General features: G+C 37.2%; 1 protein-coding gene across 4 annotated transcripts; it reads left to right on the top strand.

Moving 5' to 3' along the window:
• Window positions 1-4,659: 4,659 nt before the first annotated feature.
• Window positions 4,660-221,762, top strand: LOC134535844 (ubiquitin carboxyl-terminal hydrolase 34). 4 transcript variants are annotated; one of them, XM_063375171.1, is made up of 52 exons: window positions 4,660-4,901; window positions 11,275-11,371; window positions 11,980-12,602; window positions 14,750-15,021; window positions 16,138-16,356; window positions 17,979-18,176; window positions 22,101-22,233; window positions 27,486-27,651; window positions 31,626-31,858; window positions 36,030-36,201; window positions 62,272-62,436; window positions 70,454-70,592; window positions 73,657-73,821; window positions 76,636-76,763; window positions 77,474-77,728; window positions 80,500-80,804; window positions 81,619-81,820; window positions 84,235-84,586; window positions 92,384-92,572; window positions 93,450-93,665; window positions 102,102-102,216; window positions 103,738-103,937; window positions 104,040-104,159; window positions 104,680-104,952; window positions 108,110-108,227; window positions 112,171-112,382; window positions 125,034-125,202; window positions 126,220-126,449; window positions 128,502-128,705; window positions 133,337-133,509; window positions 133,830-133,996; window positions 139,715-140,034; window positions 141,200-141,462; window positions 143,292-143,418; window positions 145,381-145,568; window positions 156,323-156,440; window positions 167,295-167,456; window positions 171,708-171,890; window positions 172,559-172,705; window positions 177,809-178,061; window positions 182,101-182,366; window positions 184,256-184,446; window positions 187,524-187,701; window positions 196,096-196,215; window positions 203,866-203,982; window positions 207,523-207,757; window positions 209,191-209,399; window positions 210,020-210,067; window positions 212,186-212,389; window positions 212,540-212,677; window positions 218,550-218,808; window positions 220,313-221,762. In XM_063375171.1, exons 1-52 carry the CDS (start codon window positions 4,859-4,861, stop codon window positions 220,534-220,536), a joined length of 10,203 nt encoding a protein of 3,400 aa, XP_063231241.1. In that variant the 5' UTR covers window positions 4,660-4,858; the 3' UTR covers window positions 220,537-221,762. The 4 variants fall into 4 exon arrangements, with proteins under 4 accessions (XP_063231241.1, XP_063231242.1, XP_063231243.1 ...); XM_063375172.1 differs by having other exon boundaries at window positions 4,715-4,901; window positions 139,829-140,034; XM_063375173.1 differs by lacking the exon at window positions 62,272-62,436 and having other exon boundaries at window positions 4,715-4,901.
• Window positions 221,763-224,451: the final 2,689 nt, after the last annotated feature.

Here is a 224,451-nt window from a genome sequence, read left to right on the forward strand (position 1 = left end):
AAAAGGACGAATTTTAATGCAGAACATGTCAACTCAAATAAAAAAAATGGTCTTCTATTTGATACTGTTAAGAGAGCTCTTGGTGAATGTGCATGCTTCTTAACCATGTCCTCTCACCACCCTGTACACCAAGGGCATAACGGCCATCTTTGTGAATGCCAATGCCAGCTCTAACAACAGCTTCACGTTGACTGATCAGCCTGTGTGGTCCACTGGAGATGCAATCATGCTTAGAATTATGGTAGCTGGGAGTCGGAAGACACAGGCTATTTGGCTCATGTATTCGGACTTTGTAAGCGTACCCCTATGCTGAATGCCATACGAACACTACCTTTCCTAACAATAGCCAAAAGTAAACGATGCTGCTGCTAAATAGATACTAAAAGCAAATAGCTATATAGTTGAATTGTTGGTTTATTGTTGCCAGGATTGTACTGAAAAATCCTGGCACAAAAAAATTTCAGCTAAGAAACATAAAAAATAATACTTCCCAGTGTTGATTGTTCTCAAATGGTTGGCATACACATGTGTCAAGTGATGCGAGGCTAGAAAGTTACAGCAGGGGCAATGGGACATGCATTAAGTTCGATTGAAAATCTTTAAAACTAGAAATTAAACTATTGATGCTGGCCACGAAATCAGTTAATTGCAAAGTAAATTGAGAGAGCTCCACAGGACAGCATCCATACCTGAAAACGGCCTGAACTGGAATGAAGCATTGCTCAAGGGATGCCACTTCCACTCGCACAATCAGAAGTGATGTCAAACACAATATCTGAATTAAAAATAATATATGTTATGTCTGTATTGCGTGACCTGAAAAAGAAACAAATTACAATTGGCAATTTACACTCCATCCATTTTTCCTTATAATGTACTTTTTCAAGAATGATTAACCATGCAAGGATAGTTGAAGGCAGTGGTAGTGTTGCTGGTAGGCGCGCTCCGATATTGCGGAACATTGCTGTTGGGACCAGGGTTTTAATTAAAGGCCAAGGAGGTACAATGTCAACACAGTGTTTTAAAACATTTTTCACCATACAAATACTGTAGATGCATAAATGTTTTAGGAATTCCACAAACATGACTGCCACCGCCTGACGGTCCCGCGACTAAGAACTGAGTTGAACTTAGGGTCATGGAAGTAATTTACAATAATTTAAATATGAAATTGGTCCAGGATAGTGCCAGGTTAGCCGTGACATCTAACCCAAGTGTTAGTGTGTGTCACCAGCCCCAGGGCAGCTCAGTGGCTGCACCTGTTGGTGAAGACCCTACTATCTTCATCATTGAGAGCACTCTTCTCTGCATAGGTAGTTGTTTCCTAAGTAGGTTGGGCGGAGAACTTCTAAATAAGACAAACATTTTGACGGGCATGGTTTTATTCACACGAATCGATGGGCCGGTACTAAGTCTGAGTCGATACGCTACAAATTACACTGAAAACACTGTTAACACATGTTGCACTTCATGTCACTCGCATACGCTCTCTGGCTGCCATCCCGTTATAGAAAGATTGCGATCTGAATTAGTCGGCCCTGTACTCCTTTTAAAACTCCACCGTGTGGTCACGCAGTGAAGGAGAAGTTACAGTGGGAGGGCCACCCCCTGCACCGCTAACTGGTCCAGATAATCGTGATGAATTAAGTACCGAAGGTTTCGGTTGATTAATAAGTTTTACCAGCACACAGGACTCAGTGATGTAAGTGTTACAGCTTCCACGTGTGACTGTCACATCGTGAACACCTGAAGACTGCCACAAGAGGGAAGTGGCGGAAGAGGTAAGGGATAGCGCCCACGCACGCCACATCCATAAATCATTTATAAAATACTTTACATAAAATGTAATGTCTAAATATCTTATAATTTACTTAGTTAAATACCCATGTGAGACGACTGACAGAAGGTCTAAATATGTGTGTATTATCTATATGGTAATTTTTTATTTTAAAAACAGTCAAACCAGAGACTATTCGTCGCTTGTGGGCTACTCTGTTACCTGTAGCCAGACCATTTATTTATTATTAAATACACTCAGTGAACACTACATATTAAAGTGGCCTGGGGCCACAACAAATATTTAGGTGTTTGTCAAACCAGGTGCTCTTAAGGGGTCACACACATACTGAATATTATGACTTAACATAAATTCTTACGGGAATTAAATACACTGGTAGGTACTCATACAGGTGCCTAACGTACAGCACATAGCACTTATTTAGTTGCGGACACAATTACAAACATGACTCTTGCGGACGTGATTCAAGGGTGCATTCCACCAGCAGGGACTAGTACTGGCGGGGTGGAGATCAAGCTTTACTATCATAGGAGGTACGACATCATGACATATTAGCTGGATAAGAGATACCTAGCTTAATTCAGAATCAAAGAAGCAATGCATGCATGTTATAGTGGTTTTTCTATGAAAAAAGCTCGTTACCTATGTCGTGGGTCAGATTTCACGATTATTAAAAGCATGGCGGATGAGTCGTGGTATACAAAAAGGTGAACGATTAGAAGGTATCTGACACCAACTCAGTTGAGCGGCCTCATGCTGTTTGGGTGAGATTGTGATTTATCCCGCCCAAATGACTGACTGAAGATGTTGACATGATCAACAATAGATGGGAAGACTAGAAGAAACTAGTCTATTTCACATGTTGAGGTTCACAGGCATGTCTTTTCCTTAACATCGTGAAGGATGGTAGTTTGCACAACAATGCCCTCGGAAAAGTAGTCACTATGTGGAAATATACTCATAAGTGTTCAGGTTAAGATACAGAGTTCATTTCAGTGTCTGTATTCTGAGGAGTACAGCTACAATACACAGCTGACTAACCTTTGTAACATTAAAACGAATAATCGACTTATGGTTTAGTATGAAAAAATACATGGCAGGCATCACTTCTGTGAACGAACATTTAAATGGTAATTTTTTCCAGAGTCGGTAAGTGCTAATATTTTCCTCTGCCCAGGTGTCGGGCATGTTTACATGAAGTTTTTTTTTTAAAGAAAGAATGTTTGGTTGAGGGTTTCGGGGGGGGGGGGGGGGTTGGTTAAGTCTTCCAATTCAAAGTGGTCAAGGCACAAGTGCGAGTCAAAGAAGGAAGGTTTATGTCTGCAAATAAATTACTTCAACTAAAGAAATCAGCTAATGCAAAACATTTGTAGGATTTCTACTACGATATGTATATCTGTCGCTTTGGCCTCGCTCATACTAAACCATTGCTGTCCGGAACAGTACTTCTGTTTTCCGTGGCTCTTTGCCTAGGAGCAGAAGATAACTTAAACACATAGAAAATATAGCTGTAGTAGGTTTTGACTGCGAGTGATGACGGACGTTCCTGCGCTTACTCGCGGTTAAGTTGGACAACTCGTTAAATGCAGTATTAGCGGAAGACATTGATTATGATCGTATGGAGGTAGTGTCGCGCAATGATGTAAAGCGGAAAAGCATAAGTGAAACCAGTGATCTGATTGAACGAACAAACAAATCATGCAAGCGTGACGTCCGTTTAAGTAATTCCTTGGGCGAAGACATGTCCGGCGACGGACGAGGCCGGGTGGCCGATCAACAACGTGGAAGTGGGTATGTACCAGGTGGGAGCGCACGTTACCCTGATACCTGTAGCGGTCCTTTCATTGTAGTAGTGGAATCCCTTGATAGTAATATTGGAAACTTGCACCCGATTTCTTTAGGTAAAAGATTGCACCCTAATCGTTATATATTGCAAATCCAACAAGCAGGTCCAAAACGGCTGAAAATGTACTTTAGTACGGCGACAGCTGCCAATCAATTTCTGGACTCTGATACTCCAGGCAAGATGAACCTGCGAGCGAGCATCCCCATGGGTCTGACGAGGAAACAGGGTATCATATATGGTGTTCCTTTGGATGTTAGTATGGAAGAGGTCCTCGACGGATATGAAAGCGCTACCCATAAACTCCTGCATGCGGAACGTCTCACCAAGCATATCCAACGCGATGGGCAGGATCTTCGGGTACCCATCAAGCTCCTCAGTCTCACCTTTGAAGGGCCTCCATATATTAGTATTTTTAAAGAAATATACAAAGTGACCCCTAAAGTCCAGAGCGTTACCATGTGTTATCAGTGCCACCGATTTGGTCACACTGCCAAAAACTGTCGTTCCACGACGCCTCGGTGTGCTACCTGCCTTCTTGTCCATGGACAGGCCTGCCCGACAGTTGGTACACCACAATGTGTTAACTGCCGGGGACCACACTCGGCACTCAATAAAAAGCTCTGCCCCATGTGGGAACGTGAACGTGAAATCAAACGGCTAATGGCTTATCATAATCTTTCGTATGCAGATGCGACAAAGAAGTTACCACCCAGTCCGTGTGTACCGGAACAACAGGTCCATTATCCTATAATAGGGTTCCCTGTTCTGCAACCCCATCTCCCACATACAGTCTCCACCTACAACAGTACACCTGCAGAGGTGGGCAAAAGCCGTTAACCAAAAAAAAAAAAAAAAAAAAAAACAATTAAGAGTTCAAAAAAGTTTCTTTAACAAGACTTTTTGTCCAAAATAAAATTTAATGAGATCCTGTGTAAAAAAAACAACTCTGTTCAATTATTATTCACTATTTCCGGAGAAAAATATTTCTGAAATAAGTAAATTATTTGTAGTACTGACAATGTTACCAGTTAAATTCGGAAGAGGCAACAACATTCACTTCGTGGCTGGAACAATAAATATGGCGGGTTATTGTGTATGTTTTTTGGAGAAAGTGCATTCAATGTTTTGAATTAAGTTTTTCGGCTATTAACCGAATTATGTTTGTGTTGGTAGTGTCAGAAGATATGGATCAATGCTGACATAATTTTTGTAAAATGTGCGATGTTTGCGCAGAATTTTTAGACCTTCTACAAACATGTAAGTTTATTTACTTGTTTATTATTTCTTCAGTTTATATTTCTTGGAGATTTTTTACTATCCTCGTGTTTTTTATTTATCTCAAAATTACCATCAGCACTTGGTCTTTTAAATAAGATATTTTATTTATTTGTGAGACTGAATTTAAAAACAGCTGACGGATAACTGCCAGTCTTTGCGGAACTCAATAAGTTTATGCATATTTGTGGCATTATTTTATGTATCTGTGATGCTTCGATACATCTTTCCTGCTTTCAATATAAATGTAGCTGTAGCTTCATTGTTGGTATTTATTTTAAACCTCTAGACTCAATGTCACTCATACACAAGTTGCGTATACAGTCTTGCACAGTACAAAATCTTGTGATACATACGCACTCAGCATAGTAGTTTCGATAATTTCTGAAGAGTCGCGGCTTAAAAGAAAAATTAACGAAATATTTTTGAACCTACTAAGGTTTCTCAAAAATCATGCCAAATTATTATTTGGGTTAGTAAATTTCAAGTTTAGCGGCCTTTCTGTAATTATATGATTTAATTCTAACAATGGTGTTCTAGAACACTACAGATGTTCCTCTGTTTTTCCTGTAAAGAGAGTGTCAAAATTCGTTCTGGCTTTTGAGAAACTACCGTTTATAGAGATTAACCTGATTGTTATCGCTGTCCTATTGTTTACTTGATTCTAGCTGAAACATGACCTGTGGTTCTCCAGAGATCCTTACGAATACAGTGTAGCCGAGACTGTTTTCTAAAAGACAGGGATGTATAATGTCAGTACGTTACGGTCAGGGCCAAGACAATCAGGGTGGAAAACAGATTAGAGCTGAAAACAGTCTTGGCCCCGGCTTAACGTACTGCCATCAACATCCCTGTCATTTAGAATACAGTATTAGATACGCTGTATTTATAAGGATCTCTGGAGAACCACAGGTTGCAGCTAGTATCAAGTAAACATTAGGGTGGCAACAACAATCAGGTCAATCTATTGTGGAAAACAGTCTCGACTATACTAATAAAAATAAAGCATAACATTGCAATGGCAGCGTCATTGTATTAGCTACCTAATATAACTTACATACGGTGATTTCACAGAAACCATGGATAATTTTTACATGCCCTTTTCAGGGAAAATAGAGGAACGTCTGTAATGTTCTAGATCACCATTGTTGGATTTTTTTTTTATGGAAAACAGCTGAACTTGAAATTTACTTTTTTGTTTTTATATTCAGATTCAGAATATTATACAGTATAGTATAAATGTCACTGATGTAACTTTTGCAAAAAAAAAAAAAAAAAAAAATCAATTTTTTTTATGTCACTGACTTATCCACTTTTTTGCATGATGTTAAAGAGTATTTTGAATGTTGCTGACCTTACTTTAGCAACCTCTCGTTTTTGAAGTGATTCACTACACGAGCAAAATCCTTATGGATGTCATCAACAAAATTAATTTTATGACTGACCCGAATGTTCTCATAATCATGATCTTAAACGTTATAATAGGCTCGCCAACAATCATTTATAATTACCATTCTGGGTAGAAACTTAAATTACAATCTAAAACATGGCAGAAATTAAACATTAACCTCCTCTAATACTCTTAAGAATAACTTGTTAGGTAATAAAATAATTTCAGTAATGCAATGCCACATTTACAATACCTCCAAAGTAAACAAAATAGTTTCTGGAATAGTCTTCTGCACTGGGCACTACTCTAGAACTTACCATATTTTTATAACAATCTGATTTAATTTTGTGAAGTTCATGTTTGATGATAGTAAAAGCCATTAAAAAATGAGATAAGTAAAAATGTGGATGGGAAAATTTTATAAAAAAATAAACACAGATTTTTCCAAAACATTTATCTTTTTTTCCAATACTAACTAACATAGATTTACACATTTTGAAATAAGTCAAAATAAAATAATAAAATTCTTTAAAATTTTATTAAATTTGTGTCCAGTATCTTATTTAATAATAGTATCTTTCAATGCTATAGTTTGTATGTGTGTATAGTGTTTAGTATAAATCTTACATTTATTACAAACTTTATACCATTTGTAAAATTATACGTTACCATTATTTTATTACATTACAGGTAAAAAACTTCAAAGTTAAAAAGTAGGTACTTATACAACACTGGAGTATGCCCTTATGTAAAGCACCTACTTCTCCTCTCCCCCCTCCCCCAAACTTGATAGTTAATTTCTTTTGTTATTTGGTTATGTTTGTGAAAAATAATAATTATTTTATTTATTTTTGTGTTTCTGTGATAGTTTAAAACTTTTTGAAAAATTTTCCAGTTTTGCAGGAATATTTTCTTAAAAATACTTTTCCGGAAATCTATAAAACATATAAATTATTCCACATGAATAACAATCTGAATTCACTATTTCATTCCTCTCAATTATAAAATAATTATTTTGAACCATTACCTATGCAAAACTAGCAGCAATAATATCTATTATTTTCCGCACAGTTGGCACAATTGCTTCCAATAAAAATGCAGTCTCACACAAATAATTTAATATGGCCTAAATCATTCAACGTCAGGTTTACTGTATCGGAAAATAACATCTGTGCATCAGTTAGTAAATTACAATGAACATGGTGATACCCTTTCGTAGAATCATCCATTATAGTTGTAGAAAGTAGGGTGTAATACCCTTTTCTGATTTTTAGAAATTTTTTTTGAAGTAAATCAGCACTTATTCTATATTACCAACATAACTGTATACACATAAATAGTTATTGCAGTACGTAAGCACATAACACAAATCAAGCATGGTGTCCTTGCTACTCTGTGTGACAATCTTAGACACACTTAGTTGGACAGAATATCTACAGTCTGAGTCTTGATAAAAGAGTTAACCTCCTAAAATGGTCGACTAATTTTTCTGGAGTCATACAGCTTGGATGAGACAATGTGTTCACAGTATGAAATGATATGACACTGACTTTTTTGATTTTTGTCTGGTAGTCTAACCCCCATATCACCCCAAGAAATAGGTTATAATAATATGTACTACATATGCTATACTGTATTAATGAGTGAATAATGTTTGTATAGTCAAAATAAAATAATAAAATTCTTTAAAATTGTAATAAAGTTTGTGTGTCCAGTATTTGATTCATTACAAGCAACCATAACGAAAGCCTCTACCGTGTGTAAAAAAATTACCATTCTAACAAATTTAACTATTTTGATGTATGCTTTTACTTTAATTACATAAAAGATAATCTAGTTAATTGTACAGTGAACTCGAATATGTCTTGTTATTGTTGGTTTATAGACACACACATGACATTGAACTTGAAATGATTTTATAACCTCATTCAATTTTATTTGCTGATATTAGGATTTGCTATAAACTATTGATATTATTTGCAAAATCTTTGAGGTAAAGGTACAGCAATGTACACGATTTAAGTGAAAGTGTTTCTATTTAAGTTATGATGTGACGTAATGGTCTTTGATAATACTACTACTGAACACACACAAACCAATGTAATTTACTAGCTACAAACAAATCATTGGGGTCAATTCTCTGCTTCGTCAGGACCACTGGGTCCTTCTGGTGATGATGGGGTTGCAGAAGTATAGATGAAATAGATATTAAGTATAGGAATATAGTTCTGGGACAATGAAGAAAATCTGCAATCTATAGCTGAAAACTCCTAAGACCAAGAAAGAGCTCATCAACGTCGGAGTAATAGTGCCAGGTTCAGCCTCATTGTCATCTTGTGACACTAATAGACAGACAAAATGACAGATGTGGTATGAATCGAAAGATCGGCAGAACTCCCTAAATCAGATATCAATAGGTAAGATATTCCTGAATATTTGATTATGCTAAAGGTTCTATCTAAGGGCACGGTTGCCTTGAATCGTCTTATCCTTCATGCGGGGCTCCAAGGACTCAGAAACCCTCACACCGCGAAAGATGTCTTGCTTTTTTCACACTTTTATTAGCTTGACCTGCATGTATGAAGGAACTATGTAATAAAATATTTACATTCAGTTTTTACCCACTTTTAATTGTTCGAATGTGTTGAAATTTTGCATACTTATAAACAACCTCTGACAATACCAATAGTTTGATAGTTTAAGACCTTATTGTTAAGGGGGAGAGGGGGGGGGGGGTCAGAGGGTCAGAAAACTACTAATTTCAAGCCATGGATAATAACCATGTTTTGGTGTATCCATGAGGTCGGGGCATGGTGGAAATTTTCCCCAGCATCGACTGTGCCCCCCCCCCCCCCCCCCCCCGCCTCCCCCCCCCGGGGGGATGGGGAACACAGTATTCAGCTAGAGTTGAACCAAAACTAACTACTTAGTACTTATACTGACCTTTTGTAAAGACTTATCACAATGTGTGATTATAGTCCGTTAGGTTTAATCACTTTTAGTTTAATTGTTATGTGTAATATAGTGTGCTTTTGAAATGTTTAAATTGATTGTTCCCAGGTTTTAGGAGGCATAATATGGATTATGATTGTGATGCTCAATGTAAGATAAGGTAGTCTGGTAGTTAAGAAAATTCCCAAACAAGCTGTGGTTGAAAACCAACTACTGATTGTTCATTTTGTTGCAGTTATTTAGTAAAGTCTTAATTCACAAAAAAAAAAGTTTTTATTGAAGAACGTATAACCAAAATCAACACCACATTAAATTAGTTACAACTGTTATCTGAATAAGTTTTTGATACGACCAACCATAACTGCAAGGGGTTGAAAAATTGGGGGACAAAAAAAAATCGTAAATCTGTTCGTAGGTACAACATTGAATTCGTATGAATTTTGTATTAATCTTATAATTTTTATCTAAAACTTTTGTCTAAAAAATTTTTTGATTAGACGAACCATTGCTGCAAGGGGTTGAAAATATGAGGGGTAGAATTTCAAAAAATTCATATATCCCTTAGCAGGTACACTATCAAATCTGTTCAAATTTGTATATAAAGCTCAGTGTACACAGGTCTCTTTCTTGTACAAGAATGTGCACACCTTCTTGGTTATCTCAACTTGTGGCAAACTTACATGGGAGCTATTAGTATGCATGGACTTTATACTAGCAAGTGTGATATAAGAATGGCTATTTTTTCACTTTATTTCTAATAAAAGTGCAGTGTAAACAAGCTCATTCTTAGGAGTGTATGAAAAGATAATTTAACATTTGTTTCCTCTTACATACTAAGTTTTAGTACAAAATAAAAATTCCGGCAAAATAAAAATAATGCATGCCTTAACTAGAACTGTGTAGCCCATTATTTTTCTTTCATCCTAGCTAGGAATTGGAATTATTGTTCACTTTATATATTAGTGTTTGTTGTTATGTGAAAGCACAAAAATAAATTAATGTTGGCTGTGCTTTTTCCATTGGACAAAAAACTGAAATAATATTTTATTTTAAAATGGCTTTAGCTTGATACTTAAGTTTAAGTTACTTAATATATTTTACATGATTTTTCTGGATATACTACAACAAAATTTAATTTTTGGATTAAATTTAAAGTTACTGCGACAACAACTGAAATAGACATTTTATTATAATGGCACATGTAAAAAATAATAGTTTTTTAGTGAGCAAAAATTTTTGTGTGAAATGTTTTTTTAAATTTTGTTTATTAATTTGGAATTTATAATTCCCTTAACTTTATTTAAATGAAGAGCAATAATTATCATGCAATGAAAGATGCACCTAAAGTATAGAATTAGAAACTATGTTTATAGCTTATTTGAAAAGATTTCCATTATATTTTATTTCCATTACTATATATATTTATTATAAACTGTACAAACATTTGATCAATTTTTCTAAATCATTAGCTAAACAAAACTTATTCATTTAAATGTCTCTCCAATTAAATTAATCAAGTTTCTTAGTAAATTTTTAATATATGTAATGCTGATAGTTTTAAAAAACCTGAGTTGTGAAAAGGTCAAAATTGTATATTTGAAAATATTTCAAATATACAGTATAGGTGCTCACCATTTTGCTTTGATATCAATGAAACAAGAAGTAAATTTAATTTTCAAAGAACATTCATTGAAAACAATTCCCATTTGCAGCTACAGTAAATGTTAAACATAACAGGAATTTTACATTTTATTTGAGCTTTTTGTGAATAATATTAAATAAAAATAGTGGGGTGATTAAAATACTTTTACATAAATTAATTCAACAGACATAATGAAATAATTAAATAAACATCTATCATAGAGAATTGAAGCTTCAATGAATCCTTGAGATCTTACTTAGGTATAAGTGTGATGTAGGTCTGGATGTATAAATTTTTTTGTTTCTGAAGTGAAATGTCATAATTATTCAAAACTGTTAATATATATATTGTCTCTTGTGTCCTTTTTGCAGATGAAGAAAGGGTCTCTGGTGAAGCAGATGAACGGCCAGTTCTACGGAAAGATGAAGTCGAAACCGTTTTTATGTACATACAGTCATGGACCCAGAGGTAACTTATGTTTCTTTATTATTCTGTTAGTAACACAACTTTCTTGAGGTTTAATTTACGATTTTCAATTTCCAGATTGATCCATAAAATACTGTGTCTCATATACCACATAATGCCAGTGTTTCCAATGCAGTCCTACAGTATGTTTCAGCTAATCTGTACATTTGTGAATTTTTGTAAAGCATTTTCTTACTTATGGTGTCTTTTTCCCAAAAAAAAAAAAAAAAACTACACTTAAATTTTTGTTGAAGGAGTTGTAACACAAATAGTTAGATACCAACTCTTTTTGAAACATCAATATGGTACTGGATTTAAATTTCAGAGAGCAATAAATTTAAGACATAAAGTAGTTTTGTGTATTTTATTTAGAGATACTTTGCATAGATAATTATTTTTTTTTTCTCCATAAATCAAACAATTGAAAACCTCTGCAGTGCTATCTGTTTTCATGCCTCTGTGAGGGGGAGAGTGTTGTAAGTTGTATAGTTTTTGGCATTTTCAAGATCTAATTGTTAGTTGATGAGAGCAAACAGCTTGTAAGATGTGTTAGGTGTTGCGTGATGGAATGAAGCAGGTGGTGACTGATGCTTGTGCTGCTGGGTTCGCAGGCAGTGCATGTGCTGCTTCCGGGACAGCAAGAACTTTGAGCGGTTCAACCTGGTGACCCAGAGCATCATCTCGCTCGCCATCGGCCAGCTGCGCGACCTGAAGGAGGAGCTGCAGCGGGCCCGGGATGGCGGGGAGAAGGCCGCGGAGGTGACGGTGGACGTGGTGGGGGACAAGGAGGAGGGGGGGGAGGAGGAGCGGTGGAGCGTGGAGGAGAAGGAGCGGCTGGTGCACTTCGTGGCCAAGATCTTCCTGCTGAACTTCCCGCTGTACGTGGCGTACAAGCACGGGGCCCAACCCCGGGCCGAGGAGGTGACCCAGCAGGAGGCTGTGTTCTGCGACCTGCACGACCCGGAGATCCCCGCCTACCTGCTGCGCAACGTGTGCCTGTTCTGCAAGGCGGGGGGCGTGCGCGTCATGACGGCCTGCTTCGACCTGCCCGGCCCCGACCTGCTGCCCGTGCCCGTGGCTCACGCCATCGTCGCCGTCGTCTGCAACCTCAAGCTGTGGCTCAACCTGCGCTCCATCATGCAGCTGTTCGTGCCGCTGCGCGCCAAGGTGCTGCGCTACATGTGCTGCCTGGCCGACAAGGACCTGCGCACCCCGGGCATCAAGTCCATGGCCGGTGCGTTCCCTCCCCTTCCACAGTGTGCACCAGGGCTTGTCTCGGGGTAGTCCAGGTGTAAAGATAAATATAGTTACTGTATTATACCACGTCATTACAAATATAACACACTTTTTGCTAACCCATAATTTTTAAGCTTGCTGGACAAAAATTAGTTATGCTAGCGCGCGCGCGCACACACACACACACACACACACACACACGCACACAAACACAAACACAAACACACACGGACACACACGGACACACAGAGAGACACAGTGACACACACAGACACACATAGACAGACACACACACACAGGATTGTTACGTCTGTACATTTGACTCGGCGAACGAGACCAGTGCTCAACCGCACACACACTGCCTCTATGTGAGCATAAGGCAGTAGCTATCAGTGAGACATTGATGTTTCAAGCGGATAGGGTAAATATAAGAATGTGACAGAGTGGAAAAAAGGGGCAATCGTGTTTGGCCATGCCCATTGCCATACAGTGCGTGAAGTTGCAGAATTTGTTGTGTTTCGCAGTGGACTGTTCAACATTGGACATGTGTGCAAGCAGTGGTGTACTACACATGGCCACGAAACATGACGTCAGAATTGTAGTCGGAAAAAGATCCTGACTGAGAGGGACCGGAGACGCGTTTCACGGCTTGTGACTCATAATCGCTTCCAAACCCGACAGAAATTGCTGCAGTCAGTGAATGAAGGTCCGTCCCAAACTGTTAGCGAGAGAGCATTGCAACGGGAACTGCATGAAATGAACATGTGGAGTCGGTCACCTTGCAAGAGGCCTTTGCTCACACAGGCACATAAAGCTGCGTGTTTTCAGTGGGCTAGAAATCATTGAACGTGGACAGTAACTGACTGGTGGAGCGTAATGTGGTCTGACGAATCTCATTTTTGCTTTTATTCCAATGACGCACGCCATCTAGTGCACCGAAGGCCAAATGAAGCATTTCATCCTGGATGTGTGCAAGGTCAGATTCAAGCCAGAGGTGGGTCTTTGATGTTGCGGGGGTGTTTTTCATATCATGAATTGGGCCTGCTCACTGTGGTGTCCACTAACATTCTGGATGAACTGTCAATATCTATTATGTTTTTTTTCAAGTTGACAACAGCAAAGTTCATCAGGCTGGATGCATATGTGACTGGTTTTGTGAACACTCCGCTACCCTATTTCATCTTGATTGACCTGCCATTTCACCTGACTTGCACTCCACTGACAATCTGTGGGACATGTTGGAACAGCGGGTAAAACACCGTCATCAGCATTCCTGATATTTAGTGGAATTGTGTGATCAAATTCTCAGTGAGTGCCTTAACCTGAATGTGACACCTGCACAACCTCGTGGACTCACTTCCTTACAGAATGCAGGCGGATATAAAGTCCAGAGGCAGAGTTACATGGTATTAAATGGTGCTTGTGATGATTTTCCAGGGGTGATTTTTTGTCCGGCGAGCTTACGTGTTATTTGAATTACTACAGGTTAATTTTCTTTTAAACACAAGAATAAATATAAGTTATGATTCAATTTTTTTAATCTTTTTTTTATATTTGACTTAACTATTATAACATATTTCTCAAACATGTGTGTATAGTGCACCTACAATTTGAGAACCACTGGTCTAGAAGGTCCACATCTAGGCAAAGCATACCATTTATCTTCAAAAATTACATTTTATTAATATTTCTTATAATTGATCTGAAATAAGCAAAAACTAACCGTTCAGCATAGCTGGTGAAGCAAAATGTTTTCATGTGTACTGCTCAAGATCAACTTTCATTGTCCTTCAGGTATTATGCCTGAATAGTATTAACACTAGCCTAGTAACTTGTAGGCAAGCATCGAGCAAATCAGTCACATTGTTTGCACTACAAAAATGTAACCATCACACTAAATCTAATTGTATTAATTAATTTATTGTTATTTTATGGTTTAGATATCAAATTGAGAAATGTAATTATCAAGATGAAACATATGGCCTTGGAGTTATTTCAAGATTCGATAACATGATTTACGCAGCTAAAAATTATTTTGATAACACAGGTTTCTAAAAAAAAATTCTTAAATCAAGACAGTAATATTGTTTGAACTGTTTTATTTTCAACAAATTTATTAATCGTTATTGTTTTTGGTTTTGTTAGATTTTATGTGGAGTGCGGTGAAGGATCCTCTGGACTCTCCGCTGACGTTCGACCGAGATGGCCTGGACCTAGCGTTCAAGTACTTCACCAGCTCGACCCTGACGATGCGGCTGTCGGGGATCGCCCAGATCAACAGCCACATCAACATGTTCAACGAGCTGTGCAACAACGAGAGCATCATCGAGGTGGAGAACGTGGGCCAGAACCTGGCCAACTGGCTGGTGGAGAAGCAGATCATCTCCCACATCTTTGGCCCCAACCTTCATGTCGAGGTACAGTGTCTGTTCACTTCCTTCGACCTGCCTTCGTGTGGCAAGAGTAACACCTGCTAAAAAAAAAACTACATTTTCATCTCCCACTGTATTTGTGTTTTGAGAAGGGTTTGTATAGGCACCGTGCACGCTACTCTAGCGGCGAACGTGGTAACTAACTGCAGGACGGTAGGAATTGAGACACTGCACGTCACCAGCCTTCAGGGTAAATTGTCAAATCGATTAGCAATATGGATGGTGGTAAAAAGCGAAAAGGTAACGCAAATTGCTGTCTGCTTAGGCACAGTAGTGCTTACAGACATACATAGTCAGATATTGTGGTTTATTCAATTCCAAAGCGAAAAAATGAAGAGGGACAGAAGGAAATTGGTGGATTAAAGCTGTATGCCTTCACAGCTTATAAAGTACCTATGATAAAATTAAAATAGCTTGTATACACTATTAGGAAATCCGTTAATTTATGCACAAACTATGTGGAGATTATGTTATTGGTACGGAAATCACATTTTTTACTTAAATTCGTGCATAGTTTCTTTAGCAGAGATAGAAAAGGGGAGACATGTGAAAACAAACTGTAAATATTCTGAATATATAGTAAGGGAATTCATACGTTTCCATGCTGTAAGAAATATGTCTGTCTAAAAAATAAAACACAATTTTATATAGCACCGTACATACTTTTTACAATGGATTTTAAAATATAACTTTAGAATGGCTACACCTCTATATTTAAAAAAAGTTTTTTTTTGTATTGTACTACTTTTTAAAGGATTTAAAACAGAAAGTTTATAAAATACCCAAAAAAAATTATATTATCATCATTTTGGTAGAATATAATTTCTTACCTTTTTCCCTCAATGTACACAGAATCAAAGCAAGGGCATCACTATTATTTCAGTTGAAATTTTACATTGTTTCTTTATATTATTATAGGATATTTGTATTAATCACCTTTTGTTTCATGTAATTGTTTACCTTTGTAACAAAATCAACTTTGTATTACATAATATTAGTAACCTTTTTTTTGGTATAAAATTACGTTATACTAACTCGTAGGTAATTTCTAGGGACTGTATTAGCGAGGTTTGACGGTATGTGTGTCGGTGGTGTGCGAAGGTGATAAAGCAGAGCCACATAATCCTGGGCTTCCTGGCCATGGAGTGCAAGATCACGGACGAGCACGTGGACGTGATCTGGCAGGCCGCGCAGCTGAAGCACTGCAGCAAGCAGGTGCACGACCTCCTGCCGCCCCTCATCAAGAATCTGGAGGCGGGGCCCGTGCTGCACCTCTACAGCCTGCTGTGCCGGCTGGAGCCCCGCGACCACACCGAGCAGGCGAGTATCCTCCCTCTCTCCCTCCCTCCCTCCCTCTCACCCTCCCTCACCCTCCCTCTCCCTCTCTCTCCCCCTCTCTCTCCCTCTCTCTCCCTCTCTCTCCCTCTCTCTCCCTCTCTCTCCCTCTCCCTCCCTCTCCCTCTCTCTCTCCCTCTCTCTCCTTCTCTCCCTCTCTATCTCTCCCTCTATCTCTCCCTCTCTCACTCTCTCCCCCTCTATCTCTCACTCTCTCCCCCTCCCTCTTACCCTCTCCCCCTCTCTCCTTCTCCCTCTCTCTCCCTCTCTCTCTTTCTTTCTCTCTCCATCCCTCCCTCCCTCTGTCTCTCTCCCTCTCTCCCTCCCTCCCTCCCTCTCCCTCTCTCTCCCCCTCTCTCCCCTCTCTCCCCCTCTCTCCCTCTCTCTCCCTCTCCCTCCCTCTCCCTCCCTCCCTCTCTCCCTCTCTCTCCACCTCTACCCCCCTTCGCGTTGCCACAGCACGCTGCGCTCTTCTTCAGGGTGTCGTACTGGAATTTAAGGATTTTTTTTTCTAAGTGAAACTTCTTCGGGAGTAAAATTTAAAGGCCGAATTTTAACGCAACATTTTCGTAAAACATTGTTGTGAAACATTTCTGACTTGAAAAGGACAGAGAATAGTTACTTGGCCAAAGAGATATAAAGAGAGCAATCTCTCTCTCTCTGTCTTTCTCTTTGTGCGATGATTCGTACCCCGCCCAAAAAAAAATGGAACCGAGAGTGATAGATGAACGAAAGAATAAGACAGAGAGAGTGTGTTTCAGAAAAAAAGATGTAGGTTTCCTATACAGTCAGCTGTGAATGCCTTGAATTTTATATTTGCTACCAGCATGTTCACATTCCTCCTTGCTTAGAGATCGCTGTTGAGACAGTCCCTGCATTTAACCACATGGATAGCACTACCTGTTATGAATTTCATATTTCGTTCAGAGATTGGCATCTCCCAAATGGCAGAATTTTTTTAAGAAACTGTAACTCACACAGTTTCTCCTAATGGTGTGAGTATTTTAACATTGATTAATATTTGTCTCTCTCCTCCTTTCTCTCCTCTCTCGCTCCTCTCTCGCTGTTTGTGCACATGTGTGTGTGCGCATGCATGCGTGCAAGCATGCGTGTGGGGCCACGCTCACAGGTGTGTGAGCGCACGCACGTGTTGTTATACCCCATATAATCTACTTCAGAGTCTAGGTTTGAATTGCCCAAGAAGTTTCACTTCTATTACATCATTTTATAAATTTTGTCATTTAATTTTATATTAGCTTGGTTAATACAAACCTTGTTATTGCAAAGTGACAAACTTATGATCACTTCAGATTTGTATTTGTTCGGACTTTGTGACTCATGTCCTTGTTGTGTGAAGTGTTACTTGTGCCCCTTTTGCGTGTCCTATAAACAGTTCGGAAAGATGGCGGGCCGCGTGCATACCATTCGTTTGATTTGTACATGGCTATCGTTTTGTTGTCATAGTTGTATTCACTAAATCAGACTCTTATTATATTTATTGTCCTCCGGAAGAAATTCGTCGAAACAAAGAACAGTATTATTAAACAATGACTGTATTATTCAATAAGTTCAGTGAGATGACTTGTGATGTTGTGCGATTGCCGCAGAGCTTGTACCTGGCGTCTGCGCTGATCAAGTTCATCTGGACGAGCAGTGGGACTTACAGCCAGATAACCGCCGGCGACGCGCCGTTCCTCGCGCTGGCCAAGACCACGCTGATCACCGGCCTGAAGGGTCGCCACCGAGACATCAGCAGCAGCGAGAACAGCGTCAGCATGGAGGCCAGCAACTCCGAGGACGAGCAGGTGGGCCTGCACGTCTGTGACGTGGTGAGACGTTGGACTCAGACTTCATCCCGTCTTCCGTGGGTTTCCCACATTCGCTCCAGGCGAATGCAGCGACGATTTTTTATGGTATATCTGTACCCCAGAAGTAAAAATAAAAACACCATGTGACAACATTTCAGCTTATCTGGAGTGCAAGTTTTGAATTTGTTTCAACTTAATTTTAATTTTTTTTTTAATCTATTAATTAATATTGATTTATGAAACTTTTACACATTATTCTTGGTATAAGAAGAGACCCGAAAAATTGTGAACTTGATAGAATTACTATACACTATTAAAGAGTCAGAAAAGATTTTGGCAGCAGAAAGCAGATTATATTAAAATTATATTAATTTTAGACAATGACCATTTGAAAAATAAAATAGCACTCATGTACACACACATTTTTATCTTAAGAAAATTAATTTGACTTTAGATTTAGATTACCAAAAATATCTGTGTCCCATGCTGATTCAGCAATCAAAACAAAAACCTTTTTTTTTTTCTCTCAACACTTCTTCCCTTGCAAGCCTTCAAAGGCACTGACTGCAATGACAGGGCTGAACATTAAACTGTCTTTCTCATTCCTCAGTTCAGCATATTGTTTTCATCATTCCCATCCCTTTCTCTTGTAGGATGTGTTTGTACTCCACTCATTTTTTTCTTGTTGTACAGTATATCCGTAAAGTCAAGGTGCAGGTGCAGTTATGAACGCTTGTGGCTAACAAACAAAACGAAAGCCTGAAACTTGCACTACATTGGACAGTATTGCAAAATGTTTCTATAGTATGATGTGCAACAGTGTGCGCGCGCAGGTGAGACACAATGAACACTGACCATGAACACTACGAACCGCGTAGCAGCAGAGGATCAGGCCACATGTCGAGATATGGACTGTACAGAGGATAGTTCAGGGTGTTCTGTGGCGTGCTAAATTCGAATCCGTGGCCAAATTTCAACGTGAATATCATCGTGTGTACAATGAAGAGCCACCACATAGGAATAACATTAATAGGTGGGATAAGCAGCTCAAGGATATTGGCAGTTTGTTAGACAAACCCCATTCTAGTAGGCCATCGGTAAGTGACGAGTGTGTAGATGCTATAAGGTAGAGCTACCTAAAGAGTCCCAAAAATTTGATGCGTGCTTGTGCTCGTGAGAATTATACCTGGCCAAGACTACAGTTCATAAGGTTTTAAAGAAACGTCTCCCATTTTCGGGTTACAAAATGCAGCTGTTACACGCTATCAAAACGGCGGATAGACCCACACAATTCGCGTTTGTCACAGATATGCTTAATGAGATAAACAAGGAAGAGGTGTTTAGCGATGACGCCACATTATAATCTGTGGTCATGTTTATCGCCATAACGTCCGAATATGGACTGCTGAAAACCCTCGTGCCTACGTTGAGTACGAACGTAATACCCCTAAGGTAAACGTGTGGTGTGCCCTGATGCGTGATAAAGTTATAGGCCTCTTTTTCTTTGCGGAACAGACTTGGTGTCAAACAGCTACCTTGACATGTTGCAATGGACGACTTGAAATGGGGCGGAGCTAAGTAGTACAAGTAACCGCCAGCGGAAGCGCCACTGTCAACTGTGGGAAACAGTTGGTAAACAAACAGCAGTTGATCATGGAAGAAGCTATGTTGAGAGAGTTTTCGTGAACAAAATCTTTATATAATTTGAATTCCTTTGATATTAGCTCTGGTTTTAGGTTTGTCAGGGATTTAGGTAGTAAGAGGCTTTCTAAAGACGGGTATAGTTTATTTGCTTCTTCATACTACAAAGATGAGTGGAATGCGACATGTGGGAAAGATGTGTTTGTGAAAGCATACTGCTATCCACGTCAAAGAAAAAATGAAAATGCCCAGTTTCTATATTTTCATGGAGGTGAAACCTAATGGTTTTGAAGTTACTCACACATACTGTGCGTGTAAAGCAGGGTACGTAATTATTATTTACGGTTTGTATAGAAAAGTTGCAGTTTTCGTGTTGATTGACAGCTCGTGATTCGAAACTAAAAAGTATTAATCACAAGATTAATCTTCATTGCATAACCCAGAAAATCTGTTTGCATATAGCCTATTCTAATGTGGATATAAATATATTTTGTGTTTCTAAAGTATATAGAATGACGCCCAAAAACGGTTTAATAGTGGCTTGACAACTCCCGGCCCCATATTAAAATGTGATATGAACTTGAATCTCCATTAAGTTTTTTTTGTTCAAGTCATGTTAACTCTGTGGTATAATAACGAATTTTTTAATGAGTTCACAAAAACTCATATTTAAAAAATTACATAACCTTTCATTATTGAGTTAAAACCTAGGCCATGTAGGTGTGATATGTAAATCGTAATAATTTTGGGTGTTTTTGTGCTGATTACAGATTGTAGGTTATGTTTGAAAAAAAATAATAAACATGTAAATAATCTGTAAACTTCTTAACATTTTTTATGTCTTAGTACATAACTATTTAAATTAACGAATAAGCAGTATGTACAGGCCGTTAGGTTTATGCTACCCGTACAAATTTGTGATTTATAGTGCTTAACTTTCCTTAATTTCCCGTACAAAAATATTTAAATAAGTAATATCTGTCATTATTGAATAGTTCTCGAGAATGCGAGCGTAATCATGTTTATGGCCTACTTACATTAAATATATAATGAAGCTTTCTGCGTGGGGGTTTCAATTTCCTTGTAGACGTGAAAGTAAAAACGCTAGGCACGGCAGTCTTCTTTAAAAATTACCGCCGCATTCTACTTTTCTATAATCTGCAGCGACGAAATGTTTTGAACATACACGCATGTGCGCTGAGACTGGACATTTTCGATCGCCCCTGCGAACTTTAATTTCCCATAATTTTAAACGTTCTGGATTTTTTCGAAAGCAGTGGAATGCTATTCCAGGCGTTAAACTTGAGCTTCTACAATGAGGAACAGAACAATACTGCACCGTTATTAAACAATTTAACGAATAACCATCACTTGATGCGCCGTTCTAGGTTGCAGCCGTATACAACAATAGATAGCAACTGTTTTTTTTCCCACAGTTCATCCCCTCTCGAAGTGTATCACGTGACGCCGTGACGTCAGAGGGCGGGTACCTCTAGTCGTCCATTGTATGCATTGCCAAAATTTCCAGAAGGTGTCATCTTTCAATAGAACGGCGTTACCCCACACTACACCAATAGTGTTGTTTCTGGATACAACATTACAACATTCCCCCAGCATTGGATAGGCAGGGGTTCTGTTAAGGCATGCCCACCACGATGTCCAGACTTAACGTTATTAAACTTTTACCTGTGGGGTTATGTGAAGCAACATGTGTATAGTGAATGTATCAGCGACATTAATAATTTCAAATGGAGAATCACAGATGCTATTTGGCAAAGATTTCACTTTTCTATTTAACTGGTTTCGTTGCTTTCCTGTGATAGGTTGAAAGTGCCATGATTTTACGGATGCTCTATATACCTATACTATATTGGCATTCTGCTGCACAGTTGTTTTTGTCTGTTTGGCATAGTGTACAACTTTGAGGTTGTAAACACTATCAGAAGAATTTTTTCTTTTGTTTTAGAACCTAAAATGCAGATAGATGTGTAACATTCTTTAAAAATGTTGAATTCCAATAATAAACAATAAATTAATAATTGTTCTGTGTTATTAATATTTGTGCAGTGACTCAGAAACTGTAAACCACTTTTAGCATAGTGTTCTTTGTTAAATGTCTTTGCCATTATCACATATGACTGAGGTTTTCCTGACAAGTTTTGCTCAGTCACAGCTTTCACTGCCTTCCTTGAATTATGATTCCCGCTCACCCACTGTCACGGAAGTATCGTGGAGTCGTGCGAAACAGTGGGTGTGACTGGCCTGCGATGGTTGCTGCAGGGCGAGAGCTCCCAGCAGAGCGACCCGCACAAGTCGGTGAGCGAGGGCAGCGAGGGCCCCACGCCGTGCAAGCAGGCGAGGAAGCTCAAGAAGCAGCTGCGTCGACACGTGGCCGACGTGGACAGCTCGGAAGGTGGGCGTCGCCCGGCTGGACCCGTACCGGTGTCTGTGGCATCTCTCATCCTTGGATCGCTATTTACTCTCTTTCCATTAGCGCTGTTTGCCAGATGTACCCAAAGAGCATGACAATTTTAGACTCGACTTTATAATGTAATTTAAAAAATTCTTAAATCTGCTAATAATAATTATTTAAAAAAAAAAAAATGAAATTTAGAATAAGAATTATGAAACACATTTTCTTGTTGTACTTAATCAAGAGCATCATCTGATCATATTCAATTCTTATTTCTAAAGAAACGTAACCGAAATGTGCCATCTTGGTTTTAACCATTTTTGCTACCCAATTTTGTATGTATTTTTAATTTGTGAAACCATGGCTCTGTTTGAAGACATGACATAATTAAACGGATGTCTTTTTTATTTATTGTGAATGACTGCTACAAATAGTTTCTCTCACGTGAAATAATAGTTGGTGTTTAGAATTAATATTTTTTAGGATTGGGTCAGTCAAATCCCTGAATCCCACAGATTCTATTATTCTAAAGATTCAAGATTCTTGGAAAAAGATTCTAGGAAAAATATTGAAGTAAATGCAGGAAATTAAAAACTTCAACATTGCCAACTTTTAAGTTTGATATGCTTATTTATATTTATCTTTGTATGTATTATCTGACCGTTCCTCAAAATACTTTTAATATATATATATATAATGTATGTGTATGTATGTGTGTATATTTGTGTGTTTTATATATACACACACACACAACATACATTTAGCCCTGTCCCCATGTTTTCATTTAATTTAGTTTTTACATCTAGAAATGTACACTTTGTGGAGGTTCTGTCCTGTTTATTCCATAATATAGTTGGTGTACCGCTTCATTTAGTACCTACCATGTGTTTTAATGATTAAACAGTAATTTATTAAAACATTTTGGTTTAATTTTAGAAAGTTATGGTGAAGTTCTTATGTATATTTTTTGAGATAGTTTCTGAACCCAAAACTGTCTTTTTTTCAGGGGGCGGTAAACCTTGAAAAGATTTTTTCTTTATTACCTTGCATTTTTCAAATCATTCTGCAAGATGGCATTGTGATACATACTTAAAATAGTTTTTCATATTATCAAATGGTTAAGTTAGGCATAAATGTAATGTAATATTGTAAAATGGGCTGGTTGGTAAAGGTTTGCAACATTAGCAATTACCAATTAAAATGTAGTTAACAATCTCAGCAACAAACAAGAGCTATGAAGAAGCATTTTATATTTGTTAAAATTTTTATTTATTGTACAGTAAGTCCTCGGTTTACGTCGGGGTTACGTTCCTGAAAACCGCGACGTAAATAGAAACGACGCAAAATGAGCCATGTTTCATGCCACCGGCCGGCCACGGCCCAAGGTCGGCCGGAAGCGCTGGCATACAGACGTGACAACGGGCAATTTTATCAGCAAATTACAACCGACAGCGTGTGAAACAAGTCCAACTAGTACTTCTCAGCTTTATAGAATGGTTATTTAACCAGCTGCTTTATTACCTTTATTGACTGAAATATAAAAACAAATATATAGTACATACTGTACGTAATATAAACGCATAATGCATTCAAAGTGTAAGGATACAAAGTGGTTTAGCGATACACAGATTTTACTTTGAGTCATTCGCGGGAGAAAACAACTGTTTTCTTTTGGAGGCTGGTAAGAACAAAGTCAAAAAAAATGCATACATACAATAAAAGTACTATAAGTATGACAAACATTGAGAGCCCTTGATTTAAAATAATCACATGAAGTAATAAACACCTAAAAGAGGTCATACAATAGCGCGGCGCAATTCTTACAATTTACGTACGGGAATAATTCTAATAAAAATCAATGTAAAATATTTTTCATGAGAAACACTAATTTAAATTTACGTCGCAAACAATATAAATTATATCATTTTACGTAACATTTTAAATGAAAAAGCTCTGAATACACTACACATTGTGAATAGAATTCCAAAAAGGATGACGTGACAAGTTTGTCAATTTATTCCGAGTCACATTGAACATTTTCCGATTCCTTTCCTACACACATGGAAGCTGTCGCCGCCTTTGATGTTCCGCCGAAGAAAGCATGAAGTGTTGTCTGCTTGGTTGTCTGCTTCTTTTTCTCCTTGAGGAGCTCCTCGTAACACCTAACACTCTCCATTACGTTTCGCCGCACTTTAGAGCTCCGTTCCTCATTTATGTCCTTTTTCAGAAAAAATTTGCAATGCCATTTTGACATGGCCTAAGGCGGAGGTTAGTTCTTTCACTGTGATGTCTGTTTTCACTTCCGGGTCATCATCTTCACTATCAGTGTTGTCTGCTGCAGGATTAATTACCAGCTGGTGTAGCTCTTCTACATTAGCATCCAAGACTTCGTCAATGTCGTCAGTTTCGAGATCGTTGAATCCAGTTCTTTTAGCGATGTCAACGATGTCCGCGCGTACGTCTACAGCAGGAGAGGGATCGTCCATTAATCACGTGAGGCTCTAAAGGGGGGGGGGGGGGGTGTCGGGAAAAATCACGAAATATCACAAGGGGGGAGGGGGGGTGTAGAGAGATATCACGTGTATTTATTTTTTCGCGCGATTTCTACTAAACCGAAAAGCGACGCGTGACCTTAACTCGCCGTAGCCAGGCAACAATATCCCCGCCCGCCGCAACATGAACCACCCGGCTCGGTTTGCCAGTCGCCAGTAAGACTGTGATTTTGGCGCCCAATACATGCGTAAATCACATATAAGCCTTTCCTTTATTATTTTTATGCCAGTGAGAATAAACCTGCAACCTTAATGTGTGTCTGGACATTTTTATCACTGTGCTTAATTTTCCAGAATTAAATTAGATTATACCTATATTTACAGATAATATTCTTAAATTTTTAAAAAAAATATTTTGTACCAAAAAAATACACAAATCACTAGGGGGGAGGGGGGGTTAAAAATTTGCTAAAAAAACATCACGTGATTAATGGACGACCCCAGAGGCATCTTCAAATCCCTTAAAATTATGTAGGCAATCAGGCCACAGTTTACCCCACGTCGAGTTCAAGCACTTTTTAGTGACCTCAGTCCATGCTTCTCCAATATTCTTGATAGCATGCAAAATGTTGTAGCCACGCCAGTACTCCTTGATTGTAGGCTTATCCTGACCATCTGTACCTTCAAGCAGCTGTTGGAATGTATGCCGCAAATAATAGGCCTTGAACGATGCAATGACGCCTTGGTCTAGTGGTTGCAAGATATCTGTGGTGTTTGGAGGAAGAAAAACCACTTTCAAATTTTCATGCATTTCTACTACCTCGGGTGAGTGACTAGGTGAGTTGTCAATCAGAAGGAGAATTTTAAAGTCAAGGTTCTCCTTGGAACAGTACTCTTTCCATGCAGGGATGGCATACAAGTTAAGCCATTCCCTGAACAGGGGGCCAGTTATCCAGGCCTTATTATTTGCTCTTAAAATCACTGGCAGGTGCTCCTTTGAGTAACCTTTCAAGGCTCGTGGGTTGGCTGACTTGGTTATCAGCAGCGGTTTCATTTTACAGTCGCCAGCTGCATTTGCCGCCAACAATACTGTCACACGATCCTTTGCAGCCTTGAAACCAGGCGCAGTCCTCTCTTGTTTAGCGATGTAGGTTCTCGCCGGCATTCTTTTCCAGAAAAGTCCCGTTTCATCTGCATTGAAAACTTGTTTCGGCATGTAGCCACCTTCTTCAATGATCTTCTCAAGTTTCGGGATGAATTCCTTTGCGGCGTCAGTGTCGGAACTTGCTGCCTCGCCTGTCAGTTTTATATTATGGAAACTGTACCTGGCTTTAAATCGCTGAAACCACCCGCGGCTGGCATAACGGTTGAAGTACCTTCAACATTTTTCATTTCCTCATTGTACAATGATAGAGCTTTGCTTTGAATAAGCCTTAAATTTACGGAGCAATTGTGCTGGTTCTGTGTTTCAATCCATACGGCAAGCATCTTCTCCATTTTCTCCATAGCGCTATTACGTGTATAACTCGTCTTTGTAGCACTGACAGATGACATGTTCAGTAAACTACTCTTAATTTTGTCCGCGTTTGATCGAATTGTACGAACTGTGGTAGGTGGCAGACCTAACACTTTACTAATCTCAACAGCCCTCTCGCCAGAATCGAAACGTCTCAAAACTTCCATTTTCGTGGCTAATGAAACATGTGTTCTGTTCTTATTTTTTGAAATTACGTTTGAAGATAAATTTAGTCGTTTGGAAGACATCTTATGAAGAAAAAATCATAAATTGCAGTGAGCTGATACTGTAGGCCAACTACAAACGCATTTAATCATGATAAAGTTAACAACGGCACGTTTAAAACTCCGGCCAACTCAATGATATCATAGCGACTGAAGTGCCAAGGAGTTGGACGTAAAGGGGTAGGAGAAAATTCTGTGTCGTTGCGGGAAGTAGATAACACTTCTACGTGCGAGATACGTGGGTGGCCAAGCGGGCGGGCTGGTAGTATTGCATCACCGCGAGGAGAGCAGCGGAGAGCAGGAAGCGTCCCTCATGATGTATGATAAGGCGGTGAACGTGTAGCTTACGCTACATAGCATAAATTAACTACCGAAGGAAACAAAGAATTATAAACGAATTATATACGGTGTTTTGGTTAAAATAAAGATTTACGGTCATTGTAAACGACGTTATTGTGAATCGGCGACAACTTAAATTGAAACATGAGTACTCAAACATTAGCGACGTTAATCCGAAACGACGTAAATCGGTACGACGTAAATAGAGGACTTACTGTACATTATTTCAGTTTTGACTCTTGAAACCTAGAGTTGGATTCTAGGCACTCTTTGAGATTTGTGTTCAAGAAAATTGGAAATTGACTGACTCATCACTAGTTTTGATTATTCTGTTTCAAATGAAGGCGAGATATCACTTCTGTATTCTGTGATAGTTTTAAGACATTCTGATTTTAAGATATCCAGATGTTTTAATTAAGAAGAAAATAATGAAAAATTCACAGGGGGAAAAGGGGGGGGGGGAATAGTTTTAAAATTCACCATAAATTGGCAAAATAAGTTAGAAATACATACAGAACCAACTTCATTTCACTCACATCATTATGTCCTATATAATGACACGAAGAATGTCATTTGAAGCTCGTTGGAAGTGGTAGACAGTCAAACGAAAAACTGTTTTTTTATTATAATAGATTGTACAGTTTGTTCATAAATATTTAATTTTGATTTTTTTTTATTCAGGCAGTGTAAAAATAGGGGACTTAGATGAGGATGACGAGGAAGAGGAAGATGATGAGGAAGTAGATGAAGAGGATGATGACGATGATGAAGAGAAAGTCCTTCACAGAAGTATGACTGCAACAAAACCAGTTGTGTGTCATGTCACTGCAAAGCACTTTAAACCAGAGTAAGTAATATTTTTAAAAATATTTTGTTGCTAATGCCTGTGGGTGTATTCAAAATTTCAGATATAAAAATGAACATTTAATTATTTATAGTCTTATCAATTTAAAATAGTTATACTAAAATATTTGATTGTATCTGTTATCTGTTAAAGTTGTTGCATGACACATTATGTAGCTATCAATAGCATGGTTAAGAGTTATTGTTTTACAATATAAATGTGTATTAGCAATACTTATTTTAATCAACAGCCAGATGAGTGCAACAGCAATTTGAAATTTTTTTGATATGTTGAAAAAGAGCAAACAATGATCAGTTTATAATTATGTACGTGTCACATGCCGTTTAAGGGGTTCATCAGGTCTCAAATGATATCAAGGAATACGATTAGCTAACACTTTATTGACAGAGAATTAGAAAACAAAATATAGTTATACATTAATCATTATAACATTTAATACTGCTGGTATTACTTGGGATTGAGCTTTTCAACACACTAATTTGCTTCTGCTGTGAACAGACAAATTGTTACAATTATTTTCTTACCAGTAGAGTACCACAAATATAACATTAAATACTATTAAAAGCTTGACATTAAAACAATTGAACCATCACATAAATATTAGACTTTATAACAATAATCACCATTAAATTAATCGGCTCCTTAAAAGAAGCACACAAAGCTTGGATTAAAAATTAAAGCTAAAAAAAAGGAACAAGATAATTACTCTAGCTGTAATCGTAAAACTTGTACAAGAAGGGAGCAGCTAAAGTATTAACATGATTGAGTAATAGGTGTGAAAAGTATGCTGAAAATAATGCCTCTCATGAAATTTTACTAGTATCAATATGACAGACACAGTATGATTATTTTATGTTTTAAATCTGTAAGAAACATTTGTTTGTTTTGTATAATGTATCGTATAGAAAAAAATAATCGAAATTGGCTATGACCATGGACTACATCAACAAAATCACAGGAACTGTTATGTTGTGGACAAAATGTGAACACCAACACTGTAGTTGAAATGATGTTCAAATCTATAGTTGCGATCAATCTATCACCATGTTCACACAGTAGTAGCTTACTTGTATAATTTATTTAACTCACTTAAGTATAATCTGGAATAAAATGTAGTTAAAAATATTTTCTTTTATAGTAAATACTGACTGAAAATTTATTTTAGTTTTCAAGAGAAAATCACGGAAAATTTATTTTGATATTCTGCAAAAACAGTGACAGTGGTCCCATTAGTCAAAGGTATGAGTAGAGGCACTGGAAATCATAAAAACGATATAGGCGCGAATAAAAACGACAAAATGGTTTACCGACGATTAAACGCAACAATCCCGTTTTTAGAAGTAATTATTAAAATTTCAATTAATATTAAAATTTCCAGTAAATTTTAGGTTTACCTAATATTTTTAATTAAACCATTTCTTATTATTAACGGCCTAACCTCATACAATAAAGAACATTCTTTATTTTATGCATCTTCTTACCGTGTTTGAAGATTACCTAATAAACGGTGACGATGGCGAGCCATCTAAACAATCAACACGATCTATGAATCTTGTAAATAACACAAAACACAATTTAAATACGCATAGGCTCGCGCGGAAACTTTGTTAACGGCAAACGTAACGTACGACCCAAACAAATGTAAACGATTAAAGAGAGATGTTTCTTTACGTGCATGAATATTTTCACGGGAAAGAAAATGAAAACATTGAAGCGGCCATGTTTGCCAACGGGAAAAAAAGATGGCAGCATTGTAGCTCTATGCTTTTGTCGCTCATTTGTTGAACGTACCTAGTGTTTTCCTAATTTCCTAATCCGAAAAACAAACGGTAATCTGTGAAACTAAAATATTGCTCTGCTATTCACAATGAAATTAAGATTATTAAAGTCGGTTTTCTGTATCGCGTTCGCGTGCAATGCAGTTAGAACTATAAAATATTTTTTTTTTTTTACCATTATGGGACGGACAAAATCTGTTACCGTGCATTCACGTGCAGAGCAATACAAGTTGCACCATTTCTATGTTAGTGACATTAACATACTTAAATGCAAAGCTTGCAACATCCTGTTATCTCCTACAGCGACTCAAACAGAGTTGCCAAGGGAGATAGGGTGGGTTTTTATCAGGCGAAGAAACTTAAACAGTTTTGTGTACAAGACGCTTTTATTGGTTATCATATAGCACACGACAAACATGAAAACTTGGTACTGATACGTCGCCGTTTGCTTCAATAGCTGAAACAGGTTAACTGCAAATGGCATGGCTGACGATCTCTGTGAACACAAATTACACACTTTTAATTTGATGCAATAGACTCGTAATAACCACATATAATAATCCTGACATTTAGCGATTATGTTAGCTATGGCAACAAACAATATAATTTTGGTATTCTATTTTCTTTGAATTAATTTACTGTTACTTCCAAAATTCCAAACTTGACTTAACTTTACTCAATTACACACACTCTTTATCTGACACACAATTTAGAACATACACTTGACTTATACTTAGACCAACGCCGCGAGTTTGGCTCCGCCCTCCATTTATATAATAAACATTTAAGTCAGATCCCTAGTGGCGCCTTCACCTACACACTATTGAGGTGCGGCCAACTCGTCGTCTTTATAGTTCCGGTTATCCGGCGTCTCAGTCCTGTCTCTATCAATTTACTGCTCTATGTAAAAAGTCAATTCCGGGTAAGTTCGCCAACACTGCCTATAAACCCATCTTCGCCGTATGTGGACGATGTCAATGTCGACTTCCACTCTCATTGCGCCGACTCGCTCCTTCGCCACTCGCAGAGCGAGTGTCCCTAATCAAAAGTCTGCTCCCTTCACTATTTTCCTTCAGGGGATATTCGCCCACCCCTGAGGACTTCAAATTTGATTAGCAGCATTCTCAAAATTACTCACCCAGCGAGTTCCTACTCGCTCCTGGCGAGTATTGGTGGCGAGTCGTGGTGTCTGAGGTTAAGTCCGTTTCTTCGTAGTATGTCGTCTGCGGCTAAGTCCCGGTCCAGTGTGAAAAGTTAAAGTTCCACTTACTGCTTGTTGAAATTCGCCTAAGTCCCATCTCGTCTGCGGATGGAGGTGATATACTCCGGAGGTGACGGCGCAGCCGCCACAGGCAGAGTCCGGTTGGTGTCTGTCTCTCGTGGCGGAGCAGCAATTCCCTTCTGCCCCTAGTGTGGATTTGTCTAAGTCGGCAGCGTCGTGGTGTAGTGAAGTTCCGGGCGTCGTGGGCGATGGCGGCAGCGTGACGATCTGTTGTCTTCTTCGGAGCGGTGGTAAGCCGAAGCCTCTGGCTGGCAGCCAGGCACCTTCTGCTTGCTGCTTGCTAACAAACCCGTATTTATACCCGGCGAACCCAGCATGACATCATCAAGTGCCAATCAGCACAGACTTGAAGTGACATCATCTAGAGCCAATCAGCGCTCACTGCCTTGTTGCTAAGGGCTCGGTCGGTTGTGAGCCTCGGGTTTCCTGGGGTCTAGGAATTATGCAACCTCTTAGACTCCCGTGTATTGCAGTTGTCCTGCCTTTTGGGAAATTCTCGTTAGGTAGGGTTTTCCTACCATAACAATCCGCATAAACTGGGAGAATCTTTTCAAAACCGTTTTGAAAATATGGAATAATCAAATAATGAATAATAGAATCATGTAAGAATTTTCTAGTCTATTAAAATTAAAGCTATATAAATGCTATATGGCAAAATATAAATGCTACGAACAGCCATTATAAACACAATTTTCCAGTACCTCTAGGTATGAGTTAAATTTTTCAGTTTCAAATGTGTTAAATTTTATAGTTTTTTACTTGCAATTTGGTGATTCATAAATATTATTTGTAGGCTTCATGGAATTAATAAATAGTTTAAGCTGTACAGCATTTTTTTGAAACTTTTATTTTTGTGGTGAGTGCCACATTCCACAGTTGGCCTGTCGGACTTGCAGGTTGCCCGACACGGCCAAGGCGAACGTCTCCAGTAAACAAGCGTGTAAGAAGCTCGGGCGCCCCCCTGGCCTCTCTCCTCGGAAGTGCGGTGCGCACAAGACACAGTCCAGCAGCGAGAACGAGGTTGACGCGGATGGTGAAAAGTCTGTCGGCGAGGAGAGCCCAGAGAAGCAAAAGATAAAAAAGAAGAAAGTTTTAAAGAAAAAGAAAACTGTTAAAAAGAAATTAGCAGGTAAGAGGCGAAATGAGTCCTTCATGGCAACGTAGTTTAGATGAAATCTGTAGGCATTTACCGTCTTAACAGTATTATTGTCTTAGGTTATGGCAGTTACGTGTGTTCACAGTAAAACATATTTTTAAAAATACTGAAAAAAACTAATTTTTTTGTGTTTTTGTTGTAAAGGAGTTCTTTCCAGAGTGGTGAAACTCTGGCAATTATACCAGTGTTTTCTATATCCCTGAACAAAAAATATAAAATACAGTCAAACCTCTCTGAAAAGACCCCTCACGGTTCCCAGGAATAGGGTCGTAATAGAGGGGGGGTCGTAATAGATGTTTTCCGAAATTTTCAGTTCATTTCAAACCCCCTCTCCCCCCCCTTCCCAAACCGCTACTCGCTAACCAGCCGTACAATGGCAGGATTCTGTCACTCACAATGCTAGACGGCTTTGCTTTAAACCCACTTCAACCTTCATGACAAGTCCGTCGCCCTACAGCCCACCTCTAAAGAAAATATGTCAAAAGACAGTTTATTTTTACTGGTTAGTTTACATGTACGTTTTCTGTTTGCCGTAGTTAAATACACTAGAACCCCAATGTCACGAACCCCGGATTTAACGAAGCAGTGATTTTACGAATACATTCTCGGGAACCGTCAAAAAATTGGACATTTTGACCAAAATGTGAAAATCAGAAGAAAAAAAAAGAAAAAAAACTAAATGAAAGATCATTTAAATCTGTTAATTTTAACACACAGCGTATTTTTGTGTCAGCTTTAATACTTCCAATAATGTTCATGTTAGAATAACATAAAATTAATGGGACATTTCCTTTAAAAATATGGCAGCGGTAGGTTCTGCAACGCGAGTGGGCGCACACTAAGCTCGCCTAGCTGGTTGGCGGCAGCGGCTTCATGACGCATAAGCTCACCCCTCCCTCCCCTCTTTACATTCTTCAAAGCTAGCTCATCCCTCCCAGACACACAAACCATCTAGTGTCCTCCCTTATAACACCCCAACTTCATTTCCCTTCTCCCTTAAAAAATTGGGCTATTATGAATGGGGTACTAAAGCGGCTAGGGAGGGGTCAAAATATGTCACTTTTCACACCAAGTTCGAGTTCAGTCATCTCTGGCAAGGAATTTACAAGCTTTCAAACTTAAATATAAATGTATTTTAATAGCAAGGGTCCTATGAAAAGGAATATACCGAATAAAATCAAGCTGCTGTCACCAAACAAAGCATAAAACGGACCAATGCGTGGTCGCTTTGTTATTGCAAAGAGGTGAGACGTGGAATGTTAGAAGAAAGATAAATGCGAGGGAGACAGACGGCAGCCAGTGTGTTTCCTGTGTGGGCAATAAGTGGCGTAGCCTTTGTTTTTTTATGCTGGTTGAAGCGACCTTTTTCTATCAACCCACGGGAAAAGATAATTGCTTGAGCTGTCAAAATAAACATCCCTGCGGCAGTTAAAACAAGTCGAGACGGGCGTGCATCCAGTCGGTCGCTGTGTATTGTCAACCGATAGTAATCAAAATCAAGAGAAATCCAGCAGGTAGCTTTGACTTAACTGCGTACCACACTAGACACTCGCAAAAAGCTAAACGTAAACACGTTGCCACAAAAACTTTTATCTGCACCCTGCCGGCAAAGGGATGTGGAATGGGGGTTGTTAAGCGCTGACAGCGGTCGTAAACACGTTGCCACAAAAACCTTTATCTGCACCCTGCCGGCAAAGGGACGTGGAATGTGGGTTTTAAAGCGCTGACAGCGGTCAACAGGAAGTGGTATCTATTTTTAGATATGCGCTTCTTACGGCAGTAATGCACTCGGCAAGAGAAACGCAGTAACACACTACTCACTACAAGAAACTTATTTTCTGTCCGATTTTATTCGGATTTTCGGCAATTTTTCGCGGTTCCTCGAAATCGGGTTGTAATAGAGAGGTGGTCGCAATAAATGGGGTCGCAACAAAAAGGTTTTACTGTATTGTGTATATTTACTACAGAAGCTGTTGTTGCAAGCTTTTTAACAACTTTTTCCATTTATATTGAACATGTACAAAAATTCTAAATTCCATTTTATGGTAACCAGACCATGACTTTTAAAAAAAAAATTACTAGGAAATTAAGCTAACTTATTACCTTGAGAAATCAAAGACATATTATGCATCCAGCACTGAAACCTACTGGGAATGAGATGCAGGTGCTTTACTTGGTTTAAGTTCAGAATTTAATTTTACAGTACTTTAGTTATATTAAAGAGCAGTAGCTTTTTGAATGATTTATTTAAATGCTGCTTACAAAAATAATTTTGAATTTGGTTGATTTAGGTCCCACATAATGTTTGTTTAAGATAAATTGGAAATTTAACTTCTTATGTTCTAATCATTAGTAACTTGTTGCAAAGTGAAAGTGGCCAAAATGTAGGTGAAAGTCTTGTCTTACATTTTATTTTATCAAATAATTGGATCCTTTCCTTCCTCCCTCCTACGCGCACCTCTTTCCGCACCTTCCAGCCGTACATTTGGGGTTGGTAATGTCGTATCCTTCCCTTAAATGTCGATGGCCAGGATTAGATGATAAAAAAGTATTCACTTGCCATTCCTGCTATTGCTATGCAATAAATCTTAAGAATTTGTTGTATTAGTCAATTTCTTATTTAGATATATTTAGAAATGCATACTGTATGTGGATGTGGGGACTTAGCTAAAATTTGGTTAATAGCAGGTTGTTATAACATGAAGATCCACTTTACTTAGTTACATTAAATTGATTCTGCCTTTAAGACCATGCATGCAAGCTGCACAGTACAGCATGTACTGTCCCAACGTCCAGTGGGTCGTTTGCCAATAGAATTGTCAAAAACGTTTGCTATGACTGATGTAGTGCATACTAATGAAGTCATAAAATAACAGGGTCCGATTTAGTTCCATTGCAGTATGTGTTTGATATTTAATGATTGGTGCATTAAAAATGTTATATCTTAACAGTTATTTAATTTTAATAAAATACTCGTATGTGTGTCTTATGGTGTACTGTTTTTCAGACGTGTACATATGTATTGTTTACGTCTGCTCATTTGGTCGGTTGTGTTGGTAAATGACTAACCAATGTTAGCTCTGTGTGGAAGTGTTCTGTTTATATTCCATTACTAGCTGATGTACAGATGCTTTGCTACAGAAGCCTAGAGACAGCAAAAAAATATCTTTTCATAGTCCTGCTGTATGACCTAAGTGAATTTATGTTCCTATGTTAGCTATCTAAGCCTTTTGCATTTAAAGATAAGAGTGGGTGGGTGGGTGAGTGATTGGGTAAGTAAGTGAGTGGGTATGTGGGAGAGTGAGTGAGGGAGGGTGAGTGAGTGAGTGAGAGTGAGTGAGTGAGAGAGAATGAGTGAGTGAGTGAGTGAGTATGTATGTGGGAAGGTGGGAGGGTTTTAATTTCATAGTCTGAAGCAGTATTTTTGTAGGAATATATACTTGTTTTTAATTCATTATCAACTTGTTCATATGTACCATATTTCATTTATCAATGTGCAGCACACTAACAGTCACACATTATGACCGCAGAAAGAAATCATCAATAGTGCAATAGCTGTTGCCAGAAGAGGGAAAAAACCAAAGAGAAAATAATTACATATAAGGAATATGGAAAATTAAAAACTATAGTACAAAAAATATGCTGCTAATGTGCTAATAAGAAGAAAATAATATAATAGTTTTATTAGTAATTAGTTAATTCTCTGAAGTAAAAAACAAACGAAAAAATCAAAAGAAAACTTAATTTTTATTTAAAAAAAAAAAGAGTGAAAGTAAATAAAAGTATTAAAAATTTACCAAAAATTTGTGAATGAAGTTATAAATTTGGAAGGAACTTCATTGTACATACTGCCGTGAATATTATAATTTGAAGATGATTAGAATTTGGAATGATTTAGAAAATTAGTTGTAAATTGCTAGAACATTAAATAAAAAACAGCTAAATTTGATTTAAAAAAAAAATGGTTTCCAAGTGCACACAGCTCCCCCTTGTAAAATCTGTATGCCCAAGGCCATCCCATCTCCACGCTACGTGAACGTCGGACATGCGTACTCGCAGACTCTCTCTTGCATCGTTATAGATTAGTCTCTGGTGTGTTGTTGCATCCACAAACTGTGTGTGTTGAAAGTGGTGGTTGTCCCAGACAAGGTGCATGTCTGTGACGGCGGCAAGCCTGAGGGCTCGGAGGAGGAGGACCTGGACAGTGGCTCGGAGGAGGAGTCCAAGGCGGGCCCTCGCGTGACCAAGGGGAAGCCTGCGGTGCGCACCGGGGTCCCGCTCGAGCCAGACCAAGAAGTTCCTAATATTCTAGTCAGGTGAGCGCCGCTTGCATCAAGTTCTGTCCACAGTTATTTATGTATTTGTAATATGCCTATTAACAGTTTTAGAACTGCAAGGGTAGGCACAGCATAACACAAAGGACACAAGCACAAATTACACAACATACAAAAATATAAATGAATCTAATTGCAATATTTGCCAAAACAAGAAACAGAGTATGAACCACCACAAAAAAAGTGAGAATAACAACAACTAAAACAAATTTGACAAGTACTGATGTGTAAATTACTACTGTAAGTAAATAAAGTAAATTTAGAACTGTTAACAGATCAAAGATGATGGAAAATAAAGAGTACAATAATATAAAAGACTAAGTGTACAATAAGGTAGCTTATACTGATTGAAAAGAAAATTACAAAATTCATGTTTAGCTGTGTTGAATGTTAAGTACAAGGACTAGGTACATCCTTGCCTTTGTGATTCATGTCCGGGGAGATTTCTTTACAGCTTCGTTGCTTGTGAAAGACAATCACCGTGAAGCCGTGCGTAGAGTTTTATTCAAATAATCAAATAAAAGTTTATTTATCAGCTTTTACATCATCTATACATTGGTTTTCCTGCCTGGACCATTAGAATTTCTCCCTCCCTCCCTCCCTCCCTCCCTCCCTCCCTCCCTTCCTCCCTCCCTTCCTCCCTCCCTTACTCCCTTACTCCCTCCCTTCCTCCCTCCCTTACTTCCTTACTCCCTCCCCTACTCCCTCCCTTACTCCCTCGCTTACTCCCTTACTCCCTCCCTTACTCCCTTACTCCCTCCGTTACACCATTACTCCCTCCCTTACTCCCTCCCTTACTCCCTCGCTTACTCCCTCCTTTACTCCCTCCCTTACTCCCTTACTCCCTTACTCCCTCCCTCTCTCTCTCTCTCTCTCTCTATCAATTTTTTTAATAATAATTTTGAAATCATATTTGAATAAAATTATTACAAGTGTATTGGCATGCATTTACTCTTTCCCTAAACAAACAGGAAAGAGAAATGGAATATTAATTTAAACTTTGTTTTGGTTCACAAAAATGATACCTATGTAGGAAGTAAACTGCTAAACGTGCTCTTGTAACATGTGACATGTGACAAGTTGCCTCAGCTGGCTTGAGTTTATTTTATTCCCAATGGGCTCTGCGTTATGAAATATTTATCCCGTTTAGATTGATGGGTATAGGGGTATATCATATTTAGAATGGTAGATAATAAGAACTTTCAATAATTTGAATGTAAAATAGATTCTCATAAATTAAGTGATTCTTGCCACAATTTGCCATATTTACCGGCCAGTAAGCTGACAGTGTTTGCGCAAATCGCCTAGCACCAATATACAAAAGCCATGGTGCATTATATGGTTAGATCACACCCGCATTCAACTATATTTCATAACACTGTACCAACCAGATAAGTTAGATTTATGTACTTGCAGGGAAAACATTGTAAACTCATTTTAATATATACGTAATAACTTTATTTCATAAATACAACATTAATTTGTTTTATTGTTATTGTAAACGTTCACGGATGTAAATGAAACACAACAAACAGGACCTTTAAAGAGCATGGCAGAAGAGAGGAATTCCAAAAGGATAAAAAATTATGTTTTTGTAAAATTTGGAATGAGAATCGGAATCGAACCTGGAATCGAGGGAAATTGTGGAATCTGAATCTAAGAAATGTGGAATCGACCCATCCCTAGTTGGAAGTCAGGGTGTGTTTTTTTTTGTATCACCCGTTTGTTTTGCTTTAGAAGTATTGTTTCTTAGTAGTTGTAAGAGAATTTATGAAAATATTTAGCTGCACACACTGGAAATCACAGGGATCACACTGATGCAGAAGTTTAAAAATTTCTCCAGTTAGCCACTTAAACTGCATTGTAAATTCACTCTGTCAATAAATGCAAATTCTATGACAAGTTATTATTATTAATATTTATAATGTTTCTTCCATTGTGTTTTTTTGAAATATGTTAAGTAGTTTTTTATTTGTAAATGAACTACCTTTGTTTTTTTGTCAATATTAGGTTTTATACATATTTACTGAATGGATTAAGCCTTGTTTTTTTTTATTTATACAAATGATACATTTGACAGGTAATGAATGAAAATACATAAATTAAGTAGCCTACATTTATATTTCATAGGCATAATTCATTAAAGCTTCAAAATATTTTTGTCACAGGTTGTTAAAGATAAATCACCTATCAGTTTCACATTTAAAGGTTGAATCACTTTCGTAATTTAATTTATTTACAACATGTAAAGGATTGTTTTAAATTAAAACTACTGTTATTGACACATTGTGAATGATAAACCTCATACTTCATAGTTCATAGTATAACCATGCATTTACATAATTTTTCCATATGTGTCTATGCTGATTTTATTGTTACTGATTAACTAGTGTATTTTTTATACAGAAGAAATCACAAATTAGCCATTACCATTAGGTAAAAAAAAGTGGTTATTATTTAACAGTAAATTATATCTTTAAAAATGCTTGCAAGTACTCTAGGAGAGTATTTTACAACAAATAACTTCCAACTAGAAATTGCTCATAACAGCTAACATATTGAACTCCTTTATGTATTTTAAAACTTTGCAAGATGTTAAATAACTTTTAATGTTGAAAAAAATATGTTTCTCGTTTAAATTCAGGAAACACTGAGTAGAGACTAGAGTTGCATTGAATAGCACGTATTAAATATTTTTGATTGTGATAGAATAAATTCTTGAGTGAAACTGGGAAAAATTTTGAGTAAAAAACTGTTTTTAAGTAAAAATAATAAATGTGTTTCAAATAATGCATGATACAATGTGTAATTTAAAAAATATGTTTATATAAGGTTTTATGTCAAAGTAACAATAATCTCTCTGCTTACAAGGACCTAAAATACATTTTACAAAAAATTTTTTTACAGTGTCAGACTTTTTTTTATAGCTGTACTTCAACACTAACAGGATTATTAGATGCATGTTGTAGGAATAAGGGGGGTGGGGGACCTTTATAATTAAAGAGCATGTCCAGGCTCCATGGTTTCCAGAACATGAACTACATTAAAGTGTGTTCCAGTCAATATGAACACTTTCATTAACTTAAACCTTCCCTGACCACAGTTGCAACCAGAGTTCATTTAAACACAGCCTACCTTACAGCCGTTCCGACTGAACATATAGAGGCATGTAGTTTAACTTTTTAATTTTCTAATGTCTTGAAGTGGTTCATATGTTTTATCATATTTATTGGAATAAATGGAGATAAAGTATTGTTCATGTGATGGGTGTGGGGTCAAAGATATATTTCTGCGGGAAAGTGAGAGCAGAGGAAAAAGAGCTCTTGTTTTTAGAGCAAAAACCTACCGTGGAAATGGGAGAATTGTTTGTGGATGAAGGTTTGAAGGAAATGCATATCAAACACGGAATATAAAATCATATATGAAATTTATGGGCCAATTTAATTAGACTTGAATACAGAGAACACTAGCAGAAAAAGGTTTTGTACAAAATTGTTAAATTATTGCATTTTTTTTAAATTCATTTTTTCTCAGATCAAAAAATTTTAAAATGATGAAATTAAAACATTATATCACATGAGAGGTTGACTCCCCCCCGGTCTTCCTTTTTTAAATGTGATTTATAGTTATGATTTATATTTTAATATTTTTTATTCTTACAATTGAGTTGTTCAATATCTGAGTGTGTTATACGTTCAAAATCGTCTGAATCGAGATTGTATTATTTTCATGGTTCTCTTATGTACAAAATTGTCTTATGTTCGATGTTGTATTTTGTTCGTTGTTTCCCTAAATTTGTTTATTTGATATGTATAATAGGGCATCTCTTTTATTGAAGGTAGTCTTGTATAACTGAATAAATATAATACTTAACATTAAACAATAACAGATAACTGACAATGGCAGAAGATTTTGTCATTAGTTTAAGTACTAATAATAACTGTCAAATAATGATAAAATACTTAGTCCAAAGTTAAATCCGACACCTTCCAAAAATGTCCAAATTTTACGACATATCTCAGAAATGATACCTTGCAGAGAAAAATTACTTGGATAAAATTTGTTGCAAATTTATTTGGGAACAAAAACAGTCTCTACTAAATTTTTGCCATCTCCATCCATTTTAATTTTTTACGCAACTCTACTCCTGACCTTTCCTGTTTTGCTGCTGTGCTGTGCTCTCTGCTCCAACTCCCACATATTCAGACCCTTCACTTTTAAGCAACTCCAGCAATGGGAACAGCTTAGTGGAAAAATTTCTCTGTGGCTAAACTACGTTACTTATGCCTCTTTTGGCCGCTTTATTTACTGCCTCCTGAACTTCGGAACAGGAAGCCTCGACAGATAACATTTTGAATGCGGAGTGAGAAAAAAAGAGAGGGCGAGAAAACTTTTAATGGAGTTTGTAGCAGAATTCCTCCTACTTCCTTCCTCTCACTGTCTCTGTGGATTTTAGTGCAGGGGGCCCCTCCCCCCTCACCACCTTCTTCCCACCCAGCCTCCCTGCCTTCCTCCCTCTGTCACTGCATTCTTTAGTGGCACAAAAGAAGCTCTTGTAATCACAGTATAAATTTACTATGGTTTCAACTGTCAATCAGCGAGATTTCACTCTATATAAAATAAAATAATGGACTTTACACAATAGGAAAGTTAAGAATTTTGTGCTAATTGTTTGAGGTACATTACTAACAGTTTAAAGCTTTGCCAATGGCTTCGGAAGTAAACAAAACTAGAGGTGTATGAACCTTAAGAAAATCAATGTCAAATTGAAGACTTTTTTTTTCTTAGACTTCAGTAAATATTTTTAAAACTTTAAAGATTTTGTATGTATTTTGAAAGCATAACACAGCAAAATTCTGATTTAATATTGTTGTTTAGGCCATAAATAACATCTGCAGTGTCTGCTAACTGTGTTTTTACCATGATACTTTTTTTCGGGTAGATAATTCAGAGCAACGGACTGGATTGCAATCCTGCCATGACCCCAAAAAAAAACGGGGGACTACTATATTTCCAACGCGTCACTTCTACGACTTGGCAGTTCTCTGAACCCAAAGCGGTCCAAACAAACCAGTTTTCAGATTCTGTGTTAGTCCGACACTGCTGCTTCTTCACTTCTGGAGGGTAGGTAGCCGCAGCTACTACCGGTACACTGCCCATGCTAGTTTTTGTACTTGTGTTCATCTCTGTGCAGTAGGCCACCTTCTTTGTGGCAGTCACTGCAACTGTTTAGATCCTTCTCCGTGCAGAAACTACCTACATGCCATGCGACATTGTCCACTACTTCAACCAACATGCACCAGTCAATTAAATCACATTCAGTCCAGCACAAGAAATGCTGATTCTGAAAACTTTGATGGAAAGTAACAATTTCTAGTTCATAAGTTATTCATGTGGCCTGTTGATTTTGCGAAATATTTATCAGTGAACAGCTTACGAAACGTACCAATTGAAATGTTCGACTATGAACATAATACCTACATGAACATAATACCTACATGCCCATATGTCGTCTTGTTACTTGGCTCTCGACTTGTGTATTGGTGAGTACCCACCCGGAGGTTACCGCACAACTTAATATTTAATTTCATTGATAAACTGTAAACACTGACTATTCAGAGGCAGCTCTGAGAAAGTTTGCTTGCTTTGTAGTAAAAATATTGTATATTTTAATATCCACTACTGACATTTTAGCACTAGTGTTTTTAAACTGTCTTCTGTTGTAGCAATCATCGAAAATTTCTGTTTAACAATAATAATGCTTTTGTCCACCAACTAAGCAGCTGTAAACAGCTTACATATTACTTAAAAAATATATATATATAGTATGTGTTGTAATGTTTTAATCTTTTAATATAACATTTGATGAACATATTTTTTTAAAATTTTTCTTTCCAGTTTTAAGTCTTGCAGCTTAGATAAAAAAGAAAGAAGTCCTTATCAGCAAAATATTGTTAATTTTTTGTATTTTATTTTTAACCTTTGACTCTTAAATTTGGGATTCAAACTCGAGATTTGGATTTGAGAAAATTGGGTTTTGACCTATCACTAATTTCTGTGCCTTAAAATTTTGAAGATGAGCAACCTTTATTGCAAGTAGACCTCCGAATTTGATACCTACAGACAGAAAGTGTCTTGCAGCTTGTTCTTTTTTGGACTGAAAATTCCCCATGAAGAGTTGGATATGAGTGGCCTTGAATCGATAGCATCGTAGGCACTTGAACACTCTGCCCTTAACTGCACTCCTACCAGATACAATTCAGAATTTATGGTGAATAATGGCAAGAGTGGAAATGGTTCCAGCCTGGAGGAATGTGACGTGGTAAAAGTTAATAACTAAGTTAGTAAAATGACTATTCTTAGGTAACTGGAGGAATGTGACGTGGTAAAAGTTAATAACTAAGTTAGTAAAATGACTATTCATAGGTAACAACATCAGCCTGCTGTAGTCATCCTCTGACACGAAAAATACCATTGAGGGTCAAGAAAGGGTATAGTTTTCTGATGCCTCGTGAACATTCCCGTTCTTGATAAAAAGAGTTCAATGTATGTCAGAAATGAATCCTGCTGAACTTGTTTCACACAAAGCCTACATACACCTCCAAGCTCTTCAATGCTCAATGAGTCAACACACCAGTCACCAGCTTCGCTCTTGAAGATTTGAAATGAATCTCAATACGTAAGTCAAGGAATATGGTCACGTATTTTGAGGCACGGACACTGACCTATGAAGGAAACTATTTCCAATGACTTCATATTAGACTTTTTTTTTACATGATAGTAATCAGGTCATGTTTGGACCACTGACAATCTTCTGACATCAACCACATAGGTCCTTGCCACCACCACACATTACTGACAAGTTTTTCAGGAGCTACACCTCTGGATGCACAATTAGCAGGATTGTCACCTGATGGAACATGCCGACAATTGTTATCCTGAATGTGTGCTACCAGGTTAGTGACAAATGTCTTAAGGGAATGTGGAATGTAGTCATGCCAAGCTGTAAAGCTGTAGACTGTGATACATCTGGACAGAATCCGTTCTACAGTGTCTGTCAGTTTAAGAAGTAAGTGTGCTCTAAGTAGCTCAAGACAAGTAAGAGTCAATTTTTTTTAAATATTTTTAAGATTTGGCAAACAATAATTACACCTTAGTTTTCAACCTACTTGAGCTTCACAGATAAATGACTGCTGGATATCCATGGTTAATGGCATCACTGAAGCCGTGAATGTGGTAGGACTCTTCACTCGCAGCCGATATGAGGCGTGGCACAGAAACTAGACCTAGCGCAGGAAGTTGAAAAGTGAAAAGTTGCCATGATTATTAAATGTTCTGAGGTGGGGCAGCATCCCAATCAAGGCCCATTAACCAAAGGCTCTTTAGAAAGAGCTTGGCTTGAAATACAACGATTGTTATCCAAGCTAAAGGATCTTAAATGTTTTCAATAACAGAATAACAAGTTTTAAAACGTTCTTGGAGGCTTTTGGAGTGTGGTATGACAATACATTGGTTGTTAAAGCCCACTTAATGCCCAACACCTTAATCACTTCCTTGTCTTCCTAAAAACTTAGGGTACATTCCCTATGACTATGAAGTACACAGTGTACTGTTACTTGCACACACTTTTTTTAAACTCAAAACCACCCTCTCCAGTAGTTGAATCAGCTCTAACCGTAATGCAAGAGCCTCTTGACACTGATGTTGCCCCTGTTATGATGTCATACACAAATACATCTTCCATCATTAGCATTAGATAAATCAGCCTTTTCATCCCTAGCAAGTTGCTGGATAGCTCTCATGGCCAAAAATGGGGCAGACAAAACTCCGTAAGCAACGTTGTTGAGGTGGTATTCGTGACTTGGTTGAGTGTGTTTCTCTTGCCACAGGATCACTTGGTAACTGTACTTGATTGTACAATTTGCCGATGTCTGTGGTTAACAATGCTGTATGGTGGTGGAACCGAGTAACAATGTCAGTGATGTCATTTCATAGCTTCAGCCCTGTACTAAGTACAGTGGAGTTCCGATAATCCAAAATTATTGGGACCAGACCCTTTTCGTATTAAACTAAACACTAAACCTGTTTCTTTCATGGCCCACCAAATTTCATCTTGAAATGTTCTTATCTCCTAATACCTCTATTGCAACATCTTTTTAATACAAATTTAAAAACACAAGTTTTTCCTTGTAATTGGAAAATAGCTATGATTATTATTATTCCTATCTTCTAAAAAGAAATTAAATTGAATTTTTTCAAATTAAAAATCGATCTCATTACTAAATGGTTTTGCAAAAATTAAAAAAAAGAAGTTATTTTTAAACAAATTAATTTCCTAACAAAAAAAATTATCTTTCAATTAACATGGCTTTAGAAATGGTATGACTGCTGCCACAAATTTACTCACTTTCCTCAATCCAATCTACAGTAAAGTTATCAACAGGGGGCAGGTTGATTCCTGTTATTTTGACCTGGTGAAAGCCTTTAGCACTGTCAATCACACAATTTTATTGTTAGATCATCAAACTTTGGCCTCAGTGATAATTACATTAATTGGTTTACTACTCTACCTTGAAGACAGATTATTTGGTATATCAATTAACAACTATAATTCCTCTTTATATTCTGCTAGTTCTGGTGTTCCTCAAGGAGGTACGCTATCTCCCCTACTATTTAATATATATATTAATGATATAATTCAGGTTCTTCATGATACCACTGGTCTATTGTTTGCTGATACCTCAAAAATCTACAGAGAAATTAATTCCTTAAACATTTGTTATCTGCTCCAGAGACACATTACTGTAATTGAAATATGGTGTAAACTTAATCTTGTTTCTTTTAACAAAGCTTAAACTAAAATTATTTCCTTCATTAGTAAAATTCAACCAATTTAAGCATGTTTATATGCTTGAAAATATTAAAATCTCATCCCTGGTATAAAAAATCAGGAGGGATGCGTGGACTCCAAACTGTCTAGTATCCATTTCCTAAAACCCTAGCATTAATAATTACATAACATCTTATGCCACTTTACCTAACTTTAATCAGATCTCAATTAGAATTCTGTACAGTAATTTGGAGTAATTTTAACAATTCTGATAGAGAAAAAATTTCATCCATTCAAAACAAATTTTCAAAAATCATTAATCCAATATATTTTCTGTTCCTATGTTATAATAATTGTTCCTATTTAGATTCTCTTTTTTGTATACAATAAAATGTTATAGTTCAAAACTTAAATTAAATATTAAGTACTGGTATTAGGGTTCACGAGTTTATAGTCACCTACAATCTATTTTGTTTACTCTAGACAGCAGAAAGATTTAATTAATAGAGTATTTACTAACTTTAATAAAAAATTAAATATTTTGTATTTTAATTAATTTATAACCATTAATCATTTAATTGTTCCGCAATTCTTCTGTCTTTGTTTAAGTGTTGTTATATTGCATTTATTGCTTGTATATAATGTTGTTTTATTGTGTGGTCACTACATGTGTGTGATGCCAGCTAGTTGTATCTGCTTGCATATGGTGCATATCTGCATGGTCGATCCCCTGCAGGTAATGCCCACATGCACATAGTGCTACCCTACCTGCAGTGCCTTCTGGTTGTTGCATATAGTGTATATGTGGATGGTCGATCCCCTTCAGGTAATGCCCACATGCAAATAGTGCTACCCTACTTGCAGTGCCTTCTGGTTGTTGCATATGGTGCATATCTGGATGGTCGATCCCCTTCAGGTAATGCCCACCTGTGCATAGTACTACCCTACCTGCAATGCCTTCTGGTTGTTGCATCTGCTTGCATGTGGTGCATATCTGCATGGTCGATCCCCTGCAGTTAGTGCCCACATGAGCGTGATGCTACCCTACCTGCAGTGCCTTTTGGTTGTTGCATCTGCTTGCATGTGGTGCATACTTGCATGGTCGAACCCCTGCAGTTAGTGCCCACATGCACAAGGTGCTACCCTATCTGCGGTGCCTTTTGGTTGTTGCATATGCTTGCATGTGGTGCATATCTGCATGGTCGATCCCCTGCGGTTAGTACCCACATGAGTGTGATGCTACCTTACCTGTGGTGCCTTTTGGTTGTTGCATCTGCTTGCATGTGGTGCATACCAGCATGTTCGAACCCCTGCAGGTAATGCCCACATGTGTGTAGTGCTACCCTACCTGTGGTGCCTGGCTACTTTTAGTGACTGTGAATTTTTATGTATTTGTTTCTTTTGTATTTATATTTTTTGAGTTCCAGTGTATTTGTCGAGCCTTACCATTAAAATTCTCAAACTCTTTGTGATATGAAGGATGAAGGTTAACCTTCATAGCATTGAATAAGAATAACATATAATTTAGCCAAAGACATTTTAATAATCATAATATCTGTAGTTTAAGTGTATTTATTTCTTACATGGTGTTTTTTTAAATTATATCTTTGCTTATAAATTCAATAATATTATAAACATCTATCAGCATTTATTTTCGTAATGGTTTTTCACGAGTTTGTGAATTTTAACGTCTGTTACAAGTGTGGTGGACTAGCAGTTGATATGGATGGTATCTAAAGAACGGAAGCAAGTATTCATATTATTTAAGTACATAATCTGAAATTGGCTGTATTAATTATTTTCCACCATAAAATATTTAATTTAGTGTACTTAGCCAAACCGTGTTTGGTCAATACACTTTAATTGCAGTGAATCAATTCACCCAGATTTCAATTTGACTTTTAAAATATAAACATAAGTAGGTAAGTCACTTTTAAGAATGGACAATTCAGTTTTTCATTTGGATCTTTGGCAGTTGTATTCTGAACATGATATGGAATAGATTGTTTCTGCTTTGTGTCGAAAGATGAATGTAACTTAATATGAATAAACTCAACTCAAGATTGATAATCTATTAGAAATATTTCAAGAAAATATGATTTCTGCGAAGATTGTTATAAGTAACAGTCATAAGACTAATTTTAAATTGCACGTCAAAAATATTATAGAAGACATTTTGTTTCAACGGTTTCAAATACAGCATACGTCAGCAAAGACATCAACCTAATAATGGAAACTCTACGAAAAGTAACTACGAGTACCAAATTATAAAGACAATATTTGCAGTACATAAGGTCAGAAGAGCAACAGACATCTGAGATTTCGGAGGAGAACTATCAACGTGTAGGTAGTCGACAAGGAACAATCCAGTCAACTTCCGAGGGCTTTGCCAGCACCGCATTCCAGTTCATGTGGAGGAGGACCAGCAGATCCAGTGCGGAGTTCGGGAGTCCATTGTTCGGGAATACGGTTTGGGACTACGAGAATAGAGATAATCAGACATTCTTCCCACGAGGCGTTCTCAGGATAAAGCGTGGAGTTTGGCCAAACACTGCCTAGTCTACCAGGTTAAATAGAAATCCACTAGATCTTCGTTCTGAGGTTGGTTATTCTAAAGTGACTATTTGTATGCTGATATCCCTTTATCATAGTATAAAGTAAATGTTCGTACAAATCTAAAACTTTGGTATAGTTAAAGACATATTATTAGTTTCAGCTCATCGTTCACCCATACCAACAGAAAAATTTTAGTTTGTTTCAAAATGATGATAACGCCATGAATTGTAACTATTTTAATTCAGAAACAGTTGTATGGATTTGGTATTTGCCAATTTCAATTTAATGCTTAACCATTGAATCTATGAGTGTCTTAGGTGTTCTGTCCCCACAGCAACTTGTATGTCCCAGAAGTCCTGCTTAACCCACAGAGCTAGCAATATTTAACCTAGGCAGAAACAATCTTTTGTTTGCTCTTGTAATATATGATGTTATATGGATGTTTAGTTAAGGATTGATTTGAGACACTCATGTTTGGAATGGTTTAAACAAGCGAATATTACACCACTAGAGTAATAGTCAGTAAAACCTAATCCATGCAAGGAATCTAGTTTCGTAAGATATGCTAGAGTGTATTGTACTGATGCATTGAGACTAATTTCAAATTGTTCATTATGATAATCTTGAAAATTGTTGTACAATGATCTTAGCTTTCAACTTTAGGTAATATAATAACGAATATTATTAGATAACGTGAGGTACTGGTATTAATGCAATCTTATTCACGGTGCCGACACGTTAATCTTAATATTTTCTTTGTTTACAATGATATTTTATATATATGTCATTTAACACAATTTATGTTTGAATCAGATATTCTAGAATCACCATATATGTACATTGATTAGTTTGGTAATTTATAACTCAAAAATACAATGCAACCTGAATTTAGAGATTTTTTGGATACTTACCAAACAAAATAGTGATGACAACTGGCTCTCTGACCCCTGTTGCGAGTGATTCCCTGTTGTGACGAGAGCGCCGGCCAGCCTAAAACTCAGGGAGTGAACGGGTTCTCACCTTGTGGCTTGCAACAGGGGGCCAGGACAACAGTGACCCCTCGAGCTGTCGGCCGCTCGAAACGCCACTTAGTTCGGTGTATGTCGTTAAGGCACTGGCTGCTAAACGGCGAACCACTCACAAGTCCCTAGTGGCGAAGCGCGGAGCAGCGCTCAGACGCGTCCGTCGCGGATGACAGGCGAGCTACGACTGACTCCCACGCACCGGCGCATGGCGAGCGGGAAGCAGGGGAGGGGGACGCACGAGATTCGTGGGAGACAGTACGCGGTCCGGGTCAGATTGCACTGTCATTCATCACACCAGCCGCCGCGCTCGGGTGCGCTCACCGCTCGAAGCACCACTCAAACACTTTTTTACACTCATGCCCGGACCAGACGGCTATGGGCAACAGCGGGCCTAGGGACCAGGATAGACACGACAGCTGTCGTCAATACTTTACAGTGGTCATTTCACAAATGTTTATATCTTATATATAAAAATGAATGTTTGTGTGTTCGTCTTCTATGTGCTCGCACATCGTTCATCTGATTGAGTTGAAACTTTGCACACTTGACCTTGAAAACAAGGGGAAGGTGTCTGTTTAGGCCAGATTTCGTAAAACAAAACCTTAAAGCAGAATTAAATTATTCTTGGTGAAATTTCGCCATTCCATCGTCGTAGTAGAGACTAGCCACGAAAGAATGCAGGCCATTAAATGTAGACAGCGTGCGCGTTGCATGCACTCTGCAAGCTATCAATATTGATGTTGGACTATGTGAGCGCACTCTATACAGTAATCAATGTAACCGAATATGAGTGCACTGCAAATAAAGATTATAATATTGAAAAAAGTCTTTGAAAGAAACTTTACACATGGCTAACTTGGTATTTCTGTTAATTAATTAAGTAACTGGTAATATCCTAACAAATAATGGTTTTCAACTTTAAATATATCAATTTTTACGGGAAAAGAAGTTCGTGAACAACTTTTTTCACTGGAAAAAAATATTAAATGAAAATAACAATAATGTATATCTTATTATTGGTGGGAACGAAACATTTGACCGTATTGGATGGGAAATAGTTTTAGTGGTAATCACCATACTTTCTAGGTGAGATTCTGATAAAACTAATCCTCTGAAAGAAATGACGGTTGAGACTCAGAATCAAGCAGTGCATGAGGTTACTGCCAAGTGCCACGAGCGTCCTTTATGCTAATATTGAACAACTGTAGCCATAGTGACACTGCGAGAGGTCATTGACACAAGGGCAGAGGCATCTGGCTCTGACTTGTCTAGATTGTTTGATGACAATTCTGGACTGGACTTGTGTTGCAAGCCAGATATAGGCGGAGAGTCGTGGAGCAAGGAATTATGTCTCCTGTGGCAAAGCATGCACCCCCTCCTTGATGTGCAGTCCTTGAGACAGTTAAAACTGACCCTCACGGAAATCTAACAGCTAGACTTCTTGACATGCTTATGGGCCAACTCAAACTGATTATGGGTTTCTTGGTCCCATTTGGGGAGTACAATATTTAAAAGAACAAAGCTTCACTCACCGGAAGTGCACACTCAATGCACCTAAGTTTTCTTTCAACACTTCCAAGTTCTTTACCTTCTCTGGGGCATTGACTGGAATTTTTGAGAGGTGCATAATATTTTCCCAGTGCATTGTTGCTATAGCTCACACATCCTTATACCTATCCTTCAGTGTTGCCCAGGCCAAGTTATTGTTCTCTTCTGAGAAGGGAAGAGATTTTATTAGGCTTAATGGTTCTCCCGATAGTGAGCAGGTATTGTTGTTGCTCTGTTGTAGATACTGAGGTGGTGTTGTTCACGGGTGATGTAAACAAATCACAAAAACTTGATAACTCGGTAATTCCACCTTTGAAATGCGGTGTTTACCTTATTCTCATGGCTGTTAGAGCCACTCACAGCACTTTCTTCGGTTTAAGCAATTTAGAGCCTTGAACAAATTTTTCTGAATTTATATTAGGCATTGTTTAATTTTTCTGATTTGCATCGCTAGCTTCAGATGCAGCAATGAATCAGTCTCTGAATAGTGAAACACAAGTTGAAGATAACTTTCCTCAAATTCAACTTTAAATTGGTCCAAATCCCAGCAATGGGCTTGAAACAAACACACACGAATTTAATCCTTTTCAAATTTCTCAGAAAGGATTACAATTCATGTCTGTTATTGTATTTCAGCCATGGTAATTTCCAATTCACTGTTCACAAATTTGTAACATGAATGCAACACTTTACAAACAACTATATGTGTTATGCGGTAACAAAGGAACAAAGGTACGTTACATGTGGTTGACACTCGGAACCATATCCAACGTAATCATGCTGCACAATCGACAAAAAACGTAGTAACTTTAATTATAAACTTTATTACAACTCAGATCGGCTTGGTTAAAAGACGATCTGACTTGCAACATTCATAAACACTTCAAAAATAATAAATTATGAGAATCTTTGTTGAAAATGTTTGTTGTTGTTTTAAATTTTGAGGTTAAGTAAGACTTTGGTTATGCAGTTTTTACTGAAGCAGAAGATTTAAAGAACTGTATGTAGATTTTTTTTTAGATCTTGCACAAAACAAAACAGTCTGCCATTACACAATGTTTACAACAGGTCATCACAGTTCTCTTAGCAACACAATTGACTTTTCCCTACTCGAAAAATAAATGTTTGTTCATTTTGATGATGCCAAAAAACGTTCTTAATACACACATACACATTCCATTTTGTAATAAGTCCCGAAGTCGCTTAGCATCGATTATACAAGACAAGGACAAAGGTGTCCTTGGAATGGTGGCAAAGATTTACTTAAGCCCCATCGTGGGCTGAATGCCCACGACTGCGGTCGCTGAAATTCTAAAATAAATGTCAGAAACGAGGTTGATCACCGGCACAGCATCGACCACATCCGTAAAGTTCGTCACTTAATTCATATTATGTAATGGCGTGAGCCACAGCCAAACACGACTTTTTCAAACGACATCAAGCAGAGAACTGTCGAGATGATGCCACTGCTTCCAGCCACACAGGTATGAGGGAGCCACGTGACCTCACTGCCCAATCACAACACAGCTTTCACAAAGCAACCAATCACAAATTATTTCACTACCATAAAACTTCCAGAAGTCCGTGCCTGCTTTAGTCAAATGATAAACATTGTGGAAATTGCACAAGTTCAACTTTCCCATCATAAGAATTTAGAAAGGCAATGTGCATGGTAGAAATTAGAAGTTTGGTGAGGGTATTTAATCCTTCACTAGGGGAGTCAAAAACCACTTCTCTTTTGCTCTCATTCTCTTTCTTTCTTTTAAGCATTCTCCCTTAATTTCATTTTCAGTTTTTCTTGGAATCTAGCAGGGAACTATGAACTCAAATTAAAAATAATTATGTTTTTTTTTGTCATCTTTTTCAGCGAATTATCCTCTCATTTTGGACAAGATTATAATATAGTAGATTGCAATAAAACAAAAATAACACCAGAAGGTTGTCAATACACCATGTAATACATTTATTCAAGTGTTAGATGTCTATGAAATCAATGTTCTTATCTAGCAAAAAAAAAAATGTTTAAATCAATTTTTATACTATTTCTTCCATTTTGGATGGGATTTCAAATGATAAGAGTGCAGGTGGTTCAATCGGTGCAGGATTACAGAATCTGCTGAACCAAGGAATGTTGCATTAAAGAGCTTTTACTGTTATAATAATATATTTATTATACAGTTTACACCAGGTCTCACCATGGGAGTTGGTGAGAGTGTGTGGACATAATTACCATGGGCGTTACCATGTTATCAGCGCGTGATGTAGCAAATGTGACCTGAGACATGACCGCTCCTTGTAAATGCCTTGTGCAAAAACCTGTTCCGCTCTCGGCATCAAACATGGTAAACTATACACATGTGCTCTTAAGGTGTTCCATATGCCTCTAAACCTCCACACATCCCCATGTGGTCGAAGAGAGAAGCATGGTTTTAACAAGAGTCCTTTATTCGACGCTTTATGCTTCTGTTCCTTACAGTCGTAAAAATTTAAACTGACATCGTCCGAGCCTCCGAGCCCGATACGCCAGTACCCTCCCACCTTCCCCTCCAGCCACGGCATTCAAACCTCCCGCCGCGTGTGTGGGGGGGTGATAGAGTGCCACGGACCTGGAAAAGATGGCGCGAGAGGCTTTTGTTGAGGCTACCCGGCGGCCATGTTTTTCCCGACAGTTCTTCGTCATCGCGGTGAGAGGGAGCTGAACTCGACGTAAACCGGACGTACCGCGGAGTGTTTATTTGAGTATGAGTTACCTTGTAGAGGTGAATTTGTAACTAAACGTGTGGACAATCTGTGCGCGCGCGCCCGTGACAGTCAGCTCAGTGCTACCACGTGCGTGTTGTCTGAGTGCCGGATCAAGTGTTTGCCTCCTCGACGTCTGGCGTGTGGGACGCCCTAAGAACCCACCCATCTAATCATCAGAGCGTGCCCGGCGCTGAGATCGGGCCAGGTTCAGGTGTCGCCGAGAACTGCAGCGAGGGGGTCGAGTCACATCCTCACACGGGCGACGTCACGCCCTAAGGCGAGAGTCTCCGCCGGGTCCGTGCCCCTTGACACGGTGGCGCCCTATAAATTCGTACGTCTCATTTACAATACCCCCGACCATGTCAAATTGGCGCCCAAGAGGTGGGGCGTGACAAAAAGCTGCCAGAATCACCGGGACCTGTGTTGTGCGTGAGTCCGGGAGTTGTGCGGTTGTTGCGCGGAGCGAGAGGAACTAAAGTTCGCGCTCGAATGTACCATTACTGCGCGGAGCGTGGGGTCTAAAGTTAGCGCGGAACTAATGTTCGCGCAGAGTGACTAACTGGACCTCGTCGCGACCTTCCACTTTTCAACTCGCCGGGAGCTCGCTTCCAGGAATTCGGCACAGCGAGAGCAGAGGGACTGCTGTAAACTCGCGGGTGGAGTGTGTGGGTTAGACCGCCGTACGGGTCGCGTAGCGGGGAGGAGCGAGTCGAGTCCACCGGCCTTACTACCACACACCACCATGGCGGACAATAGCGCGAGCGCGGTAAAGTTGGAAATGTTGTACAGCCTGAACGAGATGTGTTGTGTAAAGTGTGCGCGGCCCAGATATGTAGGCGCAGTACCGGGGGTAACATGGGCAGACACGTGTACGTGTTTAGAACCGCGGGCCGATGAGTGCACCCGCGGGGCCAAGGCGGCCGTGCCAGACTTCCTCAAGTGCACTAACGGGGGGTGTGACGGACTAGCATGTGATGGACTATGGTGTAGACAATGTAGAGCGTTCAGACATGCAAAGTGCCTCGTCGCGGCCGAGTTGGCGAGTCTCCAGGACACGTGGTACATCTGCAGGGCGTGCCAGGACGCCGGGCTCGTGTCACGCGGGACAGCTCCCCATGGGCAGTACAGTCTGCTGAACCGGGGGTACCCCATCCCGGTGAAGCACGTGGAGTCCCAGAGTTCGCCGGCCTCACCAGTGACGACCCGAGGCAGTTCATCCGCGCATGTCAGAGCAGTCTGAGCCGTTATGGCGTCCCGGAGATAGAGTGGGCCGCGCGTACGGGCAACGCCCTGCGGGCTGACGCCAAAACCTGGTGGACCATCACGAGCGAGAACGACATGCCATGGGAGGAGTTTACGAGACGGTTCGAGGCCAGGTATGCGGATGCCAGATCGGAGATGAAGGCACGTACCGAACTGTTCTGCCTGGAACAAGGAGCCAATGAGACGGTCGAGGCATTCGTGGTAAAGAAGATCCGCATGTACAGACGGCTCCTCCCGACGCATGCGCCGTCGTGGAACTCATGCGCCCCAGAGCTACGCGCGCACCTACGGCAAGCAACCCACTACTCCGCAGAGTGCTTCGTGCAACTTGCTCGGGCGATAGAACAGGACCTGAAGTCGATGCGACCACCCAGGAACTTCACCCCGGCACCTACACGAGCGACACCAGCAGACACCAGCACTCAGGCATTAGTGTCCTACCCCGCACCCCGCGACGGGGCTCGCCGCGACACCGGGGGGCCAGGTGACCAGTTGCCGCCGGCCTGGCGCCGACGCGCCATAGGCGAAGGCCCACCACCACAGTGTCACACATGTCCTAAAGGCACACTCCACTGGCACGAAAACTGTCCCGTGCGCAACGCATTCCAGCCCAGTGACAGGACGTACCAGTGGCCAGGAAACGGCCAAGGGGAGGTGACGCAGTAATTCCAGTACCCTCACCTCCTGCTGTCACAACTGCGGATGCTGCACAGACGCTGGCCAGGCCACTACTGGGTCACGTCAGCGCAGCGGAAGGCAGACTTCTGCGCATCCCCGTAAGAGTCAACGGGCGAGAGCTACTCCCACTGATCGACACCGCAGCCAGTCATAACTGTGTTGCTGCCCATCTGGTTGCGGGGACGCAGTACGAGCACCAACCGGGACAACTTCAGCTGGCCACTGTCGGAGATGCCTGTCAGACGCAGGGCGTCGCGACGCTGTGCATCGACGTACGCGACCAAAGATCGTCCACAACCGCACTGGTGGTCACGGAGCTACGAGACGACGTCATCCTGGGCCAGCCATGGCTCTGCGAGCAAGATGCGCATATCGGGGTGCGTGGTGGGCTGGTGTGCGTAGGCACCCGTGGGCGCCGCACGGTCTACGGCTTCGGACATCCAACACCACCATCACCCAGCAAGGTCAGTCTCAACGATTTCAAGCACGGGGTCCCTCCCGGACTGCAGGCCACTATCCAGAGTGTACTGGATCAACAGAGCGCTGTGTTCGCGAACGCCGACCCCCTTAAGCGTACATCAGTTGCGGAACATGCAATTCCTACTCACCCCCACGAGCCAATGTATATCCCACCTGGCAGTTATGGGTACGCGGGCAAGCAGACCATCCTAGCGCAGGTCAACGAAATGCTGAGAGATGGTATCATCGAGCCCAGCGAGAGCCCATACAATTTTCAGATCGTGTTGGCGGAGAAGAAAGACGGTACAGCCCGCTTTTGTGTAAATTTCAAGCCGATCAACAAGGTGACGATTAACTCTCCCCCTCCCTTACTGAATATTGCCGATATACTCGCCGGCCTAGGGAGCGCGAAAATTTTCTCATCACTCGACTTGAAATCTGGGTACTGGCAGGTTCCCATAAGGCCGGAGGACCGCCAGAAAACTGCTTTTACCATTCCTGACGGACGCCGCTTCCAGTTTAGAGCCATGCCCTTCGGGCTGCAGGACGCCCCAGCCATTTTTCAGCACATGATGACGTGCGTGTTGGACGACTACTCCGGTCAGTTTGCTGCAGCATATCTCGATGACATCATCATTTGGTCCCAAAACTGGGAGGAGCATGCGCACCACCTCGCACTCATACTGGAGCGCCTTGCGGCACATGGGCTGACCTGTAACAGGGCCAAATGTCATCTGGGCATAACCAAACTGAACTTCCTGGGGCTCGTGGTAAATGCAGAGGGGAACCGACCCACGCCAGAACAGCTGGACGTCATACTCACTCGACCTGTCCCAAACACCCGCAAGAAGCTCCAGCGGTTCATTGGGCTGGCCAACTGGCTGCGGGCTTTCATCCCCGAATTCTCCGTAGTGACAGCTCATCTGTCCCCAAAAAAACCATACAAATGGACGCCTGCTATGCAAACCGCATTCAACGAGCTGAAGCGCCGGTTCAGTCAATGTCATCTACTGGCCAGGCTTGACCCCCAGAAACCTCTCATCGTCCAGACGGATGCAAGCCAGGAGGGCATAGGAGCCATCTTGCTCCAGGCCGGCGCTGGAGGGGAGCCGCGGATAATCGAATACGCTAGTGCCAAGTTTGGGGACTTAGAGCGCAGGTACAGCGTGAATGAGCGCGAGTGTCTCGGGGTAGTGTGGGCATTAAAGCGTTACCGGCCGCACTTGGAAGGACAGCAATTCACCCTGCGCACGGACAGCCAGTGTCTCAAATGGCTTGCAACCATGCAGGGCCGCCGGTCCAAACTGACACGGTGGGCCATGCTACTGCAGGCACTGGACTTCACCGTAGAGCACGTGGCAGGAAAGCAAAATGAGCTAGCAGATGAGTTGTCACGCAACCCTACAGTATATGCGTGAGATGACGCCGAGTGGGAGGAGCTGCTGCCACCGACACGCGAGCAGACGCACGAGTCCCACGGGAATACTGGCGCATGCCTAAGTGCGATTACCCCGAACACACCCCCGACACTCCCCCCAGGGGCAAAACTGGACGATCTGGACGCCTTCGTACGAGCCAAACAGGCGACGGACGGGCACACTCAGGAGCTCATCCAGCGGTGTGGTGCAATGACACTGGAGGTGTACCGAGTGGTAGATGGCTTCCTCCAGGCATGCCCGGTGGGGCCACAACAACCCCAAACGAAATGGCGGACATTCGCACCAGTGGACACACGCCGGGACATCTTCAACATGCTGCACACTAACAAGCTGGCAGGCAATCCGGGGACGGACCAGACCACACGGGCCATCAGGGAATGGTTTTATTGGCCGGGCATCAACAAACACGTGAGGAACAGTGTACGAAACTGCCGGCACTGCCAGCGACACAAAACGAGCGAGGAGGCCGGACGGGCGGGAGCAACAGGTGCCCAGGCGACCCACAGAGCCCTTCCATACCGTGGCTCTGGATCTGATGGGCCCCTACCCTCGCACTGCACGGGGGAAGAGGTTCCTCCTGGTTGTGACCGACTGTTTCACGCGGTGGATTGAGGCGTTTCCCTTAGCCAATTGTCGTGCCGGCACGATCGCTCGGGCGCTGGAGACGGAGTTCTTCCCTCGATGGGGCTACCCCCAGGTACTTCTATCCGATAACGCCACCCAGTTTGCGGGCAGGAAATGGGCGGAATTTTGTACTAAATGGCGGGTCATGGCCCATACCACACCCATCTACCACCCGAGGGCGAACCCGACAGAAAGACGGAACCAGGAAGTAAAGGCCCAGTTGCGCCTGCGACTCACGGACGACCACACAACCTGGGACGTACACCTCCCCGAAATCCTGTACTGTCTGAGACGTAGGGAAAACGAGGCCACCGGGGAAGCACCCGCAACGTTGGTACAGGGGCGGAACTTGCCCTTACCGGGGCAGTACCGTGTTCAGGCGCAAGATGCGGAAGAGGAGGGGCAAACGCCTGAGGCCTGGGCGGCACGGATAGCTGCCACCCGTGACGTGGGCCGGCACTGACAGGCGGAGTATCAGGCCCGTATTCAGTGGCGTCTCGTCAGGGCAAGCAAGGCAAGCAGTGCTTGCCCAGGCAGTTTGCAGACAATGTATTTTTTAAATAAATATTTTATTCAGAATAGTATTTTACTTTGGCTCGTGCAGTTAGGTGTATGTATTTTTTACATTATCTTCTTGGGACCCAATACTGTGCGCTGTGCGCTATAAGAAAAGAACTCGTCGACACACAAAACATGCTGTTTTAGAAGCGTTGCTAGGTTTAGAAGCGCTGGTAGGACCGCTTTCAGCAGGAAGGCTGCCGCAGTAGTTTCCTTTCAGAAGGGGGGTGGCATGGTACAAAGGTTCGAGGAGGGGATTGGCTGTAAACACACGTGGTAGAAGCTACGAATGTAGCGCTTTCTTGCCGAACTCAAGCGAACGAGGCCGAAGCAGACAGTGGAATTTTTCCTACGACTGCTTCGGCTATGTCCGGTACAGTTCGGCAGGGCAGTTGGCGAGGTCGCGTTTCAGTCGGCGGTCGTCTCTCGGGGCGCGCGCATCTCTCTCGCGGGCTGTTGGCTGGCAGTGCGTGGGGGATTTGTGGGCGTATGGGAGGCGGCCTAGCAGTGCCAACTGCTACCGACCGCGTCCCGCGGGTGGCGGATACGGGATCCCAGCTCGAGAGTTGAAATCTCGCTGGAGTGACTGTGAATAACCACGTACCAGTTAACAGGGTTTCTGATCACGTATGAAGATAGTTTCTTTTGTGTTGGTACAAAAAATACCAACATTTAATTTTTACTATTCTAGTACATTTTTATGAGCTTCTTCTCTTTATTTTAAGTAGGTACTTACTTTGCCATGTGTTGTCTGTTTATATATTTTGTACCAGATATCGATGATACTACACTCCCACTTAGTATATAAATAATGTAGAGTAGGTATTTTATTATCAGAATAATGTATGCCAAACATTATTATTTTTCAAAAATAGTTTATAATTTAAAAAAATGTCAATTTTTCTACCTGTGGAATAGTCAATGTTCAGTTAAGAAAACTACTTAAATAGCGCCCTTTTGTACCTTGAAATCCATATTTTCCCGGGGGAGGGCCCCCGGACCCCCCCCCCCCCCCCCAACGTGTTTTGGGGTGAACGGAGTTGTTGCTTTTCCTCATGTAAACCTCACGCCTCGCCACTGCCCATATTACACCCGTGACATCATCACCGCCCCCGGCACTGACACCCGGGCAGCTCGTCTACACCAGGCTGCACCCCCTTTCGGCCAGTGGACGAAAGTACTGCGCCGGGCCGGCGGCGAAGTGGGTAGGTCCCGTACCGGTAGTACGTACTCTAGGTACCACTCCCACGGGGCGGATAGTGAAGTACCACAGGGACGCAGTGAGACTCGCACGTGAGGAGGAGACGGACGTAGAGGCTCAGAGATCTGAGCCAGGAACGCCGGACCCAGCCCCCGATACAGAGCAAGCGGCTGGGGGGCATGACACTCCCACGCCTGCGAGTCCAGATACGTCAGACTTCCACGGGTTCCCCGACGCTACTGCCATAACCTCCATCCTACACACGGGTCACCCGGAGTGTGCGAGGCAGCTGTTCTTCGAGTCGGACACAGATGAGTCCTTCCGTGGATTCGCTGCGGGAGAATGAACGGGCAGTGCCGAACAGCGTTCCACCCCCTCACCGCTCATCTGGTACCCCGAGGACGCCGAAGACCGACCCGAGAATCCGCCGCTTACAGGGCCTAAATGGCCTCTACGCTATTCCCTGGAGAACGCCACGTTCCATGTAACCGTAGAGGAACCAGCAAATGAAGAGGAGGGAGGTGACAGCCCCAATGGACAGGAGGCAGCGGCGAGGGGGGCTGCGCATGGATACCATTTGCGGCCGCGCAAGGCGGCAGGCCCAGCGAGATGCTGCATGACAGAAGCCATACGAGTTGGAGACGCCGACGGACGGAGCGATCGCCCCGCCACAGGTGTGCACACAGCAGACCACGCCACCCAGCTGCTCCCATCGCTGTACTGTCATATCGGGGTACTTTCGGGGGGGGGGGGGGGGGCAATTGACATTGTCCGAGCCTCCGAGCCCGATACGCCAGTACACTCCCACCTTCCCCTCCAGCCACGGCATTCAAACCTCCCGCTGCGTGTGTAGTGGGGGGATAGAGTGCCACGGACCTGGAAAAGATGGCGCGAGAGGCTTTTGTTGAGGCTACCCGGCGGCCATGTTTTTCCCGACAGTTCTTCTTCGTCATCGCGGTGAGAGGGAGCTGAACTCGACGTAAACCGGACGTACCGCGGAGTGTTTATTTGAGTATGAGTTACCTTGTAGAGGTGAATTTGTAACTAAACGTGTGGACAATCTGTGCGCGCGCGCCCGTGACAGTCAGCTCAGTGCTACCACGTGCGTGTTGTCTGAGTGCCGGATCAAGTGTTTGCCTCCTCGACGTCTGGCGTGTGGGACGCCCTAAGAACCCACCCATCTAATCATCAGAGCGTGCCCGGCGCTGAGATCGGGCCAGGTTCAGGTGTCGCCGAGAACTGCAGCGAGGGGGTCGAGTCACATCCTCACACGGGCGACGTCACGCCCTAAGGCGAGAGTCTCCGCCGGGTCCGTGCCCCTTGACACGGTGGCGCCCTATAAATTCGTACGTCTCATTTACAATACCCCCGACCATGTCAAAACATAAACTATAGACATAGTTAAAAAGAGAAAAATCCCTTCGGTACAGATTGAGTTAGTTGAAATCCATCGCACCCAAGAGCACCTTCACTTAAATGTCAAAGTCTCTTGTTGGGCTCAAATTAAATTAAGTTAAGCAGCCGGCCGAGGAAGGCCATGAGAATGGAAGAGTTTAGTACAATTTAAGGATGGACAGAATCATTAACTCAGTAGCATGCAACAATGATGTTCGGTCTCAAGTGGCAATGAAGTTTGGCTTGGGGGGGGGGGGGGGGAACAATGGCCGCAGATCGCGCTGGATGGTGTCCCCACGCCGAGACACAAATGCATTTAGGTCATTCAAAAATCTTGCCGCAGACATTAAAAGCATTAGGCGTAAAACACTTCACAAAATTAAGACAATTAGTACAACAGACCCATTACATTACTGGTAATTTAAAATATAAAAAGTATGAGAACTTATTATTACATAGGAGTGTGTTTAGAATGTTTAATTCTACCTTGAGGTAAATAAATGAAATAAAATTATTTATGTAGCTGTTCATAGTGAAAAAATAAACCATGACTATTACATCTTTAATTAAATAATCAGTGGGTCGAGGGGTCACTTTCCCTCTCGGGTGAAGACCTTGCTCATGTCACTCGCATGTCGCTGGCAGGAGGTTTGAACAACAAAGTAGCCCCTCCATTACTCTCTGTCTCTCCGCCACCAAGTAATTGGCACTAGAGGACTCACAGGAGGGGCGTAGCCCCTGGTCTATGTCACAATCAACAGAAGTTAGATACATTGCCCTGTGTTTAAATCTACATTGAGTGTACTCTAAATTAACTTTGTTCATCAAAATGAATGAAGAAAATTTTTGCACATATCACAGTTTTGCATTTACTGTCCAACTTCCAGTAAAATAAATTTTACAAGTACTAACATTTTTAAAGATTTAAATATTTGCAGCGCCGTATAACAGTTTAATGGCTATTTCTCGCAGAAAAAAAAAAGCAGCAAGAGTTGTGTGGCTTATGTTACATGTGAAGCCAAGCCCAAGGCTGTATTTAGGGAACTGACTGTCTTGCCCCAGAGTGAGTCAGTTATTGACTAGAGCACTGTGACGATTATGTCTATCGTATTTTTGAATGGGCGCAAGGAAAATTTGATCATCAACTACATGCATTTATTATTTTTAATGTGTATGACTGTGCTCTCTTAATTTCACATTAGGACAGTTAGTTTTTGGTCATAAGCATAAGAAATGTCACTTATCCAATTATTTGTTTGTTTACATTCCTTTATTTTGTTCGCTATGTTAGTAGTTCTGTTCGATTTTTTTTCATCAGAAAAAGAATACTTTTTTTTAACTCAGCTTGTTTGTGCATCTATTTCTATCATTCTTGTTTAAGAATATTTGATTTTTGGGTGTTTTTGAAAGTACTGAATCTACAAGTAAGTGATTCTATAAATAACAATACTCATATCACTTGCAGTTAAGGTCTTGTGAACAATTGGGAGAACAATATTTTTTATACTACAATTTGTGGTGTAAAAGCCAGATTGTATTTATCTTTATCAGAATGAGAAATTGATTGATGTGCTGAATGGTCATTTAGTTGAATTGCAATTGAAAATGAATGAACATAATTCTGGGTGCTTCATTCACATATTCGTATTGTTTGATTGTAGTAAGAGAATTTGTCTGTTTTAAATGTGGTTTATTCTACTTTATTGACATTATAAGCATGTGGTGTTACTGCAGGGAAGGTGGCATGGAGTTTATTCACATGATGGACGACCATTCACACGACAGCTCGCATGACTCGACTCAAGGTGGGGTCATGACGGAGCTTGCCAGTTTAGTGCAAGCTCACGCCCATGAGATTCACGACTGTCGTCCCTTCATGAGAAACTTTGAGGCTCATAGGTGAGGAACTTGATGTTACACACAAACTCCCCGCAAGGTCATTTAGAGAAAGGTAGTCCATTGAAAAGGGATACAAACAGGAACTCTAAAACAACTTTCTTTTTTGTTTTTGTTTTGGTTTTTATTAGTCTTGATCATTTTGACTATAAATTTTTCCAGCTTGATGATTCTCCTATCTTTATTTAGCTTTCTGATGGACGTAATCTACAGGGCCACACTTCTCTACTTTGTTTGCTGGTTTACTGTTTACTTTGTTTCCCTCCTGAGTGGAGGGACGATGGTTATAATTTATAAATGACTCTCAAGTGATTTGTCCAGTGATCCATTGAGGATAGTAGTGATCTTCCATTCCTCTTGGTAGGCAACTAATGCTTTGTCTCAACTTGAGTACAAGTACCACTGTTTCTCTTCAACACTTACAGTGATGATCTTGTATGCCTGGTACTGTCTCTCACAAATAAATCCCATGCTGTAATGACTTTGTGGCCAGACGATTGGCTGTCTCTTCTAAACCATCTGCTAGGATGAGTTCTTCATGTGACACAAACAATTATATCCTGATAGGAAGGAACACCATCTTAACAGAAGAGATTTGATTGAAAGTCTGACAGTTGTGGGCAAATTTTAATATTCTCAGGTGTGGTGTGAAGGACACTGTAGTGGCTGAATCATGTGTATAACTACACAAGAGGTTTGTTAAAATAGAAATGGTTATAATTTCTAAATATATTGTTGGTATACTGCCAAAAATGACCAAGTCAATAAGTGACAAAACGAAATAAGTTAAATCCTTCAAGTTTTTACAAACAATATTTTAGTTTTTGAGACTTGGTCGAAATCTCAACATTTTAATTCCTTTTTCTACTGATTGGGATATTCTCTTGGGCATTTTTCGAGTTATATTTAGCCCTTTATTAGGCACATGGTAATGACATATTGACTTGGTCACTTTAGGCAGTACACCTGTGATATGCTAAATTTTTTGATTTATACTATAATAGGCTAAATTTGGATGAAAATAAAAAAGTACAGAAATTTTTAGTGTGTTAATGAAGTATTGAATTCCCAAGACATACAAGATAGCAACTATCGTGATTCTTAATTACATGAATTTTTGACACAACTGTATCTGTTTTCTTGTGCTCATGCACTTTCCCACTTTTTTCTTCTAATTTTATAAAAAATTTCAAACTACAGCAAAAGTAAAAACAAAAAAAAATTGTTGCAATGCGCATTCCAAACCATTTAAATGTTGCTTGCATTGGTTAACCAAAAATGCTAAAAAAAAGTTAGAAATTTGATTTCAAAAATCTCTTATCACATACCTCTAAAAATCACACGTATCTTATCTCTGTCATGTACATTTCATGTCTTCTCTTAGCCCAGACTCTCACCTTGTGGTTTGCCTTCTCATAGCCCAGATGCTCACCTTGTTGTTTGCCTTCTCTTAGCCCAGACTTTTGCATTGATGTTTGCCTTCTCTTAGCGCAGAACGTCACCTTGGTTCTCTTAGCCCACTCTCTCACCTTGTAGTTTGCATTCTCTTAGCCTAGACTCTCACATTGTTGTTTACCTTCTCTTAGCGCAGAACGTTGCCTTGGTTCTGTTAGCCCACTCTCTCACCTTGTTGTTTCTCTTTTCTTAGCCCCGACTCTCTTCTTGTTGTTTGCCTTCTCTTAGCCTAGACTCTCGCATTGTTGTTTGCCTTCTCTTAGCGCAGAACGTCAGCTTGGTTATCTTAGCCCAGACTCTCGCATAGTTGTTTGCTTTCTCTTAGCCCACTCTCTTACCTTATTGTTCGCCTTCTCTTAGCTCACTCTCTCATCTTGTTGTTTGCCTTCTCTTAGTCCAGAGTCTCAACTTGTTGTTTGCCTTTTCCAAAACATGAAATATGAATATTTCTGCCTTGTGTCTTTTCTTCGCATTTATGTGTTTATACAACTTTGACTTCGTAGGTTTATTGTCATTCTATTTGTGTGAATGACGACCTATTACCTAAACAGTTTGGTAGTTAGGTAGTCTGAAAGTGCTCCATTTTGGTTTTTGCGGGGCTTTGAATTTTTAGTACTTACTGCTCTGGTGCTTGGTTGTACAGGTCATTTCTCTCTAATAATGTCACTGGTTTCCTTCAGTCTCTTTCATCACTGTGGCACATCGTGTTGCCACATTGAGATGCTTAGTTCACCTAAGTATTTAGGCTGTAAAACCTTCACTACCTTGCACATAATTTTTTATCATGTCTGCTGACTGTGTAATTGTATGTTTGGGTGGTATAGGTTATTTCCTAATGTTATGTTGCTTGAAAAGTAGGTTTCATTGAATTACCTGGATTAGTGGAGCGATTATTCTCTTCAGGGGTGACTACGACGATAGCTCGTTTTATTTAGACCACATGCCACCACAAGTAAAAAAAATAGCTGGAAACTATTGATAAAATATTTTGAAATTTTGTATAGGATATTTTTAAAAGGTTCAATATTTATAAAGCAGTAATTTATAGGGTAACATATAATTTTTGCTTAAAAAAGGTAATGCTTCACTGCCATAGGGCGTAGTACCTAGCTAACATATTCCAGGAATTTATATTTTGCTATCTACGTAAGCCACTAGCTTTCCAGTATTATAGTACCCATTCTCTGTATTACACTATGAATGAAAATGTCAGTGCATGGTTAGGCCTTTCTTTGTTTCAGTTGCAATTGACTTTTATTTCAGTAGTTCTGGCAATTATAATTAGACAAAGCCAATAAATTGTAGTTTTTTGTTATAAAAGTTAAGTAGATATTATTAGAGATAGCATGTAACAAATTACAAGTATTTGTGTTAGTAGTACCGCTGGAACGATGAATGTGTATAGTGTTTACCTGTATTTTTTTATGTTTTATTTTTACTTATATCTTCTTGTAGTTAAAGTAGCAAAATATTTATTTAATGGTAATAAATACTTTCACTATATTATATGTATTTTCTTCTACGTTATTTTTTATACAATTAAATTACAGATCATTTTTTTAAACATCTACAGTTTTAAGAATTATAGCAGATACCATGTACTCAAATATTATGGATTTTATTAATGAATTAGACACTCAGTTTTAAACTACATAGTTTGATGATTATATTATGGAAACTGAGAAATTTAAATCTCATGTATATCAGAGTTTCATACAGTAAATGACTCATGTAACTCATGTAATACTTAAGAAGGTAAACCTTTTTAAAGTACTTAACGTTAATATATATGTATCTTGAAACTTATTTCAACTTTTTAAATATTCAGTGGTTTGCAAAGTTCTGTAATATTTGAATTGCTTGTTAGCTTGTTACTATATACGAGTGAGTGTTAATTATTTTATAGAACCTAGTATTTGGCATATTTTATTTTACTATGCCTAAATGTTACTATTGAGGGTATTCATGGAAGATTGCCACACTGCATATAAATAAAAACTTTGCAAATTTATAATGTGTTGTTATTTTTGATCAATGTTATAAAACAGATATGTGCTTTGATAAAGTGTTTCTTTGTTCATTTTAGCTAACCACTCAGGACTTAAACTTATTACATGACATTTTATATCTTTGTGTAGGGAAAGTAATTGTAGTAGTTATTGTAATGTTACTAATGTTACTTCTTTCTGATAAAATTATTATTTGCAATAATTTACTTTTTTCCGAGTTCAATTGCAATAATTAATTTGCATTTTTATGTCAATAATACTCTGAATTCTAAATGTTCTCAGCTATGTAACTACTAATAAGTTTAGTCACATTGAAGGGATAAATACATATAATATATTTTGGTTTGTCAAATGTAAATGGTTAGTGATTCAGTAATAGTTTCTCTTTACCCTAATAAAACTGCGCTCAAATTTTTTTAGTGTTTTGATTACTAATTTATTAAATGTCCTAGCAAATAAAACAGGTTCTCAAATTAAATAATTTTTCAGAAATAGTGTCTTCTTGTTAAATTATTGAAGGTTTTAGAAAAATTTTAATGAATTTTTTTCTCAGAAAACTAAATTTTTTGTGGGTGCTCACCTTATTTTATACTGTTGTCTTTTACACAACCCAAATGCATTCATATTTGTTACATTTTGGCTGAACAGTCACCTAAGTTGCATTAAGTTTATGTGCTTGTCCCATTTTAAAACTTTTAGTGAAATAAAATTTTACTGCCGCCAACCATTGTCAGAGGCAGGTATAGTTAAAAGTTAAAACTTTCCATATCTACTTACTGATGTGATTTTCTTTCACAAAAATTTTAGCTTATATAATAAACAAGCATAAAAATTAAGTTTGATCTTAACCTTGTTTTTGTTTCTAATGTGAAATATATCTTGGGCCCAAAACCATGTGTTTTTCTATATCTATATATTTTTAAAAATGGTTATTTTATTAGTGATTAGTTATCTTTTTTATTATTACTGTTCATTCATTTTTTCAAGGACTGTCAGGGTTTTTTCTTTATAATTTGGTTTTATATACTTTTCAGTTTAGTTTATTACTGGTGTTTCTGGACTATTACATAGGGGTGGTATGCTGTGTAATTACAAACATTTTCTTTGAAAAAATTTATAGTGACATCTAATGATGATGGTAGATAATCTTCTAGAGCTGTTAGTGGCTTGCCTATCAGGAAAATGTTTTGTGGTGGTAGTCTTATTTGTATTATAATGCTTGTATGTTTTCTTTTGGTTTAAATTGTGGCATATTGTGTACCCAGCATGGTTGCAAGCAGTGTAACGTTAATGCATTGACCTAAGGAAACTTGTGAAAATGCTATAAGTGATCCTAACCTTTTATCTGCCTACTGTATTCTTGTTATAAAGTTTTGGTTACCCACAGTTGTGTTGTAACAGTTGATTGTCAAAGGGGATTTTTCATCATTTTCCTATAGTTCATTTAGAGCTATTTACCGTAATATTATTCACAACAATGCATAAATCATATGCTCCGAAGATTTTATACTTTGTTACAATCTGATATATATTAACCAGGTCCAGTGATTGACCACAGTAGGAAGTAACTGTTCACGAATGTGGATTTAAACCAGTGCCCAAATATAGGTTCTATGTCATAACGTAAGATTAATAGCAGTTTGTGGCAAAATATTTTCAAATTCAAGAAGGCATAATCTCCCTTAGCAGTTGGTGATTATTGCAGGCATTTGAGACTGCGTAAATTCCGGGTGAAAAGGACTGTTAGTGTGATAGATAATGACTCCTAGTGTCGCTACGAGGAATCTCCGAAAATACGTTTATATCTTGTGTGATGCGACCTTTTACTCCTTGACGTACAACAAAAATGTCCAGAAACATCTAAACTATCTTGGGGGTGAAACGGTGGATCATGTACTGTATTACGATCAAACTTTGTTTAGGGTTAACCACTTACTGAGGCAAATTGCTCTCTAGGTATTTTTTTTTCTTTATTGTTTTGTTGGCCTGTTAGTCATGTGTTTCGTGTGATTTACAGTTTCAAATGTAAACTTAGTTCAGGTGTTATTCCTATATTCTGCGCCATTTTTAGTCATCATCTGTTTATAAGTTGTCTTCTGTTGAAGTTTTGTTTAGCATGGTAAAATATATCTGCATGCTTGACGTGGTTAAAGTTTTAATTGCATTAATGAATGAAGTGAAAGATTCTTATTAAATTGTAACACTTGGTAAGTAACTTGTTAAACATAGTGGAGCTTTCTAGGCTATGTATGTTCGTATGTCATAGTCATTGCCCAACTGTATGTTGCTTTGGTTAGTACTGAGTTCATAGTAAGGCTATGTAACATTCCAGCGTGTTGATGTTAGGTATGTACATAGGTCAGTGTTGTTTTAGGATTTAGTTAGATATGTCGAGGGCAACACCTTGAGGTCGGCACATCTACAATATCTTCATACCTTTATATATATTACAAGGCCATCACAACATTTTTTTTAAGATTGTTGAAGCTGAAATTGTAATGGAGTTTCAATTTATATTTTTAAAAATATTATGGTTTTAAATGATTTACTGAAAACATGAAAAAAATAAATGTTGGAGCTTTAAATTTTTTTTGTTATTGTAAGAATTAGTTTTAATATAATCTATCTTATTTATAAAAAAAACTGTTAATGCAGAAACTTTCATGGCAATACCAAGGCCAACATGCTAAGGTAGTAAAAAAATTTGAAGCTATCAATGATATACAGTATGACTCTAAAGTCTGCTAGGGGTTTTGAAAATGCATCATGAGACGACTAATTGAGTTAGATGGATGCAGTTTGAAGCAAATAAAAGTGAAACTCTGGAAGTTTTTTTTCCCCACCAACAGATGGCATAAGTTGCAGACTTAATGTCTCAGTCACCTGTTTGTGAAATGTGACTATTAGTGTGTGTGTGTTGTGTGGTGTGGCATTTTGAAACAAAATCAGTTACCCAGACTCGATGAAAGTACTGTAAAAAGTTCGCTAAGCAATCTCTTATTGGCTGTGCATTAAGTTTCCTAGAAACTGCTAACATCCATGATCACAAAAGAAGTGTCCGACCTGATGATATTGATGAATGTAATGAAAGAATACATGAAATATTTTTATAAAGTTTTACAAAATTCACATGCAGAGCTTCTCAAGAACTGGTGATTCCACGTGCTATGGTACACATAGTTTTGTGTAAGAAATTGAGGTTATGTGCATACAAGGTTCTGTTAGTGCAACAGTTTAAGCCTGGTAACCACATTTTTCGTCAACAATTTGTATCAATAATGCTGGACCACATCGACTTTGATGAAGAATTCTTGAAAAAAAAAAATTTTTTTTTAGTCATAGGTGTGGCAACATTTCATTTACCACGCAAAGTCCACAGGCATAATGTACGCATATAGGGTAGGTACAGAAAACCCACATGTGGTTAGGGAGAACTACAAGCTAGTCCAAAAGTGAATGTGTGGATGTGGGGTTATGCATTACCAAGTGATTAGACCTTTCTTTTTTCTATAACAGACAGTGAACATAAATAACTATCTAGACATGCTGCAACTGTACGCTCTGCCACAAATTCAGCACTTTTAGCCTGAAATCATTCTGCAACAAGATGGTGCCCCACCATAGTGGGATCTGCAGGTACGCAGTACCAAGACAGCACATTTCCAGGATGATTTATCGGCAGAGATAGTCTCCTTGGTCTCCACGTTTGCTGGACATCACATCTCTGTATTTTTTGTGTGGGGTTATGTTAAGAGCAATGTGTTCAAAACACCCATTAATGGACTTGATGGTCTGAACACCTGTATCAGGAATGTGATCTTGAATATTCCAGCTGACACGTCGCAGAACGAGGCAAGAGTTAGTATATTGTATGGCTGCTCTCCATGCTACTAAAGGGACTCACATTGAGGTCTGCTAAATTGTTTAAAAAACTTCCAGAGTTTTACTTTAATATACCGAAGACTGCATGTAGCTAGCTCAATAAGTTTTTAAACTCTGACTTTTTCCAAACCCTTAGCGGAATTTGGAGACACGCTCTACATAGCTGCGACTGACTAATTAAACTTTCATTGACAGTGAAATATGTCAGCGATCATCATTAAGTTTCTAATTATGCACAATTATATGTGACATTGTACTGTGGTTTCACAAATTTAGAGTTTTGTTTCATGATATATATTTTTATTTTGAAATTCGTTGAAAAGCTTGGAAGAAAAATACCAGTGTAACACACAGATTGCGTTTTTATAAAATTTTCTGAATATATAAAGATTTAAATTTATTTTGCTCTATTATGTGACTCCTTTTCAGAAAATGTACAAAGCAGGCTGTTGGTAAGGAAATGTTTTTATACTCTGAATACCTTTAAGGCTTTCTGTTAATAACTTTGCAGTAGTAATGTTCGTCATAACTGATATGTTTTGATAGCAGATGTCAGTGTGCTTGAATTTTTTTTATGATGTATTAGTATGATTTTTATAAATGAGTAGCATAAAACAATAAATTATGTAATTGCTGTCATGCTGATTTAATTAAATTATACCTGTTTGGTTCAGGGAACTTATGGAGGAAATGCTGAGTGGTGATGAAGGCAGTTATTCTTCGAGAATGAGCAACAAATCTGAGAAGAATATGGCTGACTTCGATGGAGAGGAATCTGGCTGTGATGATGAGTTGGTTCAATTAGCAACTCAGGTGAGTAATTTCTGTATTATACTTTATTCAGAATTTTTTCTCCCCTTACTGCTATGCTCTCTAGCCTCATTGTTATTTATTTATTAATTAATTCATTCATTTAAATTTTGTACCATGCCCACCAACAGTCTAGAGATGGTAGAGGTTGGCATAAAAATAGAATACACACACATATAAAAAGTAAAAAATTACATTAAAAAAATTACAAATACAAAAGACTTAAAAAGAGGATAAGACATACAAACAGACAGCATAAGGACAACATTAATACATTAAAAAAAACACATTACAGACAACACAATCATCATAACAGAAATCATCAGAATATTAACCAGCAGAACTAATAATACAGTCGTAAAAACAGAACCATAGAGAGTTGTATATCTATTAGACTAAGTTGATTAAAATAAATAACTAAATATATGTTTTCAGTTATTTATTTTATATTATATCTATTTAATTATTAATGCTCTTCCTTTTCATCCTTTTAAGTGATTCTTCATGCATTACTAATATTCCTATTCTCTCTTCATAAAGTAAGATATCTGAAAAAGTACTGTGAATAAAATGTTATCTTTTATTTATTTTGATTGTTTTAAGAACTTTTAAGACATGTAAAAAACTCTAGTCCTTTTTTAAACTTTTAATTTTATTTATTGAATACATCACTTTTTTTTTCTTGTCCTACTCTTGTTTTCTCCAATTAATTGTTGTTCTGACAAATTGAAATTTTTTCTAATGATTTTAAGCTACCTAATTAATTTTTTAAATGTTTTGGGATTATGTATTTTCTTCCAAATTAGGCTACCAGTTCATCACTTCTTTCTTGTTTATATGTAGTTAATTTTTATGTTCCTAAAATGCTTCTAAAACTACTGTTTTACTGAGTTTCTGATTCTCTTTATTAATGTATTTATTTATTATATATTTAATTAATGGCTTTGTGTTCTGGACAATAAATGCCAATTACTGGCCAGCAGATACATTTGTTACACGAAACTAAAGTAGTAAATTATTACATAAATTAACAAGGCATTTACATAAAAATAAACATAAAAGAAGACATGTTTATTGTTCCTGCAAATATGTAATATATATATATTTTTTGTATTATGCTTATTATATTTTATTATATAAAGGTTCACATGTTATTGCAGTACCCAGTATAATTTAATCTTTTCAATGAATGTTAGTCACTTAAGACTTATTGTCATGCCAGTTAATGCACAAACACACACCCCGCCATCTTTGCTGCAGATTGCATTGTCTTTCATTTTCTTTAACATCAGTGGGAAGTAAACCACAGGTACCTGGCATTGCACATAACCACTTTTCCGTGTTGCGATTTTTTGTTTGTTTTTGTTCTCTACATTAGTTTTTGTGACTGGCATGCTTTGTGATATTTCCATGTCTCTGCAATGCAGCCAAGTTCTTGCATCTGAGATAACTTCAAAATATAATTCCAACTCAATTAATCAAACTTATTTGTGAATTATCATAAAGTAAACCTTTAACTCAATGTTTGTTATAATTACCTATTGAAATTGTTAAAGTACATTAAGGATTTTTTTTTGTAGTTTGTGTATGCAATTAAAATAAAATGTTACTTGTAAGTATTTGCATACATGAATATTTACTTTTAAAAAAATGTTAAAATTTAATTATTTTTTTAATAGTTTGCATGAAAAAGCTATTTTCAAGATAATATCTGCTGATGTATAATATCTTAGGTAATAATTGTGGAAAAATATGATCATTTTTCTATCCCCTACATTCTATTTATGAAGACGTGTACTTGGCAGATACCTGTAGGTAATTGTGAAGTGTGTTCCTTTACTTGCTTTTTATATAGGTGATTTATTGGTTTGTTTTGGTACAGCACGGTCATAACCTTGCCCTTAGATGTATATAGATTGTCTTCACCAGCTAGGGCCAACATTTATTGCCTTGTGATTTGCAAGCAGAACTGTAAAATTATGCTGATAACATAAATAATGGTACTGTAACAGGCACAAATTTGTTGCGGAATTTATAGACAGTTATTTGGGTAGTTTGACATACATGTTTAAATGCATCACAGTGGAAATACCTTTAATCCGTCATGTTTGGTACCACGGCCACGCCAGATTAGCGCGATCAGGCCGGATAATACCATCAGAATGTAAATGTAAATATAGCACAAATGGCAAAGAAAAATTAATAAACAGTACAATGGGATTCAAAACAAGTTTTTAAAAGATGCTCTATAGAAATTAAAAAAATACAGATGAGCATTCATCTTAAAAAATATTCGTTTTGGAATTGTACCTGTTAAATGTGAAATGTAGCCCGCTAGAAACAGGAAACTCTGTACTGAAATGAAAAAAAAGAATGTAATGATAAACTCTGAGCGCCGACAGGGCTCAGTAGTTCGACTTGGCAGCCAAGGTCTGAACCCGAGCTGCTGATTGGTGCCGATTGCAGAATGTGCCGCACTATATAATGACGGAGGATTAAATACAGTTCACTGTACTAATAATATCAAACTTTTACTACATTTAAACTCGGATATACAAAGTGCTATTAGACTTTATAATATCTTCAATTTGACAACTATAAATTTTTTTTTTTCAACATTTAAAAAAAAAAAACGAGAAAGGCCCACGTCGGGTCCGTGCCGTGGATTTTTTTATGAAAACTTTGGGATAAGTGATTTGTTTTAATATGTAATTTAATTATCAATCTCTTTAATACAACTTGTGTTTCATATAATTCCAAGCATATTCTATGTCATGTGAGACAACATGTGCAATTATTTTGTAACATTCACACGCATGCGCCTGCACTGTCACGGTGACGTCACAGGCAAAACAAACACGTACAGACGTGGGCTGTGTTCGTCGCGGGCTCAACTGTTGTTGATGAACACGAGTCTCGTGGTTATTAGCGGTTCAGATCTGATGGTATTTCGACAACACAAGAAAGTTCGACCAACTCTCACTGTAACGAGCGAAAAGATGGGCTTGCTCCTGTGGCACTGCTCCGTCACCAGTCCACGTACGACCCAGGAAGCTTGTGCCGACAGGCACGGTTGCCGCAGCACCTCAACGTGGCGTTCCACCCGCGCTTCCACCCGGGCAAGTCGCCCGGCCTGCAGGACGCCCCGCGCCTCGCGTCCCAGTTCAAGGTCGAGCACGTGTGCCGGCCGGGCAGCACCCTGCTCTGGGACCTGCTGCAGGACGACAAGATCGTGAGTCCCCTTCCTTCATCCACGTCACGGCAAGTCTGGGAAGTTGGAAAGTCTGGGAATTTACTTGAAATTCTGGGGAAAAAATATTTTTTGTTGGCGGAAAAAAGGGGGGGGGGGGGGGGGGAGAGATTTCATGCTTCTGACTGCTATCGCCTAAACTGTGAATGGATTTTTTTTTTCCAGGTGGTGTTTTAGTTGCATAGCCACTTACTATAAAAATTTTTATGCAAGGTTCCGTTTGAAAATAATAAAAAAGTGGAGGAAAAAAATAGGCTAGCAGGGGGTAGCTGAATTTTCTTTTTTTTCTTTCTAAAAAGTGCAAACTATGAAAAGTATTTTTAAAATTAAAAATTTAGTTAAGGATATTTGAAATTTTGGCCAGGGAAAAAATCTTATTAACAGATTTGTGTGGACTTTTTGTACATCTCGGTTGATATAATAAATGATGAAGGTTGACGGAGAATGGAGCATTGGTGAAATGAGTTAGCTGTGAAATCAGGAGCACCTGATAAAACCCTCCCCCACAGCACCGTCCACCACATTTCCGGCTTGCGAAAAGTTCTGGGTGTAGCCCTGCCGCGACTGGTGGTAGATGACCAAGATGATGACTGAACTACCATGGTCCCCTCGTGTCAGAAGCATACATATAAAAACCTACATTTGATACACAGTGAAAGAATGATATTTTGAAATAATGCTTGCTTGACATGGGAGGTTTTGCGGATGAGTATCTCAAGTTTCCAAGGGACGCCCGAGTCCTTTTTAAAGAAATATTTTAACATAGAATTCCAATGTAGCAGGTGGGAAAACTCATGGAAGGAGCCTCCGCAAAGAGCGTGATTCTATAAACAAACACAACTGTAACTAGTTTAGTTTTACTCGCAGTCTCTTTTGCTGCCTAGGAAGAGCAAATGAACCTAGGTCGTAAAGAGTTGGTAACTCTTAGGTAGGTGTAGAGAACAACTTGAGTTTTTTTTTTACATGACAAGAGACTTTTGAAAAATACTGTTGTGAATTAAGATTCATCTGAAGGTGAAACTGCTTAATTAATACTCCATATTGTGCCACAAATGATGGGAGCTTAATAAAATTATGTTGTATGTGTTTTTATCGTAAGATCGCCAATACGAACATTTTCCACATAACCTGTAGTAATTAAGTAAATATGTGTTAACAAAAATACTTTCTTCAAAACATTATGAGAGATAAACATACGAACATCAGTGTAATTTTTAACATGATACCTAAGTTATTCATTGTCCTAAAAAATCACACTACACAACATTAAGAACAACAAAGAAGTAGTTGAGAGCACCAAAACAACCAGCAGATGGCTTGTCTTCGCCACTTCTCCCTGAAAGGAAGAGCATTAAGGGCATGGCTTAAGTGACCTGAGAGCACCTTACCCCCTCGAGAAAAATACACTCCCCCTCAACAGTCTTTAAGAAAAAGTAACATTCCCACCAATAAAATGAAAGAATTTGAAAGAAAACAGTGGGCAAACAATTCTATCCTCCCTCCTCCCTTCACTAAATGAAAGTGTACGCTCCTGGCTGGTTTATTTGTCAACATTTTAGAGATCATCTGCTCGATGATAGCATCAGTTAGAGCTGTGAACCAAGTTAGTCTCGTCTGAAGCACAAGAACATGACTATTAATATTATTGTTTTAAGTTATGACTGCTAAAATATACATTTTATGTAAAAAAAATTTTTTTTCATTATTGTTAGTGGTGTGACGAGGGTGCAATTGGGTGCCAGTGATCACCATACGCCTGGGAATGGGGCAGTACTGACAATACTGACAATGCTTAGGTGGGGAAACAGAAAAAAAAAGAGAAAATAAGGGTGTCCAAAATCAGGAAAAAGCAAGAAAACCTGGATTCGTCAGGGAGTTTTGAATTGCTGGAAAAATTAGGGAATAGTCAGGTATATGTATGTAGGTCAAGAAATTTAAAGGAAATGGGAGACCAAGGCAATAGGAACCAAGGTGAATAGTCAGGTATATATATATATATATATATATATGTAGATCAAGAAATTGAAAGGAAATGGGAGACCAAGGCTCGCCCAGTATCGTTAACCCAGTAACTCTGTCATGCATATTGTGTTTGGGTCCAGTTTTTGTTGCAATGTTGGTATGCTAGTATTTTTGAACAGAATCATTTTTTTTTTTGACACACGAAAATATTCCATATATGATGGTGGCTCAGAATTTGATGTTAGAAACATAATTTTTCATGTTGTTATCAGGATTTTTTTACTGTGTATGCAGAGTGTGTAGTTTTCAGGATATTTTTTACTATGTAAACAGTGGGTGTTGTTTGCAGGATTTTTTTACTCTGTAAGCAGTTTTGTTTAGGCACTGAAGAAATCATGTGGTGACCGTAGCAGTGTTAGAAGTAACATTAAAATTTAAATTGGTTGTTTTATATGAAAATACTACACATATTTTGTTCAGTAAAAATTGTAAGACCTGAATAATTGTGGTAATTTTGTTCATGTATTTTGTTAAACACCTAGGAAAACTGACTGGTCAGTTACAATGCAGCACTTGTATTATGTTCCAAACTTTGCTACATAAAAATCAGCTGAACATTCATTAGACACACATTAAAGTAAAAACATAACTTGTTTATATTTTTTGTTAATGGAAAATATAATGTAAGACTCTTTAACAACCCTCAGACTATTCACATTTCATCATCAAAGATATAATTTACTATTAAAAGAGAGCTTTTCACATATGCAAACTTTTATAGTTTTATAGACAGTAATTGAAGGGTGATGCAAGTTTTGAATTTTTTTTTTTCAGGTCCAGCTGGGTGAAGGACTAGCCATTGAAGCAGAAAAAGTTCTTTGTAATTTACTGTGTTTTAATACTGAAAGACTGATCCGAATGAAGTTTATCGAAGGGTGTTTGGAAAACTTAGCAATGAACAGGTAAGAGTGTTTGAGTTTTGGAATGCCTTTTGTGTTGATTTCCTCTGGTTCGTGGCCAGGGTTGGAAAAAAACCAAACAACCTTGGTATTTGTTGTTTAAACTAGCTGTTTTTTATTACATTGGTTATTTTCATTCTCACCATGATCATATGAAAGCCATACAACATCCTGCTTTCTGCCACTCATGTTAAACCAGAAAAGTTATGACATCAAAAAACCAAGTCCAGCAAATCTGCACATCTGACTGGGACTTAAGCACAGAAAGGGTATTTCACCACAAGAGGAGGATTCTCCATAGAATGGGTGTTCTACACAGATAATAAATTTACAGTACTTTTTAGGATTTCCTATAGAATAGGAATTAATGTTTTAATATTTTTAATTTTAGAGGAGTATTTAGCTAGGTATGATTTAAACTTATTCTTATAATTTAAATTATAGTTTTTGATTAGTATATCATTTTTTGTTCCTGTAAATCACAAGAAACATTAGTGACCAAACTTTTGTTGTTATTAAGGAACATTAGATCTTTCATTAAAAAAAATTCATATTGTATTTAAAAATACATATTTTAAGATTTTTTATTTTTTTTTTTAAAAAAAGTGAAAACTACTTTGTTTAAATCATGTTTGAAACCACTGTGGTTTGAATCAGCCGACCCTGTCGGTAGCAGACGTGGGGAATCTGGTGGTCGTGTTTGTCGGTTGCAGGTCGGTGGTGGTGTCCCTGAGGCTGCTGCCGAAGCTGTTCTCGTCGTTCCAGCAGTTCCGCGGGATGGACACCCACCAGATCACCACGTGGGCGGAGCACCAGCACAACATGATGGGGGCCTTCTTCGACAACCTCAAGGTGTACACCAAGGAGGGCCCCAAGACCAACCTGTACTCCCACCAGACCGAGGTGCAGGTCCGCCTGCAGTTCCTTTCGTCGGTGTTCTCGCCACTGGGCTCCCCGGAAGACTTCCGGTGAGGTTCCGTGATCACATCGCTTCTGTGTTCTGTGCCACCTTCGTGCACTGGGAAACATACTTGTCTCGTGTATGTGATTGATGACATATTTCACTGTGGAGGTTTAGAGCAAAATAAAAAAAAGAATCATTTGAAAGGCATCCTTCAAATGTCAAAACATCTCTTGAAAGTGTAAAAATTTCTTCATTTTTTAATTTGCCATGAATGCTTAGCAAGACTCTGCTTTCTCCTCTTGTTTTAAGACTGTATTGAATACAATGATGACCTAAATCTGTCTGTTGCAGGCCACAAAATGATTGCTTGTTTCAAAACCAGTAGCATTTTAATGCAATGCTACTGTTGTGTTCAAATATGTGTACAAATCCTTGCTAGATAAAGCCAGTAAATTATTTAACCTCAAGGTGTTGAAGGTTTATTGAAGTACAGTAGAACCCCGATTACATATCCGTTTTAATGAAGGGGACGAGTGAGTCGGATAACCGAAAATCGCGGTTAGCCGACTCATGCTTGCCTCAAAGGTCATTAGCCCACAGACAGCAATCTGTGGACATTCGGATATTACATATAAATATACACATGCTTTGTGTGCGTGTGCGTTGTTGACATAGAAGCGGGCTGCTTAGTGCTGGCCAGCAGTGGTTTTTAAATCTTTCGTGTGCGGAGACATGGGCACGCGAGTCTTTACACCGAGGTGTGTGGCTAGCCGCCCGGCCAGTCTGAGGGCCCAAGACAGCTGATAGCTGCCAAGGTCACACATTCTTTTCATCGCTCGTAAGCGACGCTGCCACACTTCGCTCATTGCTCTGTTGTCAGTAACACCATCGGGCAGGTTATTGTTTTACAGAACGACTGCCTTTAAAATTATTTTCGAGATAAGATTTTTCATACCAGTGCATTGAGACTTGATTTCATGGTTTTGAAACGGTGTCTCTGTCTCGTATACTTCACTGTGTTTTTATCCCCCTTTATTTATATGAATTTTAAATGTTAGATTTTTTATTTTTAGCTTGCTGAACGTGGACTTAGTGCAAAAACGGCCTATTATGACATAGGGTTGCAGATGGGTCGGAAATCTTATAACGACCACCTCTCTATAATGACCCTAATCTCGGTAACCGTGAGTGGTCATTATATCTATTCTCCGTTCACTCTTAGCTGAGTTTTGAAATAAACAAACACCGTCGTATCACTGCACCACGTCAGAAAGTGATAGGCAGAATTTATCTTGCGTGCCAAGCACTAGTTGCAACACACACACTTCAGTTCAGTCGGTGCTAATAAAATAACGGAGAATTAATATAACAGGAAAATGGTGCCGTTACCGTTCAGGACAAAAGCAAACAATGTTTATTTTTTGAATAATCGATAAAATAGCACCGTAATGTAAACCATTCAAACAAACAAGCGTCCAAGCTGCTAAATATGGATTCTTTCATCGTCTTGCGTTTATTTAATCCACTTGAAGTGTCAGCCTGTGAAGCAAACTGAAGAATTTTTCGCGATTTTTTATGATGTCGCGCACTGTTGTGTTACCGACATCCAACTCGGTTGTAAGTTTTGCAATTGTTTCTCCACTCTGAAATCTTTCTTTGATTTTTGTTTTGCTGTCGATTGACAGTACCACTCGCTTTCTTTTCTGTTCATTTGATGACATGATGAAATGTTTCGTTCAACACTTCCGCACAACACTACGGTATAATCCGTCGGAATGCAGATCACTGTTACAATACATAACATTATCACTACCTTCACGCTTCAACAACGTACACTAATGGACTGTCTCCATGCGCCGGGTTATCTCTGTGGCACGGCGCCGTGCTGCGCGCGGGAGTGTACAGTCCGGTCATGCGGACACGGAATCGCTCACCAGTGTATAATCTATTCACGTAACATGGAACACAAAAATAGTATGTACATACGTATGTATGTACTAGTATTTTTTTTAACTTTCTGTGTATATAAAGATGACTGAGTCAAAGTATTTTGCCCAACATACGTTTTGCAAAGTATTTTAACATTTACATACATATTGAATCATTGTTTATATGTAACTAAAAAATTGGACTTGATGGACATAAATCACGGTTAATCCGTGAATCGGATGATCGAGTCGCAGATAATCGGGGTTCTACTGTAGTTGAAAATACTTTTATTAAGAATTGGTTAAAATATTATTTATTATAGCTATATAATGGTTGATATACTTGCGCAATGTATTCGTAACACCTAGGACACATATGTCGCACTTACCACCTTTACTACCTAACTATGAACAAACTTAAAATAAAAATTAATTTTGTTTATAAACATGGTGAAAGAATTTGACCGTGATTAGCAGTACCTTTCAAGTTCTGGAAAAAAACATTTTTAGTTTCTTGTGAATGAATGTGTCACTCTGAGAAAACTGCAATGTTAATTATTTCTTAGGTTTGATTGAAAGTAATTTCCAAGCAATATTTTATATAATAATACCTGTTTAATGCAAACTGACTATACTTAATTTCCAAGCAATATTTTATATAATAATACCTGTTTAATGCAAACTGACTATACTTGCATGTAAGTTAATAAATTAGAGCTTGGCATTTTGTCTTTATAGAGGTCATTATAAATGGTAAGGGGGTTAAGATAGGCAGGGTATGTCCAAAAGCTTACATCAAGTCATGCACTCCCATCGCACAAATCTTTCAAAGATAATAGTGAAGGAATTTGTTTTGAAGTTGAAGCGGAACCAAGACTAGGTGTGTACTGCGTGGGTGCGGTGACAGGTTGCGGCTGGACCAGGTGGACACCCTGTGGTCGTGCCTGGCGACGGACGAGCAGTGCTGCGATGAGCTGTTCAGCTGGCTGCTGAGCCAGGCCAAGGAGCAGCACGCCCTCGGCACTGAGGCCCTGCGGCACCTCTACATGAAGAAGCTGCCGAGCCTGCAGCCCGAGGCCATGAGCATGACGGGGCTCGGCCTGTTCCAGCAGCTGTGCAGCCTGGCGCGGCTGGCCAGCGCCCACCTGGACGACGGGCCCTTCGTGGGCATGGACCACATGTGGCGCATCGCCCTGCGGGCCAACAACACCGGTGCGGGTCCTGGTCGCTGGTGGGGACGACGTTTTGTGGTTTCACTAGCCCACGGTTTGGCAGTTAAATTTAATCACGAAACCTGTCAAGTATTTGAGTTGCATGTCATCATCTGTTATAACTTCTAAAAGAATATTTACGGCCTATAGTCATCAACGCTTTGCCACTCATACCTAGTATGCTCAGAACATATATATGGGACTTGCTATGGTACAATATTTTTTTTTTTTTCACCACCTGCTCAATTCTCCACTGTTCTGCATGAAGTGATGTTTCTTGCTGTCTGGCTATCTTCGTAGCTCTCAAGCTTTTTGTGAGCTCTGCGAAAGATTCGACTTGCGTTTTTTGCAAGTCGTGATATCGATAAATTCAAGTCACTATAAATTTTACCTATGTCCTACAAGAAGTTCAATAGATAATAAAATCAGCTTAATCCAAAACACCCGCAAAGTCAATTGTTAGAGATATAAGATAACTGTTATTAGCGCCGGTAGAGCGCTAGCGGCTGCGAACCCCACTAAGTGGATGGGTCTCACGATGGAGAAGGGTAGGATGTTGCCAGATCTTACTATATCATACATAGTAAGATTTTTGATTATATTTCAAATTTATTTAAATTTGCTTCTCTTGCAGTTTTTATGAGTAACTGTCAAAATTAGGAATTTTTATTAAATTATGTACTCCTGTTTTTCATTGTTATGTTGTTATACTCGCTTGAATTTTTCACTTTGTGATCAGTCAAGTTATTAATAATACTTCATAAAAACTTTAGATTCAGAAGAGAGACAGGATATGTAAATATTTATTTTTCCAGATGTGAGCATGGCGGCCATTCAGTACCTGAATAGCTATTACGTTGGGCATCAGTTGGATCACGAAGCAGAATTTGTGTCCCAGTGCATGGCTCATCTAGCAGCAGCCTCGGCTGACCTCGAAAAGTCTGAAGAATCGAGCTTGCTGTGTATCCAGAGGGCACTCTTGCTCCTGAAAACTCATCTCGAAACATTCAGGAGAAGGTGAGTCCTGCAGCCGGTAATACTGTGACTCACAATGTTGCCGATCTTACACTGTTTCACACAGTTTGGCATCATTTTAAAACAGTCAGTTTTAACTATCATCAGCGTTACACTTCAAGCACACGTGTGGAATTATTTTGTCTCAACTGGCCAATGAGCATCTTGTCTCTTGGTCAACAACTGATATTAACTGTTGATACTTCACAAAAACTCTCAAGTCATCATGGCCACCATTTTCAGATCACGAGAACAGAAACATGTCAAATCTACAAACATGTCACTCAAAACATCTTCACTGACTTTTAAAAAAAAAAAAAAAAAAAAAATAGACTGTTCGCAGGTTCCGATGACTATTAAAAAAATAGTTTGCAAGAAGTATATCCCGTGGTTGCACACAAATTCACAGTACAAGCCAATGGACACCTGTCCCAGGAACAATGGACACGGTTTACCTTCTCAATCCTTGTTTGGGTTAATACCGATGACTGTGATCACAAAATTCTATTTGATATTTCCAAAATATGAAAATGGTTGATTATACACAGTAGCACCTCGACCACAGCCGTGAAATTCTCTCTTAAAACCATTTATATCTTAATTTTTAGCCACGGCCTTCCACACAGGAAGGACAAATGGTGCTCGTGCAACTTAACTTGCAACCAATCATGGCGCATGGAAACAGCACGCTGATGAATTCCAGAGTTTTTTCTCTCATGCTCAGAACTCTCTGGCTCTCTCTAGTTCTTACTCAGACTGCATACTATTGCATCAGCTCGTTCAAAGCACCATGGCAACAAAAGAAAATTACGTGACACACATTTACAAATAAAAAAAATTAGCAATGATTAAAAAATGCATGAAAGCACATAAAAACTTAACTACACAAATAAACAAACAATTAAAATTAGCTTCAAGGGGCTTACTTACCATAAAGCAAGCAAATCATCAGAAGAACACGAAACAGTGTGGATTATGATCAGGGCTCGATTTTAGCGCCTGTCCGCCTGCCCGGGACAGGCAAAATCTCGTCCGGGCAGGAAAAATAAAAAAGGCAACTGTCCGGTGGACAGATGCAACTTGTGTATTGGAGGTTATTCGCACGAACTAATGCAGCAGAGGTGATTAATAACATTTATGCGACCACGACCGCAAATAAAACGTCATTGACAATATCTATAAATAAACAATAATGGCTGCTCTTTTGTGACGGACGACTCTGGCTATTGTATACCACGGGGGAAAAAAAGTAGGTTATGTACAAACCGTGCTGAAATCTTCTGAATCATAAATCTTAAAATCTCACATTCACGTCATGATTCACGTAACATAGTCGTATTCGTATGCTAGAGATGCAAAACCTCTCACACCGATGATGTTTGTTTTTATTGCCATGTTTTAATATTTATTTCGTTGCAGTGCATCCAACAATTACGTAATTTGCCGTTGTATACTTTCAAATTATAATTTTTTAAATTTATTGTCTTTATAAATCGTGACTTTACTAATTCCTTGCTCTACTTTAACATAGTTTGTTAACAGAAAATCGTTTTCGCGTGGTTAACATTTCACGGCGTACTCCAGATGCAGCTGACAGTGGCCGCAGTGACTGCAATTGCTTGGAAATTTGCCTGTCAACTGTTGCATCAAAAAATAAACATTACTTGTTTACAGAGGACAGGGTAATCTTTTACAGTTTTTGTCACGGCGATTGTTTAAGTATTTAATTAACTGCGTTACACAATGTGGAAATTCATTACTGGTGCTTCAACACCACCAGAAAAGAAAAGAAAAACGGGCGAGGACAAGTCAGAATATAATGTTAAATATGACAAAATCGCCCGGTCCCGTAACTTTTTAACGTCTTGGTGTTCCGAGTTTCTTTGGCTTCGTTACGACACAGAAACAAAACAAATGTTTTGCAAAGTCTGCAAAACACATTCAAAATCATCTGGATCAGTTTTTGTTACGGGTTGATCAAGATTTCAGCGACTTTGAAATTTTTTTTATTTGGGTAAAACAGCGGACAGGCAAATTTTCGATTACACCTGTCCGTTGGGCAGGTTAAAATATTCCTTAAAATCTAGCCCTGATTATGATTATAAGACACATTATACCCACCCAAATAGTAATTTACAACAACCTTTTTAATGCCTCACTTCAGTTTTATAGTCTCAAGATGAAATATTAATAGTTGCAGGGTTTAGCCACTTTAAATCATGTAGAAAAATATCTGGGTAAGGGTTTTTTTGGTTTTCTAACATAGAAATCGGCAAGTTCCTGCTAAACGTTTGTCCGTTTTGTGTCATGTTTAATTTTGCTTGTTATGTATAAATATTACATGTGACATTGTTGTGAGAAAGTTGTAAAAGTGTCGAGATGTGTCGGAGATGGCAAGGTCTCGGCGTGGTGGCCAGGTACGCGTACCACCTGCGGCGCTGGGCCCTGGAGGGCCAGGGCGTGGGCAGCCACGTGCAGCTCATGATCGGGGAGCGGGGCTGCGTGCCGCTGCGGGTGGTGGTCCAGCCGGCGGGGGCCTCGGAGAAGGCCACCCTGGAGCTGCTGAGCTCGGACTACGTGGCGGACCTGCGCGCCGAGGCCGTCAAGTGGTGGGAGGGCGCCGCCGCGGCCGAGAGGCAGCCGGCCGGCGCGCCCGTGCTCGGCTCGCTGCTGGCCGAGGGCCCCGTCAGGATGATCACGCAGGGCCAGGAGCTCACCACCGAGTTCGACGAGAAGACCCTGCAGGAAGTGGGCTTCAAGGACCTGCAGGTAACACATGGAGAACAAGTAAGCCTGTGCGAATGTTCAACATTTTTTAATATGAATAGGTTATTATTCGTATATTCAGTTTACCTCGAACACAAACACTTTGATATGACGAATATTCTCATGAGTTAACTTATACCGACATTAGCTGCCTCTTTACAATGCTTGAGCGTTTTGTCCTTATAATTAAATAGCATTCAAAAAGCACTCGTGGACTTGATAATCCTGTGCATTTCGAGGAATCAAATTTTGAACTCATCAATGAGATACCCTCTTTTATTGCATAATGGTCGCACCCATATTTTAGGGCGTCACAATTTGGATATAAAAAACCTATCGCGTAAACGTCACATAATGTTTTTGGTCCCGCTATTTGATTCCGAGCGCTTTATGTGGGTATTTTTTCCGTATAAAATTATGTATTTTAAAATAGAAATCTAATATATATTCGGACATTACCACTTACTTATTATAATTAACGGAAATACGAAGTTGTTTGATGTGTAAATTATCTTTTAAAGACTTTTTAAACGTTATAACTTTCATCCGTTCGTCAGCGTCATCGCGGTGTGTGTCCTGTACAAAACTGTAGCCAGCGCTCGTTGCAATCATTAATGTTTGGTTATGTTGCTTTCCGTATAGAGCGCGCGCACTTAGCCGAATATCGATGTCTCGCCAAGTGCATACAACACGCGCTCTCTATCAGGTGCTGAGTTTACATTTGATAGCCCGCATTCTTTCGTGTTGTGTACTATGGTAGTTACGCTTTCGTTCGGCTTGCATTTGGATCACAGATGTTTTTCTATTTAAAGTTGAATAAAGGTTTTTGTTGTATGACTTATTAATTTAAATTGTTTGGCGTGCTCTTTTATACTTCCCTTTTTAAATAAATGCACTCTCCATGAATGAGTTTTGTATTTATGAATAACTTTATTTAACAAAAAAAAATTTTCCACATAATCGTCGCACCCCTACTTTTCAAACTTGATTTTAGAATAAAATGTGCGACGATTATGCGAGAAAACACGGTAATCAAAGTCTTGGCCCCAGTTAAATTATCCGTTGAAGTACTTTTTGTTCGGTCGTCAATTTGTGCATGGCTGATGTGACTTTCAAGTTTCTTTTTCAACAATTGAGCAACAATGATTCAATTTTGGCTTCTAGATTGAAGAAACATCTATTAGACCGCATAAAAAATAGTTGACGAAATGAGTTATGTGGCGTATTAAGTTATTCACAAAATCCTCATGAGAGAGATAATTTAGATGATGATATAAAGGATTTGTTTTCAAGTCCAAACAAGATGCTAATAAAAAACATTATTTCGTTAACTGATAAGATAAACATTAAAAATGATAATGAAGATGAAGATAAGCAAATTGAACCTACAATACCTACATCTACAAATAATGATTTAACTTCGAAAAAAAAAGCTGTGCAGCTCCAAATTGAAAATAGTATGAAAACATTATCTCCAGCACACGTATTCAAAGAAACTGATTTTAGTGAAATTATTAAACAAGAAATTAATCTCTTTGAGGCAAGTTCCACGCGAGGGCATAATTTGGAACAAATTTATAAATACAGTGAAACCCCTTATTTACGTTACCGTTATTTACGTTTTCCCGTTATTTGCACTATATTCTTCAGGTCCCATTTGGTTCCCATTTAATCCAATACAATTCTTTCACGCTAATTACGTCTCAAAAATCTAATCCATCCCGCTATTTACGTCACGTAACAACCATAGTAGGCCTAAAAACATTGTGAAAAACGTAACTTTTATAGTCGGCAGTGAACATTTTAAATCGCAAAATAAACATATTTTATAACATGAAAAGTTGCTTTTATTTCTAAACATAATAATTTAAGCCTAGGCGTGTAAAAGTAATCATACGAGTAATTATAGCAGGAGACAATCTAAAATGTACTCGGGAAAAACGTAAACTCACGAATGTATAAACGTTCTGATACTATATTTATGTCACAACTTAGCCGAAATACTGGTACGAGACATAAACTTCACTAGATAAAATGAGCGGAGTCTTGGTAACTGTTTTAAACGTATTTTATAATTTCGGAAGTATTGTACAGTTGACGCATATTTTTTAAACTAACAATTTGTAGCATGTGTGCTACAGCCTCTACCTTTGATAATGTTTATGTTGGCAGAAATTAGACACCTGCGAGTACTCGAAATTCGAGTTTCGAGTCGAGTTTTTTAGTAATACTCGAACTCGAGCTCGTGGCTTTTCAACAACTCGAAATTCGAGCGAGCTTTTCTTGCACTCTACCTATAGAAAAAAAAACTCTCATTATATCGGAATAAAAGTCTTACAACACTATTATCCTTTACTTTATAATGTAACATGATCGACCGTATACATGAACACATCATTTTTACGTACCCGGGATTTACGAATTTCCGTGATTAATTTTTTTTACTACTATAATTTTCCGCATAGCATTAATGTATCACTTTCCTGCTTTATGCGGAAGTATTTCCCGCTTTATGCGGAAACATTTCCCGCATTTTACTGTAAAAAGCGTTTAAATTGTCCGGGGTCTCATCATTTACGCCATTAAATGTGTGATATAAAGTCCCGTTTAAAATTTTTATGAAAGTTCCTGCCAGTAATGGCGCACGTAAATATAAATATGAAGAAAAGACAAATGAACAACAACTTACGAAGAAATATGGATGATGTACCATAACTACAGTACAATTCCAATAGTTATCTTAAGATAATTACCATAAAAAGAACTAAAGATTCTTTGTAGATACCATAACTACTGCAGAAGCATGATAGTTACCACATTTGCACTATAGTTGCCGTAATAACCGAGATGTGTATTTACCGTGATGGTAATGTATTTATTTAGGACATATTAAAATTAAAGAACATTATTGAAAAAAAAAGGATGTTAAATCTTGATATGTACGGTTGGCACATGTTGCTAAGAAATAATGTGATCTGAAAGAATGCAGTACTACTACGAAAAGTGAAAAGGGTACTCGTGGATTTTTAGGTTATGGCAGTCTCTCTTTCGTTTTTCAGTAATATCGGCCGAAAATTAACAAGAGTATTGGAAGTTGGCAGAAATGCCGATTCAACTAAATATTGGCAAAATCGGCTTCTTCAGTACAGCTCTACATTTGATGACATGAGTAAACATATTTCAGACTACAGGACATTGAAAAAGACTTTAATTTCCATGTAGGTTTATTGTGCGTAAGTTTTTTTTGCAAGTGTAAATTGAATTAAGTAAAATGCTTCTATTTTTATTACTTTAAATTGATTAAACTTAATGACAAGTTACAGATATTTGACACTAATTTTGAGGTTAAACAATTTGGTAAATATGTAGAGTAACGGTATATGCGAAAAAAAAATGCTAAAAATCTATGCTCTTTCACTTCCTCTTTTCAAATCAACCGGCGGAGATAAGAAATTCCAAATACTTTAGGAGATATAGAATTTTTTAATTTTGCAATACAACACCTGTACAACCATTAGACCGACGCCATTTTTGTTATTTTGCCGTATGTTCGTGAATGCTTAATAAATAAAATGGTCGATTAGGTCAGGTCAGTTACATTATTAATACTTTCAAACTAAGCGGACATAAAAAATAATGTGAATTAATTTCAATGGTTCTTTAGTTTTAAAGTATTTATAATGTAACTGACCTGACCTAACAAACCCGGACAAATGATGAACATTAACAACTCACGTAAAATATTTTTGTTACTTATTACTTGCGCAACAATATCCAAATAAAAAATAAGACTTTAAAATTAGAAACGTTAAAAACCCACCTAAGTTGGAGGCGGGTACATTTCCTTTGCCATTAGAAGGAAATGATGTAGTCGTTCACCTACGTCGCGATACCTCCGACGGAACATTAATAAATAAATAATCACGTATTGGTTCATTTGAATACTGGCCAATCACGGAACTGTCACGTGACAAAATTGTCCAATAAGAAACATAATAGATACTCGTAAACCAGAAACAATGGTGATCGCCACATGAATACCCAGGTATTGTGATGAAAATTAAAAAATTCGATATTCCTAAAGTATTTGGAATTTCTTATCTCCGCCGGTTGATTTGAAAAGAGGAAGTGAAAGAGCATAGAATAAAAGTATTTTCGGAATTTTAGCATTTTTTTTTCCGCATATACCGCGACTCTACATATTTACCAACAATTTTACTAAAGCATTCCAGCCACACAGGTTGCCAGCGAGAAATGCTTCTCATCTGCTGTAAACACCATCTCCAATCGTAGAGCTAATTTAACTCCTGAACGTGCAGAACAAATTATTTTTCTGCATGATAGATTGAAGAACAGAATTTAATACTCTGTGACAATCTCTCTCAGAATTTTTGTGCCGAAAAGTGGAAATGTTGAAACAATGTGAATGTACTTTTCAAACAACATGATTTTTGGTGCCCAGTTAGTTGAAGCTCAGTAAGGACTCCAGAAAAATTGACAAAGATGAAATTATTCCAAAGATATGTTACATTTACACAAACATATACGTACTTGTAAACTGTGGTTATGTTAGTTGGATGATATCAGTTGCTAATGAACCAATGGAAACAGGTTAGATTCAATGGAAAACATGTTTTTTTTCCTAGCAGTGCAAATTATAAAAGCACTCTGTAAATAGTTACCCAAAATTAATAAGCCCACTTCATTTTAATACTTTATTCAAACATTATACCTACTAAGTTTAAGGTAAAAATAATTTCCCAAAAGTGTAACTGTATCACAAAAGCTCAAGCTTCGAGAACTTTCAAGTAAGCTCGCTCGAGCTTGGCTCAAAGTAAAATTGAAAAATTCTTAGGCTTGCAGACCTCTAATGTAGGTCTATCTATTTAGTAGGCTAACAATGATAATGGTTTCTTTTTTTATTTCCATATTTTTCTCAAAAGTTCTCACATTTTATTACTCCATCACAGTAAATTTATGTGCAATAAACTTTTAAAAAAAACTCGAACTCGACTCGATACTCGCGAGTATTTTAGCAAACTCGCTCGAGCTCGACTCGAAGTGAAAATCTTCTGCTCGCAGAAGCCTAGCAGAAATGGTTAAGTTATTTTATTAACCTTTTCGGATGCCCTGGTAATAAGAGTTATTTTGGATTTAAGTTTGTTATATTTTGTTTTTAAAAAGGAAATTGTATTTCTTGTTTAGTCTTATTATTTTTAATTTTAAGATTTTAAGGTTATAAATTGGTCTGGAACGTTCAAGGACCCTACCGAATATAGGCGGCGCGCGAGCAGAACAGCTGAGTGTGTGACGTCAGGGGTGACTGGTGAGCGGCAGTCGCTTGGTGGGCCCGGGCGGGCGCGGACGTGAGTAAAACGCGGGTAGGCCATGGTGATGGTTCCACGTCGAAGTGACTTGCCGGTCGAACATCTGAATATGAGTGTTCCTTTTGAATATGAACGGGGTTCATATATATATATAATTTAGAACGCGTTGGTACGATGAAACGCGAGTGGTTGGTGAGGCGTGTGTGAATGTCGCGAGGATTTTCCAAGGATGAATTATGTGCGCCAAACAAAACTCCCCAAGACGGTATGGCGAAGGATTCGTCATATCCGTACAATTACCCGCAGCTACGGTAACGTGTTATGGCAAGGGTTTGCCATTAAAAACACTCGTGAGCAAACGAGTGTATTTGGTGACCGGACATCTCGACATCAAAAAAGGAAGTAAGTGCCAGCCGTGCCACTGCCCCGTTGACCCCTTTGACCCCTGGTGCGAAACTGTAATCTGTGGATTTTTGAGATTTAAATTAACGGACTTATAACACTGAAACTGGGATTTTACGTTCAGCGTGTTCACCCAATGCCTGCCAGACATGGAAGAAAAAAGGCGTCGACCGTTAGAAAATGACTTAACTGAAAAGGGCTTGTTAACCCATAATTTGTAATTTGCTTAATTTTTGATATTTTGATTTGGATGCTAATGTGTGTCAAATTTTTGCTAGATTTCGCCTATTTTATGGTAAATTCTGTTAATTGGTATTTACAGTAGTGCTACGCCCGGTGCGTATCTTTGTATTTGTATTAATATGTTCTTATATATTTTTAATGCCTTTTTGGTAGTTACATTTAATTTTTCGGAGCTCCGAAGTATATGATCCAAATAATACCTTTTTGGGGGATTTGTTAAAGTATTTGTTTTAGTATTATTATATAGCAATTTTTTTTATAAGTAGTAATAGGGTATGTATTTTATGATGTATGCGCTGATTTGTGATGAAACGATTTTATGGTATATTTATATATATATTTATTAAATGTTGCCATATACTTTTTGCGTCTTTTTAACTTGCTGCCTCCTCTCACTGTTCGCAATCTTATTAGTATTTTTTGAGCCTGCCATTAGTTTGGGTTTTAATATTTTTTTGGGTTTACCTGCGCTCGCGGTACGGGACAATATAGGAGTTTACTGTGTCGCGGGTTGCGGAAGTTGTTTGGTTTGGCCGGGGTTTAGGGCCAAACTTTACTCATTTATATCTGGGGATCGTAAATAATTAATTATTGGTATCAAGACATCAAGATGAACGTAAACTTGAACATGTCACGGCAGCGAGAAAACTGGTGCGTATACCAATAAACTGGTATTAGAACTGGACAAAACTGGTACACGGGAGGTGGAGCTTATATATTTTTTCCCGCTAAGCTCGCATCTATTGGCTGGCTGCTGATGGAAGGTCACGAGTCTGGGCGGAGTGTTGAGTGAGTTATACTGCGCATGCGCAGCTCAGAGAACAGAGAGCCGCGCCATAACAACAGCTGATTGAGTACAATGACCTTTCTCCGCGCACTGCACGCTATTGACGGTAAATTTCCAATTTACGGCCCTTTTTTTTTTAAATTTTTTTACTGTGGTGCAATGCGTATGTGTAATGTAGCCCGTATTTGTTATGAACGCTGCAGGATGCGACTGTATTTTAATTAACTTTAACGTATTTCTTACTTTTCCCTTTATTTACACTTTCCCACTTTTTACACTTTTTTACTTTGTCCCCATGAAAAGTGAAAATAAGGGGTTTTGCTGTATATATTTAGATACCTCCAACTTCCATTGAGCCGGAACGGGCTTTTTCAGTCTCTGCATATACATACGTACAACACACTGAGAAGCAAGCTTAGAGACAAAACATTGGCTGTGTTATTATTTCTTAGATTTTATTTTCGCAATACAAAGAAGATGTAAAGTATCTGGTGATTTTAAACTATATTATGGTCATTTTAATTTAATAAGGTGAACAGTGATTTCTGTAGAATAACGTGTTTGTAACAGGAACTCTCACTGAAGTCTAATTAAATTGATTTTTCTGAAAGTTTAACGTGTTAATTTTAAGTATTATAAACATAATTAGTTGATATACTTTAAGAGAAGTTTGAAGTGGAATTTTGTTTAACTTTTTCTTACAAAGCCATATAATGTGGTCACTTTAGTTTAATGATTAATATTAATTTTATTTATGTAGTAGAATAATGTTTATTTTGGTAATTTAAGTGAAATGGAATTAAGTTTTGTTTTATAAGTTTAAATATTTTTTTTATTATAGATAGAAGTTTTGTTTATTTTTAGTGAATTCATATTTGGTTGAATTTTAAGTTTGTTCTTTATATTATAAACATTTAATTATTTTGTCAATAATAAGATAAATAAAAAGGCTGATTTTTGTATGATGCTCTGACTTCTCATTACCTGTCTATAATCCCGGGATGAGGAAAGAGAGAAGCTTGAGGGGTGTGTCTGGCACAGATGGTGTTCGTGTCGATGGGCAGCGCCCGGCAGCAGAAGAAGAGGGACTCGCTGGACACGCCCTCGGTGCTGCCCCCGCCCCCTCGCGAGAGCCTGCCCACCATCCTGCTGCTGCAGCCCCAGTACTTCGAGCAGCTGTTCCACCTGATGCAGACGCTCAGCAGGATGAAGACACCTGTCAAGGGCGGGGTAGGTTGCCACACTACCTGACGACAGCAGTTTTGTGACCGTCTCACAATTCTCCGAATTTACTCAGTTCTAACAGGCATCTTTTTATTTGAGGTGGATATCTGCAATTTCGTTGCAGGTTACAATATGGTAATTCATTATGTGGCACAAGAAACAGCTGCAGATAATTCAACTGAAACATTCATCTCAGGTGTACCATTTAAGTGTGTCTCTTGTAAAAGGGACGGTGGTAACTGCGTGGTGCGAGGTCAGTTGCCGTTTTGTCGTAGGACGTCTGGCTTTGGCAACTCACGATAAAAAAAAATGTAACTTTCAAAGAATTGTGAAATGTAATTTTTAAAACAATATGAAGTTCAAAAGTAATAAATCGGAAAAAAAACTTTAAGAGTGAAAATTGTGTACCTATTTGTTATTATTCCGGGTTGCCGAGCTGGGCCAACTCTGTAATGTAACACAAATATACTAATAATTTTGTAATACTCACGTATAACTACTGTGAATGATAAAATCTATCTGCAAGTAATTGTGTGTTAAAAAAAAAAATTAATCAATTTGTTACATCAATGTGGTACAACTTTATTATGCTAACTATGTTATATTCCTTGAGTTTAATATATTAAAATAAATCAGTTTTTGTGTTTTAAGAGTTAAATTTTTTATATTAAAAATGCTGATTATTTTGTTTTTTCAGTTGCATTTCGGTGTTTTCATGGTGTTTTAACTTGCATTTTGGTCTTATATGGTGTGTTGACGTGTTTTTCCGGTGTTTGGGTTTTATCGCAACTCACCATATAACCTTGTCCCTGTATGTTAGGTAGCAGCCCTATCGGAGCGTGATGCTTTGAGACGGCGACGGCGTGTGTGTGTTTGCCGGCAGAACCTGATCCCGCACACCAAGGCGCAGGTGCTGTCGCGCCGCGTGTGGGACATCCTGACCCTCCTGCCGACCAGCCCCACCCTGCTGGGGGGCTTCCAGCAGCTGGACGGCTCCGGGGCCTCCCTGCAGGGGCTGCTCGACCCGGCCAGCCCCCAGAAGCTCATGTACTCCCTGTACATCGTCGAGTCGCTGAGCCGCGGCGGCAAGGCCCTCGCGGTGAGAGCCCTGCCTCGTGCGGCCGCGTGCAGCGTCAGCCGAGCCACTACCTTTCTGAATCCTTGCTCGGTTGGAAAACTACACTTTCTGCCTGTGAACTGCATAACGTATGCCACTTTATTCTGCTCCTGTTTATGGCTTCCTGGACCTCTGGGAAGGCAGTAGGCAGAACAGATGAGCCACTTTAAATCGCTGGTAATTACTACCTTTCTGAATCCTTGCTTGGTTGGAAAACTACACTTTCTGCCTGTGAACTGCGTCACGTGTGCCACTTTATTCTGCTCCTGTTTATGGCTTCCTGGACCTCTGGGAACGCAGCAGGCAGAACAGATTAGACAGGATAACAATTTGGAATGCCTCGATTGGGAAGGGAGGAAAGTTAAATTGGAGTGTGTCTTTGGGTTCTTTCCAATTTTATATTGCATCATGCTATGCTTTCTGACTGATGGTTTATGAACTACGGTCATAAAACTCCAATTTTTACCTAATTGCTCCTTGCTTTAAAAAAAAAAAAAAAAAAAAAAAAAAAGCCTTGATGATCAGTATTCTGATTGGATACCGTTAAACTGTATGAACCTGCAAAATAATTTATCCATTCAAGTAATTAGTTAAATTTTATTTTTTTTTTCTATTGGTTGAATTGAACATGTATTGTTTTAGATGTGTTAGGTTATTTTCAGTGAATCTTTATGATGTAAAACCACAGTTGAATCTACGAATCTTTCTCTGCACATCACAGTTGGTCCACCACATTCCAGACCCCCTTAACGAATTCCATTTATATTATTGTTGTTTGGCTTTATATGGTTGTACACAAAGATGTTAAGTCTTTGTCGCACATGTAATTGTTTATTTATTGTTATTATTATTATTATTATTATTATTATTATTATTTAAGGTATATTCTTAATTCTTGTAAATTTATCACACTAACTCTCTTGCAATTTATGTTTTGTCACAAGTTTGTCACCAGACATTTACTAATATGTAGTGGTGCACCGATGCGGATACCGATGAATCGTAATCGGCGATTATGGGTACTTACCGATTAATCGTAATCGGCGATTATCTTAACGATTACTTTGCCGATTATCTACGTCCCTGCGTAATTAAGTAGGTTTTTACCGTGTAATATTTTGTCACACATTTTAGGACGAAATACGGTAATATTTGTATATATTACAAAATTCATATAACTCCGTCATATCAAGATTAGAGATATTTCGTTAAGTTTAATAAATCTCATTGCCTCGAACAATAAAAAATGCATTTTTCCTACACGTTTATTTACGTTTCGTCTTTTGTTCTGTCTTTTGTTTAGTGGCCTTGTACATTACCTATAGCCAGAGACGTAAAATAGATGGCACGCAATCAAAATACCACAAGCAGTTGCAGTGTATTCTATGAGAATCGATCTTTTCGAGTCGATAGTAGCGGTTCAAAATCGTGGTCCCGATACCTTTCAGAGTTTATCACTGCGTTTTACAAACTCGTTATGGTTGTCTTCTTTGTCTTCGTCGTCTTTGGTAACATTATCCGTTGTTGTGTTATTTGTATGTGACGTGAAAAATGAAAAAGTATTTATAATTTTATACATTCAGTCAACATTAATAAAATCACATGTGCTACAATTGGTTTTGAGTCATTTTTATATAATTATAGTGAGATGGCGACTAGGGAGAAAAAAAGTGAAGTGTGGAAACATTTTTCTATAAACTCAAGTGAACAAAACATAGCAACATGTTTACATTGTTAAACGGTAATTTCTCGATGCAACCTTATGTGATAGTCAATAATAATGCTAGTTTTCCGCAACAAAAACTTACCCACTGTAAATTACAATTATTAGACTGTAGTTCAAGTTGTTTACAATAACAAATATAAATAGAAGTTAATTTAATTTACACTTTGCAATGACTTAATAGTGTATTTTATATATTTTTATACTGCTATTATAACTGTATTCTCGATTTTACCTAACTTTGTTATTAAATTCACATGGGACTAAAAATTTTGTGTGCATTATTACACTTAAAAAAATTTGTTCATTATAATCGGTAACTGAATCGGTATCTGCCGATTCTTGCTCTCATGATCGGTAATCGAATTGGTAATCGGTAAAGTCATATCGGTGCACCACTACTAATATGTATTAGAGCAGGCCTGCCGTTTTTACGGATTTTATCCGTTTTCACGGATATTTGAAGCTTAGAACGGACTAACGTATAAACGGCGACATTTACGGATATTTACGACGCTTCGCCGATATTTTCATATTTCAATTTCGTTCGTGTAAATATTTACATTCAACTACCTATTTGAAGTTGTAAAACCATACAAGCATCCAACAGTTAAGCAAACACTCACATTAGATGTAGCGCCATGGAACTTCCAATCGTTTAACTACAAACAAAAAACATATACTCCCACATATTGTTTCATGAAGTACAATATCTATGGTTTCGGGTGAAATGTTTTTTGTTTGTTGAGTTAAACGCTAAGAAGTGTCAGGGCGTCAGTAAACATTGGTATTTTTTGCCATTACAATGTTTTAGGTGTGGCATTTGTTTACAAACTTCTTACGTGATTTAAGTAGTAGTTTTGGTCTTAGCTGATTGTGATGGAGAAAAAACGAAAGGCTTCGCCGGACAGGTCACTTTATAAACAGCGTTATCGTAAAGAATGGGAGCAAGAATTGAAATGGTTGAGGCGTGGCAAAACAGAATTTTCCGCCGTTTGTTCGACTTGCAACTCGGAACTGAACGTGACAAAGGGCGGCTTGAAGACGCAAGTTAATGTGAAAAACCAACGAGCTGCTGATCAGAGTTGTTCTTTGATGAGTTTTGTAACCAAACCAAACAAAATACGGTAATTGATGCGGAACTGTTATGGGCGAACTTTGTTTGTGGAAACAATTTATCTGTGTAACTCAGTAATAATTTCACGTAACTTGTCCCACAAATGTTTCCAGATAGTGAAATTGCAAGAAACTTTCATTGTTCTCGCACTAAAACTAGCCAGATAATTATTCAATCTTAGGGTACATCAGCTGCAGATTATGTTACCTTTGCAATGAAAACACAATTTTTCACACTGATGATTGATGAATCAACTGACAGTCACTAGGCAGGTTGTAGTGTTAGCAAGGTTCTTTCCATCTGAGATTGTTGAAACTCATCTGTACAAAGTAATGGATTTGAGTGGTGCTGCAACTGGAGAAAATCTGCTGTGGAAAGGGTTTTCAGCAATCTCAAGATGGTTAAAACTGTTCACAGATGGTCAATGGAATCACCATTGTTAAATGCGCTGTTGCATTGCAGAATGAGAACATCTGCAGGTCTGGCTTTCAAGCCTACTGACGAGATGCGGAAAAGAGCACAGAACATGAAAAGTAGCTAGTTAATGATGTGAAATACATTTGTTTTTTTTAAACTTGTAAATAACTTCAGTTGTATGGATGTATTTATAGTTTGTAAATAAGAAAAGCACCAAAGCCTATACTGAAGATAAATTTTTAAATTACTTTTCATTTTATTGTGATACCAACTATTAGTTTTGTAAATTGTAATGTAAGTGGCAAATCTTAAAAAAATTTTTACATTCATTTGATTTTTTTTAAAATTATGTTTTGGAATGCAATGTATATTTAAAATTACCGCGAAAAATAAATTATGTCAATTACGGCTATAAATATTACAGGATTTTTAAATGCTGTACAGAGGATTTAGGAACCTAATTTGGTGGCAGGCCTGTATTAGAGACAAGATTTTATGGTTTTATTTTTAAGTAATTTCATTTTTAAAACTGGAGATTTTGGTGTTATTTTATTTTTATTAGGGATGGGTCGATTCGATTCTCCGATTCCTCGATACCACCGATTATTAAAAAATTTGGGTACTCAGTATCGGGTACTAAAAAAGGGCAAGGTAGGTTAGGTATCGGTTAAGTTAAGCAAATACAGTAGTGATATATTTTCGTCTGAGCTTTTCTTACATATTTTAATATATCTTACCTGCCGTATGCGTATCAAATTCCTAATAATGCTCATTATTATTAAATATTAATTTTATACGAATAAAAATAAAAAATAAAAACAATGTTACCGGGTATGTTTAACCTCTAATTAAAACTCCACGATCGAAGAACATTATTCTTCACTCATGTATTAGACGTAAATAAATTGTAAAAAGACTAATTAATGTTATTTACAGTTAAGAAAAGTCCATTGTTTTTTGTGAAGAAAGTGACGGTTATGAAACGAGATCACATCACGTGTCTTCACCATTTTAGTTTAGAGCCATTCAAGGATGATGGCCTCCACAACACCTCTGGTGGCCAGAAAACATAAAGTCAAGTCGAAACGTATCGATTCGTTGCGTACGGGACAATTTGTATAATGAAAGCAACAATCGATTTTAAAGAATTCTCTGGCCATACCGCCAACAGAGGCTCGTGTTTATTACTTGCAAAGGAAAACGGTAATTCCCCGTCGTGTAAACTCTTAATTGTCTATGCCGTCGTGCTATTGAGGTAGTGAGGTTACTGTGAATTGTTTCGCATATGATATTTATTTGGCACAAATATTGTTTGCTAAAACTATTTTCAAGTGTTTTGCTAGTTTGTTAGTAAAACGAATGTTCGCCGACTGTCGTTTCAAATTACGTGTCGAATGGTCTGATATTGTATCAACATGTCTAAAGTTTGGGAACATTTTCGCATCAATAGCAAAAATGACAAATATGCAATTTGTAATCATTGTAGTGCGCAAATTTCACGGGGCGGTACTTCCAAATCTACAACCAATTTAATGAAGCATTTGAAATCCCGGCACACATTACTACCAGAAAAAACAGAGTGTTTGCAGAAAAACAAACTTTTGTTTACAGCACTGTCACCAACCAAGTCAAAAGGTACCACAGAAAAAAGTAGTGCTACCTTTGAACCCATTTTGAACAAAGATGATATGTTATCGGCGTTATCGCCTGTTAAAAACCCCCGTCTAAATGTTGGACTTTTTTGTGCACAGCCTAGTACTAACAAACAAACTTTATGTGAAGATGCTTCTTCACTGGTAGTTGAAAAAAAAACCTTCCAAAATATTGTACCTTTTTCTGCACAGCCCAGTACTAGTAGACAAAAGCATGAGACCTGCCAACCAACACTGGCACATTTCTTGTCAGAAAAATCAAAATTTAAGCCAGGGGATAAATGTGCCGAAAAATTTAATTGTTTGATAGCTCAAATGATTTGCCTTGATCAACAACCTTTCAGCATCGTAGAGAATGTAGGTTTCAGGCAGCTGGTACAGGCGCTAGAACCACGGTACACAATACCGACACGGAAAACATTTTCGAACAAACTTATCCCTGAAATGTATTCAAACCTGAAAGAAAATGTTAAAAAAGAACTTGAAGATGCAAAATATATTGGAATTACAACCGACTTGTGGACCTCAACCTCACAAGATGATTATCTTAGCATTACGGTACATTTTATTGACAACGATTTCAGTTTCAAACACTACTGTATTGAAGTGAAGCCTTTGCTGGAAGTTTCTCACACAGCATCAAATCTGTGCAGCTTTCTTGTTGAAACAATTACTCTGTGGGGCCTCCAAGATAAAGTAGTTGCCGTGGTCACAGACAACGGACGTAACGTTGTTGCTGCATTGTCAGCATCCCCTTTTGAACACATCTCCTGTTTTGCCCACACATTGCAGTTGGTTTTGAAAGATGCATTTTTGAACTCGAAGCTTGTTTCAAATTTGACTGCAGCATGCAGGAGAATTGTTGGTCACTTTAAACATTCATCCAAAAATTGCAAAATTCTTGCAAAGTGTCAAAATATGGCAGGACTTCCAAATCACAGACTCATTCAAGATGAGCCAACTAGGTGGAATTCCACCCTCCACATGCTAAAAAGACTTGTTGAACAAAAACAAGCTGTTATACTGGCTTGCAGTGAAACTAATAATTCCCAAACAGTATTAAACAGTTCTCAGTGGACTGTCATAGATCACTGTATTTCAGTGCTCGAAATTTTCAACAATGCAACTTTACAAGTGAGTTCTGCAAATTCCAATGCATCTGAGGTAAGTTATACTTACTCTACCATCAGTGAACAATTATTAAAGCATAACATTGATCAGTCAACTTATCTTTTTTTTTTTTTTTTTTTTTTTTCAATTTTAGATTATTCCTCTGGTGCATGTTATACAACATGAGTTACAAAAACCTGCACCACAAGGATCTGGTCTACAAGGCATAAAAAATGATCTTCTGGCTTCACTGGTGCAAAGATTCAAAGATGTTGAAAGTGATAAAACCCTTGCCATGGCCACTCTTTTAGATCCCAGGTTCAAGAGTATTCCATTTAGAGATAGTAACAGTTTGCATAATGCAAAACAAAGACTTCTGCATGAAGTTGAACAGTTGAATATTCACAAGGTAGGCCTACGTAATGATTAATTATATACAATATATAACTTTAAAAATCTGTCAATATTATGTTGGTTATTTACTGCCTATTTGTTTTCTTCAGGTTGGTGACTCTGAATGTGAAACATTACCAAACAAAACATGCGCTGCATACTCTGATCCCAAAGATATTTGGTCCAAATACTCTACAATATTTGAGCAGCAAGAAGAGGTAGCTGACAAAGTCGCTCAGTCTGAAAAGGAGATTGAAATGTACCTGAGTGAAAAAACACTGCCAGCACAATCTTCCATTGCAGAGTATTGGAAGAAGAATCATAAATTTCCTACCCTGTATGAACTTGCAGTGAAGTACCTTTCCATACCGCCTTCAACAGTCTTCAGTGAAAGGCTATTCAGCACAAGTGGCCACATTTGTGACACTAAAAGGAACAGGTTGGACCCTGAGCGTGTCAGGATGCTCGTTTTCCTTAACAAGAACTTGAAGAGAAAATAATTTGTATTACCACGTCTTAAAATATTTTTTTTTCTTAAGTAAGCTCTAGATTATGAGTTACTTGTGTTTATAATATATATTATGTAATTTTTAAGATATACAATGTTTTCTGTTACTTGTATGATATAATAGTGTATCATCATATTTTGTTTCGCCACATGTTTGTTTCATAACCATAACTGTATAATAAACTTATTTGTAGTGTAGCTATACAGGTTTTGTTACCTACTCTTTTTTACACTTGCAGTGAAGTATAAATAATCAATATGTACAAGTGTCATTTTTAACAGTCTTCAGCGAAAGTCTATTCTGTAGAAGTGACGCGAAAATTATTTGGTCACTCCTTGAACAAGCAAAGATGCTTTTTTTTGAGCAAAGAACTTGAAGGAATATAATGTGCATAACTGCATAACCATTATAGTGCAATTTTATTTTATGTTTATTGTTTATGTATGGCAAGTCTCTTTAACAGTCTCGCATACAGGATTTATTTGTGGAAGATGCTGAACATTTAATCCTAAGTTTATAATTATCCTTTATGCATGTTGTTATCATTATGTAATGCATTCAATTCTTAAATAGTTTTAATTATGTGACCAGAATTACCAGGAATCTAAAACTGGAATGACTCGGAATCGAGAATCGAAATTTAGGAATCGGTACCGGTATCGGAATCGATAAAAATGTGTACTCAACCCATCCCTAGTTTTTATGGATTCATTTTATTCATAAAGATAGTGTTTTTTTAACAAATAATGTACTAGGATATTTTTCAATACTAATACCACCAAAATAATGCCATTTTGACTAAGTTATGGTGCAATTTTACAATAAAATAATTTGTTATATGTATGTATATTTTGGGCAGAATTATTTGAAATAAAAATTAATCTTTAAGTGATTGTGTGTTTGGAAAATAGATAGGGTGGACGTCAGAACTGTAAAAATGAGTTTCTGTAATGAGATCCAGGCTCAAACAAAGTAAAATTAATTTTTTTTCTCCTATCAATTTAGAAACATTTTGGTACAATATTCATGCTTATAAAATTAAGTTCGTTGAATTTAATATATTAAAATTAAAAATGTTTTTGATTTAAGTTGATTTTAATGATTTTCGTTAAATTTATATGCATTTTGGTGTTGAATGGTGCTTTGACATGCTTTTTGTGTTATTTTGATTTTATCATGACTAACCATATAATCTTGTCTATAATAATATTTGTAAAAATGCATGCAAGAGTTTATAATCATGATAATTTGCAGCTTAGAAATAATGCTTAGTAAATATATGATGGTGTAATTTGGGACCAAGCAACAAATGCAAAAGAGCTAGTGCTATATGAACAGGAATAGACCTTAATTGATTGTATTGACAAGAAAACTAAATAACCAACTTAAAAGTGTGAAACTGAGCTTTGTGATAATGTTTTCTATAATATTATGATGGGTATGGTAATTCTATTGATTTTTCTGTTGCACATCAGCTGTGTCTGAAATGTGTTCCAGAGTTCAAACACTGGAGGTGGTGGCGGTGACGAAGTTAAAGTGGAGACCAATAACTGGAATCATAAATTTGTTCAACAAGGTGGCCTCAGGCATCTGTTTGATATTTTTATGTCAGGTAATAGTTTGTGCTGTTTGTCTGGAATACTTTTTTTGTTTATATTTAGAAGTCAAGCTTCCTTTTGTTTGCTAATTTGTGAGTCCAATGACCCACTTGTGACAAGCATGTTACTTTAAGATGGTTGCATTATGTTTTTTGATACCTAAGTTTTCAATTTGCAGGAATAACATGACAAATTGGGGAATCCAACAAAAGAAATTACTTTTTTTTTTTTTGCAGAAACCATTGTTCAAAAGCCTGCGTGTTCTTTTTTAAGAGGATATCTGTAAATGATGTGCTGGTAAAATAATGTTAATTACATTTAACATTCAAATACCATTGCAGACAGTACAACAGTGTACATTATGTGTATAAAACAATAAATCTTTTCAATTATTGTAAAAGCCAAACATTCATTGAAGTTAAAAAATTACATTTTTATAAATCAACAGCAATTTATCAATCATTATCAGGTTTCCAAGTTATTGTTTTTGCCTTCACAATAAAAACTTCCACAATGTTGTCATCCTCTTTTAAACAGGCTACATACTCCAGCACATCTGTGTTAAACTCTTATGTAACTCTTTATTTTGGCTAGCTTTAAATAATAGCTAAACCATATGCAATTTAAACATATAACTTATATTATTACTTTGAACACAGTTTAAATCAGTGAGTCACTTCAATAGCTGCATTAGGCTTTAAATATTATTTAAAATATTCTCTGTTTTTCTCAAAATGGCATAGTTAAATTCCTGAAAAATGTTTTCTCTCTAGAGATCGTAGACAACGTAATCAGTAACTCACAGTTTGTTTCGGAGGCGAGTAGCATCACTAGTCACACTCTCAGTCTGGAAACTGTGATGCCTGCACAGAGAGCTGTGCTTACACCGTGCTGACCGGCATGTGTGCTGGATCTGGCTTTTTTCCTTAACTCCTTCTCCACACTTTCAGCATGCCAGGCTTCGTGGCAACCTCGTGAAGGGCTGCCATCCACACACCAGGTTCTTGAAGGTTTTTGCTGAACCCTTTTTTTAGAGTTGTTTGTGGGAAAAGTTGTATTTTTTTCCACTACCAACATGGATTTGAATAATGTAAGATAGGTTGACATACTAAGGTAATAGTACAGTGTTTTGTATTCATCCTCTATAACCAACTTTTTATACCACGTGTAAGCATCAGAGTTATATAGTTTTACTTGTTTGTATCATTTCATCAGGTTTTCATATAGCTCCTAAAATTAATGCATCAAAAATTATATTGTGTTGAGATATTTGTTATTGAATATTGCAAATAGTGGAACTAAAATAAAAATTAAAATATATTTAGTATGAAATGTATGCATTGTAGTATTGTAGTAAAAGATTATCTTTCTAAATGCTTTCAACATTTAAAGATTTTTTTTTTTTGTTAGCAGCTCTATAGTACCTCCACTGTTAAGTGTTTCAGATGTTTGTTTGATGAATTCAGGCTTAAAAGAAACCCATTTTACGACTTGACATGCCAGTAGGGATGAAGTGATTGATGTTTGATTGGCAGGCGTGCTGCAGCGGTCAGGGGGAGACGGCAGCGAGTGGCAGCAGGACTGCCTGGCCGTCCTCTTGAAACTGTTCCGTCAGCTCGGCGTTGCGGACGACGCGGACGTAATTTGTGACGCCTCTGACAACGGCAGAAACAAGCGCGCTAGGCGCTTTCGCAAAGATGGCACGGAGAAAGTTGTAGTACCAAGACTGAATGAGGTGAAATTTGTGTCAGATCAAGAGCCTTGAAAGTGATCTTTTTTTCTTTTTTTTTTTTTTCCTTTTTTTTTTTCCTTGCTAATTAGTATTCATTTTTTGCAGGCTATGCTTCAAATGATGAATATAGATACTGTCATGCCAAGGTTGACGAGCATACTGCACGAAGCTTCGCTACCCCGAGATCCTAACCACTACAAAACTGGTTTCTGGGGTAGAGCTCAGGTAAGTATGTGCAGTAAACATCGTAAGATATTTAAGTTGCAACTTATGTAAGTAAGCTGTACATGCATAAAGCAGGAGAGCAATAGAGTTCCGTGGATACAAGTGAAGTGTTCCTTTTCTCAGCTTTTTGCCGCGTAAGAAATACCACTGTCGACCCTTTGCTGTTCTTTGTTTACTACGGGAGGGTGTGAGGCAGCCCACTTCCCACCCCTTAACCTGCCATATTTATGATATTGGAATATGTAGGGACAGGAAGTTTGTGTGAAGAGTGGTGGGGTACAGTTGTCTGTTGGTGCACTACGCGATGGTGGTACTGGCATGTGTAGGGACAGGGAGAGAGTGTGAAGAGTGGTGTACGGTCGCCAGGTGGTGCACTACGCGATGGTGATACTGGCATGTGTAGGGACAGGGAGAGAGTGTGAAGAGTGGTGTACGGTTGCCAGGTGGTGCACTACGCGATGGTGGTACTGGCACATGTAGGGACAGGGAGGGTGTGTGAAGAGTGGTGTACGGTTGCCAGGTGGTGCACTACGCGATGGCGCTGCTGGTGTCGTGGGTGCACTCCAGTGATGAGGTGCGGCAGGGTCTGTTCGTGGCCCCGCACTTCTCCACCTGGCTGCAGCGCCTGGTGCTGGAGGACCCCGAGCCGGCGGTGAGGCGCGAGATATGCACGGCGCTGTACCGCCTGTGCCTGGGCGGCAGCGCTGACCCTCCGGGCATCACGGCGCACATGCTGGGACACATGCTGCAGTACCTGGGCGTCGCCGAGTCCATGAGGCCGCAGAAGCTCGAGGTTTGTGCGAGCCGGTGTCGTGAACCTTTCCTGACACAAAAAGGACAGAGAGTAGGTGTTTACCATCGAACGGTACCGCTCCCTTGTTCTCATAGGTAGAAAATTGAATCCATGCTTCCACCGGAGGACCACGCAAGTAATTGCGACTGATATAAGTCCACGGAATTGTCCATACACACGTCACCGCACCAGTCCTACATCCCACAACATGTATTGTGTGCACGGCACACCCATTTTTCTCGGTAATCTTCAACCAACCACCGAAGTTACTCCAAAGTTCCAAACATAACTAACTCTCTAAAAACACAAACCGAACAGTCAGAAAATGGCGCCTGGTAACGGTATTCTTCCACAGTCAGTGTCACCAACAACTCAAAGTAAAATTACCTCCTAACATCATTTATAGACTAGTTTATACGAAACAGTAGGTACTTGGCCAAAGATATATAAAGAGACCACTATGCTATATATGTTACTGGGCTCATTTTTGTTCTTTTCTTTGTACAATAATTCGTCCCCAGAAAAAATATATAACCGAGGGAGATAGACATAGGTAGTTATCCTATACAGTCAGCTGTGAGTACCTTGTCTTTTATATTTGCTATCGTGTTAGCGTTCTTCCTTGTTCAACCAGCAGCGTAGAGAGCGCTGTCGAGACAGTCCCTGCATTTCCTGCATAGGAAGGGGAGACTGCCCTTTGTCGGTGTCACCTGCAATTTTTAAATATTTACTAACCATTCAATTTTCTCTTGGGGTTTAAAGTGAAGTTAAACTAAGAATACGTGTACGTGTTGGTCGCCGACGATATACTTAGGTGTTTTACATGGAGGTTATTGTATTCTCATTGTTATGCTTTCCGTGATACTGTACCGGTATGGGCATGGGCGTAGATCCCGGGGGGGCCAGGGGGGCCCGGGCCCCCCCTGGAATTAATGGGCCCCCCCTTGGGGGGGCCCACTTCGTGATTTTAAAGTTAATGGTGTACACAACATATATATCAGATTATTATTTACAATGACGACAGACACTTCGACATGCTTTACATTCATACCTTCGAGTTCCGTAGTTATTTTCCCTTACCCCTTCTGCGAAAGCCATGGTATGGAGTTTTCCAGTGAGAACTTTGAAACCCTTAATTCCTAGAAACCGTTCATTCCAAAGGACGAAGCAAGGGTAAGGTTCCGTTAGCATTTCCTCCCCATTGTTACCCACACTACCTTGTGCTCTGAATCGACAGTATTATAGGTTTCAGGTAGTCTGTTTTTAAAGTGGTTTTGCTCTCGTGTGCGCCAGTCTTCTGCTTTCTTGGCAAACATAAACATGGATAAGTTCGTGACGCGGAAGACATGGAAAACAGAATCTCACCTGGTAAGCTTGATTGTTTTATAAGTAGTGACTATTATTTAGGTAATATATTTTATTTAAGTGATTATGTAATATTTTTTCCAGTAAATAAACAACTTAATACTTTAACAGTAATTATAGCAGAATTTAGTTTATTTACGAACTGAAACTTATATACCATTTTCTGGAATTTTTAAGCTCATCTTCATTCTGTAAGGCTAGCTGCTCTGTACGTTACATGTGAATATACAGGGAATAATTTTTTTCCTCGTCAATATGGAATTTAAAATCACTCCCCTTTTATTATCAATCGATAATTTTCACAATTCATGGCCGATAATCACTTTATAACATTTGTTATTTGATAACTGCAACACTGCACGAGTAAACAGAAGTAAGAGTGAGAAAGAAGTATTTAAACGTTACACATACGTATTTAAGTTAATAAGTAAGCAAACGCGTCTCTTTAATAACTAATCAAGCGGCATATTTTAACTAAATAATTCACTTCCAAAACACTGATTAGGCTATACTAAATATAAGCCGAGAAATGTATGTAGTTTAATTAGCTGAAGGATAAATTTCATAGTTCTATCTCCGAGATTTTTCATTTGTATCATTAAGGTTTTTTTTTCTTTTTTACCTGGTTGATGCCTTTACAAAATAAAATATTCTTTAAGGGTTTTAATATGATTCGATCGTTCATTTGATGTTGATCCGTTTATTAGCTTTGACGCTTTGGGTTTTTAGGGCGCATCAAAAACTGTGAACAAAGAATTTCACGAACAGCATTTGAATCGCAGTAATTATGTGATGTGGCATAAAAAAAAACCGACAAAGTGCGAGTCTAACTCGCGCACGAAGGGTTCCGTACCATTATCTATAAAAACGGCAAAAAAAAAATCATGTCTGTTGTATGGGAGCCCTACTTAAATATTTATTTTATTCTGTTTTAGTATTTCTTGTTATAGCGGCAACAGAAATACATCATTTGCGAATTTTTTTTCTGTTTTCACGTTTGTTGTATGGGAGCCACCCTTAAATATTTGTTTTATTTTAATTTAATCATTTATTTTTAAATTGAAATTAGAATAAACACTTTTGGAAAATGGTAATGTATCGGTGGGGTGTTATATATTTGCATTATATTCACGTATATTATTATTATATATTTTTTCATGGATATTTTATGTACTTAGGTTAACAAATTATTCAAACATGTTTGAGAGATCACTGCTTATAGTCATGAATTAATAATCACTAAAACATTTTGCTCTGCTTTATTGTTAATATCACTTACGTAAAAATAAAGTGTATAACATACAAGCTTATCATCCAGAGAAGACTTGTTTCGGTTGACCTCTAGCGTAAAATTCTTAAACCACAGAATTCACGGGCCCCCCCTGGAAATCCTACAGATTTGCGCCCATGGGTATGGGCATCATATTTACTGTTCTCGGTGCTGGTTAATTTGCTCAGAACCGGCGGAACCGAGAACCGGGTTCGACCCAAAACTAGGGTACACACGTGAAGTGTCTTACCATGAATTGTTGAAGCAGTGACATGTGCTTATACTATTACACGTGTTTTAATTTTTACTGACGACAAAGATGAAATCAACTATGTACTTTCAATGATGAAACGTGCTTTGTTATAACACCATAAAGTCTTGGCTCTACGCATCATTGGTTAAAAATTTTAAAATCATATTATCAGTAGACTGAAGTGGTTGTAAATGTTCAGAAAATGGTTAAACTGGCATTATGAAGGGATTGCTGTGTGGCATTATGAAGAGGCTGCTGTGTGTTTCCAGACGTTGCACCACCCTGCGGCTGCAGAAGATGGCAAGGAGCCATATGGACCAGCGTGCCGGGACTATTTCTGGTTGTTATGTCGACTGGTTGACAGTTTACCTGAAGATTTGGTGAAAGGTCAGTTTGTACGCATTGGTTGCATTGTATCTCACGGTGTTTTGCATTTCATGAAAATTTTCTGGATCAATGTGTAGAGTAGCAGGTTCTTAAAAAAAAGTGAATAGGAACTGAAGTAAAAGGTTGGTTAGTTAGGTTAAGTAAGGTTAGTTGCGTAATTAAAAATGCAATTTTTTATTTCATAATTTAAATATTTAAATAAAAGTTTTACCTACTATTATTATAGCTGATTTAACCTAACCAACCTTTCATTTTTGTATCATTTGTCTAATTTCCCAGAAGCCACTACACTACACATTTACTTTTTCTTTCCCTACATATTTGTTACATGATTTTGTGAAGAAAAAAAAATTGTGGGATTTTGATTCTCATTCATACTATTCTTACTTATTATTCCTGTTCGAGAATAATTTGGTATTGATATTTGTATTCGATTTGAACTAAAAACCTGATATTGCTCAGGCTATTTACTGCCGTACGAGTTGACAGCATTTTTTATGATATGGAGTTTAATGTACTACAGACCAGACATTGAGGTTATTAGTCAGGGATATTTAGAAACCATCGTAAATTTTTCAACAAAGATTTTTGTTTAATTTGTGGAATCGAAACCACATTGTATAGACTGGGATCAAAACTTATGACCTATGTGACCTCAGTGTTTAAAAGTTGAAAAATCTTAGCATGCGTATTTAATATGATCATGTTGAGTCCAGTGAATTAATTCCAGAATATTCTTCTGCTCATTAGGAACATCATAAACCCTTCAAGTTTTGACTTTGTGAAGGGCTGATTTACGAACTTGTTTCAATAACAATAATTTCCTTTTAAGAAATTACTCAAGGTACACCTAGAAATTTAGACTTAACTAGCGGACCCAACTGACATTGTTCTGTTCAAACGTTTTAAATTTGAAAATTTACAGGAAATTTCCCTGAATCTAATCGCAGCGTCATCTGCCGGGTCGAACTGAAATTACTATAATTACTATAAGATACTATAAATGTTATAATGTTATAATTTATTTTACAAACTTATATTTTTATTTTCAAATAGACATCAATACGTCATAAGTTGCATAGAATAAAATGAGAACTAACAATTTAAAATTGTAGGTTAAGTTGATTGTTATTGAATGCACGTCTATACATAATTAATTAAAAGTAATGAAAAATTGTGTTAAATACTCACTTTGATACTGCACCTTACATATTTTGCACAATGTATATTTTTTATTACATTTTAATATGTAGAATAAAATGAGAACTGACAATTTAAATTTGGAGGTTAAGTTGATTGGTATTGAATTCACGTGTATACATAATTAAAATTACGAAAAATCATGTAAAATACTCACTTCAATACTGCATCTCACAAATTTGTACCTATATTTTTAATTACACTTTAAAATGTTATTTCAATAAATAATAATATAATAATCTCAATAACCAATTCTATTTTAATTGTAATGTAATAACAACTTCATAAAATCCATCCAAAGATTAACAACACATAAATAAATACACAACACACACATATATATATATATATATATATACTGTAAACCTAAACCATTCAAAGATCAACAACAATTTATAAATAAAAAATTAATTAAACAAACATTTTCCAGTGGACCAAATTGTGAATCTAAACCATCCTCGAATCCCCGTGAACTCACACAAAAAATTTCATCAAAATCGGTCCAGCCGTCTAGGAGGAGTTCAGTGTCATACACACGCACACAAGAAATATATATATAAAGATAACAGGGATATTTTATTAAAAGGGTAAAATTGTATTTAAATATAGGTCCAGCAGTGTTATCAGATGTACCTGGATTAAGGTATATGTGCCCAAATTACTGTGTCTGTACCAGGTACTCGAGAAGATCAGCTCTGGTTTGCAAATGTACCTGAATTTAGTAAAATAAATTTAACTGTTTTCACTTGGAATGGGAAACCAATCATTCAGGGTCGAAAACATTCTTAGCTCCAGTCGTAAGGTACTGACGTTAAATGCTCCTGCCATTTTGAAAACAGCCTTGGCTAGGCTATTTTCATAAGGATCTCTGGAGAACCACAGAATCAAGTTGCAGCTAGTATTAAATAAAAAGTAGGGTGGCGACAACAGAATTGGGGATCTCTCTCATTTAAAACAACTTTACCATTATAGCACAACCTTAATTTACATCATTATATTTATATTACAGTTAATATTTATTTGGCTTGAATAGTAGTACTCAACGTTTACCGCCACCCAAGCATGGCGGCAGCCGAGTTACCACACAGTGAACTTAAAATGGTTAGTTTCATGTGAAATTCTTGAAAATATCTGACTGTGCCTCAACAATATATAATATTATAGGTGTTAAAAAAATTTTTAAACATAAAAATAGACATTTCCCCATTGATTGATATAATTTCTCTCCTCCCCCCCCCCCCCCCTTTTCCTTTTTTCCCCCCCAAAAAGACATTTTAAAATCCTGTCCACCGACTGGTCTTAGCAGTAGAGGCAAAATTGCATTTAAAATATAAAGTTTTATGTTGTCACGCTATTTTGAGATTAGCAGTGTCTATATGATGATTGTATTAGAGAAGCGAGCGATATATTATTTTTATAATATTTGAAGTGAAACCTTTTTGGAGGCTATAATTTTTGAGCGTTATGAAAAAATCTGATCGCATGAGGGGAATAGTTTGTTACGTGTTGGGGGAACAGGTAGAGGTGGAGAGTGTGACTGCGGTGATGCTACTCCAATGCATGCACTAGCGGTCGAATGGGAAAACTGCAAGGTGGTTGATAGGTACATAGCATAGTATAGCATAGCATGCTATATGCTGGTTGTAACAGCCAGAAAGGGATATGGCAGGGAAGAGGTAGAAATAACACAGCAGTATTGGTACGGAATTTTCTTAACGCTGCTCTCAATTTTTGTAACGGCTAATGATTGACACTACCATATTAATTTTATTTTAGTCAAAGTATCTACAATTTATTTATTAACGTGGAAAAGAGTTACTGATTTGTGCCATTAACTGCATAAGTATTTATTTTTATGTAAATAGTATGATTCAAATTTTAAAATATACTTATAGACTTAAGAGATAAGCTTTATAAGTGTAATTTGTTTTTTGTATGTAGACACTGTGATTTGAAATGCCAAAAGGACTTGTATACTTGTGAGATAGACGTTATAAAGTGTAATTTATGTTCAATTGGAGTGGGTTTTTATTTTATTCAGCCGGAGATAGTGATTTAACATTATGCCTGAAAATAATAAAAAGGCAGAAGTCGATAAGAGATGATATCAAAGGCAACACAGGAAAAGGCGTCAAAAGAAGTGCCAAAAAGTGCCAGTGAATGGATGCAAGAGTACTTGGCGAAGAAAAGGGCATTTTTTTCATTTGAGATCATACTCCCCATCCTTGCTAGTCTCTATTATTATCTTTCGTTCAATAAAAGCATACTAGTAATTTATCTCTATCTATACCTGATAAGTTTCACGTCTGTCACACGTGGACTCCATGCACACATTTTCTTTTTGTGTATGTACCTGAATAATACCCGAAATGAGAACTTCTTGTACCCGAAAGTACCCGCAGTAGAGATGAGTGAGAGTACCTAAATTGTGTGTGCTATAGCTAGCAACATTGAGGTCCAGTGCTAAATTTTTCAAACATATTATGCAGGAAAGTTTTTTTAAGAATCTTTTTCTGTACTTACTAAATTTGGTAAATTTACATTATGGCATCTTGCTCGACAAAATATATATTTATTATTTTGTATTGTATGGTAGGTTTGAAAACATTGTTTTCAAACGAATACAATGTACGTAAAATCAAACTAATGTTGTGATTTGGTGTTTTTCATAGTTGGTGTGAGATGTGAAGTCAAAAGATGACAACTCTGGAGAGGTTTATGATGAAACTGTTGTGTGTTACAGAGAGCATTGAAGACCCTCAGGGCTGTGTGATCGACGTTGACGGGCTGGCAAAGAAACTAGCCAAGTCAATCCTAAGTAGAGAGTACCTGGAGACGCGCCACAACACAGTCGAAGACGACGGGCTGATAGGTCTGCTTAATCTTATGTCGAATGTGCTCAAACATGATCCCCCTTTCAAAACATCCAAAGAGGGTCAAGAATTTTTGACTGAGGTATGTATTCATATTGTATTGCTAAAAATATTCTATGGTTATAAAGAGTGTTACTTCCCCCTACAATAGATGACAGGGAGTGATGACAAGAGGGGTTGGGTTAGCAATAGTGAGTACCAAAAAATCTGATTACATACATTTATTATGAACCCTTTGAATCACAAATGTTTCTGCAAGCACCAGGTACTATAATAATGCTGTTGAATAGACTAGATGTGTGATTGGGAATGCATTTGTGAACAAAAAACACCAGCTTTTAATAAAAGCCTTAATATGAATTTTGCAATACCCGTGACGATTAATCGTCTACTCTGTAAGTCCTCTTTTGCATTGAGCTCAACACAGCACGTCTTGGTTACGTGGCAGTGCATTGTCAAAAACTATTTGAATACAAATAAAAATTGGTCTATAAGCAATATTGAAAAATAAAATCAAATAAGAAAAACAGGCCTGTGTGAATATTCAAATTTTCGAATAGAAATAAAAATTGGTCTATAAGCAATATTGAAAAATAAAATCAAATAAAAAAAAATTCAAAGCAGTCATGAGGACTGCCGACAGAAGTATTGACATGCTTTTCAGTGTTGTTTCGGTTTTATTGCATTTCACCATATTGTCTTGTACCTATCTATTGCTTGTCATTATCTTAGTTTATGGATATTTAAATAACTTGTGGGTTTTTAGTTGATTACTAATTGTTTCTTTGTTAGTTCCTTTGGGTTGTCTTCACATATTTCACCCAAGTTTAAATTTTCTGAACTTATTTCCGAATACTGTAAATGTGCTACCAGCAACGAAACAGGTTATCAACAAAACTATTAAATACAATTTATATTTTTTTTTGGCATTGTTGAGAGGAAGAGTTAGAAATTTAAATGAGGTTTCCTTATTTTGCATTTAGATTTAAATATTTTGGATTTTCCTATCATTAAGCAGTTTTACTGATAAGATAATCTGTTTTCATAATTTCATGTGTTTTTTTCTAATTAATTAATATATTTTTTAAGTTTGTAATGCCTACAGGCATAAGGACGGGGTGGAACGCCATAGCATGGCAAGGATTGCGAACGGGTATTTGTAACACAACAACAATTTTTAAACAACAATAAAGTTTTAATAAAACTTAACAAAAATAAATACATGATTGCTACAGGACTAGAAAACCGGGAAAACCGGGAAATGTCAGGGAAATTAAAATGGTCAGGGAATTCCGGGAAATGTCAGGGAAAATTCTACGAATTCTGGAAATTTTAAAGTTGCTTATAATTCAAACAAAGCTTTGTTTTGATGCGCTCGTACCACTACCGAACGACTCCGCTAAAAGCCTGCTGTTTAAGGCACACGGCAACTGCAACTTTTTTTTTACTTGGTCTACGATTGTCCGTTGCAATAGGCTGTTACAACAACCCACCATAACTTCTGGCCAATCCAGGCACTCGTTTGTTCACTAGCGAACCCGGCCTTCATTTGTTCGTGTTTTGATCCTTTTTAATTTGCCCTTGAGACTTTGTGTTTTGTTCCGTTCCATGCAGTGAACTACAGAACGGGCATGGCGTCGTTTATCCTTTGAAGGCTATTTTCACGTGGAATAAGATGAGTACAAAGCTTATTACGTGAATTTAAAGGCGTTGTTTTAGGTGAAGTTAGTTTTTGATGCGATCATAAGAAAATAAAGTGCATTTTGATAAAGAAGCAATACCAATTCTCATTTTGAAAACTACCAAGCTGATATGAAAACACGTGGCTTTTGTGTGCGGTTATGTTTTTGCATTTTTTCTAACTATTTTTTTTAATTACTTTTTTTTTAGTCATGGTTCGAATCCCATTTTTCTCGAATCCGAATCCCAAACAGTACCTCGAATCCACCCCTCGAATCCGAATCCAGTTCTCAAGGGTTAATTATAAAATAATTTATAAGTTAAGTAGGGATGTGCGAAAGTGACTTTTTCCACACGAAATGAAAGTGAAAGAAAATTTATCAAGTTTCGCGAAAGTGAAACGAAAATGAATTTTTCTATGAGATAAATATATTCTTAACGAAAGTTAAGCGAAATTTTTTAATTAACAAAGAAAAAAGTGCCCCAAAATTTGCTCTTCAGTAATAAATTCTATTACATAAATAATTTTGGTACCTTTTGATATATATATATAAATATTATTATTTAATATAATCAACATCCGCCCTAGACCACACAACACAGCCCCATGTCACTCGTAAATTTCAAGAATCAATCCAGATCTTTCAGCGCACAGACTATTTCCTTTACAGTCGTAATGTCGCAGTCTATGATAATATATTTATCATGTGCATGTTACTGATGAAAAAATACGTGAATACTGCGGAACGGCCGCCATCTTGCACCACTGTCACACATGGCTAGCTCAGGAAGCTGTAGACCAGGCAAGGGACATGGTCAAAACAAAACATAGCAAATGGTTGCTGCCAAGTGGTCATTACACGCAGTGACTTGTTGACCTTTTTGTCTAATTGGCTGTATATTATGAGAATTTTATATGCCAGTCAGAGTATGTAAAATTTAAATAAAGCAGACGACAATGTTTTTGTTTGGCTGTGCGCGAATAAAAGTAGGTACGTTCTTTGTTTATGTGTATACGGTAAATACTAAATGCTGTACTAACAGTTCTGGAATGTATGTTTTACGAATATAGTACCTACACTACTGTTTGAAAGCAAATGAATCAGGTAATTTTTCAAATATTGCATGATTTTGTTTTGATACCTAGGCCTACTGTAATCACGGTTGAATTTTGTTTACTTTATCTGCCATGTTTGTTCAAATTATGATTTTACCGTATTTTCATTAATGTGAGTTTTTTTCATCACCACGTAAATTAATCTTAATGGAAATCTTTTTTCTAATTAATGTCTTTATATGATTTGCATATGTTATTACATTATTAGTAATAACAAGCAAATCATATAAAGACATTACAGTAGAATCTCAGTGCTAAGTACTTACAGGTACCTCAAGTTTTTGTACTTAGTACTGAAACATGCATATATATCTTTACAAAGAGAAAAAAAAATATATAAAAAATTGCTACAGGAGAGCCGCAATGCCATATGTATTAGCAACTGCGACTTGCTTTTTTCCCCTTATCTAGTTCTCTGAGTATATCCACTTTTTCCTTAAGCGTGAATTGCTTTCGTTTCTTTTTATCTCCAGGATCATTCATATTGTAGCACAAATACAATGCGGTGTCTAAATAACGTAACCTGAAAATAAACTCAACAATAACAATAAACAATCCCGGCACAGACATCAAACAGTATTTTTAGCGTAGCGTAACACTTTTGTCTAAATAATTAATACTTCTCTCAAACTTCCGTCTTTCGATGTATCGAATGGTGTTGTGTTGCTCACGTCGCATACTACGTACGGTATAATCTATGGTTGTGCGCGCAACTGTTTGTTAACTTTGTTTTGAGAATTTACAGGTTAGAAAATACGTTGCGGTGGTATTTGTGTATCTTTGTTCTACTACATTAATCATTTAGCTGGAAATTTATTTACCAGTTTAAGTAAATTTTGGTGTAGTAATGCCACGCTACTAGTAGAATTTTTACGTTATAGTGAAAATATGATACTTTAAACTGAAACCGTTTTGCATGGCGAAGATACGATTTTTGGCGGGGACTTAAAAAAAATTCGTTAAGTGAAATATACTTTATAATAAAGTACGTTATTGTACCGGTATTCTACTGTACATTTTTATTAAATTACGAGTTCTTTTTCAACTAGAACAAACGGAACTTCGGTAAGCTATTGAACTTTCGTTTGGCTCGAAATATTTCGCTAAAAACGAACTTCGACAGATGAAATTCTTACTGAAATCGAAAATGAAAGTAGCAAAATTTCGATTTCGGTATCGGTATACCGAACATTCGCACAACCCTAAAGTTAAGAGAAAAAATTAAACATTATGCAGAATTATTTAACCCTTTAAATTTTTATTTAAAAAAACAAGGATTTTGACACGGTCTGGATCAAGCCGATTCCGTTTTTGGTCACATATGTTTACTGCAGTGCTGAACAAACGTTCAGAGAACACTGTCGCAGGTGGTGAACACAAATATTTTTTGGACAGTTTATGTAGCCTGGGTGAACACGCAGACTGAGTTTTCCAGTATTCGAGAATGTTTATTTCTGGGTTAACTGTAGGATCACGTAATAATCTGGTCACTTCATCAATTGCTGTAGAATCCGACTTGGTGGGTTTTAGGCATTCAGGCATTATCTGTGAGTACAGTGATTCATGTATCCACGGAAATCGGAAAACGAAATTCAACATCCGACGGAACAATATTTTGTAGTTACCAACTTGACATTTGTTTAAAGTCCCAAATGAAGGTAAACGCTTTCCTGAAATATTTAATGGAAACTGGAAGGCGCCATCTTGTCTTCAATGGTTTTAGGCCATACGAAATATTGTCGTGCGTCTTTTAAAATAAGCCTCACTAAAGCATAGTGATTAATATGCCCGAAGTTAAAAGTGACGGGGTGTTTTCTATAGTTTACCCATTAAAATTTTTTATATTAATATTAGTTATTTTTTATGTTGCTCAAAATGATTGGCTAACAAATTCATTGGTTGGCCATCATGGAATTCTCAGATAATACATATTTTAACGTTGGTAGTCTACACAAATCAAACTTGGTCCTAAAAAAATTCATAATTAGAACGTGTATCAGAATATTTAAAATTGAATTGCGATTAAAATACATGTGTACAAATACAAATACAAATACAAATGCATCCATGTTCATGAATATAAAGTAAGTTTCCCAAATCAGTACATGCTTCATAATTTTTTTTATATAATAATGAATTAAAAGTACAATACAGTAGAACCTCGTTAATCCGTGATGCGCTAATTCGGGAATCGGATAATCCGGGACGATTTAAAAGAGAAGAAAAAAAAAGAGAAGTAAAAATTGTCAGCGCTTAAAATTAACGTCACGCGGGCCGGCGGCCGGCAAACATAGTCCAGGAAACCAAGACTTAAAAAGGCACAAACCTGTGAAAAATTTGTCCAAAGCTGAATTTTTGCACAGTTGTAGATTTGACTATGCTTAATAACATACCGAAAGTTTACCGCAGTAGACCTTGTGCGTATCACCGAAAATTTGCATTTAAGTCCTAGATGACAGCAACTTACATCAGTCCATTAAAATGCTACCAATTTGTACAGTTTTTAATTTAGACTGTCCATAAAACTACCAAAATAATCTTGAGACTCTAATACAGCCATTAATGTTGTAAAAAACATAAATTGTTAATATTAAAAATTAGATATTAAGCGATTAATTCATGACATATTATTTTTTATCTTTGCCACTCAGATAAAAATACTATTTACACCAATTTGAAGAGTCCAATGCGAAAAATGTCCAAATAAATGTTTTTGGTTATACCTTTAGCTTTAAGACAGTATATTTATAAAGAGTCTAACGTAATTAGTTGGCTCATTAAAGCGGCCCGAGCGTTGCAGTGTACTGCGGCCGTACTGATCTCTCACGGCCACCGCCGTTCCAGCGCGGCATTACGACACACTGCGTACTGAGACACTCATTCAATTGGGTCTTATTTAGGGATTACTTAAAACATAGCTAATTCATATGAGAGGGTGCATGTTACATGTAATAAGATATGCATTTTTTTCTTATATGAATGTTTTTTGATACAATAATATTAACAATAAACGATTTCTGCTTGGAACTTGTAAATGAAAAACTCTAGAGGACCTCTGGTTTTATATCTGCATGGATTTATTCTGTTTCAAAAATTTTATTATTAAAAAATATTTTTTTAGCAACAATTTTTTTTTATTTCTGATACTTTTTTTTATTATCGATCAGAACAATGCAAAATTTTAATGTAGCCTGTATTCGACAAAATGAAAAATTATACATTTACTTCTTTAAAATCAGTTTACTACATAACAATTGAATAAAACGATACATCGTAAATGTACTCCGAGTTTTTTTTTTTTTTCACTTTTACAACATAATTCCTATAATAATAGGGTTTTTTTTTTCCAGAAAATAAATAAAACACGAGTTGTGTTGTAAAACGTATAGGTAGCATTACATATTCAGTTTTTTTTTAAAATAAGTTAATGCATTTGAGTGCTGCGCCTAGCTGACGTCGTTGGATTGCTAGTGGCAAAGAGCGGTGGTGGATGTTTTTGCAAGAATTTGACCTATTTTATGACCCTACCTGTGAGAGGGTGTTCGTACTAGAAATCCTAACGGTTAAGGAAACTATCCATTCTCTGTAGTCACGTACGGGTGTGCTACTCGCGCAATATCGTCAAAAATCACAACTTTCCGGGACGTTCGGTCATTTCTCGGTTAGCTCTGGTTTCACCATAGTAAACAGAACAAAATCTTGTCTGTAGTGATATCATATTCCTATTACCGTAGTAGTATGGCGTTTGAGGACAAACCAAGTTTGCTGTATACTGGGAGCCTACTTAAAAAAAGTATTTATAGAGTTATTAAATTATTTACGAAACACAATTTTGTGGATCTTTGGGAAATTATCATTTAGGACTTAACTGCTCGTTATTGGTGAAATCACAAAGGATCATCGGTAAACTTTTGACATGTTACTAAGAAACGTTTATTCTACAACTGTACAAAGTTTCTGCTTTGGGATAATTTTCCATGTTTCTTAACAGAGAAATTCGTCCCGACCCCAAGCCGACTTCGGCAACCTCACAGTAGTACATACTACACGGCTCGGATAGCTTCAGGGGTCAAACAAATAGTATGAGACCCTTAACAAATATACCAATTTAAAGAAGAATAAATATTCAACAACGTTTATTGAAAACGATTTTCACGCAGGGCTCTTTATATTTAGGTAAGATGTATTAACTTTTCCGTAAAATTGAATGAAAATGAATTTCTCAACTTAAATGATTTAAATTGTCTATTTTATATAAAGATGTTAAAACTGTGTACTTTTTATTACTATCCTCAGATAGGACAATGTTTCTAGATTATTTTGGGTTCCATACTGTCAGTCTACTCCATAAACTGCATTTGCAATATCCATTATTGTGGATCGTTGCAGAAAATTGACATTTTGGGCTTAACTGCTCGTTTTTGGCGTGACGCACAAGGTTTGCATCGGTAAACTTTTGATATGTTACTAAGAAACGTTCACTCTACAACTGTACAAAGTTTTTTCTTTGGGATAATTTTCTATGTATTAAAAACCTTTGTTTCTTTACAGCGAAATTCGTCCCGACCCGAGCCTACTTCGACAACATCGCAGTAGTACACACTACGCGGCTCGGATCGCTTCAGCGGTCAGACTAATTGTATGAGACACTTAAAAAATATACAAATTTAAAGATGAATAAATATGCAACAACGATTACTTTAAGCGATTTCCATTTTGGGCTCTTTAAGATTATGTAAAATGTATTTATATTTCCTAAAAATTGAATGAAAGTGAATTCGTTAACTTTAATGATTTAAATTGTCTATTTTATAGAAAGATGTTTAAACTTAGTACTTTTTATTACTATCCTCAGATAAGGCAATGTTTCTAGATTATTTTGGGTTCTATACTGTCAGTCTACTCCATAAACTGCATTTGCAATATCCATTATTGTGGATCGTTGCAAAAAATTGACATTTTGGGCTTAACTGCTCGTTTTTGGCATGACGCACAAAATTTGCATCGGTAAACTTTTGATATGTTACTAAGAAACGTTCACTCTACAACTGTACAAAGTTTCTTCTTTGGGATAATTTTCCATGTATTAAAAACCTTTGTTTCTTTACAGCGAAATTCGTCCCGACCCGAGCCTACTTCGACAACATCGCAGTAGTACACACTACGCGGCTCGGATCGCTTCAGCGGTCAGACTAATTGTATGAGACACTTAAAAAATATACCAATTTAAAGATGAATAAATATGCAACAACGTTTACTCTAAGCGATTTCCATTTTGGGCTCTTTAAGATTATGTAAAATGTATTTATATTTCCTAAAAATTGATTGAAAGTGAATTCGTTAACTTTAATGATTTAAATTGTCTATTTTATAGAAAGATGTTTAAACTTAGTACTTTCTATTACTATCCTCAGATAGGGCAATTTTTTTAGATTATTTTGGGTTCCATACTGTCAGTCTACTCCATAAACTGCATTTGCAATATCCATTATTGTGGATCGTTGCAAAAAATTGACATTTTGGGCTTAACTGCTCGTTTTTGGCATGACGCACAAAATTTGCATCGGTAAACTTTTGATATGTTACTAAGAAATGTTCATTCTAAAACTGTACAAAGTTTTTTCTTTGGGATAATTTTCCATGTATTAAAAACCTTTGTTTCTTTACAGCGAAATTCGTCCCGACCCGAGCCTACTTCGACAACATCGCAGTAGTATACACTACGCGGCTCGGATCACTTCAGCGGTCAGACTAATTGTATGAGACCCTTAAAAAATATACCAATTTAAAGATGAATAAACATGCAACAACGTTTACTCTAAGCGATTTCCATGTTGGGCTCTTTAAGTTTATGTAAAATGTATTTATATTTCCTAAAAATGAATGAAAGTGAATTCGTTAACTTTAATGATTTAAATTGTCTATTTTATAGAAAGATGTTTAAACTTCGTACTTTTTATCACTATACTCAGATAGGGCAATGTTTCTAGATTATTTCGGGTTCCATACTGTCAGTCTAATCCATAAACTGCATTTGCAATATCCATTATTGTGGATCGTTGCAAAAAATTGATATTTTGGGCTTAACTGCTCGTTTTTGGCGTGACGCACAAGGTTTGCATCGGTAAACTTTTGATATGTTACCAAGAAACGTTCATTCTACAACTGTACAAAGTTTCTTCTTTGGGATAATTTTCCATGTATTAAAAACCTTTGTTTCTTTACGGCGAAATTCGTCCCGACCCGAGCCTACTTCGACAACCTCGCAGTCGTATACACTACACGGCTCGGATCACTTTAGCGGTCAGACACATTGTACCAAACTCTCAACAAATAAACTAATTTAAAGTTTAAGAACTTTGCAACTACTTTTATTTAATGTTTTCAAATCGGGCTATACGTGTTTTTGTAATACGTATTTTCGTTTGTGCCCTTTTTTTCAGAACACCTCTCTTCTAATATTATTGAATAAATATCATATTTAGTCAAACGTAGTGAAAGATTTTTAAATTTAATCATTGAGAATAATGTTTTGAGTAAGTTTTGGTTTGCTATTCTGAAAGTATACTTTAGTAATTACGTCATAGTGCCATATTGTTGAGTGGTCAATAAAGTATTATTTAGGACTTAACTTCTCGTATCGGTGTTCCGCACAAGGTTTGCGGAGGTAAACATTTCAAATGTTGCTAGAAAACTTGAATGTTACCACTGTTTTAAATTTTAGTTAGGAGCAAATTTTACAAAGATTTAAAATCTTCGATTTCGTGGGAGTGAGAGTGGCCACAGCGCTTGCGGCTGTGGCTCTGTCGCAGTGCGTAGACGACATTGATAAGCTCGGGAGTCTCTAGTGATCCTATAAATTAAGCTAGACTTTTGAGAGATATGTCCCTGTAAAGCTTAAGAACTATACAACAACTTTTGTTAAAGAATTATTTGCGTAAGACCCTTTATTTGTAAGTGAATTGTCTTTTTATTGCCTTCACTGATGTAAAAAAACTTATTTCATTAATTTAACATTTTTTTTCTTACCTTTAATATTAACTTTTAGAACTTTATTCATTATCAATGTGAGTAGTAGTGCTTTAAGATTATTTTCATATAGCTATCGAGAGTCTACGGTAAAAAGTGCAAAAATGGGAAGCATTTTAATGAACTGCTGCAAGTCGCTGTCATCTAGGACTTAACTGCAAATTTTCAGTGATACGCACAAGGTCTACAGCGGTAAACTTTCGGTATGTTATTAAGCATAGTCGACTCTACCACTGTGCAAAAATTCAGCTTTGGACAAATTTTTCACAGGTTGAAACCTTTGTTTCCTGGGCTAACACTACAAGCCATCGCGTGGGCCGCCAAACTCTGCAACGCTGTTTGTACCGACCCTTTGTGTCGCCCCCCTTTCAGCTGTCACATTTGTCACTCTTTAAACTTGAGGGGGATGTCCTGACTTCTGCTTCCCGTCTCCCTTTGTTTGTTTCCACCCGCCAACGCACGGCAGGCGCCTGGCGAGTGACGTGTCTGGCTGGCATTCGGCTGTACAAGGGCGAGGGGGGAGGGTGAAAGGTCAGCACGATCTTATCTTTCTCTCTTCGGCTGTTGTAAATGACCGTTAACTAATGGCTAGGCAGTGCTGTATTTCTTTAAGCCGAGACACTAATTCGAAGACGGCCGGCCCTTACCTAGAACGGCCTTAACCCAGCTGCACGCCGGTGTCTGAGAAGCTTGACAAGACCTTCCGGGCTTTTAATCGCTAGTCCGTGAAATTCGGTAATCCGTGATTATCTCGGTCCCGACCATCACGTATTACGAGGTTCTACTGTACCTCAATAGGATGTGTTCCAAGGAAAACGTAAACAGGCCAAGTAAATTGTAAGCATTTAAGTTTTTAAAGTACTACATTTACATCAATATTTTTCCTCGAATCCCGAATCTTTTCCCTCGAATTTCGAATCTTTCGAATACTAGAGATTCGGTGGGATTCGAGGATTCGAGGATTCGACCGGCCCATCCCTATTTTTTTTTCAACCGTTATAATCCGTGAGTTCTGTTGCGTGACACATTGTGTATAAAAAAATATGCATAACTAAACATGTTTTCCCCCAGAATCGTTAGTTAACATTGTAAGAATGTAAGAGTATTGCCTGTTGTAATGCTGCTATTGTAATTCTCTAAGTAGGCCCGTTATATTGCTAGGTGTGAATTTGTAATAGTTTTTGTATATTTGTAGTAATATTTTTTTAAGAATTCATAAACAATAATTTTTTAACCTAACCTGAAAATATTAATATGTACTTTTTTTTTAGCTTAGAGATGTCGAAGAAAACTACTTTTAAGGAGAATTGGCTCAAGGAGTCACAGTTTCAGCATATCAAACCCTCTGCTAAAAACATAAATTCTGCGTACTGCACTTTGTGCTACAAAAGTATTCAACTCGGCAATATGGGCCGAAGAGCTCTCACCAGCCGTGTTGAAGAAAAAAAAACACATTCGCAATCCTGCCGTCAAAATAACACAATAAAAAAACCTTAGTTTACCTCATGTTGAAATTTTTATATTACATTTAATCATTTGCACGTTGATATTTATGGTATGTACTTCATAAGAAAGTCAGGGAATTTTTCTCTTAAATTTCTGGAAAACTGGGAAAAGTCAGGGAATTCTAAGATTCTATTTCTGTAGCAACCATGTAAATAACAAGGTGATCATTACGTAACAAGAGTTTAACACACACAGCAAAAGTGAACGAGCCATTATCAAGGCTACAAAAGGTTAGATTTTACGCCGGCGCGACGTGGTACAAAACATGCGCGGTCCCATTAAGGGGCCTCGAAAGAGGGCGTCACAAGGTAGACGCATTGAAACTGCCAAATTACAAGATTGCCAAAATGCAGGGAAAACCCACTGCCTTATGCGCATTACATGCGTTACAAAAGTAAGTTACATTATCTAAAAATTAAAATTTATCATACGTTTTACGTACGTCGAGGGCTCAGGGGAGAACAGTTACAAACCAATGAAGTTAAATTAAATCGAGTTACATGAAATCCAAAAGAAATTTTCCAGGTGGCGATCGAAAGGGAATTTAGACAAAACACACACAAAATTCAACAAACGTTTACATTATGGCAAGGGCCACCGCCTTACTCTAACTTACATTTTCTTTCCCCCGAGGTCGTGCACGTCGTACAAAGTTAAAGTCTAACTGACTGACTACATGCTGGCTAACAATTACTTGAGCTCTCAAAAGAGACTAAACGAGATCAGACGAGCTAGTTGATACTAGAAGAACAAGAAGAACAAGACCGAATAAATTGAAAACGTCTGCTTTTATAACATATGTGCCGCGCAGTGCGCATGCGCCGAACGGAGGAGGAGAGGGGAGAAGCAAGCAGGCATACACTAGGAGGAGGAAGGAAAGAAGGGACGACGAGCCGCCGCCCGCGCAGACGCGCGGTGTTTGAAAGAAGCGGCTATCCTAACGCTTCAAGTTTGTAACTGAAATTTATATCAAAAATCTTTTGACTTCTTGCTTGCTATGTAAGTTTTCAACTAATCTATTCGCACTGCTGCTCAAAATCAGTGCAAGTGATGCAGTTTTTCAACTAAGCTCTTTCCACTGGGCCGGAGTGGCTGGGATTCAGAGCGAAGGCGGTAACAGGGGCGCGGAGATTTGTCAATAAACTTTAAATGGGAAGAAATACAAAAAAAAAATAGTGTAGACCTTAATTTATTCATAAATAAATTTGCAACCATTTTTGTTTTATCTCTACCATGCACCATTTTTGATATATAGTGTGAAATATTGACATTTTTGGAAGGGTTGGGAATCCGACTGAATGCTTAGGGTGTGTGTGTTTACACACACACACACACACACACACACACACACACACACATATATATGTATTAAAAATAACCAATGAGCTCTCTTTGCTGCAGGTGTTTGAATTCTTGTTCGCCCTGCCGAACCCTCGCAAGCGTCATGTCCCAAAGTGCAAGTCGCAGACGTCTCGCTCTGCTGCATATGACTTGCTGGTAGAGCTAGTGAAAGGCGCGCCTAGCAACTACCATATTTTGTTCGGGAAGCTGCTAGACCAACATAAGCCAGGTGAGGCTAATAAGGTTACTAAATATAAATATGTATTTAAATAACCTTCATTACATGAAGGTTTTCAACTGTACATTTTTTATTAGGTTGTAATCCAGTATGTTTTCCAATTTATTCATTCTTAAATTTATTAACTTTGAAAGATGGTATAGGTTGCTGATAATTTTGAAAAAGTTTTGTTTTTGTTCAATGTTTTTATATACATAGGTAAATATGGAATTCTGCTTTAAATACAGGTGACAGTTACAAATTTATGTCTTGTTTTAGTGTGTTGTACATAAAAACATCTACAGTGTTAGGTTACAATTTGGTGCACTGAGCATTTTGGCCTTTTATAATTTGGGGCTCGGAAATTTCACGAATCGCAAAAATGGTTGATTTCACAAAATAAATAAAATATTTACCTTTTTTAAACCATATCAACATTATTTAATACAACCGAATGCGGAAAAAAAGTTAAATGAAAGTTATTACGATGTGCACACCTATGTTAAATTTCAACTTCCAAATAAACGTCTCGTGTGTGATGTTTGACATTGTCATCATCATCATTATCCGTCAATCATCATCATCATCATCCGTCAATCATCATCATCATCATCCGTCAATCATCATCATCATCCATCAATCATCATCATCATCCATCAGTCATCATCATCATCCATCAATCATCCATCAATGATCATCATCTTCAATCATCATCATCAATCGTACATCATCAATCATCATCAACTGTTCATCATCCATCATCAATCATCAATTGTACATCATCAATCATCATCATCAATCGTACATCATCAATCGTACATCATCAATCGTACATCATCAATCATCATCATCAATTGTACATCATCAATCATCATCAACTGTACATTATCAATCATCCATCATCCATCATCAATCATCATCCATCATCAGTGCTGATTTTCCTAGAATAATTTGAACTCTCTTTGAACGTGCAGTTTGCGCGGTGCCGATGTCTGATCGGTTGATGATGCATGGACTGGTCGGTGGCAGGGCCGCACTCCCCCTACCCGTGGGACTACTGGCCGCACGAGGATGGGCGCTCGGACTGCGGCTACGTGGGGCTCACGAACCTGGGCGCGACATGCTACATGGCCTCCTGCATGCAGCACCTGTACATGATGCCCCAGGCGCGGTCCTCCATCCTGCGGGCCCGGTGCGACGCCAGCAGCAAGCACGAGCACACGCTGCGCGAGCTGCAGAGGATGTTCGCATACCTGCTCGTGAGCACACCTGTTCATTGGAGATTTGCTACCATATCATTTATAAAACAGAGAGATTTCAATGATAATGTTCTAATTTTATAAATTCTGTATCCAATAAGTGAAATACTGAAATGCTTCTTAATACCTATTCACCAAAATATTATACATAATTTTGGGTGTTATACATAATATGTGTTTTTATTTCCTTGTTTATAGTTATATATTTTTGTTATAAGAATGTATAGGACATAATTCAGCAATAATTTGTGTGTTTGAAAAATTATTATTTTAAAAATAAGTTATTAGTAAATTAATTTTTTTTTTTCCCTTTCCATATGGTCAATACATTTTAGGTGCAATCTTCAAGCTAAGTTAATTACATTCATTGTATTTGATGTATTAAAAGACTAAAATTTTTGTGATTTAAATTTTGTTAAAAAAAAATTTTTTCTCGTAAATTTAAGTGTATTTTGATGGTCTGTTGTGCATTAATTTATTTGTAGGTATTACTTCACTTTTATTGCAATTTCACAATTCACCATAGTCAAGAAGATGTTTTAAGAAATTTCATTTTGTATTCTGCAGCACAGTGCACTCATATTTTCTATATGTTACAATTGTCTGTGATTACGATTTGTTTATTCATTTCCTTTTCACTGTACTGTTTCTTGCTAACTGCTGTTTATTTTGGATGTTATATATATATATATATATATATATATATATATATATATATATATATATATATATATATATATATATATATATATATATCACTTCTTCAGTGGGGAAACTGGAAAGATTATAGGAATGTTCTGATGAACTTAATCAACTTTGAATTAAGATGCTAAAACTATCGATAAGAGCCACTCTAGTTGGCTTCTGTCCTTGTAGTTTCAACCATCCGCCTTCTTCATCATTATTAAATTCATAATGTTTTAGCTTGTAACTTGTGTTTGTGTTTAGTTCAATGTTAAATGCAGTGGAACTTAAGTTTAAAGTTCCTCACTTTAAAAGATTTCTCACTTTAAATTATATATTTTCACACGCCTACAAGATGTTGAAAATTCATTATCAGTAAGCCTAAGCAAACATTTAAATTTTTGAATATCAAAATAAATATTTTATTATTTATAGTTGGTTAATATTTGAATACTAACACTTCGAAAATACGAATATTCAGTCGTTTACGAATACGGCTGTGCGGGATCTCGAATGTCTGAAATAATTTCAGGATTACAGAAGGGTTTCTCATTGGGCGGGGACAAAATTTCCAAAGGATTTTTGTAATGTTTTAGTGTTATTTATGAAGAGTTTTTTTGCTGCATCTGGTCACCTAAATTTTGAGAAAAGTAATATAGTTAAGCCGAATTTAACATAGTGATTCGAATCCATTACTAACACTCGCGTTATCAGGTAAAGCATTTTGGAGAAGAGAGTCTGGCAGGTTGTTAAAAATAGATTAGAACTGACAGCATACTGTTAAGGATAAATGTGTGTCTGTAAAAATCAAAACACTGATGTTAAAGTTGACAGTTTTCAGATCAGAGGGTAGAAACACGTCATACCAGCTCTGTGATTAGTTTCATTCTGAATGTGGTAGTGAAAAGAAAAAATTTGTATGGATCTTGTGGAAAACATCTGGTAGCTTAATATTTACCTTTTAAAATTTGAATATTTCAACAAAATTCTGCCTATAGTAATTGTAGATGACTTAACCAACCTTTCACTTAAGTATTATTTATCTCATTTCCCAGAAGCCACTACACTACACTACGCATTTACTTTTTCTTTCAATATGTATTTGTTATATGTGAAAAAAACATTTTTAGTGGGATTCTAATTCTTACTATTCAAATTCTATATTTGTATTCGAGAATAATTTGATGTTCATATTCATATTCAATTAGAACTAAAAAACTTATTTGCTAGGCCTTATTATCAGTTCAGTATTATGTACTTTCATTATTCGGTACCAAAAATGCAGTTTTTTTTAGGCACATTGTTTTGAGATTTCTTTGTAGTACGGTGAGTATATACATGTGGCTAACTATATGTATTTGTTTGCAGGAAAGTGAACGGAAGGCTTACAACCCACGTAGTTTCTGCAAGGTATACACCATGGACCACCAACCTTTGAACACTGGTGAACAGAAGGATATGGCGGAGTTCTTCATAGATCTCGTCTCGAAACTGGAAGAGATGACCCCCGAACTGAAGAAATTAGTCAAGACCCTGTTTGGTGGTGTCATCAGCAACAATGTTGTTTCTCTAGTAAGTATTTTTTTTTTTTAATAATATTTCTGCATTTAGCATTTATCCAATGAAAGATATTTATAAAATAATTTCGGCTCCTAGCAATCAGTGATCCAAAGGAATTTTTTTTTTGTGTGTTTATTATTTAAATCATTTTCACACCTGAAACTCATTGTGAAAACATTAAATTTTTATATATACCATAAATTATTTTTTAAATTAAAGTATGTCTTATAGATTTAATAAAGGGAAAAAACCATACAGTGAAGATAATGTACAGAAATAGCATTACAGTACATGTGATTACACACATTACAAAAACAAATTTAATTCTATCATTTGGCTGCTATAAAATAACATTATTTTAATTACTATGCCATCAAATATTAGGGTTGACATGTATCGTAATAAAGAGAGGCGACAGTAACCAAAAGAAAACTGCATACTAATCTTTTGTGTAGAGGCAACAAAGCATTCAAAGCAAGACCAAGAATTGTTTGCTTTAGGGGAAGCATTTCTCGCAATCTACATCATAAACAGAACAGCATTCAGAAGCAAGCCATTACAAAACATTTAATTGGAACACTACAGTAAAGTTACAGGAGAATATTACTGACTTTAACTTGAAGAAAAATCAAGTAAAACTTAGTTAAAATGATAAGGATTATTTTAAAAACTTGTCAACACATCTGCCTCATACAATTCTATGAGATTTAATTTTTTTATTCTACACTTAACTATCTCACCGTATTAAAGAATATGTTTTGTTAATTTAGTCATAATTTTTAATGTTAACTACCCATAAATACTCAGCAATCCATTACTTATTGTTGGCTGCCCCCTTAACTAGAGCGACAACTGATAACCTCGGCAACCTCCCAGAAGTTAGGTCTACCGCACACCGTATGGACGTCAAAACAATAAAATACAGTAAAACTCGCTCAAGACGTTCCCGCATACTTAATAGGTTTTTCCATTATAATATTTAAATGATTATTTCCTTGATCACTTCCATATATCCCTATGTTAATTTTTCCCATTCAAAATTTGTACGTTTAAAGATGCTTCCCACATATAATTTTCATCATTTAAGGAATAAAATAATTTAATAAAGTTTATCTTTTCACTCTTAATTTCCTTCATTCGAGGCATAATGTCTAATTAATACACATCAAACCACTAGCCATTCATTGACATATTTGCGTGACACATGATGCAACTGGTACAGCAATTTTGAGGAACTAATCACAGTTTCATTGTTTGTTGAGCACTGTAGTAAAAAAATTTATATGGTGGACGTAATGATGAACATTTTAGTTTACTCGTCTTGCTGATTTCCGTTTTTGGCTGTTCTTATACCGTATTTACCTGTAAATATGCATAATTTTTCATAAAACTTGTGTTTAAAATCATGGTATGAGACATTAAAAAATTGACTATGCTGCATGGCAAAACTGCATAGTGCACTGGTTCCTTCTAACTTCAAGGTTGGTTGACCTGCTACTGCTTAGTAGGGATGTTACCGATGCATCGGCAAGAGATCGGAACCGGCCGATTTAAGGTAAATCACTGATTCTCAAAGAATCGGCAAACGTCCGATTTATTCCGATTCCGATTCTGATTCCGATTGTAATAATTTATAGATTTATACTTTATACAGATAATTTTTTTAATAATCTTCAGTACATACTTCACTACGATACCCAGATTTATATTAACGGAAACACTCAATTACCAAAATCTCATAAGGCCGAACGATGTTATTTTTCCAGCGGTAAAAAAAACCTGTACTGCAATGATCGCGTATAATTATGAACACTAAAAATTAATACAAAAAATATTTCATTTTAAATAAAAACTAATTTCACGATTTTCACGCATGTTAATCTGTCGTTTCTTGCGTGCATTTAAGGTTAATTCTACTACAGGCTAGAAACATTGTCTAATGGGCGAGTTTGGCACGGGAAAAAATTCTGTCGCTAGGTGCGCTGGCATAGCAGCAGTATATCTTGTTTACTTTTTTTTTATTTTGAAAAAAAAGATGCCCGGCTATGGTGGTGAGAATGAGAGGTAAACGTGACGGTAAGTCAAATACGTTAGTTTGTTTGGTATTTAGTTGAATGCGTTTTTATTGCGGAAATTGTAATGAACAATTTTTCCATTAAGAATATATGAATTCTTAAACTTTTTTTGTTGCTTTTGCGTACGTGAAGAAAAACTATTAGTTTAACGGTAATTTCTTGCAGATGTGTTGGTACTACGTTTTTTTAAAGCAATGTTAAGGTTAATTCTGCTACAAGATAAAATTTACGCTTTTCTTATTCTGAATTTAATGTGAACTGACAAGTTATAAACAAATTACTCTTTCACTTTGAAATAAATATGCAAGAGACCGCCATGAAAGCATTAAAACAAATGAATGTGGTGCTTGGATCGAACAACACTGCTATCTAGAGGCGAAACCATTTAGTGTGCCAAACTTATAACATTGATCTTCCTAACGTAAACAATTCACGTCAATTATATAGAAAGCTTCCAATGTGAGGTGCTGTTTGAGTGTTTGGTTATAATTAGTAAATGCGATGGCAAAGAGTATTGTTTGGAATTATTTTTCCGTTAAATCAACTGACGAGTCGATTACGATTTGTAATTCGTGCGAATGTTGTATTAAGAGAGGTGGAAAAAACAAACGAACAGTCAATACCACAAATCTTCAAAATCACTTGCGAAGGAAACATAACATCGTCATTGTTAAAAACCGTGTTGTGTCACACACTAATCCTATATCAAGTTCACAAAGTGAAGATGATCCGGGCATCCCCATTTTCAGTGCTGGTAGTAGTGCACAAATATTATTTTCCCTTTCATCTCCACGTTCCACTGTAACTTCAGCTCCAGGAATAAATTTACAGAAAGAAGTAGTAAAGACTCTTTCAGCTTCATCACCCGGAGTTCTAAGGCAACCAACATTGATGGCCATCAATAAACAAAACAAAGATGCTTGGCAGTGATGATCCCAGTAGTAAGGCAATAACTAAAAAAAATAGCAAATGATAGTCAGCACTAATAGTCTCCCATTTTCTGTTGTTGAAGATATCGGTTTTCACAGATTAATTTCCCATCTAGAGCCAAGATACCATATGGTAACAAGGCAGCATCTGGCAAATACTGTGATACCAGATATGTATTAGAAATTGAAGTGTCAAGTCATGAATGAATTAGCAAGTGCAGAAAACATTGCAGTAACTAGTGACATTTGGACATCTGTCCGAGGACAAGACTACCTTAGTGTTACCGTCCATTTCATTAAAGAAGACTGGGCACTCACAGATCTGGCTCTGGAGGTGATTCTTTTCGAAGGTGCCTCACATACTGCGGCATTGGGAAACTGTGTTGCCATAGTAACGGATGGTGCTGCGAAGATGAAGTTGGCCCTTTCATCAACACATTCACCTGTTAAGGTGAAAAATATTTTTAGGTAGTTGGTAATTATCTAGAAAATGAGATTTTTCCAACCTATTTTAAAATTAAAATAATTGGAAATAGTGTTTTAGATCTAATTTATTTCCCTTTGCTGCAGAAACTGATATTTAGTAGGCCTATTCAACCCAGGCCAATTTAAAAAATGTCACTGCAAGGACTAAATAATTTCATTATAATTAGTAAAATGTGGGAGGAGGGATAATTTGAGATAAAACAAGAAAAATTGAAATAAATAAAAGTCTTGCCTTCAAATGATGTAAGTACCTACATTAACTGATAAAGTTTCATATACTATTAAATATTACAAAAAAAAAATTATTGTACCAAATGTTTACCAGAAATTAATTAAATAATCGGAATCGGAATAAATCGGAATTGGAATTGGCCAACCTTTGAATTGGCAGTTTGAATCGGAATCGGTTTTTTCATAAATCGGCACATCCCTACTGCTTAGACATCTTGCATGTGGATTGTGATTTTGTTTTTCTGTGAGAAGACGTTGCAATGATTGCCAGAGGTTTGCATTAGCAATCATCTATGCCTGCTGAAAAACCCTAAAATTATTTTTAAAAAAAGCTAAGGATATGAAAACTCGTGCCTTGGGTAGAGGAAAAAATGTGGAAAATTGTATACGTGATTGAAGGAAAAAAATTGTTTTCGAGTGATGGTGTTGTTGAAATAAAAAGTTTATTTGAAAAGTTGCAATTTTCCAATATATTTTGTTTATAATCTTTCTAAAATGACATTGATTTCGGTCGTCTGTGACCAAGATGTTTTTGGTGCCTGTGAATCATTTGATTTTTTTAGGGCCTTATCATAAAAAAGAATAAGCTATTGTGCAACTGGGAGTGGTTAATAATGAAAAGATAAAACACTAATGTTTTCAAAATGTATTTTAGTGTGAAAATGATGGAAGTTTCTGTGGTACGTGATTGATTTATACATTTATTTTATTCACCAATGTGTTACCACTTAGTATCAAAAGAATAAGTCAACTAAAAGAAAATTGCAAGACATTGAAGTGCCTTACATGCAGAGGCAGTGAAAGTTTCGATGCCTTGGCAGTTTTAACCGCCGGAATAAATTTACCATGGGAAGCTTTGGACAATCATAACAAGCATTTAATTTAAGTGGTTGTGTTTATTTATGTGTGTGTAATTCTACAGGACTGCGAACACGTCAGCAGAACTTTGGAAGAGTTCTACACGGTGCGCTGCCAAGTGGCCGACATGCGCAACCTGTACGAGTCGCTCGACGAGGTCACCGTGAAGGACACTCTGGAAGGGAACAACATGTACACCTGCTCTCAGTGCGGGAAGAAAGTGCGTGCCGAGAAGAGGTGGGTGGTCGGGTCGTGAAGTTACTGGACGCTGCTCGTTTGTGACAGCCTATTGGTCACAATAAGTGATTGAATTTGGTTTATAGATAGCAAACAACCACGTTTCTGAAAAATGCATACCCACAAAGACAAAAAAATAAGTGATAGTTCCCAATTCCACAAAGAGCCAGTTACATGAACTTAAGAATTGTATTTCATTAGCCTTTTTTTTTTATGTGTGTTTTGTCGGTTATTAGGAGAACTTAAAATTATTACTCTTCATTTAAAATTTAAATTAATTACTCACTTTGGCATTAAAGTTTATGTATTTTATTTTGCAGGGCGTGCTTCAAGAAGCTGCCTCACATCATGTGTTTCAACACGATGCGCTACACTTTCAACATGGTGACCATGCTCAAGGAGAAAGTGAACACACACTTTTCTTTCCCATTGCGACTTGATATGTCTGGCTATGTCGAGAAACACCTTATGCCACAACACTATCAAGGTATGATGTGTAAGGAGGTACAATAATTAAAATTTTTTTGTGGTCTCTTATCTGCTGCAGATTAAGACCTCCGTAAGCACATCATTTCGACCTTACGGCTGTTTTTTTTTTTTAAACGAACCTAAGCTTCTTTGTAATAAGTTATATCATGCAATAGTAGCTATGCTACTTTATTAGTAGCATTAACAAAACTAATTTTATAAATTTTGAGTTCCATTTGTAATAAATATTGTAAACTTAAAAAAAAAGTCATGATATTTACACTAATAACCTTTTTCCAACATTTTCACAAGTAGCCAACTGGGTACTTAAATGTTTGCTACCTCATCATAGTACATAAGCCTCAAATGGCACAAATACATTGATAATTGTACAGCTTGCATCTCTGCTTTACATAACACAGTATGTAGCATACAAATGTACTTATATCTTGTATGAGTGGTTTACCTAGCAGTTGTGTGTCTATTTTAAAGTGAGATTTAAGATTTTTCATGTGTTATTAAATTGAATCAATATTCATGGAGCTTATTTTATCTGGCCGTCATGTAAATTAATATTTTTCTTATTTTTTAACTTTGAACATCTTTCTTTAGTACTATTCCACAGCCACTTCCAAATGCCTGACTTCTATGGCTTAGCTATTTAATAGCATATAGGATATAGGATATAGGTGTGAATATTTATTTTGTTATGTAAATAAATCCAAATCTTTTGTGTGTGTGAAATGTTTATAGTAATGTTACGATTTACCTGCGGGGGTTCGTAAAGGATAGCCCAATTAATAGATTTTATTTCACACACACAGCTTTATTTATTACCACTACTTGTCACTTACAAATAATCTTCTAAATAATTAATTAAACTTAAATAAATGTCAATTCCCTGGTCACTCGTTCCACACACCTCGCTGGGCCGCACCTCTGGCGCAACTCACGCCGCAGCACCCCTCGTGTGTCTCCGCCGCGGGACTCCGTCGCCACACTCCGACGCCGCCGTCACACCCTTCGCCGAGATCCCACTCGACGCCTCACTCGGAACTTCACTCGGGACCCCGCCGCGCCTGCGACTCTATCGCCCGGAAACTCCAGACTCCACTGAACTCTCTCACTCCCTGCCCTGGAACCTTCGTCCAAGGACTTCGCCACTCTGCCGCACCCGCGGCACTATCGCCCGGAAACTCCGCCGCGGGAGAACTCCCCACTGAGACTCTCTCTCTGACTGACTCGAAGGTCGGCCCAACCTCCTTAAATAGCCCTTGGGTTCCCATCCAGAACAATCGGGCATGTCTCCGAGATATCGCGCGACCTTCGCCGTCGAAATGCCCAGAAACGCATCGTGAGTCCTCGAAGGACGCGGTGGCTGCTCTAAGAACGCCGATAAAGGCGTCTGAGTCATTTTATTCCGCAGTGCGGCCTCTTTTAAGTAACCCGATCTGAGGCAGGTGCGCGCTGCGACGGTCAGGATGTAGCGAGATAGTATGACACGAGATACCAGGGAGAGGATGCGGGTGGAAGGGGGCGCAGACAGGCCGAACGAGTGCGGCGATGCCATGCACTGCAGCCAAGCGCGATCGTAACAGTAATATATTTTCTGTAACACTTCTATTGGTCTCAATTTAAGGTTTTCACTATATTATTTTACTTTGGTTTTAGTGACTACCTATTTAAAAAAATTTAAATTTCTTACATAGAATTTGGAATGTTCTCGGGTCTCAAGTTGTAATAATAATAATCTAGAATATTATGGCATTTTACATCCACAAATACAAGCCTGTCTCACTTTTTCCTGAATAGCATTCATATTCTTCGAGGTCACTGGAACCCTTGGGTATCTGGGGGGGGGGGGGGGGGGGGGGATTAAAAATTCCCTCATGTCTAGGGCCTGGAATTTTTCGCGATCGCGAATTTTGCATGAAAACGCGAAAAGTAAGTACATTCGCGAAAACCACAACATTTCTATATTACACTGCGAATATATCCCCGAAAAGTATCATTACAGTAGAATCCCGCCGATGCGACCCCCCTCTGATGCGTCCATTCCGTTTATACGACCGTTTTTTGAGAAACCGTGAAAAATTTGAGCAGAGAAAGTCGTAAATTTGAGTAAAATCGGCTGAAAAACAAGTCTGTTACACTTTGTTGGGCACTGTGTTCAACTGTCCACGCTGCAGTGTCTAGCCGAGCTCGGCGCGTCCACTATCGCACGAAAAGCCATCTCAGCGGTCATGTTATCTTACCCGCCCGCACGAAAAGCCGCTGAGGTAGCTTCTGCGAGCGCGTAAGAAACTCGTCCGGCCAGGCTGGCGGTAGCGGCGGCTTGACGTCATACGTGACGTGACGCGACGCTTACCTCTCCCATCCCCTGCTAATTCTTCAAGGCTCATCCCTCCCAGAGTCACAAACCATGTAAAAACACCCCCCCCCCCCCCCCTTTTTTTTTTTCCATCTAACATTTCAACACATTCCCTTCCTTATTTCAACCTTCTGCTTGAGAAACTGTCAGCATCCTCCTCCCCTCCCACACCGCGTGCGCCAAAAGCCAGGTTGTATAGTCCATTCTCGGTAAAATAAATATTTTTATGGGCTTATACGACTGTCCTTCGCCGTTAATAAATACTTTATAAGTTTAAGTTATTATGAAACAATTTGTTTATTAGTCACACAGCAGTTTCTGCTGAAAAATCACTAATACCTCGAATTTTATTGAATAGAAACATTTAGCAGGGCTGTAAATATATTTATTTTACTGCATAGTTACTTTTCCATCTGCATTCCAACGTGTTTTTATCTCTTTTTTTTTTACGCTGTGAAGGGACGTGGACAAGATAATTGCTTGAGCTGTCAAAATAAACATCGCTGACGGCAAGGGCGGGAGCGCATCCTGTCGGTCTGTTGCTGTGATTATCTACTCCAAAAACATGTCACAGCATTTCAGGATAGCATTGTTCTTATATCTTTCGTTTATAGCCGAATGTTTTCTACCTGATCCACACAAGTTCCTTCGTCACGTTTTGAACGAAAATAACCACCAGCTGGCTAGCATAGCCTAACTCGCGTGACGCGAATTCACTTAGCGCGAGTATTTATCGGACCCCATTGTTCAGGGTATGCGAGTCCGAGGTGTAAAATGAATTTTAAAAAGTTGTCTTTTTTACTCCATAGACTATTTGAATATGAAATCTATGCGAACAAAGGTGATTTTTTATGTATTTGCATATATTTGGGGGGGGGGGGGGGGAATTGGCCCGAATTCTCTATTGCAACCATTCTGTTTATAAGTCCGTTTTTCCGGGAACCGTGAGGGGTCGCATCAGCGGGATTCTACGTATTTGCAGATCACTTATACTCACGCATGGTTAAAGTATCATTTAACCCAAAAAATTCCATTGACAATCATCTAAATTGGGCTAAGCATGTGGCATCGGCAGCCGAAAAAAAAAATTGTAGTTGCAAACATCTATAGCAACGTGTCTGTTTTGTGTAACTGTTTTGGATTTAATTGGCTGTTATGCATATTAGTCTATTCCTAGTATACATGGATTGTTTATTAAATATGTAAACTATTATATTCAATAACTGCACAATTTAGTCAACATTTAAAATACCGGTAAAATTTTCATTGCATAACGAAAATACCGACTTTAAACCACCGCTTTTCTAATTTGAAAGTACCGCTTTTTGCATACTGAAAACACCGAAATTTTCCAGGCCCTACTCATGTCGTATTTAAGGCGAAACGGCTAAACATTTGACAAGACAATACCCAGTTCAGTAACGTTGGACAGGATCGGTCTTCTATCAGCATTATTTCTTTGTACATAAAGCTAATTTTCTAATTCTAAACAAGCTATGGAGTGAGGTGGCATAGATGTAAGACACTGGGAAGTGTGCAATAAGAATCTTGAATTTGAATCTCACACAATACCTTGAATATACAACTTGAATATGAATCTAAATGCCAAGGGTCAAAAATAGAATAATGTACAATAAATGAAAAATATTAAATATTATGGTTTTGAAATATTATACCCTTTAAATGGTCCCAGAATCAATACATATTGTAATTTTATTATACATGTATGTTAAAAGTACAATATCTTGGGGAATAGTAACAGGATAAGTATAAAGGAAAAAAAAAATTGACCTAGTAAACTTTAGAGGCAATCAGACCTGAAATTTTTTTTTCTATTTTTTCCCTAATATTTTTCTTAGAATCTTTTTCTCAGAATATTGAATCCTTCAAATACTAAGGATTCATAGTATTTGAGTACTTGATTGGCCCATCCCTACTCGTAATACAATGTCATTCACCCGAGCTTTCAGAAATTTTTAGTACCCTTTTATATTATAATATAGATATATTTTCAGTTTTTAGGCAAATCACGTAACTTTTTTTGTCTTTGGTGTGTTCTACTTTCCTACATTGATTCTTTCTGTTTGCATGAATTGGTTTTACTTCATGTGACACACCTGTTGGTACTTTTATCACATTTTCTTTTACAAGTTCAATAATTTTTAAAATACTGTAGACTTCTGGTAATTCAGCATTTTCGGTATTTTGTATGTGCCAGATTACTGACAATTCTGTATTATCTCTTTTGGTCACTAAAACTAAGTTAAGTTGTAGAGAAAGATGATGTTTGACAGCAAGTATTTCTTAGTAGGAACATAATGCAATAATGAATTAAAATCTACAAGCGCGCCAATCACTTCCAAGTGATCCCGGATTGTGCCAAGCACTTCCAACCGCCACTTATGTGCGAACTTAGCTAAAAATAGTAAAAATTATAGGTTTTTAGCTTCTGTACATTCCTTGCAAGTGTGGGACTTTCAGGCATTTCGGACCGTTGCATGCCTGACCATCGAAAGTCTACTGTACTTACATGAGTACTTGTATCACAGGTTTTTGTGGCTAGAATTGTTAAACATTTCTTGGGTTCTGGGTTGCAGCCACATTTTTGGCAACTGTCTAGTCATGCTTTCAGTTCACTTTTGAAAATGGTTTCAACCCAGATGCCAAAAAATATGTTATCATATTTTCTTTTTTTTAATTCCTTTAAATAATTAATACCTCTTAGGAATAAAAAAATCTGGTATAAGATATCCAAGGAAGCGACCCACATTTTCCTTCTCGTTGTGTGCCAAATATTTTCATCATTCCCGTGTCAAACCAGAATGTCATTTAATGGGGAAATGTGGAGAACACTCATATCAGCCTTACATATTACTGATATTTCTTCATAACTAACCAATGCAAATTAGCTTGCATAAATGTTTTAATAACATGGGATGTACAGGCAACAAAACCTAAACAGTATACTAAGCAATATCAGACACTTGCTGATGCCTTTCAAACTGCCAGAAAGTATGAAGTGGCTGTTTTCTAATGGAGATAGTAGCACAAAGTGATCTAGCACAGTAGTTTGTGTTTTACTTATCTTAAGAAGGTGTTTGCATTTGATTTTTAAAATTTCTGTTAATGAGAAGTTAATTTCCCATAAGAACCCATGTTCTGCCAGTAATTTAAAAAGTGTCCATTATTCATAATTGTACGTTAAAGAAAGTTTTGCTGTAATTGTCTATTTAAATTCAGATGACCAATTCTATTTTTTAAAGCATTTAATATAAAAATAATGATATAGTTATATGTTTTTAAATAATTTGTCTTAGTGTTTTTTTACGGAGCAGCAGTAGTGTAAGTATTTATGTTTTCCCCTAGAGGAGAAGAGGAAGTCTCAGATGCGGAAAACTGAGCTCGGCAAGGAAGGCAAGGAGGAATCGGAAGAAGTGTGTAGCAAGAGTTGTGGTGATAAAGATGATTGTGATTATTCAGACACGGAGGACTTCAATGAGTGCTACGAGTACGACCTGATTGGGGTGACGGTGCATACGGGCACTGCGGACGGTGGTCACTATTACAGCTTTATCCGGGACCGCACGACGAGCAACCGTGACAAATGGTTTCTCTTCAATGACGCGGAGGTGAAGCCTTTCGATCCCAACCAAATTGCTGCCGAGTGCTTTGGTGGGGAGATGACGGTAAGAAGCACTCTTCTTTTAGTGCTTGGTACTTCTTTTGGGGAAGTCACTCGTCTTGTGTTGCTTTGTATTTTTTACAGCAATATTCCTAATGCTACACACGTATCCACTCAAGGTTTTTTTTTTTTAAAGAGTTTTAGGTATATTTTTAATGTAAAGAATCCTCAAGTGTCAAATGCATTGTTACTAGGTCTGTGTGGGATCCCTTAATTTGGGAAACATTTTGGAAATGTAAAGATTTTTTCCCCGTCTGGAGGGAAAATAAATTTCTCGAGATTTTCGGGAATTGTAGGTTTATCTTTACAAGATATGACATAATCTCAAATAAATCAGATACTGAACCTAATGCATATTTTACTTCCTTCGAAATAAACATTAACAGTGGTAAATATGACAAATAGAATATGCACTTATGTTTGTATTTACAAAAAAAAATTAGGTCATGTGATAATTTGTTTCCTTTATGTGTGATGTATATAATTATCTACGACATACTCAAAATACCACAGCTTTAAAAAAAATTAAGGCCTCACTTCATGTTCATAAGAAAACAGACAAAAATACGTGTATAGTGCATGCCATAGCGACAATTTTCCTAAGTAGTCTTTACACTGGGTTGCTTAGCTTGTCAACTCAGTGAGTAAATTTCACAATCTAAGCCACGCCAAAGAATATATATATAAAAAATTACAAAAAGACAAAATACCAATAAATACTTACAGATAAATAATTATAATCTGCACAATAAATAAGTGACATCCTAATTGAACTACTTATACATTGCTGGTGCACGACCGTGTTACACCCATTTAATATTCCCAAAAATGTAATGCAACCTGTGGGGGGAAAAAAATTGCAATAAAACATTATAATATTCAATTTTAATTAGTGGTTTATGATGTAGAATGTTTTAAAGACCATCATGTAGTGCCTTTACAATTAAGTGGATGTTACCTACATTATTCTATCTCTGCGCATGTTATAATGAGTAATTTCTCATGTTTATGAAAAATATTTTTATTAATGTCTTTTAGACTTATGAATGAAAAATGTTAATAGATAGTAATTTTAAGTTTAGCGTAACTCATAAATTGGTTTTGTTCTGTGTAACAATTTTTAGAGTTTGGCTGTATTAAAATGTTTTAAATTTTTTTTTTTTCTGCAGAGCAAAACGTACGACTCGGTGACGGACAAGTTCATGGACTTCAGTTTTGAGAAGACGAACAGTGCGTACATGCTGTTCTACGAGTGGTGCAGCCGTGACGGTGAGCAGAGGGGCTCCAAGGAGGAAGTCTCCTCGGAGGTCGAGGCGAAGCAGGCGGCTCCGGTGTCCACGTTCGAGCTGAGCAAAGAGCTGGAGGACTGGATCTGGCAGGACAACATGCACTTCCTCAAAGACAAGAATATTTTCGAACACACCTACTTTAAGTAAGTTCCATTGTGAATGTTCATTATTTTACGCTACTAAGAAGTACCGTAAGTACCGTACATCGCTCCGTAATAATATAACACTATGATTTTTTTTTTAATGTATGACAAAACACCTGCTTCGATAACTTTTATTTTTTAAGTAATTTTTATGTATGAAAAATATTTAGGCATTATAACTGTAATGGTATTTTTTATCCCCCTCTGTTTAGTTTATAGATTGTTTTGTTGCATTATTCTTAGTTGTTATTTTTCTGTTCAAATTGTGTTCAAATGAGATATTAAATTTAGAATTTTTTTATATACGAACATAACTCCGTGTGTTCTTGTAATCTGTGTGTAAGATTTCATGATGCCAGCAGTGAGTCCCAACTCAGTTTTTGACCTAACAGTAATTTATTGTAATAAACTTTTTGAGACTTCTACTAAACAATGTCTAATGGTGTTATAATTTCTGAAAGTCTTTTGTCATCGAAATTAATTATATTTGTTTATGTTGTTAAAATACCTAACTTAATTTTGTATAAAAAAAGAAAGAAAAATGACAATCCAACAAATAAAAATCAGTATTTTAAAAATTTATTCTTTCATTGAGGACTTCCGTGTTAAGTATTTCCATCCATGCATGTATATGATGGTCATGGTCAGGTATTTGTAAAACGGTTTGTTAAAATCAGTAATTTTTTTAGACAGAATAAATTTAGTTGAAAATAATATTTTAATCTGAAAAAATAAAATAGTTTTGCCAAAAGATTTGGTGCTCTAAAGAAAATCGGTTTGAAAGGGGTCAAATTGTTTAAGAACCCTGATTTCATTATAACTCTTATTACAGTAAAACCAGTAGAGTGAACCTCTTTATAGCAAAAACTTCCTTATATCAAACTATTTGCTAAGACCCCTACAAAACTGTATCTAACACAATGCATTTTTACCTCTATATGTATGACAAATATATTTCTTCTCTTTCAGATATTAACTCCTTTACAATAAAAGGACTGAAATATCAATTCATATTAGTTTTCTTCAAAATAGCCTAAATGTTTTAATATTTTATAAACTTTGTTAATCACTGAACATGCAACTTGTTTTAAATATTCAATAAAAAATATAGGATTTTAAAACAATATATAATTTTTTTTTTTTAAATTTGTAATGGAAATAGAACACTGCATAAATATGCCACAATAACTGAAAATTGTTGATAAAGTGATAATGTAATGGAATTATGAACTAGAAAAATACAAGACTTTTTTTTCTGTCAGAAAATTATTTTTCATTTTTCACTGTAGAATTCCATAAGAAACAACGTAGCGGTTACCAACATGAAGACAAACTATGAAGCAACATGTCTAATGTTTGTATTGTGTCCAGGCATTAATTAGGCATATATTGTGATTTTGCATGCTTGCTTACTTGGCTTTTTTTTATGGAACAAAACATTTCGTAGTTCAGGTGGTCTGAGATCAGATACTGCCTATGTTGATTCCAAGTTTTTTCTGCTGGTCTGATTTATGATTTATATTGTCCTTTATATATGACATATCTTCTTATAGAAGCTTGTTGTCAACATGACATAGTGAAATGAAACTAATCTTAGTCTTACCGCATACATTGTAGTTGAGTATACTATCTGATGGCTGAAATTAAGCTGATGTATTTGAGAAAATGTTAAACTTATGGTCAGAGATTTAAACTGTAAAATGCATAGTATTCACTTTTTATGTGTTTATTTTTAAACTCTGTGTTAATTGTCAATATTTAGTTTGTTGCTGTGCTTAATCAGGCCATTAGCATTGATGAATTAAATAAATCTGTTTGTAATGTTTCAGTTTCATGTGGCAAGTATGTGGCTATATTCCCCAGACACTGTTAAGTGCTCAGCCAGACATTACAAAAATAGCTGCGCAACTTTCTACTTCTTTCTTCATTGAGACTTTCATCCATGCCAAAGAAAAAGTAGGTTTTAATATTTTACCATAATCTTTTCTTCTTTTTTTTTTTAATTTTAAGTTATAGACAATGGAACCTCATTACAAAGTATTTACCTCTTTAACATATTTCTCGCTTTATGTACATATTTTCATATGGATATATTTCATGTATATATTTTGCATATATTTTACATTTATTTATTTTAAAGTACTTTTAATTTTAAGTAGGTACCTTAAATACTTTTTTTTCCAGGTATTTTGCAATGAGATTTCATTGTATATATCATTTTCAAGCTAACTTTTATTAATTCATTTAATATATGTAAATTGTTCCTAGTAATACAAACATCATTGTGCTAGTATGTTTAGATTATCATTCTCATTAAACATATTTTACTAGAAATTTATGACATTGTGTAGTATAAGTGTGCTAATCTAAACACTTTTCGATTGTGTCATAGTACATGTTTTGGCCCATGGCCACATACAGGTAAAGCTCATCTATCTAGAGTCTAGACTATCTGTAACCAAAGGCTTTCTGGACAATAGAAAATCCAGAAAATCTGTGTAAAATGGGTAGTAAGCTAAACAAAATCCTTAAATAAGCAGACTTACTGTTTATTACAATAAAAACTAAGTTCTCTAACAGAAATACCTAGTATGCATGCCTTATACTGTTTAAAAGACATAAAAAAAAAATAACTTTCACATCATTTCTTAACAAAGAATGAAAGAATTCATCCATGTATGACGTTTGAATAAAGCATTGTCACACAAATGCTTTATCGTTGATAGTACAGCTGGAGCTGTGTCGGGCGTACGATCCGAGTACTCCATGATGTATGTCAGCTGGTGTGCTTTCTTAAACTCAACAAAAAGCATTTTGTTACCATAATTCTACTATCTATGCATTGAATCAAACTATAAAGTGAATATTTGGCATACTTATAGTTACGTTCTTGCTAACATAGTTAAAAAATTTTTATGAGAACATTAAATAAAATGTCTACAAATCTGATCCAGATTATCTGGAGTTGGATCAACGAGAACTGGATTAACATGTTTTTATTGTGCATTTAAATTTTAATAATACCTGATGTACATAAACTCATTTGGCAACTTGGCTTCAAATTAATGACCGATTGCTGCTTCGAAATCTCACGAATTAGAAGTAAAATTTTGTCATTTTAAATACCATAATCATTAGTTTTTTTTTATTGGCATGTATTTGTTTGGTGGGGTATTTTGTCAGGACTAAAGGGTCAATCTACTGAAGAGTTATGCTATAGACAGCTATAGACATGCCGTATGCAAACTTGTGTTTTATTTTAAAGTAAGAATTTGCATAACATGTACAGTACACTCCCGATTATCCGCGAAATTAAGTGGCAGGGCCACCGCGGATGGTGAAAATCGCGGATAATCCGCAAAAGAGCCGAAAATGGGAAACCAAAAAGGAAACATTAATTTCAACTTAAAAATCTAAAAATTTATGTACATTAAAAGTTACAATTAACAGTAAAAAAATTTAATTATGCTAAAATTTTAGTACTTTACTATAATTAACATACAATACATTTAATTACTGTAAACATAAAAGTGCTCAACCATACGACTAGAAACAAAGCGCGACAGAGACAAAAATAGCAACGCATGCCAGCCTACTGCGCGAGTTCCGAGAAGGCCTGTGGCGTTTCACTGTATACTGCACGCAATACACTCGTCAGTAGAGTTCAAATTTGCTCACTTGTAATAAAATACAGATTTACACATGTGCTGTATTTTTTCGTAGCATGCGCGGATAATAGGGAGTTTACTGTACATCAACTGAAACAAAATTGCAAGCAGATCATTACTCATTCTATCTCATCGTCATCTTCTTCATGATCTTTCCCAGTTTCTCGTTCTCTCCAATGCTTGTTTCCCCCTCTCGTCGCATGGTAAAAAGTAAAAACGTTCAGTGGGGCACGCCTGCGTGGTTTTCCAGCCGACCATGGTGCAGTGGGTGGAGCTGCTGACGAAGCAGTTCAACCAATCGCAGGCGGCGTGCGAGTGGTTCCTGGACCACATGGCACAGGACGAGTGGTGGCCGGTCCAGATACTCATCAAGTGCCCCAACCAGATCGTGAGGCAGATGTTCCAGCGGCTGTGCATCCACGTCATCCAGAGGCTCAGGTCAGGAACGGATTATCTCGGGGGTTTGTCTCTGCAGGGTCACGAAAGTAACCGAAAAGAATAACGAAAACTGGAGGACTGGTGACGAAAGTAATCAAAAAGTCCCGAATTAAATAGACGGGGAGCTGCATCCTTTTGCTAACGTGCATTTAGTTTTTTTTGTTGCACCTTATATATAAATATTTGCAGACTGTCCACTTATATCATATGGTAAATATATCTGAAAAAAATTTGCACATTTCTGCCAATATTAGCTTGAGTTCGCTATGTTTATTTTGCTTATTATTAGCGACAAGATTATATGGTGAAGTGTGATAAAACCGAAATAACACCGTAAAGCGTGTCGAAACATCGCATAACATCAAAATGCAAGTTGTCATGAAATCAAGTAGCATTTAAAAGAAACTTATTCAAATCATAAAAAAAGGAATCTTTTAATGTTTGAAATCCAAGTAATGTCATTATTTCCGGACAAAAAATTGTACCAAAGTGCATGGATCAGGAAAATTTATTTAATTTGTTTTATTTTGCATTTCTTATTCAGTCAATTTTAAACCATAAATTCTCACTAATATTTTTTTATTGTTCTAAATGTATCTGTTGTATAGAATAATGTATTAAAAATTATATTACTTTAAAAATGCAGCATATAAATTTTACTCTTATTTTTGTGGTGTGTTACAAAACAGCTTTTATAATTAAATAAAAAGAATAACTCTGAAATTGTCTGTTTAAAAAAAACTTCTTAAAACCATAAAAACTTTTCTCTACATATGTAAACCTTGCGATGTAAAAAAAAGTTGTGAAAAAAATGTTATTGAAAGGTCTTTAAAGGTTCTGAAAATGGCTCATCAAGTTTTTATAGACTCCCTGGCCTTTGCTGATAACACACAAGTAATGACTTACTTTGATGGTATAGTTAGAGGCACGATTATATGGTAATGCGCGATAAAACGAAATAACACCGAAAATCGCCTGAAAACACAAAATAAAATGAAACTGTGCGAAATTCGCGATATGTCACGAAATTACGTCTATCCTGATTATTTACGTTTTTTTTTTCCATTCTGTAAGGACAATTCACTATCTTCAGCACAATCAAATATTTCTGACAGTAACTAGCAGCCATATATATTATATGCAACGGTGATTCATTATAGATTTTAAAATGAAGTCTCGGAATTAACGTAATATTTTCTTTAAACGGTAATCTTGTGTACCATAATAATTTACGATGTTGATAACTATGATACAATGGCCGCCGTTCACTTTCTGTAAATACAAAAATAACAAACGTCCAAAATATGTTTTTCTAAGATTACCTTTTTAATCATTAAAATATTACACACTAAAGCGCATTGCTTTTACTGTTTATTTAAAATAAAGTACGTAGGGTACGAAAATAAAATTAACCCTGCTTAACGTAACAATTGTAAATAATAAATAGTACATGTTTATGTCGGTATTAATTTTCACGTACGTATGTTGGTATTCGGTATGCGTTTGTATTCACTTCTATTCTCCATTGTTTTGATCTTTCCAGCACTGCAAGTTTTTGCATATTAAGAGGTTAAATTCTTCCTATGTAATTAAAAATTGTTGATAATGCCTAAAACGAAGGTTTCTGCCAGTGACCGATCGAAAGAATTTTCCAGCGAAGGATTTTATTTCAGTGATAAAATTTTAATGTGCAAGTTCTGTAACTGCAGGCTAGACTACAAGAGACGCGAGTGAGAAACATAAGCGTTTGAGGCAAAACTCATCTGTTAAACGACAAGTTTCCATAGTAGAATGTGAAAACTCAGCGAAAAAGGTAGACGACAAAGAAGAGTTTTTATTAAAAACGACAGATGCTTTTGTGTCTGCCAACGTGCCAGTGGAGAAGCTGGATCATCCAAAACTACGGGAGTGGTACAAGGAGTTTGTGAAGGTTGGTGGTTATCTCCCAACCGCCGCACAGTGGGGCAGAGGGCTGAGTTTCCCGGACAAAACCTCTGACCTCGTATAATGTAATGTTTCATTACTGTTACCACATCCCTATCACTGCATGAGCAAACTAACACTACAATATGTACCCAGTACGAAGAAATTCCTATTTTTATTATAATTGTTTCCGATAATAGGTGTGATAAGTTAACAATATAAGAAGAATTTTATTAGTAAAACATTAAAAACTGTGTTTAGAATAAAAATATACACTTTTATTATGTATACTTTGTCTTTAAATAATATTTTCCTAATCATCATCATCATCATCATCATCATCATCATCATCATCATCATCATCATCATCATCATCATCATCATCATCATCATCACTGCCGCTATAAACAGAAGAGTTAGATAAGGAAGGAGTTTCAAGTAAGGAAATAACTTCTGGCTTCATTATTTTGAGTTTTCTTGGCGGAAGAGTTCTAACAGAGGAAATCACAGGATCAGATGATATAAGCATTATATTAAGGAGGTCTTGGTTAGTCACTTCTCTACTCATTTTTCGACATCTCCTCTCTCGGAACCTGCGAAAGTCTTTGTTCCTAGCTTCCTGAGCATCTTCGCTTAGCATTCCAATCGGGAGCAATGCGACTTCAGTGACATTTGAACCGTGGATCAGAACCTTATGCACAGAAGGAGGCATGGAGTACCATGGGTAGTCACGAACATAAAGCCGCGCTGTATCGAGTGCATATTGCCGAAAAGCTAGGGCACTGACAGCATATCCACAAGATAGTGTGCGCAGTATTATGTCGCATCTCTTTATCAGTTTCTCTGACAGTCCTGTAATCGATGCTGAACACATTGGGTTTTCGAAAAAAACGACGTGAAGTATTGCCGTGATTGGTAGTGCCATGACCTTGTTTAACTATGTCTACAAGAAGGCCCATTTCTTTTCGAAAACTAGACTGCACAGCAAACTTCTTTTCTTCAAGCAAATGTTTGTGTTCTTTTTTAACATGCCACACTTTTAAGTCCAGTCTGTAACTCACGTGAAGCAGCCACTCGAAAAATCTTATGTAGGCGTGAAGGGTCGATAATCCATACTCCAATGCTTTCTCGCTAACTGTTCTCTTTTCTAGGTTATCGATGTCATTCATGTTTTTTTGGAGCGCTACACACAAACTGCAACGTTGACTGGATGCTGTCTGTGTTATAGCTGAACTGATTTTTCCATCAATCATAGTTAGCAGCATTTTGTGTTCCACATAAATACCTTCATAGCCAGGTAGTGAAATTTCAGATGGAATAAGTGATTTAATTTGCCTCTCAATATGTTCTTGCTCTCTTGTTATAACCTCTGTAGTCTCTTTACGGAATTCAAGTTTTAATGGTCGACAGAATCTAGTTGACGATGGTCGCGGATTTTGCCACACTGTTTTGTTTCCAGTTTTAAATTCATGACAGTACATTTGAAGAGGCACAACACTGGTCATCAATAAATTACCATCTTCAAAATCACTTTCAGTCACTTTCTGTTTGTACATAGTTTGGTTACTCCCATCAAATCCCCACTTAGATATTAACACTAAATTTTTGACCGGTTTATACAATGCACCGAGCACATTTACTTGAAGGGACAAAATCCGCTTTGAAGTTAGATCAAGAAGCTCCTGCAATTTTATTTCGGCTTTCTGTTCTGTTATGATGATGTCCTTTAAAGGGTAACATTCTTTCTTCGCATCTTGGATTATTTTATAGGATGGGTACAATTTTACTCCTCTCTCCTTTGCCTGAATTCGAAGTGTCTGGTATGAAGTGCGGGACAGGTCAGTCTCTATTATGAGAGACAGCGCTTCCTGAGGAGAGTAACATTTAATTGCTTTAGACTGCTGCGTAGACCTCCATGATATAGCTATTTTTTCCGCACGTGATGGTGTCGTATGAAGTGCTTCATTTACGAGCCTGGCTTCTTTATGTCTACCATCCGCACGGAGCTTCATACCAGCAGAGAAGGTGAGAACTGCAGTTGAAGTAGTAGCTCTGACTTCTTCCGTTTTTCTTCTTTTGCTGCGCATACAGCTACTCTCGAAATCCTTCGTTGGGCGACCTCCTGTGTAGAAAAAAGATACACTCATTTAAGTTTTTTTATGCTCATCTATAGGCCCTCCATTTTTAAGTGATAACATAAATATTTAAGTTCTAAATTTCTTAGTATTTCGGCTCAAATACACTGGTAATTTAAATGTGTATATAAACATTTCAGTCTTTAGAGGTCATTGTCTGAAGAGGCTTGGCTTCTGGGTTTTAGCCATGACCAAGGCGAATAGTTCATCGACGTTTCGGTTGACATTGCAGTCGCCATCATTAAACTTCAGTGAATTATTCGCCTTGGTCGCGGCTACAACCCAGAAGCCAAGCCTCTTTAAATGTTTGTATGTTCAAGTTATATAAATTTATATGGTACTAACTGCGAATTTAAAATGTTATTCATGTAAGAGACATTGTGCTAAAATCGTTCGTTCGTTTCTCTGTGAAGTTGTACATTGTCACTAAAAATTAATACTTCGTTCAGCATCTTCGTTGAAGGTGATGGGAGCGGTGCAGCATTCCCAAGATTTCTGTACAGGTTTTTAAATTGATGATAAAGAACTAAAAGAAGTCGGTTCATATTACAAAACTCACTTAACGTTCTGGGTGGTATATGTACCATGAAAATTACAAAATTAAAATTGAAGAAAAAATCTCAAAAAATGCAACTAAAACAATTAATATGCCTGCATCAAGATGAATAATTCCGTAAATCATTCAAACTCTTAAAAGCACCAAACACAAGCGCGATATCAAACGTTAAGTTATTTTGTTTGGAGTGCTCACTTAACGACAGACGACTTATACACGGAAAAAATATGTAGTGGTAATCCTTGTATAAAAATGTAGCTTACCTGATTTAATGTGAGTGCTTTCCACTGCAGCAGGCTTCTCGAACCGTACAGTCTTGTCCAGCCATTCTTTGCAAGCAGTATTAAATTTTTCTTCGTTTCTGCAGTGTTGTTTCCATTTTTTTCTAACACGAGAACATATTCTTGAGACCGAATGCCTGACAATTACATTATTGTCGCTCAAGTCAAGTTTATTTTCAACATGTTCACACACATGTAAATACCGAAGGTTCCAAGTATCGTTTTTCTTTTTCATGAGAAGATTGTATATCTCGCGGTGCGTGCATGTGACCGACATAACTGTGAAGATGCGTTCACTGCATGCAAGACACACGCGTTGAGTAACTCCCACTAACTACTGGCAGCAGCCCTGCTCTATCTATAAACATGCTTACGTAGGTCAAATCTCCCTCAGTCGTTGGTCAGCACTCCCAGTCCGTCCGGCCACTGGCTTCCCTGCCTGGGCCCGCGCTCTGAGACGCGCACGTTATCACTCAGACCCACTTTACTGCTAAAGTAGCAAGAGGTAGCACGTAATTTTTGTGTATGTTATAAAGAAATGTTTTCTGAATATTTCAATAGCAAAATTAAAGTGGGGACTAGTGGGGCAAATTTTGTAAGTCTAAGAACGTACGAATATATGTGCCGAACTCAACGTCTCACACATAAAAATTAAATATAAAATGATTAATATAAATTTCTTAAGGTTTTTCGGTCTCACCTAGATCAGGACAGTATGTTGTTTAATACCCATACTATTTCCTTGCAGTTTTTTACCGCTAACGAAGATGGGATTATCCTACTTTTGTGACGTTAGGAAAGCAAAAATATGGAATCCGTATAAACAAGCTACTTTGCAGGCTTCTCACAAGAAAGCAGTTAGAACAAATGGTCCATTTCCGGTGGTTTTAGATGCTCTGGACATTACCTAACACTAAAACATATAAATTATAGTAAATGTTTAATTTAAATTTTTTAGGTTTTGTCCAGGGATATCAGTCATTTGCCCCACTGTGCGCCGACTGGCTTCGCAAAAGATACATACCAGTAGTAGCAGATAAAAAACGAGAAGACATTAAAACGGCAGTAAAGGATAAACCTATTGTAATTTTGTGTGACAAGACCACTGACAGAGGGGGCGTTGTGTTTTCAACAACACTTGAACCATCCACAGCACAGTCAGTATTTCTCGTTGTATCTGCTGTGCTGGACTGTGCAGACTCATCATCTTGTGCCCGGGCAGTTATTGATGTTATTCAAAAGTATGAGGTGCAGTATAAACAAGTTGTAGCATTTGTATCTGATTCGGCACGGTACATGAGAAAATGTGCCACAACACTGCAGGGTCTGTTTGGGGATCATTTACTCCATGTCCAGATTGTTTGTCACACAAACTGCATTTGGTTGGAGTTGTGTGGCAGACTAACATGGAGGAACTTAATAATGTTGTGGTGAAAGTGAAAAATGCTTTCCTCAACACAAGAAAGCGCAAACACCAGTACATTGGATTTCTAAAGGCAAAATATCCATCAAATCTTTCGAAGCACAAGTTATTTCCTCAGCCGGTAATAACTCGATGGAATACTTGGTTTGAGTCCGTTGACTACATTAATGAGCATTTGCGTGACATTATCGAGTTTCTGGACAAAATCAGTATCGAAAACAGTGGAGTTTAATTTTTGAATGAAATTACACTAGAAGAGATCAAAGTGACAGATCTACAAGCTTTATTCGTGTCACAAAATTGTGCATCTTTAGTCGATTTGCTTACCCTTCTGGAAGGATCATCCTACCCAACAGCACATCTTCTCTCATCAAAAGTGAGCGACATCAAAACAAAATTTCATCTTTTGAGTGTTGGTGTATTTTCCTCCAATGTGAATGAAAAATTATCTGATCTTAACACAGTGGAACAGGCGAATGTGAAACAGTGCCTAAAGTTGATTTCACTTAAATGTGAAATGAAACTGGGTGAGCTTATTGACAACGATCCTTGTCTAAGAGTCTTTAATGCCATTAATTTGCTGTTCAACCCAAGAAATGTGAGTAGGGTTAGCATAGAAGATGCAAACCTACAGAAGTCTCTGCATAACTTGCCTTCTGTTTCCCATCTTCCCATTGATATATTCATACATGGCTATGTTGCTTTCAAAAAAATAATTGAGGATGAACTTTCATTGCCAGAAACAAGCCAAATTGATGTTGTGCTGGGGATCTTTAAGGTTTCACAATGATATTAGAAATATACAGAAACAAGGTGTGATTCCTCTGAATATAATCACGTCACATTTATTTAAGGAAAATTTATAACAGATAGAAAAGTTATTCTAATTGAAATATGTATTATATGTTATGTATGTGGCCAACTGTACATAATTATTGTTCTTGCGGGGTTTTGGCTCCTATTCTCTCCGCAGTAGATCTCAGGAACGCTGCTGCTGTATCGATTACCCAGACTGCTAATCCAGCTAGCACGTCACTGCATTGTATTACTGGCAGGAGAGTAATTATTAAAAATAAATTAGGTAGTGTTGTGTGACTAGTGGAAATTTGCATTACCTATGACCCGGTCTGTTTTATACGTAACTGACATTTACTGTAAATGAAATAGCAATAGCTGGAAAACATACGATTTTAATGGGTTCTTTGATATTGACGTGAAGTTACTGTTAACATGTAATTCAGCGAGAGGAACAACCAAAATAATTTACTGTGTATGTTATCATTTTGTTCAGACCTAGGTGTCAGTAAGTAGATGTAAATGACGTCACAGGAACACATCGACTACCATGCCAGGTCTAGCTATAATCTGTCGGAGGCTTGAGGCTCTCTTCCTAGGACCTCCAGGTGGTCTGCTGCGACGTTGGAACACTGGACGCTGGAAGCTGTAATTGGCGAACTACAGAAGATCTGAAGTAGCCGGGTGTCTGGCTGAAGAATCGACTTCCCTCTCGTCCTAAAAAGTCTGTTTTAATTTGGATCGGTCTCACCAAAAGTCGTGGCCGATCGTAGCTGGTGCTGACATCAGTCGTCCGGAACCACTATGGGGACAAACGGGACCGACGCGGAAGCTGGCACTAGATGTCGCCGATACTCCCTATCTGAGACTTATTCAGTACAGAACTATTCTCACAAATAATAGTGTGGAGAATTCTAGATAGCACACGACCGCGGATGACGCGAATCTTCAATTCCTCGGGTGGCAACCAAGGCTTTGGTTCGCCCCAGCCTGAGAAACGTCTTCCCGCTGCAAGATGACGATGGCGTCTCTCTTCTTCTTCCTTCTAACTATTTATTTTCAGTCCCTAGCAACCAAGGAGCTATGGAAAAAATCCGCAAACCAAATTAATTGCTTAGTGAAATAAAACTTGGATATAAGCGTGTAAGAGTGCTGAACTAAAGCAAATGAATAAAGTTTCCAAAGAATATTGCTTAGATGACCCTGAAGTTAAAAGGTGTGTTGTCTCTGGCAATTAGATGTGTGATATATGTTAAACTTTGGTTGTCCTCTTTACAATAAAATAATTAAATACATAAGATCGGCTTATGAAATATACAATTAATGTTACAATAATAATGAAAATAATAATAATATACTGTAAACAGTTGTACTGGTTACATTATTAACATACAATTTCAATTACTTAATTAATTAGCTCTCAGATATATTTAAAAGAATATGGGCTAGCCCTAAATTAAATTATAAAAAGGTTTCATTAAAAAAAATACATAAACCAATAAAAAGAATACAAATATGTTTAAACTATCCCAGTATATATATTCTTAAAGTCCAGAAATGATATTTATATGATGAACTGCGTCTGACGGAGTAATTTAGGAAAGTTCAAAAAAAGGTTGAAAGATACAGTAGCACCGGAGGTCAGGGCTTCGTTCCCCGGAGATCACGCGGGAACATGATGCCAGGGCACCTGTGTGCTGTTGAGGAAGGGTGGTGTAATTGCCAATTCGGCGTCCGGCTCTCGGACCCTGTCTGGAACAGTCCGAATCAAAACTGATCAGAACTAGAACACAGACAGTATAAACTGGGCAGAGAATGCCCGCGAAAGTTAAGGGGAGGTTGGGGAATGTCGCGGATCGTAACTCACCAGACAGGGAAGTTGGCTTCTATTTTCCGATGCGTTGCCAGCCAGGAACTGGAATACGCGAATACGCGGCTGGCGCAAATGTTTCTACCATTTCAAAAAAAAAAAAAATTAAAAGAAAATAACTATTACACTTGGTACTATGCAGATGGACTAAACTACTTGAAGAAGATTACAGGGATACCATCCCTTATTTAAGCGACTACATCGTCGGTTGCGGCCGGATGGAAGTCTTGCAGTGTCTCGTCGACTCGCCGATAATCGCAAACGGTCCGTCTGCAGTCGCAACACGAAGTGTCTCGCGAAGAACCGCGTCTCGTAATTAAAAGTAAATGTTGAACCAAAAGTGGGTTGGGGGGGGGGGGGGGGACTGGGAGCCCGGACCGAAAGGTTCCGAAGTTCCCCAAGTGAGGATCATAAAAAACTCTGACTTCGATGTCTCGAAGTTGGTAGCACTGGCCGACTTTAGCGCTACCTGTTGAGGGTGTCTGAAATAAAAAAGAATCGACTCGCCCAAGACGTCTGCTATACACAGGGGCTAAAGGGGCAGTCTGGTGCAGCACTCTGGCGGCCAAGATAATAAGTTACTGTTTCTGCCGCTAGATATCGTGGGATCCAACTTTGCACACACATTTTTTATGCAATTCGTCCTTGACGCCGGCCAACGCTTGGCGGGGTTAACGGCAGGGCAATGCTCCGGAGCTGAATTCTTAGAACTGAAGGGTGGGTGTGGAGTAAGTGGGGGGCATAAAACGCAATGACGCTGGGAACGAGCGTCCATGACGTGCCTTTCGAGGAGAGAACCTAAGACGTATTTGTGACGGTAAAGGCTATGGTCAGCTCGTCTCTGAGAAATGGTAACAACTCGTCCAGAGCTATTGTATGCAGTTTTAGTCATGAAGTGAAGTAAAGTTACAGGCCTGGGACATGCCTGCAAGCGAGAGAAATGTCAAACGGACGGCCAGCAAAGTCTTAGATCTGCAAAAGATCCGATAGGTCTCTGGGAAAGGCGCTCCAGTCTACTGGCACAAAGTTTAACTAAGGAGAGTACACCAGCCTAACAAAGTGTAAATCATCCTATAGTAACCAAATTATAAAGCAAAATAAAATTTCCAAAAATAATTTAAAATTATATAAAATAAGAAAAAAAAAAAACGTGTCGAAATACCAAATTTCCAGCACGATGTTGGAAAGGTACTTTGCTCCCTTAAAGGGGACTACAGTGAATTTGCTCAAGCCAGTTTAAGGGAAATCTGGTTCCCAACATCAAATGTTGATGCAGAACGTTCATTTTCCAGGTACTCACTGGTAGTTAGTGACAGAAGACAACATCTCACTCCAGAAAATGTGAAAAATTTAACTATGTTAGCATTTCAATAAAACCATCTTAATTGTAACTTTGGAAGTGCTTAATTGTGTAATTTTGTAGTGTATGTGATTGTAATTAAGTCGTGAAATTTTTAGTAGTTATCTAAAAGTTTGAATTTATGAATTTGCAAATGAACTTAATTATCTATGAATTTGCAAATGAACTTAATTTTAATTAGATCATGAGGTTTTAGTGTTTATTAATATTTGTTTTAATAAATTTGCATGTCGTACAGAAAAGCAAGAAAATTTTGCCGTGGGTTTTTTGAGCAAAAAAATAAAACCATATAACACCGACATCTTTATTTCTTTGCACCTAAATTTGTCTTAAAATAACACCACAAAATCTTGTCTCTAGGTATAGTGTTTGAGAGCTCACTTGCAAATAGTTGTTTTTTCCTTTTACCAGGCAGAACCATGCACCATTGTATTTGAAAGGCGATTCAGACGATGAAGGATTGGGAGAACCAGAAAAAATCGGCAGTCAGTCGTGCGTAACACGCTTCATCAAGATGTTGCTGTCGTTGGTGAGTTACATTACTGAACCTGAGCTGCCATGATTAGTCAAGTTTCAAATTTGCTTATCAGCTAATCATAGCTCTAAATTAATCAGTCATCTAGCACAAAGACCATGTGCAAATCACTGCCCTCCGTTATGAATTTTGTCGAGGATCCTACTAGCCAGGAAGACTTGTGGAAAGGGAAATAGTGCATGTTTATAGTTCAAGGGCAAAATTAATTGAACTTGCCCAGCAGGATTAAGAATTGTTGGGTTATTTAATTTTCCCATCATTATTTTTGTACTATTGCAATTCTCACAGATTTTAATGCATACAAACCTTATTTCTATGGACCCATTTTCTGAATATTATTTCATAAATATTTAGAATAAGTAAGAAAAAAAAAGAAAAAAAATTGCAGTTTGTACTGAACCTTAAACTAAGAAATTCTTAAGATGGTTTTGCTGTATTTACAAATTAATACTCTTTTCAATCTAGGAAGATGTACATTGTAATATAGTCACTTTTTTTAAGTTATTGTAAAATAAGACTGGATGGCATTCAATTTACAACTTGTTTATTTTTATGATTTTATAGTATATTGGCTGGCCCTGTGAATTCATGGGAGTAGAAAGAATAATTTACACAGGTTATTAAAAAAAAAGACTAATAGTTTGTTAACATATTTACTTTAGTTAAATTACATAAAAGCTTCCATGTGAACTAGATTTTTTATTTTAATTTTATGATCAGCAGCAAACATTAACAATTTCGTGGAAACGTTATAACAGTTCAGACCTCCCAGCAAGTTCTAATTGGTCTGACAGTTATGTACAAAAACTCTGAAGTAAGTTTTTTTCTGGGTGCCACAAATATGGTTTAATTCCGTTAGCTGTGATTATTAACAATCTTTTGATTTAAAATATAAATATTTTTACTGCTTTAAATTTCAAATCACAAAACACGATGGCAGCCAGATTATCCACAAAAAAAATTTGCTGCTTCTAAGACAATTGATATTCAACTGGTATCAAAATGTCAGAATTAAAAAAGGTTATTTAACAAAACTACATTTTCAATGTTGCACAATAATTCACGGTACAAGCCAAGGACTCTGTCCTTGGAACACTGTAAAAAAAATGAAAATAATATCAGTGTCTCATTGCAGGTTTACACAGATGACTGTGGTGAAACAAATTCTAATTACAGTGTTCAATAAGGTCCTAGCAGATATAGCCCGAAACACATCCGTGGGATCAATTTACTGTTATATACTTCTTCTCTAGCCATTGCCCGACCACGAACGTTCAGAGCTACTACCACAACGACAACTACCAATCAACCTGACAACTGCCGTCCCCCCACAGCCAATCACAAACAAGCTTTAAACATACTTTGAAAATTGGCCAATCATGGTACACTTTATGACACATGAAAAGCTTTTATCTGCTTATTATCAGGGACTTTCCCTTCTCTGTTCTTTTCTAATTCTCTGTCATGTCACTTCAGGATAACGATAATTGTTCTTGAGTTCCCACGCCTGGCGGGGAACACCCATTTCTGTCTCTTTCTCACACATCAAGACATCACCTGCCTCTCTGTGTGCATCAACTTTAACACCATAAGAATGATGATACACAAACTGTCAATTAAAATACAAAGAAATATACTACAAAATTATATTCAGCTACTTTTTAACCTAACCTACATGCTGAAATGGGTAAAAATGAGCATTAAGGGGCTGTTATCAAAATATGTAAACAAATCATTTTTAATGTAGCCAGATATCAATAAAATTTGTATACAGTGACCTTAAACACATTCACATGCCAAATTTAACTATTGAAACCTCAAAATCAGGAAATCAAATGTATTAACTCCAATAAAATAAGCTAACCGGACAAAAAGTTATTCACAGTATTGCGCACCAATAGATGGATCGTTAAGCCTGTACATATGGCGCAGCGCACTGCCTCTACATGAGCCTAAGGCAGTAGAGATGTTTCAACATTAAACTTACATTTCAATTATTTATATTAAATTTGATTTATTTGATGTTAGATTTTAAATATCTAATTTGCTAACAGGAAAAATATTTAATATGTAAAAATTTGAAAATCACAAGACGCATAATTTGAATTAATGAGCTTGTATTGTGTATTGTGAGCTTGTATTCTTGTGTTTGAAGTGATGGGTCGTCCCGGTTCTCAGCAAATTAACCGGCACCGAGAACCATAAATATAAGGTCCGTACCGGTACTATCACAGAAAGCATAACAGCTAATCCTTTTCCCTGTAAAACACTGTGGTATATTGCCGGCAACCAACACGCACACGTCTGTTAAATTCACTTTAAGTCTCCAGGCAACACCAACAAAGAGCATTCTCCCCTCCCCTCCCAATTTGAGCAGCCCAGGGATGATCAATTCAAATAAAAGTAGACCTATATAAAAATAACACAGGCTCAATATACTTTTAAAACTTATGAAAAAATAAACTGCCACGATTTAAAGTTGTCTTTCAGCACTCAAAACAAAAACTCCCTTTGTTCTGTCCACATGCCTTCACTCTAAATTATTTCAAGTCCACGGTTCTTTACACCACCATCTCTTTCATACCTCCAGGCTGGCTGGTCAATTTTTTCCATCACTCCCACCCCCTTCTCCTGTAGCATGTTTTTCCTTTCATAGGCCCTTCTGACACGTCTGGTCACGCCAATCCCAGCACTTTCACCCCTAGTCAGTTACATTTTTCCCAGCCACAGATTTTAGAGCCAAATGCTCCAATGACATTAATAATTCCACTATTTTGAGGGATTGGATTTTGCAAGATAAAGGTCCTTTATTAATTTCTCCAATTTTACCCAAGTTTTGATGTCTGTCACCCAAAAATTTTACAAAACTTGCTACTCAAGAAATTTTTGGGTCTTTTCTCGTTCTTATGATGCAGCCAACATATCATGTATTAAGAGTGCGCGATACATGTGGTTCCGAGCAGCAAAATCGATGTTTGCGGTGGAGCAGATTCTGTAAATACCATGACATAAATTGGATTTTGGTAAAATATTATTTACAGAGTAAGGATGGATCTTAAAATGTTATTAATCGAAATTTCGGTATGCGTCTTATTTTATTAACTAATTATTTCTAAAAACGGCGAAGTTTAGTAGACGAATGCTAGTATAATTTGATTGGAAATGGGAAACAAAATAATAATATTATACAACACATATGTGTGCATGAGTTAGAAACAGCAGGATCCATTTAGAAGCAATACCAGCTGCAAAATCTGTTCCGCCGTAACCTTTGTAATCGGTATACGAAGAACGAATTTTACACATCGTAGTTCACGCGTCCACACACAGATGTCGGGCACTCCGCACGCAGAGGTTCATTGCAGTAACACATAACAGATGTCGCACATGTCGGAGATCGTCACTACTTGTTTTGTTGTATCGCGCTACCACGAAGCCACATTTTTAAATTGAAATAGGTGGGAAACGCTGCAATTGGTGGCAATAAGACGCGTTTTAAAAAGAATAGTGACAAAGGAAACCTGCTTCTTTCTGCAAGGCGGAAAAATAAAAGTTAGGTAACTTATTTTTAAATTGATGATATTAGTTTGTTTTTGATTCCAAAATCTTTAAACTCCGGGCTGGTTGAATAACTTTCATTCTAGCAAGCTGGCAAGCGGGTGTTTCTTATCTCTGTGGGTGGGTGGGGGCGTGCGTGAGCGAAGAGGACGATGAAGAGGGTTCGGGGGAGGTAGTAGGACTACAGCTGCAGTGTTGTGATACTTCTGTGTTGACGTGTTAGTGATTCGCACTTCCTGGAGAGTGTATAGTTACTGCCACGCACAGTTTACATTTCACATACACAAGAATAACACTTCAAGCATCTCGTTTAAAAACACAGAGATAGAAAATACAGATAAAAGTAGACTGTTTAACCATATATTAAAGTATAAATATTAACATAATACATATTTGCACACTAAATTATTGTCTACAAACTGAAAGCATCACACATTGGAAGTAAATGTTACTCGCTATCACGTGTGTCAGCGTGTATAGTGGGAGTCGGTGTACATACTCTCGGGCCGGCCGGAATTTTCCGTTTACTTGACATAGTGAATCAATAAAACTACTTATAGGATAAATATCTTTATAGTAATTCACGTCCTACGCGAAAACCAGCGGTGTATTTACGCAATGCGCGGGAAAGACAGGCTATAATTAGCTCTCTGACAGACGTGCGCGCGCGCCTACATGTACAGTCAGGCAAAAGCCAAAACGCCTCGTTCCAGTGCGGAAATGTTTTGGAGGTGTTTTGTAATGTTTTAATTTTTTTGGAAAATTAGTTCCGGATATCGGGAGTTCTGCTTGTGGGACTTATTGTTGAGGGGTGCTCTAACTGTACTACTCTTGAAATGTCACACGTGAATGGAAACTTATCAAATAAGCGTAGCATAGCAATTATATATCGCGTCTAAAAAAAACATGATTTCAGAGGATTTAAAAACGGCTATCCAGGACTCTTTTTGGTCATTACATATTTTCTCTTACTACATCTGGACACACATTAATGTTAATTGTTGCTGACATCACATAACACAGTATAAACAAATACTGAACGTCCAAAATATATACGGCACAACTGCATTGCCAATTCACTATCTAGCACTAGCGGCCGGCCGAGGTCGACGTGCGACCTGAAAGATAAGTTGTAACACTGTAAGCAACTACCGCGTCTACCATAAAAGGCAAATGAATGGGTGTTATGGGTTTGACGGAGGGGAAAAAGGAAAGGGAGGAGGGTATCGTGTTGTGATGTTGTACGGGCCAGCAGATGTTTTCCTCAACTGTAGTTCCGGATAACTGGATGCCGGATACACGGGGGAGGAGTACAGTTTAATAGAATATTATAATTACATCGTAAAATGTTATTGGTCCCGAAATGTTTGTATCAGTACGCGGTGTAACATAGTTACACTTATTTGTAAGTGAGGAGAATTTCAAACTTTTGGGCACGGTAAACGAATCTTACGAGCTGCTATAGCTTCAATTATTTAATGTTTACTTCTTTTGGTGGTGAAGCTTTTATGTGCTCTTGTTCTGTTTTGTGCGAGTACATTACAATAATCGTAATTTTCACCGCGACTGGAGAACATTGTAAAAAATCTGACGTGTCTAAAAATTTCATAAATACGCATGAGCAGATGAATAGAAAACAAATTGCAATGGCTACTAAGGTACTATTCCATCTTTAACAATTAATCGTTAATTTGTGGTATCATATGTGGTTTTCTACTAAGACTATGCTTTATTTCAAAATAAATTTTGACGTACTTTATATAGTAAATTTAAAAAAAAAACTTATTGGTGGAAAATAACTTGAAAGTTTATGTATTTTATCGCTCAAAGACTTGTTGGAACCTACAGCTTCGAAGCAATTTGATACCCCGAAAATCTTAATGAAATTTAAGAACCGTTACTAATACTTAGCTAACCAACATGGAGGATTTTGGGCTGTTTTGGCGAAAAACTGAGACTGCCTAAAATGACTCATGAAAACTGAGTCAATAAAGGTGCTTCACCTACACCATTACAGACATCCTGCACTACGCCAAGAGACCCTGACCCTTTGACCCCATAACACGTAATATTTTTGAAATATATTTCCCCCAAATTTAATGTTACTGAAAATATTTCATTTACGTGACTTTTTATTAATACATACACGACTATGTGACCTTGAACTTTACTACATACCCAAATGAGCCAAAAACCTCCCCCCCCCCCCCCTTATATACGCCCATGGACATATCCTACTGTAAATTCATTTCATATAATTTTCTTAAAATATAGATACTCCATAATCTTTTATATTTTCTGCACTCATTACTTATTATTCGATTCTTGCAAGGGCCGAACACGGAATGTCAACTTTCTAAAGTATTCTATATACATTTTTAAAGTTAATAATGTATTATATATATTATATGTGTAAACTTTCTACTGTATTCCATATATATATATGTGTGTGTGTAAACTTTCTAATGTATTCTATATACAACGTGTATCTAAAACATACTGACAAATTCTGGCAGAATATTCCTGGCGAAAATACAAGACGTAAACCTGTGTACCATACTTTTCTCGTCAATGGATTCGGAGTTTTGAACCCCCAAAATTCAAATTTTCTTATTCTTGAATAACTTGCACTGCGTCTGATGATTTTGTAAAACGCAAATTTTTCACCACTAGATACGTAGGTTGTAATGAACATCCTTCAATGAATATAACTGCATTTCTGTTTTAGCACATTTTACCACCTGAAAAGCTAATAATAAATATTAAAAAAAACGGGGCAGGCATTACAAAGCACGTTTGCAAGGTGTAAAGTTTCCTTTCTAAAAAAATCATATGCCACAGTTTACTTACTGATGATGTTAATTTCAAGATATGGAAAATTCCATTTTCGGAGGTTCGTAACTCGATTTATGAGTAAAGTGGTTGTTAGGCTTTCGTCTTGTATTCTTTCCAGAAACAGCCTGCCGAAGTTTGTACATGTTTTAGATACACGTTGTGTATATATGTAAACTTTATATGTATTATATATATATATATATATATATATATATATATATATATATATATATTGTGCTCAATAACCAAGAGTAAACTTACTTTGGCTACGTTAGTGAACATATGACTAGCCTATGGAAAGAAAACGCTACGTAACATGAACGAAAAAAATATTAAGTAAAACATAATTTTTCACTCAAATTAATTACAACTTTCAATAATAATTTTCGATGGGCTCTTTCGTGGGCATCTTTATTGGAAGGCCGCGGTGTGCTAGGGTTAATGGCTGTCGCTCATTAGCTGTTATAGTCTCTGTATAATATTTAGATATACGGTAGCTTCAATTACACAACAGCCACTGAGCGACAGACAGCAAGCCCTCCCACACCTTAGGCCGCGGCCTTCCACCATAGACGGTCATGGCTCTTAACGACACATATAATTTATTCTAATATTTGCCGCAATATAGATACACTACTTAAAATATAACAAGACTCTTTGAAAAATAATTGAAACCCAGGCCACCGTGAATGCGAGTTTAGTAATTGTACCTTCAGAGGTAGTATATAGGTGGGTAGTTACCACGACCATGTTCTACGTTATATGTAGGGACCGGAAAAATTCGCGGATTCAATGACCTCCAGGATGAACTCCATAGTTTTACGTACACTCGGTCAAATGTCACTCACTCATTGGCTGCTGTCTTGTGAGACGTCCCAACGTAGAAGCCTGTGATTCGATAAAGCTTTGGTCGGGCGTTTCTCATTGGCCCAGATTCATCCACGTGAGTTGTGAGCCAATAGCAGAGGCAGCACTGAGGTATAACTATTTGTATTTTAGCCTATCGCGAAATGAATTCGCGAATTTTTCCTGTCTCTAGTTATATGAGAAGAGACATACGTTTCCTTTCTGTAGCGAGAAGTTGGCTCAATTTCAACATACCTAACACAATGATAATATAGTGAACTATTATTCAATTTCGAAAAACCGATATGGTAATATTTTGTATTCAGAAATAACTTCCATTGAGATAAAGTCCATGTTGTCCGAACTTTGACGTTCACTTTTTTAAAAGTTTCTGGCAGTCCAATAGTTTTCTGGTAAAATAAGATCTTTGCAATCCTTTTCACAGAGACCTTTCTCACAAGCTAAACATCAAAATTTGTACAATGAAATAGACTATAGTAGTTCTGTTTAATTTAAGATTACCAGTTGTGATTGCAATAATAATAATAATTTATGTGTAATATACTGTAATGCCAGTAACATTGACTTTTAAGTTCACTTAATTGGTTACGGAGCAAATATTATGTTGATCGATAAAAACAGGTATACTTAATTATACACAACATACATTTATAAAAGTTAACTCAAAGTTAAAATTAAAGTATGGACATTTGGATTTACAGAAAATATATGAACTATTATCTAGGTCCATTGCGGGAAAAAAAAAGACTAATTCATGTTTGACTTTTCTTAAAATCAAAAACGTAGACTACACGGACTTCACTTTTTTTTTTAAACTTTGAAACGAATATTGGAGAAACAATTAACAAATTTTCATTTAGAAAATAGTAAACTTGAAACATACCACGATGTACGTTTACTAAAGCAAGTATCCCAGACCCCTCCCATATAGTCGTGATATTTTCCAACCTGCCGGGGAGGAGCATACGGCTATCAATCAGCATAAATAGAGTATATCTTGGTGTAAGGGTAACTTTGCATTAAGGGATGACCACTAGTCTACTCATATACAAGAAAGATTTCAAGAATCTTTTTAATAGATCCCAACTCATCAAAATTAAGATATACATGAGTATTCCATGAATACAAAAGTTTACAACACGTTAAGCTAAACAGTACAATATAGAGTAGAGCGTGACCGTAGTCGTCAAACCGTGTCTCTTACAATATGTGTTCGCTACACGGGCGAGAAGTCTTATATGTCAAACAGTACTACCTTAAGGTTAACATTGAATACTTAATTCTACTCCTAAGTTCGTACACGCGCGTGTGGGGCGTATAATTTAGTTCGGTTATACAACAGTGGTTACAGACTTTAAAATTACATACGTAAATATTACTAGTGTCACAGAAACGTGTCTTTAATTACTTCTAACAACGTATATATTGGAACAGCGTTTCTGCAGGGGTTGGGCGCATCGCGCACATTTTCATAGTGAGCCTAAGCGGACAATATAAGGAAGCGAGGTACGTTCTACGTTAAGTATACGAGAGACGCAACAGAAGGAAACCCGATAGTGCAAAATGTACATATCCTCCTAAGACGGGAGCGGGCCGGATTCCCGGCCATGGGCGGCGCCGAGGACAAGAACTAGTATAGATGAAAAAAGAAAAAATTTAGAATTTTGAACGTGGCGGCCAAACGTAAGCGAAGGGGAATTCAAGCCACTACACACCAACACTCACCCACCCATGACCGGTAACCGGACGCACCACCCGCGACAAACTATTCGCACTAGAACTATGTACTATCTAAGAACGAGGCGAGCGCGCCCAGCCCCTTTATACTCTAAGGAAATTAGTCCGGCGTAAGAACACACACATGCATAGTTACAAGCGACAAGCAAAATCCTTCCGCGCACCACAATCGCCTAGAGAGGGGACACGTTGACGTCAACACTGGAGGGAGAAAAGGAGGGGTAATACTCCGCTCAAGGGACGGCGCACTCACAGGTGAAAGAAAACAAAAAAAACATCACGTAATTAATAAGATGTGACGGAAGCAGTGCGCCTCAGCACACTGCAAACTAGCAAACTGATTAGGATAATATTTCCTGGAGTAATTCAGCTTCAGTTGCCTGAGCCAGTACCTAGTAATTCGGGTGCCGGAACGCCGGCCAGACAGAGCAGAAAACTGTTCCAGCCTATCAGGACGCGCCATTGGTATTAACGGAACCTCGCGCGATAAGAGCAGAAAAAGTTGAGGTCAAGCCGATATTTTGTAATGCGGAAAGTGCCGAGATCGCCGATTTTTCAGAATTGAATATGCTGTTATCTTTTCAAACTATTAACAAATTATGTTGTGTTTTATTCTCTACAAATCAACGGTATATTTGTTACAAAACACGAGTCAGAAACGTCAAGTGTATTAAAAAAGGTATAAATAAGAAGTTTCGTTCTGCAGTTGTCAGACAGATGACAATACTAAACTATTAGGTATGTAGTATAGACTTGTATCTAAAGTTCTCTTTTTTTCGCTTGCAGTAAAATGTAAAATAAACATGAGTGATAATTTTACTTTGTAATATTTTATGTACTAGAACTGTTGAACGGTTTTTATTTAAACGAAGTGGTGTTGTATCACACAGTAACATCCACGAAGCGTAAAGGTTATAAAATGGACGCCGAAACAGTTAACCATAAAATCGGCGTTCCTTTAAACGAAAAAAAAAAAAAAAGATCTATCCGCTCTGTCTGGTTTGTATGAAACGGGAGTGATAGTCCAGTGTCGTCTTGTGCTTCTCAGCACATGACAAAGCCGTTGCCTCGGCTACTTCAGCTGACTCATCCCACCCTATCAGCCGTCCCCCCCCCCCCCTCTCCCGGTGGCATTCCGTTTTCCTACTAGTTCGTGGGATTTCCACATGATGCCGCGCCGTACGCTCTTCTGGCAGAATGCAACGCTATCCTACGAGGAAAACATGAACCACTTCAACTGACCGCGCGCGTGAAAATATTATCTCCCTCGCACTCTTAATATACTCTTTTAACAAACCTCTGTTAACTTGGGTGTTCCATCCCATATCCATTACAATACATTCATTACTTGCAATTGTGTTGGTATGTAGCTACCCCAGTATTAGTTTTTTATTATTTGTTTTTTATAATTTACTTTATCTCTTGTAAACAAATATTTACATTTTTCTCAGGCAATTTTTTATTGCTGTGCCTAAAAAAACCGACCCAGCAAAAAAAAATCTGTTATTTTGCATTACTAGATATTACTGCACCACAGGATGTCTATACAGTGCTGCTCCAGCATCTAGTGATGGGAGAAACAACTGTGACTTGTTTGTGGTCTAACTATGGTAAAGTGGGACACTGGAAGTCATGTTAAACAAATACACCATTTATTAGGCTATACTGTATATTAAGTGCAATTTGTAATTGTGTGGAGGTAAACCTAAAACTTAGAACCGAGAACCGGACACCGAGTTTTAAGAACCAGAACTGAATCGGGAACTGGGAGAAACGTAGAACTGGCACATCACTAGTTTGAAGTATTGATATCTTTCATCAGATGTATTGAGCCTGTTTTGTGTTTTCCAGATGGAGCATGGTGCGAAAGCACATTTGAAGCACCTGAGTGAATATTTTGCGTTTCTGAATGAGTTCAGCAAGATGGGCGAAGAGGAGAGCCAGTTCCTGATCTCGGTGCAGGCCATTTCTTCGATGGTTAACTTCTATCTGGGACAGAAGGCCCAGGACTATGTGAGTGCTGTGGCATAATGCTGGTTGTGGTTTTTATAGCTCAGGGAATATTGTTACGAGTACAAGAAATGTTTGTGTGGAAAATTTTTGTCTCCATCAACGCCAGATGACTCTGGCATAAAGAATAATATACTGTATGTGTTTTTTTTATAATTTCAAATAAGAATAAAACTTTGATCAAAAATGGCCATCGTCCGGACCAGACCTGAGACCTATAACAGAAATCTCTTAATACATATGTACAATAACTTGATTTCAATGCGGGCTTGGGGCGAAAATGAAAACAAAATCCTTTAAATTAAATAGTACTTACATACTGTATTTCAATAATTTTATAAATTTAGAAAACTATTAATATAAACTTCAGTACATGTAAAAGTAGTAATCTACAGAAATATATTTTATGTGATTCATGATGAAACTATTACCTGATAGCACAATTTTGTCGATTATAGCCAAACGTTCGATGACGCCAGTATCAGATCAACCACTGAAAAACACCCCTGATGGCCACCAGGAGCGCTTGAGTTAAGGGCGCCATGATGGTGCCATATTTGAATTTTGAAGTGTCCAACATTTTCTATTAATCTACTATTTACATCTAGGGCAACATACTATTTACTTATCCAACATCCCGCCCACCAAAATGCATATTTTACAGGGTGTCTACCGACCGGGAAAAACGGGAAAAACGGGAATTGTACAGGAATTATACTGCCCGGGAAAAATACGGGGATTGTGCGGGAATTTATCCCGATGTCTGGGAACTTTTGACTTTTCCCCGCCCGTCAACAACATTTATATATTAATATTAAAAAGCAAAGATTTTACTGCAACACAATCGTGAATCGTGTGATTATTGCTTCTCTACAATATACTGGTGCTTTATTGCAGTGCTGAATGCTGACGATGGGATCAACCAACACAAGTTGCCGCGTAATTGTGATAACCACTTGCGTAAGGCGCGTGGACTCGCCCAGTTTTTTTTTTGTTACTGTGGTCGTTCGTTAATGGTCGTTCCCGCTCATGCTTAAATTTTAATCCAGTTTATTTTTGCGTGTGGTTATTGTTAAAGTTCGTCCGGTTGGTAAGTAATAATAATAATAATAATAATGCATCTTTCTGTGTGTGCAGAAGTTATTTATAATAAATCTTTTTAATAAAAAATTGTTTTCGTTTCGTGAACATCGGAAGAAAGTAGACAACATACCTGCAAAATATATTGTATTTGCCGGTGTATAATGCAAGAATTTTATGCTGATTTCAGTGGTCACGAATCAAAAATCATATTATATGCCGTGTCGTATTATTTTTGTATACAAGCGACCATTATCACGTGTGTAAAAAATTAAGCGCGTATGACAAAGTTAATTGCCCCGCCTGTTAATTGCCCCGCCTGGCGACAGCTGCAAGCTAGTCTTGATCTGTGTGAGTATACATCCACCCCTCGAAGTAACGCTGCTCGATTAGCGCCAATTAATTAGGGCTCTTTTTGAAGTAGCGTTCTTTTTCGTCCACAAAATTTTTTAATTTACACACTCGCATAATGGCAACGGCACTCTTGTATCAAACACAATGCAACATAATAAATCTCGGCACTTTTATATTTTTAATAAAAAAACGAATTAAAAAAGACGTAAGTTTTCACTTTTCCGTAATAGTTATTCAATTTTTGATGCCTGTTTTCTTATGTCTAGTTAAAAGTTTTACAAGCAATAAAATTACGTTAATATATTCGTGGATCGTGTTTATACAGCCATGTTTATGCTACTACTTCCATCTGGCGAGAAAGGTCAGAAGCTTTCGAGGTCAGTTAATCTCATGCATGCCAGGTGCGCTAGTTGAAGTTGACAGCACATTACGTTTCCAGAAAAAAAAAACTTTTTTGACGTGACAACGTCTAATAAATCGATGAACGCCGGCTGCACGCACGAAAAAGTGTCCCGTTATGCACATTGTTCCGTTATGTTGTGTCCCGTTACACTCATTGTACGCTTGCGCCGCATCTATCTCTCTTCCACTCGACTGTTTATAAAGTGAAGTGAAAAGTTATTATTCCTTTATTATTAAAATAAAAATTATTCAATTTTATTCATATAAGTATGCAATCATTTCATCAATGTTTTGTTGTGACGTTGTCACGTTAAACTATCGTCCGTAAACCGACTTCACAGACAACCAATTTTTAAACAGGATAAATATGGAGTATGGTACAGTAAACATACATACTTCAAAGGCGGTAAAACCAATTATTTTGTTTAACATGCTCTCTTTTATGTTAAAAACATATTTGATTAGCGCTGTTTTAATTAGTGCTCCATTTTTCTTTGGATTAATTACCGTGTTACTTCGAGGGGCGGGTGTACTGTGTGTACTCTGTTGGACAGGAACTTGGTTGGCAAAATTTGCATTTGGCAAGTGGCATATCGCGCGCAATGTCATGCGAGTCACATGCATATTTCTAAAACAGCGCTGCTCCCACGATTGTTTTGGGTGCGTGTAGTTTATTTATTTATTTATTTATTTATTTTCATCCATTTGACCATACAGATATTTGTACAAATGGTATAGGACACGTCAACAAATATAAGTTAATACACAAACAGTATAAGTTAAATATACCAAAAATACAGACATGGGAAACAAAAATAATAACAACAAAACTAGTACAGGTATATATACAGCCTCTAAAGATAAAAGTCCAAAATTTGACAGTTGTCATGTGGCAAAGTTTGGCTGCAGTGCAAAGTAGCCTAGAATGAGCTAAATTTTATCAACATAAAGTTAGGCCTAACTTTTCTGTGACAAATTTTCTTGAAATCCAAGTTTTTGGTAAAAATATTTTTTGTGAACATTTTTTTGTACAATTTTTTTTAACATTGCTATTATTCTAATTAGTGATAGTGTAAGCTGTTAATGTACGTGAACTTTTTTATTAGTGTACGGGAATGTACGGGAATTGTACAGGAATTCTGTGACCAAACATGGGTAGACACCCTGTTTTAACTTTGGGCAGACAAATCGCACAGCTTCACCACAAGCCGCAAGAAGGTGCCTTATTTTGTCTTCACCTTGGCCACTCTGACCACACCGTCTGAGCCAGGAAAAGTCTTCACTACACGACCTAACTTTCAGCACAGTGGTGGTAGTGGTAAATTAGTGTCTTTGATGAGTACCAAGGTGCTAACACGAGGATATCTTGGCCGGGTAGGCTCTTGGGCCGTTGCTCTAACTGTTGCAGATAATCCCGGAGCCAGCGCTTCCAGAATGACTGATGGGTTTGCTTAATGAGTTATCATTGAGACAGGCGATTTAGCTTTAGTTGTGATAAATCTGGTTCAGACACTTGCCTAGGAGGCCCTATGACTAGAAAGTGTTAAGGCAGCCACATTGTTTAGGTTGTTGGATAGAGCACACAGATGCTATGAGTTAAGAATTGCCTCCACTTCTGTCATGAGGATGTATAGCTCCTCATAGAGGAGCCACACATTTTGTGAGAAAGACTTCACAGATTTTACACCTTCCTCCCACAGGTCTGAAGTGTGGTTCTGATGGGAGATTGAAATGCCAGGTGACTGGGTGTTCAATCAGTGACTGAACAAAGGAATCATGTGTATTCTTTCTTGACTGGAAGTCTTCAAGACCTGTCGACAGGTGACTGGCGCCAACAAAGTTATATCCGCAATTGCTGTGAATGTCAGAGTATCGCCCCCGACAAGACAAGAAATGGCAAAAGGCAGCTATGAAAGCTTCTGTCAAAAGATCAGGAGCCAACTCCAAGTGGATTGCCTTGGTGGCAAAGCGTACAAATAAGCACATATAGGCATCCTACATTCGGGCCAACCACAGTCGGGACATGTTTATCTGGAAGGGTCCAGCGTAGTCGACTCCGGCCTTGAGAAATGGCTTGGCTTGCCTGACATGATCAGCTAGAAAATTTCCGTAGGTGGGTTTAGTGGCACAGGGCATGCTCGAAAGTATAACACTTCTTCAGCTGTTGATGAATGATGCCAGTTCAATTCAGAATAATCTACCTGTGCCTGTAGGCTGTGCCGAAAGGGATTTTTTTACAAATTAAATTAGCTTGAAAATAAAACCATAAAATCTTGTCTCTAACCATAACCCCTTTGTGCTGCTCTTTGTGTTAATGCTCCCCTTGGGGTCGCCACTTTCTGAAGTGCTGTGCCGAGAGTGGTGTGCACTGGCTGGTTGAGCCAACTATCGTTACAACAATCGCTACACTGTTGGCAGGTGGAGGTTCTGAGCGAGGACGAAGACGAAGATGACATCATCCCGCTGCCGACAGACAAGTACAAGCCAGCCTCGCTGGACAAGATGGTGACGCTGGTGGCTGCGTTGGTGGAGCGGTCTCGGGGCCCGGACCACATGTTGCAGCTGTCCACGCCGGACGTGAACGCCGTGGCTGGTGGCAAGGTGGGGCTTCGACTGGGTGTGGACGTGGATGTATACAGGATTAATTCAGGGTTTCCACGTTCTTGAAAGTCAGGGTAAAATCAGGGAAGTTTAATTTGCTCAGAATAAGTTAGGGAATTCACTTAAAAACGTGGAAAAGTCATTTAAATTCCTCAAGTGATAGTAATTTGAGAGGAATATGTTATCCTCCAGTATGCCATCGCCTAGACATTGAACACATTTTTTTCTCCAGGTAGTGTTTTTAGTCGTACACACTGCAAGATGGCGTATGCAAGGTTCTGTTTGAACTATCAGAGCTATAGATATTGGTGGAGGCTGGATTATCTTTATTTCTAGCAGAAAATTTCAAAATAGGTAAATAATTTTAAGAAAATTCTGTCAGGATAATTTGTAATGTTGTTCATGGAAAAGTCAGGAGATTTTTCTACAGATTTGTATGGACTCATTGTTAAATATAACTATAAACTGCCATGCGTACTAAGTATGGATGTAGAAATGCACAGACTAAGTATGGAGGTAGACTGCACACACAGTGAATGAGTTAACACACACACACACACTATCCGGTTTATTCCAGGCTCATCGTGGTACCTTGGAAGTTTTGTTGATTGTGTTCCGCTATCTGTGCCTGGTCACCTCACTTCTAAGGTTACCAACGTTTGTTCCAGGGATTCCCATTCTTGTACCAGCAGATAAAGGACAGCATCAATCTGCACCAGACGCGCAATCTCATTCACGCGCTGTGCCGCTGGAACGACAGGCTGGCTGTTCACATCATTGCAATGATATTCCAGGCCATCACCAAGCACTCGGAGGTATTTGGCCACAGAGAGATCGTTCATTATCTGTTAGGTCTGTGAGTGTGGAGCCAGTCATGCCTTATTTATGTTTTTTATTGCATACAAAATTTGGCCAACAGTGCGTGTAGTAATCGTATACACTCTAAATCTGATTTTATTTAAATAATTGAATAGTACGTGGTGGCCAGATGTCCTTGAATCTTTGAAAAGTGGGAATTGTCCTTGAATTTTATCTGGCCGTAGAAAATTAAAAAATTGCTCTAATTTGGGCATGTGTCCTTGAATTTTATTGTTTCATGAAGTTATTTTGGCCTGTAGAGAGAATAAACATTATTATATTCAAACTAATTTGTAGTCTGAGCGACGTCTCCGTGATAAGCAATATTCAATATGTTGATATGTGTACGATGTGAATTTCTTTGTTTCTGTATTAATACTTATATGTGTCAGCATATCGCTATGTTTACAATTTTTATGAGGTTGATTGGTTAGTTTTAAAACATTTAATGGCTGTTAATATTTTTATATATTGTGCTGATATCAAGATTAGGTACAAATTTATTAGATTATCTATTTTTGGAAGTTCTATCAAAACAGCACACGGCTTACTGTTGATCATTTTTCCCACCGCTGAGTAATTATATTTGGTTATGGCCGTGCCATGCATTAAATTGACGTTGCTTGAAGATGTTCGTAAATTTGCAGAACAAGTGAATGTGTCTTATTATAGTCCTTGGTTTTAATACCTTATTTTTGAACTAGTACATATGAAATATTTTTTGGCAGCGTGCTGCAAATGTAAATAGATAATTAGTATATTATGTTTGTAACTGCAAAATAAATTACTTATTTTTCATCTGAACATAGTTATAATTTTTATACTTTTCATGTTTGTTGACAATATTAGCCATCACGGAACGTACTGTTTGTCCTATTGAAGTAAACTAACTTACTTCTTTGATAACATGGTAAATAAGCCATACTCAGTGCTTGGATTGTATTCTATTTATCCCACAATACTTAATCCAAACAAGTTCAATGCTCATAATTCGTAAAATTTACATAGATAATAGCAGAAATAATTTACCAGTATCATTTTGAAAAATTTTCAGATATGCAGTACATATTGAAATTTCTAGTCATATTTTCTATTATGTCAAAATATTAAAATAATACACATCACATAGCTTAATATTATTTCATCTTTTTTTACATGTTGATAGGTAATCTTCTTCACAATATTTAAATCTTTCATTTTTCATGTCTAATCATTTAAAATTTACAATGTCACTATTGATAACTTGTCTTTAGATTACTGAACCATGGGTGTGGCCATGGTGTCGTTGAAAACACAATTTTGTCCTTTAAATCCTTGAATTTTTAAATGATTTAATTGTGGCCACCCTGTTATACCTATAATGATTATTTATTTTGCTTTTCTTAGCTTTGTAAACATTTTGCTGTCCAAAAATTATTATTTTTTCCCTTTAATATTTAAAACAGAACATACACAAGTGCAATATGAGTAGGTATACATGTTATCAAATCATGCTGGCCAACCTATTTTAAGTATAACAAAATTATTTACTTCTAGCTGCAGTACTTGGCGTTTCCCAGGCTGAACACAGGATGAAGAGAACTTTTTTGAAATCAGATGAAGACAGTAATTGTCTTCTTAATTTGAATGTCAAGTGTGCAAAATAATTCTTATCGCTGGGCAGAACCCGGCAGAAATTGTTTTGCCAGAGTTTAGTTATTTACACGCACGCACGCACACACACACACACACACACACACTCACTCACTCACTCACTCACTCACACACACACTCACACACACACACACACACACACACACACACAGATAATATAAATGGATGGTCTGAATGTAATCTGTACTCTATAAAGCACTTTTGGAAAAAAGTGGAAAAATGAAAGATTAATGATCTTGAGAAGAATTCATTATCTAGCTAATGCTCGGCATGCGTTAAATACCTCATTCATTTTTTGTTTTTTAATTTGTTTGACGTAGGTACACATATGCAAAGCATCTATATATATGTGTGTGTGTATACATATACATATACATATACACACATATATGCATACACACATATATACATACACTCATATATATATATATATCCTTATACAGTAAAACCTTTTTGTTGCGACCCCATTTATTGCGACCACCTCTCTATTACAACCCGATTTCGAGGAACCGTGAAAAATTGCCGAAAATCCGAAGAAAATCTGACAGAAAATAAGTTTCTTGTGGTGAGTAGCGTGTTACTGCGTTTCTCTTGCCGAGTGCTGTACTGCAGTAGGCAGCGCATATCTAAAAATAGATACCACTTCCTGTCGACCGCCGTGCGCTTGACAACCCCCATTCCAGGTCCCTTTGCCGGCAGGGTGCAGAAAAAGGTTTTTGTGGCAACGTGTTTACGTTTAGCTTTTTGCGAGTGTCTAGTGTGGTACGCAGTTAAGGCAAAGAAAGCTACCTGCTGGATTTCTCTTGATTTTGATTACTATCGGTTGACAATACACAGCGACCGAATGGATGCACGCCCGCCTCGACTTATTTTAACTGCCGCAGATGTTTATTTTGACAGCTCAAGCAATTATCTTTTCCCGTGGGTTGATAGAAAAAGGTCGCTTCACCCAGCATAAAAAAAAAGGCTACGCCGCTTATTGCCCACGCAGGAAACACACTGGCTGCCGTCTGTCTCCCTCGCATTTATCTTTCTTCTAACATTCCACGTCTCACCTCTCGCGCGAGCAATAATAAAGCGACCACGCAGTGGGCCGTTTTATGCTTTGTTTGGTGACAGCAGCTTGATTTTATTCGGTATATTCCTTTTCATAGGACACTCTCTATTAAAATACATTTATATTTAAGTTTGAAAGCTTGTAAATTCCTTGCCAGAGATGACTCAACTCGAACTTGGTGTGAAAAGTGACATATTTTGACCCCTCCCTCGCCGCTTTAGTACCCCATTCTTAATTGCCCAATTTTACGGGAGAAGTGAGGGTGAAATGAGCATTTTCTCACTGAAGGTTTTTCAAAGGGGATCGAAGTTGGGGTGTTATAAGGGAGGACACTAGATGGTTTGTGTGTCTGGGAGGGATGAGCTAGCCTTGAAGAATGTTAACGAGAGGGGAGGGAGGGGTGAGCTTATGCGTCATGAAGCCGCTGCTGCCAGCCAGCCGGGCGAGTTTTGTGTGCGCCCACTCGCGTTGCAGAACCTACAGCTGCCATATTTTTAAAGAAAATGACCCATAATTTTTCTGTTATTCTTACATGAACATTATTGGAAGTATTAAAGCCGACACAAAAATACGCTGTGTGTTAAAATTAAGAGATTTTAATGATCTTTCATTTCGTTTTTTTTTTCTTTTTTTTTTTTCTGATTTTCACTTTTTGGTCAAAATGTCCAATTTTTTGACGGTTCCCGAGAATGTATTCGTAAAATCACTGTTTCGTTAAATCCGGGGTTTGTGACATTGGGGTTCTAGTGTATTTAACTACGGAAAGCAGAAAACGTACATGTAAACAAACACATATTTTCTTTAGAGGTGGCCTGTAGGGCAACGGACTTGTCATGAAGGTTGAAGTGGGTTTAAAGCAATGCCGTCTAGCATTGTGAGTGACAGCATCCTGGCATTGTACGGCTGGTTAGCGAGTAGCGGTTTGGGAAGGGGGAGGGGGGTGGAAATGAACTGAAAATTTCGGAAAACATCTATTACGACCCCCCCTCTATTACGACCCTATTCCTGGGAACCATGAGGGGTCATTTCAGAGAGGTTTGACTGTATCTATCTGTACTATATATTCATATATATCTTTATACATCTATATATCTTTTTATATAACTCCATTGCATTACCTATGCCTTGCTGTATCTTCCTTTATCTCTGTATCTCTCTATCTCACTCCATATCTCACTATCTCTCTGTCTCTCTTTCATATTTAATGCAATGTTGTGTAAACTTTATGAAATACACACAGTTGTTGAAATTATTCGTGTGCTGCCTATTGTAAAATAGTTGTACTAACTCAGAAACCTTCACGGGCATGCGCATAACAACTCACCAAAATTTTATCGCAATTGGATGAATGGTATAGGAACACATGCGGGTCAAATTAACAAAATTTCAAGATGTGACGGACGCCCCAAACTATAGAGTGTTTAAAATTCAAGGCGGCGCCTTCTATTGATGAAGTTCAAAACTGAACTGTTACTAGCGCCGTTAGTTCGCTAGCCACTTCTATCTCCACTCAGCAAACGGGTCTCACCAAGGAGAAGGATAGGAAGTTTACAGACCTTACGATGAGTATGACCTATGATTTTCTGTTATAAAAATGAATTTTACCCCTTTTCACTCCATTAGGGATGGAGTTTCATAGTAATATGTGGTCTATGTGTTAATCCAGGTTATTAGCTAGCTGTATGCCAAATCTGATCCAAATCTGTTGAGCGGTTTGGGCGTCAAGAAGTAACAAACATACACACAAACTTTAGCTTTTATAATATTATTAGGATATTAATAAAAAAGTAAATATATCTGCAATGTAATCCCAGGATTGTTTTAACATGATACTTTGAAGATGTACCATTGCTTCTTTATTTTATTTTTCCAGTTTTTGAATATACCGATGCATACTGGATCCATAGCAATCATTAATATGTTTTTGAACGAGTCTTGCAATAGGGAGAAAATGAATATAACATAACATAACATAACATGTTGGACATAGTCACTAACCAGAAAAAGGCATTAGTCCAAAATATTATGTTAAAATAATCTCCTCCATTGCAAGAATCTTTCAGAGAACTCACGGTGAGGTGTGTGGTCTAGCGAGGAGCGTGGAAGTTAAATCAGTTTGCTTTGCGCCAGTGAAGTGGATGAAGGAACCGAGGCATCATGTAGCCGTTAGAGACGGTGAGGGGTGAAGTGGTGCGGATGGAGCAGTAACGGAATGCTCGGGTTGGAGGGAAGCAGGAGCGGCCCTCTGACTCGTAGCAGTGTCTGCAGCATTTTTTAACTTGAGAGTGTTGTGGGTTGGATCCGGCTGGGGAATTGAACTGGTAATGGAGCGACCCGCGCGCGTGCGCAGATCTGCCAGCCGTTCTTCAAGCTGCTGACGCTGCTGACGGAGCCGGGCGCCGCTCCCCCGGGGCTGCCGTGCTTCACGCAGCTGGTGCTGGCGCGCGTCTGGGAGGCGGCAGAGTTCTGCCCGCAGAGCGCGCTGGACTGGCTGGCGGTGCAGGCGCCGCGCAACAAGCTGGCCCACTCGTGGGTGCTGCAGGGCATGGAGTCCTGGGTGGAGCACTTCCTGCTGGGACACAACAACCAGCGCGTGCGCTCCGGTACGCTTCCGCCGACTCTAGTCCACAATCAAACATATATAAGGTGGTAAAATATCTGAAAAGTTTTTAGCTTTCTTGCATGAAAATGAGCACGTTGTTTATTTTAGTAGATTTTTTTTTTTTTTGTTAATGTTTGATTTTGCTTATATATAATCAGGGGCGTTGGAACCGGGGGGGACGGGACAGGGGGGGACGTGTCTCCCTGAACTTTTTGGGTGGAGGGGACTGTCGTCCCCCCCCCCCCCCCCCAACTTTCTAGACCGTGATATTTTCATTTTATAATATTATTCTGCCCAACTTTATTTGTAATTACTTCACTCATCAAATTTTATCTTAAGGAAACAATAATAATTTTAACATCGATGTATCCAATGGTTAGATACAAAAACTGCTTATGATGAAGTGCTATTTTGCACTTTTCAAATAAAAAATTTCCGGTGGAGGACCCCCGGACCCCCCCCCCCCCCCCCCCATCTTAGTAAGAGGGGAATGGGTTTACATGACATCAAAATCATTATTTGTGTCTCTCTCTCTCTCTCTCCCCCCCCCCCCCCCTCAACATTATGAACACAGCTACGCCAATGTATATAAGAAAAGACCCTGTGATCTAAAAAAAGTTGTTTCCAATTTTATTCCTAATGTTGCTTCACTAGGTATTTGTATATGTCGTATTATACTCCTTTCAGGCTTTTACGATATCTTATTAAATAATCTTTGTCACCACTGCCCATAGCTGCATTTACTTCAACCACACGAATGAAATTTGCACAAAATCAAGAATAGCAAGTAGTTCAGTGACTTGATGCCTTAATTGAATGTGTCATGTTGAAAATGGCTGACCACTGTATTAATTTCAGTTTATTAACTTTAGAGTAAGATGTATTATGAAAATCACAAATTCATGGTTTTGACAATCCATCAGTCTTGTGTATGTAATTTATACATGTGTACAAGCGACTAACACCTTAGCAATGTTTAATTTGTGTCTGTGCCCCCGGGAGTCGCTAAAATTTCCTTAAAAGTTGCAAATCAAAAATTGTCACAATTCATTCTAGAAAATTATAATTTATTTAAGGAATATTAACCTTCTCTCTGTACCTATAATATTATTATTATTATTATTATTTAATAGTTACATCCTAAAATGTTCCTTTTGTGGTCTTCTAATTTTGTATTTTCTGGAAATAATTGTATTAGTTTCTCTGATAAATTCATTTGACCTAATTTAGCAATCAAAAAGTTTAATTTTTTTTTTGTTGCCCAAATCATAAATTCCTTGAACCTAATCAAACTGCTTTTCAACCTAGAAAGTTTTATTTTTGTGATCGAGAGTGTGAAAAATCAGTATCAATATTTGCGAAATGCATGTTCTTTGCATATAGAGAATCAAGGAAATGTTATAATGCCAACCACCACTGTTGTATTAACTTATATATGTATTTATATAGGAACTTAATTATACTTATTTCTGTTGCATTTAATAGCAAACCATCAGAAAAGTTTAGACTGAACAATAAAAGTTTAAAACTAATAGTGTGAAGTTTAATTTTTATGCATTACTGCGTGAGTGTTTAGTCACTGCAGCTTCCTTTGCCATTGTGAACAACTGAACTTACATTTTTTTGTGCAATGTGCCACAGTAAACCATACGACCATGAACCAAAACTTTGGTGACATGAAAATGAAAATTAAGTTTATTTTTATATTTCTCCCATTTAAACTTTAATGTATTATACATTAAAATAAAGTTGTAAATTTGGGTTTTTACATTAAAAAAATGTGTATTACTGTACCATTATTTTAAAAGTTTTAAAGTAACTGACCAAGTTCCTGAAAATATGGCATTCACGTGCATGTTCAGCGATATTGATTTAACCACATTAGAAATATTTTGAAAGGCCACTGGCAGCACTGAATTTCCAAACATTGCAGTAGAAATGTTTTTCAGATTTTCTGTTCCTAAACATAAACAAGTGTTTTGAAAGTAGTTGTGTTCGTTTAATAAGATTATTTCTGATAAAAATCTGAAATTAATTAAATGTTAACATGTCATTACATAAAAGTACAAATATGAATTGTGAATTGTGTAATAAAATCTCGCCATAAAAAGTGGACATTTTGAGATGCTTCAACATTCACATCTCTTACTCAAGAACCAAAATTTTCATGTTCTTCTTTAAACAATTGTGAATTCCCGCAAGATTGGATGGATTTATTGTTTTCATTTGAGATGATAAAGTCCTAGTTAATATATAAAAATATAAGTATCACTGACATTTTATTTACTGTGGTGTAAATTTGCTTACTGTTTCCTACTATATTTACATATTTTTTTCCTGGTGCCTTGAAATATGTAAAAACCAGGTTCTATTGTAAGTACAATATTGGAAACAGCTGTATACATAATTTATTTATTTTCTCTGATAGTTACAATTATTCTTGCTCTCTCAGATATTTTAAATATATTAATGATGTGGCAGATGAGATTTATAGTTACAAATAGATATATACAGTAGAATCCCGCTGATGCGACCCCTCACGGATTCTGGAAAAATGGACTTATAAACAGAATGGTCGCAATAGAGAATTCGGGCCAAATTTTACCCCCCCCCCCCCAAAAAAAAAAAATCTAAATACATAAAAAATCGCTGTGACATGTTTTTGGAGTAGATAATCACAGCGACAGACCGACAGGATGCGCTCCCGCCCTTGCCGTCAGTGATGTTTATTTTGACAGCTCAAGCAATTATCTTTTCCACGACCCTTCACAGTGTAAAAAAAAAAAAGAAGAAGAAAAACACGTTCGAATGCAGATGGAAAAGTAACTATGCAGTAAAATAAATATATTTACGGCCCTGCTAAATTTTTCTATTCAATAAAATTCGAGGTATTAGTGATTTTTCAGCAGAAACTGCTGTGTGACTAATAAGCAAATTGTATCATAATAACTTAAACTTATTAAGTATTTATTAACGGCGAAGGACAGTCGTATAAGCCCATAAAAATATTTATTTGCCCGAGAATGAACTATACAACCTGGCTTTTGCCGCACGCGGTGTGGGAGGGGGAGGAGGATGCTGACAGTTTCTCACGCAGAAGGTTGAAATAAGGGAGGGAATGTGTTGAAATGTTAGTTGGAAAAAGGGGGGGGGGGGGGGTGTGTTTTTACTTTTTACATGGTTTGTGGCTCTGGGAGGGATGAGCCTTGAAGAATTAGCAGGGGATGGGAGAGGTAAGCGTCACGTCACGTATGACGTCAAGCCGCCACTACCGCCAGCCTGGCTGGACGAGTTTCTTATGCTCTCGCAGAAGCTACCACAGTGGCTTTTCGTGCGATAGTGGACGCGCCGAGCTCGGCTAGACACTGCCGCGTGGACAGTCTAGAGGGGTGGTATCTATTTTTAGCCGTCTTTTGTATGCCTGCCTGCTTACAGTACAGCTCTTGCCAAGATAAACGTGAACACATAGCGCCCAACAAAGTGTAACAGCCTTGTTTTTCAGCTGATTTTACTCAAATTTTTCGACTTTCTCTACTCAAATTTTTCACGGTTTCTCAAAAAACGGTTGTATAAACGGAGTGGACGCATCAGAGGGGGGTCGCATCGGCGGGAGTCTACTGTATGTATAAAAAATAAAAATTTGTCAGCAAGAATATCTAATTCTCTGGGGTGAAGTAACATTTTTTTTTTTTTTTTTCTAAATTATGTATTTTTTTATATCTTTACTGTGTCTATTTATTTCAACCCTTTATGAACAATATGAAGAAACTTAGGACCTTTTTCTCTTTTAGATCGTTATCTATCATTCAAATAGCAATCGAGATTAAAGTGGATTCTCTTGAATAAATAATCTCATCAAATTAGTGTATTGTCATCGGTCCTCGATAAATCTACAGAGTTGGAATGAAATCTGGACTTTTAAAGTGGGTCAGAATCGCACCCAAAGGAGTCGGTTACGAACATACAAACATACAGACATACAGGTGAAGCTAATATAAAGTGTGTGTGTGTGTGTGACATTGCCCTCCCTCCCCCTCCAGCTGCGGCGTACCTGCTGGTGTCCCTGGTGCCCAGCCCGCACTTCCGGCAGGGGTACCGCGCGGCCCGCGGCCTCGCCAGCCCCCACAAGGAGCTGCTGACGGCGTGCGAGGCCCAGCTGGTGCTGCACCAGGTGTACTCCTTGCTGCTGCGCCTGCTCAAGCCGGCGCGCCACTACACCGACATTCAGGCGCACGGCACCATGAAGCTCACCGCCTACTTCGCCCTGCTCACCTACTGCGTCGTGTCCCGTGCCGAGAAGCTCATGGTGAGCCCGTCCACGCTTTATCCCTTCAGATACCTTTGTTATATCTTGTTTATTATTTCATTTTTTGTGAATTGATGGCAGAAGTAATATGAATAGGAACTGTCCTTGCCTGGCAGGACTTGTAAATTTTTTTGTAAATACCGTATATACTCGTGTATAGCGCGCCCTTTTTTCCCCTCAAGTAAAGGAAAAAAATAAGGATGCGCGCTATACACGGAAAAAAAAAAGTGAGTAGATGAGGCGGGGAGGAGTGGAAGTCGTTAACTGCCTGGTGACGGGTGGCGTTTCTGGCCAGCCCCCCACACATACGCACAAGCAACAAGGCCTCTCTTTCACACACACACACACACACACGCGCAGGCACACAACCTGGTCTCTCTCTCTCTCTCTCACACACACACACACACACACACACATGTGCGCGCGCAAGCTCGCAGGTCTCTTGTTTATTTTTAGACCTCCCCCCTACAGCTAGTAAAATAAAAGAGAGAGAGAGAGAGAGAATGTTGACACCAGTCCCCCCTCCCACTTCCTTCGCTTCGCGGCAGCTGCTACCGGTGAGTCATCTAGTCCTCCGTGTCACATTCCTGCCTGCCTCCCTTCCTCCCGTCCATGTACCAGTTGTGACGATACAGCGCTTCATTATCTTCCGTCTACACAGCAGAGTTTAAGTATTTTCCTGACGCATCACCACACATCAATTTAAATTATCATTTGTTTCATACGTAATTACTTAACAGGTACCACAAAATGTTAGTACAATTTATTTACGGGGAAAAAAAATTTTTCTTTGGAATTTGTTGCAAAAATCGTGGTGCGCGCTATACACGAGGGCGCGCTATACACGAGTAAATACGGTATGTTGTTGCAGTCTTCATTTACTAAATTAACCAACGAATGTATTATTTTGAAAACTGACGTTCCAAAAAAAAAAAAAAAAACCATGTTCGGCTAAGGCTGTAAAAGAAAAGTATTTTAAGGTAAAATGGAATAAGTGACATTTTTCCTTAGACAGATCTATAATACCCTGTACCCGCATCTACTGTATAATTAGAGGCCATTGCTGATATTCCATGTACATACTTTGTATCAGATATTGCAAGATATTGTTTCTTAACACGTTCTCGCAAATTACAGATATTTCATAATATGTTCAATTTCGCTTGTGAATGCAAAATTACCCTGTGATGTAAAAAGTTTCTTTAGGTCCTCAAATTGGTTCGTCACCTGTTTGAAGACACCCGGCTGTACCACTTAATGAAAAAACATGAAACTTTACTAACAGTGGTTACTAAGTGCTTCCTATGTGGCTCTCAAGCTCACACACATCTGGCATCAGTACTGCACTCCCGTTTCTGGGAATCGCTGACTTGGAACATTTTTTTTTAACTTTGTATAATATTAAAAAAAAAAAAAAGTTTGAAACACCAGCATGGTGTTTTATTTAAACTACTTTTGTGTAATTATAATATTTTTTTTGGTTTCTCTCTTGCAAGTTAACAATGGAGCAAATAAAAAAATCTCATGAATGACCAAAGATGCATAGTCAAATGCTTATTAACAAATTGTTGAATGGCTTAACTAAACTTACTTGCCATGCAACATGTTTTGTTGTAGTTGTGAAAAACTTAATTTCAACAAAAAATGCTTTTTATTGCATAAAAATAGCACTATTATTTTTCATTTTTCAAACTTGATTTTAGCATAAATGTATGATGATTATGAGATGAAACATGTTATTACTTGTATTTATTGTATTATTTTTAAAGTTATGTTTTTCTCTTGTGACCTCACTGTTTACGAGCCCAAGTAAAAAATTATAAGAACTTGTAAGTAATGTTTGAAGTGTGTGTGTGCATTATACAACAGTAAGTTATGTTGTGTTACAGTTTGGCCAGTACTTCTTGGATTTGTGGCAGCTGTTCCACCCCAAGTTGTCGGAACCCTCAATCCCTGTCCATCACAACAAGCAAGCTCTTCTGCTGTTCTGGCATCATGTGTGCTCCGACTGCCCAGAGAACATTCAGCTCATTTTGCAGAACGCTCATGTGACCAAGAACATTGCCTTCAATTATATCTTGTAAGATTTTATTTCTTGGCATTTTAGATTGTACTTTTGATTGAAGAAGATTGTACAGCATTTAAAAATTACTTTGGTTGCACCTTCTTTGTTTAAAAAAAAAAAATAATCGTAAACTTTAAACTAGGCTCCTGCAACTTAAGAATTTTCGAGTCCGCTAGTATTTCGAATATGTTTTGAGTTTGAGTCAAATTCAAGAATAAATATTAAGTGCTCACAGTATTTTATTCCTAATGATTTTATGAATTTTTGTTTTAAATAGGTAGGTATATGATTTAATTGTAAGTTTTTAATTTTTATGTTTAATTAATGGTACCAGTAATTATTAAAAAAAAAGCTGATATTCATTGACTTGGCATAATCCGGGATGTCAACATTCTTGAAATGATTTTCCAGATATATGACTCAAAAATTACACGCCACAAATACTTTTTATAAAGTTTTACAAAGAATAGCAACAGTCTTTAGGCTTCTGTTAGTAGAAATGATTCAATGTTTCTATGGTCAAATAGCTAACTGACAGAATTCACGAAAGCAAGTATTCCATTTAACCGACATCTACAAACTTTAGTTTACACCACACTTTTATAAAAAATGAAAAAAATGTATAAACAGTCAGTATTTATTTTTCTCCGTTTAAAAAATTTGCATATTTATTTTAAGTAAACGTGTTAAAAAAAACACATCACATAACATATTTGCACACTATGAATAATTATTTTTCATGAACCCCAAATGGAAGAAAGTAGCTACGTAATTAAAACGTTAGGAAAATTAATTCTGTATTTTTCTAACAGTTTCAATTATTCATGCATAAAAAATTTCGAGAAACAAACATACAAATGTATGTTCTATCAAAAATCACGCTATGCTCCATAAAAATTAATAAAAAAATCTTTTGAGATGTGCAAGTGTTTCCATTTAGAATCATTAGCAATCTTTTTGACCAAACACCAAAGATATAATGAATGATACTCACATTTAAATCATGACAAAAATCAGTGAAACCAGTGTTTGCGATACTGTTTATGCCCCTATTTACAGCAGCCGCGAACTCAACTCAAGTGTCTAGTTGAGTATTGGTAAAACACTTGGAGTGAATTCAAAAATAGTGTATTCACAAATCCTTACTACAAACTTATATGATTTATGTTTATTAATGGCACAAGTGATTCTGTTTGAAAGCAGAGCTTGTAGGTTCTTAGCTAAGATGTTTCAAACAGAACCATAGCACATTAAATATGTGTAATAATTGTGTGTGAGTATGTGCCGAGTTTAAAAGGTTGTATGTGCAGCATATAAATAATAGTTTTTTTTTTTTATATCTCCCAAGTAAAATAATATGTGTTGCTTTGAAATGCTTGAAGATCATTTGGCTTATTATTATGTCCAGCATTCTGCATTGGGTCAGCTCTAAACAAAAGTAAATGTTAAGTTTTTTTTTTGGGATCCATTTAAAAGTATGTATATGCTCAGAAAAATAAGCAATTAGTGTAAATTGAGAGGATATTTTTGATATTTTCTGTACTCAATTTTCATCTTGTGATGATTTTAATATGAAGTAGTTTTTGTATTTACAGTAGAACCTCGATGATACGTTCCCGTTTCATACATTTTCCCGTGTCATACGCAGATTAATTTTGGTCCCGCCGAAAGTACTATATTTACAATGGTTTACTTTCTCGAAACATACACTTATAAAATTATTAATTTCCCGTTTCATACGTTTTTACGAATCGGAAAAGTCCGAAAATTCACAAATTTTTTTGTTATATTCCTCCTGATAAACTACGTTTTAATGCTTTTATTTTGAAAAACGTTCATTGTTTACCTTTGCAAGCGTAAGAAAATAACTTTATCGCACCATAGATATGGATAGTATCAGGAAGACTGTGCACTTCGCTAGTAGCATCTATGGCCAGCACCAAGCGAAACTAGTGGCGCAAACTAGCAATGATTATGAAAATGGTGCACGCGCTTTACCAAGGAACGGATCTCATGTTTTGTGCATTCATTAATCTTTGAACTAAATATACCCGTTTGTTATTGTTTTCTTACGATCGGATTGTTTTGTATTTTACGTTTCTCAAGTTAAAATTTTATTGAAAATTGTTCTGTTGCATAAAGTTGTTTGTAAAATGAAACAAACAAGCAAAAATTTCTGATTTTCTTTTTACAATAGCCTAAAAAATTTTATTTCTAGTTTAGGCTTGGTGACTTTTTCCCCCCTCCGAGAAAGGACTTCATATCTTTTTGTAAGGCCACTGTTTCTCATGTCAGCTTTACTTGATATGGACTGTATTTTACATTTCTGGTAGTTTTATTATATGTATATATAATGATGAATTCATATCTTTCATTAATATAATGCAATTATTTACACATTATGTATTTAAGATTAATCTGACATTGTGCTGGTATGGTAGATTGAAAAAAAAAAATTATTTTTGCCATTTCCTTTTCATACACTTTCCCGCATCATACACCATTTTTGTGGCCTCCGTTGAAAAGTGTATGACAGGTGTTCTATTGTACTTTTTTTTAAAACATTACTCTTAAGCTTAATTTATTTTATTTTATATGTGTGTGTGTGTGTGTGTGTGTGTGTGTGTGTGTGTGTGTGTGTGTGTGTAGGAAACAAAATAATCACACTGGCATTTTAATTTTATTAGTAAATTTTTGGATTCTCATGTATTACTCGTGTAGAATTGAAAAAATAAAAATGCCTCTCACACACAACACCGTAACTCTACTAGTTCAGTACACATTTACATTTGCTTTCGAGTTAGTAGGTAGTAGCAGTGCATTTATTGATTACTGGCTGAAGAAGTGCTTAACCAGTGTTTTTATCTCTTCTGGTTCTAAAGTAGCCATGTACATTTTATTTTATCTGTTAAATATTTGGTTTGTATAGGGTTTTTTAGTTTAGTGTGAAATAAATCATAATGCCACAGAAATTAAAAATTCTATTTATAATTAAATTTGTGGGAAATAGTTTTGTGCTTTAATCATGATTCATGAAGATCTAGTTATGTATTGCTGACGACTGTGTTGCTTGCATTGCCCAACACAATCAGGGCAGATCACGAAGACCAGGATGTGATGATGTTCAACCGGAGCATGCTGCCGGCGTACTACGGCTTACTGAGGCTATGCTGCCAGCAGTCGCGAGCGTTCACGCGCCAGCTTGCAAGCCATCAGAACTTGCACTGGGCCTTCAAGAACATTACACCACACCCCACGCAGTACAGCGCGGTGAGTTTCGTGCTCTGCGTTAAGGGCGTCTGGCTATAAGTGACACTTTGTTGCGCATCGCACGCCGTTTTGCCTCAATGTGCTGGTGTTCACGCGACTGTAATGCACCTCTATGGGATTTTAACCGGGTGATCTTATGAGTGAATGCTGGAATATTAAAGATAAAGGCACCAGCACTTCCTCTTAGGCACCGTGCACGGGCCTGAAAATCCTACTGGTGGCGCTGTGTAGTGTTTCACTTACGAACAACTTGCAAGACTGTCGCGACCCACCAATCTCCGGGACACAGAGTACGCTGACAAATTGTCTATAATTATGTGGGATATTGAAATTACATGCAGTTTCTTGTTCATTAAATATATTATCATTTATTGAAAGGAAAAAAATATGTGTATTAGTGGTCATATGAATATTGTCAAGGAAGTAAAGAGAGGCGACTTTCCGGTATTAAAAGCAGAAGTGATTTGACAAATGAATTTTGCTCTTCCACCTAACCAAGTAACTCTTCATATAGGTAATCTATCTCCCTGCATTTATGCACCATTTTTAACTTTTATTGTTTATTATTTTATTTTGGTGAATTGATGGCAGAAGTAATATGAATAGGAACTGTCCTTGCCTGGCAGGACTTGGAAATTTTTGAAAACTGATGTTGCAAAAAAAAAACTTGTTTGGCTAAGACTGTAAAAGAAAAGTATTTTAAGGCAAAATGAATAAGTGACATATTTCCTTAGACAGATCTATAATACCTTGTACCCGCATCTACTGTATAATTAGAGGCCATTGCTGATATTCCATGTACTTTGTGTCAGATATTCCAAACAGAAAATTTATTTGTTAGCAATGTAAAGGCATACACAGGCAGATTGTTCGAAATGGTTCTATGAAAGAAAACTCTGCACCTCAGCGAGCAGAGAAAATTTTCGCTCATTTGCAAATTCCTTTTTGGCAGATTCTCGTTAAATTCTAGTTGGTGTAACTGCACCAAATGTGAAACATGGAAAATATTTCAAATCTAAAGCCACTGTCAATTATCAAAGAAAATAATATACAATATAGATTGTGATATGATAGTTCATGGTTGTATGGAAGCCCAGATGGTATTGTAGTTAGTGGAGGCAGGTCTGAAAGATTATTAAAAGTTAAGTGTCTCTTTTTATGCAGGAATAAGTGTATAATAGAAGCAGTAGCAAATATTGATTGTAATATTTATTTATAGACATAAGGAAAAATGTTAAATTAAAGATTATTACAATTTCTTGTACCCAGTGTCATACTAATGTATGAAACATTAATTGGTACATGGGATTTGTATTTTTACAGTAGAAAACAACATGTATGCATTACTTTAGAAAAGGACTTATAACGTATGTTTGTACCGTACCTCTGGTGTTCTCTGAGGCACCCTTAAATGGTACTTTAGCAACAAAAAAACCTAAAACAGGTTAGGCAAAAAAGATTAAGTAATACATAGTAATACAGAGGCGAACACGATATTGAGCACATAAAATTTTTATTATTAACACACACACAACAGAGAAAATGTGTTAAGATGGATTGTAATAAATAGCACCAACAAATAAAGACACTACGTGCACTGGTCAATTAGTTGATCTTTTATTTAGAGCCATTCTGTTCTTTTTTCTGATGGTCGCAGGCAGATGATAAATACAATAGTTATATGCTAGCTTTTACATAGTTTACATAATTTAAATAACACAAATATTTTGTTAGCCTTTAACAATAATGTGAGAAGTACACATATCTCGTATTAATTTACGACAATAACTAAATAAATAAAGGTTTCAATGCCCGGCCAGGGTTAGTTTAACTAATTACCAGGGATGATAGTCTCACGTCACACACGCACCACCAGGATTTTTCAAATGCTATACTAAGCAAAGATATACATGCAATATGTTGCTTGTCAGCCAGTTTTGAATATCTTGTTTTAGGATTCATGCTATAAGTTTTTTGTTCAACTTAATAATATAACATTCTGATCACTGCCTTCCTCCTCCTGCATGCATAATGATTAATTGTATACCTTCTACAGTATAGTGTAATTGTACACCTTTTACACAGATTCTGTGACACCTGTTCTCTTATGAACTACAAAACAAACTTGATACTGTGTGCAGCATGACTCTTTGTCGGATCTACCAACCTTGAAAAATTCACAAAGTATATGCTTGAGACTAGATATGTGCGAATGTCAAATTTTCATTGCGAAGCGAATTGCGAAGCGAATAATAACTATTTGTGCGAATTCGAATCGAATGCGAATAGTTGCTTTTCAAAACCATAAAAAAAAAAAGTTTTTATTTTTAATATCAACTTTCAACCCCCATTAATACAGAGTGTAAAAATGCTCTACATTAAATAAAATTCCAGCTTTAATTTAAGTTCTATTTACAAACATGAAGCATGTAATTCATTTTGAAAAATCTCTACATAAAAACATGTACATGTACACAATTGCACATCTTAAATTAATCACTGTTCTTTTCAATCATCAAAAAGTTTTCATTGTTTTAAGTTTAATAAATTTTTATAACACTGGGAAAAATTATTTAACCCCCATGTTCAATTGGAGAACAAACAAAACGAAGTATGTTCTACAAATATTTAAAAATGACTAATACTATACACACACAAAACACCATTGAAAGATTTACACACTAGGCTCTTATATCCGGTCAACAGGTTAGCTTTTATTTCAAGTTGGCATGTAAAAACACCAATTGCTCGACATGCTGAGGTAGCAAGTTTTCTCTTCGTGCTGAAACAACATTTCCAGCTGCTGAAAAGAGACACTCTGAATTTACTTGTGTGGAAGGAACCCCCAGATACTTCAGAGCTACTTTGGATAAATATCGGTACTTTGTACCTTCATTTTTCCACCAATTTAATGGATTGTCATGTCTGTTGATACGAGGTTCTTTTAGGTACCTCCGCACTTCTTCTTCTCCTTCATCATAATCTTTATTTTCTTGCATTGGAATACTATCGAAGACAGCCCATAGAGAAGATGTTGGTGCAGAGTTTGGAATGCTAGATTTAGCCTCTTGTACAGGATTGGAATCAGTTTTTAAACTTTTTATCTCTGACAAAAGAATGGCTTCCGATTCAATTGTAGATAGAAGCACTCCTTTAAATCTTGGATCAACCAACATTGCAGCACGCTGTAGGGGTTCTTGCATGTAGTTCGGAAATCTTGACTTTAGATTTTTATGCAATGCTCTTGCAAGTGTCATGCCATCTTTTTTGGCAGTGATGTGTGATTCAAGGTTACAAAGAAGACAGTGAAGTACTGGAATGATTATGGACAATGTTGGATAAGTGTTTCCACTCATTTCTTCTGTGGCTTCTGCAAGTGGTTGTAAAACTTGAACAAAGTTTTCAGCATGTTTCCATTCCAAGGCGGTCAGCATGTCTGTATCGCCAGAGTTCACGTGGTCGGCTACAAGAGCAGGTTTCATTTCCAGCAGTCTCTTGAGCATTTGGTACTCTGAACACCAACGTGTATCAACATGTTGAATTACTTCTAGTTTTGGCATGTTCAACTGTTCCTGGAATGTGTGAAGTCTTTTCCTAGCACGATTGCTTCTTCGGTAATGACCAACTATACTCCTGGCCTTACTAAGAAGTGTGGTTGTACCCGGGCAATCATTCTTACTGTTTTCAATTGCAATTTGAAGGGTGTGAGCAAAACATGATCTGGAACCATCTTTAAATAATGACACAGAAGCCTGTCTGAAATTATGGGCATTATCAGTGATGCAGAATAATGGGATAGATGTCACTGCTGGATCAATTTCCCAGTCAATAAGAACATTTTTTATGGTAGTAGCCACCTGAACACTTGTGTGGGATTCATTTACAACAGTGTTACTCATTGCAAATGACACAGACGTGAAGTCAGGTCGGAGATAATGACAGGTAAGGCTAATGTAACTGTCAGTTGAGCGAGAAGTCCAGCCATCAGATGTAAATGCTATGGATGATATTGTTGGTAAATCTTGTACAAGCATTTTCTTGAGAGAGTTTTTTGTTTCCTCATAAAGAGCTGGAATATAATGTTCAGAAAATGTAGTTCTACATGGTACTGTGTATGTAGGTGCAACATTTTTGTGACCCATTAACTCTTTAAATCCACGCCCTTCTACAAACTCATACGGCAAAAGTTCTGTCACCACCATTTTGGCAATTTGTTTGGTTATGCTCTGTGCTTTAGGGTCGGATGGTGACATCTTCTGCGTACTTCTGAACATTTCAGTTAAAGTAGGCTGCAGCACTGGTTTTTTTTTTGCACAAGTTCCTTCAAGCTCATGAATTTTTTCTTTGTCTTTCATTAGTTCCTTGTACAACACAGCATGTTTTGCCTCCAAATGGTTCTGAAGTGTTGTTGTAGTGCCTGCAAGCAATATTAAAATTTTGTTGATGTGTCGCTCTGATTTTACTTCAGTAAATAATTTCATTAGTACAACCAGTACAACTATAAAATGTACTAAATGTGTATTTAAATTGGAAAAAGTCGTATTTGCAAAATTTTAACCATCGGTAGCCTTGGAAAGACATAAAGGGGGATTAGGCCTTTCCATCTTGAAGTTTCTCATCTTTTTGCTATAAATATAATTTTGAACTATTTATCCCAATTTTTGGGAGAGCAAGCCATAAATCATATCCCCTAGACCTTCTATACCTTGTTGCAAACATGTATATACTAATAGGCTCTAGTCTGTTAGTGCTACGAGGCAATAACTTATTATTTCACACTGGAATACTCATACGACCAGTTCGCAAGTATTGGCTTCAACAATCAGCCAAAGCTAAGTGCTATGAAATGTCGAACCAAAATATTTAGCATGGAAGTTTTATTGTAAGCAGTATCAAAATATTTGAAATTGCAAGATGTTGAGGCCTAATTTCCCTTAAAATCTTCTCATGTTATGGGATAGGTATTCAACTGAAGAAGAAAAACTGATAGTAATTGTATTTTTGAGTTCCTCTCATTTTAGTTGAAAATTCTAGTAAACTGCATTGCTGTAATTGAAATATTTAACTGGTTGTTTAAGTTTTGAACATTTCGTTAGGCTCTGTTAAGTTATCTATTTATAAAATAGGTCATACTGTTCTAATCTGAATGAACCTGACATTGTCTGATATGCCAGCACTCTCCTAACCTCCTTCCCTTTCCTGGCATTCAAATTTCCCGCAGAAGTCATGTGCATGTGAGGGTGCCACGAACTACACCAAGAGGGTGCGGTCGATTCAGTGCCTCATACCCTAATTTCGATTTAATTATTATTACTGTAATTTTCTTTTAATAATACCTAGTGTTTTTTGTGTGAGTTTTCAGGTAATAGATTTTTTATTTCTGTTATGTACTGTCAGCTCGGTTGGTAAGCGCTGAGAGTGTTGTGTTGTCTATGGTTCGTTAGTCAGCAGCTGGCATCATGGCTGATAGCTCGTCAGATAACCTGTGTAACCAATGTATCGTGTAATGCAGACACAGTGCGTGTAACAGGTACATAAAAATTTCATTGTTTCCTTTTTGCGTAAATATTAACTGGCCACTATAGACTCAGACTTGCCGAAGGCCTTTCATTAATAATAACTTTTATTGAAGTTATTTTTAAATTAATAATACCATGTTGGCTGTTCATGGATCACCAGAGTTAAATGTAAAAGCGTGTTTGTTTACTTGTTTTTTATCAAATATACCTCGGCATGATTTGATTTTAAATAATGGTACCATCCGTTTCGGCGTGCAGCGCCAAGCCCCACATGGGTGACATCATGCCCAGAGTTCGAGTCTCACCCTGGTCCATGCCCCCTAGACACAGCAATATCAAACCATTGGTTAGGTTAGCCTAGTTACAATTTAAGTATGGTAAATTGTTTGTTGGGTTAGCAACATTTAAAATACTTATTTATGGTTTTCAAGAAAAATAATAGCCTACTCAAAAACAACCATTGTCAGAATTGTTGATTTTTTTTTAGATGACTAACTTCTCTATGAGGGAAAATGTGAACAATAATCATCCTACAGATTACTTACTGTACCATTTTTTTGCTATTTTGTCATCCAAATCAAGTTGACTCCCAAACCAATTAAATACTAACAAAAATTTAGAAACGTGTTTTGGGGGAATTCAGTTTTACCGTATGTTAGAAAATTTGCTATTTAGACACTACCAATCCATGGCACACACAAATTTCTATTGTGGCACATTACATCATTAAAGCTTTAAACACCGCACGAAAACATTGTTACAAACGTCATGACGAAAATCTTATACAAAAAAAGGCAGACATGAAACTTTATTAGGTTAAAGGCATCTGAAAACGTACGAAACGTAAACATTCCACGAGTGGTTGCGATGGGACGTGTTTTACTTTCTTCTTTTTTTACGTTAGCGGTTGCATTGCGTTCGGTGAAGATACTACCATCCAAATAATAAATTATAACATCAATGTGTACACTATTCACAAATTATTAAACCCTGATTATAAAAAAAAAACCTAGTTACATAACCTACCACGCGGACATTTGAACGACTGTTTGCAACAATCACATTGTGCGGAGCAATCGCCAACGTCTGTGAAATAATTCCATATTGCACTACGTTTCTTTCTTTTTGACGGTACTTCTTTCGCTTGTAATGAACCATCTGCACCTTTATCCATTTTTAATTTCGTTAGATAAAATTATAAAAACCCACGGTAGTCGACAAATGCAGCAATTTAGTTGTGTTTACTTACACAACACTTTAGATTAATCGATAGTGACGTCACGTTCGAGCGATAGGTCGATCTTCCGAAGTTAACAGAAAATAAATCGCACGTGACGTCACAATTTGAATGATACGACAAAGCTTCGTTTAATGCGAATACTTCATATCGTTTCGAAGTGTTATCGAATATTAAAAAAACTTCGAATTCGATTGTACTATCGAAGCTTCGCACATGTCTACTTGAGACAGTAACCTTTCCAAGCAACTAATCCAGTCATTTACATCGAAATATTTCTTTTGAGATGCACTTTTTCCAGCGGAACTTTAGAATCAACGAATTTTTGAAGTATTCCCAGCCACACTTTTAAATGCTGTCCTTGCGTTAGTGTGTACAGTGTTCTATCTCCCATGCTTGTCCCTTCAGTGGCATACCTGACTTAATAGTACACAATTTAAAAACCGCCTTAGAAGCCCTTATGTTAATGTGATAGTGTAGCTCTAGCCGCCAAACAACCATGTGTGACCAATTTTCTCAGCTTTCAAGCAGTTGTGTGACTAACTCATTCCATTTTCCTGACATACTTGTGTAACTACCCTGTGACTACATGAGAAACGCGTTGCTTCTAAAAACCGTAGGACCATACTTCCAGATTCATTTGTAACAACTACATAGTGCAGTGTCTTGTCTGTAAGAAGATGTTAGCCTTGTTTTACTTCCTTAGAAGGCTTTAAATGTGCTTATCTCAAAAGGCCTTTGTTGTGATCTCTTCCCAGACACAGGTAATGGCATTTGCCTGAAAGTGTGAGTTGAGTAGGGCTGTTCCAATACCTATTCGCTATTCCCAGTACCCTGATACCACTACAAAAATACCCAATACCACTACTGGTACCTGACTCTTACAATCAACATTGACAATTAATGGCCAAACTATATGAATTAAAATTAAAACATATTTTTATTCATTTATTGGGAAATGTCATATTTTGTTTTACAAATCTAAATCAAAGCAAGATTATTGGACATTGTGCATCATGTTTTTATTAGGTAACCATCTTCAATTTTGGTTTACTTAAATGTTTGCTTAAAAGGGCTTTCTAACCAATACCTACCTCTATACCTGTGCCAATACTGTGTGACTCAGCAGAGAGCCTAATATTGGCTGATTGCTGAGATCGGGAATTGGTACCGGAACAGCCCTAAAGTTGAAGTCTCTGTTGCACAGACACCAATGTTTGTTGTTGCAAACAAGACATTCTGTGAATAGGTGACATTATCAACTTGCTTACTGTCTGCACAGATGGATTTTTAAATAACATGCACAATGATTAGCATGTTGTGATTGTAGGTAAACTGGATCATGGTCCAGATCTAGCTAATTTTGGAGAAATCAGATCATTATTATATTTTTAATGATATATTTAGTAAGGTCTTTTTTTAAGATAGCTTATTTACAAACCTCTGTAAAGTTGAAGCTTTCATTTTCCAAAAATGTCATAAAATGACATTATTATTTGTGATAATATCATAATATTAATTTAATTTTCTATGGACTTCAATGTATTGGTTTTGATAGTAACTCCCAACTTCACAGTTCTAAGTTTATTTTAAATATGTGTTTATTTTATTGTTCAGGCATGTGCTCTCTGATTTCAGGCAGTGGACGAACTGTTTAAGTTAATCCAACTGTTCGTTGCAAAGTATCCTGACAGTACTGAGCAAGAGGTACATGAAATCAACACTTTTAAGAGACAAACTCTGCAACTTTATTTACAGGTATGTTAAGTTTATATGTTGTATCCATAACGTTTTGCTGTGGCTAATTGCACACAAGCATTATAAACAATATCAATAGTTCCTTTTCGTGAAATGTATTTCTTTTGGGGGTACGACTCTGTGGCTCCGGCTGTTGTGGCCCCACCTTCGGGATTCCCCGGACATGTTCGGGCATGTTAGCCGCACAAGATGTCTAATTTCAGCAGCTCATTGGCTGCTTGTGACGTTGTATCCCTCCTCTACCCTCTTCATGGACCACGTAGCGGTCAGGAGTCTGCTGTTGACGGCAGCCACCATGGTGCATATTTTCGGAGTGCTAGTGTTATTTAAAGAATAAAATCGATAGGCAGCTACGTTAGCCAGGGTGACCGTTGGGAGAGAAATAATTAAATAAGGAATATTGACTATTTAGAGATATATACTGGTTAGAGGCACCATTTTCAAATACTAAAATACTGTCATCTTATAGTGAATTTAAATACCAGAGACCGCCAAATTTTTTTATAGTAGTGGCGCCAAGTTTAAATTTGTACTCCATTATTTTTATGTATAGTACTAGTTGATGGCACCAAATTCAATTAAAAATAAATAGTGTAAGATTGATTCTTGGTTTGGCATGAGAACTAAATACTTAGTTCACCATCTTGTATGGTGCACCCAAGGAAATGCTTTAAAAATTTCCTCAAAGCATTATAGTGATAAACATATAGTGATAGGTGTAGATATAGGCGTAGCATGTTTATTAAATATCATTATAGTAATATGTGTAAGTATAGTTCGGAATTATAGTCATATAATTATAAAGCCAATAAAATGTTAATAAATTTTTATAGTAATGTGTATGCTTATAAAGATATATGGATAAATGTTTATTAAATAAGAAATGTTTAAGCCTGTATGCTTAGATAGTAATATGTGATTTTAACGTATCTCCATTGAATTTTATCATGTTTGATTAGAACTTTCACTTGTTTTCTATAATGAGAAAATTGAGAGTAGTAAAACATATTTTTGAATGTTATATACAATTTGAATTTTTTTTATTTCACTTTAGAGCTTAAATTAACTGATTTTAAAACCATAGTGAATATTTAGCTGCCTTTTTTCTTGAAGTTGGTATACAATAGTTAATTTTTTCACTTATGTAATTATGTAGTTGCTCAGCAAGATAATTTACATCAGAAGAGTTATAAAAGTCACTTTAATCATGATTTTTAATTGAATTGTAGAGATAGAGATAATTACCATTTTTGATTGCGAAACTCAGTATATGAATTATTCTTGTGCAAGAAACTGTAAATTGAAATAATAATTTTTAAAGCAGTATGGTACAGGTCTTCCTAGATCAACACATTGTTGGCAAAAGTTACAGAACATGGAAATATATTAGAGAAGCATAGATCTAGAAGATTCTGGGATGGTTGGTTATTATTGCACTGTATTAGCCTTAGGCTAGTTGTAAAATTAAGTAAATGCTGAGCCATGAATTTAACATGAGGATGAACGATGTTACCAGCTGAGTTGTTCGCCCAGTCAAAACTGGGAATGTTAAAGTCTTCAAGTATCAGTAAGTCGTCAGAGCAGTTAATAAGTTGATCTTGTAAGTCCTCAAAGTATTTACATTAACCATTGGCAGTAGTATCTGGTGGCAAGTAAATATTTCCAAGAATTAGAAATTTTGAAGATGAGGTTTTAATTCTTATCCACACTGCTTCAACTTCAGAGGAGTCGAATATATGAATAGGTTAAGCTGATGTGAATTTATTTTTATTAGTTGCGGATTCCTGTCATTTTTAAATATTGTATACTGATCGGTGAAATAATGAGTTTACACTGTATGCATTTAACCACGTTTCGGTAAGACACTTAACATCGCATTGGAAAATAATAATATTTTCATAAAATTCATTCACTTTAGTTTGAAGTCCTCTGAAATTTTGATATGAGATTATCAAATCTTTAACGCTAGACTGTACTGGATTATAGTAACGATGCTGCTCCTGGCAACTAGGTAGAAGATGTTGACGTGCTGGCCATGGGGGTACAAGATGAAATCCACAAGGGTGGATTCATTATTGGCAATTTGCTCAGGATGAAGCTTCCCATAGAAGGAGCTAATAATACAGCTGCTAGGCCAGATAACTATGTTGTTAATATGGCTGAAGTCACCTTCAGGGACCGAGACATGGAAGGATGCATAGGTATTATGTTAAGTTCTCATTTTTGTCACTTTGACTTGTCATAGGTTTACTTCATTAGAAAGATAGATGATTTCCTGATCCAGCACGGGTGGTTCAAAGCGTGTGACCTACAAAGCTCTAGACTTTAGATATGGTTTTAAGAGAGGATGTGTTACGAATACCATCTTTCACTGGTTTTTTTTTTCCGAACTTGGTCATTTTTGTTATCAGCGTTGCCGTAGGCGTGGAACTTGTGCACATATTGCACAATGGTAAAACCTTCTAGGTCGTCAGGTTGGTAGATGGTGGTGTTGGAATTCCTAATGACGTGCGATTCATGCTGCGTTGGAAGTAGGTCACATGTCGTGTTGCTGTGGACGGACGCGCCTGGCGCTTCAGTGTGGCTTGGTAACTTACTGTTGGAAGAATTTTTCACTGCTTGACTGAAAGATATTTTGTAGTTTCTCTTGGTGTTCAGGTTTTGCTTGATCTGGGATAATTCTTGTTTGATATCATAGGTTTCTGCTTTAAAGTGTTTTTAGAACTTGATATTCATTCTTTAAATCATAAACTTTTTCACTAAGTAATTTCACAATGCTGATTAATTCTTCCATGCTTGAGAATTCAGGTTTGGAAACTTCACGTAAGGAGTGTTAGTTTTTTTCATCGGTTTTTGAAGACTTTTTAGACAGTGAATTAAACATGATCGGGTGAATATCCCTCACTAGCTCAAGCTCAAGAGTAAAAGCATTATTAAAGGGGTGGTAAAAAAACTGAAAATCAGGCTGATTATGTAACAAGAATTAATGATTTACAGTACACTATTACAATAGAGTAACATATGAATTGCGGAGCATGCGTTAAACACGTCCTTCGGCTACGAACTCACCCAACAGTCACTTTGGTATAGTGACTAATGTCGCGGCCTATCGATTGGCAACCCCGGGTTCAGGCTGCGCCTTTCCTCAATACAGATTTTTATTCTTAAAAATAAAACCAGCACTCCACAGCTTCGCAAATATGAACCACGGTGGCTGCCATCAACAGCAGACTCCTGACCGCCACATGGTCCATGGAGCGGGTAGAGGAGGGATACGTCGTCACAAGCAGCTGATGAGCTCCTGAAAATAGATATCTGTGCAGGCGGACATGCCCAAACATGTCCGGGGGATCCCGAAGGTGGAGCTACAACTGCTGGAACCACAAAGCCGTAGCCCCATAAGAAATACAATTCGCCAAAAGGAACTATAATTCACTACTAATATCCACTGTTAGTTTAAGCTTTTTTTTTCTTTTTTCTTTTCTGTAACACTGGAAAGTTATAAAATTCCACTCTAAAATTGTTGTAAAGTGTGTCTAGGCTGCAAACTTGATCTTGTGATCTTGACATAATGTCAGAGAATTAAGTTAGAATAAACCTGACCTAATTCCCTTCACTGAATTATCTCTCTTGATATTTAACATTTAACAAGAGCCAATTTTGCTTTGTTCTTGTTTTAACATATTCATCCTTGCTGCTCATTCTCAAGGTTTTCGTGTGACATACAGTGTTATCAGCATTGGTGTATGTTCATGAAATTGTTTTTAATACAGCTTCCCATTGCAAGAATCATTCAAAGAATATAAGTACAGGTAGTGTGTATAGAGATATCACCATCTGTCATATTATCATCTCATTTAGGCTGCAGGGTGCAACTTTAAAAACAATGAAGAATTATATCTTTTTTTTTTGTCTATTTGTTAATGGATTTATATATAGGAATATATTATTGTTACAGTAATATATATATATTGTGTGTGTGTGTATGTGTGTGTGTGTGTGTGTGTATGTATGTATATATATATATATATATATATATATATATATATATATATATATATATATATATATATATATATATATATATATATATATATATATATATATATATCAAATTTTAGCAGTTTCTACTGACTGATTATTAAAAAGCAAAAAGTACTAAAAAATATATAAATACAGTATACTGTGTTTTCTTTCATAATCATCGCACATTTTATTCTAAAATTAAGTTTAAAAAGTAGGGGTGCGACAATTATGCAGAAAAAAATTTTTTTTAGATAAAGTTATTCATAAAAACAAAAACCATTCATGGGAAGTATGTTTATTTAAAAAGTGAAGTATAAAAGAGCACGCCAAACAATTTAAATTAATAAGTCATGCAACAAAAACCTTTCAACTTTAAATAGAAAAACGAAATCTGTGATCCAAATGCAAGCCGAACAAACGTGTAACTATCGCCGTAGTACACACCACGAAAGAGTGTGGGCCATCAGATGTAGTTAACTCAGCACTCGACAGAGAGCGTGCGTTGCATGCACTCGGCGAGATATCGATATTCGGCTACACGTGCGCGCTCTATATGGGAAGCAACATAACCAAACAGAGAGAGCGCGTTGCATGCACTCGGCAAGATATTGATATTCTGCTACATGAGCGCGCTTTTTACGGGAAGCAACACAACCAAACAGAGAGCCCGCGTTGCATGTATCAGCGAGATATCAATATTCGGCTACGTGTGCGTGCTCTATACGGAAAGCAACATAACCAAACATTAATGACTGCAACGAGCGATGGCTACATTTTTGTAAGCGGTACACCGCGGCGACGCAGGCGACCAGATGAAGGTTATAACGTTTTAAAAGTCTTTAAAAGAAAATTTACACATCTGACAACTTAGTATTTCCGTTAATTAAATAAGTAAGAGGAAATGTCAGAATAAATTTTGATTTCTATTTTAAAATACGTCGTTTTATACGGAAAAAATACCCACACATAGCGCTCGGAATCTAATACGGGGACCAAAAACATGATGTTACGTTCAGACGAGAGGTTTTTTTTTATCCAAATTTTGACGCCCTAAAATATGGGTGCGACGATTATGCGATAAAAGAGGGTACACACACTTCCATAACTGATACATTGAGGAATCATGTTTATGTAATGTGTATGCTAAAAGATATAAATATGCAATATCACAGTCACGTGCAGTGTGAGTAGTAAAGTATTAATGAAAGCTCAAGCTACTGCTTAGCTATTTTAAGGGGCCCGTCTTCATTGGGGGGTATGTGTGTTAGTGAGACTGAATGATAAGCCTGACGCTCGCTGGTGCTTCTAGCGCGGTATTGCCTCTAAGCACAAGGCTGTGAACTGTCGCGCAGGCTTCTCGTCGTCCATAGGACAAGTGTGAGATGTGAGCTGTGACCGTAACATTATTTGGCATAGAAATTAAAGTAAAGGTGTAATGCAAGTCCCCTAAGTGCTTTCAAAAATCTGTACCGGTTGTTTTATGCCTAAAAATTACTCTCAAAACACACCTTTTAGTCATTTTAACTCTTCTAAAAATACAGTTTAAAAACTTAATCTGAAATCAAAAGTAGTTTTCGGCCCTCAGCGAATTCTTAAATGCTTTCGTAAACAGACCCCACTCGGATATCTTGAGTAGTTTTGAAATCGCGTTGTTTTTCCTGAAGCTCTGCGCAGAGTATGTGTACCCGGGCAGACGGGGCCCTTAATATGTTGCTTAATGTGATGTACTTTTTATATTTTAGGCTAGACTTTTAGCTTGCAATTAATATTGTTTTGTTTGATGAATGCAGTTTTTATGTCACTTTAAGTTATTGTCAAATTAGTAACTTGATTTTTCCTTTCCAAGGACTGTAGATGTTTAACACTTATGTCTGTTTAATGTTAGCAAAACTGTTTTTAAGTAAATTATTCATGTTATGACTTTTCCAGCCTTAACATCACAAACGCTTCAACAGTGAAAGAACTCCATGTACAAGCATATCTGATAATAAATCTTTGGCTTTAGCAAGTAAATGGTTCTGAAGTACGATAAAAATTTTATAGACTAAAGGAATGTAATGGTGTTCCCTTTACAATGTCCATATCTAACGTCGGGAATTGTCATACTGTCTTGTATAATTGTTTATTGTAATAAATATAATGTCATCAGAAATGAGTTTTATTTTCAGTTTTTCCTTGAGATTTGTTGTTATCTGAGATTTGTTATTTGGTGCTAAAGCATATGTATTGTTTTCTATTTTGTACTCCGGCTTTACCAATGCTATTTAATAAAAACTGGGTATTTTTTCTCAACCAGCATGCCATTCGAATTGGCACGTGTTGGTAGATTTTCTCTCGTATCGTGCAGCGGTATGACTCTACATTGTCTTTAACCCAGGGAGTGCATTTTGCCAAAATCTTAAAGTTCTTTAAAAAAAAAAAAAAACCATTCAGGTGCCTTACACTTGAATATCCACTTTTCCACAGCCTTCTTTAGTCTCATTTGTCTCGTCAAATGGTACTTGAACATACAGCCACCTTCCAGAATGTCAAGGTGCATGATAACTTTGTAATCTCAAAATCATTCTCTATAACTGGCTCTTCAACATTGTAACACCTTTAAGAAAAGGTGTGGCTGTCATTTCATGAACTGGGCTGTACGAATATATGTTATCTCATCCCCTGTCACAATGAAAAAAAAAGTTGACATTGGTTTCAAATGCTTTCAGTAGATCAGCATATTTTTCTCGCTGATCTCTTCTTCTTACTGTGTGTTTATTGCCGAAGTACCCATGTGGCACACTCCAACACTAATGGCCAGTTTCACAAACATTCCCTAAAATTTAACTATAAGCTGAGTGCGACAGTAAGTCTCCGAAGCACCGACTTTTTGTGTTATTAGGCTTCTAGAGTTTTGTAAACTCCATTTTTTGGATGTAAATAGTAAATTAATTTTGAAAGCAAAACTTATTGTATATATGAATTAGAACAACAATAATATTTTATGTAAATAATTCTGCTAGAGCGATGCTAGAGCTACAACCACTAAACAAATCAGATTAATTTAAAAACCAGGTGAAAAATGACATCTATTACACACACACACACACTCACTCACTCACTCACTCACTCACTCACTCACACCCTCACACACACAAACTCACACACATACATACACATATATTACACATACATACAATTTGTAGCTAGGATTTACAAAGCCAGTAGAGAACTTCCAAATTAGCTGCAATTAAAAGTAAGTATCATTTAATACTGAAAAAAGAATGTTATTTTTAAGAATTGTGTTCTAAATAAAAAAAAAATTATTATTTATATACTGAGCTGGTATACAAAAAGACTGGTTATTGACAAAAGCCTACATTGAAAGAACAAAATCTGTGTTAGATTTTTTTTTATGTACAGTTTCTAATGAATTTAAAAAGTTATATTTCTAAGATTAATTTATTGTTTTCACAATATTTTTGTTTTGTTTTAAACTTTAATTTTTAAATACAGTATGTGTTCCAGTAAATTTAAGTCATTAAAGAACATTGAATGTAACAGAATGTTTATGACGGTGGCGGTATTCAAACTTTAATTCTGAAACAAGGGTTGTAATTGTTGTTCTTTGTGTTTTCATTCTAGATAGTGGACGGCAGAACATGCTGGACCACGCTAATGCTGGCATTCAGGACACTTATTGAAAATGATGATGACCGATTGTTTGTCATTTACAATGGTGGTCTCCAGCTGACTTTTGAGGTATGTCTGGCACTGTTATGTTTTTATAGCGTGTTACTGTGGGCTGTGTTCTGTCTCTGTATTCGTGCACGCTGTGTGCACGTAAGTGTTGCAGAGCAAGGATGTGAATTTAAGTGCTACAGTTTTATTTATACTTCCTCCTTGTGCTTCAATTAAATCACGGGGCAATGTCATAGTAGTAGTCTAGATCCCGATACCGTAAAAATGTCAATGTCATCACCAACGTGATGGCAACATCATTACCACCCCTACATTCTTACGGGACAACCGTGGGGATATGGAGTTTTGGGGCGGGGAGCATTCACATGCTTGATTTGCACAAAATATGTTTCTTTACTAAACTAACTTTTGGGTATTGTATTTTCTACCACAGACCTACCTATTCTAGTATAAAATATAACACTGAAGATATATTTCCCTCAGTATCATATTGTATGCTATAATCCCACTTGGTATAGTACATTTTGCGATACCACTTTTTATAATTTAATAATTCATCTTCAAATTTATGCTAACCTTCCACATATCATAAAGTTTACTATGCCCCTACCTATTTTAGTATAGAGCATGATACTGAAATAATTTTTGTAATCTAATGTAATTTACTGACTAACAGTGTCTTGTACAAAACAGGCGTTTGAAACCCTATTCCCAAGTTTGTGACGTAAGAATGTACAAGTCGTTATTACTTAAGTACATCTTGTTGATGACTTATTCAATATCCATACCATATCACAATGTAAATGTACAAATAAAATTGTATTTATTGATCTAACCCTCACTAAACCTTTCACTTTGTTTTTATCATTGCAATTGATAAACTAGCTTTTTTTTTTTAAATTGAGCCGTTTTTACATTTTGTGATTCACCTAACCAAAGTAAATGTTATTTTACATAAAATCACAAAGGAAACACACAACACACTTCTCAACTAACATAGCAAAAAAAAATCCACTGACCTTCCTTGGCATTATGGCAGATATTGTTTATATTGTTTACTGTCAATATTACTGTTGTATATATTAAATTTATGTCAAAAAATTTTGCTGTTCCACTATTTCATTAATTCACTATCACAAAATACGCACTGTCACTTTCCTGGTCACTACTACAGTCACAACCACACATTCTTTTTCTACACTGTACCGTTATATTAATTCAGTATAAATAATCGAGACCTTGCATTTCTCTCATGACTACTATACTCATTTCCACCTGTCACCACAATTCCTAGTCCAAACCTACACATTTCTTATAAAAGTCATTGGTTGTTCCTTGATTTTCAAATCTGAACTGCATAACTAGAACTGTACTAGCTCATAGTTGATGTTTAATTTCATTATGCACAGTGCATGTGTGTACTGCTGATGGTATAAAACATTTAGCATTTTTAGTTAAGAGATGAATCAATTATTCCCATAAATTGCACTTAAGTGCTTACAATAATGCATAATTTTTGTTTTAAAAGCCTTGTGCATGCATTGGTACTAAATGGATGCAGGTTATATAGAAACTATAAACTCTATAAATTTGTTGAATCCAAACCATTTACTAATGATTTACTGCTGAGGTATGATGTTAAAAAAACAAAATTTAATTTACGGTATACTTCATTGTTAATAGTTGTGGGATTCTGGTAATTTGGCCACCTCTAGAGTCTGGATGTATGTGACTTATGACTGGATAGGGTTCTCATTCTTAGAATTCCCTCAAGTTCGCACATGTTGAGACTTTTCGTTTATTCCCTTATTGGAAGAACTTTTCAATTGTTTTTGAGTGTCAGTAAATCAACTCAAACTATTTCTTATATTTATTATTTTTATTTAAATATTTAAGTTGGACAATATTCTTTCATTAGTGCTAATTTTACTTAATATTAACAACATTTTGGTTCTGGTGAACACTTAATCTGTTATATCCTTGGGAATTAGTTATTGAACCATCAGATTGAGACAACTCTTTTTTTAATGATAACTTTAGCTTACTGAGTTGTTATCTATGTCATATTAACAAAGCATTTTTAATTGTGCATGAAGTCAGATTGTTTTCATCATTTTTTGGTAGAAAATATAGGGATTTATTATAAGAGGGAACTTGGATAAATAATAAATGCGCACAGCCAACCATCAATTTTCGTGGCTTGATTTATTTAATCTGAAGGCATCAAATGTGAATATAGGCTATAAACAGAAACATTTGGCTTCCAGAATGTGAAGATTTATGTTCAAAGTAACCACAGTGCTAACTTTAATCATTAAATTTCATTGGTTCTTCAACTTAGTGCTAAGCTAAAATCATCACTTTTATGTTTCAACCACAGTGCTCAGTATCTTAATCTTCAAAGTTTTAAGTGTTGCTATTTATTCCTTGGTAGCAAATATTTCCGTTGAGATAATGTTGAAGAACCTACGTCCAAATTCTGACTGCTACAGTCAGTAAAATGTTACATGAACTTGTGTCAGTAACATTCACCATTTTGCGTTTTTCTCAAGGACTGCCTTATATTGTCAACACTCAACAGCCAATCAGAGGCTTAAGTAAAAGAGGTGTAATTCTGAACTATTTTGCCAACCTGTTAAGGTTGTTTTGGCTTCGAACGAAATATGTTTAGACTGTGTGTAACCGCATGCAATAGCAATAGTGGAACATGTTTACCTGAAGTAGTTCAGGGTCCTGTGTGACTGCAACCTTAGTCACCATGATCTCAGAATTCTGTAACCTGAAACTCCTTGAGGTGAATGCCAGGGATGTTCCTTGCAATGTTCTAAAGCTGATCATTTCACCAGTTTCCCATACCTAACTTGTAATGTATGTGTACTTCCTTAATGTCCTTGCCTGTAAGACATTACTTAGTTTAAGATTTTATGGTTTTATTTTTAGGCTAATTTCATGTTTTAAAAACAGAAAATTTTGGTGGTATTGTTTTTATGAACTGTTTATTCATAAATATAGCATATTATTAAACAAGTATGACTCTTAAATGTTTCATTATACTTAATTCACCAAAACAGTTAATTGTGACTGACACATGATACGCTTTTACAATATAATATATTGTAATAACCATTTATAACTTCTCAGTACAATAAATCTGCAAGTAATTTTTTGTTTGATAAATGTACCAATACTGTAATGTAAAATTAGTTAATAATAACAGTTAAAAGATTAAGAAGAGTAAAAAAAAATCAATCCTTTTAGTACATCAATTTGGTACAACCCTTATGCTAAATATGTTACAGTCGTCAAAATTAATATATTAAAGGGTAAGTTTTTGTGATTTCAATTAAATTTTTGATTAAAAATGCTGATTATTTAGTGATTTCAGTTGCATTTCGGTGTTTATGGTTTATTAACTTTCATTTTGCTGTTATATAGTGTATTGGCATGCTTTTAAATGTGTTTCTTTTTATCGCAACTCACCATATAATCTTGTCCCTAGGCATTACACAAAACACCTAGATTCATGTCTACTTACCATGTTTTTTTTGTTTGTACTCCAAACGCAAGTGTATACATCCCAACTGTTGTTTGTCTGTCCAGGCGTTCCACACGTTGTTCACGATGTACCACGAAGCAACGAGCTGTCATGTGGCCAGCGACATGGTGGAGATGCTGTCTCTCTTGTTGGAGTTCGTGAAGTGCCTGCGGATGTACCGGGAAAACAAGGACGTGCGAGCAATGCTGCTGTCCTCGAAGGAATGGTCCGAAGTGCTGCGCAAGCTTGCAACGCTGTTGAACACCTACAATTCTGCGGACATGCGGATAATCTGTCTGGGTATGTCCGTCTTCATTCTTTATCACATTCATTTTCTCTGTTCATTTCAATTTTTAAAATGAATTTTTTTTTTTTAAATTTATGTTGTTAATTATTTATTATGTTTCGTGCTCATTTTAATCTGTATTAAGTTTTGAGTTACCACAATCTTCAATTTTTATTTCTTATATGTACTATCCATTTCATTTATAACATTTTTCTGGGAATTAGTTATGTCAAATTGATCAAATCATAAGCATTTTGACAATTGGGTTTCATTCAATTACATATATTCGAACCATTAAAAATGTTGATAAATCTTGTATGTTATTTTTTATTTCGATGATAAGTGTGAGACATTGTACTGTGTGTCTTGGTTGTACAGTGAAAGGTCCTGTGATCCGTCATTCCATGGTTCTGCACATTCTGTAATCTGGCAATTTTTTTTTTTTTTTAATGGATTCCGGCTGTTCACCTTGGCTGCCTGCCCTGCAGGAAATTTTAGTTTGCGTAGAGTTTATCATTACTGTCGGTTTTCTTTTAGTATAGTGCTTCCCGTTTTCAAGTAGGTTACATTACATATTTCACGGGTGCATTTCCATAATAATTCTCTGAAGAAGACCTTCCCTCATCGAATTTGTAATTTACTTTCTATTGAACCATTGACGGCCCTGCTTCGAACTGTGGGGAGGGCGGGTGACTGGAGGGTTTTGGGTGTTATAGAATACTGCCAAGTTAAATGGGGAGTCAGAATTTTGAAAAATAATAATAATTTTAACACATTACCAATATCTTGAAAAGTCACTATAAAATCTATTGTTTTATCGTATTTTTAAATGCATTGTAGTTGCAAAATAACATCAACATTACATTAGCTTTCAAAAATATGAAATCATACATTTAAAAAAAAAATGAATAGATAAAATTTTATCATCCGTTTTTTTTTGTTTTGTTTTTTTTTAGTTCTAGGGGCTGTTGTGGGGGAGGGAGGGGGAATTGCCCCAATAACCCCTCCCCTAGGACCACCACTGAATAGCGCAGCTTAGTATATAAGGGAGAGACGGGGGAGATATCTGCCCCTTCCCACTAATTAAGTTCTATGTACATTTCCTTATAACAATTTATTTTATGTATCATTGACTATAAATGAATTTTTCTGTGATATTCCTTTGTTTAAGGCTGATATGCCACCGCCTAGACAAACCCGACCCTCCATCCTTCCCCACCGCTAGGGCTTAGGACGTGTGTTTGAATGGCGCGCCACGGACGTCAAGAGGGCGCTGTAGCGGCAGTGCGCCACACCCCTTTAACTAGTGATGAACGTTGTAATTCTTATTTTTGCTTATTTTTCCCGAAGTGGCGTGTGACGGCAGATCGGCCGGGAGTGTTGTTTTGACGCTGGGTAGTCGGGCCTATGACCGTTGACCTGGGTGTAACCCCCTCCCGTGCCGCAGACCTGATGAAGGAGATGCTGCTGCTGGTCCCGACGGAGGCCATCACGGTGCTGGTGCCCCTGCTGTCCCACTGCCACTCGGCCTTCCAGGAGAGCCACGGCGCGCTGCCCACGGGCCCGTACTTCCCGCGCCGCGCGCCTCGGCCCCCGCTCACAATGGGGCTGAAGGGCGGGCGGCCCGCGCCCTCCCGCCAGCTCGAGGCCCCCAAGGTGACGGTCTGCTCCGGCCATTTCCCAGCATGAAGGAACTTCCATTAAGGGAACGGGGGTAATTTTTTTTTAAAATCTCGGGTAGACAGTGAGTGATCTTCCTATTATTTTTTATCCTAGCTACAGTTCAGGCTAAATTTTACCAAACTCTAATAAAACCATAGAATTTATTTACATAAAAAAAAATTAACTTTTTAAAAATATGTTTAGAATGTTTTTATTGTGAAGTTTGAAGGGTACGCAATGTTTTCTTTTTTTTCTATCTGGAGAGTAGACTGGAGTTTTCGTTCTAATTAACGTCAAACGTGCAAAATTTGATTAGAATTATCGAAAGGTAGGTGTTTTTTTTTTTTTTTTTTTTTTTTTTTTTTTTTTTTTTTTTTTTTTCCAAAAATTTATGTAGTCATTGGAGTTGTTCTTGTTTTGAAGGTCAAATGTGAAAAATTTCATCAGTTTGTAGTAGAACTGCAGTTTTATATTTAAAAAAGACACTTCTTTATATAATATTGATTATACTACATAAATATCTTTATGCTAATTTAATGATTTTTATTATTGTTGTTGATATTATTATTGTTATTATCATTATTATTATTTAATTTAAGTGGTGTGGTTTGCAGGATGAAAATGATGTTAGTCTGCCAGAAGCACAATACCATTCCAAATATGTAAGTATTTTTTCTTTGCATTATTAGGTTTTCTTTGAGTTTGTTGTAGATTATAAAGCCAAGGCAGTGCTCCATATGATGAGATTAGTACAATGAAGTTATGTTATGAGAGGTAAATATTTTATCCTGTGTAATATTATAGATTATGATGATATTACTACTACTACTACTACTACTACTACTACTACTACTACTACTACTACTACTACTACTACTACTACTATCATTATGACTACTTCTACTATGACTACAAATTTGCTGGTACACGGCTGCAAGGATTCTGAGTTTACTTTCATTTTAATGCCATTCCATTTTAAATGGCTCAAAACCTTTAGTTTTAAAATGGTTATAACAGGTGTATGAAGTCATATTGTAATTGCTAATGAATTGTACTCACTTTTATGTTTTTTAGTTTATGTTAGGTACTAATTTTGATATGCCAAATGGCCACTGAAACCAACACTGCCAACAGTTCTAAAACATTAGGTTGTTCAAGCAAATGGTGAAGGCATTTTTTCTGTTATGTCTGTTGTATGTTAATGCCAGGGATGGGCTATGGTAATAGTTGTAATATTATAAAGCAAAGGTGCTGTTTAACATTGAACAGTTATGCATAGAACCTTCATGATCATGGTAGGTTCTTGCTGTACAATAGGATCACATGAGTACTCAAAATGCTGAGTTGAGTTTTAAGTACTTGACACGAGCCTAATTTCAAAGCTCGAAAATTTGTGTAGTTTACTATTTGGTCTAAGGAAAAAATAAAACTTAAATCACTAATACAAACCTGGCGTATTCTAGGATAATAGGAGCACATGAGTACTCAAAATGCTGAGTTGAGTTTTAAGTACTTGACACGAGCCTAATTTCAAAGCTCGAAAATTTGTGTAGTTTACTATTTGGTCTAAGGAAAAAATAAAACTTAAATCACTAATACAAACCTGGCGTATTCTAGGATTATATGCCTTGTGACAAGTCATAATCGTACTCAGCTAAGACGACGACTGTTACTTGCAATACATAAACACTTGAAGATCTGTCAACAGAAGTTGCAGGTTGGGTGTGAAGTTTGGTTATGATGTTTACATTACTTGAAGACAGAGAGAGCATTAAGTTTTTATTTCATTAAATTCTTTTAACAGTAAAGAAACGTAATGCTGGTACTTTAGTGTGGATTTTTTCATGAACTATGATCTACTGTTTCAAACAGGTAATCTTTTGACGTGCATTTTTTTTTTTACTTATTTTACATCAAGCAAAGTTAAAAGTATTGGACATGAAACAGCATAGGTTTTTACATGACAGTATTTGTAGTAAACAGGTTCTAGGTAATGCAACTTCATTGAATTATCAATTGTTATGCAATGCAGTATTGTAATGACAATTTGTAACACTTTCAAAATGAATTAATTGATTTATAAATTTGGTGGTGGCTAGTGGAGGGTGTTGTAAAAGTTTGGTAGTAATACACTACAATTCGATGATATATCACTGTGCGTAGAAGTTAAAATTACAGAGGATTTCTAGTAGTTTGCCGTAAAATAAAAGTTTTCTCATATAAATATGTGTGACTTAAACAAGAAAATCATTTTACCATGCACATCTAAATATGTTCTTAAAATAAACCCTTTATGTACAGTAGCAAAAAGAGTTGAAAGATTTTAATATTTAGTTTTTTTGACGTGATAACGTCTTATAAATCGATGAACGCTGGCTGTACGCACGAAAAAGCATGACTTATGGTCATGTTCCGCCTGAGCCGAGTGTGCAAGAACTGGCCAACCACCGTGTAAGAAAATCTTATATAATATCAAACAGGTTAAGGTGGGCTTTTTAAAAGCAGCAATTTAAAAAATTTGATTTATTTGTCCAATTTCGTCATTTCAAATTAATTTATTGACATTGATTTGATTTCAGTTTATTTTTATAACTAATTGTTTGTGATTATATTTAAACAAATTATTTAAATTAAATTTGCAAAAACTGTAAATAATGTTTGAAAATTAAAAAGTATGCAATTTTTCATCAATGTTTTTTTTTATGACGTTATCACGTAAAATTATCGTCCGTAAACCAACTTTACAGACAACCCCCCCTTTTTTTTCTTATTTATTTCAGGGCTTGGATCCAGAATATGACAGAGCACTGCTCGACTTCTATTCCCCGTATCACGACTACATCGATGTGATCTGCCGACTTGCAATCAACAACAACTGTATGTCAGAGTCACTCGTGAACCTAAGTGCCATGGTGGGATTTGAAGGTGTTCCTTTGCATCTGACGTATTTCCCCAAACTGTGGTTGGACATTTATCAGGCGCAGGTAACTTTCAGGAAGAACTAATGTTGGAAGTCAACTCTCTTGCATTTATATAAATTATTGTAATTTTTGGAAGCCTAATTTGTATATTTTTGAATTTTTTTTTAGTGTTTGCAAAACATTCTGAAAGTTTTCTTTTCTTTTTTGTTCCAGCATGTTGATCGGAAATACATCACCATTCTCACAAATAGTAATTATTTTGTGGACTATGTGGAAGCAGTGTTGTTGGATGAGAGGTTGTCACTAAACATACCGATCATCTACAACTTCTTAAACATATATTTCCCAAAGGTAAAGTACATAAAATGCAATAGTTTTTGGTAATGTAAATATTTTTTGATAATTATATGTAATATTTGGCTGTTATTTTTATCTTCAAAGGGGTTTTTCATGCATCATAGTTGGTATTATGTGTACGTACCCTGCATTATATGTCAAATTATTTGGACTTATAAGCATATTTTTTAATCTGTATACAAGAGAGAGAACTTTTTTCCAAACAGTATGAAAATTAATTTAGCACAGAAAATTTATGTTTTCTAGAGAACTTATACAATAATAAAAGAAATAATAATTAGTACTATTATTCATGCATTTCTCATTTTCCGTAATTAATTAAAAATCTAATAAAACGTGACAAAATTCAGTGGCCTAGAACTACTAACAATAACTTAAAAATCAACCCAAAAAATTTTGCCAATGAAAGGTGGATGCTATTAACAACATTCCCTTAAATCCAATTGTGCTGTCAAATTTTATTTCTCAGTATTTTTCTAGTATCTATGTATTTTCTAATTGTAACCCACAATTTTTTTTGTCTAGTCAGTCTTCAGTGACTATACTTAACACTTCAATTTCATAAAGTCTAGTATGCTGGGGTATTGAAGGCCTTAAAAAAACCTAAATCCACAGGTCCTGATAGTATTCCCAACTTCATTATCAAAGATTATTCCCAATTAAAATTAACAACATTCCCAATTATTTTTAATACTAGTTTGAAAACTCTATTTTCCCCCTAATAGGTAATCCCTGTTCACAAAAATGGTTTTAAATTAAAGGTCTCAAATTATCGGTCAATGTCATTACTTAATGGCTTCTCCAAAATGTTTTGAGAAAATTATCTTTACATTTTTTAACTTTCGAATTAATAATAAATTATCTTGTAATCAACATGGTTTTAGAAGACATTGAGGTGTGTTAATTCGATTTAGCCAAGGCCGTCGATACAGTTAATCATTTTTTATTACTTTGTAAATTATAAAATTTTGGTTTGTGCAGTAATTTTGTTAATTGGTTTTCAAGTTATGTAAAAAAAAAAAAAACAAGTATTTTTTTTGTCTATTTATAATCATAACTCTGACATCGTTCGGGCCTGCGGCCTTTTTAAGCCCGATATGCCACCGCCTAGACAAACCCAACCCTCCATCCTTCCCCACCGCTAGGGCTTAGGACATGTGTTTGAATAGCATGCCACGGACGTCAAGAGGGCGCTGTAGCGGCAGTGCGCCACACCCCTTTAACTAGTGATGAACGTTGTAATTCTTATTTTTGATTATTTTTCCCGAAGTGGCGTGTGACGGCAGATCGGCCGGGAGTGTTTTTATGTACTTTAATTAATTCATTCATATTTAGTAAGAGTATAAACAACGGAAAGACGTACCGAACATGCACGAGGCGAACCAAAGTCCGCCGAAGCTGGACTGGTTAACATTAATAATAATAATTAGTTTTAATTTTAGTTAATAGTTTTCATCATGCATTAAGTTTAATCTAATTATTAAGATTGTTTCATGTCTTACCTGTAGCTTACTGAGGCACATAATCGTAAATAGAAATAACAGTAATTCAGCGCAAAGACGACATGTTATGCTAGCGGAGCCCTGAGCTCACCCCAGTCCTTCGCCAGCACCGACCGAGAGCAGACACATCAGAACCCCGGGGACCTCAACGCTTGTCTGCACTGCTGAGTAATTCTGTTTAATTTTTAATCATCATAAATCCTTTTGTATGTTAGTCCTTGGGGCTTCTCTCGGTTGGGGGGACTGTTTAAGTAATTGTATAAGTGACCACTATGGTTCTTTTACCGCAAATTAACTAATTGTATAGTGTGATCACGTGGTCAGGTCGCACCACGTGAACCGATTCGTGCCGCAGGCGTTGTGTGATATGATCAAAGGTGTTGGCGAAGTAGCAACTAATAAACCAGGACGTACAATTTTATTTTTATTTGTTTATTTCAACATCCTGAGTGTGACAGCGTGTGGGACGCCTTAAGAGCCCACTGCGTTGGTGAAGAGCATGCCCGACGCTGAGAGCGGGCCAGTGGCGAGTACTAGGATTGGCTTTAGGGGGATTAAAATCACGCCTCACATGGGCAACGTCACGGCCCTGAAAAAGAGTGTCTCCCGGGTGCCCCTTGCACGGTGATGCCCTCAAATTAATCTTAGGACATGCATCGACGCGAATCCCCGCTATGTATGACAGTCAGGCCCCGGGACATGTCAATTCTTCCAATGCTTGTTCTGGTGTTCCTCATGGAGGTACCTGTCCTTTTTAATATATTTATAAATGATATCACTCAGGTTCTGAATCACCCTCTTGAAATACTTTTTGCAGATGACCTAAAAATATACAGTAGAATTACATCTAATGATTGCATCTCATTACAAAATGACATTATGGAAGTCAATAATTTGTGCAAAAAAAAATTTGGCTATACAAAATAAATATAAAACTAAAATAATATCCTTTACAAGGAAATACCAGCCAGTTAAATTTAGCAACCTATTAGAAAACACTTTAATTGCTAAATCTTTCTTTATTAAAGATCATAGTATCGTTCTATTTATAATCTTCTTCTTGTAGGACTTTTCTCCTTATTGAATTAATTACTTTTCATGCTAATAATCTGGAATGACAACAAGATGGCTGATATTAATAAATTAGAAAATATTCAAAATAGATTAATCTAACTAATGAATCTTCAGAACTTTCCTCCACCTAATCTGATTCCCAGTGTTAACCGTAGTGCTTATTTAGATTCACTCTGTTCAAAATTGTTATATAGTTCTAAAATTAATTGTACATATTTCTCGTTAATACTGGGATAAAAATTTCTCAATTTTATACTCTTTTACTTTAAACTTTTGCACTCTCCACAACTATGATGACCTCATGTAGAAAGTCATCTCGAACCACTGTAAACAAGTCATGAACTCTAGATGTTAAACACTCCACTCACAAGCAAAGTTTTTTTTTTAATTATTAATATTTCAAAATAAGTAATTATATTTGGTTATAGTTAATTAGTCTTTGTTTTGAATATTTAGTTTTTGTAAGGATCCTTGTTTGTACATTTTATTACCTTAACTTAATATATTTTCTCCTATATTTACTTATACGGTATTTAAAATTCTGACCTCAAACTCTTGGCGGCAGTTGGGACCGAGCTCTTGGGGCAGGGAAGCTGGGGGGTGGAGTGGGCACCCTCTTGACTAAGGGAGTTAAAATGGGCCACTTTGACGTCCCAACCCAGCCAAACTGTGGGTACTGAAGTTGCCAGTCTTTTCTGTCGTGAGAGTTTTTCCTATTAGTATTTTTGTTGTTTTTATTAGTATTATTATTAAGTATTAATAATCTGTCCTTAAATTTTATGTTCAATTATATTCAATTGTGTTTCTGATGTAATTAGTATTTTTTTTTTCTTTTTTTTCTTCACTGTAAGTATCTGGAATGCTTGTTTTCATATAATGGACAAATGTGGATGTGCCTACCTGCTATGGTTTCACCTATGGTAGAGCTTTACTACGGTTGTGTCGGTGAGAGGGAGTGTCCAGGTACATACTCGCAGTGACCGTTTTTGTTCCTATTTCTGTTTTATTTTGTATTGTCTTTTATTTTCTGTTTGGTACCTATCTATATGTATCGTGGCCAAAGCCATAGATTGTTTCGAACATGTTATAAACTAAAATAAATAAAAATAAATAAATTTTCTTTATGCTGTTGATTTTTTTTAACTTTTTGTACTAAGTTATACTTGTATTAGCAATTAAAAGGGAATCATCAGATTTAATAGTTTACGTTGAAAGTCAAACTGCCTAAACAATATTTTTGTGCGATACCTTATTGTAGATATACATTCCTGGTTAGATTGTGTGTCTGACCGCATTTATGCACACAACTACAGGAAATATTTTTGACTGGGAACTCTTTTCTTCAGGCTCCCTGACTGTATGCTAAAAAGAACCAATAAAATTTCAAACTGGAGGGTAAAAGAGAATGTGTCATTGTTACTTGGCATGTTAACAAATAGAATTGCTGTATGGATTTAATTTCGGAGGATTTAACTATTTGTGTTTCTGTGATCCTGTTTTAATCAGTTTTTGATCCCTGGGCGGAACCAAACGGTGATTTTTCACAATTTGTAAGCATGGTGGTCATGCCGTATGCCCGGGGGGGGGGGGGGATGTTCCTGGGGTTGCACACACATTCCACTCCTTCCTTTCCGGTTGTTGTTTCACAGCCCCACTCATTTCCTCATTCCTCCATGTTTATTTTGACCTTGGGGCTGCGTTGTTCCAGTTGCCTGCTACCAGGTCAATCCGGGTTCCATTCTTGGTCAGAGCATTACCCACTTTATTCGCATAAGAGAAATGTGGTAGATGTTGCATGGATTCGTTTAGTTTTCTCACGGTACCTCTGCCATTTCATTCTGTAGCTTCATCCTCATCACCCCGTTCCGTCTCTAATAATCCCAATTTCAACAAGATGTGAAGCCAAAGTCCATTTATTTTCAGTTTAACGACCTAGACGTCGACGAGTGTGTTCATTTGACACGGGTGGTGCCTCTTAGAACATGGTATCATCTTCACCTTAACAGTATGCATAAAGCCAATACTGTTAAACATCAAATTGTGCAGTAGGGTCTAGCTAGTTTGGACTGGATGAAACCAGACCATGTCCAGAAAACCGAAAGTTTGGATTGAACAGAGTTTGCGTGAAATTCAAAATGCACGCAATACAAGTTTTAGATGGATAAAACAGACCTGCCAACTCTCACTATTTTTGTGTGAGGCTCACGATTTTAAGGTCCATGTCACGCCCACACGCCAAAATAGTGTTTCCTCACGATTTTTTGGGGCCCCAAGATTTTGTTTGTAAAAGTTACAAAACAAGTTTTACGAAAGCTTACAGTAACGAGTTTCCATCAATACTCGAGTCACGTAAAGGAAGCAATTTTCCATTTTGTAGCGTGTGCCGTGCTGATTTTTCTATCTCGCATAGTGGAAGAGGAGACATTGTGAAACATGTCGCTACAAAAAAACACAACTAACACGTGAAGTGTATTGCTTCCAATAAAAAAATTAATTTTGCTGAGCAGAATGTTATTTTACATCTTTTTTAGTTGCGGCCCTGCATGATCACTACACGACAGCGCTAAATTATGTTCAACTAAATTAAATCTGCAACCTATAATTTGTTGAAATAAATTTTGAAGCAGAGACCATGTAACATATGTACAGGTATGTCACTTAAATTTAAAGATTCTAATTTTTTGTTTTTTATATCTAACCTGTATTTATGGGCCTGGAAATTTTTATCGAGGACCTCATGATTTTTTAAATTTGAATGTTGGCAGGTCTGGATAAAACTAGAAAAAATGTTTTTTTTTTTTCCTTCTTCCCCTCCATAAATACAAAATTACTAGTGTTGAATTTTACTTTTAATACTACTGTATATGGAGACCTAAGATTTTAACCAATGAACTAATGCAGGGGTGCAACAACTAAATTTCCAAAAGGGGGGGGGGGGGGGCAATATACCTTTTATATAAAGAATCATCGATGCCCCCTATTGAAGTGGGGGGTCCGGGGGTCCTCCTCCGGGAAAATTTGTATTTTCAAGGTGGAAAATGGTGCTATTTAAGCAGTTTTATTATCTAAAAGTTGATTACACAGCACTTTCTTTGCCCCTGTTTGCCCCCACTTCAAGGTTTCAGGGGGGGGGGGGGAAATACCCTTGCCCCCCCCCCCCCCCTTGTTGTTGCGCCCCTGAACTAATGTTGAATCAAATGTTAAATCCCATCAGAGTTGACCGGATGCGCGGATGAGCGGATCAGCGAGTGAATATTCGGAAGGAACAGTTTGGCGCGGTGTGGTCGCAGGTGGCGCCCCAGGTGCTGAACGCGCAGACGCGCGGCCTGGTCGGGAGCCTGGTGTCGTCGCTGACGGGCGCGGCGGGCGCGCTGGGCGTGCGGGCGGCGGCCGGCAGGCTGAACGGGGACCTGAGCGCTCTGCTGCTGGTGTACAGTGCCGGGGCCGGGCTGGAGCCCCCCCCGGAGCTGGGGCCGGCCCTGGGCCAGCTGCTGGCGCGGGCCCGGGCCGCGCGGGGCAAGGCGGAGGAGCCCGCCGCCGAGACCGCCGGTACGCTTTGTCCCTCTCTCCCTCGCGTTCCACTCTACCTCAAACACCAATACTTCCACATACATGGCATACCTCGTGAGTTTGGCCTATAGTCGCTGTCACTGCTAAAGGTCGTATTTCAAAATGTCTCACTTTCCAGGAGATCAAAAAAACTGTTTCATTCATCAGGGTTATCACATTTTGTTATGAAATTTTGGTAGTATTCTTAGAATTATGCTTCTTACTTTACAGTTATTGACAAACGACTTTTTCCCCACAACATGGGTTGCCTTCCGAAATACGCAAACAGCCAAAAATTTTAAAATGCCAATTTTTGACATACGACCTTTTGCAGTAACAGCAACGATATACCAAAGTTCACCGTCTATGTGAATTCAGTTGTGCAGTATAAATGCCCTTTTTTGATGTTTTAACGGGACTTCTTAATCAAAAACTTGGACAATAAGCGACATTTTCAAACATACAACAAGTATCAAATTTTTTTTTTTCGCTACTGTTTTTTTTAGTGGGATTCTTACTAGGCAAAATTTCATTCTAAGTAAAAAAAATGATATTCGCACAGCCTTACTGATTAGTGATTGTTCATTTTGATCCTATCTCAAAGTGTTCAAGAAATTATTCCCAAAGTTTAAAGTTTTAATCAAATTTATTTTTTGTCTGCCTGCTAATAAACTTTATTTAGTAATAATGTAGGTTTCTAGGAATGTTGTTGGCCTGGATGAAATTAGGCTTGTGCGAACACTAATTTTTGTGAAGCAAAGTGAGTAACTAATTTAATTTTTTAAATATTCTTGAAGTCGAATCGAACTGAAAATACAAGATTGAAGTAAAAAACAAAATTGTTTAACATTTGTAATGTTTGAACTGATTAAGTGATTAATCAATTGGGCACTAGGTATAAAATCATGCAAAAAAATTATAAAATTAAAATTCATAATATTAATATTTAGCATTCATAATAAAAAATTATTTAAAATGAAAAAAAAAAAATATTTTCATGAACGAATCTTAGGCTCCCAATGTTTTAAATCTTTTTTTTAAAAAAAAGTGAAACTCCTCATCAGATGCAAAGCTTTGCCACACAACCGAAGCTTCAAATAACACAAACAGCAAAATCTCCTGTCGAAGTTAAATTGAATATTAAAAAGATCTTCAATTGATTCACTTAGTCGAAGCTTCACACAGGTCTAAATAATTCTTGGTTTGGATGGTTTTGGTATTAAATGGCCCAACCGACTGAAATGTTAGGTAGTTTAACATAATCTCTCATTGTATCACTTTTAAAACTACAAATGCTCACTAATTTAATTTTTATTGTTATGAATGTATCTATTTTAGACCAATTTATTACAAAATATATTATCATAAAAAGCAGCATATAATTTTTATTATTTTTTATTTTTTGGATTGAGTATTATTAAACAGCTTATATAAAAAATAAAAAAAATTAAAATATTTTCTGTGACTATGATTCACGTAACTAACTGGATGTCGGCCCGGGCAGCGGAAGAGGCGCCCTCGAAGAAGCGCAAGATAACCGGGGAGTCGGAGGACGACGGGGAGCCCCAACCCGGGTGCTCCAAGGAGCCAGACAGCCCCCCGGCGACGCTGCACGGCGCATCAGACGCCAGCTCGTCCCCTAGGCAGGCCCAGCTGTCGGACAACTGGCTGGAGGCACTGGAGAAGACCATCCTCGAGCTGCGGGCGTGCATAGAGAAGAAGGAGTGAGGCGCGGCCACCGTTTCCCAGGTCGTCGCTTCTCGCGGCAAAATGTCACTGAACTTGTCAAATTACTAAAGTTTTATTTCCCCCCTTCCCTCCTTTTTTTCCCTTCATTCTGCCAAATACTTTGTGAACTTTTCGGTGAGATGGTTAGCTCAGGAAGAAGTGTTAAACATCATCAGTGATAGTGCACATGGTTGATTAACATTCCTTAAAGTTAAACACGGCGATTTTTTTTTTTGTGCGAGAGCATGTTTCCATTCACCAGCTAAACAGGAAGCGTGAATTTTGGAATCTCGCTGATGATGAAGACTTTGGTTTTCAAATGGTATATTTCGGCAGCTATTGTAAAGGTGTATCCTGCTGTCACGTAAGACCACTGACGTCTTTCATTTCCAAATCATGTTCGTACCGCATGTCATGATTGTTTCAAGTAGTTTTATCACAAAGGATTTGTTAAATGTACAGTAATAGCTTTGTGATTAATATCATGACATTGAGGGTACCTATTTATTGCTTTTTCCACATGTTCTAGAATGATGTGTGATTTATTATTTACATATTAATACTTTAAATTGTGATCATTTGTACAGATGTTTGAATAATACATAATTAGAAATAAATATAGGGTGATTTTTATTGCCCATTTAGTATTATTTTTTAAATCACATCTTTGGATGTCAACTATATGAATTCATAGCATAGTAATAAAGTGAAACAGCACTGAAAATACATTTTTGTAGTGTTGGTAAGTGTTGTATTAATGGATACTATGGTATCATGTATAGACAGATTTTATTGATGTCGGTCACTGCTGTACAGTGTGTGTGCTCTCTGGTAGCCTTAAAATGAATGAAACTCAAATGTATTTTAATCCCAATACTTAATGATAGACAGATATTGCATATGTGTTTGTTGGAATGACTGTAATTTTATCACTTCGATTCCTGATTCGTAATTTTTCCAGACTGGTAATGATAGATATTGCATATGTGTTTGTTGGAATGACTAATTTTATTACTTTGATTCCTGATTCGTAATTTTTCCAGCGTGGTGAAAGACTGTTGGTTTCAAGGTTATAGTCCGTAATGCTGTTTGCTGTGAAAAATTGCCCATTTTGCAGATGTGCCGTGTTTTGCTCGTAAATGCTACTTTTTCACCTCTGAAGTTTGCCTGCCGAATGTCATTCCAGAAATAAATTTCTGTGCAATGTTGCATTAGTTTTGATTTTATTGCATTGTTTTATTGCATTTTGTACCTCAACCTTTTTTATTAGTCTGTTATTCTTGGCTAATGGTGTGTGTACCATCCAATTAATACCCACTCAGTAGAACACTGAATTACTACAAACTGTACTTAATTTTCTTGTTTTTACATCACCCACAATAAGCAGAAAAGTAATTCTTATGAAATCTCTGTTTTGGGGTTACTACAACATGGCCACCATGCTACCTCAATGTCTTTTAACTAAACTATTTACACTGGGAGTTATTTGATTTACAAGTAAATAATGTTTAAAAGTAATCATTATAAAATGTAGTGAAATAATATTTACTATTAGTGGGAGGAATAATAAAAAGGATAGTACAGTTAAACAAATATTTGTTTAAAATTCACATAAATAAGAGGTTATGATTAGTGAAGTGTGTAATAATTCAAGTAATTATTTTATGCTCATTCATGTAAGATTACCAACAAGCTATAAAGTGTTTATAATTTTAATTTTGGGGCGCCTCGCATTATTTTAGTAGTCAGTTAAATGTAGCTAAATGGGGAAGCAAAAGTTTTGTTCAGATGTTTTTCAAGTGAAAATAAATTTACGGTTAAGAATGAAAAAAGTAGTGAGCTGTCTTAGTTCTAGGGGTGTACAAGTGGCATATTTTGAACAATAGCCTACTGTATCCATTTCCAATAATTAAAATAAAATTAAAATGTTACTACTAAACAACACTGTAATTTTTATAATAAATTAGCAATTAGAATTTTTATTACAAAATATTCATAAGTAACTTGTATTAACTGTTTTGAATGAGGTGCTAACTCTTTGCTCAACCAAGCACTGGAAGACATAAAATTCAATTAGGTTTATCAACTTTTTGGATGATGTGGTTTATTCGGAGAATTTTGAAGATCGCATGGCCCACCTCACAGAAGTATTCTACAGACTGTGCATTGCAGGTCTAACAGCAAATCCAGCCTCTCTAAATGCTCTGTACAAGGAAAGTGTACAGTTTCTCACCGGGGACCTGAACAGGAAAATAAATTTAGGTTTTTTAAAACAGGCAATTGCCAGCCCTCCAAACTTTGCATCTAACACAGTAGTAAGAGCAGTATTGTCCCAAGAGTTGAGATGGTGCTTTTGCTACACTAACTCTCACCCATCAGGAAAGAAGCCTCATCATTGTACAAGTTGGAATGCTTGGCGGTAGTCTTTGGCATGGATAAGTTAAAGCCATTTTAGAACACTGAGAATTTCTCTTGGAAACAGATAACTAAACCCTTTCATTTTCTTTTAGCCCATCCCAAACAGTTAGGAAAACTTAAATGTTGGATTGCCAAAATTTCAAATTCAGTACATACAAGGCTCCCAAAATATTGTAGCAGACACACTTTCTCAAATATTTGATAACCCCTTTGATCAAACACTGCCAAAAGACCCTCCAGATTTGTATCATGCTCTGCTCACTGATTTTCCATTATCATTCCAAGACCTTCAATTTCACGAGCAATCAGACCTGTATATTTCAAAATCGTTGATCAAGTAAAATCAGGTTCACCTCCAAACTTATACAAATTTTCGAAAGGATTTTTTTTACCATCAGAAACAACAAACTCTTTCAAAGTAGTTCTACACGAAACTTTATGAGACATGATTTTTAAGTATTACCAGACTACCACATATCTCCCCTAGGTGCTCATTTGGGAACCTATAAAACAAATCAAGGAATACTTAATAATTTCATTTGGGACGGCATGCATCACGGTATTTCTGAATTTGTCAAGCTGTGCAAAATCTGTGTCCTCAACAAACTCGTTCAGAACACTCGGTTCAGCTTGTTGTCGTCCAATGTAGCTGATTGTGCTAGGCAAAAAAAAAATTATTGATATTTTAGGTTCATTTTCCTGTTTTGAAACTATACTGGTATGCATAGATGCATTTTCAAAATTTGTTTGGCTCATTTCCTTAAGGAAAGCTACAGCAGGCACCACTATATCAACTTTGACAAACAGTATATTTAATATGTCTGGTCTGCCATCCATAATTCTCTCTGATAATGGTTTCCAAATATGTATATAAAAATTCTTTGAAAATGTGTTTCTTTCATGGCATCTAGCATGTCACCACATCCCCCTACTACCTGTAGCCGTCACATGCATAGCGTTTAATCAGAAACCTCTGTTATGTGCTCATAGTGTATCAGGTGCATCTGGTGTGGTTGCAGATGGCATTTAATTATGCTTGCCATGGGGAGCACAAAACCAACTATTTCAGATTATGTTTGCCTATCGGCCCAACACCCCTGTTTCCATTCTCTATCGCAAGTCCTTTTGACCAATGATCCAAAGGACATTTGGGAAGTATGGAAAATAACTTTAAAAAATCTTAAACTTGCACATGATAAAATTAAGAAAAGGTATGATAAGCACCGTTCTCCTAACCCTTGCAGGGAAGGTGGCGATATAATGTGCCGGGCAAAAGGTCAGCCAAACTCTCGTATCACTGGATTGGACCCTTAACAGGTCCAGCATTTTTTGATGCTTTTGCAGACCCAAGTTCTGAGGAGTATGTGGCACACGCTCACATCTCCCAATTAAAGAAAACGCACCGTGACACGAAGTAGGTCGTGCTTTTCTCCTGCTCCTTTCTCGCAGGATTCCTTCTTTCTTAGTATTCGCATGCCTAAAATTCAAAATTATGCT

The sequence above is a fragment of the Bacillus rossius genome, chromosome 10, assembly GCF_032445375.1.
Source record: "Bacillus rossius redtenbacheri isolate Brsri chromosome 10, Brsri_v3, whole genome shotgun sequence".
NCBI lineage: Eukaryota > Metazoa > Arthropoda > Insecta > Phasmatodea > Bacillidae > Bacillus > Bacillus rossius.

Coding starts and splice junctions, on each gene's coding strand:
- LOC134535844 (XM_063375171.1), top strand. CDS start 4,859: ATGTGCGATGTTTGCGCAGAATTTTTAGACCTTCTACAAACAT. Junction 143,419..145,380: donor TCATCCATGCCAAAGAAAAA/GTAGGTTTTAAT, acceptor GTGGTTTTCCAG/CCGACCATGGTGCAGTGGGT. Junction 212,390..212,539: donor TGGACATTTATCAGGCGCAG/GTAACTTTCAGG, acceptor TTTTTGTTCCAG/CATGTTGATCGGAAATACAT.